The sequence below is a fragment of the Pomacea canaliculata genome, linkage group LG3 (genome assembly GCF_003073045.1).
Source record: "Pomacea canaliculata isolate SZHN2017 linkage group LG3, ASM307304v1, whole genome shotgun sequence".
In the NCBI taxonomy this organism is placed as follows: Eukaryota; Metazoa; Mollusca; class Gastropoda; order Architaenioglossa; family Ampullariidae; genus Pomacea; species Pomacea canaliculata.
Genome location: NC_037592.1, coordinates 3717796 through 3931366, shown reverse-complemented (window position 1 = coordinate 3931366; position 213571 = coordinate 3717796). Strand labels below are relative to the sequence as shown.

Below are 213571 nucleotides of genomic sequence, written 5' to 3'. Positions count from 1 at the left end.
ACTATCTAGTTGGTCCCTACCCCCAGGCCCGTTTTGCCCGAACTTCTAAGTTCATGGGACCTGCTGACAGAATTCCTTTATTTGTCTGCCCAACTTTAAATCGTCAACACAGTTACAACACATTCGTCAATCCTAAATTATTAAATAAGAATGTAAGGAAATTGCCTCTTCGTTATTTCTAAATGAAAAATACTCATACAACGCCTACACAACCTGCCCACATTGAGAATTGAGGCTTTCACAAGCCAATTATTTCCCCAAATGTCTTCAGATACCTTGGAACAGTTTCGCCCAGGAAGTCCTGTTTCGTCGCCGACTAAAAAAAAAAATAAGGAGTGCCAACACCTGGTACACGCAGTCGGGAAGGTGGCTTTGAGATACATATTATTATTGTAAGTTTTCAGATGAAATTAACATAAGTTACATTCAGAAAGTATAATATATACCCACCTACACACTAACAAATTTTAGTGTGCAAAGGTAGGAGTATTTTGGGGGAGATGAGGGGGGAGATGAGGGGGGAGAGAGGGCAATGAAGCGAGTGAACGCCGAAAGATTAAATTTTTTCCTCCCACACGCACCGCGAATTCTTTCTACAGAATATGAGTCAGAGCAGAAACTACGGCCCGACCACCGACACACGGTTAGGGCCGGTGCACACTGCACGACAATGGCTGTGTATGGCAACACAGGAATTAAACAGGAATTATGAGATGGCTCGGCGCCAGGGCTGCTCAAGCACGCGTTAATCGACCTTTGATTTGACCTCCCACGACAAGAAATACCAAAGCCCCTGTTCCTTCAAGGCACACAGGTTTATACGGGAGCAACTATAAATACATTTTTTTTCTTTTTCACACACACATTCTTTATGTCCATTCATACAGGACCTATTGTTCCACGTGTGTCCTGCTCATAAATGTCGGCTGTGTGTAATACCTGTCACCCCAGGCTTCGGATTTAGATGACAGGGATCCGCGGCCTCACCTGTGCAGTCACGTGGGAAGACGTGCACCTTGTGGAAGCGGACAAAGGCGATTGATCTTATCACAGGTAGTTACGGTTTGACAGCTGACCACACACCATTCGACAGTTAAAAAGTATGCGAACGACTGTGATGTCTTCGTCAAACTGGGTCAGTTTTTTTAAACGAATCCCTTTCTGGGAAAAGAAAGAGGCGAGGGTCGTCTGACCGAAATAGGATGGGATCCATGTTGTCTATAGTCATGCTATGATTCTTCACAGCACCGTTCATGCGACACCGGCTTTAGTCGCAGGTAACCGTCACTTTTACATACTCGTGGCAACTCGCCCCCACATCAACGTCCACGGATAGCACGTGCGTAGTTTGAATCTTTACTGCGTTGTGATGTAAGGATGATGATTTGGCAGATTCTTTGTCGGACTTAATGGCACGTGCGTAGAGATGATACATGACTGAATCTCCATCTTTTTCTGGTATTTTACTTGTTTGTCTGAATTTACTACTTTTGGCTTTTCTCCAAGAGGCACCTAAGTGGGAAACAGGTGTCCAGACAGCCCTAAAGGCCCTTTAACCAGATAACTGTGAATATTGTGACTGACAATTTTTTTAAATATACCGTTATGTAAAAATTTGTCAAGCGCAGTCACGTGTTGAACAAAAAGGCCTTGAAATAACAAGTCACGTGTCCACCGAAATTAAAGTGAGTTTTCTGGTCCAGACTCACAATATAAAATGCATGCGCGCGCAGCATCAAAAGTGGAATGAGTGCATGCGTCAGTGCATCTGTAGGCAGCGCCTCTGTTCTGTCTCCTCCTCCTTCCTTACCTGGCACCGAAGGTGAACCGGTCTTGCATCCACGAGAGAAGTTTCCCCAGTGGGACTTCTTGGAGTCGATGAAGCTATGAGATCCTTGCCATGCTGCAGGTGCTTACAACAGGGACTCGGCTCTTGATAATTAGTTCTAGGAATTCTGCCAGCCTGGAATCCAGCCTCCTCCTCAGCTAGCAGCTCCAATGTCGCAGGTGTTAGGCGGTTTTGGACCACCTTCAGCATGACCCTATCAGCCTTGCCGTTCTAAAGTTCTGGCACAGTCTCACATTTCCTTTCGTAAGGGGTGATTCCAGAAACTGCGTCCATTCTTGTGGCCAATGCTTGGTTGTCCAGATTTCCCGACATAGTGTGGTAAGAACCTTCCCTATCTCTTCCTCACCAGCTTTGGTCAACTCCGCTGGGACATCGTCCATCTTAGGGGACTTTCATCTCTTCAGGCTCCGAATAGTCCGGTCTGCTGTGTGCGCGAGTGGGAACTGGAGATGGACCGGAGGTGGCAAGCAGCAGGACAATGCGATGTGACGTGCCATTCTTATCTCTCCGCACGTCACTTATAAAACGAACGGAAGACAACTCCAAAACATTTCTTTGTGGTTACGAAGATTTCACTTTGACAGTTACTGTCACCATGGTGCCACCTTCACGATTCTGTGTCACCATGTCCCCCACCCCACTTTTTTTTTTAAATCAAACTTCGCTCACATTCTTCCATCCGACTCCTAAGCATACAGAATATGTCGGTGGTGTTGAGTCGATTAAAATCAACAAATTTCCATAAAGTTTGGTTATCAAATCCCTTCCTCATCCATATTAACACTTGGCTCAAAATGCTTTCTCTCGCTCTATCCTCTCTCTCGCACACACTGGGGAGCTCCAGAAGGGAAAAGAAGGGGAGAATACTTCAGTTCTTAACCCTCTAGGGGGGAAGTTCGACTAGAAGAAGCTTTTTACTGTCGTGTTTACTTAGCGATAAAAACCGAACAGGCTCCCGAGTACACTGCCTTTGAGAGGTCGCCGACGATAGGTAAGGGTCACGGGAATGTGAGGAGGAAGGTGGCATTGCAAGTTGAGGAGGGAGACAGCCGACACACCTACTCTCAGACCTCAAGCAACTGGACTGGAGTGGTAAACAGTATCAAGAAAGGAACTGCAGCACCGAGCAGAATGTCTGTCATGTCGATTTTACACTTTAGAGAACAGGTCGGAGTCACACGGTGCTCCCCGCTCTTACATGTTTGTGTATCGTGTAGTGAGTGGTTTGTGTGCTTGACTGTGGGTATGATCAATGGTCCAAAGCCTCCTCAGACCTATAGGAGAAAAGCTTACCCTGGCTTACATATCAGCAGCTGGGTACCTGATTTATCAGAGGAAATAAATGTGGCGGAAAGAAAAGAGTTGGATTCCGCATCCACAACAGGGTGAACAATGTTCACTGCCCTTGGGTCTCAGTGAACTCTCTACCTTGAATAAATATATCTAACCTATTCTTCGAGAAAACTTTTGAGCGAACCTGTGGGAATAGTGGGAGTGGCCTCAGTGAACCTTAGTCTATTAGTGAGAGTGGCTTCGGTGAACCGTAGTCGGGTAGAGTGGTCTCGGAGCTGAAAGGTTCTTGTTCGAGGTTCTTTTTTAAGGAAAGAAAAGAGAGGCTCTATCGCGGTGAGTCACTCACAGTTCAATGCCTCTTTGGTCCAGTAGCAATGGGTCCTCTAGTTTGTTTTTTTGTTTTTTTTTTCTTCTTCCCAGAATCTCGTCACTTTCATCTCAAATGACTATCGTCAGGAGCAAAATCTCCGAGGAAGATGTATACTGTTTAAAAACAAGCACCAAAGGTAACAACCTTCGACACACGATCAAGTCATCAACGACGACACCACAACCCAGCAACATCGTCTTTTCCTTCTTTCTTTGATCACCAAAAAACGAGATCTTAAGAAATGAAGGCCGAAACAGCTGCAGCAACAGCAGCAGCAAACACCCCTCCGACCTTACATCCCCGAGGTTAATCCAGGTTAAGAGAGTTCGTCATTCGCGAGGTACACCAAACAAACAAATTAGCCCTCGGCGCCAAGGTCGGAGACTGGCGGCCATTTGCACAGCACATTAACCACTTTACCTTTGGCGCGCGCTTTGTTGACCAGAGCGGCCTGCGGTCCCCAGCATCCGTCCACACAAGTCACTTTTCGCCGAAGGTAATACATATACCTTTATTGGCTTGGAAGCGGGGAGAGTTACCTATTTATTTATAATGAAAATAAGTCACTCGTGCGTGAGGTTCGCCTCTAAATGGTGAGAAACTGAAGTCTGAATTTTACGCTGCATCATGAAAGTCAACTGATGAGGTACAAACGAAATAAAATCCCTCGCAAAAAAAGTATAAAACTCTGATAATAATTTTGTTTTTTCGTTTAACATAGACCGTGTTCAAAACACTAACGACTCTATTCGTTAAAGACACCTACAGGGAGAAAACATTCCACACTTTGTCCTGACTTCATACAAAGGTAAATAGAACGAGACAATGAGGATCCTTATAGCTTTCACTAACCTATACAAAAAAGGGGGAGGGGAAATCTGACACTTACATCCGACAACCACAGATTTATTTTTATTTAAGCTATGAAATAGTATCTGTCAACCAGGCTTGCATGACATCCAAATGTCACTCCCAGACAATGCCCTCATCTCTTACCCTCTTACGACCGGCACCCCCATTCCTTCTTTCCACTTTGACCATGACAGCACAAAAAAGTGACTGGTGAAAAAGGACGAGAAAACAAATTGTGTTTTCCTCTCACACCATGTCACTCTTAATCGTAAAACGCTTTTGTTTCCCGGAGAAGGACTGGAGCTACTTGCCCGCCATGACATGGGGTCAGGTACACACACCGTTATATTGCCGACAGACTAACACAAAGCCCTCGGCTAAGCCGCTCGTAAAATACAAGCAGGCTAGCAGACCGCCACGAATTAGTTCTACAAATACTTGTCTAGTGGCCTGGGGCCAGTTGCATAACACATTTATAATTTTAAACACTTTAAGGCTTACTTGGATAATAAGTTTTTCAAAAAATAATGCACAAGACAATTTAATTTTTTTTAAATTAAAATTGCTTTAAATATGATAAAACTGTTTAAACTAAACTTTTGATCCCGTCAGTTTTTTTTTTCCCCTCATACGCGATTGTGCAAAGAAGTGATTCTTGAACAAATTTGCTTCTTAAAACAGTTTTAAGTTTTAGAATCAGGGCTTCTGCTTACGCAAAAAATTGCGTACAGTACGCTTTAAAAGTTCGGAGGATCCCTTAAATTTTTGTCAATGGGGTCCCCTTCAAATTTGGGCGAAGAACAGGGACCCCTTAAAAATTTGAAGAAGGGGTCCCTGGGACCCCAAAGAATTTAGCCTTAGCAGAAGCCCTGAGAATTATTTTGTGCAGCTATCTCCTGGCAGGTGAGGGGATGTGTAGCGTGCAGCTGGCAGTGAGCTCTTTCCCACAGCTTGTGCCAAGCCCGTGCCATTTGGAAAGTGACATGTCTAGGTGACGGCCTCGGATCGATACCCGGCGAAGCCAAAGTCCCTCCTCAAACACAAGCCCTCCAAAGACGAAGCGCAGCTGACAGCTATTTCCTGTCCAGATTGCATCATTATTTGGAGATGGACAAGCCGAGCACCCACCCCACGACCTTCCTACCGCAAAGACCTTCTTTAGGGACAACAGATACACAGGCAAAACAAAATAATAAATATGTATAAACTAAAAAAAAATTACTGAAGAATTTTAGCACTGTGGTTTCGTGTTAAGGTTCACCCTTTCCTTTCGTCCTGTTCTCTTTCATACGACCCTTGTCGTATATTTTATCCTCTCTCTCCTTGTGCATACTTTTCCTGTCTTAAATTTACTCTCTTTTTTTCACCCATTTTCTTTTTTTTTTTCCACCTTTTTTTAGACCAGTGCGTGCGGTTTGAATAACTCCAATAAAACAGGCCATATGTCAACTACTCTCTTGGCTGTCTGAGTTGAAACAGAAAGAATTCTCCGTAGAATATCTACTCTAGTCGTGCAGGCATGCGTGAGGGCGAGGGAAACTCTGTATCAGCGATAAATATTAACCCGATTTTTACCCCATTTAAAAATGTGGTGGATTTGTTGTTGTATAGTCATGTACAATACAGGATGATGACCGCCTGTTTCATGTAAATTTTCTGAGGTTTTTCTTCTTCACTCGGTAAATTTCGGTGGAATGGTTCACAGCATGTTCTTCACAAGAAACGACTGAAGACCTCAGGCCGCCTGTTGTCCATATTGTCAAATGTTTGACCATGTTTCCACCACCCTTAACAAAGCTGTGCCGTACATCAACAATGTGATCAAAGCCAAAGAAGGCCCAGAATAGCAGGCAAACTTCATTATCTCAATAGGATTGTTGAAAAGTATTGTGGACTCAGTCTCATGATAATACAAAATAAAAACAGAGTGAGACAGAGACTGACCTCACCTTGCACGACCATCAGAACAGCCCAGAAAACCGCTGACAACAATAATAACCCTTTATGTGCCGCACTCTAGGCAGGTATCGACTAGGACTAGTCTACCCCACTCCCCCACCCGAAAAAAAAGTCTTCATGGGCGACCGGTAAATCATCCGATGACAGGTGCCACGATGATACGGATGCACGCCGAGACACGTGCGCACGCAGCCACGCGCTGACGTACACACGTACACACGTACACACGTACACACGGTCGCTCGCGTGCCTGTCCCAGCTGAACGTGAAGTGCTCGCTCGGCTCAAGTATCACTGAAGTTGATGATAGTGCATCTAAATCACACACACAATTTAGTCACTTCCAGCGCACCCTCGCCATTCGTGCCCCTTGGGTCATTTCGACTGGGCTGGGCGTATCTAACGGCTCTTGTCGTCAAGGATGTGCAGTTGCATACGAGGGGTGAGGGGTGATGGTGGGGCGGGGTGAAGGGACTTGCAGAAGCGTGTTGATCAATGCCTATGATATGTTGACCAGGTATCGCAACCCTAGAAAAACAATGAAGGTGTGGTGTAGTGATGGAGGTGAGTTAATGATGAGACAGTAAGTACAACACATACACTGAGGATGAAATGGTACAGGACCTGGGCATGAGGCATGACTAAAAGAGTGAAATGGTACATCTACATCTTCACAGTGTTTTCACAGTCACTGTTAAATTAATTTTATTGCAAAACAATACAATGAAAAGGCAGTTCAGAAGTTGTTTCACTAAGGTAGACTGACACAAGTGAAGAACCGAAAATCCCATAAATCGCACAATCCATAGACAAAATGACTTCCTTTCCAAGGTTTTTCATCTCCAAGACACAACGCACACAACATGATCTATAGACAGTAGCAGTTCATTTGCTAGTCAGAATACAAAGATGTAACTAGAGAAAAGGAAGAAAATTTGACAAAGGTTGGGGTATGCTGCCACACATCTCAATGCATTCAAGTAAACAGTACGGAAATGTGAAGTCGACAAAGTTATTGATAGCAATGATATATATACTGCTGAATGGAGAATACTCAGAATATAATAAAAACAGAAGGTTAAAAAAATATAAATCTCTCTCTTCGCACTCACACACACGGAGAGGGAAAACAGGGAAAGGATGAAAAGGATTATGAGTTTTTTTATGACACAAGACAGCATATATTTTATCTTGTCCAGTAAGCATTATTAACCTTTTTAGTGTCTACTAGACCTACAACGATACTTTTGCAGGAAGATTTATATTGTCTTTACTTTCTGCTTTCCATCAGCTCTTAAAAATAAATCAACGAATACTTTACTTTCACATAAAATTCATGCTACATCAGCTTTCTCTTTTGATGTGCTTTTCTGCCAACTGTTATGGATGTGCAAATATAGGAGATAAATTTAAAGCTTCAGTAAACACTCTTGTTCTTTATATTTATGGTGACAGATTATGTCCATCTGGAATGTGTGCTCTGGGATTTTTGAGCTCTTTATGCAAATTTATAGGTTTTATGCATAGTAAAACCCCTGACTGAGAATGCAAATGTTTCAAGGCTTCTGTGGTTCAAACTGACTTTGACTTTATGATAAAATAATGCAATTAGGACTAAAATGAAAGTGCAAGTTATTATTTACAGTTAAGACAACTTATACTCTTAGAGGAATATAGAACATTTGAGCAGAATATTTCTTAGGATTTGTAATTGCTTACTGTTCAGGAAACTTAAACCACTATGATGAGTATAACATATGAATGTGGATGTTTGTCACATTACCTGAGCCCTTACATACCTAGCTTTTGAATTAAAACATCTTATAGCTCCTTGCTGTGAGTCATAGTCCCATCCCCACAAACCTCCCACCATGATAACATGCTCCAGGAATGCTTTCACTTTAGTATGGCTACAATGCATTGTCCTCTTTCTCTAAAAGAAGTCATTTACTTTATAAAAAAACGTGCAGAGGACATCACTGCTCTTGACAAAGGTTAACAGCAAGAATAATAACTGGTAAATGCAGCAACATAACCTTATTTAAGGAGGATCATCTTTATCTATCTCTCTCCTCCTCTCTCAATTTAGTTGGTGAATGTTTTATTTATGGTTGAACAATTTTAATAATAATTTGAAGTACAACATGGCAGAAGTAGCCACATTATAAACACCAAACAGCAGTCAGCTGTTGCAAAATACATACATTTAAACATTGATTTAATGTGATTAAAATAAAGGAAATAAACGATCGGTAGCTTATGATATATAATTTTAGTAACATATCAGCTTCATGACCAAACAAAAATACAAATTTTAAAAATCCCAAGCTGCTGCTATCCCTCTTGAGGAGAAAGCCACGCCCTTCAATAAACCTTAGAAACGGCCAAGCCATAATACAAAGAATTATTAAGTACATTTATTTCCGCCAGTCCTGTCCATAATACATTAGTACTATTTAAAGTTCTCCAGTATCGGGTGTGGGGATTTCCTACAGTTGGTGAATTACACCTGTTCGACTGGTATTTTAAATATCGTACCTAGCGAAGGGCTTAGGAGTATTGTCCCTTTGTTTTGAAAGCGGTGATTGTAAATTGTCCGTATCACAGGTGTGTTAATCACAGAAATATTTCAGAAAAAATGCGAGAAGCTACCTGTCTCAGGTAAATCGACTTGAAAGTTTTCCAAACTTACCTGGCGCCACTTGATGGCCCGTCTGTACAGGTCTGCCAGTCACTGGATGAAGCCAAGATGTCGCTCTCTGTCGCTCGCTGGGGACGACAAATATGACAGGAATGTGGGTCAGACATTGCGCACACCAAGGCTGCATACGACTACGATGGTAACTCAGCGCATTCATCAAGTCCAAAACTTCTCCTCACCTGATAAAAAACACCCTTCCATCGCTGGTGACACCATAACTCCACTCAGGTGGCAGTCTCTCGCGTATAAGGTCGATCGCCATTTTGCGGCCAGTTGACTTTTACCTGCAGCTGTTCCGGAAAACTCCCGCCGTATACAGGCGTAAGTGGTTGAGGAGCGAGGCGAGGGGCGGGGACCTTGTGTCCGGAGGATAGGTCGCCCCAGCCGTTTCGGCGTCTCACGTCTCTATCTTCCTCCCGGAAAACCGAGAGCTGCTTCCCCCTGCTGGCTGATTAAGTAGCGACTTATTCACGGGACTGGGTGGCTGAGTGGGAGACACAAGAACAATAGAGCGGAAGAGAATTTTTATCAGTGTCAGTGTCATCTTACTGGTTTGACGCCGCTGTAATAATTAACCCTTGTAGCACGATGAGCCACGATGGTGGCTTTGCCGGGGAGGCAATCTTCATTACTTTTATTGCAAAGTTCAAGCTTTCTCCTTTCCACAAATATAAAGGTTTCTTGGTCTAATGTTTACCTGAGAATAGTAATAATAATAAAAACAAATATCACCCATTGTCGTCTTCACGGTCGTCAGTTATTAGCACTTGTCTTTGTACATACTTTTATGCAGTGCTAGAAGGGTTAAAAATATCCGTTGACAAAGTATAGCAAGAACTTTATTTATTTTGATGGTTACAACCAGGGCCGTGCATCTGCCTGTTGCGCCCCGCGCTTTTCATTAAAACCGGGACCTCGAGGGCCCCGCACATCCCCTAAGCCTCGGGCCCTGCGGGCTAAGGACGGGCCTGGTTACAACATAAAAATGAAACAAACTGTTTACACAGAGAATATTGCAGGGCAGTGGGTCGTTTTTCTTAGTAAGTCTACGTTTTCTACTTTTTTCTTCTCAAGCCGTAGTCAGATTTTTCGAGTGGCACGTGCAATACAGGTCTGTTTGTGTCTGTGTGAGGAGGAAGGAGGGGATGAATGAAACTTTTAGTGCAGTTTGATTGGTTACTGAAAGGTGGTAATAATGTCATGACCTCTTGGTGTATTAAGTGCCCCATTATTCATCATAACTATGCTGATGGGTGGTTGATATAATGGGAAAGTATGTCTACCTAAAGGTGATTTCACACTATGAGGTGGGAGAAGACAACCCCCGACGGACAAACCTGCGAATAGGTGTCACATACAGAGAGTGTCCCGAGACGAGATCTGAACTCAAGACCTTTCACTGTAATGATCACAAGCGAGTATCTCAACCACTATACACCGGGCACCCCTGATATCTAATATGATTCAGGTTGTCCTTTTTATATATACACACACACCAAATCTCTGCTGTCTTAAGTTATCTAAAATCAAGGTACTGATTATCTACTACAAACTGATTATCCAATAGATATCTACTCAACGACGTCAGCAGCCAAAATGGCGCCGCATGTCTCGATGGCAGGATACTCATTAGCATTGTCAATCAAATACTACACGAACTGAAACCATCAAAAGAAGCCGCATTAGTAATGCTACATTTAATACAGGGTCGGGGTTACTGCCACGGTCAGAGACGGGCTACTTGTAAGTGCTCCCAGTATAGGTGACGTTTGAAAGACTTCACTATAACACGTAACATCCGCAACATAATACTGAATAGCAGGTGACGTTTGAAAGACACTTTAATAGAAAGTCCAGAAGCAATATTATGACATGTGAAGTTGTTTTAGCTATTATAGAAGGACACTATTAGAACAGGTTAACTTCCGTAACCTTTCAGGTGTTAGAGGGTGAGTTGGTAGTGACTTTACTTACCTGGGACCCTGCTGTCTTTTCTTAAAGACCTACCCGGTTGCTTCAAGTTATAAACAGATTCTGGTAGGAAGAGATAACGTAAATATACTCTGTACATTTTAGCATATGAAACACAACGGCTTATTTATTTATCTGATTTTAAAGTTGGCGATTTGCACCTGTAGTCAACAAGTCCTGCAAAATCTCGGTCCCGCGCGCGAACAAAGGCGTCGTCACAGCCGGTGGCGTCCAGGCTATAATTTTATATACGGGTAAGCCACAGATCTGTAGAGATACATATTTCTGGGTAAGCATATAAAGCCAGAAGGGGGAACAATACAGTTGGCTTCATCAGACGACCTTTTTTTTTTTTTTTATCGTGCTCTAGCAGTGAAGACGAGTGTGAAACTGTTCTCTTGAAGATATTAAACTTTACATGTTTGAACCTGAGGCTCGTGAAGGTTCAAACCCCAACACAATATGATGACAAAGAACCACTTCACAATACCACATGGTAAGTATCGTTGATGTTCGTCAAATTTTGCAAACCGCAAGTGGCCATTACAATTTTATTTGTCTGTTTACTGACTCACTGTCACAAAAGTCTCAAGTGTAAAATTTACCATTGGGAACAATTTCATTTAAGCATTTATATGCACACAGTTGCTCATACAGTCTTTGGTGTAAATAACACTAAGACATTTCGCCTCTACAATATATTTTTTTAAAATTGAAAAACAGACATTTTCGGAAAAGCTGTTGCAGATATTCCTCGTTATTTATTGTGTGCACGTTACTAACAACATATTGTTTTGCCGGTCAAAGCGGCTTGAAAAGTTGAATTTGAAGAAAAGTTATCATGCTGTTCATGCGGTTACTCTGTGTTGTTGGGTGAGAAAAAGTGAGTGCTTCCGATGGTAGGCACAGAACCTGGAAGAAGAGGTTTTTACCGTACTTTAAACCCTTGTCTTCAACGAATACGTCACTGAGTAACGTTCACGAGACTGGTGTTTCTCCTGGCGATTTCATGTTGGAGGCATTAATAAGTGATATGACAGGAGTCTCTCAAGCTTGATATGTACGTGTCACCAGTCGGGTAGATCTTTTAAGAGGCGACGTTAAACTACTTCAAACACATGGTATTAGAAGGACAATAGTAATATAATAACGTGATATTAATATGACAATGTAGTGGCAGAGGATGCTAAACACTATACAGACGTTAGAAACTATTGTAAGAGACATTTGAAAGTAATGAGAATTGTTATTAGGCGCTTTGACAGCAGTTCACGTTTTGAAATACACTTTGACAACGGCCCACGTTAACAAAACAATAATATTTCAACAGGTGATGTTAACAAGCCACGTTTCTCAACGTTGTCTCGCAACATCCTATGCCCTTTGCCCTCTACCATCCATCCTGGCGCAGCACCTCAATCGCCAAGGCTCCCAGCAGCTGAGGCCAGACGCGTCGTGACTGCAAAACGGAGACGCAGCATGAACGGCCAGAATGTCCACCCACCCCGCCCAGCACCCCGCCCTACCCTACCTTAATTCCGGCGTATGCTCCACATGTGGGAGACTCTTCTGGGCCTCGTCAGCCACCTCAGACCCATCACCAATTTATTTTATTTGGATTTATTTTATTTCTGAAGTCGATGAACGAACGAATTAGATACCCCGAAAAGCGAGCCTTGACTATATATAAATATGATATATCCTAATATATTTTTACAATATATCTTAGTAAAGTGAACGTTTGTTACTCTGCAATAAATAAACCACGACTCAAAAGATACCCAAATAGAACTGTATCAAAAATTTAGATTTTTATATGAAAAAACGGGGGTAGAAGCGAGAGCAAGGGAGGCAATACAAAGCTCCCCTTAAAATGTGTATTGGCAGAGTTAGAAACCTTGACCTGCAAATACTGTTAATATTCCAGAGCGTGCGGTGTCTGATGATACCCACATCCCCGGTTGAGCATATCACACTACAAGCAGATGGAAGCCATATGTAAAGGTCATCCCATGAGGTTTTTCAGGGGTTTATAGACACACGAGAAACACTAAACTTTTCTCCAAAATAGTTTGGTAAACCTGTTTTGCTTTTATATGTCGTCTTCATTAAAAACCCGTTCTAAAAATATTAATTAGCGTCGATTTTCAGTTTGGAGTCAGATGCCCAATTCCGTCAGCTGGGTCGACTAGGGGAAGTTTACTGGAGGACCACCACTTCCCCAAAAAATTGCCAACCGCCGGATATGCCGAAACCCGGGATCGAACCAGGGACCTTTAGATCTTCAGTCTAACGCTCTCCCAACTGAGCTATTTCGGCTGACAACAGACGATGGCCACAGGGTGGACCAGTACATCGCGTTCATCAGACGATTTTTATCTAATGAGCTCACGAGCTTATATGTCCGTGATGTGCTCTAGTAACAACATCTACACGCACAGAGACGATGAAAGAAAGAGCCAGATCGGTATGCTCAACCAGCGACAAGAAAAGATAAAGGAGGTATAGGATTATGTCCCATGTACGTACTGTTAAGACAATATAAATGCACTAATTCTCCTGCAGTTATATATATGTACATATATTATTTTCCTGTTTAAGAAAAGAAAAGCTAAAAAGAAACCACGAGCAAATGTGAAAAATTAAATCATCGGCAAAGACGGTGCATGTGCATTAATGGTGCCTTAGTCAACTTGAACAAGAAAGTGCATGTCACTTGTCAAAGTTTTGCAATTTGCTGTAAGTATGAATCTGAGCTAATTAATATCCTGAACTTAATTGGGAGATCTTCCAGTATTTGGTAGAACTTGGACAGTAAAGACCACATTGAAAATAATGGTGACAAAATAAAACGTGCTTGGTGGATACTAGTTTTTTTGTTCTAAATCATTGTCATAATTATTTTTATCATAATTAGTTTTGTTGTGAAAATATCTACTCATTTAGCATTCAAACAGCAAGTGCTTGTGTCCAGTTTTCAAATAAGAATTAAATGTATTAATAATAATAACTGATATAGCGCCTTTCCAAAGATTTGCTCATAGCGGTTTACATAAATCATACTTAGACTAAATCAATAAATATGTGTTTGTTATACAGTATATACGAATATGGGTGCATGCGTACTAATACACTACATATACAAAGTACAGACTCACGTCATGCTAGCTTCATGGTCAGGGCAGGGCTGCAGAAAAGATAGACATGTATACTTAAATATGGCACCACCTCAATAGACTACACCATGGTACTCCACAGTAGTGGATCAACTGAAAACTGGACTGTGTGTGTGTGTGTGTGTGTGGGGGGGAATAGTTATTGAGTAGTTTATTAAACAGAAAGAGCATGTTGTTTGTCACGTGCGCTCAGTTTGCTTTATGACATGCAGCCAAGCTTTATCCTGAACTTGGAAGAACCTGAAATGAATGAAAACCATGACTAAAGAGATGCAGTATGTTTTATGTGTTTCTAGTTTTCTGATTCATAATTGGTAAACCTGTTTTGCTTTTATTTGTCTTTTTCATTAAAACCCGTTCTAAAACATATTGGTTCGTCAGTTTTCAGTTAGGAGTCAGATGCCCCATTCCTTCAGCTGGGGGATCTTATGCTGCAGAACCACTCCCCAAAAAGATTGCCAACCGCCGGATATGCCGAAACCCGGGATCGAACCAGGGACCTTTAGATCTTCAGTCTAACGCTCTCCCAACTGAGCTATTTCGGCTGACAATAGTGGACGGTCACAAGGTGGACCAGTACAGCGCTTTCATCAGACGATTTTTATCTAATGAGCTCACGAAAGACAACTTGTCGGATATTCTTTTTTCTTAAAGTGGGACAGATAGCACTGCCTGATCAGATACGGGGGTCAGATATATTCACAGACATAGACACATTTTGTGGATTTCCTAATTATTATCGCCACAGATAGGACCCAATATAAAAAGACAATAATGCATATAAATAGAGAAACAAACAACTATATATTTCTGCTGATGTCATCCATGTAAAATAATGTATGAACATTGTAACATTCACACACAAAAACAAACGTGAGGAAATGACGTGACACATCATCAGCATTAATAAACTTATATTTTTTTGATTTAGTGATAATATATAACTGTGATGAGTGCTGCATAGATATATTTATTATGATTTTCTCGTTAGCAATTGCATAATATAATGGTTGTCAAAGCATTAAGGTACTTTACCTGCTTTAATTATTAGAATTTTTAGAAAAGCAAGGATTTTTTAATGTTTATTATCTCTTAGATACAAATTAATCTCGCCATAGTATTAGATAATTTTTACATGTGAATTAAAACTGCTAGTAGTCTAATTAATGTCCTTAATTGAATCAAACATGTTTGATACCTGAAATATTAAAAACCCAAAAGGTGATAAGAGGAAAGAATAGTTTACATTTCCATTTATTTTAGCAGGTTGACTAATTGCTACTCATTGATGGTGATGGAGCTGCATGAAAACCTAATTTGGGCAAAATGCAATTTTTTTTTTTGCAGTCTCATATCTTTGCTTTTGAAACTAACCCAAGGTCAGTGGATGAAGCAATGCTTCGACAGTAGATATACCATAAGAGAACGTCTGATGACACTCTTTTAATATCCAACCACTAGACCAGGAAGGCTGTACAAAGCAGCACACTGGAAAGAACAACTATATAGCATGTGAAATGTACAGCAAGTACAAATTAGTGTTAATAAAGAGACATAGTGACTGTATGCACTGCTTATTCGTAACTTTTAGCAACTGTGTATGTTGGTTATTGTTGCTTGAATGTTACAGGAATTGCTAAAAGAATATGGGATTGTCTTTGTGGTCTGTAGCTTGAACAAGAAAGTGCATGTCACTTTAATTGTCACTGTTTTGCAAGTTTGCTGTAAGCTATGCAGCTGAGCTAATATCCTGAACTTGGAAGATCTTCCAGTAATTTGAAGAACTTGCATGGACAGTAAAGACCACAATGAAAATAATGGTGACCACAGATAAAACAGTTTTTTTAACTCATTGGCATTCAAACAGCAAAGTTTCAAATTAGAGCTAAATGTATTAAAATATTAGTAATTGATATTGTGTCTTTCCAAAGATTTGTTCATAGCACTTTACATAAATCACATAGACTAAATCATTAACTATGTGTCTGTTATATGTGTCAGAAAAGATATATATCTTGCACCACCTCAATAGATTAAACCATGGTATTACACAGTAATGTATCAACTCTGTTTAAGTTTGAGGGGGTGGGGTGGAGGAAATAATTATTGAGTAATTTTTAAACAGAAAGAGCATGCTGTTTGTCAGGTGCTCTCATTTTGTTTTATGCCTAGCAGCCAAGCTTTATCCTGAACTTGGAAGAACCTGATAATGAATGAAAACCATGACAAAAGTGATGCAATATGTTTTATGTGTTTCTATAGTTTAAATTTCTGATTCAGAATTGTTTTCATCATAGGTCAAAATATCTTCTGCTTTAGAACACTGAGCACTTGTGTTTTTGTTTTATTCTAGTTTACAAATAAGGACAAAATCAGCAAAAGATGCAAAATGGCACATCTAAGTAGCCTAAACACAAAAGTAGTTATCCACCTAGACAGACATGATTTCTGACTGTTGACAATCATCTTGGTCTTGCTATTCAACAACTAGAGAATTAAGGGTTCTAAGCTCAGAAATGCCATAAATTCTAAACAATAAAACCAAGTATGTATTACGTAATAATGCATTATACAAAACTGAAGTTTACTTCAAAAACAGTGTGTATACCCTGGATCGAGCTACCCCAATTGAGGCCCAAGAAGCATGTTTACAAACCCATGACTTTTAATGATTTAATAAAGTCTAAGAACCAAAATAAAATGTTTGGCAAATGAGTGCGATCTCAAACCACCAAAACTGAGATAACTATACTCGGCAAAGCGGCCCTATGCTCCACTAGGGGTGATTAGGAACAAGAAGTAATCGGCAAATGTTGTGACCCTCTTCTATCAAAAAGCCTTTAGTTCTTCCTGCAATGGTCTCAGTTATTCAACAAGTCATATAAAAGGTCGTAAATTTCTTTAGGTTGTTTTCATAGTAGTTTAAAACAGTTCAAAACATGAAAATGTCAACTAATAAATGTGTACCATCTGCCGTTTGCTTCCGCGATCATTGCAAAGGGAAGCAACTTCAATTTTAAGCCAGTCAGGGACAATCGCGGTTAAAAATAAATTCGTGAAATTATTTTTCCCTATATTTACTAAATTTTAAATAATTCATCCACAAATTTTAAGCAAGATAATTTTATGTAAAACTTTCTATAAAAATACTTTAAAGTTTTGTCTTTTTCACAATGAACTTTTTAGTATTTATAGATATATTTACAGTTAACAAAAGCAGCAAGAAAAAAATCTTTTTAATTTACTTCTTATTTGAAATATTTCCCGCGATTCATCGTAAATCCACGTCGAATTGAGTAAACCGATGAAAACCAATCTTTGGTTGCCCCCAGCGGGCAAAATATTAGTCAATATGTAAATCAAAGTAGTGGGATGTTCTATTGTACACGTTACGTACGTATGCCCGCAAGTATTGTGGATACAGTCATATGCTTAGTTCAAAACACATCATTCGAGGCTGTGAAGAAGCGTGGCCGTGACCAAACAATGATACATATGAACGAAACAAAGAATCATATTTCAGTCGTTGTGAAGGGAAGTGTGAAGCGGGACCGCTTTAATTGTTTTACGCTCATTAATGAGATGGGGACTGAGTGCAACTTTTGAAAGGGTAACAGCCTTTAAGGTCTTTCACTGGCTTCAAGTTCCAGATTTAAGTTTGCTCTATTTTCTTTAAGCCTCAGGTAAGTGATGGCGGAGAGCACGTGGAGACAGTGATAAAGGGAAGCAACTACGTTTACTTTAAACTCTCTCACTATTTTTTTAAGCTAAAAATTACTTATACGCAAAAAGTAATTTTAATATAAATAAAAAATATTTACGTCACTAAATATTTTCTGTTCAAAAATATTTTTATATTTAGAGTATCTTAAATATTTAGACATTGTTTACAGACTATTTAAAACAACCTGCAAGAATACGTGTTTCCTCTTTATATTTCATCATTCATACACCATTTTCCCATTGTTAATCCAACCAAAATTAGATGCATTTTTTGATTGTCCTCGCGGGACAAGATTACAAGTGATGGAGAGAGAAGGGCATCGTTCTAAATGAACTTGTATTATGTTGTGTCAGAATTCATCACCTTTTCAACGGTATCCATAGATGCTTGGAGAAATGTGCATTCTTGTTACTTAGATCCTCCTTGCGTCTATTTGTTTTGGACTTAGTTAATTTCTATTCGTCATCAGTGCTGTTGTTTATCCTTCCGTCGTTCAAAATATTTTCTTGTTCTTCTGTCCTTTGTATGTCACCCATGTCTCGGTCTCAAGCGCTAAGAGCATGCTCCTTATTAGGAGTGTGAGTACGAGTTATAGAAATTTTGCATTTAATTATTATTATTAAGTTTTAATTAAAGTGATTAACTATAATTATTTACTTCTAATACAATAATTATAACTTGAAAAATTAGTCAGAGATAATAATCTTTGAAGTTACGATTTATTTGCACCACTTGAAGCAAAGTCATCAGGGACAATGAGTCGACCAATATAATTGCTTGGCAACGCAGTGAACGTTGATAACAATAATAACAAAAACACACATCCCTGACATGATGATAAGCTCAAATACATTTACAAAGGACGCCATGTGCTGACAGAGAATGTTGTTACAATTAAGTCCCTGTAAATACAAACATCGATCCAATTTGAAACTAAATTAATTTTATAATTTCACGTGGCATCTGCATGCACATAAACACAAATATTCAAAAATATTTTCGAAGTAATATGTATGGTGCTATCACTGTCAGTTCGTTAAGTGATGTTAATATGGAGCTGTGATGAAATGGACATATCACGATGTACGTCTTTAAGACACCAACCCTTTGAAGGTGTAACTATTTATACAAATAGGCTGACCACATAGAGGAGTGAACACGTTTAAGTTTGTTTTTGTTCGCTTGTGTGTTGGGGGTTGGGATGGGATGAGGAAGAAAAGTGTGAACGATTTTGCTCAAGGGAAAACTTAATTATATAGCGAATGTTCTTTCTTTCAAATCATTTAAATAAAACAAAATATGTAGCTTTACGTTTCCTCTGAGAATAAAAAAGATATCATTGTGGCCGTGCAAAGGAAATTTTATGCGATTTGATATATTAAAATAACAAGAGTGCTTTTTATCAACATGTGTAAATCGATCCAGCCTTTCGCTTGTCACTATATAAATACACACTACCTTGTATTAATATATCATTTCCGAACGCTCACGTCCTTTTCTCTGAAAGTTACTCCCACTCACTGGGCCTGCGTGCTCCATGGCATTTTTCATCCTCATCATCCCTTCCCAAAAGTTGTGTGAAATCACCGCGAGGGGATTTCTAAAATAAACCAACAAACAACCACAATTAAAGCTGATCCTGATTACTTCGCACGAGGGATAAGCTGTCGTTTGCTTGATGGGATGCTCGGGTGTGAAACTCCAAGCCTTTCAAATAGATTTGTAATCTTTACTAAAAGATTATTTCTACACGACACTAACATGTAGAAAATAAACACAAAGAGCAAAAGCAGCCATCAGTGGAAGAAAGAACAATAACTAATCGATGTTGACATGGCAAAGCAGAGTGGAGCAGACGGCAAGCCCCACGGACTTGGGAAGAAAGAGCAAAGGGAAACCACTCTCAGCTAATCGGCGTTCTGTGACGAGAAGTCGTCCAGTCTGCAAGCAGACGATAAGCGCTCTTCCAAATTTCCGCATATTTTCCGGATTATTCGTGCCGAATACACGCATTTGAAATATGAACGACAGTTCTTATATTGGCAGGAAAGGAGTCTGGATAGCAAGCATCAGTTTTTCACATTTTGGTTCGGGCGGAGGTAAGGCATAATTTTCTCCATTGACTAGACGGTCCCTCGTAGGCTTGACTGCCGCAGCACGCAATGTTCTGTTAGAACACAGCCCTTAGACGAGAAATTTCTTCGCGTCATGGTATCGATTGGAATGCCTATGGTCTGGAAAAAAAAAATGCGCAAGGTTTATCCTTTATTCTCGATTCTCAGGGCGAAATATGTAATATTTATTTGACATCTGTTTCGAAATAGTTGATTACATATGCATGGTTCACTTTTTAGTGTTGCGCACAGTTTTCCATCCATAATGGGATGCAGCTCAGTCTAGAATCATGGATTAGCTTATGCAGTGGAGAGACAGTGCAGCTGTTTTCGCATTAGCAGTACTGATTAAAGTACGGGCTAAAGAAGAGAATTAAAACATAAATATGCGTGTGTGCAATGACTGGCTGTTTAGCAACATTTATAATCTTCCGCCAGGATTGACATAATGCAGTATCACGTGATACACAAATAAACGTACTGAAGTATGATATACCGATCTTTACTCGTGTGGTTATTTTTGCTATATCCAATTTTCACACGTACTATTTGGCTGCTGCGGTGGTATACAATAAACCTCAGAAATTATTTTATTTAAACAGTAACTTGTTATAGAAGAAACCTCATAGTAACATACTGCTGTCGTTGTCCTAAGTGTTTCTTTTCTGATTTGGGAGTTGCATTTTGAGATTACGCGTGCTTCCTCGTAGTGTTACTTCTTATTATGTCAATATTTTCAAAATTTTATTGCGAATTTTTCGGATTTAATTGAAAGTATTCAGCATGATTAAATTTAGCATAAATGCATCAAGCACTGACACCTCATCTAGATTGCTACGAGAAGGGTGGGAATGCGAAATGCATCAGCCTTTTCTTCAAAACTGCAAAGTAAACAGCATGCACACGTTTTTATATATATATATTATAAATATAACATTCTCGCGTTAGTGTGTGTGTGAGAGAGAGAGAGATACGACTTATAGAGTAAGATGTGCCGTGAAAATCATTTGTCTACAGATTTAGAGGATGGACCGTTGATATCATGTTAACAGAGATACAATGGCTTGACTTCACTCTTACAGTGGTGCATTTTTTTGTCTCAATAACTCATTATCATCAGTTTACTGACATCAATGTTTGTGTGATTCTCTGTCGATAGTTGACCTTTGTCTGACATGTAGGTTGCAAGGCACACAAAACTTCCTTAGTTCCTTGATAATAGTTATCTACTTTGGCAGTCCTTATAATTGTATTAAATTCTGAATCTTCCCAAGGTGATTTCATTTAAATTTCATCCCTTTAATCGGTGACATTTAAAATCAGATATGTATTCCTGTCTCATCTCTTATCACTCGATCATATAACTAGTCACCTGTTCAGTGTGTAGCTTTTGCAACTAAATAAAAAAAAAAATTGCATTAAGCTCAACTTTACTGCATTGAGACAACAGAGACAGGTTAAGCAATGAACTGCAAAGAAGCATTTAGTGTAGTAACTCTTTTTTGACGACAAAAAGTGGTAAAGTCGCAAGAATCTTATCCTGCGCAGAGAAAAAGCTTCGCGACACTCAGTTTGGTATAAATTCACCTCACCGTGCGTTAACCATCGGAACGACAGTGGTCGTGACAGTGGTATGGAGGCCGGCCAGAGGTTTGATCTGTCAGAATGAATTCACCTCACTATGCACTAGTCGTCCTAACTATATTAGGAGCAATTAAGCCTTTCCTGTTTTCTTTTTCACTTCTGCTGGTTGGTGTTTTCGTCTTCTGTTCCTTCGGTCAAGTCAGCCTTATTTGGTCTGTGAATGTTCATGCTTTGTTAATTGTTATATGTTGTATGTTTTATATTTGTGTTGTATTGATCATAGTAAGTGTAAAGTATCTTCCTGTGGCAACCGCGTTCAAAAATTCTGTTCTTAATCATACCATTCACGTCACTTCAGGAATAAGGAAGATGGCTGACATTAATTTTCTTCCGGGTCAAGTACCTAGCAAAAGAGTATCATAAACTTGCTTAGTTCTTTCGAACATTTATGCTGTCCTTAATGGCAGGAAGAACAAGGGTCTTCTGTAGCCTTCTGTCAGTCTTGATGGCATAAAGCGCGCACAGGAAGGGCGTCTGCTGACAAGTCTCCATATTAACCCTCCGATTACAACGGGAGCCCCTTAGGTGGTGGGAGAAGGTCAAAGCTTTCAGCTCGGCGTCAATATGAAAATGATTGAGTCACCACCGCCTCGCTCCCAAAGGCTGGAGTCTGGCTTTTAGGTGAAATGAGGTACATTTAACATTTGCCGGTTTTAAGCGCATGAGAGAGAGAGTGAAAAGAAAGGCTGAGAGTTTTGGATCGGCTCTTGTTCATAACTGATGTAGAAGGTGAGGGAATTGAAAATAACAGAATAAGAAAAAGACAATTCTTCTTCGCTTAGATCAGAGCATAAGTTCTATACTACAAGTCTCTAATTATCTCTGTCCTTTTTAAGCCTCGTACCATGCCGAAACAATGATGTTCTTTTCCATCTGATGTGTAGGCGTCTTTTCTTTTTGGAGGAAAATAGTACTTAAAAATCCGTCGTGACAGTCATAAAATAAATTTGTTAACATTAGATGTTATTGGTAAGAAATACAGTTGGTAAGTGTACAGTATTTGTAAGAAATACAAAATCAATCTATGAGCACAGTCTTCTGTTTGACGCTAATGGTGGTGCAACGAGTGCTGAGATGGGGAGGGAAGTACGATCAGCTGCAATTTTTTAACGGTCGTAATGGCGCAGTGGTCATGCAGCAAGATGACCAAGTAGTTTTACTAGTACATTTGGAGATTGACAAAGCAGGCATCTGCTTACACGGTGTTCGAATCCTTTTTTTTTTCACCACATATAAAGGTAAGTTATACAAACTGTGTGAAAATGTATGGACACTTATCATTTGTATCGAAATCATGCACAATCATGTTATTTTGACATTAACCATCCACTGCAAAGTTGTTGTTTTTTTTCAACTCGTCATACCGTCCTTGACTTTTCTGTAAATGCAGGCTATTCGGAAGTAGACCATTTAGTTTCATTATCTGTCGACTATAGTAGTGCTGACATACAAGGCTAGTGTGGAGGAGCTGCATCGCTGCTAAAAAATCGCGCGGTAATGGTTCAAGTTTCGGCAGAAGCTAACGCTCTCAGGGTGTAAAACCTGGACGGTCACACCAAACGGCAAATTAGTCTTTAATTTCCCCTCACACTCTTGTTTTTTTTTAAATTTTGCCGAGCTGTGAGATTTATAGCAGAGATGAAGATCTCACGCCAGTCGAAGAACAATCTGAACAACCCCTGAAGACTGTAACACAAGGCTACGAAATGGCGCATTAGAGAGCGAGCGCATTTTGTGCATCTTAGTGCGGATGCGTGTGCGCGATTTCGCTGATGCTCAGGCCACTTTGTAGCGAGCTGCTCGACTGAACATGGCTGATAGCAGTATCTATTCTATGCAGCAGGAGACTAAGAAATCGTTAGCACGTATTGATAAGGAGGATGGAAGATTCTTGTTTTCGAGAACTGACTGAGAGTGGGAAAAGAGGATAGTTTGAACCACCCGTCCCCTTCGTGAAAGAAACCTCACACATTTCACCCAAAGGCACAATGTTTAGTGTAGTAACTATTATTAATTCTATCATCATCGTCATCATCGTTATCATCAGCAGCAGCTCCGTCAATCACTTCTGTAACCTTTATATGAGCCCAGCTGCCATTATAAAGAAAGCGTTTGCAGCTAGGACCAAGGCAGTAGAAATATACCTGCAAGAAGATATACATCTTCACTTACTTTTTTAAATGATAATTTTCAGCGAGCTGTTGTCTGATTTTTGAAGCATATTTTAAACTTTGTAACATTATTTGCTAATGTCAGTGTCTAAACAGTAAAGTACTGCTGAGTTCTGTCATCCAGTCTTGTAGTGCTACGGACACACTGTGCCCTGGTAACCAGAACTCAATAAAATGTTCGCCATACAGCCAACAGGATGTAGCCAATAAGTTTAAACACTGTGCATGATTATTTTGTTGCGGAAGACCCAGTGAGTTAGTATGCAATGGTTCAAAAGTCACCCTACAGATGCTAGGCTATCGGTAGGAAATATTACTGTGTTCATGTTCAAGAGTAGCATAAATCATCTTACATAGTCACTGTGCTTACACACCCGAGTGTTGTGCTCCATTGAAAGAATCAAGGGTAATGGCAAACGACGCCTTTGGGTAAAACAAAACAAAACGAAACAAACCTAAATCATTTCGTCGTTGACTACAGCAGCACACATTGCAAGCAACTTACCACAATTAAACAAAATAAAAAACACTGAGTTATTCAGACATTTCATGCAGTGGCAAAAATAAACGATATGCACGCGAATTTCACCAGCTGTGTAAATGAATTTGGTAGGTTGTTACAATCAGTTCAAAACTTAATGATAGCAACAAAAAAAAAACAACAACACAATAACGACAAAACAATTGTAAAGTTCACAAACGATTAATGCTTGTGTTCATGGTTATATTTAAAAAAAAAAAAAAAAAAAGAAAACCCTTTCGACGTGAAGCGTGAAATTCCGGTTTAACAGATCCCTGTCACCAAAGATGTGAGAGAGGCGATGGAAAAAGCTGTCAGTGCAGTGACCATCGAGAAGCTGTCGTGTATCAGCGTGTTTCTCTGATTTATCATTGGTCACTCTATTCTGGAGCTCAGCAGAATCGATCAACGGCTACCGTAAGAGGCGCCAGTGTTCTGGTGACATCCTCTTTCACAGCAGAATCACTCCGCGTAGCACGTTGGCACACAGAGACATTTCCACAGTGATATTATTCCTGCGCTCGCGCCGTCGAAAGACACGGAAACGCACCCAAGCAAAACAAAGGTTGCTGGTGCAAGTCGTGAATGATAGTATTGTTTAAACTGCCCTCGGTAATGCCTCTTACTCAGCACAACAATGACTGGTGCTGCTGAGTGATATTTTTCGGGTTTGACCAGTGATGACCTTTGCTTAATGCTAGCTGCGAATCGTGTCTGGCAGCATGGGAACAATTTGTTTAGGAATTATGTCGTCAAGCAAACTGCGTTTCTTTCCGATTTTGACTATTGAAAATGGTAAAAGGTGTTAGAGCAAATGGGAATTTCAGCTTTCAAAAAAAAAAAAAAAAACAAACAAAAAACAAACAAAAAACAAACAAAAAAAAAAAAACAAAACAAAAAAAAAACATTTTCAGAGCACAGGACAGACGTCTGAACACATGCCAGGTTTCCTTTTTGCAATTTTCGTTATTTTTGCCGCACGGGTCTGCGTGGGTGCAAAACTTGCGGTGTGTATAGGAGTAGGCCTTTCCATTTTCTGTTGGGGTGTTTGCCAACAGTGGTTCTGACATGTAGAGTTGGTACAAGTGAACATAAAATATACCCGAGTGAATAAGGAGGAAAACACTTTTTAAGAGCGTTTACTGAGAAAGGAGTTGAACTGAACACACCAGCCACAACACACAAAGTAGAAATCGTCGTTGACAGACCACAGAACTCCGCATGCTGTATCAAACCCCTAGCCACAGTAAAACAAACAAAATACAAACCAAAACAAAAAGTAAAAAACAAAGAAAGATATTTTTAAAAATACTTTCAAAAATGGTTTTTTTTATGTATTCAGCTAGAAATGTATTCAGCTAGAATGCATTGTTATTTAAGGGTATGATTCTTACCTTGGTGTAGATAACCAACAGTGACCGTGAGTGTGATCCCTATTAACACGAAAGCTGTTGGGCGCTCAAGTTTTAGCGGTGCCTCCATTAACTGGTTCGCTTTTTACTGGAAGAATATTATTTGGTCATGATATTCAAGTGTATTATATATGCATATCTGTATATTATATACGTTTTCTCAGTTGAACAGAATGAAAATGAGCACGTCTGTAGTACCTTGTAAAGCTATAAAGAGCATGATTGTGGACGTCTTTACCACCCTACACAGTCGTTGGTTTTGTGCGCCAGTTAAGAAATTCGTAGCAATTCCTTCAGGCACTTGGTCCGGAATTTCCAGATTCTTTTTTTTTTTTTCGGTGTCAGCAAGTGTAGTTTATGTCTCCCGTCAGTAAAACAGACTAGAACAATGAGAGACTTACACTGTCGGAACGTAGTAGCGCATCTGTAGCTGCCCCATTTGCGTTCATTCTATTTTTTGCTTTTGCTTCTGCAATCTCGATGCGGATTCTTATTGAATAAAATATCAAGTACTTGAAGGTGTTCACTAATAGCTCTTCCCTGCTTAAGTATATCGCAGCTTTCCTGTCGTGACTGGTGTTTACCATACCTTTGCATTTGTCAGTACTGGTCTCGATTTCAAATCCATCTGGCATGTCCGTCAGTCTGTTGATGACATTCTGAAGTTTATCGTTGTTACCTACCATAAAATTAATATCATCTGCTGGCAAGGCATTTATCTTTAAAGTATGTATAAAATTAGAGATATTAGAAGGTTGTCCCGCAAAAAAAAGGTTTTCCCACATAGTGGGTGGCCTATGAAGAAAAATAAATGACGCCAGAAAAAATGCATATTGTGGCTGATTCTATTTTCCGGATACTTCCTTGCTGTAGTCTATCGATATTTTCTTTTATTTTGCCTGGACTTGGCTGTCGATAACTAGGGCATCACAATAGGCCAATCTGTGTTAATGCGGTTGTGAGCTGTTCGGTGGCAGGAGAGAGAGAATATGCTTACCCTTGATGGAGCATTGCCATGATTACGAATGTGGCGAGGATGCGAATGACGACGCCAATTTTCCTGATAGCCATTTCTTCATGCTAGAAACAGACCTATGTAAAGGAAAGAAAGAAACAAAGTTTTTATCCCAATGATAAAATGATATACTTCAGTTCCCTTACCCCCACACTTTGCAGAAGCAGTTGTCCAACAGGCATGATACTGTAGCCATCGCGATCAGGTTTCGCCGCCTTCCAAACTACCGATCTATATGCGTGCGAATCTGCATTTGTCTGTGATCAGTTGCAGCGAAACTAATGCCTCGCCACCAAGAAAGCAATTACATACGTAAAATCCCAGCATGCAAATCGCCGAAACCCTCCATAATTGTGGCAACAGTGGCAGAGGAATCCTGGAAGCGGTTAATCACACACGAATTTCGCCATTTTTGACGCCAAAACTTGGAGAATACGGCTTCCGATGCGAAAGTGTGACATTTCCTCATCGTGGCTTTTTTTTTTTGCGGCTACAGACATGTAACGGCTTCTGTGGCTACAGGAACGAGAATGGTAACTGTCTTCACGCGAGACCCCATGCGTCTTTCTTTCCCCTTCCCTATCGGCTCTGGAGTTGTGAAGCAGAGGTAATCTTAAGCTAGAGTTAGCCAGGGACCGGAAGCACTGTGGGATCCTGTCACTGGAAGCAGGCGCAAACCAAGAAGCTCGGCTTGTAATATAGAGGATCCCGTCTTGCTTACGGTCCACAGTTATGGTCACAAAGTTCGTAGGTTCGTGGATGCAGGCGCTGTGCGGGGATTAAGCAAACCCTAGGGTATGCACATCTGGGGCGTAGTTATGAAGAGAAAGAGAGAGAGAGAGAGACTGTCTTTCCCCCTTGGTAAAATGGGGAACTAAAAAAATTATTGTTTCCGAAGTCATGAAGTGGTGCCCAGACTCCAGACACTTCATATTTTCTTTCATCAAAGTCACCTTTGCCACCACTTTAGAAGTACGGCTCCTTTGTTTAAAAAACAAACAAATGAAACATTTTCGGGTTCTGGATATTGCTTTATAACTTTGGAAACAAGACTACTGGCCCTAGCGGACTTACCATTGGTTTATAACCACCATCCCTGGTTGATAACTCGGGTCACTAGGTTCTGGGGTCTCATTTTCTCTGCTCATCGCTTGTGTGCAACATGTTACCTAGGGCTAACCAGATTTGGTCCTAAGCTGCAGTCTTGTGCAGACGTAGTAGATTCGTGTTTTTTAAAAAAATTATTTTGATTGTTTTCGCTTATTGAATGTGTTTTCAAAATAAGAATATGATTGGTTATCGATTATCGATGTAGACAATTATCCGAAGAAAATTGCAAAAACAGAATTAACGTTGCTAGTCGCTACAAACGTAGTGTTCAAACGTTGTTATGCCCCTACACAAACAAAGCTCGATTCTTCACTAGTGTTATACCCTACGTTCATACATCACGGAGCTAGTTATCACGTTGTCTCAGTCGTGCATCTTTCGTCCTCTACTGTCTTAGAAAACAAGTTTTGCTGCTCTTCGCATCCTTCTGACACGTTCCTTACAGTAGTTTGATAACAGTCAACATGTTAATAGGTGACGTACCCCGCCCTCGCCTATCTCCCCCATCCCCCCCCCCACACACACACACTCACACACTGCGGCGCTGTCATAATAGTCGGGCGAAACGGAGGTCCGAATGACAGCAGGCTGGAACGCTTGTCAAGGCCAGCTACACGCCCCTCCCCTCGCCTCCCCACTCCTCTTCCATGACAGGCGCAGATCGAAGGGCCGCCAACGCTCTGCGTCCGTACTTCTCTGGCCACCATCAGTTGCAAGATGGCTTAAGGCAGTGGTTCTCAAAGTGTGGTCCGCGGACATAAGTCATGATGCATTCCTCGCATTAACATTTTAATTACAAATAACGTCAACTTATTACTATATTACTTTTACAAAAGGACATTTAGTTTTGAATTTAATGAAACAAATGCTGCAATTTAAATTTGAAATACATAGTACAGGCCTTTGGTGGTCCGCCATAGTTTTTACTTGGTGGTCCGCCGTAGCTCTTACTTAAGTAAAGTGGTCCGCGGTCCGAAAAACTTTGAGAACCACTGGCTTAAGGTACGTTCACTTTGACTCAGAACCTCCAGACCCGTCTGTCATGTACGGGCATTTACTTGTGGGCGTTCTAAAATGCTGTCCCGGGTCATAGAACCCTGACGACCGCACTGCTTCCAGAACGGGTGTTTATTTTCTTCACACGCCTCTGTTTTCTGTTCCATCAAGCTGGCGAGTGAAAGGCAGTGGCTGGAAATTCCAGCGACTGGTTGTCGTGGACCACTGCTAGCCGCGGTGAAAGCCGAGAACGTGATCGTGTTGAGCGTCTGAGAGCGAGAGAGGGAGTGCAAAGAAGGGAAGGGGAGGTGTAGCGATGTGCTGGCCAGTGTGTTGGGGTCTTGGACTTCCAGTGCGTAGACAGCCCCAGCATTGCGCACAGCACCATCGATCGGTCCCTCCTGCACGTGTGGTCCTGCTAATGTCTTGAGAAATTTGTGACGCCAGTCTTCTGGCGCCATCTGCTGGGACAGGTAGCCCTCCACCTGCCCACGCCCCCACCGGCCTGCGCACTCCTTCAAATGCATCCTTTGGGGGGTTTTCATTGAGGTCTACACCCGGGCCCGGGCAGTATTAGTTGTAGACTTGCCTCGGATATAATCGTTGAAGAAAGAAAACATGTCCTTGCTCATTACGCGTGAAAGAGCGACAGCGACTACAACGTGTACTGGCGTCATGTTTTGACAAGCGCCTCAGCGTCGGCAGTGGTCGGTTGTAAAAAGATTCCAAAGGCGATGGTTCTGATCCTCCTGTGTATTCTTCAGATCAGAAGCTGTTTCAGTTGGACAGACCAGGCAATAGGGGATTACGAGAGCAGTTCTCACAATAGAAGCATGACTGGTTCTTTGAAGGAGCGACCTCGCGGTTGAAGGCCCCCTCGCAACTAAACACGTTTGAGTAAGGACTCACTCCTCCACCCATCCATCCAGCCATTAAACTGCAAAGATAGGTCACGCTCGCAGAAACATTTTGCTTCTTATACCGCTAGATAGGAACTCTCCCACACTCCAGCCCCCTACAATCCATACTTGTTCGTGTACGCCTTTGTCAACTTGTCAAGGTTTGTGATCGACTCACTAGTTTGCGCACACAGTCAACGCAAATCGTAGCTGACAGGTGTGTGTGTGTGTGTGATCGTCCCTGTTGCCTGAGTGTCAACATCTCTCTTTCTGCAGCTTCCAGACGACCTCACATCAACAACGACCACCAGCGCCATCTAGTGGTAGCAAAGAACTCGATCAGTGGTCTTGTGTGTGAGAGTCTGACGGTCAGAGCTGGGACAAGGACCTGAATCGAGTGCCTCTGCCACTCCAGATACCGGGCCGTGCGACTGAATAGTAATCAGCAAAATATTACAAGATATCAACTGTGTCTAAACATTGAGATGCAAAAACGAGAACGGTTCGAAGCGCAGCTGGGTTTAGTTTTTAGTTTATCTTCCGTGTAGCCAACTCCATACATACTTGCACTTATACAAAAATTAGTTCACACACAGGATGTGGTCATAATCTGAGATAGATTAATATTTAAGTAATGCGACTGCTGTTGTTTAGCCATATCTGTTCCTTCCAGTCGACGAGGGATCCGGTTGGCTAAACAAAGATACAAAGATTAGCTTATGCAAAGCTGCAATAGAGATTTCCAAGGAGACAATGTAAAGGGATGCATAAGTTATCAGACAAGACAAAAAAAATCGAAGTTGTTGATGATTTGTTACCTCCTTTCCTGCTTTAGTATATTATCTTTTTCAAGTGCAAGAGGTCATGGGTCACTTTTAGCGATTGATCCGCGTTTCAGAGGAAGCACGCTGTCCGTTTTTGTAATGTCATTTGTGCAGAGAAATATACCTTTTTCCTTTATTTATCTTTGTAGTTATCACACTTCGTTTTGTACTTTATTTCTGTTTAGTTAATCTATTTTTTGCAGTGTCCCTAAATGTGTCTATGCGTGTTTTTTGTATGGCTTTGTTGGTTCGATCTTCTTTGTTATGTTTCTAAGAGATGTTTGCTGCGCCTTAGGACCATGTTTTAAATGACCGTAAATACTGATTGGCCATAGTCAAGTAGTCGACTAAATATACGAGGAGTGTGAAAACAACCCACTACTTGATCGTATATTACATCCCTTAGTACTGCACTGTCCAGAGCAACCGTTTCATTCGTGGACGAGCTAAATGTTAATGACCAGGCTACTTTTTTTTTTACTACTATTCACTAAATGAAAGACCGTCGTCCATATCTTTAAAAAGAGCTCAAACCCGTGAGGTCACGAATGTCAACAAACAGGCCTAACAAATGTTCCAGGTCTCCCGTGGGAAAACGCACACCTGTCCAGGGCTGACGTCATTCCTGACCTTCGATTCTGTCTACCGTTACGAAGTAGCTGTAACCTTGAGAGAACGCATCCTTGTACACGATCTGTATAATGTCAGTTATGATGTACATCACGTGTCTGTCATTACAATGTAGCTGTAACCTTGAGAATTATCGTATCTTTGCACCTGATCTGTATCCAAGTCAGTCGTTTTGTACATGTTGACATTTACAGGCCTGTATTATGAAATATTTATTCCGATTTTTGAAAATATCATCTTGCAGTGATTTTATCGGGGCCCAGATACCTGAAAATAGTTTCAAATAGTTTTTTCATTTACTTGACTTTGATCTTTTTCACAGATAACAAAGAATAGCTGTTGACCAAGTTGTTCAAGCGAACGAGAGAGAATTACTGTGGGCACAAGTTGAACGGTGGGGATACGCAGCATGGTGTGTTCAGAAGGTTCAACAACCAGCCAGGAGTGCCGCTGACATAGCCTTTATTTTCTGCACTACCTTCTTGAAAGTGGTGCCAAGCTTCACTGCCGTTACACGTCACCACCTGACATAATAAAGTAAGTTTAGATTCTTCAGTCGAAGCTAGCTGAGTATCCGTTTCCGGCTGTCTTGCAGAATCGGTTAAACATCGTGAAGTAGTTTGCGTAACCATTGGTTGATGTAAACGTGAGTTCAAACACTGTGGCAAAAATTACAGTCACTCACTGACTACTGCTTGCGCTTAAAAATTGCAGAGCCATTGACTTAGTTATTGAGTTCAATCATTGTGATCCTTACAGAATCATTGACGACTAATGCGTACGTTCAAATATTGTGACTTCTTGACCGACATTATGACATTGGGACCTTCCTTGCAGAGTCTTTGAGAGACTACATGCGGGACGTGACTTTCCCTGCAAAACCGTACATTGATGTATCCATGCATTGGAGCACTTGCAGAGCCATGGCCTGACTTACTATGAGTTCAACATTGTCATCTTATGTCTGACATAGCCACGAGTTCCAACATTGTGGCTTCTCAAAGAACTCAACGGAGAGAGATGGCGTTATCGGCTGACGATTGGAGCAACTGGACTGATAGGCAAATGTACACAGAAGGCCGCCAGATCAGTGCTGTGTAATTTCCTTCGATCGATTTGTCATGGACTGGGCTGGGATGCTTGGTGGCGATGGAATAGGACAAGCAGTACGCACACCACGGGGCAACCTCCTGTGAAGGCTAGATGTACAAGAAATTGGAGGAAAGGCTGAGGGAATGGGAGGAGAGAAAAAGGGAGGGAAAGAGAGGAAAGGGAAAGGGTTGAGAAGGGACAGGAAGAGTTATCCAAGCTGTTGTCATGACGAGGATTAAAGTGTGCCGGGACCTCGCAGTGCACCGCGGCTTGTTCTATCTTGTCGTCGCTATGTCGAACAACGACACGTGATTGTACGTGGGACGAGTAGCGTGCACGCGCCAAACGCATTCAGACGGATGCATCAAGGATACCTCAAGGGCATCACTCTGGTGTTTCCTGAAACGTGCCTGGAGATTGGTTTATTTTTATTCTGCGGGAATTTTTTTTCACCTCCAAAGTATTGCGCTCCATAGAGATGCTGAATGCGACAATGAAATGAAAACATCGTGAATGCTGTATTGCAGACGACCTAGCCAAAAAATAGTTAAATGAATGAAGAGTGCCAAGAACGGCAAGGAAATGTTTCGGCTAGAATTTTAACGTATCTAATAGGTAGAAGCCTTTATTGTGCTCAATGGGTCGCCTTTAGAATGCTTATTTGAAAACCCTAAATGAGCTCACAAGCCGCCGGAAGAGAAGCAGGGCAAATCTATCAACTGTTTGTCATCCCTCATGAGTCACAAAACCAAAACGCTTTAGTTTCAACGAGAAAGATCGTCGAAACACTGCGATAATCTTCAGCAGAAAATGATATAAATCTTGGTCATAGAATATGAAACCAAAAAAATAGAACCTTTTTATTGGGAGGATTGGGGGAGGGGGTAAGAAATTGGAGAGGAAACTCACGGCCACATTTGACTTCTTTTGCTGGGATATGTTATATAATGTGCTTCATATAAAATATACTTCCACTGTTACATATTTGCATATGCTATGATTTTTAACAACATTCCAGTCTTGTTAATTCGTACAATAGAATACAGTTTTGTTATCCCTTTTAACGTTGTCCTTTTCATTCTCTTGCGGATGTCACTACATTGGACGATGTGTTCTTTTAATAACTGGAATATATCGAATGTATCCGTGACACAAATTTCAATCTTATAGTTAACTCTATTTACGTTGACTGCAGCCTAGATGTTAACAAATAAAAATGATAATTCCTCGAAAAGACCGAAAACCTTGTACAATTGTCTGAGCTGTACGGCTTCTGAATCATTTACAGTTTCCCGTTCACTTTTGCAATCCTAGCTTAAAGGATGGCAGCCGAGACGAGGCTTGACGATGAGACCCGGGAACGCACCAAATCGGCACTCAAAAGTGGCGACCTGACGACGATTCCTCGCATCGTACTCGACGACCGCGCCGACACCACCAGTAGCCGCGCCTCAGCGCCTGGTCCTGACGCCATTATCATCAACAGCAACAACAGCTCCAGACCCAGCATGGCAACCCCTCCCTCAGGCGACTCGGAGATTCCTGCACCTCCGGATTACGTCCCCCACAGATGCAACTCTGATATCGGCCTACCCACTGCCAGCATGCCCAACCTGGCTCTCGCCCTGTCTCTGGGCACTGACGCCACCAGTGGAGCGGACAAGCTGGGGGTCTACTGCTCCCCCCGCACCACGCGCCGCTCAGTGGACCTGGACGTGGGGTCGTCACGTGATCCTTGCCGCACCGACTATCCCCGCTGGCTGGAGGAGCAGACAAGCTCTCTGCGCGTGCTGACGGCCGGAAGCCGCGTAGGCAGCGCCGTTAGCCTCAACAGCGTTTGCACGGCGCACAGCGTGGGGCTGCTGTCCAACGACTCCTCCGACGAGTACGTGGACAGCAGTCTGGGGCAGGACGGCAGCGTGGCCGGCTCCTGCAGCGAGCGTTCCGTTTATCTGCGTCGCCTCATGTCGTACCCAGAGGACAAAGGTGGGCAGGAAGCGGGACCAAGCCCTCGAACCTCCCACTCCCTGTGCAACCTCAAGGCCGCGCAGTCCACGGACCGTTACGAAAAAGGGTCAGGTGATGCCCAGGGTAACCTGACTCCGGAGCAGCTGTGCCTCCTGCCCTCGGACGTGGATGAGAGTCTTGAGAGACCACGCGCTCGCGGTGGAAAAGGGGCAGGAAGGCTGGTCATCGCGACGGCTGACAGGGCGGACGAGGGCGTGGTCACTGTGGATGCTAAGAAAGGTGAGAAGAAGACCGGATCGGAGTTCGAGGTGTATGACGAGAAGACCCGCTCGTGGATCGTGTGCTATGGCAAAGGCTCAAACTCTATGCGGGAAGGTCGCATCCGGCGGTGGCTGCAAGACATGGACAAGGCATCCGATTGAACAGCTTACTTGTCCCCTCCCTCTTACGCCCCCCTTACCCTTTTGAAGCCATTCGCGAATGTCGAGAGGAGTCCGAGGGCCTCCCAAAGCTACCTGGACCCCGAAAGTTTTACAGAGAAGGCGCGAGGAATTTGGTGGGAGCCCGATTGCTGTATTTGACGAAGAGATCGATCACTGTGTTTGCACGTTGGTGCGGGCTTGTTCAGTCCCAGCTTATTTTCGGAAAATGGAGGCACAAACAGAAGATTATTTCGGGCAGCGAACCATATCGACTTTCGGTCAGCTTGACGCTGTTTGATCCCACACTGAGTGCAAAGACTGCCTGGCTATTTCAGTTCGCCAACCGTTGACCAGCGCCCTAACATTCAGTGAGTGGCTATGAGTAAACAGAAATCTGTGGGTCGTGCTGCGACGAAATCACTACATCACGTGACTAAAGTTTTGTTTCTCACAGATGTTTAGAAGCGGTATGCTAGGACAGACGTCCGGTGGCCCTTCAGGCAGGCCAGATAGTCGACGAAGGATATTGCTGTCGACCATGGTCCCCTTTTCACAAGTGTTTTGTCAGCTCAGCATGTTCTGTGAAGGGGAAAGTTCAATATCTGTCACGAGGAAGGCCAGAAGGAGAAAAAGCTTTTCTCGTACAATGACATGGAACACAACTGATGCACCGCAAGAATGTAGATTCCAAAATGAACTTGTGCACACATTTATTTTCCATGCACCTATCATAATTTACACATGTTTTGTCCGTTTTCTTTGTGAATATTTCTGCAAGAACACGTTTTTTCTGCGCCAGAATATTTTTGTTTTTCTACGTTTCCGACGAAACTGTGAAGGAAGGAAGGTTTTATTTTTCCAAAAGTGAAAGTTACAAAAATTTTACGTCTTGATGTTTTCATCGCCAAGGGTAAGGAAGCTTCAACATAGCATTGTCTGTGTGTAATTAGGAGCCTACCCAGTCGTGAGTACTCCCACATTGAGGAAGCATGCGCTATCATTTCTGCTTCTTCACAGACTTCCTTTTCAGCAATTAAACGTTTTGCATGTTGTCTTTTGAATGCCACTGTGTTTCACCTTCCCAAATTGTTAGCGTACACTAAAAAGCTAGCAAGAAGAAACGTACAGCATAATGGCGTTGTCAGTTGGCATGAAGACGTGGGCACGACAAGCACCACACTTTATTTTTACCTGTTAATGATAAGGCCTACAACCTGCTGGCACTATCAGCTGTGGCATCAACTTGCACCATCTGAATCTCTGGTAACTTGTTCCGACATCGATATCCGTGAACCATTATTACCCCAAACTGCAGTCAGCATTCTGGTTACGAAGTCAATATTGCCATCTGTCGGCATGTTTATAAAGCAGTTCCTCCTGGGTGGGCTCTGTGGCCCCAGCGGCACGCCACAAAATATTAATCAATAGCAGAAATGCATGACTTTTTACAGTATCCAGCTTTTGACAGTTTTGCTGCTTTTTGTCAGTTCCAAAAATAACTTCAAATTCAGTATCATTTTTCTGTGGCTGTGGTTAAATATAACAATATGGAAATATGTAGCCAAAACTTCAGGTTACTTTCAAATATAGGCACATTTAACAAGTGGGCGACAAATAAGCTGGGAATATATTGATGTCAGCCTTGATAACTGGTCGTGGTAGTTGTATTTGGCGGAAGAAGATGGAATTGAAGGGCTTTACTTTTTCATCTACAGCCCCATCCTGAGTGGGTATAATGGGCATGTATATTACTTTCCACAAACACCATGCAAGTCTGAACGCACCTTTTGAACATTAGGGGTACCTTTTGGTATGTAAAGTGGGAAGTTGATTCAAACTCTCACGACACCTTTAAAACACTTTAATGAAACGGTTCCAGAGCATAGTTCTTGTGTTCTTTTTTGAGCATTCTATGCGCAAACGATGATGGAACACGCGCTCGAGAGCAGTGTATACTGTTTCACTTATGAGTGTTGTATGTCTACCCTCGATAACAAGATGCTGAGTCAGCTTCTTTTTCTTTTGTCTCATCTTCAACAAAAGAAATTATGAGATGTGATATGCGATTAGAAAATTCACAATGTTGCTTGCAGGGACTGAGCATGTTTATTTGTAAATTCATTTAAATTTCGTCTGTTGGAGTTTTATACACACGTTTATTTGACAGTTTCAAGCACTTTTACTGTTTCCTAAACCGCATTGAGACAGTTATTAAATTACTCCGTTGGAATGAGTTTTTGTTGCCTATGGTGTTCTTTTTAAATCTTACATATTTTTGCAAAGACCAAACTGCCGTTTGTGAATGAAGTAAAAAATAAAAATAAAACACACTCTCACACACATGTGAAATCTACGTTATCGTACAATGTTAGGGTTAATTATGTTACTTAATATTGATGTTTAGATTAAAAAATAATGTTAAATAATTAAAAAATAATATTACAAAAAACGATTTACAAAAATAGGAAAATATCTGACTGAATTTTTTTCATGGCTGTACATGTCAGTGTTGCATCCTGGATGCAAACTTTTTTTTTTCATTCTCTCCCTCTCTCTTTGCCTCTTTGAACCATTGTATGATCTTGCGAGAAAATGCCAGAGAAGGGGCTTCCTCGCTTATTGTAATTTATAAATAGTTTGGTTCTCTAAACTCATTTTTTCTTGATATCTAATTTGCTAGATGATATACAAAAGGCCTCCAAGTGTGAGGGGCGGTGAGGGAAAACAAAAGTTACAGTCCATTAGGAAGTGACGTGGCCACAAATATAGTTCATTCCGAGGAAAGGTCGCTGTGCCCGATGATGCTCAGCAGCTGAAAATAGAATTGACTTGTCTCAACCGGAGGTGTGTGGTCCTGGATGACATGTTGCCACAGAGGGCTTGCAAGCACAGTATTTCTGACAAAGTGGGGTCAGTGTCATTTTTAAAAAAAGTTTCAAAGTACTGTTATAATAACTTTGATTTAAGGGTATTTTTTAAATGAAAATATTCCGTTTATCAGGTTCTGCAACTGGATAAATAGCGATGAAAGATTTTCTTCCATGGCTACGAGTCTACACCCTCGACTGTTTGAAGGAATTCTGCCATCTTAATTCTTTCGGCGACGAAACAAAAAATATTTACATTGGTTGAAGAGACTGAAATAAACCTCGATTGATGCTATGAGATTTTTGGGAACAGGGCAGCAGCGCTGTAGCTTTTGGGGTTAAAGGGGCTCAAGGGGCTCAAGATCATTTAGGCACGAAACAGGAGGAACAGAGGGTAGGAGAGAGTTGATTACTATCAATGTTTTTCAAGAGCTAATGAAAAAGAACGCTTCAATTTAAAATATATTTATATCTAAATTAAAAATTCTCAGCAGTTTATCCACAAGCTTTGTTGATCGAGAACGCACCGAAGTGGAGACTGTCTGTCTGAAACTCTTTATCGTCTCGCTTGCCCGCAGTGTGCTTTCAATGGACAATTGATTTGCACGTGAAAACGGCCGGTTCGATGGCACCAGGCCAACCCCATGACACGAGACTTCCACGTTAAGATCTCTTGACTATCTCTCCCTCTCTGACTATAAATCACCCATAAAATCCACAGCGTGAACGGGCCAATAAAAGCATTATGTACGGACACGAGGATAAAATAACTGGTGTCGCCCAGCATCGGAAATGTTCAAAGACAGCCTGCATCATCGTTCTAATGTGTGGCATGGTGGTTTTTATGAAAAAGTCTATAGTCTGTCCTGGCTTTGATGTCGGTTAGCCTTGTCTGTCGGGCGCCATCGTGCCATTGTGCTCTTTCTCGCATAAATATAGGAATTTGTTCCATGGTTGTATTGGGCTCAGGTCCTGTCGCGGGCACACTGTTCTTTCTCTGGCACTTGTTTACTGTAACCGACTGCTGTTCCATGATAGAGCTTTATCTGCTGGGTTGGCGTCAAGCAGCAGCTCTTACCGCTGACAAGCACCTTCTGATCTTTTCCGTCGCAAAGGAGGACAGAAGCTTATTTCATTACTTTCAGAAAGCAAGCGCTGGACCACAAATATTTTGCTTCGTTGTTTGTTAGTTGATGCCAATGGCAACATATCAACGAAAGGTTATCTTGTACAGCTCGAGTGTTTTGAGCACACACACACAGAGGGAAGGAGAGCGAGAGAGAGGGAAGGAGCGTTAAAAAGAGTATAGAAAACAAGCCAGAGATTGAGATAGAAAGGCAGAGATGAGAAGTCATGCAGCTGAATACTACCAGAACGGGAAGTACGTCACACAGTAGTCAGCAAGAGCGTGGGGATTAGACAGACCGGAAGTGGCATGTGAACTGGGGGAAAAGACTCCGCGCGTTCTCCACAAGCCGGTGTCACGCTGTGCTCGGGGACGACGTGAGCGGTACCCAGCCCCACGAAGGGGGCCATTACTTTCAGGGCAACAGGCGGTCTATAAGCCGTCTGGAGAACCGGAAATACGTCATTAGGTCTGCTGTTGTAAAACGGCTCAAAATAGAACCATGTTGGGAGTAGATAACATCTGCATGAAGGAATCAGGACATGATGAAGAAGATATCAATAATGGTGATGACGGAGGGAAAAAAAAATGATGGATAAGGGAGTGAAAGTAATATTCACGCTGTCTTTAAAACGAGAGAAAGCTGCCGTGACTGCCCACATCCTTCTCGCTCCCTCCCTCGCTGTCTTTTGGGATACTTCACTCCCCTTGTGTTTGAAAATCCAAGCTTGCTAGCAATCATTATTCAAAGACTGTCGCCGCTGATGTCTTCTGATAAAATTACTTGGACATGTCGATCCTACATGGCAGAAATCTTTGATGACATGGTGATCACCAGTTTGTTAGTTCATGCTGGACACGATTTCGACCGTGCGGTGGTTGGGGTTTGCCTATCTAGTCTGTCTTGAATTCCTCGTTAACATTGACATTCTTAAAGTCGCTAGTTCCCAAAGTAAAAGAAAAGAAAAAAAAATTATTCGAAAAGTTTCTACTTTCCTTCAGCTGCTGTAGCTGTACGAATTTACTTTTCCGTGTTCAGTAAATCTTTGTCATTGTGTGTACAAGAGGCGCAAAGTGCTGTACTCGCGTTACATGGGTAGATGCAGCGTCGTCATCATCTCCAAACTTTAGTCTCTTGCTAATACCTAGAAATATAAAAGAAGTTACGGTAGAAAATTATTGCATACAGTAAAGACCATTTTAGTCTTCCTGTTTCCTCAGGGAAAAACTTGCTGGGAAAAACTTGCTGACGTTGCATAAATGTGAATAAATGTGCTGACGCTGCTCAGAAATCTGACCTCTCTCTCAAGAGAGTTCCAAAAATAAAAATCTATGAGAGAGAGAGAGCAAGGGGGAGAAAGGGACCCTAACAGCATCAAGATCGATATTACTGATATTCTGTGACTTAGAAGGAACTTCCCTTGTCGACCGAGGGCAGAGGGGTAAAAAAAAAAAAAAAGATGGCAAAAGCTTTCGAGTCGCGTCTGAAACCCTATCATCGGCAAACAGCCTGTGACGTCAGCACAGAAAGCCTCGCTCTGAAAATCGATACGTTACTGTCCTTCTCTTAGAAAGCCATGACGTCACAGCGGGGGGAGGGGGGTGATAGCACCCGGTGAAAGAAATCATAGATGGCGCCTTTGACGTCAAACCATTTCCTGCACGATTTGAGATTTGTAAACTCGGTCTTTCTAGAACGATGGCCTTTCATTACACACTGGTACTGACTCGGTGACTCGCCTCCATGACCCACCACTCGTTCCTCAGTCACGAGCACATTCGCTTATCTGACCAGGGGTCAACAAATCTGTAACATGTCTTTATACGTCGACCTTGACCAGAGCAGCCTTCCCAGCATTCCTAGCCGCCACCAAGACGACGATGGGTGCTTGCCACTGACAGCGATCGTGGTCGTTGCGTTGCTATGCAACACCAGAACTGGTCTGCCACTTGCCGTTGCTGATGGCACGGTGGGCATTAAGTTTTTGTTAACCGTCAACGACACGTGGGACCCGAAGTAAGTCACGTGATGAAACATCGTCTAGCCATCATGTAACACACTAGCTGTAATTCAGATACATTTCTGGTACGATATCAAAGTCCTAAGTCTGTGTAACCTAATGCACCTTCTTATCATTTGGAAGATTGCTTATCGTACTGAGAGGAAAACAGAATAAAATCATATGGCTGTACAATATTTGTTTTCTTACCCTCAGTGGTTATTCTATTTTGTTTACCCTCAGTGGCTGCATTGCTACTGTGGCCACACCTGTACTGATCAGCGGCCGGAAGTACAACCAAAGCGACGCTGTGCAGGTGGGCAGCTGTGACCATGGACCACTCGAGTTTGTCGTGCTAAACGGCAGCTACGATGGCAAAAGCCAGATGGTAAAGACATTGTCTGGACACACACACACAGATACAAGTAGTCTCTTATCTCCCGTTCGTTCTTGTCCCGCTCCCTTTATTCCTTTGTTACCTTCAGTCTTTCCTTCCAACCTACACTGCCTTTCTTCCTTGTCCCTCTCGCCGAGTTGCTTTACTTGAGTCCCCAAAATAGCCACCAAATCAAGAGAACAAAAACTCAAGCAGAGAGTGTGTGTATGTGAGAGAGAGAGAGATAGGAGCGCTGATTGCTTGTTGGTGTTTAACTCCGCAGAGAGAGAGAGAAAGAGAGAGAAAGTGTGCTTACTGTGTGTGTGAGAGAGAGAGAGAGCACCTGTGTTTCACGATGATACCTGTCTCATCCAACATTATCCATACAGCATCCTTTATTTGCATAGATGGGACAAGCAGATTATCTTTACTAATGTAACCATCTACACAGTTTGCCAGTTAATGTCATGAGATCGCCTCGGTATCCAGGACTAAAACACTCATGATATTGTTTAGTTAACGCGCAGCCTTACAGGATGCCGAAAAAACAACTAATAAGAACGTTTCGCTATGTGGTGACAAGAAGCAGACGAGACTGCCCGCAGATGTTGACATTTTTTTCAGGACGTTTTCATAACATTCCACTCTTCTGTCATTGAAGACGCTTCTCCCCCTACCTGTACCATACCCTGGAACGGCTCCTACCTGAACCCGACCACCCAGGACACTCGTGAATCGCCGCTGCCGTCCTGCTGGACTGCCGATTCCAGAGAAGGTTATCACATGACCTACTACTGGTTCAGACTTCTGGAGTGGGAATTCTTTCACTGATTGTTCAGCTCTTGTTTCACCGCTGATGATGTTTTTGGTGTAAAATAAATCTTGGTTTGACGACTTGTGGATTCCGTACTTAATGGATGTCACTGTACTTCATTCCTCTCTCCACCCTGCGTTGTTCAATACACAGACTGTCATCTGAATAATATTAGTTTATATTGTTCGCGTTCTTTTTTACATCAAGATGAGGGCGTCAAAGGATGGTTGTCTTTAATTAGTGATTGCTGACAACTTTGATTAAAAATACAAGAAAAAGACCAGGAGATAATAGTCCAGAAGCGGGGTTGTAGCCTTCCTTCCTAACCACACACACATACACACATGCGCATATGTGTGTACTTGAAAAGTGAACGAATTAAGCCCATGTGTAGCTAGCAAATAGAGACTCGACATTCACTATAACAAAATATTTTAGTTTTGTTCATGGTATGAGACATTATAATAGTGATAATGGGAGAGATGATGGCAGAGGAGGAAATCCCTGATGGTCATTCCCAGTGAACAGGTGCTACTTCCTAAGAAGTTTGCGTCCTTCGATACAAGATTAAACCCATGGCCTTCCAATTCTCATTACAATAGTAGCAAGTGAGTGTTTGAACTTTTCCCCGCCGGATCTCCCCATGTTTCTGCTGGGCGCAAACACGTGTTTTCGAAGAGAGGAACGTCTCTTCGTTGTCTTGCCTGAACTTCAACGTAGGTAGGTGTATAAATAGGTAGGACGCAGGTGGGTAGGAGCGCACACTGATTGTGCTTTGCTCCAAGATAACAATGGCAGAAGCTGCCCTAGCCGCCAGCCTCGTTTTTGTATGTTTGGGTCACGCCATCTCCAGCGATTTGCTGCATCTGAGGGAAGGAGCCGTTGGCATCAAATTCCTGCTGACAGTCAACGACACCTGGGATCCAAAGTGGGTCATCAGATCATTTCCGTTGCTGTTTACATCTTAATAAGCTTACGCAGTCAACGGACAGGCACTAGACCTACATGAGACCGCTTAATTAAAAATTGGATCCATATTAAGATTGGCTCAAGATAAAATAAAGCTACAAATACGAATGACACATTTGTGCTTAGATGGTTAGGGAAGTGGGGGAGATAACAGGTTGCTGAACTGTAGGAATAATATTGCAATATTGCATGAACAGTAGTAACGATGATATAATGAGATGTGACCTAACCCAGATCACCATGTCGTTGCCTCCAACAGTGGCTGTATCGCTACCGCGGCCACACCCATGCTCATCAGCGGCCGGAAGTACAACGAAAGCGAGGCTGTGCAGGTGGGCAACTGTGACCATGGACCCCTTGAGTTCTACGTGCAGCAGAACAGCCATGATGCCCTGGGGATAATGGTTAGCAAATGCTTCTCGGATCTCGTCAGCTGCTGTTTTCTCATTTCTATCTTTCTGACCACTCCTCTAAACCAGCCTATTCTATGTAACCAAACACGCACAACAATACGACAATTCAGCATCCTCAAACAGAGATAACAGATTTTGTCTGAGAATGCCATCATGACATAAACCAACGGCGTAAAAAAAATGTTGATAAAGTGGAAATCCCAAAACAAATGGCATGGTAGTGACTATGTCGAAAGTAAACGTCTGAACTCCATTTCTAACAAGCTGAACGCAGTGACCGAACCATTAATATCTTGACTATGGAGGTTTCTTATTAATTTGTTTGCATATTAATTACTATATGTATGACTTAAGGCTTATCATCGGATCTCAAGTTGTCATAACAACACAACAATGCCCCAGTGACGGTGACGTATACTCGACCTTTACTGTGCTGCAGTATGTCAACATCACCTTTCACTCCTCCGTCATCGAGGATGCAGTGCCTCCCTCCTGCATCATCTCCTGGGACGGCTCCTACCTCGACCCCACGACCACAGACCCCAGAGAATCACCGCTACCGTCCTGCTGGACCAGAGAGTCGAGAGAGGGCTACCACATGACTTACTTTTGGTTCCGGCTGCTAGAATGGGTCTTCTTTTAGATGTGTATCGCCATTCAAAATAAACCTCAGTATATGAGCCGATTCGTCGCTCAATCTATAACCGAGGGTTGGACAGAGTTACCTTCCTTATCCCAATTACCTCCCCTACCAGGAGAGAAAGAAAATGAGGAAAAAAATGATAACTGAGATGTTAAAATGATGAGAAGGTAACGATGTAGAGCTAGAAGATATCCGGAAGTCGTACACATCTTGCAGTTCACGAGACACTGGTCTCAAGCTCAACGTGAAAGAAGAGTCCGTTTTTCTATGGTATACACGAGACCACGAGTTGTAACATGTGTGGTAGAGGTTTGTTTAGACTTTATATAAGGCCAAGTGGTTTGGCGTGCATGTTTGTCTTGGTTATAGCTTGTCGCCAGCCTGAGCTCAGCAAAAATAAACAGTATTGTCTTTTGATACCGCCGACCACCCATAGCTCAAAAGTCTCCCGATGGATATAAAAGGGGAGAGAGAAGTTCGGTGGGTGGAGGTTTGGAGTTCTAGAGAGAGAGGAGAGAGTAGTTTGGAGAGAGTTCAAGGCCATTCCGCGTGTGTCGTGTGCGAGGTTACCGGTTACAAATAACAAATACTCGTCGTAAGTGGTGGCTATCAACAGCCTAATCAGTACCACGCGGTACCCTGTTTCAACCGTTGGTCACGACATAAGCCAATTTGAAAGCGCAATAACGTGAGCGATAAGGCAATAGCGACAGTCCCCTTGACCTACTCTAGACATATTTTACAGACAAAAATACAACAGCAGATAAGATCCTGTCCAGAGCAATGAGGGAAGGTCCACTTGAAATTCTGACCCTTGCAGTTCTCGTGCTGCAAGGGGCCAAGGGAGGTAATGACAGGGAGCCCCTGCCGGCGGGTTCCGTGGGGGTAACTTTTCTCGTCTCAGTTCAACGATACCATGGAGTAAGTAATCGAATTAGCTAACATCGGCTGTTAGCGGCCTTTTTCGATTCAGGGTTAGGGTTAGAATCCATGTATTAAAATGTTCTTGCGCATCAACAACCGTATCAAACGGTCCTTGTAACTTTCAAATGGGGGTTTCTCCCCTTGTCCGCCGTCCTCTCCTCTGCAGCGATTGAGGCAAACAGTTTATAAGTTTATACAGCAGTTTGATCGGCATATGGCAGCTTTGTTATTCTTCCACTTGAATTTGGGGCATAACATCGTTAGTGAGAAAGAATGAATCCATGCGAGCATGTGTGTATGTGTGCGCGCGACAGAGAGAACGTGAATGAATGATAAATTCTAACGATCAATGTAGCATTCATTAAACATCAACACTTTGTTGCTGTGCAGCCACCCGAGATGCAAAGAAGTTTATGACCTGCTGCACTGTTTGGTTTTGTTGCTAGGTTATGCCTTGCAACAGTTGCGACCCCACAATTAGTCAACGGAAAAACGTACAATGAAACGGAGCCAATTGATGTCAAAACCTGCGACAAAGGGAAGCTTACTTTCACAGTCAACATGGGCAGCACTGACCGCGTCAGCAAGATGGTGAGGCTTTCACGGAGTCTGTAGCAACACAAGACGTACAGTGATTTTCAGTTTTATGTTCTGAACCTCTCTTTAGCTAGTTAAACGCAGCAATTGCATGTAAACCTTCAAGTAATTGTGATAACAATAAATGTAGTATCGCTTAACTTTTCCTTTGTTTGCAGAAAACGGAGAAACTGCAGCATAAAGAAAAATAATGTAGAAAATAAAGTTGAAAGAATATGCTTAAATTTACAATTATGCAGAAGGCCGACTGTCCTATATAAACTTCTTTCACGGTGTTTGGGGGCAGATAAAGGCACTTCTCGTGACAAACAATCACTAATATAGTTCTGTTAAAAGTGATAGTGTGAAAAGAGAGTTATCACTTGTAGCCGCCTGCAATTATTTTCAATTCTAAAACAGCAAATGTTCATAACAACTAAAAAATCATCATGATAATTATGAGTGCCGTTTACATTGCCACCCGGTTGTAATCTAGTATGTACAGTAAAGGGAGACAGTCCTCATTTTTAAAATCAAGGTTTGACAAATTTTGTTCTAAGACTATCATAGTATCCGTCTTTTGACCATTTTCCAGGATGTGGTGGTGACATTTTACACCAATATCATACTTGCTATGCCGCCTACCTGCAGCATTCCGTGGAATGGAACCTACCTGGAACTTTATACTTCCAACACCAGTGAATCACCTCTACCCACTTGCTTTGTCTCCAACTCGCAGGAGGGCTATCACACAATGTACTACTGGTTCAGGCTGCTTGATTGGACATTCTTCACACTTCAACAGACTGAACTATTTGTTACTCAATTACAAATATGCATACATTTTCATAACTGAACATTACCTGTCCTAATGCACAAAATACAAAATGATTGAAGGCAGCTATATTCTCATTTGCCCATTCTAACTGGAGCAATCAATTAAAAAAATACATGCCCTGCCATGGGTGTGTGTATATATATCTCATGTAACAAGCCAACCCTTCAGCTCACTCCTGAATTCTACATCTTCACTTACACTGGTTTCTGTTCATCATTGCGTACTGTGTATACCGTTAGAAAACTGCTCAATGCTATGCTTTGTAGTATGTTAAACAATATGTAGTTCTGTGAGTACTGCAAAGTTTACCTCCACACAGGTAAACATGTTTTATGTTAACATTATTTATAACACACATACCTACAAAAATGAAGTGGATACCTGCTAGGTTAGAGCACCAGTATAATTGCAGGAGTGCACATATTAACTGGTCTGATACCCCCAGGGTGTTGTGTACAGCTTTTGAATGGTACATTACTCCATAATGGAATGCCCAAGAAAAGAATGAAGAAACACTACCATCACATAACAGATGTTACCAAGAAAATTTTGGTCTTCAGCTTCTCACTCCCTGAAGAACCAAGGCTACCTTTAAACACGCGTATATTTATACACCAAAACTTGGAACTTTCTGCTATATTTTTCTACTAAGCAGTCTAACCTATTGTTTTAAAGTATTGAAATTTAGCCCAGTTGTGTAAAAAGTGAATTCCTAGAAGTTTCTGCCCCACAGCAAAATGTAAGTCACAGCTGCAAAATTCAATAAACTGGTTTGGTAGTAGGAAAGGGAGAACATTAGGTGGTGAGAACACAACTGCTGGATTGGTTCTGATACAAAGAGATTATTTTCCATGTGGTGCATACCAAAAAGGGTGTAAAAAAAAAGTCATGACCTAGGCTCCAAAGCCGTAGTTTTAATATTTGCACTACTGAATACATGCTTCTCCAGTTTGGACATCATCTTTAGATCAAGACAGATGCTTTATGTGATAATCATTCTTCACCATGGCTTGCTCAGCTGCCCTCACCTTATTTTACATCCCTCTGCCTTCATGTGAAATTTTGGCGTCGTTAAAATGCATATACAGCTAAGTATGCACTGCTAAAAATTTTTTTAAAAAGTCTAAATACTGAGACAGGAACAAAGGCTGAGTATGCAAATATTTTTACATTCAAATATTTGGGGATACTCAACTTGTACATTTGTAAAAAAAAAATTATCAGTTGTAGTTTCAACTCTGTATTTATAGTCACTGCAGCTGGTAATATACTGACTATTCTGCAAAGTGCCAAGTGTAACTAAAAGTGTCAAATTAAAATATACTGTAAATCTGTGATAAATGATTATGCATGCCTTACATTCTGTCACACTGATAACTGAATAAAGTTTCTTAAAAGACTACTGCTCACATTTGTACTTTATTGCCACTCATGAAAAACTGCTGACATATTCATAAATAAGAACAAATTTATCTTTAACTTAGATGTCTTCTAGCAGTTATATAAATTGTGACTAGCAAAACTAAACACAACAAAACAAAGGCTGACAATACCAGTCATGAAATATTCAATCAAAACTAAAAAGCTCCTTTGTGAGAACAATGGTAATTTGTAAAATATTCCAAACCCTGCATCTATTTGGATTTACACATAGAGATCCTACAAGATAGTCTTCATTTTGCACATTATAGACACACTGGCTTGTATCACAAACATGCAAGCATATTTTGCATGATCTCCTGAGTAAAAAATCAAGAAAAAAAGGAAAGGTCTTTAATCATAGCTCAAAGAAAAAGATATAGCAGTTAGGCCAAACAACATAATCACATTATGACAAACTGTAATTAAATGAAAATAACACAAAAAACATAAAATACACCACCTCATACCAATGAGTTTGTTCCTGGATTCTTCCAGATTATGGAAGTCCATCAAAAATGCTTAAAGCAATAGATAGAATGCAAAAAACTTTAAAATGAAAACAGCTAAACTGCAACTCATCTCTGTTACAAGCTCAGTGCATAAAACATGCACATATCCAATAACAAACATGCAAGTGGACAGCCTATATGTGTCGCTGCAAGCTTCTACTTTCACCTACTTAGTACGAAAAACTCGGGCATGACACCAGCTTCTGGCAAGTGGGACACTGTCTGTCTTGTGCTACCCATTTGGTGAAGCACTGGAATAGAAAGATATATACTACTTAAGCACCATTTAAAATCTTATCCAAATGTCCTGCTCCATAAGTGTGTGGAAAATAAAAAGAGAAAACTGACCAGCAACAGAAAAAATGTACTTCTTGCTACTCCATGTGTGTGTGTGTAAACTGACCAGCAACAGTCAGAGCTCTACACCATGTCAGCACCTGAGGCTATCTCATGGCGAGAATAAAGTATAGGAACATTTGAAGGTTGACATACAGACATTTGAAGAAGATATACATTATTCTTTTCTTATTCAAATACAATAAGCTTTCTAATTAACAGGGTCTTTTTCATATTAGGTGAAACATTTGGATAGACTTAAGATAAGCTATGATTGATGTGGACGAAGACTTTATAAAAAGTTAATTGAGAATCTGGGCTGTGAAATAGTTTCGCTAAACACTTGAGAGTTTGGGACAGGTAAGGAAAAATGTTAACATATCATGACACCAAGAATAGAGTGGGGAGTTTTCTCCCATGAGTAAAAAATGATGTGTGATAAATGTGTGGCCAGTTTTTAGCCTATTTAAGACCACCTCTTCCCATTGGTTCAGAGACTGCTGGGTTACGCGGACCAATCAGAGCCAAAAGTTGTTGGAACTATAAGTGGCTGTTGAAGGGCCTTTTTGGCTGGCTCATCAGCTCAAGTGTTTCCTGGAATATTTACATGGCTAGGGACCCAAATAAAAATAATGTCAATATTTTCTCTCTGTAATGAATGGAGAAGTTAAAAAAAAACTGCACTACAAGTGGGTGATCCAAATGTTGAGACTGAAGTGCAAGGAAGGATGATAAAGAGTCGGAAATGATCAAGAAGTTTTTATTTCTAGATGTGCTGATGTATTTTATGTATTTTAACTCAGCAGAGAAGTCAGAGCTATGGCCCTCCAAGAGAGTTGTCGTGGTGTGGAGGTGTTCATGGGCACAGCTGTGGCTGCCACAGTTCCTTTTTCAGGATTTTTTTGAGCCATCAGTGTATACTTGATAAAAACCTAGGTAGTCTGTGATTTCTCTAAAATGTTGTACATAGACTACATCAGAGGTTTCAGATTTCTTTAGTTTGGAAAGGTCAAAACGAATTTCTGGTACAGGAAGTAGCCATGGTGGTGTATTAATGGTCAGTGTAAATGGTACTGTTGTTTTGGGGTCCATTCCCAATTTCTGGAGATGAGGATAAACCTGTATCAGTAGAGGTTTTTGTTCATATTCATGTGGTCTATACTTATCAAGAAATTGTAAAGAGAAAACCAGGCAAAAAGCAGGGTTCTGGGGCAGAGCTCGAAGTTTCAAGACATAGGACAGAATTAATTTTAGTCGCCGTAAACCTAGTGGTGGTTCACCCGCCTCTGCATATAGACTTTGTATGGGGGTAGTCCTGAATGCTCCAAGACCAATTTTGATCCCAAGATGATGTACAGTGTGTCAGTGTCTAGCCTTCTTAGGTACGAAGTTCTGGCAGATCCATAGACTATCCATCCATAGTCTAATCTAGAACGTTCTAGACAGTGATATAGATGGAGTAAAGTAAATTGGTCTGCACCCCATTTTGTATTGCTAATCACTCACAGGATATTCAGGGCCTTCAGACAGGAAGAGTGAAGATGGTGGATGTGGCACTGAAAAGAGAGTTTGCGATCAAAAATAATACCCAAGAAACGGATCTCTTGTACTACTTTGAGTGCCACTCCATTTACCAAGATAGAGAGTTCAGGAAAAGGACATCTTGATTTTGTAAAGTGAATGCAGACAGACTTTGAAGGAGAAAATTTGAAACCATTTTCCAGTACCCATTTGGAGAAATGATTTACACATATCTGTAATTGTCTCTCCAGACAAGGTGAAAACTTTCCTTGAATACAATGAGCAAAATCGTCTACTTATAACGAAGCAGCCATATGTTTTGGAATAGACTTCAGGATACCATCTATTCTAATGCAAAATAGTATAGGTGATAGGATACTTCCTTGAGGGACTCCCACCTGCTGTTCATGGGTGTCTGTATCTGGAGTACATTTTTAATGAAAAGTGATAATAGGTCTCGGAGAAAATAGGACATACAAAATACCATGTCCCCATTTATAAACCCTTTCTAGGTCAAAGAATACTCCTATGACATGCTCTTTGTTAATAAAGGTGTCTCTTATAAATGTTTCAAATTGGACCATTTGATCTGCAGTACTACAATTTTTCTGAAAACCACACTGAATGTTGGACATGAGGTTCTGGGATTATAGCACCCAAAGCAATCGTGAGTTTACCATCCTTTCTAGAACTTTGCCGAGACAATTTGTTAAAGCAATTGGGTGATAACTATTTGGGTCTCAGGGATCTTTTCCTGGTTTTAGTATTGGGACTATTATAGCCTCATGACAAGCTTAAGAAAGTTTCCTGAGCTCCACATGAATGAAAATCACTCGTAATGTCCTGAATGCTGACTGAAGTTTAATTATGATTTGGTATGAAACACTGTCTGGTCCTGGGGTCCACTGAGAGCACTTTGAAAGTGCTTGTTTAAGTTCAGACATTGAGAAATCAGTGTTGTAGGTGTCCAAGTTATTGGATTGTAAGTTGCATTCTTTCACATGTTGAAAAGCCGCAGAATATTATGATGACGATGTAGTCATTTCAAAAGTAGAGCCTATATGATTCAAACAATTTTTTGATGATCTGTAAGTAAATTTTGCTCTACTTTCAGGTGTCCTAAGTTGATGGCATTTCGTTTCCAAACTTGTTGACACAATAGCGGCTAGTAGTTTGCAGTGAATGACCAGGGTGGAGAGTGTGAATAAACAGCAATATGTTAGTTTATTCCGACTCTGAATATATGTAGGTATATATGCAATATATGTAGCAATATATATATATATGAATATATTGCTAGAGAAATATTTAAACTGTATGTGTCAAATAATTAAGCTTTACAGCACAATAAATTTTCAAAGAGTATGCTGAATAATTAAGAGTTATCTACACCAACCTGCACATGAATAAAGTGGCCACAAGTCAGCTTTTGCAAACCCTGGGGTTTCATCTCTTCATGGCAGATTGCACAACTGGAACTTGCAAGGTTCTTCAAAACAAAGAGAAAATGAGATGGTTGCCCCATTACTGTATTTTTAACTGCAAAACACAGAAAACTCTGTACCAAACTAAATGCACACCTCCAGCCACCCACCTGCCTGCCTGCGTGCATTTGTCTAAGCATACATGGGAGTGAATCTCTTAGAATGCATTAAAAAAATCTAATACTAGCCATGGATCTGGCAACATCGGGGTATGAGTGCATCGCAATAAACTTGGCCTTCTTGGTGATGTTGCTAAACAGTTGTCCATGGAGGCAGCCACCAAACTCTTCCTTTACCTTGACTATAACGTTACTCAACTGCTCCCTGTACAACACAAGCCAATGGTTCAGAATTAAAAAAGAGATATTTAAATATTTAAACCTGTAAATGTTACTCAGCAAGTCAAGGGCAAAAGAAAAAAATGCTGGTGCTAATTTTCTTAAATCTTAAGCTACAGATAAAAAGACATTAATTCAAGTCTAAGGTAAAGATCGTTGCATGACTTGTAGCTGTTGAGGAGAAAAAGAATTACAGACTGCACTTAACCCAGGACCAGCCATGTTTACGTGCAGTGCCCTTCTGTTCTTCTTTCCTGCTTTACCCTCTAAGAAGGAAAGTAATCATTACATAGTTGTCGATGGGTAAAGTACACTGTGTTATGCCAACACTAAAGGGGCTAGCATGCATACCTCTGAGTTTGGACTTCTTGTAAGAAAAAAAGCCTGCCATATTCCCATGGTAAAGACATTAATTTTTCACCACTAAAATTTCCTCAGATTACACTACAATCAGATATACAGCTGAAAATCTTCCTCTCAAAATATATGTTGAACCTATTCCTCAAGAGAAATAAAATAAAAAATGAAATACACAGACAAGGTACACACACATTAACAAAGTTACAATGCTACCACTAAAATAAAGTATTGCTGCAAAGATACTCACGGAGTTAGGTGAGGGGATGTTTTCATGATAAATCTCACAAGCTTCTGGTGGCAAGAAGCAGACAGGTTGTTTGCATTCCCGGTTTTGGAATGTCGCTCCTCTTGCTTCACCTCATCCATCTTACAGAATTTCCCAGTCTTTACAGACACACAAGCCAGACTTGCAAATAGTCTTGCTAAAATCTTGCTGACTATGCTGAAAACATTTTTTTTCTAGTATCTCTTGGTTATACATTCCAATACAACAAATTTATGTGAAGCCATGGATAATGCTGAAAGCTAGTTATAATGTGATATTTGTGTAATATGCACAAATGACAAAGTTTAATTGACAAATGTAAGCATAATAAAACTTACATTTCGAGGTCATTATTACACTGTTACAGTAAAATAACATGTCTGAACACAAATATGCTAATAATATAACTGACATGAACAGTAAGAATACTAAAAGAGGAATGAAGGCAACTTTTTCAGGGAAGTATAGATACAACAGGGCTAAGAAAGATGCGTCAAGTGCTGAGCATTTTAATTTGGGCTGCTGAATTTCATCATGTTAGTATATAGAGGTACAAATGCATATGAGCAGATATAATGGCTTATACATGCACTAACATCCATAAAGACTCACGAGCGCATAAAGTAGGCTTCACATGCATCTTTACGATGTCGCTATCATTCATCCTCTCAATATGTCCCTCACACCTACCAAAGGATCACCCCAGACTCACCTTTTCCCATGCACCAGAATTTTCTGTCGGGCAGGCATTCTCCAAAGTATTTTCTAAAACATGATGATAAAAGCCAAAATAATAATCATGTAAATCTGTACAGATACATATCGTCTTTTATAAGCTCATAAAAATAAATCAGTTACAAAACATCACATGCAACTACTGATATTTTAAATGGAAATGATGAAAACTAAATGCTAATTCCAGCCAGAAACTTTATCCCTAAACAATAATTAGATACTCACATCAAGTTTACTTGTAAAACCACACAACTTATGTACCTCTCCCTCCCATGACTTAAAGCATGCACAACTCAAAACAGCACATGTAAACAAATGAAAAATACAACTCTCACTTTTGGTCAGAAAGGTCTGGTTCTGATCAGCAGATCCAGCAGTCTGAATTTTGCATCCCAGTTCAAACTCTAAGTCATGAGAGTTCTTGCAGAGGCTTATTGAGGAAGTAGGGCTGTTAAGCTGGGGATCTGGAGTCTCAATGAAGGACCCATGTGATATGTGGACTGTAGAAGGATGGTCACTCCCTTCCTTATGTACTCTAGCACCAGACTGACAGGCTGCTCTAGAGCTGTCATCGTCATCATCACTCTTCTTGGCAATTGCAGGACCAGGCCACGATGAGTCTTGAAGTTCTAAAGCAAAAATGCCAAACACTTCTGAAGCTACCTGATCTGTAAACTGGCTTGAAACTTAAAGCTATGAAAAAAACTAAACAGAGAAATCCCAAACCTGAAGCACTGTTCTAGGAGCATTGCAGATAAAAGATATTCATTAACATATTTTTGCAAAAAAAACCAAGCTGAAGAGCAAAATAACTGCCAACATTTTTACTGATAATCTTAACCTCTAACTTAACCTTCTCTACCCAAGTCCCTGCTGTGACTAGTGATTTTGAAAAGTTCACTGCTGCCATCTGAAATGATGTGGTTCTTGTTGGTGACAGCCTTACTGATCTTTTATATATTGAACTATATGACTCCAAGGAAAAAGATCGGCAGGATGTCTGACCTTGAAGATCCTCGACTTCCAGAATGTCATCTCTTCCCTCTTCACAAACTAAACATGAAACATTTTGAAGTTCATCTCTGTTTTGCATGCACTTCTTTGTATTGATTTCAAAACCCTCACAATCTGCAGACCTCCTTTTGCTCTTTGTACTAGACCGTTTTGAAAAGTCATCCACCAGTTTGCTATCTTCTACTAAAGACAATGCTTCTGCTGGGTTGGACATCTTCGGTGACGACACTTTTAATGACTGGCATGTCTCTGATGGGAAGACATTAACATCGACAACAGAGTCTGAAATTCTAGCAGGCAACTCCAACTTAAAGGAAGATTTCCTCATATCTGCAGAACTATGCAAACTTGGAAACCCTGAAGATGGGAACTGATCATTTTCCTGTCTTGAAGAGATTGTTTCAGTAATGTGTCCACCAGGAAGCTCTGGAATGACTGAAGACGTGGAAGTTACAGGATAAGAAAATCTCTGCTTCGAGTTCCTTGGCTTGTTGAAGCATCCCTGAAAATGTAAATGTAATCAAAACAAAATTGTAAATACCATAGCTCTTCCAAAATTTCTGCAAAGAGGAGTAGCATCATGTTGAAATCTTAAGCAATTCTCCCTCTTCCCAATGCCAATATTTGACGGTCAGCATAAATAAAAATGAACAAAAATGGTACTACCATTTTAGTATGTTACCTATTTTCTGGAAACCTGGGGGAATATCACAGGTCTTGGGTGACATCTGCAAACTTGTCTGATTAGCAAAAGGTGCATCAGGTGTTGTCTGTGGATGACATGGTGACTCTGCTGTAAAAAGAACTTTGCTAATAACAGGTATGCTAAGCAGAAGCCCATGAAAGGCAAATCTATGGGAGACCACACCATGATTTTGGTTTGACTTCACATGCTTGAACTGTGGTTGAATCATTTGAATGTGAAATAATGCATAAAAATAACTTAAGTTTTATTTGTTGTATTTCGTGGAAAAGCCTTTTATTACAGAATGAAAAACTGTGAAAAACTGAGTTACACTATTGCCACACAAAAAAGTTTCATGCTTAATATGTGCATTTTAAATGAGTCAGCAATATTGTAAGAAATATCCCTCTTTCCATTGAAGCCAAAACCATGGCTGGTAAGTCAATTTCTTTTTTTAATATTAAAAGCTAAAATAGTAATTTTTCAAAAATTCATAACTTTGCTTTCAACTGACCTAGAAACTTGCTTTTGCTATCATTGATGTCAGGAAATAAAGATCCTCAACAATAAAGTATTTAAGCAGGCAATTTTAATTGCAGTTTGGGATACCTACTAACAGATCTAGGCACTGAGGCAGGTGCTGATGATGGTCCAGGTGTCAAAGGTGGCTTCAAAACAGCTGCTTCCAAAGAAGATAAAGGTCCTTGCTGATTCTGCAGGACTGTCCATAGAAGCTGTGTTTGTTCCCGTGCAGTTTTCTGTCAGCAATATGAAAAGATGCTCAACCAACATTTCTTGCTGATAGCATCACAGGTTATAAGATTTCTATTACAAAATGTTCAGTGCTGAGTGAAATCAGAGTGGCAGAACTTAAGCTTGTTTGTATAAGATACAATTGGTCATATAAATCTTTCAGGAATCAAGAAAATAGTAATAAAAACTTTCTACATTAGGGTTATGCTCCAAGTGCTAATCTATTTATATAAACAACATAAGCAGTAGAAACTGCACAATCAATATGATGAGAGCTCTAAAGGATATAAATGAAGCAATAACTTGTGGCTTAAAACTCATAATGTGCCTCAAGCTTTGCACTTTATCACTAAATGTTCCTTATCTCTTTGGGATTAAATATCTACATATCAGAAAGCTACAAGTTATAGCTTAAAAAGTTAGATATCTAACAATGCCAGTATGATAACCGCAAAATAAAGATTCATTCTTCGCACTCACCTGTAGCCAAACCCTGTCACAAGCCTGCAAAGGATATTCCAAAGTCAGCATAGTCAACACTATTGGGTACAAATCATTGGCACATGGCGATAAACTATTGGTTCCTGACAAAATCTCTTCAAGGCCAGGAATACCTGGTCCTTGTGGAGATGAGAAAATTACACTACTAGCTGGAATGCCAGGTTGCTGCAAAGGTGAAGAAATGGTGCTGGAGGACTGAACACTTGGTTCTTGCGAGTGGGAAGAATTGCTGTCAGATGCGAAATCCAACTCTGACAAGGTGGAAGAAATTAATCTCATACTTGATGCCACAGCACAGGAAGACTGCAAATCAGTAGATGGCAGCTCAGCATGGGAAGTGGTCTGCAAGGCAGCAGGAAGGGTCAAAGGTTGGAGGTGATGCTGAAGGAATGTAGTGGGCATGGCTGAAGTACTTGTGGGGTTATATAAGTCACTGGAAATATTTGGAAAAAAGACCAATGAAAAAAAGTATTATTTATGGTTGTTGTAAAAGTCTAGGAAGAAATTTAAGACTACTCACAAACCTAGTAGAGCTGTATCCACACAACTTTGTCATTTCTCTAATTGTTACTCAGAACTTGTTAATAAGTGGGCTCATTAGCCAATTTTTAAATCTGCGCTTTTATACATGCAAAATAATTTTGAATAGTCTTAACAATTAATGCTGTAGTTGCAAATTACAGTACTCTGTGCAAAGTTGAACTGAATAAGGGGGAAAAACTCCTGGTCACTTCAGAAGTTATTGTGCAACTAAAGAACCAATTAAAAATTGGGTGTTTTACCGCATATTACAGTATTTGATGAGAGTTAGTCTAACACGATGTTGTGGACAGCTAAAGAAAATAACCTAAAGGTAATTAGCAAAAAAATACACATTCCAAACTCTGATCATTCTTATTCATTTATAGGAAAACAATCTTTTTTCATTACAGAGTAAAGTATTATACATTTTATGAAATATATTCTAAAATTATGTGAACTATGTTTTCTGTTGCAGATTTCTAGAAAATGTGTTTTAAAACAATATACTATTGTATTGCCTCTGACAGCCAAAAGTAATATGTGCAATCATCACTAAAGGATACCAATGAATACTTTCCTGGTTCTTTAAAAGCACAGGTGAGCTGAGAATTCAGCAGAAGCTCAGATTTAAGAACTAGTTTTATTTGATAATATATGAAAATGTTCACAACCTAGTGCCTCAACAAATAAAGAAAACAAGTCTCTTTAAGGAGGCATATTCAGGGAGCAAGGGTAAGTTATTATCCAGGATCAAAATGGGGAAATCAAGGAGAAACCTTTTGTCTCCATATTAGAAATGTTATATATATATTAGCTTATGTTAGTTTATCCTTTATCGGGATTTTATGATTGCAGTCCAAGGATTTAAGCAACATTTGTGGAGTCTGGATGCTGTTTTATAAGCAGAGAAATAAAATGATTGCTCTTGGTTTCCCTGGGACGACTAACTTCATGAATTTGGTGCCTGGGATGATAACAGAAAACACCAATAAACAAACACCTCCAAGGCAGACAAATCTGAATTAAAATAACCAACACAACAGAATTACCCTTCCTTGGCAACAGCATGCTGAGTATAATGCGTGGCATTAAGATGACCAACAAGATCAGAAGAAGGATGGACTTTGACAACATCATGACTCTCTACTTGTTCATCTGTCTTCTTGCCTTCTGCCACTGAAGAAACTACTGAGACTGAAGATGCAGTAATTAGTTTGGAGTCTCTTCTTCTATCAGACTGCTGCAGATCAATCAACTTTGCAGCAGCAGTAGCAGTTAACTTAATTCCGTCATCTAAAACTGTGTCTTCAGCATCCACATCAAATGTTTCATGGAGAGAATTTGAAACATGCTTGAGAAGATGGCATTCATGTTTGTCATTCATAGATGTCTTATCAGCTTCAATGCCCAGCCTAGCAACATCTAATGCCTCCTCAGAAAACTGAGCAGGACTTAATGCATCATCATCAACTAAATTCATGCCATTCATGATGGCAGGACCAGGCAGAGATGCAACTGTGCAGAAATCACTCTCAAAGCAAGGAACTACAGATTCTTTCAAATTCATCTGAAGGCACAAGTTCTCGTGTTCACAGTTAACTGACAATGCTTTACTTTTTTCTGGGATCTTATAATTTTGCTTGTTGTTTGCAGTTTGGTCTGATTGTTCGAAAAGCATTCCACTGTCCATGTCCAATGATTCCTGAAAGGTCTCATAATTTAACTGTTCTAAAGTCATCCCCATGTCTGTGCATGCTTTATGATCTAATAATTTTGAAGGCATTTTTTCTGATTGTTCTGGGAGTGTCCTGTGATCTGATGTTTTTGACCATGGATATTCTGCATAATTAGACTGAATCTGAAATCTATCATCTGTTGCTGCATTCTTATTTCTCTCTGTTTTCTGATAATCTGTGGCAAAGGTACTGATTTGCTTCAAATGGCAATCACTTTTGGCTAACCTGCTCATCCCTCTATGGTCATCTTCAGCTGAAACTGCAGCATCCGGATAAAGTGAAGGTTTTTCTATCTCTCTACTTTTCAAGGAATCACTCGGAGTTTGTTCATGTGGCAAGGTTTTTGTCAGTTTTTTGCTTGGCTGTAGGTACCCTTTCGTTGGATGCTTATCTGTGTTTTCTTCATTGCAATAACCAGGAACTGACTCTGTGGCTCCATTATAGGAGCTTTTCTCTACCAACACTTCTGACTGCATGCGTTTAGCCATACTCTCAAACTGCTGATTTTCGTTTTCTTTGTCAGAGGTTTCAGTCAACGCAGAGCAGGTAGCATACTTGGCTGAGTCATCATTAATGACCTCTGTTAAAGATGGATTCTTTGAAGTAATAATATGTAAAGAAGAGTCTAGGGTGCATATCTGTGATGTAACACTGTAATTTTGTTTTTCTGGCTTCTTGCATCCATTTTCACATACCGTTGGTGAACTCTCCAAAACTGGACAGTGCTCATGATATGACTGCTGCCTGACAGGAGATGACTGAAGGTCAAAGACTGTGAGATTTTCCTTGTCTTCAAAAGAAAAGTGACAGCTATTCTGTGATGGTTTACGCAAGGCAGACTCTGCTACAGCCAAATTCATGTACTTTTTTGAGGCATCTTGTGACTTGAACTTCTGGCTCTTCAAACTCTGGCTCCCTGCTGATGATAATGGTGATCCCAAAATGTCTGAGAATGATGGTGCAGTTTTAGCTGAGGCACTTCTAGCACTCTGTAAAATGAAAGGAATGCATCAATACATGATCCTAATGGGAATATTTTTATTTTTTTTGTTGCCAGATCAGTGGTTTTAAAATAACTGGTGAAGACAGAGCAAATGATGCAGCATTACACGTTTAAGAAGTATTTACATGGCATTAGTGACATTATAATAGGAATTTGACTTGACAATAGCCACCACTTACTTGACAAATACAATACCAATCACACTTGCAAACGCTGCTAATAATGTGTGCTCCCACGTACAGATGGAAATATACACACACACCATCTCTCTTTCTCTGTTTGCAGAACCACATACTTCTTTAAATGACAAATTTAAATATATCAAGTAAAGCAAGCAATTGTTTTAATGACTACCTCACTTGTATTTTACACATTTTTATCATCTACTTTTGTATTTTACATATTTTAACATTACTATGGAGCTTACATTCTAAATTTGTTGATATCTGATGAGGTGCAGGCTTGTTATTCTTAACTATGCTGGGTTTATAACACCCAGCAAATCAGATGTCCTCCCTGACACCAACCCACCAAAAAAAAAAAAAAAATCCTAAAATTACAACAAGGATATTTCGTCAATTATTCATCACACAGGCAGTACACACTTATCAGTGTTGAAAGCAAAAGCAGGGGTCAGACCAGCTGCCTTTACCTAAACACACCAATGCCAAGAGAAGGGCAGAAAAGATCACCATCATGTCATAAAGTGTTGCAAAAGTCAATTAATGAAAAAGGTCAGGAGAAAAGTTTGTATAATTCCTGATGGCAGATGCCTAGAAGCTTAAAAGATAAAACCTGCAGTAGCAACTGATACAAAGAGAGAACTTCATGCTGACACCAAACTTGACAGTATGCAATCAACATTATGCATAAAGGTTTCACATAGCAGCTAAATCAACAGTACACTGTGGGTATGAAAGTCTGCCATAACATACAAGTGTCACCATGACAAGCAAACTAACTGCTTACAGTGTAAGCTTGGACATCTTCGCCTGGCTTTGAAAAAAACAGCATGAAAGATGCACATTGCAGCATCAGATATTGATTCTGAAATAACAATTGGTGGAGAAAGCCCAAAGAGAGTCAAAGTAAATATGCATTGCTATTACAGGTATTTTGATGACTATCCACAAAACTGTCAAACAATAAATATTTTTATGACAGGAATAAATCCACGCAGAGACAGAGAAATGTGAGGAGTGGTCTTTTGCCTACCGCCTTTAAATTTCACTGTGATGTATTTCCGAGTCATCAATATATGTTTGTGTACATATATATTTTTGCAGACTTGAATTTTACTCTTTTCAAAAATGACTGCAAACACTAGAGAACACATCAAAATGGTTGATGATATTTTTGACCATTTAGCAGTTTTTCATCATGTTTTACAGTTATTCACTTGTACACAGTTTTTAACCACAGGATTCGCTGCTTTCACATAGTACATTCTATATACAATTTATATAACAATGTTTCCAAAAATAATTTTTGCCACTGATAACTGAATTTCCTTTGGATTTTTAAGAAAGCACTGTTTTATCATGGACTAAGGTAGGAACAGTTTATTCTTCAAATCTGTATCTGGGTATCAAGGTCAACATTTCAGTCACCTTGAACATGCATTAAATATTCTCTCTAGTATCAAAAACGGGGCCAGTCCTACGATGTGTTGTACCCTAGCTAATAGACATGCTACTTATATCCTTCTCCCTCAAACAAATCAGTGACACACATAGTAATGTTTTTCACTCAATAAAACCTAAGCTTAAAATCTGAAGATTATGTATCAAAATATCCTGATAATACAATACTTTTACAGTTAACATTATTCTTTTTGTTCAACCTCTGGCCACTCTCCACCCAAGCTTTAATGCTTGCATGCTAGGTAGCAGCTTAATTTCAAGCTGAGTATATAAAGACCGGATGAAAACACACGCACACACACACACAAAACTGCAGTCAATAAAATGTGCTGTGATACTCAGCATCAATCACAATCTCTATTTGTTAATTTGCAAAGGGTTACAGGCATACACAAAGGTGGATGATCATAGTCATTCTAAAACTTACAGCTGCAGGACGGTAGACATTATTGTCTGGAAGAATGAGGAAAAACTCAGGCAATCTGGAGAGTATCTTGCCCTTCTCAAACTTACAAAGACACTGGCTCAGTTGCTTCTGCACAGTACATACACAGACATAAGCCAAATGTATGCATGCTTGTCCATCTGCACGTTCTTTACATTTTTCAGTGACGTTAGTAAAGATGCTGCTACGGGTATGAATGTCAGAATCCAACTATTCCTCATATTATCATAGAAAAAGAAATAAAAATAACCAATTAAAATGCAAGGGAAACATATTGTTCTATCAGGCTCTTCATACTGAAATCAAACTAGTTTAAAAAGGCCACATATAGGCCCTCAAGTATTAATTATTGTCTGTAAACTAAAACGCATCTAAAACACATGAATTTGTGCATGTTATCCAAAGCATGTCAGAGAGCCATCACTACTGTTAAAAAGTATTACTACCCTGTTCAACATGAAAACTGTGATTGACGTGCAAACGCATGCATATTTTGAGAGCCCAAATACTGTATGCTTCAGGCCTGCAAAGATATAATCTCGTTGTCTCCTTCCTCCAACCCAATCAAATTATTGCCATCAAAGATATGGAAGGAAAACTTCTGAGGAAAACTGCATTATGTATTATAGAATGCCAACCAGGGGAGCATCTGAAAATCTTGTTTGTAAACTGATCTGCAATATCTGTCACTTGAAAGATAGTATTGTAACAAGTATAAATTGTCCAACTTTAGTTTTATGGCAAAGGTACAAGGTGTCAACTAGGCAAGCAAAAAGGCTACATGCTCAAGAATGGCTACACTGCAAACTTAGAAGAGTATAAAGAATTTCCAGTAAAGATCATTAGGTACGTTTAGATTTTTAAAATATCTCTTTGCAAAAATTAGCTACCAAAAAAACTGACAGTGCATAGATAGCAAAAGAAATAATTGTAAGGATTAACATCATTTCAGACCTTTCTGTAAGTGCTCTCACCTGCAGTCTTTTGATTTCGAAATGAAGCCAGGATATTCTCTCGTCAATGATACCAATAACAGTGCTCTCTGCCTCTGAGCTGCACATGATATAATGACAAGTTCAGATGTTCGGAGAATTGGCATACAAACTCAAGTCTACAATACCCTGATACACTATTGGTTGTCAGCTGACACGATCTAAGAAAATGATGCACATTTAAAAAGAGATTGTTAGGTATAAAGACTTCTGCTAAACAAAACAAAAGCTACCACCATAAAATAGTTCAGCAATTAAAAATTTTTTAAACTATTAGTCTTCTACTTTAGCAGCCCTATGCTTGACTGGGGGTAAAAAAAGGAATGAGAAAACGTCTTACCCAGTTACGAAGTAAGTTTGCCACAGCATTTTGTCCTGTGTCAGTGTAAGTATCTGTCTATGCAATTCTTTAATGCACTGTTCAGCTCGCAAATGGCACACTTCAATCTAAACATGAAACAAGCAAATGAGTTGCATGAAGCATAAAAAGAAAGAAAAATAATCAACGAAAGACCATAATTTGTATCTAATTATCTCTACAGGTTTAGTAAAATGGTTCAAAAGTAGTTGGAAAAAACAGACAGACAATACGAATTTGTAAAAAAGATGGTAGGCTTTGAAGATATTTTGAAACTTACCTGTAGCTTTTGAACTTCTTTTTTTAAATCCTCTGCAATCTTCTGCAAACTATCTGAACAATCAACACTGTGAAGTCTTTGTTTTTCAGTCACCCTAAAATCCAGAGAAACATTATCTGGTAACACCATAGTTTCTAGGTAGCTCATTTATACGTTGTTAAGATAATTAGTGTTTAATAAGAAGTATTCTAAAATGGAAAAAATACAACTTATAATTTTCAACATTTAAAATTGAAAGGCAGACAATATAGCTACTTTTTAAGTGGAAAATTTCATACTCAACTTCTACTGAACTTACCATTCTGTTTGCAATGATTTATGCTCATAATGATTATCAGTCTGTGTTTCTGCCTCTTTCCTCAAAGACAATAACATGCCATTATTTCTAGAACATGTCTGTGAACTATTATCTGTTTTATCTTTTGCACAATGCAAGGACTCTTTTGTATATATTACATGTAGTTCATCAGTTTGAACGGAAACATCATCATACTGGTTTCCAGTAATGTCTTGAAGACTCTCATTCCATTTTTCTTTTGCAACACAAATGGCACCTTCAGAAGAGGATCCTTTAGTCTCAGCATCATCTTTTCTACATAATTTGAGTTTGCAAATCTGAATAGAAGATGTTTGAGATGATTTGACAAATGTCTGTTGATTTAAGTTCTCAATGTCATTGCTATTTCCCATGCTTTGCCTCTCCTTCAGTGGCTTAAAGTCTGAGGCCCATGGATTTAGGCTTGTGGATAATTTAATCTCTTTGCCATTGGCATCTGCTTTGTGACTTTTGGGAGGTGGAAGACTGCATGAAGTTTGATCTGTGCTGAGAGACACAGGAAGGTAATTATTCAACTCAAAAACAGGAGTTTCCAACATCCTACCAGGATGTTTCATGGACCTTTCAGTGTATTGTGACACAGCCTCTACTCCATGAAATCTTTCTATTTGACATGTCCAGTCAAATGGCAAAGGCAATGGTAGTGCGCTCATGCATGGACTAGTGCCTGGCACACTTGAAGGTGTCTCAGGCAAGAACATAGGACAAAGAAACATGTCCGACTGTAACAGCAACCCCCGTGGAGAACATGTCTGAAGTGGGCTAGGGTGATGTAGATGCTGCGTCACGGGTGGGGAACAGAATCCTATGGTGAATGGGCTCTGTGAAGAAAAATGTCTCACAGATCGTTCTGCACGAAAACTTAAATCTCGTTCTGCCATTTTCTTTATTACACCCTGAAAATAAACACATTCAAATTATTAGTGCTATCATGAAAACTGCAAATATTGATTAAAATTTTCTGTGAAAACATGTTTCTCCAAAATTTCTCAAGGCTCATCTTGTTGGTCCTTCCCAATCCCAACTCCTACATGATTTTCCCAATTAAGTATAATGTTTTCTTTATTTACATGATCCATTTTTCTTGCCTACTTGATCTTCTTTAGATGTGTACTGTTACAGAAGTTTTGAGACAGATATTTTAAAATGATTACTGTTATTCCTTCAAAACTAATGATAACAAAAGCATTCATATTAACAATGCATGTCATTATATGGTCTTGTATGTTCCAAAATATCAAAATGTCACATGATTTGTAAACTTCCTTAAAAATGCTAAAAGTCACTACTTTCAATCTATAAAATGCAAGGGGTTTTCACACCGGCAGTTAAAATGTTTGGAGTTTTTTTGATTCCTAATAGGAGGGCTTTTTGGGACCAGCTACAAAGCTCATTAATGTAGGCTATTAATAGTAATGTGATATAGATCCGATGTCAAGAAAGTTTAGTTTTGAGTGTAATGTTTGCATGCAAATAAAATTGTGTGACTGACATCTGATAGCAAGTAATGACAAAATATGTACGTGCTTTCCTATGTGGTTTGTTGAACAGTACGTCGATCTCTTATAGATCTTTGACTTATAACTCTTTTCCAATTGTTAAGATTTCCTACGCCAAATCTTTTACCGTCTTCGGACCCACTTGGCAACTTGTTTTGTGAGTTACACGTATTTGTACGCGATGGAAATCTCTGTGTGATTACAGAGGAGGGAGCTGCTGTAGCTTTTTCACTGAGCGTCTCTTATCCGTGCGCACGCACTCACGACATACAACTAAGTACCTCCGTACCGTTCTAAAAACGAACTTTTGTTTTAAAAACTAAAAAAACTACGAATAACTGACATTGATTCACAGCACTTGTACCTGTACAACTATATGCTCCCCAAGTTACAAAACTGTTGATAAAAGTTCTACTGTATACAGAAACAAGTATTGAAATTACGAGCGTATTTACAAATATTCGTGCGCTCCATTAAAAGAGTTCAAGTTTTAAAATGAATTATACATGCTGCTTGAAGGCAATAATAGAAAGATAAAGGATTGGTATTTTCTACGAAACTGACACAAACTGAATATGTTCTCTTTTATGAGTGTGAGTTATAAAATGAAACAAATCTAACAAGCGAACAGACTACGCGCGAAATCCACTAAAAGCTACATTTAATTGTCACAATGTTTTTGTTAGATAGCAAATTATTGCTGCATTATTGTTGCACACACCTATGTCTCTAGTGCCTTGCTGCGAGTTACAAACTTACCCTCATATGCCGTTTCTGCTAATAATTAAAAGAGGCAACTTTAAGACTAGAAACAATTATAAGGTAACAAATAATGAGTACAAAACTTGTAGCCAGGTCCGTGACGTCACTGTCTCTCGTGAGCATCGTGATGGCTGAAACGCTTATCACATAAATAAAAATTAAATATAAAGGAGCAAAAAGTAGGCAATGTTCAACAACGGAAGAATATATACCCAACACAACGATGACCAGCAAATCCGCTATCTCTGGCGACTTCAAGGACGTCAGGTACGTGGTGGAATTTATGTTGGTCGTTTTTCATTTGACAATTTCAAATGTCTTGCGCGACATAGCTACAACTCGATGTGCGACCATTTACAAAAGATACTGCAGTAAAGGAAAGTTGAATTTTGTAAAAGTGTGACAGTGCTGTAACATGAGTTGTAAAAAAAAAAAAAGGAATATTTTGACATCTCATTTTGATTGTTGGTTGTACCACGGACGTGTAAAGGTCGTACATTTTGCTTGTTGCTGCGTGGCTGAACTGTCAGAGCCAAGGTTCCCTGGAGCCGAATGTTATAATCTCTTGGTGGACAAACTGATGGAAAGGATGATGATCATCTGTACGCCCAATGCTTTGGTGCCTCCCAAATACACTTACAGGCTTGGGTCTAGCTGTTTTGGAAGTTTCAAATTATTTTTCAGGCATCCATCTAGTTGGCACGCTCCCAGGAGCTGATACTCGATCAGGACCGTTGCGCGGGTCCTAAAATGAGGAAAATGTCCTAGACCTAGTATTGTACTAATATCTCTGCCTTATTTGTGGCCCACAAGCTATGGCTAAAGACGGTTTTTGGCGATGTAGGAACTGAGCAGGCAAACCCAGGGGTACAGATGAACATCTGAGGCCGTATTCATGAAGCAAGGGTAAATCGTTACTTCTGGACAACGTTGCGAAGGCAATGAGAAACTTTTTTGCTCAGATGTTTGTCCTGAGATATGGTGTCCCGCATGGATCTGTATGGGTCCAATACTTTTGTCTTATATAACTACCCTCTGATGTTATGTCACGCCATGCCACGTCACATGTGAGTTATGCTGATGATCCACAGCTTTATCAGTCAGCTCCATTTACAGAACTCTCTGGACTACTGCCACGGACACAGGAATGCATAGATGATATAAAGTCTTGGATGTTCCAAAACAGATTGCAACTGAGTGATGATAATACTTAACTGCGACTTACTTGTCCAAAGAAATTTATGAGTCATCCTTTCTCTCCCTCTCTCTATGAACAACTCAACTATTCCTTTCTCTACCTCTGTCCGCAGCTTGGCTGTCATCCTCGATCAGAGTTTGACTTTTCATCAGTATGTTTCTCATGTCTGCAAAAATACTTACCTTGAACATCGTAAGACAAGTACCATTCGTCATTATCTCACCACCGATGCAACTACAACTCTAATCTGTGCATTTTTGCTGTCGTGGATGGACTATTGTGATTCTCTTTTAGCTGTTATACCCAACTGTCTTCTTGACGGACTTCAAAGGATCCAGAATAACGCCTCATCTGCAAGCCATCTAGAAATGAACATCATTCGCTCTTTTCACTGGCTGCCAGTCGCGACCGTATAACCTACAAACTTTCCAGTTTAACTTACTGTGCCGTTTCTGGCACTGGTCCTCAGTACCTCACCGAACTCACTTCCAGTTATACACCACACGACCTCTTCGCTCATCTTCTGACACCAGCTGGCTTCTTCGAGTCCCACTGACTCAGACAAAGACTATGGACAGAGTTCTGTCTCCTACCAAGCCCCATCAACTTGGAAACGGATTACGCGTCAGCCTTCGTCGCTCTGATTCTCTTGCGTCTAAATTTAAGACACATTTATTTCCGATCTACGACTTCTGCGACCCTGTCCTGACCATGAGCGTGTATAAAGTGTGTCTATAATTCTGTTATATGGACTCGTGGTTATAAATGATTTAGTCTTTGTATGATTTATGTAAAGCGCTATGTGAAATCTTTGGAAAGGCGCTATATAAATCTTCATTATTATTAAACTAGACCCAGTGTCCTTGTCCTTGTGGGGTAAGCTGTTGTAGTAACAGCTGGACGAGAAGGACAGTATGCTCTCTATATGAGATTTGAAGAATTATTTATAATGCATCTGTGTATAGCTTAACGGTTATTAAAAAAGGGTAAGTAATTTAAGTGTTGCTTTTTACTTGCTATAGGTGGAGCTTCAGCTCGCAGCCATAGAGGGAAGTGAGTGATTAGAACACTGGCTTTTGAGGCTCGAAGCGCGTGTGCTGTGCGGTTCGACACCCGAGTGCCGCAGCGTACCCCTCCTTTCACCTTTTTGAGACTGAATGATCCCTTAAAGAACTGACCAACAGACATCCTTTCAGCTGGATACAGGTGTATGTAAGTTTGTATGTCACATTCGCTTTTTGCAACACAGAAGAAAAGAAACGCACGGTTTAATGTACAATTCAACCGTTTTTAATTACAACTGGAAAAACATCTACAAAGAAAGGCAAGAGATCTTGATACAGTGTTACAGTGTTACATTATAAACTGGGGCAAGTATACCAGGAGGAGTGAACAACATCTTCTGTAAACGCTACTATTTAAAGGGGTCGTATATGACGCGTGTAGTTTACAGAATATTGAGGCATGGTGTCATTTTTGCAAAATAGTACCCCACCAACGCCACAACTGTGAAGATATTTGTGAAAATTATTACATTGTACACAGTTGTCGCCTTTTTATTTGTTTTCTCTTTCCTATGAAAATACATAAAACAACCAAAATCATCGTGTTCATTGCCAAAAAAAGTTGGAAAAAAGTATATCAGTGAGAGATGAGCTACTTTTCCTCGTTTCCACACGTGTTCTTGTTGGTTTTAAATGATCAGAAAGAACAATCTGCTGCCAGGGTAACTGACCAATATAGCGCCATCCATAGAAGGTAGATTACGTAACGTACACACCTACACCCACCCATGCATAAGCACGCACACACGCGAACGAAATTAAGGCATTTGATGTCGCTCTGCTTGTTTTACATTTCAGTCCCAGTTCATCCCCTAAAATTTCACTCATTTTCTATGGTCACAGAAGACGTGACAAACGAAGCTGTCATCTACACTAATATCATGTACACATATTTGCGCACATTAATAGCCTGCAATGGTTCCCTTGCAACACAAAAGTGTCTCGATTATCGGGCTATCGCTGAGGTAGATTAAATGCTGAGCATTTGTTCACTCATCTCTAAAGAAATTCTAATGAGAAAAAATTAAAAAAGTAGTTGACACCCTCAACTCTCACAGTGTTATAGGTAGATAGATGATCGACATCAAATTATTCGTGACCTTTAACAATCAACATCCATAAACACCCACATGAATAAGCGCAAGTCTTTCAGTCATTCATATTTGTTCATAAGACTACTTATCCTGTGAAAAAAAATCACACCCACACACACACACCCCCCTCATAAAAGCATTGCTTTCAGCTTAACTTGTGTTTATCAGTTGTAAATTTTGGAATGGTCTTCAACACAAGGTGTTTGAAGGCATTCTTTCTCATTCTTTCTTTTAACCAATGAAATTTGAGATGGCGAAGAACCGCGTAAGTATTGTGATACACTGATGCACCTAAATCCATTCGATATTTCGTTAAATGAACAAGAAACAAACAAAACAAAAAGCGTCTTCAATTGTATATTACAAAGTTAAAGGACTAGTTGAACGTATTTTAGTAATGACTGGGTAAAGCTTATGTAAAAATACTATTTTCCCAGATCTGGATGAAAACACCCTGACTGACATCGAGATACACAATTACAACATCATGCGCAAGAGGAAGTCAAAATGGCGACTTGAAGTTGTAGACAGAGACTCATCATTAACATATGGTTTGAGTTCTCTCATCAGCTGAGACCTCGACAACGAAAACGTCTCCATGTACAAGCCTCACATGTGTGCTGTTGACCTCTTTCTGTGCATGATGATGTTGCTAGGTGTGCGTATCTTAAACGGAAAAGGTGTGTTCAGCCAGATTTGAGGAAATAGTATGTTGTATTGAGCTTTACCTAATCATTGATTAAACTTTGCCCTCCACTAGTCCTTTAAACGAAAAGAAATTTTCTTGGCATCTTGATCTAAAGTTTAATCTCCATGGAAATTCCAGTTTGAACCTTGCTGAAGTTGAGCACCTGGCGTTTGAAATGAATTTGAAATACAGTCGTTTTAAAAAAAAATGCACTGAGGTGAGCTTTTGTCGTAACAACTCATTCTTTAAAATGTGCCAAAAATATATGTAAAATAAAAGTAAAAATAAATACACGAACAGGAAAAATTACCGAGCACTTCATGCATAGTCTTGACTGCCACGAGGAGATCAATCTCAAAAATTGGAAACATTGTTTATGCACCCTGAACTGTTCGAATCAAGATTGTGTGATCAACAGGCCAGGTCAAAGGTTATGGTCACGGAAAGTCGTAGGAAACGCCAAGCTGCCGCTGAATCTCCTCAAGGATGTACATGATGGTCTCAGTATCTTCGTGAGGCATCACGGGACTTTCTGTGTAACCTGTGTAACCGGAAGAGGGTTAGAAAAGCACCAGTTTGACTAGTAAAGCAGTGACAAAAATGTTCTGGGAGAAAATTAGCATAAAACAGTAAGCGTGAGGTCTGGACACGACTTCGCAATTATAGTTTCTCTCTATTTCTATATTTTGCCTTGGGACAACGATTTACCCTAGCATCATGACCCTGTTAAAACAGTGTATTTTTATGAAAAATGGTTAAATATTAAAGCTGACGCTGAAAACAGTAATAACAAGCTAGTTTGGCTATAAGTAAAATGGGTAGACGATTAATTATGGGAAAAAGAGAAGGCACAGAAAGAGAGAGATCACTTTAAGGGAAATTTCCATGCAAAGATATCTAATCAGTAGCTTTCATTACGTCACGTGACCAACAGTCGTCACCTTTCGTAAGACATTCTCGCACGCAGTTAATCTCGTAGATGAAGCCGATGGAATTGTCGAAGAGGAAGTCGAAAGTAAACTCAGGGAAGGGATAAACTTGTTCTCCAGACGGTGTCAACAGTCTGTCGGGACACCAGAAGTGGCCAGGAACCTGACGATTGGAAAACAAACATAGACTTTCAAGATAATTGTGGTATTGTCATCTAGGGTATCGACGGGAAGATAGATGCAAGAGTGAATGCCCACTTGTTGTGCGTGTCTGTTCGCGCGTACGCTTGTGGGAGATTTTTTTTTTAAATTATAGAAGAATCATTATTGAATACATGAGCGCTAACGCATGCAAAGTACCAGTTGCATGTACAATCAAATGGGTACCCACACATGTTTGCGCGCGCCTACCCACCCCCTAAAAAACACACACACACGATACTGACCACAATGTTGCCCTTTGACCCCATGATTGCCAGGCGGTTACATCCATCGGCCACAGCCGTGTGGTAGCACAGGCTAGCCAGTCCTCCCCCGCTGTACCGCAGAGTGATGGACCCCCCAGCATCAACACCTGCGACACGTACACAGCATCAGTATTCTGTGATGTTTAAAGCTCACTGAGCTTGCTCATATGGTCATAAGGCTAGGATATGGCGCTTTATTATTATTATTGTTGTTGTTGTTGTTACTAGTGTTCCAGGTCATAAATGACCTAAAAGAGTGCGCTCGAATGGTATCTCAGACGACTTCTCTATCCCTTACACTTTGTCGATAGTAAAGAACAAAAAGTATAATTGATTTGTAATTTATAGACACGAGCTTACCACGCTCTTGTTTAGGAACTGACAGTACAGACAGTCGCGCAGTTTAACTTACTAATTTTTCAACTTTTTTCCTCAATGTGGTACTTCATTAATTCATTATTCGTTAACTACAAACTACTCTACATGTGTGAGATATTTAGGTTACTTTTTCCTTGAGAACTCAATCAGTTGTAAGGACACAATAGGTTCCTATCTCACGTTTTCCTATTCCATTTCCCCACCCTGCCAAGTAAAGAGCCGGTGTCACGATTCGAGTTTGTGCTCGAGATGATTGTGAAATTCTCTAGTCAGCGGGTCATGTCCACTTACTGTATTGTATGGAAATAAAAAATGAAACCCAAGTAGTCAAAACGACTAAATGACTTCACTTGATTAATCACGAACTTCTATATATGATCGATCATTCAGCATCGCTAATTGCCAACAACAGCAAAGCCTCAGTTGTCGAACGGTTATCACACTCTTGAGATGAGATTAGTACTGGCTCAATGAAGACGGGACTTTACCTTCCTCGAAGAAAGATCCCTGTACTTCTATCTTCTCTGGCTTCCCTGGGAAGACGATGTTCGCTGCCTGAACGGCGTAGCAGCCAATGTCCATTAGACCCCCGCCTCCTAGACACTTCTGTCGAATTCGGGGTACATCGTCCAAAGGGAGGCAAATATTGGCAATCACCAGGCGCACGTCTCCTAACGTTCCTTTCCTTAGCTCTTGTCGAATACGATCGTACACTGGGAAGCACCTAGACCAATATCCCTGCAAACAAATACCTCATTTATAACAAAATGTAGTACTTCAAGGATTCTGCATATTTGCTATATGTAAATCTCAAGACTTCTGCGAGCGAAAAAAAAATGTATCCTCCTTACCCATAAAATGGCGCTTTCCTGTCAATTTAACCAGTAAACCATGAAATGGTCATGGCTTACATCTGCATTTTATGTTAACACATTTATCATCACATGTACAAAAAACTTCTCACATCTCTCGACAATATTCTTTCTTTGTGAACGGTTTATTTTTCTTTGTTCATTTAAGACATGCTTAAATTTTGAAAATAAACAGCTGCAAAACATCACAATAAAACAACATATCTTATTTAACAGCCTCTTCTCGCTCACTCATCCAGATTGCTTGGTTATCAGCAGCAATGCGCCCTCCACCACGTGTACATTCATTGCTATATAAAAGGTCTAACAAACGTGCTGTTTTCCCACGCTTGTTCGAGTACGTATATATTTATAAGTAAACCATATGGTCCATTGAGTATAGTTTTTGTGAGGGCCGTGTCCATTTCCTCTCCCTCGCTGCTCTACCTCCTAAAGTCAAGGAAATATTGAACAGGGAGTCAACTGAAAAAAAGTACGCTTCATGACACGGATTCTTGACTACGTTCGCACAACGTCGATAAAAATTCCCCAATGACTATGGTTTGTACTTAACAAAATTCTGACATTTCACTATTCGTTATTCGCCCCAACAGCCAATTCCCCCCCCCCTCAAAAACAACAACAACAACAACAACAACAACAACAAAAACTTGTCTAGCCAAGTGACGTTGAGTGGTCCAGTCTTGGGGGTCAAGAGTTAGGTCAAGCTGGGACTGACCTCCATGAAGAATAGGCGCCGAGCCTGCGCCTCTGCGAGGAGCTCCTGGGTGCCTAGCAAGCTAAGGGTAAGCGGCTTTTCGCACAGAATATTGCGGTTGTTCTGCAGAAACAGGCGGCACACGGCGTGGTGGTACGGGTGGATGGTGGCCACATATATCACATCTGCAAATCAGCAACGACAGAATGAGCTGTGGCATCCTCAGCACGTGCGGCCAGCGACAAAGAAATATGCCTGTAGCCGAGACACCAGTTGGTAGCAGCTGCTGTGGTTAACAACTGATATACGATATTGAACTTGATATCTGTCCTCTAAAGACTTTACAAAATAAACTATACGGGATACTTGAAAGAACAACCGTAGACACAATCGATCCTCATGTATTTCAATTCCACTTTTGTAAGGCAAGAAACAAGTAAGTAAAGACCAGGAAACATCTGTAGATAGAAAAAATGCAATGTCCGATGTTCCTAAAATGTATACATAACATTTAGACAAAAGGAAATTATTGTTTAAATTAAATTAATGCATGTGTGATTTCATGTGATTTTCTTCTATATGGCTGACCATAAGCCATATATCGAAATAAGCTACATTCATTTTCATACAATGTGCCTACCCATGCTTCATAAATTTTAGGAAAATACAATCGATAAAATGGTATATAAACTTTACATGGTGATACACCAACTGAGATGACTAATAATTAATAAGCAATGAAGCCAAATTAATTTTATATTTCAGAAATATAAATTCAGGAATATGCCTCCAATATTACATCAACGAAAAAAGAGGCAACACAATTCTTATTATAAGACTCAGCGACTCAACAAACGTACTGCATAAGCACACATGTTAATGAGTGCCTGTCAACGTGCGCATGCGTAGTCGCACTACCGGCCGGTGGCGCTTACCCACGTCATCATCTTGCGCAAGCTCCTCGTAGGAGCCGTAGGCGCGAGGGATGCTGAAGAAGGCGGCGAAGCTTTGAGCGTCCTCCAGACATCTGGCGGCCACGGCGGTGATCTGGAGAGCACGCGAAACATACTGTTATCACCTCGACAACAGCGACACTCCTCAGACGCTGACGTCATGGACATCACGCACGTCACATGCGCACTCTCACGCCCCTCCCCTCGTTTCTCTCTCTCTCACAAACACAAACACACACGTGCATTTTCACATGCATACGCATACAAAAACACACAGACACTCACTTTTACTCATTTTTAACAACAACAACAAAAAAGACCACACACACACACACTTTCTCTCTCTGGTATATATCATAATAAAAATATTCTAATTCGTTCACATAAAAATACGCAAATGCATACGTACATACATAGACATAAAGTCTTATATACAGGCATAGACACTCTCTCTTGCACAAATGTATTCTAACAAACAAACGCGCGCGTACGAACAGAGAAAGGGTGAGGAGGTGGAGATGATAAAATGTAACAAGCTTAGGGTCAAGTAATGTAGGAACCATGGCTTTGAACCATGGCACAATTTTCACGGCTACTTGATCCAGGACACACGTGTTTTGCATGCAGGGCGCGTGTGACACACACTCTGTGCCCCACACCGCACTTGGAGACTGTAGGAAACTGAAGGCTTGCTTATAGTACAGGCGCAGATTTTGTTTTCAGCAAGTGTAAAACTAATACGTTTTCAGAATGAGCGAGTACAGACAGGCAGACAGGCAGACTTACTTGATGTTCTGCACTGGGCAAGGCTCGTATGGCGCCACAGAAATCATGTGATATTTTGCCTGCAGTGCAGATTCCCCACCTTGTCGCCCTCATCGCTGTGAGATCAGGTTCTCTGTCGCAACCTTTTTGAAATTCCTGTAAAAGAACTTTACAAAGAATTGTGCCCGAATATTTAGAAATTCGCATAGTTGCCACTCACTTGCTCTCATCATCATCTACGAAATTACGAAATGAACTTTTCTTAACTTTTCTATAATGTAAAGAAATAAGTTATGACGCGAGCGATCAAGTTTCGAGGTCTTCTTTACCTTCAGACAAGACAGCTGACAATATTTGCAAAAGCCTCGAGTGTTCATGGTCTAATCGAATATTTCTGTGTCGGCCGATCCTGTAACGCCCAAGAAGAAACAAATACCCCCGATGTCCGCACATGGGGGAGGCAACCCCATGCCTTCAGAACAGCCCTCGGTGTGGTAGAAGTCAACAGCACTTCTAGCGAGTTGTCTACCCCTTCAGCAGCTCTTATCACGAGCCATCAGAGTCTGCGTGCGACCCGCTGGATTCTGAGGGCTGCTGGTAGTACACACACACTGTCTCAAGTTCTGGCACCATGTGACAACCATATGCTTATTTAATCTACCTCCCACCCTTTGATTGTATTAAGGAGTAGATAGGGTTCGCTTACTTTTTTTTTTTTTTTTTTGTTTTTTTTTTTTTTGTATACATATTCTCAAAATCTGTTTTTGTCGCCCTTGCAGTTGTTGCGTTTCTAAAAATGGTCGAAATGTCATTCAGTTTCAGAAAACTGTTTGTACTGCGTCTCTCTCGCTCTCACTCCTCCGCCACCCCCACCCTCACCCCGAGTTTGTTTTTTTTTTTTTTTTTCTATTTTTCGTATCCCAGCGTCACAAATATATATATATGTCAACATCGAGAAAGAGAAAAAGTGAGAGAGAAACCCTTACAGCAACTCTTACAGCCAAGGCGATGTCATAGTAACTATGGTAACCTCATGTATCCCATTTTCCTCGGCATAAGGGAGGAAACGACGAGAAATTGAACCCAGGACCAGGTAACACTTTAGGGCTTTAAGGAAGAAGCTGACACTTTTAGCATTTTCTCCCACAAGCCTTTACAAGGATCCCGGGACAAATGGTTTCATATTAAATTGCGATAAAAAGTTTATTCTGGCCGACCTGTTGATGAGAACCAGAGCCCCAGTGGTGAAAGCTGTACTTTTCCTTTACATGTCTGAAGCTTTGGCTTGTGCGTTCATATAAGCAATTGTGTAGGTGTATGGGTGTGCGCGTGGGCTTGAATGTAATACGAACGTTTTCTTTTACACGAGGCCGAAGCTAGTCCTCTGCGTACCCGAATTCGCTTATACATATTAAAGAGAACAGCAGGGGCCCTGAGGGTGTTCATTATTCTTGTCTCACCCCCTTTATTTTATTTCAGGGGAGATATCAGCGTGCATTGCTAAAACGCCACAGCCTTTTGCTAAACGCCATGTCGGTGCATCTGTTGCCAGAACTACAGATAAATTTCATTTTGGGAGGAGGGTCTGATGGGGGTCGCAGTCGGTATTCCTGCATGGATGTCACAAGGGAAGGCAAAACACAAAATCTTATAGTTAGAGCGACGGCGATAAGACTGTTCAATACCCTTGTGACGTAGCTTACTACTCCCAGTCGATCCAGCTACGGCATGGTCAATGGGTACCTGCCTCCGTAAAGGGTTGGAAAAGTTAAGGTAGCAAAGGAGAGGGCACCACCATCACAAAAGCAGTTGACAATGAGAGAAGGGAGGGCTGCTACAAAGAGAGAGAGAGATGGGGAAAGAGGTAGGAGAAGGATCGAGATAGCATAATTTCAATTTCTTTTAATTGTTCCTTCGGAAGAACCTGCAGGAGAATTGATACGTATTCTGTGTTTGTTGTGGAATTGTTTGCAAGAATGTCTGCAAGTATGTGCAGAAAGCAAGACCCAAACATATCTGTCTCTGCCTCTCTCTCTCACACACATACGCGTGCGAGCAGGGTGAGGGGTATAAGGGTTAAAAAAGAGAACACGGCACTCATTAAACCCGCAGAAGTACACACCAAATTTTGCCACTCATGAGAAAGATTCTGTAGCTTACCTAGATGCCACAGGTTCCAAGTCTCCGAATCTTGCCGGAGTTTCTATCCGTCACAGTAGTAACCGAGCGGGGCATGAAAAAACAGCCATACATCAAGCAAGGCCCAGTTGGCATCCTTCCATGATGAACCTCGTTGCAGGGGAAGTTTTCCTCCAGTCTTTTCTTCCTGGTGCGCCGCTCTCTAAAACCTTGCAGCATGCAAAAGTTGAGTGTCACGCTGTCAGGTGGTCTAAGATCTTGCCTTTTCACTTTAGGAACTATTTTTATTGCTCTCGACAGGGAGTTCTTGCACAAAGCTCTGATGGTGCTGCTTTCACAGTCCTTCATGTGCCCTTCAACCCCTGTTACCTCCTTCTTTTCGCTAAGGCTTTTTTTAAAAACACCGCACGTGGCACGTTCTTGTACCAGCTGGCTTTACTTTGAAAGGCAATAGGCGAGTAATTGCAGAGCGGTCAGCCGACATTGCGCATGCGTCCGTATAAACGAATTGTTCTGCTTCCGTGTCGAGTACATAGTGTGTGAACCCTGATCGAAGTTTATGACCAGAAATCATTGTTAACACTCGAATAAACAAAATCACAAAATCTCGAAAGTCCGCCAAAACATGACAGAATACCTAACACGATATTAACTGTAACCAAGTTCACAGACTGTCATGATTATGTCAGAACTGGCTGTGTTTTAGGACCTGCATCAAGTTGTCCACCAAAATCCCTTGGTGTTCGGAAATGTTCTTCTTTCTGGTTTGATATGTCCGCCGCAAAGCATAATGAGTATCTTTAAAAAACTTAAGATCTCTGTCAGTTTTTTTCTGTCCATCAACTGCTTTCCCAATGTTAATTAAGCTTTATTTCATTTCACACGTTTCTTGTGGCATTCTGTTACTAAACAGTAGTGAAGCAACGCATATGGACGAGTAAAGCTAGTGTACCATACCTGGGTAATGAAAGTTGCGTTTACACCGCGAAAGTGCTGATTGGTCTTACGGAGGCTGTGTTGTCCATGTATTTGGGATTGATGACACACATACACACTAGCTTTCCCCCATTGATAATTTTTCTTCCAGCTGTGATATTTTATTTTTTCGAACTATCACTTCATTCTGAGTCCAACTTATTTGTGCGAAGCACTTTTGCAGCAAAATAGTGTACTTTTAAAATCCATTCGCTCGCAATTTCTTCCTTTTTTTCTCTCGTTTGAAGATACAGGCACCATTTTAGAACAGGCAAATCTGCAAACATAGCTCGTGATTAAGCCATAGTTGAGGTGAGATTGGACAAACGGAGTAGATCAGTTTTCAACTGCCGTCACACACAAATGATTAAAATGATGGAAATTGCCCATGCCCTAACCCTAACCCTGACGCTAGAACTTATTAAAAAAAAAAAAAGAAAGAAAATGTGGGAGGAACGGGGTAGTCAAAACGCTGCCATCGGATTTCTAGATCATGCCTTAATATTTCCAGCCAGAGCACAACGATGAAAAGTTGAGCGAATTCGAGAGTTCTGGTGTGACAGAGGATAAGGTTACAAACAGCAACATTGGTCAACTCTGTTGAGTGGTTGATGAACAGGAAAAAAAAACTGACACAAATCTTCAGTTTTTTTTGTTTTTTTTATATAAAGATAACCATTATGCTTTGCGGCGACAGCTACTCAATGCTTCGGCAATTCTTGTGGAAGAAGTCGGCCAACGATCTCTTAGTGAAAAATAGAAGAATGCCGTTGTGTGAACCTCCGTCACCAGGCACTTCCGTTGAGACCTGTGGTATAGGCAGTAGAATTTTTAGAGTATCGTACACAGATGAAGCCAGCACGCACCCTGGTATCTCAACAGTATGCCATGTCTGTTTCCCTTCATTTCTATCGCCTTTCAACAGACTGCACTCTTTCCGCGCTTCTCGTCGGTGGGAAGCTATGAATCGAGGTCACGCTTGTCGCAGCATAGCTTGGCACTTTTTTTGTCTAGTGGGTACGCCTACTTCACACATCAGGAGCCAGATTATTTTCTTTCGCGAAAGAGAACGCAAACATGACGGTCTTCCTGTGTCTGCCCAAAGCTATGTTTTAGACATGATTTAAAGTAAACAATATCCTTCACAACCTGAAATTTTGATAGGACTTGATTCAGAACGTCATTGTCTATCAACTTACCATTTCCCTTGCTTTCCCCTTTAAATAAGGTCCTCTAAATGAACCGTTTATTTTATTGCGAGAAAAAACAAACAGTATCACATACTTTAGGGTTACGACAATCATTTGCATGCGCTCACTCACCCCCTTTTCCGCCACGAACACGCACACACACACGAGATGGACATACGGATGCAAACACAAATACGACGCACAGAGACTCTTGGATGAAGATGAATAGCTAAAGAAACAACCAAACTTTTCTTTTTGGAGTCCACAAGATGAGTGTACATGTAACCTGTAAACTGTTATTAGTACATGCACTTTATTAAAAACAGAAGCTGCCTAAATTCTCCATGTGCCGAAAACACTCTTGTCTAAGGGAATTTCTGTTTCGTGATGACCACTCCCAACTTATTCCAGGTATCGTAACTGTAGTACTACACTCCCGGGCAGAGGCAGCTGAAACATATCTTTAAACCCGTACTTGCTGAGCCTGACGCAATGCCGAACGACGGTCAAACAAAAATGTCGCAGGGTTGGTGGCACACGGCGCTGTCCGTCGACGATTCCCTTCAGGCGCTCAAGTCTGGGGCCCTCCGCAAAAGAGTCAAGAACATCGGCGAGGTCGAAGTTCACCCGGCAGCCAACGGCCAGGAGCAGTTCCGCCAGGGTCCAGCGTCCGCGTCTCAGCGCCATCTGAGGGGAGTAAGCCCCTGCAGCTCTTTGTCAACATCAGCGCCGTGACTAAGGAACAAGCGTGTCATTTGGATGGTCACATGGTCGTTAGTCTCGAGCAGGTGGGCGACGGCATGGAGCGGGTATTCAGCCTCGTTTTCGCCAGGTAGGTCCAGCAGCAGGCGGGGGAAGTGGTCCAACAGCACCTCGGCCACGCTGACCTTACCGGCCGCCACGGCACTGTTGAGCGGTGAGTAGTTGGACTGCAGCGGGTTCTCGCCCTTTCTAACATGGTAACAATAACCCTGTTCTAGGAGCCGGCGTGTCAGGTCACCTGTGTGGACAATAATTTATGATTAGGATAGAGTGTTTAGTTCCCAGCTCCTGGTCATTCAATCAGGGCTAGGATATAGAATTTTAATCCTGACTTCTAATTATCCAAGTCGAAGGTTTAGTCCTAGCTGCTATGGCTAGGACGACAATTTTAATTAATTTTTAAAAATGTAATTTAATGATCAAGTCTGACTCGTATTTATCACATCAAGCCTAAGTAAGTTCTATTTTGTGCATATCCTGCTTTTGTCCTAGCTCTTGATCAACCTACCAAAGCGAGGTTTCATGGACCTCGTGTATATTACACATTGGGAGGAGGATGGGCGAGTGGCATCCGACAGCCGTAAATGCGCACCATCTGGCAGATGTGACAGTAGGACTGTATCTTCCTGCTTGTTTACTTTGTGGACTGGGCACTGGTTTATGCAGCATGTACACCCTACCCTTTGGTGTACAGTCTGCTACAACCTACGCCAGTTTATGGTCGTCAGCTTATTTTTGACTTCACACCACCTACTGTGAAGCGACTTGAGCTTGCCCGACAGGTAGGAATAGGGCACGATGTAAGACAACTTTTACTTTACTAGAACTGCTGTGGGGATAGAGCATCTGCATCATCACTTAGCAAGTTAGGAGCACATACGGACTACATATCTTTCATATAGTATTCTATGGACATAACGGTTGCATGTACTGTTGCGTGCGGCAATTATGTGTTATTATTATTCCGCGTTAATTTTTTCTTTTTGTCAAGCACTTTGAACTAACCTTTGATGGTGGTATAAAGCGCTCTATAATTTAACTTTGTTATTATTATTATTTACTTCGAACGCGCGCGTGCGCGCACACACACGAACACTCACAAACATGCACATGTACACAGACGCACAAAATTTTTTTTTTTTACTCAACTTGATGCTAGACTATCTTTTGTTGTTGTCTACTGTAGCCCCTGTGACTACACCACAATAATACCGTAGGGACCCTCATAATATTCCACAACTACTGCGAAACCCCTCAGCCGTGTTTTAACTACTGTAGCCCCTGCCTATCAATACTGTAACTGCTGTAACCGTTACTACTTCAACTTTCTTCTCACCCTCCTGGTGTCTGCAGCTGGAGACATAGTGCAGGCAGGAGCAGCCATGTACATCCTGAAGGCTGTGTGTTTGCTCGCCCTCAGGGTGATGTGACAAGAGATAAGCGGCACTCTGGTCGTCCCCATAGTAGAGGGACACCATCAGGGCTGTTCTTCCCTCCTCGTCTCTGGTCATGGGGTCAGCGCCTCGCTCCGCCAGCACTTCCACCAGGGCAGGGCACTGCCGGCGTGCTGCCACCATCATGGGGGTCAGAGACGGGGGACGTCGGCGTGGAGATCCAGCGGTCTCGTTGTACAGACCGGGTATCGTGTAGTCTGCTCCGGCTTCCAGTAACTTTTCTGCTGCTCTGATACACCTGACACACCACATAAGTGGGGACGGGTTTTTTAAAAATAGTTTTAACAAGCCTGCAGTCTACAGGAATTCATAATGAACTAGGAACCTCTGACACCTCTTGATGCCATGATATATATATATAGATATATTTTGGGTTGTCAGGAGGTCACAACATTTATGGGATCTCAAAATACAACAATAAGTCTACAGACAGTTGTACCTGAGATCAGAAGAAAATCATAATATATCTGGAATCTACGTAAAATCAAACTGTGCCATGGGTCTATATGAAATCACACTGTATCTGAATTAATCTAAAATCATATCCATGGGACTCTATATGAAAAAATAACCCACATTGGTTAAATAAGAGATGCCTAAAATTAAGTGATGCTTCTCTGATAATTGTTTATTAATGCTATATTTTTAATCACTTATAAACAATGAGTACTGGAACTTCAGTGATAGATGTTTTTGGGGTGACAACAATAGAAAGCCTCCAAACTGACTACACTTCTTTTATCTCTAGTAGTCTACTATGTAGTGGACATACACACACACCAGTTTTAACACCTACTGTCATCGCATGCAGAATGCATAACATTTTTGGGGAATTATATTAATGCAGTGGTTCTTAACTGGGGTTTGATCGAACCCTAGCGGTTTGGTGAGTCGGTCTCAGGGGTTCGGCAGAGCCTCCGCCACGGAGGTCAAGACACACCCGCAATTTGTGATGACACTAAAGAAGGGTTCGATGAATGTGCATATGAAACTTGTGGGTTCGGAACAACAAACAAGGTTAAGAACCACTGTATTAATGTTATTGCAAAAAGATTGCAGAACAAACTGAAAGAAAAATAAGCATTTTGCATGTAGGGAGTTGTAACCTAGGATCATACAGTGAAGAGATGGTGAAATGTCTGCATGAAATGTCTTGCAGAAATGTGCAGAATTTTTTGTTTAAAAACAAAGCTGTTTCAAAAAAATCACAAGCTGAAAATTGTTCAGGGCTCATATGCAGTGGAGAAAACTGCTTATGACTTAGTAGGCAATACGTTCATTTTTTTCCAGATTGTGATATAAGAGGATTTTTCCTCTTTATTATGCATACAAAATCTGTAAATTATACTAATAGATGATATAAAGACCATTGCTTACATTTCATACCTGCCTATTTATCTACTGCCATTTTAAGTGTAAGCACCTTAACCCTTATGCAACAGATCAACATCCACAGACCACATTCACGTGTCCCTAGGTACATGCATCTAGACTGACCACATATTTACAAAAATCAAAGCATTTCCTTTCCTCTCCTGTGAATACTCTTTTAAGACTTCAACAGTAAAAACAGTGATAACGTATAAAGGTATATGCCTGATAATTATATAGGTAACTTGCAAATAAACTTTAATGCTAAAATTTTCTTAGTAAACTTTCATTACCTTTCATGGGATGTGGATTCTCCTACTAAGCACAGACTATGTAGGGGTGTGCTATGATGAATATTAATAGCATTCACTTCTGCTCCATTCTTCAAAAGAAAGTCAATAACATCCACATGATAATTCTTTGCAGCAAAATGCAAAGGTGTGCTTTTAGTTCCCAGAGTCGGTAAGTTTATCAAAGAATACAATTCTTTGGATGTTTGGGTATAGGAAACAAATGAAATATGATCGGTCCTTGTTTTACAGTAGAAATCATTTATTGTTTTGTCCATATCCAGAAGAATTTGCAATATTGCAAGGTTTCCTACTTCTGCAGCAATGTGAATGGGAGACTGTCCATAATCATCCCTTCGTGTGACATATCTGTCCCGGGGAAGCATCTTCACAAGCTCTTCATTTTCATGTTTCACTGCTATATGCATGATTGTGTTACCCTTGGAATCTTGCAAAAGAGGATCACAGTCTGGTCGTTGCAGCAGTTCACAAACTACTTCTTTCATGTTGAACTCAGCTGCCATCAAAAGTACAGGTGCAACAGTCAACAAGGATTTTGATTTTTGTAAGGAGCAACCAGCTTTTATGAGAGCAACTGCAATGTCTTGATGCTGGAGCTGAACTGCCTGGTACAAAGGTGTCGGGCACCCAGGAAGAGTGGTGTCTGGGCTCTTACCAGATTTTAGGAGAGATTCAACCTCCGTCAAGGAACCTCGACAAACAGCATCAAAAATCGGGGCTCTTCGGAGTCGCCCCATTGTAAATCTACAGCATCACTAAAACCTTAGGGTTTTTTAATTGGGGGGAGGGTGAAAAGTGTTTTATCCCGATTTAATGAAGCTGTGAATGCAAGGAACAAATGCCAAAGTCTGGTGCGACTGCCTTATTTACTTTCGTTTTATGTAAATAAATGAAAAGAACACGGCTTGTTCAGTTCCATGGTTGCTCATTTTTTGCTTACACGAACACAACTGCATCTTTTATTTCCATTGATATGGAGACACTGTCTACTGAACAAGTTTTAGTCAATCTCAGAAATTTTAGAAAGACTTCAAAAAATGTTTATTTACGACATCCAATGAGTCCTACGACTAAACCAGGAAATAAGTCCCGATATAAAGCAGTTCCATTAATGTTATTAAATCAAATTGCTATCTCTATGTTTCCTAGTCATAAAGGAATTGGCCATTATTTCCAATTATAATGATCAAGGGATTATTCAAGACAATGCCATACCATACATTTGACGACACTACTGTTTACATCAGATCTTCTAACGGGCTAATCCTTAGATGGCTCCGTTGATCTTCTTCGACTAAATCTAGCTATCGTTTTCATTTCGATAATCATAATGATGATTGAAATTTTAATGTATTTCGAGAAATCTAAGAACTAAATATCAGTCTTTTTTTAAGTTAGCACAACACTTTTAGGGCGATTCCTTTCATCTGAATCGCTTTATTCGCAAATGGAGCCTGATGGGCTAACTTTCGTCTGCATTTCTTTGAGCTTCGAGAATGTTTTGGGGAGGGGTCAAGTGCAGTAAATATTAGTCCTTCTAGTGTGCGCATGGTATATACACTTCAATTCAAGCTTGTGTGGTTGGTAAAAAAAAATGCAATGACAAAACATGTACAAACTACGCAGGCATTTTCCACATGTGGCCCTCACGAAGACCTGTAATGGCTTACGTTTGCACTTCCATAAACGCAAGAGCTCTCGTGTCGTCTGCTCTTTCTCTGTGCATTGACAGTATGGTGTTCATCAACGTCACCCACTCCCTTCATGCGATGTAGAACTGCGGGTTCGGCGCGGATGCAAACAAAGATTCATGTACACGTTCCTTTTATCGACCAACAAAAATGTATAAGCAGCCATGGACCTAGACGTGGATCCAAATCGATCGAGTTCCTCCCCTTAGACGATGCACAAAAAGTTATTAAAATGCGTAAATAAACTAGAAAAGTGGAAATTTTGGAGCAATGAAAACCACAGAGCAATCAACTGCAGGATAATTACGTTACTTGTTAATCAACTGTCTTGTCGAACACATTAACTATAGGGAAGATCGACCGAAACAGAAAGGGCATGTGGTTTATCCACGTCTGGGGTTTGTCAGAACAATTGCGCATTTATCTAGCACCTGGTCACTGCATAATGAATATTGTTGCTTTAAATCTGGGCTGTTGCCGTCTTTGTGTTTAATTCTAGTTCGTTTGTGTTTGGATCTTTTTGTCGAGCACAGTGAACTCGCGAGGAAGTGCAGTATAAAAGTGTGCCGCCTCCTCGTAATCATCATTATCTCATGTTAATGGTGTACATGGATAAGTAAGAAGTTTTTATTAAATTAAAAGATTTGTTAAGCGGAGAATTCATACCAGAGAACTATATGAGAAAGAGGCATAAAGTGTTTATTTTTCTAATGCAGTCGTAAAATGTTTGTGTCCCCTTTGAAAAACTGTAGTCCCATTTCAGTGTGAACCAATACCAATGTCGAAGGATTAGCAGGTTTTCTCCACCTATCACATTATCACTTCTTCCCATTAGTCAGAGTTCGTTAAAAAATATTTTTCACTTTAATCAATTTTTTTTTTTTGGGGGGGGGGCGGGGTGGAGGGAGAATTCTCAGTATCCGAAGTGACTATATGATCTCATTTTTTCATCAGACAGCTGTTATCTACAGTCCGCACAGTAGATGGTGAACAAATTGTGGTCATAACAATTTTATTGTAGCAGTCACGTGTCTGTGAAGTACTTAAAGATTTAACTTAATCCCAGTCAGACAGTGAGGACACACACACACAAAGAAAAAGGCACGACGTATAAAGATCACCATCCATCCACACATACACACCCCTTCGATCAACCGCGCGATCGACCAGCTGGCTGCGCGTGAGCTCAAGAGGACGAAAACCACGATAAGAGGGTCGGGGAAGAGGTGAAGAGAAATATCTACACCTTCTCATAACAATGAGTTTGCACATGCACGGCCTTTGGTGAAGGCACTAATTGGTTCATTGGAAAGAACGAGACACTATCGCGACAATCAATAGCACAACACCTGGCGTTGGTGACGTGGTGTGTGTGGGCTGTGCGCGCTCGCCTCCCGCCACTTCGACCTCAAGTGCGTTCCCGTTCCGGTGGAAAGAAGTGCTTAAACAGCCGCAAAAAGTATGTTTTTTTATATATTTATTTCTATTTGCTACAATATTGATAAATTGTGCACAGGACCTATCATGGGCGCCATTTTAAATTTTGGACAGCATTAAACTGATCACACTCATGTCAGCGACGTAGTTACGAAACTTCACCTCACGTGTGTCGAGGGGAGAGGGAAGGTCATTTCATGCATCAGGTGTTTGAAAGCTTCATAGTGACCGCAAACCATCTGCCATAAAAACTTGCAGGAACTAGTTGGTCTTGATGATGGCTTCTCTGAGCAGACGACATCGGCTTGGCGCACACAAACGCTAAGGAGCCCGGCAGAAGATGCAAGGGCGACGGATGTACGCCAACTCAGAGTACTGATCGGGTGATTCATTCAGACATAGCAAAAAGCTGAAAAAGTGCATGGTGACAGGCACGACGAGATGCTGATGGCATGATCGAGTTTGCACACGTGCATATGTGAACGTCAGTGGAATACTTGCTTGTGGAGAACGGTACCGATGTGAGTACAAATCTTCTCTCAAGAGTTAAAAAAAAATCTGTTGTGGGCGTTGTTTAGTTAATAAATATATATGGATACGTATACGTCATTATGTAGAGAGAGCGGCAATAAATATAAAATATTCCCTCTCTCTCTCTTTCTTCACCACACTTCATGTAGCAGTTCACGCTTCCTGCACTTCAGACCATTTTCCTTGTTATATTTTCCACCCGCTTTAGATTCAAGAACTACATTTAATGATTACTGTGTCTACTACAATTGTAAGGCGCAGCTGCATACACGAGTATATTTAAATCATGTTAAATTATAATATATTTACCGTTTCGGGTGATTAGTGTACAATGTCCAAGTCTAAAAGACTTCATTCACCTTCATTAAGGTTTTAAGCTCAGCATCGTGATGAACAAAATGAATAAAGTGTGCTAAGTGCCAACTTAGGTGGAAATGACAGGACCTTACAAACAACAACAGTCGTTAATGAATTTTAACTCAGATTATCAGTATCAAAGTGTGAGGAATTTTAGTTTAAAGCACCATGCTTATTCGCAGTTCTTTGGCTAGCAAGAAAGCTTGTCATGAACCTAAATAGGTTATACGAATCATTAATACTTTTGTGGCTGTAGAGAGTTTTACAGGGAATTAGGATGATAGACGAGTGTGCGACTATGATGTAATGTTAAAGAAACAAGCTACTAACATATGAGCAAGTGTTTATCTGCGGCAAATGACTGTCTTCTTTAGATGGCCACACGCACGTCATATTCTTTGAACCTCGCAGAAGAAGTTTTGTCAACAGGTGTAGTTGTGCTGACAGGTGAGTTCTGTTGACAGGCGATACGGTTTATTAATATTGATGGCTTTCATAACAGACAGCTGTTTACCCGTCTTCTTCTCTGTAGTTGGTATCTCTTACTTGCCGCTATCTCCGCTATTGTTTGACTGTTTGCCTGCTGTGCCATCCTGACAGTTTTCTCTCACTCACTCCCTTGTCTCCCCTCCACTTCTTTTCCCTCATAACAGATGTGTGAGATGTGTGTGAGCACATGTGTTTGTGTGTATGGTCATGCGTGTACACCCATTTGTGCATATGCAAGCATTTGTGTGTGCGTGTGTGTGAGAGAGAGATGATAAGTGCCTTTTTAAACATTGTTGTGGTAGCAATGACCCTCAATGTCAACAACATATGTCTGATAAGGCTTCGTTTTCGCGTCTGTTAGTTAAGTTTCCAGCCACAAGACTGCTTACGGTTGGTTGGTTGGTTGGTTGGTTGGTTGGTTGGTTGGTTGGTCAGTAAGTACAGGTTGGTTGACCGGTTGGTTAGTCAGTTGGCTGATTGATTTGCTGGTTGTATCGATTGAGGAATCGATGACAATACAGCGATGATCATTGTTGTCTGACAACAGGAGGGGTAGACATGGCACAGACCCCGATCATAACATTCCCGGAGACCGCGCACGAGCGCCTGATCACATGGAGCGCCGAGCGACTCCTTGGTGTACTACGTCATTACCTTCAGTGGATCACGTGCATCCAGAAGGCCAGCAAGTTCTCTTTACTGGCCAACCTGCAGCAGGCGTCTAGAGCCACAATAAGTGTTATCGTAGAGGCGGCAGAAAAACTGGAGGTGGGTTCATTCTCGCACATTCATTCACCCTCCCTAACACAGCATATATAGTCAGGTCGGTCCTGTTGTAAAAGAAATGGGTCAGTCCTTGTTTTTACATCGAAAAAGCCTTCGCCCCTTTATCACCGAGAAAAGAAATGACTGTAAGTGATTCTTTCGCAACCTGAAATTTTAATAGGACTTGATTCAGAGCGTCAGTGTCTATCCTTTAAGTAAGAGCATGTGTAAGAGCATGCTTAATTCACTTGTAAGAATCGAGCATCATAATACATATATATTTATTAGCCATATATTCCATCACCATATAACGTCTGTCTCTTTGCTTGCGACCGTGTTCTCTAGCAAGCAGATGCTTTTTTCGCACGGTAGTAGCTTTGAGCAGCTTGCTCCTTACTCTGTCTTTTACTGCAGCTCCAGTCACGTGGTACAATAACCGCCTTCTACTGTATGAAGCCTTACGCCAAGTCGAGGTCGAGACAGCTTAAAAAGCTGCTGGGTTTGAAACCAAGCAAAAAACATCCCAAGATTCCTCTTTTCAAGGTTACGTAAGGTTACTAATATTTGTTTGTTTGTTTGTTTGTTTGTTTGTTTGTTTGTTTGTTTGTTTGTTTGTTTGTTTGTGTGGTAGTTTTACAGAGAGGGCGTTTTCTTTCAACGGGGTACTAAAATAGTATTTTATGCGAGCTCACTGGAAAGTTGTCAATACGAGCAAAGTTTTTTTTTTAAATCACGAAAAAACGAAATACTGAATGACTAGCATTACAAAAACAACATAAAGGAGTGATATGGATCGTGGGAAGATAAGGTTCAAAATAATATGCACAGATGTTACCTCGGTTCTTTGGGGATACAAGCTTCTTGTTGCTTGTGAGATACCATCACCCCAATCCTGCATTATTCACTCCTACTGTTATTCTGTCTTTCTTTCTCGATTAGAACAGAGCCGGCGCTGGACGGGATGGGAGGGGGAGGGGCAAGCAGGGCAACCGCCCCAGGCCCACGCCTTTAGGGGTCCCTCGAAAGGAGATTTTGTGGTACGGTATATAGCCTACACTAAAGGCCCCGCGGGGCCCCGCGTATTCCTAACGCCGGCTCTGATTAGAGGTACAGTTGGCTGTAATAGAAATGTAATCAATGCTGTAAAGAAGTGTAATCAATATAGAAGTAGTAAAATGTGTTCGACTGTCTGGACGGCCCTTTTTGTTGTGTGCGTTAAAAGAGAATGAAAATGTCCCTATTTATGTGTTTTCAGGTAGTATTATTGAAAACTCACCAGGACCTGTTTAGCCAAATCGATGTCAGCGAGCTAACGCCGGAGTTCGGAGGCACACTAATCTACGATCATGCAGCATGGGTGCGATTTCATCAGGTCCGCTTTTAATTTCCAGAATAAAAAGGTCAAACATTTATAGCAGTATACACCAACGCAAAATGTCCTTTCATTAACTTATAAGAGGGGAATCAAATTACATTATTAGTGGGATTGATATCAAGCAATCATAGCAGTTATGTCTGTCGATATTGCTTGTAATTTCATACCGAGTAAATAATTGCAGACGGTCACTCCCTGTATCCGAGAAGCAGAGAACGCGATTCGACGACTTCCTGCCATCAGAGACCGGGTGGAGCTCCTTCAAGAATATGAAGTGAGTGGGCAGAGCGCTGCCGACATCCAGACTCTGATGGGGGAACTCTCCGACAAGTATCATTTGACCGTGAGGTGAGCAGTTCTCCGGAATCACGCATGCGTCCATCACAGTACTTTCATCTCATTAGGAAATAATTTAAATCTTCGTTTGATCCTGGTATCTTAATTATATGATATTCAGCATCATCCACACTAATCCGGCCATACCTGTGTACCTACACTCGCACAGACACACCATCATTTGACTATGGCGAAGTTGGATAGTGTTGTATTTACCAATATACACTTATTGAATAACAAATTAAATAAAATAAATAAGAAGGCTGAGATACAAGGAACGAGCGATCGAGAGGCAGACCCTGTTACAGACGATGGTTTATGGTTCATTCGCCAGTCCTGTCATTGTCACTTTACAGTGAGGCCCATTTCCAAGAAACTCTGGACGGGTGCAAGCAGACTTTGCTGCTGCTGGACCACGACGCCAACACGCACGCCGATTGGCTAAGTCAGGTGCACGCAGATCACGTGACGCAGGCAACGTCCTCCGTAAGGCAGCTGTTCCAGCAACTGGACTCCCAGCGCTGGCAACTGGAGGAGACATGGCGGGGATCGAAGACAGCCTTACTGTCCTTCTCCAGATACAGAAACACAGAGAAAGATCCGTGGAGGTTAACACACGCAACAGACCTTCATTTACTATTTTCTTTTCTATAACCCACGAAATTTTTTCCTTGGTTTAAAATTTTTAATATTTCATTATTTTAATAATAATTATTTTGAAATTAATTTTTATGATATTTGTTGGTTATCCTTCTTCATTCCCATATTTCTCTGGCAAGATAATGGCAGGTAAACCTCTATAAGACATAATTGTTAGAATTGGAGTCAGATGCAAACGAGGGTTAAAGAAAATATCGCTTATCTTGCAGATTGAAAAAAAGATTAAGACGCACTTTGAACCCCTCTTGAAGGAGCATCCATGTGTGGCAAACACTTTGAGCCAGGCGGAGTTGTACCGGACACACTTCACTACCTCCTTGTATGAGCCAGCAAAGGTGAGACGTGTGTGTTTACATTACAGACATTTTTATGACAAAGGTAAGATTAGCATATACACTTAACTATTTTCTTTGAGCCTAAAGCTCTCTCTCACACACACACACTAACACCAAGAACAGTATTAATAAATTGTATAGCACTATATTACAACATTGAGGTTATACTCTGAGCGCTGACCCACTAAAACAGCTTTAAAGCTACATCTCGGTTAAAACTAAAATACGAAATTTAAAATGTTGTCCAAACAGCATCCCTAGAATAAATCTGGAGCCCAGTTCTTGTGTTTTTGAACAAGTGTGTCCGAAATCATCTACTGGTGCAAGGGAGGGAATTTCATAAATCTCCCGTTGCTTGCGAGCAAATTATTCGCGGCTTACGCACTGCATAGTAGCAATGGGCCCGTGAAAACATCTGAAGCATGGTTTCAACACACCGAGAGTTTACTGTCACCCAAGGGTAATAAATGCAGACTGTCAGAGATGTCCTCTGTATCTGTTGGCCAGTAAAGCTGAACATCGTATCCCTTTTTTATTCATTGTTCATTGACTGGTACCGGTCGTTGGGGGTGTGGGTGTCGGGTGGGAGCACATTCATAGACACGGCTGCTGACAAAGCCCATCTCAGCCCTGTCTTGAGTAGCTGCCAGTGCACTCTTTGCAATACTCGGTTGAGTATAACTGTTTTCTGTGAGAAGGCAGCCACAAATACCCAAACCTGTATCGTATGCGACCTCCTGACCTCACACGACTTTCCCCGTCTCTTTTATTGCGCATGTCTCTCTGTTCAGGAACTTCTTGGCCAGGCCACTGAGATCCTGGAGGATATGCAGAGATTGAAGGCGCGCTCCCCCGACCCGCTTGTGACGTCAGTGACATTCACTCAGCGGCTGACGGTTACTCTGCAACCTTTCACACAGCACCTGCAAGGCTTTCAGGACGTCTACGTTGCAGTTCACATCTTCCACCTTTTGCTGGAGAAGGTGAGTTCTACCTTTGTCCTCAGGCGCAACTGATAAGCGGTCGTCATAGAGACAGGATCATGTGAACTCTTGTTTTCCACAGTATGCTTTGAGGTTTTCGTTTGTTTCTATAATTCAACCAAAAAATAATTTATTTATGTGTTGAGGTCGTCTAGGGACGATACAAAGGTAGTACAACAATGAGGTATAACCACTGGTTGACCTACGAATCTTGCGTGCACGCAATCTTAGATTGTATCATTCATGCTTTTAAACGGTTGTAGATAACACGGTTCATCCAAAATATTGTATGTAATAATGTCGTCATGCTTTGTACTGTTCATGCTAAATACATACAAAGTTCCTAATCTGTTGGGTGTAGGCGCTAAAATGGTACAGGAAGGTCCTGAAGTTTCTTCCAGATGCCCTGCTGGAACGACTGAGAGAAGTGGGCGGCAACCAGATCTTGCAGATGCCGCTGGAATGGCAGGGGGCTGTCGAGAGCTTTTTACACAGACACCCTCCCCCACAGGAACAGCACATTGCTAAGCTTGACACCGAGGTCCCTCCACAGGTGGACAGGCGTCTCCGACTGCAGGCTCGCTCACTGGCACTTAGGTGTGTGACTCTCTCCTCCCCTCATCCCCAACACACACACATAAACACACACGCGCACGCACGCACCTACACACGAGGACACATGTCAGTGACATAAAGTTTAACTGAATCCGTGAATCCATCCAATATATTTATCATAGTTTGTCTTTGCCGATCTGTTTGTCTATCTGCCCACGTGTCTGTTTCTGCACGGGTCATCAGCTGACGGTGGGATTTCTTCGTAAGACTAATCTATGTTTATTCACAATGTAAACCTGTCAACAATTTTATTTTTTAGACTCCGATTGCTACAGCGGCTCTTGTTCGGTCGACGGTGGCCGATAAAACTGTTGGAAGCAGCATTTTCGTGGAAGTCAGAATTGCATGGCAATACCATGGGCAGCATCTCTTCCACAAAGGAGACAAAACCAACACGCGAACACAGGGCTCAAGAGGCTGTGACATCACAACTTGCTTCCGACCGTGGCCCTTCGATTTTCCTCCACCTGAAGAGATCTGGAAGTTTTTCCAGCACGGACACCGGAGACATGGATTTCTTTGCAGGACAAAGAAGCCCACCAGTGACTTTCCACCTGTACGGTTCCTCCGCTGATGAAGAAAAGAACGCGAAGGAGGTTAACCCTAACAAGGCGGTGAAGAAGAGTACTTGCGAGCCCTTACAACAGCCTCAAGTAAATTTGAAAACCATTCCTCCTACTTCCAGAATCAGCAACAGTAACGGAGAACATTTAGCTCGGGATGCACAAGAGCAGGTCAACAAGAAGAGGGTCAGAGGTCAAGCAAAAGTTTTGGAAGGTGTCCGAGAGCAGGAGAGGTTTGTCCGGCTCACTTTCTCACCATCGGGGACGACAGAGAAGAGAGGACGTGCACTGAACTACAAGAACAAAATTGACAGCAGCAACGAAGACTTCCTGTTGCACGACTTGGAAGGAAACCCCACGGGCTCGGAGTCCGGCATCGAGGTGCTGGATGTTGAAGACCCTTGCGACACAATCGTGGAGAAAATTAAGGCCGTGTCCAGCAGCAGTTTGCCTGGGGAGGTCAAGCTGCAGTGTGTATCCCACCTCCTGGCCACCTCCTCCTTCCGACAGCCAGAGAAGCGCGCAGTGACGCTTCGTGACTTCCGCCGAGCTCGAAACGCCGATACCAGCTTCCGGTCGCAGGTTGTGGGCCGGCCGAGACAGAAGGATGGTCGTCTTCTCAGTTACAGGGCTGGCCGAGACGACGAGCGTTCACTATGGGTGGGAAGAGGCCACGGGGACCCATCTCCTCTCAGCGATGATGCTGCAGGAGGACAGAAGTACAGGCAGAAGAGTGAAGCCACCATTAAGACTAGGAGACTGGCTGAACCAGAGAAACTCCCGCTTGGTGAGAGACCAGCCAGTGCGGTGGCCAAGCTACGCCAACGGCTGGCTCGGTCACTTATGGACTTGGACATAGCTGATGAGGACAGCATCCACACTGGCCATAACACCTCCGACGAAGGGGTTTTCATGACGTCCGGAATGAAGGCCAAAAGGTTTTCCTATGACCCTGCTCTGGCACCTAGCTACCAGTTCCGGCAGATACCTTCTCCTGAGCTTCGACGGAAATCCCAAGATGACATCTTGGATTTGGCGCGTTCAGGTCAAGGTCACAGTGCAAAAATGACTTTTCAGAGGCCTTTGGGGGATGGTTCGACATTACTTCCATGGCTAGAAGATGACATAAGGCCATCGAGAAGGAAATACTTCGGATCACACGGCGACCTTTTGGACGTTGCCAAATCGTCTCTTCCTAAGCCCTCGCCAGTGAGATTGGGAACCCAGAAGAGCCCCTCACGATGGCGTCAGAACATTGTTGTTGACGCCCCAGATCTTCCCAGCAAAGGCCACCAGCAGGCAAGGGACTTCATTGCCCCGTCCTTCTTGCAGCCAAGTACCTCGCTTACGAACATTGGGTTTAACATTGACGCTGCTGTCAGCTTTGCCCAGTCAAGCCACAGCAGCAGCGATGACATCCACCCAGCAGCCTCCAAGCTCAGAGATCAAGACCCTGAGCATGCGAAGACTCGAAGACTGGAAACTTTCAGTGAACAATCCTACAATGCCTCAGCAGATTCTCTTCTCATCAGGTTTGTTAACTCTCATCAGGGATTTTGTTTTAAAGCTCTTTCAAAAAATAACTTTTCCTCTGTGATTGGGCAAGAAAATGAGCTCTGAAGATTACGTTTTTCTAAAACTTTCTGTTCAAGGATCCTGTTATATCGGAATATACCTTGTTATCCCTGTTTTCTGTAGAATGTGATAAGAAAGGGTTACCTTCTGTGCATGACCTAAGTCCAAAACATAGCCTTTAGATGTTCACTTTAACAGCACAGTATCAGATAATATGATTCTTTTCTAATCTTTGCTCAATTTTTTAACCGAGACAATGATTTCACAGATTATCTGATGAAGCAGACATGGAATATATGAGCCAAAATGAACTCGAGTCAAGCCTGAAGAGATCTCATCAGATACTGAAGGTAATGTCAACAAACCTTTGTATGTAGCATATTATTCTAAATGATGGTGCAATTTGAATGTTTGAATTCAATGCTGCTGTACATTCAGTGTCCAAATACTCATGAGTATGCAAGTATGTAGTAAAATAGTTGCAGGCGAACAATCAGTATCAGCAGTCTGGCACATGCATTTCCCTCATTTTCACAGGCTACAGAAGAGAAACTTGTCAGAAGACAGCAAAGTTTTGACCAAGAAACTTACACCAACCAGAATCCAGAAGTACCACTTGACACTAAAGACTCAGAAAGTTCAGGGACTGAAAGCAGTGAGGACAGCAGTGTCCCTCCACAGATCCTGACATCCCAAGATTTTGATCCTGATGGTGAAGAATCTGCCAGCCAGTGGATGCATCACACCTTTGACCTCATGAGGTCAGGGGATTTGAAAGCTGAGCTGGACTGGGATGCAGATGTCAGTAATATGTCTGACCATTGGTCAGAAGGCAGGAAGAGAGGTCAGTGCTTATTTCCCTGACAAATTTACAATTGTTAAAAGATATTTAAAAAGATAATATTTATATTTTAATTTATTTATAAGTATATTTTCCCCTGAGTTTTATTTCTTCAAAGAACAAGCACTTTTTTTTATTGCTGTTAGTATTTTAACACCTACTTACATTGACTACCTGGTTTATCAAGGCATGTAAAATGGGGTGAAAGGAGAGGATTGGGCTGTGGACCACTTACACTTCACTATGGCCATTAGGCTCTTTATCTATACTGGAATAGATAGTTTCTAGCAGGTTACTGTGATTTTTTTTTTCTTTTTCAGGTCAGAGTTTTTCTGGACCAGACTTTTTCTGAAATGATGTAGGCTGAATGGTGCTCATCCACATTGACATAAAGAAGTGTTCATTTGCACTGCAGTGAATATAAGCAATTCATTTTAAAAACCCTTCATTTTTTTTAAAATGCCTTCATTTTTTAAAATGCCTCCAGACGTGCTCTTTGCATGAAGACTACTAAGTGACAGTTCTGCTGTTAACAAGAAGAATGAAAACAAATTAATGCATTGCAAATTACTATAAGAAACTTTTATTTTTATCATCACACAAGACATTTTCAATAACAGCATCTGACTCAAGGGACAAACGTTGTGCCTGCATTTATTTTGCTATTTCTCTTTGTGTATATAAATATACTGTGACACTTTAACCAACACATGAATTTTAATCAAGACATTTATGGATAATACTAATGTTCCTGCGCACCTGAGCCATTTGTACTCAGAAGATCAGAGGCTTACTTATGATGACAGAAAATGTACAAAGGAAATACAGCATTGCAGAGTTTTGTTTTACATCATAGACTTCCAAACAACAGACAAAATGTTTACATTTTACTTGATTTGATTCTGCAACAAACTGAAAACACTCTTTTTGGAGCTTTGTGTGATGGCCAGTGCAGCATTTTCTATATGACTTTATCCTCATGACTAGCCCATCATTAGCACCAAAGCAGATCTTAATTTGATTTTCAAAAAATTTGAATTGGCAAACAAGAGAGGCAGGAACTCCAAATGTCACATAAAAGGACATGCATGTTAAAACATAAACATGCACTAACGAATAGTGATAAAAGCACTATATCGTGTTTCTTTTTCATTCCACCAACACTATCTTTCTCAGGCACAGTACATGTGATTTCTGCAACACACTTTGTTTACATGCATCATGCAAAGATCTGTGAAGTAACAGATAAAATACTGTCAGTTCGCTATGGGTTACTGAGTATATTTTATTCGTTTTTAAGATGGAATGTTTCATCTATTGCTACAGTGCAGACACGATTCTAATCTGATGTATCGGTGGCAAACATTTTCTAATCTTATTTCTAGCCACGAGCACACAAAATTATGGCAAAATCAAGTTAGTTATTTGTTGTTCGCTTTTTGCCACCACCCCAACCAATGCTCTTGTTCACTGGTTCTGTGCGCCATGAGATTTTTTCTCGATTATTTTTATTGGGATCGGAGCCGACCTTGATAGGGGGCAGCACTGTCGTCTGACCTGAAATAAATAAATAGATCAATAAAGCATAAACATTTGGAGAGACTTCATGAAAAAATATTTGCATTACAAAAAATGACCTTTTATCATTCTAAAACAGTCAAATTTAAAAATAAGTATAAGCTAAAACGAAAAAAAATCCCAGAATAAGTGAATATTAAAGAATCATTTAAAAGAAATGATGATTATTATTAAAGAAATATTTTTAGAATAAAGGGAAATATTAAAAAGGTAATAAGATGGTCAGAATATTAACATATACTTTCACAGCACTTTATATAAAAAAAAAGATACAATAAGACCTCTTAACATATGCGCACACATGAACAGAGGAGAAATGTGCGACCTAATTGTTTAGATACCTGACGTCACTTGTGTCAAAGCATAACATATTTGTTCGCTAATTGACCCAGCTGTTGAATGAGTGCCTGACCCCTAAGAGGGTTAGTAAATGGAAATAATTTAGGCACTGCCCTCACAAAAATGGTGGTCCCAAGGCCCTATAAATTTCACTTCCCAACAATGGACTACCTTTACCTCATTCACACTCACACAAACAGAGAAGAAAATAAATGAAGAAAAACTAATTTAAAAACTTCACTGGTACTTGACAATGACGATGAATCTCCACTAATGCTGTGTCGATGGGCCTGCTGATACAGCTGAAATCTGCCAATGTTACTGGCCGAATCAAACTCTGTTAAATCTGGGCTTCGCTGGAAATAAGACACATGAACGAAAAGTTGCTTTAAGACACAAAATGTAAGGATATTCATGAGTATGCAATATAAGCACATGCAACCACTGTGTAACAATTTCACAATTATATCCATGAACACATTACAGTTAGCTATAAACAAGAGGCACTTAAAAAAACTAATCACACGCACCTGGTATCGAGGTTGCTGACGTGACAAATCTGAATCAGATGAGGTTAGTGTCATTACATGTTCCCCTGCATGTGATCCGGGGTTGATGCGAGAGCTGGAAACGTCAAAATCTCCCACCTGTGTATGCAGCCACTCATACGTGCGACCTTTTTTCGTCTGAACCTCTGCCTGCTTTTCCAATTCTCTCTGCTGGGCTTCTTCTTTTTGTGCTGAAAACAAAATTCATGTTCATGATTTCCTGTTCATGATTTCCAAACCATCACACCTCTTGCTAATCAAAATTCTTTCAGCTCTTGTATTGTCAGTTGTAGCTGGCCTTGTAGCGTTATTTCATGGTAGCACTCTGCCAGTTAAACCATGATATCAAAATTAGAATAAATCTCATAAAAATTGTTCAAGAAATGCCTTTGAATAAAGAAACATGGGTACCCTGAAAATATTCCTTGCGAGGTAAGACATGTGCAGGTGGAGGTCGCACAGAATGGACATTTGAAATTTCTTTTAACTTGTGGAATAATTTCAGCCTCTGATGTGGATCTGTAACATTAAATCAAACAGCACTAATAGTTAAAGAAGCACTTCAACATACTTATCCATGATAGAAACTGCCAAAGCTGTATTTTACGTAACACTCAGTTCAAAATCAACACAATTCACTACAGCATTTTGGCAATAAATCTACAATCAGTGATTGTTTAATTTCAATACTCTATTTCTGCACTAATTAATGCTTGAAACAAAAGAACAACAACAACAAAATCAACTCCACTCTATACAAGGTGAAATTTGGAACTTATAAATATTTACTCATAAGTTCTTAAAAATATTCAAAGTTCAACCGAAGTGGATAACAAGAGCCACCACTGTTACATGAGAGCTTGAAGTCAGGCGGCGGTCACGGTGCACAGGGCCACTTAGGACCACGAACATGTCCGCGTTTAGAGCAGTCAAGGTCGCTACCTGCTCGCGCCTTTGTTCTCACGATCATGTACTGGCAACACACACACAGTCAGGCGCGCACGCTTTCATAATTTTCGGAAGCTTGAAAACATATATTATTTCGAAGGGGCAACTTATATATTTTTTAGAGAAAAAAAAAACGTTTCAAGTCTACATTACATTGGTTTAGTAATTGGACAGATTTGTTTTCACACGAAGAGATTATGGTTTTAACATTTTTCTATTTTTCCTTTCGGACGCTGCAGAAAAGTGTTTACTGTTTTTTTTTTCAATGCAAACTGCAGCCGTATATTTAAAAAACAATAGAGCAAACAGGACTATCTGGCTTGTGTTTGATGGAAGGACATGCGAGTGAACTCGATTTCTGTTCAAAATAACGTTCCAGAAATCGAGCTCTCACTCGGCCCATGTGGAGGATCGTGCTGTTCAGGTTTTCTGAATATAATTTCCAGTTCCCCCACCGTTACCAGCGGAGATGTTGGGGCGGCCAACCTATCGTTTGCATGACGCATCTGACAGCAGGTTCTCTCTTACAGTTCCTTCTTGCTTTCCCGTAATAATTTCTTTACATTCTGGACACACTTTCTTTTGTATCTTTTTAGCAAGGTAACCATCAATATAAGTTAAAATTTTGTCCTCATGAATCGATAGTTTCTCGACAGAGCTATTAAAACTATATCGGGAGATTTCAAATTCGTTTAGCTCACATCATGGACGTGTATTAGGATATTAGTTTGTGCTCACATCTTGCGTCAGAAATCGCTGGAGTGCGCTGATGTTGCTCAGCGTCAAGAGAAAGTGATCTCCGCCTTCGATGCAGTTTTTTTCTTGTACTTTGCATGATGATACCATCCACCATCACCTGGTGAAAGAACTGAAATTGCCGTGGACTTGGATTATCTCCATGTCTTCCTTTTCCTGGTATTACAGAAAAGAGGTTTTCTATGCAGACTTGATTTAGTCCGCTAGTGTGGAGGAATTTAACCTCATTCATTTTGCGATCATCCCACAGTTGAAGCAGGCTTTGTACAGCAATTTTCCATCCAATAATACAGGATGAATTGCTTTTAAGTTGACAGCCATGACAAAATTTAGAGCAAGTACTCTATGTCACCCGACTTTTCCGAGATGGCATTACGCATCGTTCGGCTGCTAAACTTGCTAAGGCTGTTAAGCGCATTAAACAGTTGATTAATGCGTTCAACAAAGAAAGCAGTCTCAGAGGCCTCTTCTTATAACATCGGATACCATTGGTGATATTTCAACTTCAACACTGTGCGATAGAACCTGAAAGGCAAACTTTACCCAAAGGGCTGAACAACCTGGCAACTCTAGGTGTTTTTCTGAGAGGCGTGGAACCATTCGGATTCAGTTCTTGCTATCCATTCTGAAAAAATATTTTATGTATTTCGGTGGATTGGGTACATCAAAGATGTTTGGAACCTCGCATCAGATCAGCCGGCAGTCTTTGTTCACGATGTTCATGACATATCTTGGTTCAAAATGGTCAAAGTAGAGAGCACATTTCGCATGGAAATACGATGCCGGCAGTCCCGACAGATTGCTTCACAGGCACTTCTGCACCCACTTCTTACATCTTTAGAAATGACAACACAAGACTAGTGAAACTTCTAAGCAGAAGTATATGTGGCAAACTAAAGATAAAAGCAATTTGTTAAATCTTCTAAGGAAAGGAAATGCTGTTAATTCACCTATTTTCGTCTTTCACAAAAGAAAACAATTAAAAACCTTTAGTTTGAGAGTTGTGACAACTAGGCGCAGCACCAAGTACCAGCAAGTACCACCAGGTACGCGCAAACACTGATACTAGTAACAGGAGGGCGTGGCCGCGATCACATACAAGTCAGGGTAAGTGGTCGCTCTTATTATCCTCTTTGATGCAACAGAGTCAGTCTTTTATTTCAAAAAGTGCCAGAAAGGATATCCAAATTATTAACATCTCTTGTTTCACCATCCAGTTAGTTGATAGCACCACTAACTTCCCCTCTTCATGGGTTTCCCATTCCTTCACCCTTTATTATTGTCACTGCACTCTCTATTTCATGTTGATTGACATGAGGCATGGCTGAAGACAGACAGGCCTGTAGGGGTACACAGAAGGCAGTTGCTGGTAAAGCAAGCAAAAGAAGAACTGGCTGGTTGTCCACTAGGAGTGTTATTAATGGCAGCACAGGACTGGCCCCCATTGGCAAGCCTTCGCCACCAGTGTCTCATTGTGTCCCCGTGATGAGAGGTACTAGCAAGTTGGCCCCACAGGTGGGCCGCCTTGCTCCAGATCTGGTTAGGGGAAGGATGATCATGATGATGACTCTCTGTTTGATTCTCCTTATCCCTAAGGGTAGGTAATTCCTTAAAAAAAAGCTTCAAGCACATAAAGTGGCATAAACACTAACCCAGTTTACTGATTCTTTTTCTTCTTTCTGCATTGTATTTCATCTTCTTGGCCCTCTGCAGCATCAGTTCTGCTGTTCGGCTGTCTTTAAACCCCCTGATGTATACATGAAAAATATGACAATCAATCAATGTCTGTATATAGCACAGCCAGAATGGCGATTTGTCTTTGGTTCACACAAGAACAGTTACAAACAGCAAGTCACATAATTACACACACATACCTGCACATGTACATAAACACACACAAGAACAGTTATATAAACAGCATTTCACAAGATCACACACACACATGTACTGTGAAAGCTGAAAATGTCTGGTAAAGACACCACAAAGATAGTTAAGTGTTGAGAACATACCAAATCTGAGTGGGTCAGCAGCACATTTTACACTTTGCTTCTTCTGTCTCCTTCCCAGCCTGGTGTTCAGGCCCCTCCATATCTCCCCTGTATTACTTTCTGTAAATTGCTCTTTTGTTTTTGTTTCTCTATTCTATTCCACATGTTTTAACCTTTGCCCTGAAATCCTTCCCTTTCTTAACACGTCTCCATGCATAACGTTGAACATTTCCATGATATTTTCTATCCATCATCTTCAACGGAAATGAAGACAATATAACATTTTTTGGCGATTCCCGCTTTTGATAATCTTCAGATGACAGCTTTGTGTTTCAAGCACACAGTCAAAGCTTCTTTTCCTCATTAGCTTCAGCTTCAGCAATATATACCAAACTGTTCACTAACATTCATACTAGCATAATGACCTTGACATCAGAAATAATCTGTTGAAAATTATATTTATATTTATCATTTTTCTTAATGTTTTAGATAATCATTAAATTGTACAAATCTTATTGCATTGTGTTAGCTGACCTCGTGAAAAGGGATTTTTCAGACTCAACTGCATTCCTGTAATTCACAGGATAGGATTGTTTAATGTGTAATTCTGACTGCTATTGCTTTAATATGGAGTGACCAAATGTCCCCAAAAGACTATAGTTTCAAACTGGGCCCAATATGGTAAAGCCATGAGGCCTGTAAGCCCTGATATTAAGTGCATGCAATGCCAGCTTTGTTGACAAAGAAAAGACATGTTAAGATTCTTCAAGCTGACAGCTATAAGCAGTTACTTGGATTTTGCATCTAAAAAACCTCAGTCCTTAATGTCTTCCTGCTCACCACTCTTCAGCTAATTTCTCCTCACGACGAGATCGTCCAGTTGGGGCAGCCTGAGAATCCTCGCAGCTCATCACTGTTGATGGTGGTCGTGGTATCTGCCTGGCCTGGAGGTCACTCACAGGAGTCTCAGTGCGGTACCAGGCCTGGCTTGGTAGACCGGGAGGTTGTGCTAATGCAGTGTCAGAGCCAGGGGCCAGATGCAGGTAAGGCACTGGTGGTAAGGGCGGCTTTCCACTGGCAGACCCTGGTGGGATTTGGGCTAGGACAGGATAGCTGAAATAAAAGACATTGTGCTGCTGAGTACAAACCTGCCATGTCTGCCTATGGACTTTCTTCAAATTTCCAATAACTATGATCTCTGCAATGGCTAGAAAAAAAGACGATATCATTGTGTTCAGATAGCAGACAGTCAAGAAATATGTACATGTACTATAAAATTTATATATTTTCTGATCTGAATATTATGTAGTTGGAGAGTGTATTCTAAAACATGGACTGGTAGAAGAGATTTATGTAAGGAAGATGTGCACTATACTGATATCTATCAAACCTGGATGGAATCTGGGGACTTTCCTCTGGCCTCCATCCTTTCTCCAAAAGATCCTGTGGAAAAATATTGACCACTCATAAGCTACACTCATTGCTTACAGTTAGATTGCATTAAAAAAAATCATTTAAAAAACCCAAGGGTAAAAGATCCTAAAGGGAAAGGAATCATAATCAGATACCACTCTTTATGAAACTTAAAGAAAATTAGTAAAAAACAATTCACATAAAAAAAATTTAGTGATCACCTCTACTTGTTTTCAAACTTTTATGATGTATCTGTTGTATAGCATGTGTGCTTAAGATTTAAAAGCCTTGAACTTTCACAATAATATTATTTCCATCACAATAAATAAAGAATGTATTCAAACTGTGAAAATTGCTGCGGTGAAGTCAACAAAGTCTGTGAATTGCTTTTTTTAAGTGCTAAGGTGTTAGTTATTACTGGCCATCAGCTGTGTTTACCTTATCACATAGTATGTTTACCTTTTAGTATGTTTACCTATTCACACAGTATATTTGTCTTATCACAATTTCTTTATCTTGAAGTATTTTTATCCAGTAAAGTCTCAAAATTTATACTCCACCTACTTCATCAACAGAAAACTGTTCAAGATCAAGAAACCCATCAATATCAAACTGAAGTCCATCCATCAGATCGTCCAAATTCTCAAAGTTGTCATCACCTGAAGATTTCCTGTGCAATGAAAATAAGAAGAATGAAGCTGTCTGTTTGCAATGCTCATGGTTTCTACAAATGGATGGATGGGCAACTGGTTTGATTAATGAATAAAGAAATTCACAGGAATAGATACAAAGAAGTTGTGGAAGATGCAAAGAAGGCAGTACACACTGGTCAACATCTGGGTTTTAAGCAGTACTTCACTCCTCTGAAGTGAGAGATGAGCTAGATTCTTTCAATAGCAGGGGTTAGTTTCCTATGAGATCTGGAGAATAATTCATACGTTAACTTCACTAAATGTGGCATGAGTAGTTTATTTGCTACCGGAGTCCAGTGACTAAACTCATTTTCGAAACCTCACATGTACACATGCCAAAAAAACTGTCTGGAGGTTGAGGCAAAAAACTTGGGCTGAAGGTTAGACCCGACTTAAGAAACATAAAACCAACATTAGAACTCCAACAGTATCCGCGGTGATGTTGCTTGAGGCCAGCTTCCATTGTCTGTTGGATGTCTCATGAAGCAAAAGGTCAGATGCATCCAACTGTCCACCAACTCCTCGGATATCTTTATCATGGAGGAGTGGCTTTTGATCCAAGTCTCTGGCTTCACTTCTCGTTATGTCTGTATGGTGCATGGTGTCTGCATATTTTTCTTTCTCAATCAGGGGTGACTGCTGCATATATCAGAAAAAGTTTAATGCCAACAATTGAATAAGAAAGATATAAAGAAAACACAAATAAAAAATGTAACAGCGATTTTAATTATTGTAAATGGTTTTCTGAGAAGAATTTCAAAGAAATAAGATTATTTTTACCTTTATGCTGGACAGCTGTGAAGAATAATATCTGGTTTCAAGGGAAGTGTTTCTGGCTTCACCAGATAGGTTCAAGGCTGGAAGAGTTATCTTGGGACTAGAATTTTTATCAGATGAGAAAGTAGCATGCTCCTGGCTCCTATGGCTTACTACCAGGGGAGGTGACTGGCAATGCTGGCTGGTGTCCAAAGAACATTCAGCTGTGCTTGGACTTGAATCATTCTTCCCACGCAAGGCCATCTCAAACTTCTCTTTAGCTGTGACAGAAACTGAAGATGGTTTCCGAGGGGAAATTGCTGTGGTATTCAAACCTGTCATTTTAAGATTTCCCTGGCTTTGATGAACAGTAGCTGCCAGTTTCTCTTGAGACCTTTGCACCAGAGTTTTAGAATTTTTGTTCTCTGGAGAAGAAAGGGAGATTTCTGCAGCACCAAGATCCATATTTTCTGGCTGCTGTACCTTTGACAGCTCCATTGATGTGGAGCTGGATGACCTGGGTGTCTGTGGAGCAAAAGGAATATTGACCGACGCCAGTTCTCCATACTCATGGGTATACCGATGCTCCACAGCTATCTTAAAGGACTTATCACAGAAGTTGAAATAGGCATCACACATGTGGAAAGTTCCCTCACTCGTCCAAATTCTGAAAAACCAACAACATCAGGAGAAGAAATTGTGAACAAATATGCTCACAAATCATGTGTAATAGAAAACCTACATCATCATTATGAATATTGATACATACCAATATATTTATCACCAACTATAGTGCATACATCTCCATTCCCACTTGTGGTGACAAAGTGACTGTACCTGCTATCCCTGTCCCTAGTCTGTTTGAGATCCTTGTGGAGAAGGGTTTGCTGAAGGCATGTGATCTCAAAAGAGGTCGCTTTATGTACAAGCAGTGATACACCAGAAAGGGTCCTTACAGTTTCACTATTCAAACATCTCAGCAATGGCAACTCACTTTTTGCTTTTGTGCTGCAAAGAAAGCAAAAGTTTAAATGAATCACAGAGAGTATGAGTGATTGTTATTTCATGGTTAAAAGCTCACAAGAAATGGACTAGTTTCTTTCCCTTCTATAGTGCAAAAAATATAATAATGATAATAATAAACTTTAAAAAAAATGCAATTTATTTTTACATTTCTGCTCTAAAAAAACGGAAGCCTTAATCTGATGTTAGAAGTTTGCTTTGAAAATGGAGAAAATTAAGAAGAATATCACTTTTAAAACACTGTCTTCAGTTTAAATACAGCAAGGCAATTAACCACTACACTGGAGTAAGTACTCATACAATTATCATAAATATCTGACCACTGGTATAATAATTTGACCAAAATAAATTTTTAATCAATACAAAGTAAAGCACTATCCACTGGTACCTTATATTTTCCTCATCCATAGCAACATTTCCTTGCAAATTTAAGTCTTCCAGCTGAAAACAAGCGGAGAGAGCTGGAAGAACCTGTGATGAGTCTGAAAATCATCAGGAAAAGGAACACTAAGCAAGCACAGTTTAAGAGTACTGATTATTGTGTCAAATGTTTTTTTTTTTAAGTTGAGGGTCACTAAAAAGACCCTCTACCTTTCTTCAATAAAAAAAAGTTGACAAAACTTCAACGAAGCATGAAATGTTCAATCTTCCCTCTCACTAGATCAATAAGTTATCTCAAAAGCTTAAAAATGAGACCATAATAATTATTTTCACATGACCTCCCCATAGTGCAACAATGCCAACACATTTTAATTTCCCCCTTACACTTTTTCTTTTATTTATCTTTTAATTTTTTTTGTCCTTATATATTTTGGTGCTCTTCAAAACTGCACTGCATCTGAAGCTTCTACACAGGCATGGTTGAAATCAACATCATTATTTCTTGCTTACTGAATGTCATGGCACAGGTAAATCAGGTCCTGAAGGTGCATGATGAATTTGTTCAAGCTTACCAACAATTTGATTCACAGCAAGGTCCAAGAATTTCAGAGTGAAAAGTCCATAAGAAGGCCCCTTCAGCTCTTCAATGCTACACAAAAAGAAACATGGTATTAGCTTTTGGATCTTTCAGCATAAAGGGCACATGTTTCTGTGACTCTCTGAGATATAAGCCATGTAAATAGATCAGAAATTGTTTTATAAAGAGAGGTGGATGTAGTCGCCCCTCCCATACATCGTCATGACAACCAGGAGTAGGGAGAAGACGGAAAATAATGCATGATTCACATCAATGGGCTGAACAATAACTAATGAGATATGGGCTATTAAGTCCAATATTTACTTGATTTTATCTTTGCTGCTTAACGTGGAGAAAATGAGAATCGTTTCAATTTATAAATAGAGGCTTTATGTATTACCTAAACATAATTAAATCAAAATGACAGAAAGTTAATATAAAGCAAATTCTTTGAACAGTAACACTCTAATTTAACTTAAAACAAGTCTTCAAGCCTGCAGACTGAGGACATTTAAAAACTAAACCCACACATCTGAATGATGTAAAGAAAACTAAAGTCTGTTGACACATTATGAAGTCACGGTCGTTTGAGAAACTCACACATTCTGACTGAGGTCAAGGTGAGTTAGAAGAGGAAGCCATATGGCTGACAAGTCCACGTGAGGTCCAATGCTGTTTTCCCTCAATATCAGTCTTTGGAGGAGCACTTGATTCTGCAGATCTGGCATCTGCAACCACCATTCATTCAAACAAAATTCTCTATGGAGCCTTCTCTTGGCCAAATTAGTTGAGCCGAACACATAGTGTCACTGTGTTTCTCTTAGCGGCGGCTCACAGCAGGACACGTACGTGGGGTCAGATGCAAGGCTATTTTTATCCTGTTCGCGGGGTAAGGTCGAGGCCTTCTTTCGCTGACTTAGCAATGCTTGACGTCATGCCCGTGCTACGTCAGCTGTTTCTCATATATAACTTGCACACCAGTCTTAGTTTGCTTTGTGTGTGTCACAAAGATAAATATTTCGATTTTCAAAATAAAACACAAAGGACCAGATAAAGATATTTTTAAAAAAAATACAAATATCCAAACATTTCTATTGACTTTTCTGAGATTTCATGGTGATCAGAGCGCCTGAAAGACTCCCAGTTTTGCTGGATTAAATTTTCCTGTATGTTACAACAATTCTTCTTTAACAAATCTAGAAAAAAAAGTATCAATATGTCAATATGTGTAATCATTCTTTCTTGATGACTGCAATGTATGATGGATGCTGCTCTAATATTCTGAACCTCAATATTATAACTGCAATGATGCACTCTGTTCTAATATTCTGGACTTACCTCTGAAAGATTATTAGATGAGGCATCCAACTCCAACAGGAGTCCAAGTTTCTCTACTCCTTTGATAGCAGTGAGGTAGTTGCCTGAGAGATCTAAATGCTGTATTGTTGGGCAGAGGTCAAGTCCCTCAGTACTCACTAACTGATTGTTGGACACCAGTAGTGTATGCAGATGCCGAAGAGGAGACAGTCCATCTGCAGCCAAATATTCAAATGTTAATTCAAAATGCTCATGTTTTATGTGCTTGCTAGTTTCTTTGACTGCTTTAATCACTTCAGCTTGCCATTTACTCAGAGCATTTGCATTTTTTCTAAGAAGAATGAAGACTGCATAGTAAGTCTAAATCTTTGCAATCTCTTGAGTCTTCCTCCATTTGAGAAAAAAAGAGGGAGTGAGCAGGCACGACAAATCTTGACATAAAATAAATGACAAGGGTTGATTCTGAGATACATTTTTTTTTCAATGTGTAAACATTAAATAATCATGCAGTTAGAAGAAAAATTCTGATTCTCAGTAGAGATATAAAGGAAAAATAAAATGCCAGGACAATGTAAATGGGTCAAGGGGTGGCAGGGAGATCGTTAGTGTCCTTGACTTTCAAACCCAGACTTTGCTGATTCCAGTCTCACTTGGGCTGTGATTAGAATGTTCCCCTCCCCCTCCCCATCCAGCAAATGGATGACTGATAAAAAGTGGTAGAAGGAGAAGACTGGGCTTGTCTTCTATACGCCATGGCCTTGACACAGTGAGCCACTTACAGTTCATTTTCCCATTCATGGCTACTAGACAATGGGAACCTTTTTCATTATTGATGTGAAGCCATTAGACTAAAATCATAAAGTGTCGTTTAATCTTATTAGATCAATGTCACAAAGTCCCTCACCTAGCTGAGTCAGTTTGTTATGAGCAAGGTTCAGCCAGCAGAGTCTTGTGCAGCTGTCTAGACCATGAATGCTAGTCAGCTTGTTGTGGGAAAGGTTCAGCATGTACAGGTTGTTCAGATCCTTCAGATCCACAAATTCTATGAGGTTTTCCTGCAAGTAGAAGCCTTGACTAAAGACCACATATCAGGAGCTAGAGATTTCCACTGATCTTTCTTTCACCTCTATTGCTATGCTCCAATAGCAGCTGCTTTCAATCCAAAATATTCGCAAGCTCAGACCTACTTTCTGACTAGACAACATACATGGAATGTTGAAAGGTTTAGCACATTTCATCCAGCATTTCTCACACAATAAGGCTAAATTAACAATTACAGGTGTTGCAGTTTGCAAAGGTGTGGCTTTTGATACCTGTACATCAATGCACTGCAGCTGCTGACACTGTGACAGATGCTCTAGAGAGATAATGCCACATCTGGTTAACTTTAAGTGTTTTAAGTTTAAACATCCTTCTAGTGTGGACAAAGAATGGCCTGGAAGATCACATAATTCAAGAGCTGTCACCTGCAACATTACAACAACCATCAAAACATAAGTTACTTTTCATTGTGGAGACCTGTTTCCCCCCTCAAAAAAAAACCAAACAACAAACTAAAACATTAAGCAATCTTGAATTCTCAGATATTATCTTCTCCTCTTATGCTATGTCTGGTTTGAGAAATTGTACTTAATGATTAATCTAGAAAATCAAGATCTTGCTACTGCTGTTGCAGTTTCATACATTAACATGTAAATCCCAGTGTGTTAGATAAGAACTTCAAACCTGCCATGAACATCTGTTACCTGCTCTTCAGCATACATTTAAACAAATGTTATCTACATTTATCCAGTTACCAGTTCTTAAGAAATTCAGATTCAGTAATAACCATTCGCACATACCTGTACATCTGCAGATAGACACTGCATGTATCTGCATGTGTGTGATTTCATACATACACCATAGGTACATACACACAGGCACAGAACAATACTGTAACACTTTACCTGTCGAAGGGAGGGTACTTTCCCGGCTGCAAGAATAGTATTCTCTAGCAATGGAGGCAGTTTCTTGGAAGAAGAAGGTCTTCGAGGTACCTTTTTTCTCCTGACATTTAACTTTTGTTTCCAAGGCTCATTACTGACCTTACTTTGTGAACAAACAACAAACAAAATTTATTTGTGGTAAAAACTCTGGTGTCAGGAGAAACATTATGTGACATTAACATTATTCATGACATAAGCAGCAAAGGAGATGTGATGTTTTCATCAAAAAAAAAAAAAAAAAAAAAAAAAAAGATCTGAGTGAAAATCAACAAAGCTTGTTGAAAATAACGCTGTGCAGCAAGAAAGTCAAACCTTGTTGCTCCACCTACCTCCATGGCAAGCAGATTTTCATCCACTTAAGACGACAAGACTCAATCTGCTCAGCAAGAAGGTTGAACTTTTCAACATTTTCCTTTTCTGAAGACTCATCATTCTCCCTGCATCCCTTCTCTTTTTTCTCTTTGTCGTCCATCAGTCTTATTGCCTCTTCTTCCACTGCCTTCTTTCCTTCTTCTTTCAACTTCGCCTCTTCTTTTTTCCTCTGTTCTTCCTCTTCTCTCTGCTTGTACTCACATACTTTTTCTTTCTGTTTTTCTGCTTCTTTTTGCTTGCATTCTTCCTCTTTCTTCTTTATATTTTCTTCTTCTAGTCTTCTTTTTTCCTCCTCTCTCTGCTTTTTTTCTCTTTCTATTCTCTGTTTTTCTTCTTGTATTCTCTTTTCTTCTTCTTCTTTTTTCCTTTTCTCTTCCTCTTTCTTCCTTTTCTCCTCTTCTTTCCTTTTTTTGTCTTCCTCTATTTTTCTCTTCTTTTCTGATTCTTCCTCCTCCTTCTTTCTTTTATCTTCCTCTGCTTTCTTCTTTCTTTCTTCCTCTTCTTTATGCTGTCTCTCCTCTTCCTGTTTTCTCTCTGCCTCTCTTTGCATTTCTTCTTCTCTTCTTCTTTCTTCTTCCTCTCTCAGTTTTCTTTCTTCTTCCTCTCTCAGTTTTCTTTCTTCTTCCTCTCTCAGTTTTCTTTCTTCTTCCTCTCTCAGTTTTCTTTCTTCTTCTTCTCTCAGTTTTCTTTCTTCTTCCTCTCTCAGTTTTCTTTCTTCTTCCTCTCTCAGTTTTCTTTCTTCTTCTCTCTTCAATTTCTCTTCTTCTTCGATTCTGAAATGAAATTAAAAAGTGATCTTAATGAGATATGTACATTAATGCTGACTTCCTACTTTGAATGTCTACATTTTATGGCTATTTAGTATAGGGAATTGTCACAAAGTATGTTCAAAAAAGGTATCCATCAACAAATGCCTGTAAATTAACAATTTGAGGTAGAATTCAGTATTCAGTGCTGCTGCTTGTGGGAACAGACTTCAAAGGATTGATAGAAACATATATACATGGCACAAATCTTACATGCACTTTGCATGAACACATACACCCTAACATTCATTCACCAATTATTCTGGGGAAAAAATGCACACAGCTGAGGACAAATAAGGCAGAGATCAGCAAGATTTTTTATAATATAAAGCAAGAATACAGGTACCATTAAGTAGAGAAAGATATGAAAGAAAAGAGCAAAAGAAAGATATAACCACTGAAGAGTGATTTGTGATTTCAGAAAGCAGAATATCGTTCCTGATGCCAAGTTTATCACAATTCTACAGGTGAAAACTAACACATGGAAACCAGCACCACCGTTACATTACAAATAAGAGTCTCACCCCTCATGCTTGCTTATCACCTTTAGAAAGATGAAGTGGACCCTCAAATGTTCCTATATTTATATAACAATGGCTAGTGCTCAGTTCCTCCTTCTTGTCCCTTTGCATACCTTATCTTCTCTTGCTTCTGTTTCTGTATTTGTTTCTCAACCTCTTCTATCCGTCTTTTTTCCATCTCTGCTCTTCGTTTCTCCTTTTGTTCTGTAAGTTTCTGGCAGATTGTCTCATGTTGCTTTCTTGTTCTGAAAAAGTCAGGGTTGTCACAAGTGCAGAGACAAAAATATTTAACCAGATATTTTTCTTCTTGCTGGAAGGAAGCACACTTTTTTTTTTTTTACAGCTTGCAAAATCTACAGAGCATTTTAATCATATATTAGAAAGCAGCTGACCTGTATCCCCGGTACCAACGCTGAAGTGTAACAGCAGCCTTGGTGCTCTCCTGTTTGTATCGTTCTTCTTCTTCTTTTCTTAATATCTCCAGCTGGTGGCGTTCTGTGCTTATCTGATTAGTCAAGTGAGAAATTTCTGCCTGCACAAAGCAAATTACTTCTCTCTAAAGCAGTGATCAAAAAAGATTTTGGGGCAAGAAACCGACATACTGATCTTGACTGCCCATTAGCTGTGCATGCATGCACATGTCTGTCTGGATGAAGGTATGCAAGTAATGTGATGACAACATTTTTTTTTGTTTTTTGTTACATGCTTTTTTTTTCTATTGATTGAAATTTTTGTTTCTTTTATTTATTTGTCTCCAGCAACTTACCTGAACTTGTTTAAGATCTTGTTCCAAGATTTTTTGTCTCTGCTCTTTTTCTTTTTCAAGATTCTTCTCCATCTCCTGAAAAACAAAGCTACAAAATGTCTGAAATAACTAAATTTTAAAAAATATGTAAAATGTGCTATATATAATTAATATATAACTATAACAAGAATACATACTCTTCTTTAAACAAATAGTGCACCGAATGCATAGTACAACCCATCTTATTTCTATTCCCACCACTTTCTAAGCCATCTACTTTTCATTTTCAATTGTTTTCCATAAACAATTCTACTGTGTATTTAAGGTCAATACAATGCCTGATTTCCACAATTGTGAAAAATATATTGAGAAGCCAGGTCTGACAGCCTTGAAGTCCAGGCACAAGATTTAAAAAGAAAGCTGAAACCCAGGTAGAAGTGCAAGATCACGACAGAGCAACAGTCATGCTCTAGTACAAGTTCAGGACAGAAAGACAGTCAGCACTAGGACAAGAGAATAGAGAAACAGTCATGTTCTAGGACAAAAACAGGGCAGACAGACAGTCATGCTCTAGGAAAAGAACAACAAAATTCAACAGATGGAAATTGAGGGATCACTGTATTATTACAAAATCCCCATAACAGTGGAAATTGTGTTCATTCTTGTTTTAATTCTGTGTAGTGTGCTTAGATCTTTCTGTACCTCTTTACGAACAGCAAGGGCCTGCTTTTCCTTCTCCATTTCCTGTAGGATCTTCTCATGCTGCTCCTCTAGTACTAGCAACAGGTGTTCTTCTGCTGCTCGCTTGGTTTCTAGCTCCTAACAAGAGATTCACATTAAGCCTGCAACCTGCTGAAACTCTTAGGCTAGTGTTTCCATCTTAGCAGCATATTCCCAAACAAAGACCCTGTTCACGCCACTAAAGATCTGATCATTGCAATCAGATTGAAACTAAAGACACTTCAAATTTTAAAAATATGAGGCCTACAAAAAGTACAGGGCATTACAAATGACACCTATAATACTGCTGTAATGTAAGAGATTATAAGATATTCAGAGATTCTTGGAGGATCTGATTATGAATATAAATATGATGACGACATTAGCAACACTAGCAGAGATGAATGCCAAGCAGCACAAATAATTAAGAAAATTATATTAATTTTGTTTAAAATGTAAAGCAAAGGAGTTTGTTTCAGCTAAGCACAGTTTTAAACCATGCATCCTGAAAGCCATTTACCTAAACGACTGGTCTCACCAAAGTCTTCTCAACATCACAGGAAAATATTTCTAAAATTGCTTGACTCAAAGAAACGTCATCTCTACACAAAATATTTCTAACGGCAACATTTTCTTGCCTTCTTCAAGCGTAGTGCTCTCTCTTTGTAAGTCTCTTCAACAAGTTCCATTTGCTCCCTGAGAAAGTGACCAAACTGTAAAAGCACATTTGAGTGTGCCAAGACCACAGCTCCAGACACATCCTTCAATCCTGCAAAAGAAAATGCTGTATTTGTTGAAACTGAAGAACTTTCTAAATAACATATAAGTTAAAATGTTTTGTCTGCACAGTTTAGCTTTCGAACCTGAATTGCTTTCTTGGCAAAGCCATATGTACCTTATGTGTATTACCCTAGATCTGACAAATGAGGCTGGAAATGAAAAGAGATGAGAGTAAAAATCCAGACAGAAGGAATCCAAAAGGTGAGAGGCAAGGTGAATGCCTGTGAAGAAAAACCTAAATATGTGTGTGTGTGTTCATGTGAGAGAAAGGGGATAGGGAGAAGAGACAAAGATAATAAAGTTAAATACCAGGGTTAGTCTCAGATTCCTCAAATTCTTGATCTTCGATTCTCTCAATAATATCATTTCTCTCAGCTGCTGGTAACCCTCTTCCAAAAGACGCCTCATCCTCATGCCTGTCTTCCTGCCCTTGTTTGAAGTCTTCATCATCACTAATATCAAGCATCTCGAGTTCATACTGGTCATTCTCAATTTCCTCCAGAAGCTGAGGTGGTGAAGATGATAATGATAATAATAGACTTTGCACATCGCAGTATCATGCAACTGTGTTTGTTGTGCACTTAGTGACAGTTAAAGCAATTGTTTTATGAATATTTAACAATATTTTTAAAATAACACTGACAAATGAATGAAAACTAGGTAAATCATCCAAACAGTATGTGAAAATAAGGAAATATGGATATTAGTAAATAGGAAAGATATTTTTAAAATCTGTTAATGAAAGGTATGCATTTTAAATAAATGCTTAAATGGCCCAGCAGGCTTATGATTTATTGTCACAAATATTTTGATCACTTGAATAAAAGAACAGAAAATGAAAAAAGTGGGCAGATGGTAAGTGATTTGCGTGGAAGTGTATAGCAGGCAAACATTTTGCAAAGAAAGGATGAACTATTCAAGAGATTTATGCAACTATATGAAAACATAACTTATAGCCTCTTTCAACTGTAAAAAAACAAACACTACTGTATATATAGCTTCAGGGAGTACCTTTGATTTGAACTCATCTACACTAAGCCCCCTTTGCTTAGCTGCTTCTTCAATCTCTTTCCAGTCATCATATGGAACCAGACTACAGCATGGACCTGTGACATTGAAAAAAAACCAACAGTTATGAGTATAAATATTTGAAAAAAAAGTTGCAAAAGAAATTATCTCTCCCCCCACCACATCCCAGAAAAAAACGTTTGAAGGTAGTGTTTGAAATAACATGAAATACCCATGATTTCTTGGGTGTGAGAGTGTATATAGGCCAAGCCTGAGCATGCCTTCGTCTAGTAGTATTTTAGTGCCACAGTGAAAACAGACACATTAGCACACTATATATTGCACAATTTTCTCTTTGTTTTGAAAGAGAAATAAAAAATCATGAAACACCATGATATACAGTCAAATTTCCCTCTCTCGGTATTATGCCACATTTGCTCGGTCCCGACTATAAATTCAATTTACTATGCCACCCTCTACTCTCGTTACTATGCCACTTTTTTGTGATTGTGAAAATGCACAAGTTGTGAAATTACGCGCAGTGCTCGATTATTATACTCTATGGTAGTGTGGGACATTGCAGTTAGGTGGATGGAACATAGCACGCACACAGGGAGGGTGGAGGCTGGCGATGGGGGGAGGTCGCTGGCCGGGTGACAGTCACGTGACAGAGGGAGAGCGGGAGGGGGTCGACTAGCGACAGGATGCATGTGCGCGGATGTGGTTAGGAGGGGTGGAGGATGAAGAGGTGAGGGGGAGAATGAGAGGAGACAGCTAGTGCCAGCTGACGATTCTTGAGAGCTTTGGACTGACGGGTAACTTTAGCAAATAAAGCCTTTTTTACGAACCCTCGGTATTATGCCACTCTCGCTACTATGCCCCTGTTGCCCGGTCCCGGTAGGTGGCATAGTAGGGAGATTTGACTGTATATATATATATGTGCTATTCTAACTACATAGGTGGGCAGGAATGCATCCCCTTCATAATTGGAAGAAAAATTGCATTTAAACTGTAAAAAACTTTTGTTCTATCAAAACATTTAAATGGTGAAGTCTATTAATTAATTTATTTCTATAATTTATTTATTTCATTTAAATTCCCAATTTAATATTTAATATCATGCAAGAAACCCTGGTTTATTTCAATGACCAACAACTTAACAGCTCTTAATATATTTTAGCATTTTTATATAGCGTTATTCCCATGTAGGCTCAAAGCACTTTGCAAGAGTAATACTAAGCTAACAAGCATGCAAAAAATGCACACACATATACATTTAAATGCACATGTGCAGTCTCCCATATGCATAACTTCAAAAGCAGAAAATGTCTTAATCTTAGTAACATTTTACTGAAAAATATGTGGACTAACTCTGTAATAATTATTTTATTATGCTTTTACTTACATAAGGCAAAATCTGAGACACCATATAAAACATATGCATGTAGATGCACAATCATGCATGCATTTAAATACACACACACACACATATACAAACAAACAAAAATATAAATATAGTTTCAATACCTTGAATGCCATTCAGACTATTTGTAAGAATAGCATCACATTCCTCAAGCGTCTGCTCAAAGTTTAAGCGTTGTTTCTTTATCATTTGCAAATATTCTTCCATCTCTTTGGGAAACATCTGCTCATATAAATCCACAGAGTCATTTTATATTTAAACTGTTTTATTATATCTAAATATATCCAAACAGAAAAATGACATCAGGAGGAAAGGATATACTTTTCATAAAAGCTAAAATTTGCACACACACACACACACACACTTACAGACACACACACACACTCTCTTTCTCTTGTAATATAAGTTTGCAGTACCTCTTCATTTGTATTCACAGGTTCTTTAACAGGGCCACAAAAATCTTCATCATCATCACTGCCATAAATATGTTCATGCTCGATATTATCCAAGTCCAGTTCATCATTTTCATCCAAATTTATTCCTTCCAATTCCTGCTGAATCTCAATCTCAATGACAGCATCCTCATCCATTTCAGTTTGTAGAATTCCAGCAGGTGGCATGATCTATATGTCACCTGAAAATTACAGAATACCCCAGTTATAATAAACCAACATGCTTTTATTAGTGTGAACTATTTTTCGTCATTATTGAAAATTTGTATTTATCTTCGCCTTATTTATTTTTCACCCACGCTGTTTATCTTTACATCATATTTATATGATTTGCATCCCGTTTAAGCTTTACTCCTCTTTATATAACGAAAAGTATATAGATGCTTTTGAAGTAAATCGAATTGAGTATTTCTCGGGAATAAGATATTTTAATGCTGTACAGATTCGGTAACAAAACCATCTTTTCTCGCCTTCGAGATCTGTACCTTCGGCTTTATCGACTGATGACAGTGATAATATGAGGAAATTTAGTAACAAATGAATAAAAATCTGAGGATGTGTTTTTAACAAAGTCACCTTATGCTCGATATTCAAACACTTCAGAAACTACTTCGATATAAGTGGCTGTAGCATTCGTGTAATTGATGATAAAAAACATGGTCTGCTCATGTTTACTTCCGTTGGTATGCAAGATGATAAAAAGTATAAAACTGCTACTTGCGGAACGCAATAAAATAATTTTGGGAAATGAAAAATTAAAAGATACTTTGTATTAAAATATTAAAATATTATTCTAAGTATTTCTTTCAAATAAATTTTTCCTTGTATGCTTGATGTTGTCTTTATCAAATTTTTGTGAGTTGGCTTCCGACGGCGTTGCAATATTTTTAAATTGAGTTCTTTAGTGACTCGTGCATCATGCAGCAGAGCAATACAGAAGTAAACTACTAGCTAGCATTGCTGCTGTTTTTTTTAAAGTTTATTTTGAATATTGGTGTTCTCTATATCATATTTGTTGTTTATCGCACAACAAGTTTTCAGTTGTTAACGAGGAAATTATATATATATTACGTAATGCATAGCCGTTTATGAGCAGACGAGGTGGATTCGGTCTATATGCGGGCAATCACCCATGCAGCCAAAAAAAAAAAATATATTGTCGCTGTTATTATTGTGGTCCTCTATTTTCCAGCGACAGTGCGAGCACGAGCTTTATATTTGATCTATACGAAGATAAGAATTTGTAAGATGAAATGTATTCATTAAATGACGAAAGGTACATCACTCCTTGTGTATTCATATTTTCAGGGGACGTGATCACTTTCAAACCGCGTTTTACAGAATTATTCCATTTTTTTTATAACTGATATATGATGAGATTATATTAAAGTCAAAATTTGTTGAGTGTACTTAGTAATGTACATAATGTTTGTACATTTATGTCAACCAGATTTAGGATATCTGATTATATTTACATTTAATTAATGACAATGCGATAATTAAGTCTGCTTATAATTGGCGACAGAACCAGTGTGTAGAAACGTTGATCTACTTATCTCTTACTCTGTTTTTGACTGCCTGATGGGCAAAAAATAATGAATTATGGTTTAGCAAGTGTAAAATAAGTCATTGCACACAATACAGTCTTCTAATAATGCGTTTATAGTTATCGATACCAAATATGAATATTGCAATAAATGCTTTTTTTTTTATATCGCATACTCATGCTTGTAAGGAGCGTTCTCTTAGGGCTTGAGACAAGAACGAGATATGGATAACATACAAAGGAACAAGTACAGTACAGTACTGATGACTAATGAAAGAGAAAACGCAAAAACAAAGAGGAATCAAGTAACAATTAAGAATTGAGTATTACGATTCAGCAGAGGAAGACAAGTAGCTGGGAAGTAGCAATAAACGGAAAAGAGGGGATGGGGGTTGAAAAAGGAGTAGTATTCTGTGGACTGTTGTTAGGATTAATAACGCTCGAGGAAGAAATGTGTCTTCAGTGCACATCTAAAAAAAATCAATGGTTGATATGGATGAGAAGAGAATTCCACTATTTTGTTGCACAAACTAAATATCATGTGACAGTATGTTGCTGTTCTGGCGACAGGAATAGCGAGAAGACGGTCATGAGACGATCGATGAGCTTATATTTGGCTGAAATGTATGGGAAGAGAAATCCGAGAAATAGGGCAGGAAACTACACAGAAATTAAAACAACACGGGCAGTTTGTACTGGATCCGATAATGTAGTGCATCTCTTGACGTAAGAGAGGTCATGGTTAGGTCACTTGACACTGTGAGGACTGTCTTGGGTCGTGTGTCGAGTGACATGACCGAAGCAAACCATTTTTCGCCGGTGACGAATATGGCCCAGTTAGCGCCTGTCACCAATACGATGGAGGTTGACTGTCCTGGGTTCAGCTTTCGTCTCGGCACGCTCTTCTTTCTATGCCTGTGGCATCTGCCGTTATATAGCCTTAGTTGCTGGGAACGTAAAAGAACAAACAAAACCCAAAAAACCAATGCTCCCCCCCACCCCCTCAACACACACACACTTGATGGTGACGATCTGTCGAGCAGCTCGAGGCTTTTGGAAACCGACCAGGGTGCATAGCGACCGTTGATGTAAGCTAATCTTTCCTGCACTTCTTACAGACTGCAACTCGTTAATATACTCAAGGGGAAAAAAACGTGTACAAACGTTGTTTTCAGGAGCGACAGCTTTAGCTCATGAATTGAAGCAATTATCAAATTTTAAAAAACTGTTTTAAACGTATTTAATTAACTAAAATGATTAAGATTTCATAATAAACTGAGTTTTTGAAAAAGTCGATTTTCTTTAAAATGCAAAAGTTAAAAAAAATTGTTTATAATTGAAAGGCAACTTTAAACAGTCAACGAACACAAGTTCAAAGATATTTCTTTTAGCAGTCATCGTTCCGCATGGTCATGAATCCATTTTGAATTTACATACCTATACAACTTTTGGCTGCCCATTCGTGGGCAAAAATTAAAAGTAAAGTAACAAAAAACTAAACAAATGTCTCGAGTTAAGATAATTCATTCCTGTAGAATGTATTCACGCGTCTGTTCGCGCACCCTTCAGATCGCGCAAACCTGTCCCAAAAACAAAAGGGAGAATAGCCTTTAACTTTAGAGACATTGTAAATAGTAAGAATAATAACGAAAAAGAAGATGGAGACACGGAGTGATGAATACTTGCAGCAGTTACGTAAACCTAAATATGCATTTTAAAGGGATACTAAAGGGAAAATTAAACTGCTTAGAAACTCGTAAATAGTAGGATCAATTTGAATCTCGTCTATTTTCATGTCTGTTCATGTGAAAAAAGTTGAAGGTTTGTAGTAGAATGAAGAGAAATTACACGGACTCTTTCGTCTGCTTCGACGAACTCTCGTTCTCGGTCACGTGACCTTATGACGTTTCAGTAGGATTGTTTACATGTGAGACCGAACCATGCCTGCACCCGATTGCCACGAAAAAATGGGAAAAGATTCGACATTGTCATCATTTTCCGAAAGACAGATCGAGCCTTACAAAAAGAGTGTGTCGTACAATAACAAGGCTCGATGCCACACGTTTGGGAGCCCAGAGAGGTCGAGGTGTTGTGCAAGCATTTTGTTGACGATCAGTGCTTTACTAGCCGGACCCGAAATGTCCGAACAGTTAGATTTGGCCTTCAAGGCACAGCTTCTGCCAGATGCAATTCCGACCATTTTTCAACACAATGAAATTTCTCGAAAAAGAATGAAGGATCTATCTGACAGACGAGTTTCACTTGCCAAACGACTACAGCATAAACAGGTCAGTGTCAGTGCTATGTACTGTTACTGTGTTTACAAAATGCACTTTCATTATTGGTAGATAACATTACAATATACATATATCAAAGACTGTATATATCTATAAAACAATAAACGTGTTATGTGGTACTTATAATAAGCGTGTTTCAATAGGTAAAAATTCATAGTACATGCATAATAAATGAAAAATGTCAGCATCAAACTGAAAGTGTAAAAGAAATGATTGTTGAAATCCTGTCACTTGTTACATTATTTTTTTAAAAATCATTGTTTGCTTTTATAAAATGAAATATTTTTAAATTCATATTTTTGAAAAGGCAGCCTATTTGTTTATGAAATCTAAAAACAATGAAATTCATGTGAAAGGTATTTCCTACATAATGAGCTTATCAACAATAGTAGTGAAATCTATGTGCAGTACACTGCGGAAGTTAGAATTGATATTTCAACATTTGAAAATTAGAGTAATATTAATGATTGTGTTTTATGTTGGATACTGTAAAGAATTAAAAATAATAATAGCTTGATCACATGGTATAATCATACATGTTTTATTATTGTTTTCATGTTTTGTGGAATGATTACTTTATAAAACTTTAATGTTCAGACTATAACAAGTCAGTCACAACAAACAGTTCAACTGTGCTTAAATAAAGAGGTCCAGACCCAGATCTCAGCTCCAATCCTGAAAGGTAATGGCCACTTTTTAGTTCTTTTCTCTATTACACATCTCTTTTATCTAAAATTGGCATGAATTCCACAAACTGTGCCAGATATTTTCTTCTTATAAGGATATTCAAGGCCAAAAATATGTGCAGTTTTAAACACTTAGATAAAAAATAATTTTATATGGCTTTGTAAAATTTTTATGTGGATAAATTTTTTTCATAATGAAATGAAAAAGAAGGAAATTGTCTATAAATGTCTGCTAGGTGTGATCCTGATATTGATATGGGGAGTCAGAAAATGAAAATGACACCTCAGAGTGGAATAATTCAGCAGTCGAGGAGCACCAGTAAACAAAATTTATATTGCAGTTACTAACAAACAGTCAGTACTTGATAGTTTATATGAGAAACATGCTAGCACAAGAATTTAAGCTGATATTTAGCTATAAAAATGATTTATGGTTTTAACTATGATTTTAGTCTCGATATTTGTCTCTAGGAATTCTCAGAAAGATGAACTGGGCACAAATCCCTTCCTGGAAAGAAAATTTATCATTCACGAAAAGAAGTCGGAGAGCTGCTGAGTGTCTGCAGGCAGTGTAGCAACCCCTCTATCACAACTATAGATGAGTGTCACATAGAAGTCAAATTTATAACCATATGCCAAGACAGCTCCTGTGGCCATGATTACTCCTGGACATCACAGCCACACTCTTTTAGGCTTCCTAAATGTTCAACGTTTGACAAGTACACAAACACACATGTGTCTCAAATTGTCCACTTGGTTTATTGGAATCCATAACTGTGCAAGAATTAAGAAAATTATGACAAAATACATTGTTGAAACTTTTTAAATGCTTACAGAGCAATCAAAATGAAAAATTCACATGCAGTGGAACTTGAGGAAATAAAAAGATTAAGCCACATGTCTGTATATTATGTGAAAGAAAGAAATCAGTTCTCACACAGTTTTCCTTGCATTGTTATTAGTTTGTAAGAAAATAAAGAATGAAAGGTAAATTCAGCACCAAGTATTTCAGAAATGATGTTTGTAAAATAAAAATGCCAGATGCATGCAAGATTTTGTTTTGGACATAAAGATAAAGTGTGTCCCATACCTGAGTTTGAACAAATAAAAGAAATTAATGTTAACAAAGGGAAGATTTTATTTTACAATTCATGTCAGATACATGATGCATCTGATATGAAGTGTGTCCAATAACTGGATTTGGATAAATGTAACAATTTTCATGATGTATAGGGAACATTTTCTTGACAATTCACTTTTAAGCTTTTACTCTACATTTTTTTATGCTTCAACATTTGTTGTGGCCATTCCTCACAATGCTCACAAATGCACCAGTCTGAAACTGTGATAAATGAATCTATGTAAATACACATTTAAACAACAAACATATAAGTTAAAAGCACAGGCATAATAACATATAAAGCAAACGTCTCTGCTTGAATTCTATCCATCGTTGTTGTAAAGTAAGTCATTAGTGTAATTATTCAAACTATATCCCCCAAAAAAGGCTGCAAATAGTATTATATTAAAGTCTGTTTAAAATATTTAAATACAGATATTTCAAACTATTAATTTTTTAAACTATCCTTAGGAAAGTTCACTTAAAACCCAAATTATCATATACAATGTGAATATTCCGGTGTGTGTGAGGAAATAATTAGCATACCAAATGTAATTTTATTTTTTAAATACACTACGAAGTGAATTCGTCAACAACAATGCCCAGTGTAAAGAGTTTGAGTGCATTATGTTTATTTAAAGTGCTTGAAGGTAAAGCATGCGTTCACTTTCTGTTTCCGTGCACACAGTATGACTTACTTCTATAGTCCTACCAGAGATCTGTCCCTACAGATCTCTGGTCCTACGTACCTGCTTTGTGCTTCGACTGCTGCAACATTTTCCTCGTCCTCCGAGGATGTGCAGTCGATTGTGAGCTGATGCAAGTGGTTCAAATTGGTAAAATTGAACATTATTCATGGCCATCTCGATAGTTAATGACTTTGGAGATCACAAATCCAACTAAGAGACACCACCGATCACTATCCTGACACTATCCACAGACACTTCCTGTCGTTTGTCCCTTTAAAGGTGAGAATGATATGTGTAATAATATATATGGTTAATGGGACGTAACTCCCAAAAACTTTAGTTTCAGGGTGTGTAACTAGTTTGTAACGTAAATAATAATTATGTTTGAATTAAAATATTTAAGTGAAATATTATTTTAAATGTGCAAAGATATTTTAAACTGACTATTTAATATATTGGCCGTAAAAGATTAAGAAAATTAGATTAAGTTCATTTGTTTTTAAAATAATATAAAAGACACCTTTCAAAATTATAACTTGTTGTTTTAATATAGTGTTTTTCCCGGTAGACCAATCCAATCTATGGTCATGTCATCTGGTTCACGGAGTGACATGCACACTTGTGTGTGTCACCTCGTGACCAATTAGAGACATTTTTTGTGTTGCCTGTAGAGGCAAATAAGTAATCAACGGAAATGTGGAATTGAGCGGTAATCGCTCCACTACCTTATCAAAGCAACGGAAGACTGAATTCATAAATAAAAATTTTACTTTCACTCCATTCTCTGATGGAGTTGGTATCGTAATTATTTATTTACATTTTTAAATAAGTATGTTTGTGCACAGCAGCTCTAAGAGACATTTACGAATGAGTGGAGTCTTAATTAAGCTTTTAAATGAAGCATTCTAGATGCTGGGGCACGGAACGGTCACAAATTTGTCTCGCCTGATACCAAGTACATCAACGAGGCTCAGGGAATCCAGAAAGACTGACGGTAGAACGTATCATCTCAGATGTCTTATCTCTGATGTATCATGGGCCAAGCAGGCAGAGTAGGGTGGGGAATAAATTAATTAAATGCATTTGCCTACAGACATTTGTTTTTACCATTTCAGCTTTATTGTATGAGATGCTAGAGTGAACTAGCGGGGTGATAACATGAGAACAGTAAGACCAGTCAACTTTATCCGTGGACATCTTTAACGGCAGAAAACTAAAATGCAGGTAAAGTTTTCAATGTTTTCAAAAAAATTAAAGTGTTTTATAAATCAAAATTTTGTTACTATAATTATGATGATGAACATTTAAAATGTTTCTGTTGTAATGAACAAATTTAAATTTATTTAGAACTTCGATCAACATCCGTCCTCTTCCCTGGAACATAGAGGAATGGAGTGACTGACGCTAGGGATCAAGGAACCGCAAATCCGCACATTTACAAAACTTTATATGGGGCCATATTTTGTATGATCTCTCCACATCCCTCGAAAATGAAATATTATTTTTGCACAAATGAGATGATTAATTTGTGTATCATTTTTCAGTTGTTTCCTTTTAAGTAATAAAGGAAGTTAGCTCATGTGAGTGAACATAGAGACCGAATAGTTGAAAGATGCTTAAGTGTTAAACATTTTATTATCCAAATCAAATGCTTAGAACGTCCTGGAAATAATCTAGAAGTATCACGTAACAAGAGCAGCACGTTTCCCAAATTAATACAGTTAAATGCACAGACAAGATATGTTAATAAGAGTAGCAATAAATATTTATAATGCACCTGTTCTTGCTACAGAAATTCATGGCGTCCTTAAATGAAATCATTAACACATATGCACGCACGCACACCCCCACTCACCCCACTCATCCCCAACCCACCCACACACACATACATGGGAGGAACAAAAGCTTTACAAAAGAGAGAAGTTTTCGGCGAATATGGAGGGGAAGATTATTCCAAGGAAGAGGACCAGAGACAGAAAAAAAAAAAACAACAAACAAACCCGCAAGCCAAATGAAATCATTCTATACAAAGAAATGAGCAGCCTTGGGAGGGTGGGGGATCAGAAGGGGATCGCAGAGAACTAGGCGGCATGTAGATATAACCTGAGATAGACAGGTGAGTGGAGGCAGAGCTTATACTACCGGATGTTGCCTTCTCATTCCCATGACATCAAGATACGGGCTTTTTGCATAAATTAGAATGTTCTGGATGGTCAGTATAATTGTTTAAATTTATCCGAGACTTGTTTTTTGGAACAATTTTCTCAGCAAAAAGAAACCGTGCCCTCATTGTGTCATAGATTCATGTTCTCACATTTTCACTGCTTTGGGCAATTTGAGAAGCCATGCACTTTTACAATTTAAATTGGACCTATATATATATTGTAAAGAAAAAAGGTGAATGAAAGGTAGGCCAATGGATAATAACACGGATACTCTAGAGTTGACAGACATTAGGTACAAACAAGTACACTGTAGTAGGTAGAAACAGCACCAGTGAGAGCCCAAAAAGCACAGCCCTCGTCTCATCTCCATCCCGCAAGGGAATCTCATACATGTACACAAAAAGTCGTAATAGAGCACAAACTGTCAGACAGTTGTAACAGAGATATCTGTGTTATGTACTAAATACATGTACGTCCATGAAAAATGTTTGGGTCATGACTAAGAGGGGGTCTTAATAGGTAAACTCTCGATAAAGAGGTTTACTGCATTCTTGAGTGAAATGCAAGTAGCATGTGCAACAGCGAGTTAAGTTAATATTTCCAGGTGTATTCTTGTTAATAAAATATAAACATATTGAAATACATGTCTGCTTTTGTCTCGGATACACTCATGTATTTTGTATTTGATAGAGGGTTAACTGACAGCATTGCATTTTTAGTTATTATAGTTGCAATTGACTGCTGATGACTTTCTTAACACTTAAAAGATAATTTAATAATATATTGATGCAAAAACTTATTTCTTCCTCATTTAGCTGCGTGCAAAATTTAATACTTACTTACTGATATTCGCAGGTGCTCCCGTTCAAGCTCCTTATACGTTTGTCACCCTCAATCTTTTTTTTAAGCTGTTTCGAGCACTCACATCAATGGTGTCCTCACACTGTCAGTAGCTTTTAGCACTGAGCTGGATAAAGATATGACTGATGATGTGTGTGTGTGACTGTCACGATGCTACTTGTAGATGATGTAGAAAGTGTTGATGTTGTATGTCTGATGCTTGATGTTTGTCTAAGCTTTTTACCAGCTGTCGAAGTTGGTTTTAGCAGCTAGTACTTTGTACAGTTGGCATTGCTGTAGGAAGATCTTGTTTTACTGAGAGTTCAAGACTTGCTCGTGCCTCTTTGTCATAAAATACCACCTGAATGTGTTTTGTGATACCTTATGATCTATTTCCAGCGATTTTCACCGAGGACTTGTGTTGACCTTTAAGAATAGCGAACGGAAAAAGGTCGCCACTATAGCAGGCCATCAAGAACCTCTCCTGGCAACAGTGAAGAGGCGCAAGGTGATCTGACTTGGCCATGTCACCTGGCAGGACACTCTGTCAAAGACAGAATATTCTAGTAAAAAAAAATACAAACAAACAGACAAAAGCAGCTGACACACAAGAAAGGCTTGGCCAGACCAATCAAGACTTACTTAGAAACGGTACATGAACACATCCACTCTTGAAGGAATAAAGCACACATTTTCACAATTACTACCATGTTAAGGCTAACTTTTAATTTCTTTAACGAGAAAAAGCCGCTGCGAAGGAAGAAAGAAAACTGCCATAGACGATTTTCACTGGAGCTCGTCACATAGAAACATGGCGAGACAAGTGAACGAGTGCGATCCTTTTCTTCACCCCCTATTTCCCCCTTGCTCTATCTGTCCTGTTGTCTTTCTTGTTGCACTAGCCGGCTTTTCCTCAGATTGCTATAAAGGAAGTAAAGGGTCCATGAGGTCACAGCTGGAGGAAATGTAAGTGGTTCACTGTGACAAGAATGAGGAAGGTGTCATCTCCTTTCTCCATCTTTTATCTTAGCTGGCAAAGCTGATAATGTACAGGTTTCCTGAGTGGGCAGCAAGAGTTTCTAAATCATAGACCCAAGCGAATGATGTCTGATTCACAGCCGAGCAAAAAGTCCTCAAGTCTGTGGTGCGTTACACTACCCAGCCCTCATTTTCGATTCAGCAACAAACACCTGCTTTATTGTTTACAGCGAGATACCCGATTCTCTGTCTACACTTTCCTTTCTTTTTTTTTTTCTCCACATTTCTCTGAACCTGTCACAGTTACTCCTGACTTATCACTGCGTCATTAAGTGGCTAAAGAAGAGAAAGATTGAATTTGCAAACAATCATTTTCTTGCTGATAAATACTGGCTGCTAATCGCTTCAAAATTTACAATTTATATAGAATGAAATATTGAGAGAAAGTAACCGTGAATTAAAACTATGTACATGTCAGAATCACAGCTTTTTGCAATATTTTTCATTCAGAAACAAAAGTTTCTCGTTCGCCGGTAGTATGACTGAGGTGTCTGTCAACAGCAAGTTCCAGAGAGCTCACATGCGGTTGAACTTGCCAAGCTGCTGCTGACAGTTGGGGCACGTGTGGATTACATCCTTGCACGAGTCCACACAGAAAGGGATGAGGCAGCAACCCAGCCAGAACCTACACATCAACAAAGCATGTTACAAAGACTACATACACAACAAATCAACAGAACATCCACTCAACAAGAGCAATAACAACATATCTTTGAAAAGGAAACAACAGTCGAAGGGAAAAAAGTCAAGCTGAGGAGAATAAAACCATAAACAATACTCAGACACGATAACATCAGATGTGGTTACAGCTTGTGGAAAGGCAACGAGCACCAGATATACTAAGGGTATAGTGAATTCATTAAAGTGATAAGCAACGACAAAGTTAGAGAAAAAAGTACTCAAGCCGGCATAAAGTTAAAGAAAAGTGTCAAACAGATGAGATGGAAAGATTTTAACAAGAAGTTGAGATGGGGAAGACACTAATTCTTCTTTTAAAAAAAACTAATTAAACTAAAGAATCCATTCTATAGCTATACAAATCAGTCTATACTTAAAGAATGCATTCTATAGTTTAAAAAACCGCCAGAAATAAAAGACTACAAAATACAAGACAGAAACAGCAACAAATCAAGACAGTGACAACATCGATATCAACACAAAGACATAGATATTAGACAAAGACAGCAACAAGCAACAGCAAGAGGAGGCGGAAGTGACGCACCCGAGGAGTAAGATGATCACGCAGATGAGCCAGGCGAAGGTGCCGACGGTGTAGTGAGTGCTGGTCGTCACTGTTGCATGGCAGTGTGGACAGGTGACCATGATGGGACCTTCTCCATAACGGACGATCAAAGGTACGTAGGTGGGCTGACCGGTCACAACCACCGCTGTACAAAACACATACACCCGTCTATACACAAGACACCCGAGCAAAGCTTGCTTTTTGCATCTAATATAAATTACCCATAGTCATATTACATTCATCTGACATAATTTACAATGGACTGAAGGCCCACAATTTTCATCTGGCACAATTTACACCTTGTACAGTTCTTCTGGCTGCCTTTAATGTTAAAGGTCTAGTAGGGTGCAGAAATTTGTTTAAATAAAAAAATGAAGAGGAAATACAATGTTTAAAGGTTACTATTTTAGAAGAAAAAAGAAGTCCACAAGAGATTAAAGGGACGGGAACAACATCCTGGGGAACAGCGATGAGGGCAAGGGGTAGAGAGAGGTTTGAGCTTACTGTTGTTCATGGACTGTTGCTGTGCCCCCATGGGTACGAAAGAATGGGGTGGATAGCCCGGCTGTGCGCCGTAAGCTGGGCCTTGCCCTACTTGGGGTGGATAGGGCGTGTACTGAGGAGGAGGAGGCACTCCCGGCTCCACTTTATTATTTGCAGCCATCTTGATGCCAGACCTGAGTCATGAAAAAATGGAGAATATATGTGTATGATCATCAGTCTTCCCGAAATATTGCAATGATTTCGAGTAGGCTGATCTTCTGAGTCACTGCCAAACCCTACAATTGACCATTCTACAGGTGTATTCTCCTCCCACCTCAGTCCAAGGAAGAGAAAGTGGAGCTGTTTTATAAACAGTTGAAAAGGCTACCCGGGTGGTGCTTTAAAAAGACATTCTCGTAGTGATCAGGAATTTTAGTGCAAAGGTAAGCCTAGACGCATATTGGCAATGGACTGGAACGGTTAACTGGTCTCTTTGGGCTTGACGAGACGAAGTAGCGGGACCTCCGCTTGCTAGAGTTTACAGTTACAGACTGGTCCTTGCCAACATGTTCCATCCTCACAAAAGGACACGGCTCGTGACCTGGCACTTCCCTGATGGGTCACCCCCTCAATTAAAATGACAATTAAATGAACTACAGAACCAGGATACGATTACAGAAAGTAACACGCAAACAGGTATTGAGCAATATGTATTAGCTTGCACTTCTTTCAAAGAATCCAGTCACCAACACAGACTTCAGGAGTTTACATAGATACACACATGACTCAACCAGTGGGTGAGCTGGGACCATAAGTTAATTAATAATACCCCTGCATGATTGTAGCACTGTTGTTGATAAACACATTCCATAATTGTTTGCATCAGTGCTTTACGAAAAATCAATTACAATTTGTCAGCTCTCTAATTATCAAATTATAATTTCACAGTTTATATGATGAAATTATGATTGTTAAAGAAAGATTGAAAAAGAGTTTTGTCTTTTTGGATGGGGCGTGGATCTGGAGTGCTTCACTCGCCGGCAGCGTTCTTGAGTTTTTGCTGTTTAATATGCTGAAATTAATACTAATTGAAAATATAAAAGTGCGAGGGGCCCTGGAATGATCCAAGTTCCAAGAATGCCCCGTCACACTTTCATATTTTAAGTTATGTGTATGTAAGAAAATCCCGAGACCTAAGGAGAAAAAAAATATTTTACCCTATTTAGCACATTTCAAATAAAAGAGGTTTTTTTTTTTATTATTTCTTTTCGATCTTTATCGAGAAGTTCTTCCAATTGCAAAGTCTTCTTAGAAGCAGTCTCCGAATATAACTTCTCTTGATGTTTTTTGCCGCTTCACTTGTAGTTGCCTTTTCTTTGTATTGTGGTTCACCATCTGTGTTTTCTCTTTCTCTCTCGTCAGAGGGCCAGGTGTCGTCCCAATATCACGGTTGCTAACATCCAGCAATCTGACTGACTGACTGAAGCACAACATTCTATCTCTACATGCCAGGGCTTATCATTTGTTTGTTTGGCTTTTTGGGCTTTTTTTTTTTTTGTTTTTTTGTAGTGTAACACACCGGGAACTTTTTAAAGGTAAACATATACATACAGGGTTCTGCATGCCAAGGTTTCTCTAGTCTTTTCGTTTTGCTTTTAAACTTTATGCCCTTCTTATATAGGCCGAATTAGAGGAGATAAGCTATTGTTTACTAGTCCTAGAGCCCTAATTTGACTTACACAATTTAAAAATATATTATTTTACTATTTGTGGACTACGGTAAATAATGTCACTTCGCATTGTCACCAAAAACTAAGTAGTTGGTGAAAAAATACGGAAGTGGGTGAAAAATCAATCACAGAATTGAACAAACACATAGATACATACATAGTAAGTTAAAGGAAAGTGTCGAAACATACTTTACAGATTTTCATGACAAATAAACTTTAAGGATTTCATGAACAAAGGCGATGGCATTGACATGAAAGTGGACCTTACCAGTAGGATGAAGATCAACACCTGGGTACCACAGCTTGCTGAATGAAAGAGTGTAGAGACTGAAATAGTCTACAGTTCTTCGCCTTCATACGTAATCAATCCTCAAATTCCGGTTTGGTACACATGTTCGGCACCGGATCGATGACTTCGGCATAACTGAGGACGAACTTCAAAAGATTGCGTTTTGGTCCGTGTGTTCGTAACAAATTCTAATTTCGGGAAGAAATGATATACACCGGGAAGAAATGATATACACCGGAAAGAAATGATATACATCTTCAGTTATTTTGTTTTCCGTACCAGGGATCTTAGTAGCAGAGATTTAACTCCATGCTTTGTTTTTAGACACGATGTTGATCCTGATATGATGAAGTTTCATCATCATCATCTCATCTAACAGTTGAGGAAAACATTTGTAAGCATTTGACAGTGCCAGGCCTCTGCCTCCCTCTGTCTCTCTGTGTGTCTGTCTTTGCTCTTTGCTGCCATCATAAACATTCGACGATGATAGAGCTCATTATATTTTGCCCCTGACAAAAGATGAATGCCATTATCATGCCCCACACTGATGATGAGCGTCATACCTCTGATAACGATGAAAATCATTATCATGTCTATCGCAACAACATATGCTGATAGAACTACAAGTGGCAAGGCCAGATGTCTTCTCACCCAGGGGCGGTAGGTTAGAAGCTAGGGTAAGTCTTTGCCCTGTGGAACAGACGGAGAACTATTTCCAGTCTTCTCCACACCCCTGCTCGAGGCCTCGTCACTGTACGACACTGAGTTGGACGAACAGAAGGTGAGGACGCCGCCCGCGACTGTTGTGCTCGATCACACCTCTCGTTACCTGACAGAGCGAGCGGCGACCTCAATCGCGTTTCCACAACAGAAGTAAACAAACCGCTCGTTCCCATCTCGATACTGATCTTTAACATTGGAGTCAGCCGTTGACCGATTGTAAGACTGCTTGTGACTCTTGTTAAAGATATAGGTGTCTTGTGCATCCAGTCTAAAACACTAAAGCACTCAGTCTCTCATACACACAAGCGAACAGACTGATAAACACAGTTACGTACAAGACGCAGTCGACGCAGTCACACCGGCAAACAAAACAATGCAACTATTAATAGTAATTAGCTAAAACATTATAATCCAGATATAACATAGCTCAGTATCACAGGCAAACAGACATTATGTGGACTGTTATAATGAGACACATTAACTGGAACAAACCTGTCCTGAGTTTACTCGGACAGGTAAGTACCTACACACTAACACTAGGTATCTCCATTGCATAAAGGCGTGTGTGCGGCATATGTTAGTTTAGCAGTTTGTGAAACGGTATATTTGGGACTGAAAGGAAAGAAAAGAATAAAGACGTGTTGGCAGTTCCCCAGTTCCCACCTGTACGTGGTGTGATGTTTTGAGTGTGGTCTTGGTGTTGCGACATGCTGTGGACGGACTCCCGTTGGAATCAATAAAACAGTCCAGTGACGTCAGCGTACACAAACAAATAGCTCTGATTGACATCAGTTGGAGCAGAACAATCAAACTTTTTCCACATGGAGAGGTCTTCAATATTGGCCTGTGACACGCTCACAAAAAGTTTACTCATTTCTTTATGGCTGTGCAGTCAGCGCGCTTACATCGGATCAAAAAACCGAGGGCTAGGCTAGGCAGATGACTGAAAACTCTTGGCCTACTGACCTCTGATAGATCGGGTTTTTTAACGAGAACATAAAAGGCAGCAAGAGAAGAAGGTCGGCTCCCTGTTAGTTGTCATTACAGGTGAGGTTAGACCCTCATCTACTATATCCTTCAAACATTTTTATCACGCACGTGTTTCTAAGTCAAAACAAGCGGAATGGTTATTATTACTTAAAAAAATAAATCACTTTTTAAAAACCCACAAAATTAAACGGATCATTGATATTTATTTTCCAAACACTTTCTGGGGTAACCAGGGGTGGGCACACTGCTGTCCTAGGACGTATTTGGACCAGTCCGTCTGCCAAAAGGGGAAGAGCACTTATTTTCATTTTTTTAAATTTAGCCTAGGTTAATTTGATTCAAAGTTAATGTATCAAGTACAGCAACCTAACAAGTCGGTAGCCGTAACATTCTAACACACAGTACATGTACAAATGAAGGAAATAACATGGCTGACATGTGTGACGAATGTGTGGGGAGAAGGGAGGGTCGTATAAATAATCGAGGGGAAAGGGGACACCTGGTTCGCTTCACCCAACTTCCGCTTTCTCACACCCAATCGCCTGCTAGTTGCAGGTCCATACCCGTATGCACTGGTAACCACTTTCACCCGAGTCAGCAAACACAACCGACAGCACAGTTGTACAACATATAAAATTAATATAATTATAAAGTATTAATTATTGTATAATGTATACAGTTACTATAAAATTATTATTAAAACAAGAAAAGCAAAATTAGGTTGAACACGCTCGAATCAAATCCCATTTGCACAAGCCATGTCATGAAATGGTTCAAGACAACAAAGCCGAAGTTTGAAATAATAAAAGTTATAATGGGACAGCGGTCGTCCTTCTGTACTCCAAGCTGTCGGTTGGACAAAAGAGGTAAGAATGTTTCGACACCGTTTCTCACCTAGTCGGTGCGGTGGTGCTACTAGATAATTGTCCGTAAGAATGAATGAATGTCGTCAAGATGGAAGAAATACCTTACGGCCCACACCATAGAAATCTGACTGCTCACCTCTTCACGAGATGTAATGTCGTGATGGTGTAGAGCAGGGGTGGGCAAAGTTTTCTTTTTGCGGATCGGTCTCAAAATTCCAAGCTATGCGGCGAGCCGGTAAAATACCCGAAATCTATGTTGCCTTGAATATTACTTTCTTGATAATTAATTGCTAAACGTAAAGTTTATCATCCCCCCACTAACCACCACCACCACCACTACGCCGCTCCACGGACACTCATAGACCTTATGAAAAAAATGCGCCATAGCCTGACAGATTTTTTTTGGTCCTTTACCCACATATCTGGCTAACATATATGCATGTAAGTCGATACTTTGCCATGTGACGTGGCATGAAGAAGACTTGCTTAAAAGGTTCATCACGACGAGCAGTCACTTTGTCACTTATAGCCAAGAGTGGAGACGATGGATGCTGTACGGAACACACTGACACAGGTGTGGGCAGTGCGACAAACTGTCGTGTTTGTGGTCACACCACTGGCTTTTCTGCCGTTAATTTTTCAATATGATTCACAGGTACGCTTTTTGTCTGTGTTACGTTTTCTTTTATTCTGCAGAATCGATGTTCACACGTTCACACGATGTTCACACGTAAACGTTGGTCGAGAGAGAAAAACTGGTTAAATTTTGTTCGTTAGAATAATATTGTTTTATGTTTTGTTTTAGGTGAAGTGTGTTTGCTTTATTTGCTTTTATTTGAGTCAATATGGTAAAAAAACTTTATTCAGTTGGTTTTATCTTTTCTTCTTTTTCTCTTCATCTTCATCCTCTCGTTTTCTTTTTTTGCAGACAAAATTGTGTTGTTTTGCAATTGCTTCAGATCATTCATTCAGACCTTTTTCTTCTTCCATCCCCAAATCGCCATCATTCTGCAGTCCGTCCATCACTACTTTTATGATTTTAACTTGTCCGTTGATGAAACCAGTCAGTGATCATCACCCCTTCCTTTGTTATTGGTTCTATTCGCGCTGCATGCATTTGTGGCACCTTCAGAATGTCTCCACCCAGCTCTCAACCTATCGGTTCTGGTCTGATGGCTTGTGTGTGCGTTTGATATGCTTATGTGTAAGCTGCACGTGTTTCCAGGAAGCCAAGTGTGCGTACGCTCTGGCACTCATGGCTGTCTATTGGTTGACGGAGGCACTGCCGCTGCCTGTCACCGCACTTCTGCCGGTGGTGCTGTTCCCCCTGCTCGGGGTCATGCCCGTAGCCGCGGTGTGCAAGAACTACATCAAGGTGTGCATACTGTTTGTCCAGCACTCTGAGCATTACTCTGAACTCAGAAACGTCATGTTACCATTTCTAAATAAGCATAAAATAAAGTGTGTTTTTGTGTTTTAATGTGTTTAATTAATATATATATATGTGCGTGTATATTAGTAAGCACTAATGTTTGTGTGTGTGAGAGAGAGCGATATATATATATACATATGTGAGAAAGAGAGTCAAGGAGAGATTAGGAAAATATCTATATAATATTCACCAGGCTCACCAGTCGATTCCGCTATTTACCAATCGACTATGGGCTGGGGTCGAGTTGATTCGTGACGTGGTCGAATTGACACATGGTCGAATCGATTGGCCCAGCATGTTATGTGCAGCACAAGGAATAATCGAACAAGCTGACATATATGTATAACACCCTGTTTACAAAGGTTTGAGGATTGCAATGTCTGTAAAGTATAGAGGAAAGAAATAGCTGTTAATGCCTGCTTAATGTCTCGTCCTACCCTAAGGATGCGTCCATGTTTGGCATCGGCGGCCTGACGTTCGCCATTGCAATAGAGTCCAGTAACCTTCACAAGCGGATCGCTCTTCGGATTCTTTTGCTTATGGGTTCGGATCCCATGTGGTGAGTGAAGTCCTCAGTTAATCCGTAATTCTTTTGTTTCTGTGGTCTACACTATAGTCGTTTTATTAGGATACGGGTATAAAAGTATAGAATATTTAATATAATCATTAGTTTCATTTCACGATCATATTATTTAAATTATATAAATGTTTATGTTTATCTGAACAAATTGAGCTTTAATGGTCACCAAATCAATGAGAAAAAATGAAAATATAATGTTATGTAATATTTTAAAAAATGAAATAAGAATGAAACTTTTTAAAAAATGCAATCATGGAAATTCAGTTGTAAGTACTTATTCATGAACTAGTTGGGCGTGTTAGCCTGGACTTTCATTCTGAATAATCTTTAATTAAAATTAAATTAAGTGAATTCATCTTAAATGTATTACAAATAAGAAAGAACCAATCGCAGTTGCATGGAAGGAATCGCAAGGGACATAGCCCAGTGAGTTTATCCTTGTCAAGGGACATGATTCCTAACTCTTTATATTAAACATGTTTTGTAGAAAACGCTTTAAGACGTTCAAATCAAATATTTTTATTTAAGTAAATCTTATTCTCATTAGAAATGTTTATTTCTAAATAATAAAATCAATTATTAAATAATGCCTAAACAACAAGACATAAAATCTGAAATACCAAAGGAAACTTATTTTGATTTATTTATATAAAAATCTGTGCCGTTACGCTTCACCGAGATACGAGCCTTTAATATCGACATTTTAACTAAACCAAATTTCTGGATTGCTTCTCTTTGATGAGAGGCAAAGACAATGAAATGTCTGGTGACGGTCTCATCGATGAAACCTTTCATAACGATAACATTCAGGGTTAGTGATACCTATACAGGGGGACATAGCAGTGTATTGAATATTGTTTATGGAAGTCGTGCGACAGAACTCTGGTTGTTTTGTTGTTCTGTCAGCGACTCTGCTCCTGTTACCTCGTGGCTTTATCTTTCTTTGTTTTCCCAGAACAGCCCAACCAAGTCTCCTGATGGGATAAATAAATAAATAGTTTCTCTGTCTCTCACACATGGGACTCCATTTTATATCTGATATCTCGTATCTCCAAGCGCAGAAGTGTTTTGTCGGGGAGGGAGGATTCTTTGTCGCAGATAGTGGAACAGCAGTTTGACCTAAGGTTTCATATTCACTTTTCTTTAGTGAGATGTACATGTACTCTCCTCCTGTCTCAGGTTGATGCTGGGTTTCATGCTGCCGACATGGTTTATGTCTATGTGGGTCAGCAATACCTCCTCTACCGCTTTGATGATACCTGTCGTCACAGCTGTCCTCGACCAGCTCAAGGACACCCGGTTTCAGAGCACCCCTCCTTCAGCTGGTGTGTGAACTGTGAGAAGGATCGTGAGATTACGTAGCTACATGCCGGGACTGGACATTATGACATAAAAAAGAAAGATTCCGATGCAATGCAAACTGTTGTATTACCTGTATATAAATTATATAAATATCTTGGAGGGGAGAGGGGTTGCAAGAATTGAAGCGTAATGATGTAAAAAAAAAAAAAAAAAAACTCTATTCGATGAACTTCATACGGAAACTACACTAACTGTTCAGACATAAATAATTAAGTTTAGTTCTTTCTCCCACAATGCAACATTTTGTTCCAATGCCTAACAGTACCTGATGTCTATAACTCAGCGAAATTTACTTTCTAAATGGCTTACTAATTTTTTTTCAACAGAGATCAACGCGAATGTAATTTCTCTTTTGAAAGAAGAGGAATCAGATAAGAAAATTCAACCATTAAAAGGGTAAGAGATAAAATAGTGCTTAGCTATATATCAACGGAATAGAAAAAGCAAAGAGAGGTGTTGCATGGGCGGTACTTCTGTCATATTTTGGAAGATGAAGTGTAAGAGCTCAAGGATTTAAAGTCCATGATCTAACTTTCTCGTTGAATATTATAGTATGAAGCTGTCTAATCCCCAGACATGACGATGCAGTGCACCTGCCCAAGGATGGGACAGGTAATGCACCCACCCCGATGTCGCTTGTAGCCAGTCCTGCCCGCTATAAAAGAATTTGCAAAGGGATGTCTCTCTGCATCGCTTATGCGGCTAACATCGGGGGGACTGGTTCCCTGTCCGGCACTTCGCCCAACCTCATCATGCAAGGGCAGGCGCAAGGGTACGAACTAAGCTCTCTTTCGAGTAACCTCACTAGCACCATCAGTGTTCCCCCTTTCCCCCACAAAAGGCAAATATCGAGTTCAGAAAGGTCACTAAATCAAGCTGTAGTTACCATCAAAATACAAGTGAGAAAATTAAGACAGATTTCACACAATCGTCATATATTGAATAGTTCTGAACGCCAGAATAAGTTATTTCCACCTCATCAGTAGGATCAAATAGTTTTCCATTCCTTTCCGCCTGTAATTATAAACCGAATTATATCAAAATAAAAATATATAATCACGCAATATAAAAGAGTAAAGCGGCCACAGAAGTGGTTGTGTGATACCTGTGAGATGAGACAATGTAAGGTGCAAGTTGTGCGATTGTTGGCGATGTTACAGGCTGTTCCAAGAATATGGTTTGGACTCTGGGGTGAACTTCACTTCCTGGATCATCTTTGCTCTGCCAGGCTCCGCCATTTGCTTATTTCTGACCTGGATGGTGCTGTCGTGCATTTTCTTCGGGCCTAGGTATATGTCGAATTTGTGTGAATGTGCTTCTTGACAGCACAGGATGCATGGGTGGATGATTGAAAGTATTACAAACTTGTACTGCTGTACTACTGGCAGACGATTTTTTTCCAGATAACTACTAAAACTACTAACTACTAAAACGAGGCAGGTGTGTAAAAAGCTTCCGGTTTAGTCATATTCATTGTTAAGGCTCGCCGAGACTACCAACGGAGAACTTGAGCTAAGCGTTGGTCTCGGCAGACAGACAGCAGTCCACCTATACACGAACAGACAGCAGTCCACCTGTACACGTCCGTGAAAGTATAAATAGATGGATGACTAAGCTGGTTGTTGTTCTGTTGTGCTCTATACTTTCTGCCGGGTTCCATGCGCTACCACAGATCAGTAATCTGACCATCTCTTCTCAAATTCACTATTCCCGCTCGCATTCTACCGGTGCTTTCGTATGCCTGACCATTGGCATGCTTTATGAACAGATTTTTCTGTCTTTTATGTATGTTGATGTGTCTCTAGACGGTCGCTTGCTGATATGTTTTGGTCTGTGTCAGTATATGTGTTATTTACATTTTGCCGCTGTTTGCATGTGTGGTGTAAGTGTTTTGTATTCCGAATATATTTGTAAAGCACGCTGATTCTACTGTACTGTGTGCTTCATTGCAGAAATTGTATCAAGAGATCAAAGAGCAAAGTGGGAGAAACCCAAATAAAGAACACGATTCGCCAGCAGTATGAGAAGCTGGGACCAGTCACGTGAGTAGAAGAAATTCCTGTAAAAAAAAAAACAAAAAAAACACGGAGTCTCCAATAATACATTCCTGCTTTATTATTGTTGTTATGGTTGTTGTTATTATTATTGAGTAGATTTCATCAAGAATCCGTCTGTTTTTCATTTAGGATAGGTTTCTGTTGTCAGAAAGCTTTTGTTTGTTATTCCTTTCTATAAATAGACTACACGGTGACATAGGAAGGTCACAAAGAAAAGTGTCGAGGGACTTTGCAGACATCTGTGAGACCCTGACAGTGTTCTTACATTTGGAAACTTTTTACTTTCAATAATAATAATAATAAAATAATAATAAAAATAATAAAAATAATAATAAACATGTGATTTACCAGTGTTTGCTAGTGATTTATTATAAGTGTTAATTGATTAACGTGTGTTCACTGTACATTTTGTTGAAAACAGCTTTGCTGAGAAGGTGGTGATGGGTCATTTCCTGGTGCTCATAAGTCTCTGGGTATCCCGCAACCCACCCGAAACTCGTGGATGGGGATCTTTGTTTCCACCAGGGTAAGGAGCTAATAATATGCTCACTGAAAAGGAGGAATGAAGGAAAAGTGAGCGCTGTAGACAGGGAGGGAGGCAGTGAGGCCGGAACCACGGAGTTAGCGGCGATGAAAGGATCTGACAAGATCGGGTGGAATGAAGTGTATGCATGTGTGTGCGTTCGTGTGCGTGGCTGCACACGTGAATACGATAGAACATTGGTTCTTTTACTGTGTTCTGTGAAGGTTCGTCGGGGACTCTGCCGCAGCCATCCTCGTGGCTGTATCTCTCTTTGTTTTCCCAGCAGAGCGCCCTCAAGTCTTCTGGTGGCGCAAGGGTAAGCAATCTCCTGTGTGTTGTGCTACATTCCTCTCTCTTTCTTACTCTTAGATGTAAGAGTTGCAGTTCTTGTTCTCATTATGGTAAATCTCTCTCTCTACCTCAGATGACAGCGTCCCAAGAGCTGTGCGTTCAGTGATGACTTGGGAAACACTACAAAAGAACTACCCTTGGGGTGTTTTACTACTCCTAGGGGGTGGATATGCCTTAGCCAGCGCCTGCGAAGTACGTTAAAAGAATTCACTCAGACAACATTTATGTTGAGGCTTAGCATTTCTTTGGATTCTCGAACAGATAGAAGACGATATGTGTTGCTCTTGCGACGGCAATGTTTGATGGAAATTGTATAAACACGAAAGGCCATGTTAAAAGGACCTAAGAAGTGTTGTTCCAAACAAACGATAAGAAAAGCGATGTCAGAGGAAGTGTAGGGAGGGGGAGGGGGTTAGTGGGGAATGAGAGACAGGGGAAGATAATAACAGCCAACTGAAGTCATGTTGCGGTGTGTCTGCAGGAGTCAGGATTGTCTCGTTGGATCGGTGACCAACTCACAGTCTTCAGCAGTCTTTCTCCGTGGCAACTAGCACTTGTCCTTAGTGGCATCATTGCCATGGCAACAGAAGTCACCAGCAACACTGCAACCGCCTCTCTGCTTGTACCGATCTTAGGACAGCTGGTAAGTGCACAAGCCACAGATGTTCTCAAGTCTCAGCACATCTGCCCACTCTAGAATAGCAGGCTAGTGTGAGGGACCATACAAAAATGGTTGCTAATGATACCCTATATGATTTTCATGTTGCTAAGATCTGTAGGTGTATGAAAGCATACAAGATAACAGCTTATTAACAGTAAACGTGAAGCTAACTGCGGCTTGCTCAGCTATTGCCTGCCATGTTCTGCCTCTAATCTCAGCCTAATAAAAATGTCGGGCTAGAGGGATTGTATTATATACTCAGAAATGGAAAACAAGAAAGATAAATGTTCGTTTACCACGGACGAGTATAGGTGGACTGGTGTCTGTCTGCCGAGACCAACGTTTAGCCGTTAGTCTCGGCTAGCCTAAAGCATGAGTGTGACTAAACCGGAAGCTTTGTATAAACCAGCCTCGTTCTAGTAGTTAACTGAAAAAATCGTCTTCAAGCAGTCCATTTATACAAGTTCGTGGTTGAACTGCCATTCTTTGCACATTTTTTTCTGATAGTGGATGTTATTGATGAAAATCATGCACGTCGTCCTAGCAGCTAAACACAAAAGTTTCGATTTTGCCCATCTTCAGTGGTGCATTTGTCTTCACAAAATAACAGGCCCTGAACCTTGGACTCAACCCTTTGTACCTGTTGTTCCCCTGCACAATAGCAACGTCCTTCGCCTTCATGCTGCCCGTGGCAACGCCTCCTAACACTCTTGTCTTCAGTACCGGTCACCTTGAGGTCAAGGACATGGTGAGTTTCTGTGTTGCCTCTCTTGATGTTGCCTCTAAAGGGCTGAATCAGATGTCTGGCTAGTTGCTGATTGCAGAAAAAAGAGGGGTGGTGGTGGTAACTACTTCTGTTGTCTTTTAAACGTTTTTGGATGGCTGACCTTCACAACGGCTGCTGTTTTTCTCGATCTTGCTGTAGCTTAGAAAAACAAAACTCCAGCCCAAGCATCTTTGCGAGTCCAGAAATTTCGTCTTACCTGTCAGTCGAAATTGAAAATTTAGCGTCAAATAGAAAAAAAATCTTGTAATTCAGCAAATAAATTTGGGGACCCTTTTATTGCCAGTTGGTTGTTTGCTGTTGTTGTAAATATTTGTTTGCTTGAGCGTGTGTTTGAAAGAGATTTCAGACCACCCAGATGGGAGTACAAGTACTTTTACAATCATAATCATCAATTCATTTATAAGTTGTTTTAGGTTCAGCAGAATTAAACTTTCGAACTCCTTTGCTCTTTTCCCCTCATAAAGAGCTCGGATCGGTTCATCAGTTATCATCCCCTGCAAGTGTGCCGCAGATACATTTCACTTTTTTTTTCTTGTAGGTCGTTGCTGGTTTTTTCGTCAACATCTTGTGTGTTCTGGTGGTCAACATGGCTGCTAACACGTGGGGGATGGCATACTTCCGGTTCGACGTTCTTCCGGTGGAAATGAGGGCTGCAGTGAACAACTCGCTGAGATTCACTACAGGAACGAGCAACGAAAGTGACCTCCACAGCGTTACCAGCCGGGTACTGCAGCCTGGAATTTGAACAACTAGAAGAAACCTTCTCTTCCACAGTTACATAACAGCACATTCATTTTATCTCGTTTAACTACCCCTGTAGAGAGACCCACAATGCGGAAGTCGGTGGACAGAAGCAGGGCCGGTTCTTGGGTATGTTCCACCCTCGGGGCAAGACGAGTTCTGTACAGCCACCTCCCACTCCTTACCTCCCCAAAGAAACTCCACACCACTTATAAAACCCTCAACAATTAATTTATAGTTCTAGTCATAAAATTAAAACTTAAAATCTTACATTCCCTGCTTTTACGGGAGATAGTGGAAATAAGTTGACTCTTACGTGAAGAAGTATTCATGTCATTAATTATAAATAAAACGTCCATTAGTGAAATCTGTATAGTGAGGTGACGACTTTTTGAAATCCATTTATTCAGGATTCATCACTCGAGTTGTACCAGTTGTCTATAAGCTATAAATATAACCCTGCGTGGTTTGGCCAGTCCTTTCTTTTATGCTATTGAGCTAAGTTTTACATGTTCAAGGTACCTTGAAGGTCGGGGTTAGGGTTAGGACTGCTGGCAGACGATTTTATTTCCAGTTTACTGCTAAAACGAGGCATTTGTGTACAAAGCTTCCGGTTTATCCACATTTCAGATTAATATTTAAAATGAGGCATGTTTGTGCAAAGCTTCCGGTTTAGTCCCATTCTTTGTTAAGGCTCGCGAACTGTTGGTCTTGGCAGACAGACAGCAGTCCTTGAGAGTGTCGTGCCAGGTCACGTGACCAAGTCGCTTCATTGTTGCCAGGAGAGGGTAGCCCACCGTGGTGGTGATCGGGCTCTGTACATATTCTTATAATCTTACGTGCGGGTAACACACACAGTTACAAAAAGTATCAGCATAAAATAAAACTGCGAAGATGTATAGTTTTATTTCTTAATATAAATGAGAATAATCATGAATACTCCAGTACAAAATTTGTATATAAGAGCTTGTCATTTTTTTGGAGGTGGGAGGGGGGCGGTAAAATATGGCAAAATATAAAAAATAAATCATATTACTATTGAATTATTTCATCACTACATAACAAAATATTTTTGAAGCAGTAATAAACTGTTTTCTGCATACATGGAATCCAGCGCTTTAAATGTGAAGTTCACAACTTCGGCTTTGTCTTCTGTTTGCTTTGTCTTCTATGAGTTCAAATCCAGTAAAAAGAAAGTCGTGTGAATGCTGCGGTTTACACTGGTCATGATCTCCTTTATTTCTGCATTTCTACCTCGGTATATATTTCTGCTTTGTTTCAAGCTGCAAGAAACCATGAAGTGCAAAAAATTATACAAAATAAAAATATTTTTCTATCTGACTGTAGAAAGAATACTGTACAAAATTGATCTCACGTTAATATAATCACTCACTTTATAGCTGCGCTTTTTCTGATATTGACACAGCTTTTTTCGAGTTAATCTTCTCTATTTCTCAGGTTCATTAACTGCATTGCCTGTACGTTCTTAGCCCGATCGAGGCAAAGGAATTAATTTGGAGCCTAGTTACGATATTAATCAAAAGCGTGGAGTCCGTGACGACCATCAAACCCGAGGGGTCGTATGCAGATGCCTCGTTGCCTGCCCTTAAGCACAACCCTGCCTTTACTAAAGATGAATTGCATGTGGATATACGAATCATCCTATGATATTATAATGAAATCATATGCTCTGCTTTACATAATACAATAACTCCTAGGAGCGCAAGATCGCCTATTCAGAAAATAAGGTATGAGTTATCAGTAGCTAAGAAAATCCATGAAGCAGGAAGAAGAATAAAAACACTTCTCGTTAGTCTAGTGACGCTCATTAAATGCACAAATTCAAGATGTAAACATGAAGCAGAAAATGTAACGACAAAACACAAGGTCTGTACATTAAAAAGCTCTAAAGATTGCATGTCTGTCTAGAATTAAAAAACCAACAAATAAACAATAAAAAACAAAAGACAAATCCTACCATGCAAAAAACAGGCGGAAGACAAATGTAGTGATAGAAGTAGTTTTTAGTAGAAATGACCTGGTGCAGTTGCATACCAATCAAAAGTAGACATAAAATGTACAAAAAGGCAACAGGCAACACCAGTCAACACAGATACAGACAAAAGACAGAACAGTCCCCTCAAGCCTGTTAGCTGGAGGAACATCACTCTCACATACTCTTGAATTGTCATTCACAGCATATGGTCTTCTTTTCAGTTTTCTCGAGAAACTCCCTCATGTATTTGTTGACTTCTTCGGGTCTGTCCATCTGGGTCCAGTGGCTGCAGTCTTCGATATACTTGACAGTGACATCCCCTTCCACCGTCTCTGCAGACAGAGCAGCCAGTTCCTTGTCCAGTGCAGCATCATTGCATCCCCAGATGATGAGAGTTGGGCATGTAACTCTGAGTTGTGGTGACTGAAGGCGAATAAAAGCAAACTGAGGATAACGCAGGAGAGCCCGATAGTAGTTTAATGGTGCAGTGAAGCCATTGCCTGAAAAAACCCACATCATAAACATAAAAAAAAAATTAAATTAAAACAACTGCTTAAAGTTTTCTATCATAAAATGTTTAATATTTATGTACAAATATTTTTGACAGGTTAAAAGCTGAAAATTTTATCTCTTAAAGTTCCCCACACCAAAAAATTAAAATTAACTTTATGAAATGAACACTTGATTTCACAGAAACTGACAGCACACTTTTAAGATTTACGCCTATTTTTAACATAAAGATTGTCCTATTGCAAGTCAATGCAACACAATAATGCATAAACTGCACACTTAATGTGGTATGATATGTTGATTTCGAACATCATCTCCATGAAAAAGAAAGAAAGAAAATTCTTCTCTCCCCGAAAACAAAACTAAAGAAAACCAGGTATTGGGTGAAGACTTATCTTTTATTTTATGTCTTGTAATCTTTGCTTTCATGATCAAATTATTGGGTAAAATGTCTGAATCTTGTCATTTCTCCCATAACCTTTTAAAGTTGTGAGAAGACAATATCAATGAAAACTGTTGGCACATGAACCGTTAGTGGATGCTTACGCTGAAAAGTATATTTATAAGCCTCCACATCATTTTCAGTCATTGCTCCTGAACGAACTCCCATAGGTCTTGCTGTGAAAAAGAGTCAAAGCAGCATAGTCTTCTGTGCTCAGAAACAGTTCAGGTACACGTGGCACCTGGAATAAGGTCATGTACCTGAAATAAAAAGTCATGTGATAATCCACAAGATTTCATAGCAGCATCTGTCAACGACAACAAATTTTCAAACAAAATGTAACAGGCAAAAAAAAAATCCATTTTGAAAAAGCAAATAAGATGTGTTTATTCTACAATGCAAAAAAATAGAGACCGAAATGTGTCAATGACAGTGATATTTATCTTTTTTATACACTCCCTACACTTTCTTTTCTGCATCTGTGCTTCACACTTGAAAGCAGATTAAAAACTATTGTTTATTCCGATGGCCTTCAGTTTTAATCTCTCTGATAAACTTTTTTACTTATGAAGTGCATTTTATGCATTGAATACACAAAACTCTTGTCCTGAAAAAGCTATAACTAACTGACCTCTAAAATAAACAGGTTTCATTTATAGCAGCATGCAGCTATTACTTTTATTATGCATATGTCCTTGTAACATACCAAGACTTTTTTAGCTGACTCAAACCATTACTGCAATGCTTGACATAGGCAGCAGAGGACGGGCAGTTAAGGATAATCAGACGTTCCACCATGTCAGGAGTTGTCTGGGCAAATGCCCAGGCAATAATTCCACCCCAGTCATGGCCAACTACAGTACATTTCTTGCAGCCTATACGAAAAATAAAGAAAGATAATTATGTGCAGGTTGATGTTCAGTTCAATGCAAAAATGATCAGAGTTGGGAAGACTTATATTCACCATTTGCATTTAAGTCTAAGAATCTGTTACCGACTCATTATTAAGACTATTACTGAAGAAAGTAAAAAAAAAAAATCAATAGTTCTTAAATACACTATAAGGAAATGTTTTAGGTTCAAAAAAGGTAAGGCTCCATGAAGAGGTGCATACTTACCAAGTGTAGTAACCAATTCTCTTAGATCACTGACAAGTGTAGCCACAGTATAGTTGTGTACACCATTAGGTTTGTCAGAATCTCCATAACCCCTCTGGTCAACAGCTACCACTCTGTTGTTGGATAGAAATAACATTGAGAACATATCCTTGTATATGAATTTAGCCTTCTTTCAATAATAAAAACTTACAGAAAATTACAATATGAATTATCTTATTAAATTATTCTGCTATCATCAAAAGTTCTATGGTGCTGTTTGGGATGCTTTTTGTGAATACAAAATTGATCCACCATAGCATAAATTCTTGTGATATGCTGGTTCAGATTATCATTATATAGTTGTCATGTAATGTTTTATCACCATCTCTTAATGAAGTAGTAATTATAATTACACATTCAATATGCTAATATTATTATATTATGATATACAAGTTTTAAACATGTGCGTCTATCTTTCCTTTATTAATATTTACTCATTTAGTTATTTTGTACAATATTTATAATGACATGACATACATTGAAATTATTGCATAATTTAAAATATTGACCTGTAGTTATCATGAAACTCTTTGAGTTGGTAACGCCACGAATACCAAAACTCTGGAAATCCATGTACAAGCAGCAAAAGTGGCTTGTCCTCACTGCCATTGGTTACATAATGCAGGCGAACATCCTAGTAATAAATTTTAAAAATACTAAGAGAGATATAGAGGAACTGCAAAGATATTTTATGGTGTAAATTTTTTAGGTTTTTAATGTGGAAGCTACCAGTGTTAGATATAATCCATTGACAACAACATGTAGTCAGCTTGATATACAATGTAATCAATTTTTCTACATTTTGTCTATCGAAGTAAAAATGATGTTTTGGAATTTTTTTCTGTAAGAATTGTACTTTTTTCAATGAAATATAAAATGGATCTACAGGCGTTAAACAGAAAATATACCCAAGTACAGACTGGCGATATTTTAAAGCAGGTGAAAACTAAACCCTTAACAATAAATGTTTATAGAATTGAATACTTTGTAAATATCTGTTTAAAATTTACCTCCAGATGGGCATATCCATGGACACCCAAACTTGGGTCTTGCATACAAAAAGGTGGTCTTGGTCTTCTCTTAGGGTAAAGGACTGCACTTGGTCCTTTTTTTGCAATGTTTATCAAAATTTTGAACATTTGAAATAATTGCAAAGACTAGTCCTATCACAAAGGATCCGCATGTGATTGTGAAGCGCAATTTAAGCGAATCGTCAACCATGGCTAATGTTTGAGCGATCGCAACTGCATGAATCCGTCAAAGTAAAAAAGTCTTCGTCCTTCCTTAAGAATGCACGCTGCAGTTTTAAACCCAGCTGTGATTATTTAGTATTTTTTTAAGTTGTAATTTTGTATATTTTTTTCCCAAGTCGTTGATTTTCGTAGTATCTTTCCAACGGTAATTTTGTACGTCGTTGTTCAAAACGAAAAGTATGATCAAGGCGCTGAAGGAAAGCCACATACAATCTCTTCTATGCGGTCTCCCCTTCCCTTTCTGTCAGAGAAGTGTTGATTAAGTTTCACTGCCGATCTACAAGATTTTTTGGGAAATATATCCTTTTAGTGTTACAAAAACGTTGCTTGCCTTTTATGACTGGAACAACTTTACGACGAACTGACATAGGTTGCTATGGACGCCATGACGTGCACCGTAAAACCAGGATTAAAAAAATAATAATCTTAATCGTAGTCTAACCCTCAATTATTCCTAAACCAATCCCTAATTTTACCAACTTTCTCCGTAATGTAAAAAAATGTCATTTCGTCGTAAGCCATCCTAAAGCTGTATACCTCGTGACCTAGCAGCATCCCAGACTTCCATGTTTTGACTTCTGCTAACGTGTGGCACATACACAGAGTGTGTAGCGTGTAGTGCAGTTCTAGCGAAATTTGTACGATTTACCATGAGCTCACAATAAGGCATTTGATTTGTAGAACTATCGTGCTGTAAAAATTCCGCAATTGATGTCCATTATTTGCTGTTCCTTTCCACCAACCCATTTAAAGAAATATATATATATAGATCTATAAATATAATGTATTAACTAATAGAGGCATACAGCTGTGCAGGTCAACGTTTTTTAAATAAATTGATTTCATGTGTGTACTTAAAAGTAAGGTTTATGTTTAAAATTTATATATATAAAATGTTGCTTGTACACTTTAGAATCCAAAAAACTACTTCAACTTGGTACACTTTTTGTTAAAATTACTAGATCAACAACAATATGGGTTGTCAAAACAGCCACAAAATAAAAACAAAAGATGGCTCCCCAGAAGTAAAGTTATCAGGGGATGTGTTTTATGAAGAAAATCATGAGCATTTAACCAGGTGAATATATATATATATAAGTCAATAAATTGTATTCACTCTTATCCATGGTCACACATACAACAATCAGTCATGTACAATCATCCATGGAATTTAATCATGCTGAATCTCAACTATGGGATAGAGAGTAGAGATTTTAAAATTATAAGACTTAAAATCTTACTTTCCTTTCTTTGGTGGTTAAAAAGATTTGATTGCAGATAGAATCATACTTTCTCTTTCTCCCTCTCTCACTCACACACACACACATATATGGAGTGAGTTCTGTTCACGAACGAGGGTGTATGTCTGTGTATGTGGTGCTCTGTTGTTGGTGTGATAACTACGACAGCTACATCAACTTTTAAATCAAACGTTACGCTAGCCAATGCCCGTGAAAATGCCAGCAGAAAATCAAAGTTTTTGTGCAATTTGTGGCCGTTTTCTGTGGAGTTTTGTGCATCTTACGTGGCGTAGAGCCATGGCGGCCTTGGCCTTGCAAGGCAAAGTTGGAACTGCCAGAGCGTGAAGAAGTCTCTTGGCCAGCACCGTCCTTAGGGGCCGTCAGACGAGGCACCTGCTCCATTAAATTTGGTGTCGACTGTCGTGATAAGAGTTATGCCCTGAGGATATATCCGGGGTTTGATGTAGTTATACTCTTCTGCGTTTTGAGCTGACCGGTAGCGCCATTTTGTTCTTGTTTGATAAATACTGTTTCGCCAAACATCATCATCAGTGTCTAGTGTTGGTCGGCTGTAGGGACGCAGCACGATACATCGACCATTGACAATTGGATTTGGGATGTCGGAGAAACCATTACCCATTAGATTTCTGAGCAATTTTAGGCTGCGCAACAAGCGACTGTGCAACACATTAATAGTCTCCAAAAAAAAAAAAAAAAAATCCCTGCAACTAACGAGCGAATACAGGAGAACAAAAATCGCATCGTGGCTTTGGAAGTAGAAAATAAACAGCTACAGAAAAGACTGGAGGAAACTGAAGGTGAAATCGACATCATGGAAGCAGTACCACGAGTAAATAATGGGAAAATCTTTGAATTTTTAGAGACCAGCCAAGAAAACTTTGTTGTATGTGCCGAAAAAGGTGGTCGCAGTACTTCTGAACGAGCTGTGGGGGCTCATCAAGACACACCAGCTCGGGAGACCGGATGCTTCACGTCCTAGGCGTCTGATCGTGAGGTTTCAAAGATGATCTGACAAAAATACGCTTTATTGGAAGTAAATCCTTCCAAGGCAAACTGAGGGCTGTGGGAAATGATCTGACCAGGAGGCAGACGGAATGTATACAAAGACTCAAAGAGCCCGTGATGAGGGTAAGATCGCCTTCTATAAAAATAAAAACCTTCATGTGGAAGACAGACACTCCCTCCCCCTCCCAACAATCACGATCTGTGATATCGGCGACGCGGGAGGAAGATCTCTGAAAACATGCAGTCTCTTAGCTGCCAGCTCCCTTTCGGCCTCCACAACCCTGATGTGCCAGACAGCAAGAGGGATCGAGTCGTCGTCTGATGGCTGTCAACTATTGCAGAATGTTGCCTCTGTGGGCACAAAATCAGTTATATATATAAAAAACAACAAACCGGAAACACATCGATCTACTACAGCAGACAGTTAGTAGCGGGGCAAATAAGTGAAGAGGATTGGGTAAAGCACTTTCAAACCATACTGAATGAAGGGGTGATGGATATGGAGTCAAGAGAACCTTAATTTGTGAAAACACCTGTAATGAAATGAAACCTGATGTCCGACCCTTGGACAATCAGATCACAGAAGAAGCCGAAAGAAGCAGTTTAAAAGTGGTAAAGCAGATGGCCCTGATGGTATTGTCAATGAAATATTAAAAGCAGCATCTAATGTTATTACTTCTTTCCTTGTCAAACTGTTCAATTCTATTTATGAGCTGGGATCATGGCCCAAGGAATGGACTAAATCTATTATTATCCTACTTTACAAAAAGGGTGACCCCAATCAGCCAGGTGATCTCCCTTACTAATACATTACGTAAAGTATTTACAATATTCTAAACAAAACATTAACTCAGTGGGCAGAAAACAATCAATTAATTGATGAAACACAAGCAGGTTTTCGGAGTAACTACTCAGCAGTAGACAATATTTTTACCTGATATGCAGCAGTAGAGAATTATCCCAGAACACGAAGCTATATGTAGCATTTATACATTTCTAGAAAGCTTATGACAATGTGCAACGAGTAATATTATTTTAGGAACTAGCAAAACTGGTTATACAGTGTATGTTGTGGAGTTGTATGTGGAGATATGAATCCTGCTATGATACCACAATTCAATCTTATGCTCTGCATAAGGGAATAGAAAGTAAATTCTAACTTGTATTAAAGTTAAAATCTTTATTTAACTGAGGTCCAGGTAGTACAGTGGCAAACATGCTTGTCACCATAATGAAAATTGGGTGTTCTGGGTTCACATCTTGGCTCCAGCATACCTATATGTGACACATAACTGCATGACTAACCCGACCTTTGTTGGTTTTCGCTGGTTACTCTATTTTCCCGCATCCTCTGTGTATGTGTATATACGTGTGTGCCTGTGCATGCATGCTTATTCTAGAAAAGTATGTGTTTATGCACCTGTATGTGCGTAAAGCACTTTAAGTTTGTTACATGAAATTATAGCAGCAATAATAATCATGAGCTTTTTTATAGTTCCTTTTCCAATCAAGGTAGGTTCAAAGTGCTTCACAAAAACATTATACAATAACTGCTAGGAGCACAAAGTCACCAATTCTGTAAACAAGGTAGTATGAGTTATCAGTAGTTGACAAAATCCATGAAGCAAGAAGGAAGAATAAAAACACTTTTCATCATGAGTGCAATTGATATTTTCTGTATGTGCACAAATAAAAAATGTAAAGATGGAGCAGAAAACGTAATGAAAAAAGCACTAGGTCTGTACATGAAAAAAATTGAAAAATACATATCTGTCAATCAAAAGCAAAAACCAAAAGAGAAACGGCAACAAGGAATCCTATCAAGCAAAAAATGTTTATACAAGATGGCTCAGTTGAACAGGCTGTAAAACAACATTAATGAAAGAAGTTGTTTTCAGTAGAAAAAAAGCTGGTGCTTTCACATAACAATCAAAAGTAACATAAAATGAACAACAAAAAGAACAAGGCAACAGGCAGCACCAGAGTCAACACAGATCCAAACAAATAAAACAGAGAGAGAGAAAGAGCAGTCCCCTTAAGCTAGTAAGCTGGAATCACTCTCACATACTCCTGAATTGTCATTCACAGCATAGTCTTCTTTTCAGTTTTCTCGAGAAACTCCCTCATGTACTTGTTGACATCTTCGGGTCTGTCCATCTGGGTCCAGTGGCTGCATTCTTCGATGTACTTGACAGTGACATCCCCTTCCACCGTCTCTGCAGACAGAGCAGCCAGTTCCTTGTCCAGTGCAGCATCATTGCATCCCCAGATGATGAGAGTTGGGCATGTAACTCTGAGTTGTGGTGACTGAAGGCGAATAAAAGCAAACTGTGGATAACGTAGGAGAGCCCGATAGTAGTTTAATGGTGCAGTGAAGCCATTGCCTGAAAAAACCCACATCATAAACATAAAAAGTAATGAAAATAAAGCAAATGCTTATAGTTATATCTATCATAAAATGTTTAATGCTTATGTACATAAATGTTTGTTTAAGTCTGAAAGTTTATCTCTTAAAGTTCCCACGCCAAAAGATTAAAATTAACTTTATGAAATGCACACTTGATTTCACAGAAACTGTCGGAACACTTAAAATTTACTTAGATTTTTAACATCAAAATTTTACTCCTATTGCAAGTCAATGCAACACAATAATGCAAGAAAACATAAATTGGACACTAATGTGGTATGATATGTTGATCTGGGACATCATGAAAAATAAAGAAAAAATACTAAAGAAAATGTCAGATGTTCAGTGAAGAGTTTTATTATTTTATGTCTTGTAATCTTTGCTTTCATGATCAAATTATTGGGTAAAATTTCTGAATCTTGTCGTTTCCCCCATAACTTTCAAAGTTATGAAAAGGCAATATCAATGAAAACTGTGAGATGTGAACCATTAGTGGATGCTTACGCTGAAAAGTATATTTATAAGCCTCCACATCATTTTCAGTCATTGCTCCTGAACGAACTCCCATAGGTCTTGCTGTGAAAGAGTTAGTCAAAGCAGCATAGTCTTCTGTGCTCAGAAACAGTTCAGGTATCCATGGTACCTGGAACAAGGTTATGTACCTGAAATAAAAAGTCATGTGATAATCCACAAGATTTCATAGCATCTGTCAAGACAACAAATCTTAAGTAAAATGTAATAGGGTAAAAAAAAAAAGGAATATATTTTCAAAAAGTTACTCAGATGTGTTTTATTTTACAACAAAAAAGAAAGAGAGAGCTGAACATATCAATGATAGGGATAATTTATCTTTTTGATACACACCTTACCCTTTACCACAAAAACACTTTCTTTTCTGCATCTGTGCTTAGCCCTTGAAAGCAGATAAAAAGTATTGTTGATTTTGATGGCCTTCAGTTTTAATCTCTCTGATAAACTTATGAAGCGCATTTTATACATTGAATACACAAAGCTCTGTCCTGCAAAAGCTATAACTAACTGACCTTCTCTAAAATAAACAGGTTTCATATATTGCAGCATGCAACTATTACTTTTATTATGCATATGTCCTTGTAACATACCAAGACTTTTTTAGCTGACTCAAACCATTACTGCAATGCTTGACATAGGCAGCAGAGGACGGGCAGTTAAGGATAATCAGACGTTCCACCATGTCAGGAGTTGTCTGGGCAAATGCCCAGGCAATAATTCCACCCCAGTCATGGCCAACTACAGTACATTTCTTGCAGCCTATACGAAAGATAATTATATGCTGGCTGATGCTCAATTCAATGCAAAATGATCAGCTTTGGGCAGACTTATATTCACCATTTGCATTTAAGTTTAAGAATCTGTTACTGACTCATTATTTAGACTATTACTGAAGAAAGATAAAAAAATCTTTTAAAAAATCAATAGTTCTTAAATACATTTTTATGAAATGTTACAGGCTCAAAAAAGGTAAGGCTCCATGATGTGAAGAGATGCATACTTACCAAGTGTAGTAACCAATTCTCTTAGATCACTGACAAGTGTAGCCACAGTATAGTTGTGTACACCATTAGGTTTGTCAGAATCTCCATAACCCCTCTGGTCAACAGCTACCACTCTGTTGTCGGATAGAAATAACATTGAGAACCTATCCTTGAACATGAATTTTGCCTTTTTAACAATAAACATTTACAGAAATTTACAATATAGATTATCTTATTAAATTATGCTGCTACCATGAGAAGTTCTATCGTACTGTTTGGAATCCTTTTTGTGAATACAAAATTGATCACCATAGCATAACTTCTTGTGATATGCTGGTTCGGATTATCGTTATATAGTTGTCATGTAATGTTTTATCACCATCTCTTAATGAAGTAGTAATCATAATTACACATTCAATATGCTAATATTATTATATTATGATATACAAGTTTTAAACATGTGCGTCTATCTTTCCTTTATTACATATTATTTACTCATTATTTAGTTCTTTTGTACAATATTTATAATGCACAGCACACATGACATGACATACATTGAAAATTATTGCATAATTTAAAATATTGACCTGTAGTTATCATGAAACTCTTTGAGTTGGTAACGCCACGAATACCAAAACTCTGGAAATCCATGTACAAGCAGCAAAAGTGGCTTGTCCTCACTGCCATTGGTTACATAATGCAGGCGAACATCCTAGTAATCAATAAAAAAAAATACTTAGTGATATATATAGAGAGAGAGGAACAGCAATTAAGATATTTTATGGTGTGAATTTTTTTTTAATGTAGAAGCGAGTGTTAGATATAATCAATAGACTATGTAGTCAGCTTGATTTACACGTGCAATTTTCCTACATTTTGTTCATCGAAGTAAAAAATGTTTTGGAATTTTTTTTTTAAACAATTGCTCATGTACTTTCTTCAATGAAATATAAAATGGATCTGCATTGGTTAAACAGATAATATACCCAAGTACAGACTGACTATAGTTTAAAGCAGGTTAAAACTAAACCTCTAACAATAAATGTTTATAGAATTGAATAGTTTGTAAATATCTGTTTAAAATTTACCTCCAGATGGGCATATCCATGGACGCCCAAACTTGGGTCTTGCATACATAAAGGAGGTCTTGGTCTTCTCTTATGGTAAAAGACTGTTCCTGGCCCTTTCCTTGCAATGTTTATCAAAATTCGTAACACTGAAATGATTGCAAAGACTAGCCCTATCGTAAAAGATCCGCATGTGACTGCGAAGCGCAATAAAAGCGAATCCTCAACCATGGCTAATGTCAGAGTGATCACTACTGAATGTTGAGCGGCCCCAAACTGGTCAAAGTCCAAAGTTTTCGGCCTTAAGAATGACGCTGCAGTTTTAAACCCAGCTGTGCTTATTTAGTCTTTTTTTAAAGTTGTAATTTTGTGTATTTTTTATAAGTCGTTGATTTTCGTAGTATCTTTCCAACGGTAATTTTGTACGTCGTTCTTCGATACGAAAAGCACGAGGCGCTAAGAGAAAGCCACATATATACACAATCTCTTCTATGCGGTCTCTCCTTCCCTTGTTGTCAGAGAAGTGTTGATTGTGTTTCACTGCGGATCTACATTTTTTCTGCTGATATATTCTTCTAGTGTTACAAAAGTTTTGCTTGCCTTTTAATTTTTGTCACCAGAACAACATTACGACTCGAACCGACATACTGGCATAGTTGTTATGGACGCCATGCATGACGTACACCGTGAAACAAAGATAAAAAAAAAACCCAAACAAACCCATAATTAATCGTAGTCTAACTCCTAATTAGCCATAAACCAATCCCTAATTCTACCAACTTTTTCATTTTGTGTAAAATGTCATTGAGTCGTGAGCCATATCCATCGTGACCTAACAGTATCTCATCAAGGAATCAATATAATTAAAATTAGGTTTAAAATGTCGATCGTGACTCGATCGGCCGTTCTACTCATTTTTTAACTCTTGCATTCTATATTCCAACAGTATTTTATAAAGGAAATCTTGGTAAACTTGTATTCTATCATCGTATATTTTTCTGTTTCCTATCCATTTATAAGGAAATATAGATCTATAAATATATAATGTCTAAATTAATATAGAGGCATACACATGTGCAGGTCAACACGTACATCTACTTTAAATACTTGATTGCATTTATAATTTAAAAATACGGTTTATGATTAAAATAAGTATATATAATATACTCATATCTTGCTTGTATACACTCTTAGAATTCAGAAAACTATATTTCAACTTTGTACGCATTTTATTAAGATTTACTGATTAACAACAATATCGGCTGTCAAAACAGCCACAGAAGAAAAACAATATATGGCTCCCCAGAAGTAAAGGGAATGTCTTTTATAAAGAAAAATAATAAGAATTAAAGCAGGTGAAACTTTTATATATATAAGTAAATAAATTTTTATTCACTCTCACCCATTGTTACACATACAACAATCACTCATGTACAATCATCCATAGAACTTAATCATGCCAAATCTCAACTATGGGATAGCAATTAGAGATCTCAAAATTGAAGATCACGTATATATATTATCAGTAAAATAATTTGTTCCACTACACCGCACTTCTTCAGAATGCCAAATGACTTGTTCAGTTTGTCAGACATAATTAATATCCATAACATCCATAAAAACAAATGTTATCAATTCAATATAACATGTCTGCAGAATGTGATTAAAAAAATTCCATTCAAATTCACAAATGTGATTAAAAGTTGGCAGATCTCTCAAATGTTGATGAAATGGTTGATTTTATATATAAAAAAAATAATCTTTACAATGTCTTTAAATTCATTTCATATTTATTTAAAGAAGATAAAAATAGCATTAATGTGATTAATCTGTTGTCTCTGAGAAAAGAATTTACTGTCCAAGAGCCAAAGAAATCTGAGGCACAAGGAAAAACATCATAGCCATGCCTATATATTTCTTAGGACATTGGTCTTCTTTAGCAACAGGTATTTTTCTGCATGTCCATAGTTTCAGTTTTGCTTTAGAAACTCATGAATAAACGTGTTGACCTGTTCAGGTCTATCCATCTGGGTCCAGTGGCTGCAGTCTTCAATATATTTGACAGTTACCTCCCCTGCCACCATCTCTGTAGAAAGGGCAGCCAGTTCCTTTTCCAGTGCCCCGTCCTTGCATCCCCAGATGATGAGTGTTGGGCACATAACTTTGGATTGCAGAGATTGTAACCGGGAAAAAGCAAAATCTGGATAGCGCACAAGCCCTCGATAGAAGTTAATGGGTGCTGTCAAACCATTACCTGAGGTGGGAAAGAAAACATTCAGATACACAAATAAATCTTAAAGAACTGTTTCACGTCCACTTGAAACTCTTTGATGCAAGTGCCATTTGAAAATGTGAAATGTACATAAATCCATTGTGATATCATATAAAGAAATAAATTTTAAGATATGTAACTTTCAGAGAATTGATTCCACGTTTGAATGCAGTAGTTACTTCGCTAGAACAGATGATATTCTTCTGGGGAAAAATTGTCAAAATAACTGCAAATCTAGCTGATGGTCAGCAATAAACACTTAGGGCCTAGTAAAACTGACATTTATTTATCTCAACTGACATTTATTTATATTGGGATTGAGATAAATAAATGTGTATGATATAAGCAATACAACAAAAGTTTGTGCAACTTATGATTCTGATCATTTGATCATGGATATTATGGCAGTTCTAAACTAAAACAGCATTCAGTTCCTGAGTAAGTGCTAAAAATAATGTCTAATTGTTCCTCTCTACTTAGAAGTCTGTAACTATATAGACAAATTTTTGATTTATCAGTTGTTATAATTGTAATAATTATAATATTTGAGTAATCAAACTGATGATGCTTACGCTGGAAGGTGAATTTGTATGCCTCTACATCATCCTCTGTCACACTGCCTGATCGAACACCCATGGTTTTTCCAGTGAAGGCATTTGATAAGAAATCAAAGTCAAGCAAACTTATAATCAGCTCAGGTATGTAAGGTACTTGGAAAAAGAAAAAGTACCTGCAAAGACATAATCCAAATAAGAAACGCTCATCAGCATTTGTTTTGCAAAATCTTCACATCTACAACTAGTTAGAAATTATTGATGTGCATTAACAATTTATTCAGTTCAACTTATCCAACACATGAAAGACTATTTTTTTAAAATTCAACAAATTGTATATTTTAAGTGTTGAAATCCATTTCACTTGATATCTCAATATTTCTTAAAAAATTATTTACACACACAGCCTACAGGAAGTGATCAGAAGTGGGAATGGAAAAAAAAGAAACTGAAATAGTAAAAGAACAAATAATGTTTTAATGACATTTATAAAATTAGTTTTAAAAATTCCACATAACTACATATTTATAATCAGACATTTTTCCTATTTGGTACAATGTATGTACTTCTATATAATATCCTCATGTTGTAGGCATTTGCCTTTCCTGCCAAACTCTCTTTTTCTCAGACTTGCGCTCATATGCATGTGCATGCGTATGCACACTAAAAATGCTAAAAAACGTGTCTACATTGTTTCATATTCATTAAGACTAAAGATTGGTACCAAGACTTCTTCAGCTGGCTGAGACTGTTTGAGGCATGATTTAAAAAGGCATGGGGTGATGGTGCGTTCATGACAATCAAGTGCTCTACCATATCAGGAACAGTCTGGGCAAAAGCCCAAGCGACAATGCCACCCCAGTCATGACCAACCAACACACACTTCTTGTAGTCTGCAACACAAATCACACACAATTCAAATGCTACCTCTGATTCTGTTTAACTCCCTGGACACTGGTGACTTTGTAATTCTGACTGCTTGGGCATTCATTAGAAGAAACTACATGACAAAAATCATGCAGGTTTGGTTAATTGTTTTATGCTGTGCTAGCAACTACGGCATCTATCACAGTGACACACATGAAAAGTCCAGTGTGTGTTAAAGATGAAGACATCAAGAATCATGATTTTGAATTAGCATCCCCTCTTCCATGTCTAAAAAGCAAAACAGATACATGAAATCCTAGATACGCAAAGGTGATTTGGATTTGTATATAAAGGAAGAAAGAAAATTGTTGTGCAAATTTTCTCTCATTTGTTTACTTACAAATATGCATTTACATACATGTAATGCATAAAGATATTTACCTGACATTTTGTAAGTATGTTTCACAAAACAGTAAAAAAAAAAATAAAAAAAAACAACAAAAAAAAGACCTGTAGTGCTTAAAAATATCGCTTGTCACCACTGCAGTGAGAAGCTCTGGGTAAAGATCTCATCGTGGGACAATGTTTGTGATACCTGTTTGAAGGGCTGGCTGTTGGGGATTTTTCTCCAGGTACAATGGTTTCCATTTCCCCTTCCCTCACTCTCCCCTCAGACTGTGAAATCCCCTCTAAGTGGAAGCACTTTCTTGCCAAAGCAACCAACCAACCAAATTAGAAAAAATAAGTGGTATCATCTAACATAAGATACAGTGCAGACAATTTAAATTGCTAAAGATTCCCCTCCCCCTCCCCCTCAAAAAAATTTGAAAAGATATTGTTAGCTCACAAAAGTATTGCGCATAAATTGTTTTGATTCATCACAAATGTTACACTTATGAGCATAAAATTTGCTTTACCAAGTGCAATGATCAACTCCTTCAGATCATTGACAAGCATAGGCAGTCGATAGTCATATACACTGCTGGGCTTGTCTGAATCTCCGTAACCTCTTTGGTCTACAGCAACCACTCTTGAAGAGACAGAGAAAAAAAACAGCACATGCATAATAGTGTCACAGTTTAAAGCACTTGAATGTTTCACATCAGTGTAAAGAAATGCCCACATTAGTACTAATAGCTTCTGTCTTTTAATTAAATTTAAAACATTAATTCAAACTGATGGGTGTGATTTGCTAAGGAATAGGCTTAATATAGTTAAGTGTGAAGAGGGGAGACTACTAAATGACAACCAGAGATGTCATTTTAAAAAAAATCAAAAACAAAGAAAATCATGAAAAAAAGTACAGTAAATAAAGTTCAGAAAAACTGCAAAAGTGATGATATATAAACATAATGTAAAAGTATTGATAACATACACATTCATGAGTTTGTAAGAAAAGTAAGTAAAGTGTTAAAGTCACACAAACATACATTTTGCAGTTTAATTTCTGTTTTCTCAAGTTCAAGCAACCTTTTATATACATTATACAAGTATCTGTAAAAGAAAGTTGGGAATGACCAGAAAATACGAAACATTATAAAGCAGAGAAGAGAGATGTTAGTTTTTCTATTTCTCTCTAAGGTTTTTTCAACAGTTTTTACAGTAGGCTGAAGGGCCCAATTCTGACAGTAATCAATCAACTCTTTGAGTTTATATATTCTATACATTTTATTTATTTTACCCACTGCTAAGCAGTGACACCCAAGATGCATTTTACTTGCATGGAATCATCATCACCATCATTACCTTAACTGGTACCAGCCAGAACTTGAGTAACCTAGCACCCTTGTGGGGCCAATCCACCAATACCAGGGAAACCCAGGAAGACATATGAACACTGAAGGTGTGCCAGCAGGGATCCTAGAGGACACCCAGTCTACTCCTTCTCATTCGCAAGCCAATTCTTCTTCTGCTGGCCCCAGTGACAACTGCCTTGTAAGTACTCATACAGAATCATCTTTAATGTTGAGTCTGAACCTCCTCCAGCTGAACTCAGTTCGCATAGATTTCCACTCTGCCAGGTACCATGACTTGTCTGTGCTGATTTTCATTCCGTACGCACTTGTGCTGGCAACAAGCTTGCTGGTCAGATCTTGTAATGTACTGTTGCCACCCACCATCAGATCAATGTCATCAGCAAAGCATAGGTTACTTAATTAGCTCTCCCTTCAATGGATATGGAGGTGTGGTAGTCCTGGAGTGTATCTTGTGTGAGGAATTCCAATTAGATGTTCAACTGCATTGTGGATGGATGCAACCCTGGAAAACACCCATCATCATAAGAAAGAGCTTACCCACTTGGTTGATTAGGAGTACCATGCTCTTGGAGCTGTCATACAATGGTTTGATGGTTTGGATGAGACTTGCCTCAACATTGAATTTCTACAACACGTACCACAGCTCCTTGTGCCACACTCCATAGAAAATCTTAAGGCTGATGAAGCTATGGTAGAGATCATTACCTTGCTGGAGGTAATTATTTTTACTAAGACGTGGTTGCTGAATGTCTGTTCAAAGATGCTCCTGCCTGCTTGAAATTCAGACTGTTCTTCTGCTAATAGCTCCTCAGCCGCCAGTGCGAGACAGTTCATTTTCAACATAACCTTGCTTGGATGACTAAAAATAGGCCTAACACATATCAGCTATGGACTGGTATGGTTGGCCACTTCAGCCTTGGTGAAACTAATAAAAGGGGCCTGCTGCTTCTTAAAATTCACTCAAAGCCACAGGTTAACTTTAAACAATGCTCTTCATCTTCACAAAAGGTTGAGATGGGTGACCTGGCATTCCCAGGAAGGTCGATCCATAACCAGATTAACTTTATTTTGCCGCTGAGACACTTCAAATCAAGCATCAACAAATGAGGGCATTTCCAGGTGCGGTTATTTATAGTGACCACAGTTCCATCTTCACAAACCTAAGGTTGAACTGATGCACGCCCAACCTTCAAGTTCACTTTGATCTGGACAAGCTACAAGGCCTTAATGTAGCTGAACTGAACATGACTGACTGTGATGTGGACACCCTCTCTGGTCACATCAAAGAAGTGCTCCAGTTCAGGGCCAGGAAGGTTCTAGGGTGTCTGAAGGTGAAGAAGCAGCCCTGGGTCATAAAGGCATGGAATGAAAACAGAGTAATGGGTAGAAAGCAAACATTTTAGTCTTACCAAAGTTTTTCAGATATCCATTAGACAGACGAAGTAGTAGATTATAGCATTTAATGCTTGTAAAACAGAAATTGGTGAAGAATACGCTTTGTCTTTTGTCATATCACCCCGTTCTCATTACAGCTCATCAAGTAACTTACCTGTAATGGCTACTAAACTCCTTTAACTGATATCGCCAGGAGTACCAGAATTCAGGAAAGCCATGCACCAGCAACATTAGCGGCTTGTCCTCGCTGCCATTGCTCACATAATGCAGACGAGCATTCTGCATCATTGCCAACATTATCAGAGATAAGCACTTTACATGCATCACACATGAACTGTGTGTATTTCTATCCAGCAGGAAATATTGGCCAACACCGTTTGGATGCATTGTAAGCTGTATATAAAGACTGACAAAAAATTGACCACATTACATTACAGCAATGATTTACGTGGTCATAAACACACATAAGCTAGTCTTCACATACAACAAAGAGAGCCACATAGTGATCTCCCACATCTGTGAAAGTGAGGAAATAAATTATTCCAGTGTCAATTGTCGGTGATAAAATTATTTCCTCAAAGATCATGCAGATGTGAATGTAAGTATTACACCATGCATTAGCAAAGCGCCATATGTCGAATGTCATTGGCATTAACTGTTATCGCAAATAGCAAAATCATATGCATCCTGAAATGACTTTTGTCGCTGACTGTCATACATTTAAACAAAGAAGAAACTCTACCACTATTTAATAGCTGTGAACAAGCACGAAAATATAAGGTTAAAGAGTTAAGCCATGCAACAAACATAAAATATTATATCTGCCAATAAATACACATTTTGTTTGATACTGCTTGCAATATGTTATGATTACATCCTAATGCCACACATTCCTTAGAGAATTTGAGTCAGCAAAAAAAAGAGCAATAAGCATCCAATCATCATTTGTGCCATACCCCCAACAAATGAGAGAAAATATGGTGTAACAATTATCACAAACATTCTTGATGTTAAAGACATAAAAGAAAGCATTGGAGAAGTAACTCTAGAAAAATTTTTAATTGTGTTTCTGAAAATGTTTTTAAGATTGACAGAAATTTTTACTTTTTGCTGTCATTTACTTTACCATATTTTGGGTAAATTTAGGTTTACAGATAAAAATTAGGTTAATATTAGATAGATGTTAGATAACTATATATCAATATAAGGTCAATATAGGTTAATCTTAGTAATTGTAAAATATAGATACAAATTTGATTAGCTGTTTTCTACATATGTATATTTCACGAAATAAAATGTGCACAGACTTTGTGAATCTATGACACCTTGAGAAATTATGAATACTGTGAATGCAATGAAACATTAATTTAATTTTTATAATTTTCTTGATGACTTCTAGGTTCATTCTGAGTTCACACACACACACATACACACCAAAAAAATTTGAATTCTGAAAGACCAACCCAAAAACAAAAAAATGTGAAGGATGCAAAAAATAAAGGAGGTAAAAAGTAAATTTAAAAAACAATCCCATGGTAAACTATCCTAGGCCAAACCTTAATTCTTTACATGCCCTAATATGGTGGCTGCATTGTGCTTTGAGGATTGGCTGCTACAGTCATCAAACTGGTATAATGCTGCCTTCTAAAAATGGCTTCAATATGTTTTAATGCCTGGACTGTGTTCCTGACAATCATATTAATATTATCCACCGCACAGATCATCATGTGGACTGTTCAAATTGTTTCAACCTATATCGAACCTATAGGTACTGACAATCTTCACGATTTCCCTTCACGAGCAAATAACGTGACAGATAATTATTTGTGTATCACTTTCAAAATTTGCCTAAAGCATATCCTTAAAAAAAAAAAACCTATCTTAACTATTTTCCTGATTCATTTTTTACCATATCATGCTCAATTATCTGACATCGGTCTTTCTTTTTTCCTGTTTGTAGACTTGGCTCTATCATTAGTTTGTTATTCTTTTTTGTCTGCTGATCCTTATTATTTTACTCTTGAGTACAGCTATTTATTCAACTTCTGCCATTGTGGCTGCCAACTGTTATTGTCCTGTTTTAAGTGATCTGTGATTTTTAGGACTTAGTCCAGTCGTTCACACCCCTTCTATTTATCCCATATATGAAAACATGTATAATGAGTATCATTATCGAAGCAAATATTACTGTTTCAATTTTATTTTATGAACTATGCATTTTACCTAAAATCAAACTTTCAAACTCACAAAGTATTAGAAATAATTTTCCTTCAACTAGAAATTAATACTGTACGTTATATAGTATGCATTGCTATGTATAATCCAATCTTCTCGAAAGTTTAGAACAGATTAAATACTAGGTAAGATTAATATGGAAATGAATGAATCAAACATGGTTATACCTCCAAATAGGCATATCCATTTACACCTAGTGCTGGATCTTGCATGCACCTCGGGGGACGCGGTCGTCTCTTCGAGAAAAATATTGTCTGGGGTCCTTTCTTTACGACGCCTACAAGTACGCGGAAGACTGCCATTATTGCATATATGCACCCTATCATAAGTGATCCATAACGAAGTGCAAATCGAAGAAAAAAAGATACTTCTGCCATTGATCCCAGACACTTCGATTTCCTCGCCTTTACGAAGATGATGACACTGACAGAACAAATTATTGAATGTTTAGAGCTATCAACTTAAAGACGAATAGGAACACTATTATATTAAATGCGGCTGAGTACTTTTTCCATTCAAACTTCAAGTGCTTTTCGCAAGACTTGGCATAAATAACATCGATGTTCCGGGTTCGTCTGCTCTTAAATCTGTTCAAGGGAGCTTAGTCTCACGGTTAGTCTAGACGGGAGACAACCGCAGGCATTTTACGCCGAGGTCGATAGAATGGCAGGGATATTTATTCGTCGGATCCCACGACTCTGTAATAGTTTGGTAAGTTCCGATTGCAGCATTTACAGTTTTTATAAACTTAAAGAAATCTGTTAAAATTTTCAATTAGTCTGGAAAGGAATATTTACAGTGTCACTAAATATATTAGCAGTAGCTGCGTTAGAAGGAAATTCATGTCCTTCGCTGTTTGGCTTACTAAGGTGGTCAATATTTAAAGCATGCAGTAGAAAAAAAATACATCGGAGTTCTGTCAAATTGTTTATATTGTTTGTCTATGTTGTCGGTCAATTACAGGTATGCAGGAATCATCTAAAACAACCACCAAATCGTGTGTGCTCCTCAGAAACTCCGTTGTTTACAGACCACACTGAGCCACCTATTCCTCCATACAAAGAACGTTCAGGCGAAGATGAAGAATGCATGCGAGCAAGGCTTTTGTACCAGAGTAGAAAGCGTGGAATGCTAGAAAATGGCTTGCTGCTAAGGTAAAATAGCAAGATTAATTAAAAAATGAAAATATTAAACCTCTTAAATCACAAGTTTTTAACAGCTCGATGTCTTAATGATAGTGAGCTATAACACCACTATAGAATACTGTCAGACACAATGAAATATTTAATGGGAAAACTATTACAGTATTTATGTTAAATATTAAATATGCTAAAAACCAAATTCAAGAAGGTAGGTTAGGCTCAAGTTGGAAAGAACAACAAATCAGCAAAGAGTCTCTAGGGAGTTAAAAGGCATATGGAATGGAGACCAACACTGAGAAGAGTAAAGTTATGATCAATGGCAGCGGCAAAGCAGAAATCTATATGAACAGGGTACAACTCGAAGACATAAACAGCTTCAAATACTTGAGAGCCACTCTCTCCAAGGACGGCAACTCTATGCCAGATATCCACATCAGGATCGCGACAGCAACCGCATCAATGGCTAGGCAAAAGCCATAAGGTTCACTATCATGCACAAGCTGTAAAAATCCCTGGTAGTGCCGATCCTGCTCTGTAGATGTGACATGTGGACTCTGCTCACCAAAACAGAAAGGAGAATCCAGGCATTTGAGAACAAGTATTTGAGGAGGCTGCTCTGGATCTTATACAAAGAACATGTCCAACAACTTTGTAAGCAACAAGATTGCCACACCCGTATGTCAACAGTCAAGTGATGTAAGCTGGCCTTCTTTGGTCATGAGACATGGCATGAAATCTTGTCGAAGGCTATCATTCAAGGCACCTTGGAGGGTGGCCAGAGGAAGAACTGACTTACGAACGTCAAAGACTGGACTGTCGCCCTGCACAGGACCTGCTGACTATCGCCCAAAATAGGCAAGTGTGGCGGGCCCTGTCAGCTGCTGTATCTATCCATGTGATCCCCCCAATGACAGGTGCCGGTAAAGGGATGACTGACTGAAAAGGCTAGGAAAGTGAGACACTTACTTGAGTTGACATGATTTAATGGTTGCACACAAAAAAAAGACATCCATTTATAGGAGCAGCCATTCAAAAGATGAATACAGGCAAGCTGATAGGGAGGTGGACTCATATAAATTCAGATATATATATATGGCAGGTATATACTATACATGTAGCAGGGATGTACTATGTAAATAACAAACTGCTAAGAAGTCCTGTTCTGCCTAAATGCTCCTTTTGTTATATAATCCTACATAGAGATCACCGAGTTCCTAGTAATTTAGAACAGGGTGAATAAATAATATGCACAGACATTTTCTATTTGCCATAGTAATTTGCCGTTTATGGGCACATTCTTAATCAATGTAGACTTTTTCATGCAATCTCTTTGTCTGTCTTTGACCTTTCTGTGAAGCGGAAAATATTGTAACTGATTTTAAAGAAAATGCTTATTACCATGCAGTACTTTTGCTGGACTGCACCTCAAAGACTTCACATTACCGCAGCTGAAAATGTATGATCGTTTGATCAATCGACCAACAAATGACTGGGAAATATACTACTGGATGACAGGTACTTAAATGTACTTTGAAGATGCTATGCATATCTTTGTATGCATGATCTGTAACATTCTTACATCATATATGCAGATATACAAATGCAATTATCTTGCTAACACTCCCTTCCTCCCTTTCCTTCTCATAATATTGCTGACAGCATAAGACAGAGACCCATCAATACCCTACTTCCAGTTCTTGTTTCAGCCATTAGCACACAGTAAGATTGACCTGGGAGAGAGAGTGAGAGAAGAATATAAGTGTTTATCTATTTACTGACAGCAGATGATTTTATCATGACAAGATTCCTGTTATTTTCGATACTGGCATACTTTCATCATCAAAAGTATTATTGTCTAGTTATACTGTTGCAACTAATTTTTGTCATTAGGAGTAAAACCCACACCAGATGAATATAACAATGAAGTGATGGATATGTTAAAAAAGCATGTATGTAATGAAGATAAAGCTTCAAGGATTACCCAGCCTGACCTGTAAGTAAATTCATAAGTTCCATTTAAAGGAAGAATCAGTTTGTTGTAAAGATGCCATGGGAATATATTGTAACTCTATAATTGAGTTTCTCAATAGAAGTAGTTTTCACTGGCAGATTTATTTAAGTCCTTTGTATTTGGTTGTTTTTTTTTTTGACTTTTGGCTTTTCTAGAAGTTTTATTGTTATAAGCATGCATGAGGTAGCGGGGAATGATATGTATGCATTTAAGAAAGTGATTTTAAGTCTGTTTTTAGGATATACGTTGTTAAACTAAATGATCATCATCAGTATACTTAGAGAGTGACATATGTTTGTGTTTCAGCCATCAGATTCATGGTCTAGACTTACTTGTAACTATCTGCACTTCTCTTTCAGAAACTAAATCCCTGCCAACTTCTCTGTGGTTAATTAAGAAAGAAGTCACCGATTGGCTGCTGGTAGCTAAGTGTAGCACAATTCTGCTGCCTGTGGGATCCTTTCATGTCAGTGTTTTCTATGGAATCATCATTCACCGCCGCTGTAAAATACTGAAGTTTGTGGCTGTCTAGTACGTTAACACAAGAATAGAACACAGAAAAACTCTTTTCAGTAGCCATGCTTGTTAGAAATAACATGAATTATTTTAATTCACATATTTTAGGTGTGGATTGGCTTGTCTTCATGTATGTACATATGCACATGTGTAGCATAGTGCTTGCACAAGAGTTATAAATAAAGTATTGTTTGAAACTTCAGGAATATTGTTACTTAGGAAGTGCTTTGTAAAGGCAGATGCACCTTCATGCTCTGTGTGTGTTATTTTATACCAGTTTTTTTGTTGTTGCAATATTCCTTAGTTGCAGATACTCGTCATTCTAATGTCAGTCATACCAAGAAGGTATAGCTTGTGTTTTAGGCAATTTAATATTTCCAATACTATCAGCATTTACAATTCACCAACAGTTGCCACTGCAGCCCCATGAATCATCATACAAATCATTCTGCTAACATGCTGAGATGAATATGTTCCAAAGACATTGAAGGCGATATAGATGAGACATACTGACAACCTTGACACTCCAGCATCTACTGCAAATGTTTCATTGAGGTATACAAGTATGCTAGAGGTGAATTTCAGAACAGCATAAAACCAAACCAACCAAACAGCAGTCCAAAGCAAGAAAACAATCCTGAAAACAAATTATAATGTGGACATAAAGTTAACATAAGATATATTCCTTGAATTCATCTCTTGAAATAACCATCTGCACTAACACCTGCACCAATTTTAAAATTTGCAGAAAAACTTTAGAAGGGTTTAAACAATTTATTTGCTGGCCCACAAATCTCTCTTCTGATCTTTCAGATGTGTCAAACTGTCATTCATAAATGTCTTTTGTTTTCCATTTGATCTTTGATGAGATAGGCCCTGATTTCTATTTATTGGCTATAGTGGAGAAATTTTTTTAAGAACAAATTCTAATGTCTACTCGACTCTGTGACACACTTCATCATTGTTATTTGACTCTTGTATGGGATCAACAGGATTTTGCAGATGCGCTACCTCTACTCTTCTTTAAAAGTCTTCTGACAGTATTGGAAAAAAATATCCATGTAGGTACTTAATTCTGATTTTGAATTGGAGAATGAGATCTAGACATGCTAGTTTTGATGACTTCATCATTGTAAAATATTTTAAATTACACCACAAATCAGTCACGAATACAACAGATGCTTTAAACATACTCCAGCTGTTGACAAGAGTCATGCACCTCTAGTAAGTCTTGTTGAAGCATCTGAAGTCAGTATTACCTTCAGACACTGTGTTTATGGAGAACTCTGTATTTGAAGGTCTGTGTCATGTTATACTAGTTGTTGTTCCTAGTTTAGTTTATTTTTCAACAGTCATGTTCTCAGTGGCACTTTTAGTCTATAAATGTACAATCTTCAGCATGAGTTTATTCAAGATACTTATACATACTTGAAACATGTCACAGCAGATTATATTTATAAAGGCCATATATTTATGATTATTTATAGAGAGTAGCCTGCATATAACTGAAGGGAAAGAGTCAATAAAGCATAAAAAGTGAACCAAAGGTCTTTAGCACAGCAATCGCACTCCCAACTGTGTACCAAGCAGAATCCTGTATGGCATTACAAATAAACAGCGAACAAAACCACCTTAGAGGACTCAAAAATATAAATCAAATATACTTGATGATAAAACTCAAGTGCACACTAAAAGAAATTTGCCAGAGACATTTAAACATGGTTTTTGAAGAGGATGAAAGGTAGCTCAAATTGAAGCAAACACATTTAACATGCATGCTGGTCTGCAAAAAGGTGCGTACCAGAACTCTATTCTCAACAAATTCAGTGAAAAACAAATTTTAAATGCCCAAAATACTTTTCACCAATATTTGAATAAACAATCATAAAAACTGACTGTTTTAATTAGAATAAGGTGTAGCTATTGCATATCTTTTATGTCCATTGACATCGCACATTTGTAGACGTAACACCTCTCTCTCTGGCCTTACATCACTGTTGCACTCTGAAGATATAAATCCTTGCTTTGTTTAGGCTTTACAAACTGTGTGTTCATGAGCATGTTTGAATGTAGAGGCACTTTATTATGTATATGTTTGCAAGTGCCAGAATGCAAATAATAATAATAATAATAAAAAAAACACACACAAGAAAAGGGGAAGTCTGCCATCTCAGATTATGGAAGATATGACTAATACACATTTCACAATGTCAACAAAAATATTATTTTCCTAAAAATTTAGTAAGAGGAATGAAAATGCCTGCCAGTAAAATTTTCAGTTAAGAACGACATTCTGGAATCAGTTCTGTGAGTTGATGCAACTGAACTATGTCACCAAGCTACAGTAAAGATGAATTCAATATATTTAATTTGTCAAGGTGAGTACTGCTTACCATTGTGTCATGATGAATTAATTATGAACTGCATTGGCCAATGTCCAAATGTCTTGAACCTGATGTTCACGGAAATGCAAGTGTACTTTACCATTTAGTGATCTTGTAATATATATTTACAGCTAGAAAGAATTTAAAGGCCTTTCTATTATTATGCCTGCTAGTGATTGACCAATATTTACCATCTCTTGTTCTCAATACAAAGAAATAGATAAATGCTCACATGCATACTACATAATATATATATACACACACTCTATAGCACACCCTCACACATACACTTTCGTGAATTCTTAAACTTGCCCCACAGTATAAAAATTCCTTGTCTTTGGTTGTCCTGCTTTTCTGTAGGCGTCTGGAAGACGTCAGGAGTTGTGATGGAAACAACGAAGTCCATATTCCCAAACTTTTTGATGTCTGTTTACTACACTTTTATGTCGGTTCTTTTTTTTTTTTTTTGTTATAACATGCCGAGTTCAGACGTATATTCCGTTCGATTTGACAGAGGCACACCGCAAATATGATCCCAAAGATCTGAAAAATAAAAATACACATCATCATCTTAGGCGAAGGTTCAAAATCGAAGATGGTCTAAAAAAATTGCACAGTCAACGGCAGCATTGCATTCAACTGAATGGAAAAATTTCCATTTAATCTAAAATCTGGCTAGTGATGGCTGGTCTCCATCTTATTCGCGAATGATCTAAGAAATGTGACAGGCAGCTTGGAGGTGAAAGTATAAGCTATCAGGAGATGAGATGCAACAGAAAAGTGCAGTTCTTACAAACCATGTCACCAACGTGGATGCACTGAACAGACTTTGGTAAACAACTGGTCCACAACAAGATGTCCTGGTCACAGCTAAGTGCAGGATGAAAATGGGCTCTCTCTCTATCACACACACCCACACAGACCCATGTAAACACGTACAGACATCCATACAAACAAGTACACACAGATGTGTGAGAGAGAGAAGGTGGAAGGGTGGTTAGTGTACACACGTAGCCAATGTCTTCCTCATGTTCCACTATACTTCCAAAACTGTGACAGGCATCCAGCATCTGGGCTACAGAATTTCATCGACAACATCAACTGTGTTTTCTTCACTGGGTGGAGTTCATCACACGGGAGATTATGAGCAGTCCCGTCACCTTGTAGAGATACCTCGTGCGCACGTGCCGAGTGATACATTTTGTTGGCTCTTTGACCTTTCTCCTGGCAAATGTCGGGATACAGACTTTTCTTCCTACAACCATTTCGCTGTGGCTCCACCCAGAACTACAACTGACCCTGCCTCTGTAGCCACATTTTCGTTCCATCAGCTTCTCTCGTGGCATACTCATCATCCCCATCCTTACCGACATGTTCTCCTTATCGATCTCTGATAACTACAACAATGTCCGCACAAATTTTCGAAGGCTATTCGTTGCCTTCTTACCCGTCCTTGTTTTTTCTTCTTCTTTGCTGATCGCTGGATAATTCTATGGATAATGTCAATATTAACGATCAGATGTCTGATAGTTTGGCGATACAGTGTAGCATATGCGATATAATAATGATGCCATGTGATGACGTGTAGCATTTCGATATTATAATCACACCTTGTGAAGAAAAGTTTTCTGTTGTCGTCGTCGTCATCATCACCACGTAACTACCACCACCGTTGCATCCACCAATGACTCGGTTTTTTTCGACAGAAATGTAATTAAATGATTTGTTTAAAACCCAAATAAAATTTATTTGCAAATTCACTGGACTTTTAGAAGAGACCACTGAAGTCACATAAACCGTGCAGACCGGTACTCACCTCAATGACTCCGATTCCAACGCCTACAATTATGAAAATAAGACTTTGATCGTTCAGCCATTGTAAAAGTGACTCGTAACAGCCCTGTAACAAGTGCCAAACCTCAGTTTGAGTGCAAGACTTATGGTAAGCTGATCCAATGGTGTCAAAGAAGTAACAAATGCGCAAGAGACATATTACAGTGATGCTACAGGTGTCCAAAAAAAGTGTCAAACGTGTAAAAACAGATACTAATTTGGTCAAATAATTATATTTTAAGCATCATATTTTACCGCTAGACATCGTTTATTTATAGTTCATATTATACAGAAAGAGTCATTACATTTTATATTTTAGCAAAAGCAGAAGCAAATGTCACACGATGTTATAAAGTCTGCTTGCTGGTCACAGCAATCGTCCTATGGGGAGTACATGATTCATATTTTTCTGTTTAGAGGGTCCGATATAATAATAATAATAATAATAATAATAATAATAATAATAATAATAATAATAATAATAATAATAATAATAATAATAATAATATTATAGTCGCTGTGTAGAACGACAGAACTTGGTATGAAAGTAGTTTATAGTGTTCGGTTTTCAGAAGTGCGAAGACCCGTTTACCTTGGGGTGGAGCTCGGAGAAGGTGGACCAGGCCTGATGCAGTGCCAGAGCCTCGCTGTTACAAGTGGAGTAACTGTGAGGCTCGAAGGAGGTGGCATCCCTCCCCTTCCCTGCGCAGCAGGAGCGTGGTACGTAGTACTGTAACACAGGTAATGAGTGAGTGAGCGGATGAGTGAATGAGTGTGTATGTGTGCATGTTTGCGTGAGTGCGGGTGAGTGTGTGATAGGTAGATTACATGGGTGGACAAATAAGGAAGGACGAATAAGGGGGTGCGGGACTGGGGAGCAAGTGAATGAGGGAAGATGAATAAGTGTTAAATCGAGAAGCAAGTGAGAGGTCGGTTCGTGGATTCGTAAAGGACAGGAGAATTAGTGCGAAGTGTCAGGAGACTAAATAAAGAGTAAGTCTTGGTATCACCAGGACCAGGGACGGCAACACAGGAGAAAGACAGACCAGACTGGGGATGAAGATATCAGTAATCCGACTTCCTCTTTCTCTCACTCTCAGCTGGAGGCAGTTCTGTTTCTCTGCTAGCAAACACACTGTCCTAATGAACCACCCGTAACATTGTGGGTAGATCACTGGTACTCTAACCCTTGTGACACTTTTTATATTATAACATCAACATAACTCAACCAGTTTTTAAGTAAGGTACTGTTTAACGGTCTTTCCCAACCTTTTGTGATGTATCTAGCTGCTCCTGGAACCAGAAACTCCGTTGGTAGTCTGTGTAGTTTTCAGATCCGCAACAGTAGAACTGCATATACACCCGAAAGTACCTCATGAAGGATTGTATATACAATACACAATGTCTTAGAGAGTATTTGAGTGATTCAGAAATAAATACACACGTTTGAAAGGAAGCAATGTAATTGTTTATGCTATCACTGGGCATTGGGTTATTTCAACTTTTCATGAAAATGATACAAAGCTGAAGAGAACATCAAAGTAGTGGAAAGAACTTACCTTCACTTGCATGAAGTCTATAGTGGCATTGCCGCTGCCGGTGTAGTTGCGAACGCTCAGCCCCAAGCCGTCCCGAATAGAATTCTCAATCTGAATGCGATCATTGGACAGGAAAAAAAATGATCATAATAATAATAACAACAACAATGATAATAATATGTGTGTGATTATGATGATGATAATTTCTTTATTCAGTTTCTGGAAGGCCATGTGGCCCATATCAGCATCAAATACTTCTACTTACAATGCATATATCTATGTGTGTGTGTGCGCGCGCGTGTGCTTCATAGCTCAAACAAGAAAATGGTTTCTAATGAAGAATTTACTTACATTTCCCTTTTCAACCGCAATGTAGATCCCGGCACCAAGTTCTCCGAGCATAACCACCACCATGCAAGCTATATACTTGAAAAAAAAACCAGCAACAATGTCTTGTGTGAACTCTCTCGTCAACAACACACTGACAACCACGTGATCTCGATAGCATGTAAGCAGCGAAGACAGATCGAAGTAAGCAATGAATTAAACCCACTCATTAAAAAACATGGCGGCAGTAACCGACTTAGGTATCATCTCAAAATGTGATGAAAACTACAGCACACAGGTCCACTTTGTATCTTATTCAGGGATGTAATGAAAGGGTACAGGGTACATTCCTGCTGGAATATTAAAATCATCTCAAACGACACATGGAGGTGTATGAATGCGCGCTTTGAGAAATGTGTGAATAGGTTACAGGTGAGAGACACCAAGCTATAGTTGCTATTTCATAGAAGCACACATAAAGCTGACCCTTTTCTCTTGTTTCTAGGGGTAATTTCAATAAACACCAAATCATCAGGGGTCAGATTCTCAACAAAGTATTAGCTTAGGGCTTAAAGTAAGCTAAAATAGTCCCCTTTGAGCCTTTTTTACCTGACTGCTCACATTAACCATTTAGCTAACTTTAGCAAGGTGATGTGCGCCTCGCTCAAGAGTTGTCTGACAAAATGGACTCGCCAGACTCGACTGATGCCCTTTATTTGTTAGTCGGAGAACTTTAGCGGAGGCTTTGAATGAATGAAACGCTCTGTCGCGAGGCTTGTGATAAAGAGGGTGGGAAATGGTAAACTCATTATTGCTGGAGTAAAGGGTGGGCGTGCTACGTGCCCACGACGTAGTATCAACGTAAACTTACGATGCTCAGCATGATGGCGCTCTCGCGGATGGCGCCGCAGCAGCCGCAGAAGCCGATGACAAAGACAAAGGAGCCGACGCCGATCATGATGCTGGCGGCGGTGGAGACGAACTCGATGGGTACGCTCATGTCGATCAGTGTCGACAGCGACTTCTCCACCGTGTCAGAGGCCAGCAGGAAGATGCCGATGCCCATGATGACGCCACCGGACAGCTGCGGGTGAGACAGAGGTCAGCCACGTGATCAGGTATAGCAGCCACATTGCACGATCGTAAAACACGCAAAAAATCCCAAACAAACAACAATTAGAAAAAAATAAAATAAAAATAATAAACGACTCAATTTTAGCCACCTCCACAAAAACTTTTCAACAAGATCGCACTTGGGTGTCGTGGGGGATGGGAAACGGCTGTGGTCGTCCCTGTTGATGCCTCGAGTTCTGTTAAAGTTGCTGTTGCCTTGTCCTCACCACCAGGACTGGTCTGAACAGCTGGTGGCAGCTGTCGGGTGGCTGACTTGGTCTCCTGATGTTGTCGGTCGGTGTGTTCTCATCTCACAAGAACTGGTTTTCTGAAGGTGTATCCTGGACATTTGGTCTGCAGCGATCTCCATTTGCTCAACGTCTCGCGGCTGTTGTCATTTACTCAAGGGCCCTGATTTGTGTGAAAAATCGGGCAGTGGTATGTAAGAGTAGGCAGGATTATTGGTCATCCGAGCCTTGGTTTTCATTGGGATGAGAAGTGTCTGAGAAAAGAAGGTGCCAACGGAAGCGGAAGCAGTTTGTATTTTTGCCCCAAACAACCCTTCAAAAACATTCCCCAAATCCAAACCCAACACAACATACAAACGACATAAAACCGTAAAAGAAAGCAGCAAATAAATAAAATAGAAATAAAAAATGAAAATTGATAGTTAGAAAAACAGAGAAGAACGATTCTGGTTATGAAACGGCTTCTACCACGTGACACAACACAGGACGTGACCTGCCACATGAGCCGCAAGATGCGATGTCACACAACACACAAGACCGTGTCACACCCCTTAAAGGGCATGATGTCAAAACACACATGACATGAGGTCATACAGCACACAGGGAACGATCTGTCACAATCAAACAGGGTGTGATGTCACATTACACACACATATCGTGACCTGTCACAATCATACAGGGTGTGATGTCACACTAGACTGGACTGCACTACATGCAACACACTGGACAGGCGTGACCTGTCACACAACAACTCTTAGGACACAACATAACACGTGACCTGTCACAACCATACAGGCTGTTATGTCACACTAGACTGGACTACACTACACCCAACAGACTGGACGTAATATGTCACACAACAACTCTCGGTACACAACAACCACAACAAGTAGAAGGTGTTTACAGTCAACAATACGTGATAATTTCCCCGTGAATTACTCTAAAGCCGGTGTCACACCCCACGACAAAGCTGACTGAAACAAAAATACTCAATTACCGCAACACGTATCTTGATTTCATTTCATTTAAAAAATGTTTCTGAAGAGAGAGGACTGGCATTTACACCAGAAAGTCTCCCTACCATTGTCAGAAGATGGGGAGAAATCGCTTTGACCAAAATGAGTTATTGCCTTAGCTGCATGCAGTCAGGCTGGAGTTTGTCTGTTTCAGTCGACAAAGCCACAGAAAATAAGACAAACCGACTTTTGTCACAAGTCTACGAGCAACAAGACACACAACGGGTGACATCATGACTGAACTCTTACCCAGAAGATAAAGTTGAAGACGATGAGAAAGTAGCGAGAACACTGGGCACATCTCCCTTCCGCCATCGCTGAGGCTGCTGAATCCCTTTCGTCAAACGATGATACACAATTCTACTTCTTCCTTCACACAACACAACTGCCTTCAGCTTTGCCAACCCCGGAGGCCGGAAGATGCGATCTCCTGAAGACACCAGTGAGATAGTGGAGTGGTGGTTGTCACACCAATCACACCGACTGTGTCAACTGAGACGATATCAGCTGATAACCAGGTCTGGAATCTCGGACACAATGACGGAGTATTCCTCGCCAGAGAATCAGAGCATCCTGTCACCATGCAGGCTGCACACAACCCGACTGATGGGCGCAAGTGGCCCACTCTTGAGAAAAATCACACACCGACTCGGCCCAGGAAGTGCACTCGAGTCACTCGCCCTACTCAGCTCGGGAGTCTATTTTAATCTTGATGATGTTGGTGAATCAGCTCGACATCAGTTGCTGCAGAAAACGGAATTCTCCACACAATAAAAGTTTTTTTTTGTCAACGGATTGTTGTGGTTGCGGGAGGCTGGGAAGTAACCAACCCTTCCCTCCAAGAATATTCACCGTCAAGGGTCAATTCTACCTCCTGTCCACAGGGTGTGTTTCTAATATTTCTAATGAGTTTTAATGTGATGAGAACATGGAAAACTGTGCAAGTCGTGCACTTAAAGTAGGATTGTCACAGTTCAGACACTCCTCGCAAAAGCCTCGTCCTCTAGTCTAGTGCGCGTGCTGGGACAAGGGGGACGCCAGGGGATGGTCTTTTCCTTTCTCGATGAATTCAGAGCTAAACGTTGGCTGCTCAAAGCTGGATTTTTCAACACAGCCCAGAAGATTCTCACTAGAAAGATTTACCGGATGATATGTAATTTGATGAATGTTTCCTTGGAAATTATTAGATGATGGAAGTAGTTGTTTCCCTTGTTCTCTTGGTGCGACTAGAGTTTTAGTCCTCACAGCAATAAGAGAAGATGTATCTTTTCCGATGTGATAACTCTGTTCTTGCACTGTAACAGAGAAAAAGGAAGCAATTAATCTTGTGGTTGAGAGATATATATATAGAGAGTGTTTTTGTGTGTGAGAGAGAGGAAGAGATTATCACATACGCCAACACAAATCACGAAAAAGCCCCATAAACCACCTTGTATTCAGTTAAGCACATGCACAAATATTCACACACACACAGAGTTAGGCACATACACAAATATTCACACACACACAGTTAAGCACATCCACAAATATTCACACACACACACACAGTCCCCCTCCCCTCACACAAGATACAGACAAAAAGATGCTCATGACCAGCACACACACACCCTCACACACCAATGCACTCTTGAATCATTTCGAGATAACAACGGTCATCAGACTGAAAGAGAATTGTTGTGGACTTACTTCTGCCCTAATATGTGTTTGATATGATCTGTCAGGAAGCTGGTGCACAGGAGTCTCGAGGCTTGGCTCTCACGGCGCCCATTCAAGGGCTCGGTTATTATTAGGGCACTTGTCTGGCTGTGTGAAAGAATAATTGTTGCAAGACATTGCCTGGACCTTATTAACAGACCAGTCTGGCCATCCTGACCTCCCTGTTACCTACCACACATTATTCTACACATCAGAAATCGATTCCTTCATCAATCGATGACGATTTCAATAACTTGTAAAAGCCACCTGATGATACAATGATACCCAGTGAGAAGGTAGGAAGCATCATGTTGTTGTGAATAAAAAATCTCCACGATTCTGTCTCAGACAAGAATGTCGAGTTCACCGACTGTCTACCCCGCTTCTCTCCCCTCCTTTCTTTAAACAACTGATTGGGTGCACGTTGTTCGACTATAACAAACAGCCCAGAGCTAGTTGTTCAATAAACAAAGAGGACAGGTGGGCACCTGCACTTACACAAAGCGTCTTTGCACGTGCGTGTGCGTGAACGCATGCATGTGTTCTGTCATGGGCGTGAGCATGCTCGTGTCATGTGGTGTTATCATTTGTAGACAGCGACACTCGGCAGATTCCAGCAAACAAACAAAGGAAGGAATAAACCATGTCTACTTGTCAATTCCACTGATGAGATCCCCTCCCCCCGCTGCCCCCCACGTGACCCCAAATAGTCGAGTTGATTTTCCAGACTACACTTTTCTCTTGAACAGATGGACAGACTGGTAGAGAGACACACGTGTACACGCGCCCATGCACACACACACGCGCGCGCACAGGGAAACAGAAGTTGCAGATGATTGATTTGGACAAACATCCCCTACAGACATTGAACACCTTACATAATGTGTCAGAAGGTTTAAATTCCCTGAAACTACTCCTAGCTCAGCCATTGTCTTAGCATCAGTAAGGTGGTGTTCTCCATGCAACCCTGACTAAGACAGGTGTGCTGCGTCAGCAGATCAGCAATAATGAAAGGCCAGACGAGAGAAGAAAGCAGCCATCGACCTTTGCACAAACAGATGCAGAGACAACGAGCGATGTGTACAGAACCGTTTACAAGAGTGACACCAGACGTCTATGGTGTGATATGTCCAGATGTCATTAACATAAGAGAACAAATTAGAGCTTTTACAATAAATGTCTACATTTCACCCAACCATCCATCCGTCCAACCGAATTTAGAAACAACGAAAAACAACAAAATATAGATGAAATTAAAACATAAATTACAAACAAATTAAGCTAGACCAATATCCAGCATTGAAATGTTAGTCTAATTAAAACAAGTGTACAGTAGCACCGGGCTTAGAGTTCTTGTGTGGAAGCCAAGCAATCCTTACATTATCTGTCAGGTGTGTCTGTGCGGCACTCATAAAATGTGCTTATTCAGCAGTAACATCCAGGTAGCCTCTTATACCTTCCCTCCCCCCGACACAAGCGAGCGCACACACACACACACTCACTTTCTCACACACACCTTCTCTCAATCTCATATTCTCACACACGCACACACAAAAGGAGGATGGGAGGGAGTTACGTCCCCTAACATTCAGATTCTCTCCCTTGTCGTGCCAACAGGTAGGCGCATGCGTACCTGCCTGCATTATCTTATCAAGCCGCACCCCTACCCGTCACCTGATTCACATTGCCCGTGAACGCTTCCAGACTCAGGAAAGGTGAGATGGTTCAAAGAGCACGCCGACACAGCGGCAGCCACATCGTCAGGTGGCAGAAAAATAAAAACAAAGAAGGAGGAAAAAAAGTCCCCAACACTTGAAGGCTGGGAACGAGATTTTGTTATCCTTCCTGACGTCCATGTGAACGTTAACAAACGGAATTTTTTTTTTTTTTTTTTGGTACCAAGTGCATGGCTGGTAGTTTTAAAACAAAGTGGGCAATTATAAGGAGGATATCTCTGAGATAAGCCACAGACATCGTCAGACCACTGAGGTAACCAAAGATTTCTCCTTTTTCATCAGGGATTATAGACCTCAGTGAACTTTCGTAGCTAATTAATGCACAGGCCATGGGGCATGAAATGAACGAGAAATATGGAGCGAAGACCAAAGGTCATGAAATGTTGAAGATGATGAGAGAGTTACAAGGAATTAACAAGACCAGACTTCCGGCTTGGGAGGGAGAGAGGGAGGGATAGACCTCATTGAGTGAAGGCCTTGGATCCATGATTGTAGGGGGTTGGGGACAATGATGAATAATTCAATAGTTCAGCATATGCTGATATAATTAGTGTGTTTTTATCTTGTACTGCGAGAAAGAAAGTACGTGTATATGTGAGATGGTGCATGGGATCGGGGTAGATATTTAGCGCACACTAAGTATTGAGCACACACTAAACATCTGAACACACTAGATACCTACATCTGAACACATTAGACAGCTGAACTCTGGGACTGGTGTTCTCGAAACACCAAGAAAAGGCGGGCAGCAGCTTCCCTCCGGTACTGCAGCTGCCTCCATCACTTGTCTCGTGTACCTGGCCGTCTACCTGCACATTCCTGCCTCTTCTGGTGATGCGGAGAGACAGACAAATACCTGTTATGTCAAACGATAAGCCCCTTCCACGTAGGTAGGTGCGAGATATACTTACAGGCGCCATCTGTGTAATGTGGTGAAAACATTCACTGACATGTTCATGTTACACAAAATGGCGACTGCAGAGATGTCGCCACTGCACCTTGTGGGGCCGGCCGCATGAAGGACTGATAGTAATCAGCTCGGTGACAGCTACGAACCTCTTTTTCCCAGACACAACCCAACAGGGAGAAGTTTTAAAGGGTCTTCTTGTCTGGTGTTTTAGCTATGTTTGCGGTTACATAAGTTGTGCTTCTTAGTCTTAGTCATTTGTTTAAAATTTATGTCAGATTTATTTTCTTATTTGTGCAAATATTTTGGCGCCCATGTTTTCGAAATGAATGCAGCATTAGAGAAATAGGTGAGCTCACTGGCAGAAGATTCTGACACACAAACTATAATTCCTGTAGACAGTCTGCTTTGTAGTGTGTGGACATGCTACATGGTTGGGGAGGGAGGCTGGCGGGGAATAAAGATGAGGGGATGAGGTTGTTTCCACCTGCAAAATCAAGCCCAGGTTACTGACGTCACCGCACCGGTCTGCACGTCAGGTAGACTCGACCGCCGCAGGTGTGCAGGTGAAAAGGACGCAAATAATTACGACTGACTGAGGTTGTGTTTACTCTCTTGTACGAACCGCCACCGCACCGCCTGCCAAAACTTTGTCACAGAAGTCTGAACCTGTTCCTCCTCTACAGTCTGAACTTGAACCGCGCTTAACTCCTTACCTGGTGTATCTCTAGGTAACGGATGTTGTCAAGGCTACAAATATTCCATCAAATAATACTTGGTCAGTAGTTTCACGCCGAGTCAGTTAGGGATAATAAATATCTTGAAGGGTTGGGGGCTGACCAACTCTGTAAACAGATGTTACATTGAGTGAGGAACTATGTGTGGCCGGAGGCGAGTTCTGATCCCACAACCTAGGATTTTCAACAAATAGAAGACATACTTAGAATGTTAACACTAACCACGTATACAAGTATACATATAAACACTGCTAACATTAAAATTGTTTTTGTAAAACGCCATGAACGTGTCCATACGACCGGGATATGATGCCATACAAATTCGCTGTATTATTATTATTCCAAAAATAATTCACGAACTTTGAAAACTACCAAAACCATTATGTTGAAAATCATTATATTATCTGCCCATTTTTTAAAGACTTGCATTGAAGACGTGAACATCTTAAAACAAAGAAGAAGAACGAGCGAGAAGAAAAAAAAATGATAAAGGGGAGAGGGAGAAAAAAAAAAGGAAAGCTGGAGGAGAGGAGAGATGGTCGGGATGCAGAGAGAATTACTTAGCAGCCACAAACCTCCTACTTCCGTTCAAGTTGCTGGTTCTGTAAATAATGCATCAACTATTTTTGTTCGCAATGTACAGTCAGGAATTCAAAGTTATCGCTAAACGCGGTTTGTGCTGCCGAAGGGCAAAGGTCGCGAAACTAATACGCATTCAAACGGAATGTAAATAAATCTGTACAAGAAAGGCAGATAAGTAAATACAAGATAGTGTGAAACACTCACACACGGAGAGAGGTTTCAATGCAAAGAATTTGAAGATCTGTCAAACTAAGTAAAAAAAAAATTCTTTTCCTGAATATAAAAATATAAAGATCATATTTCAACATCGCAATTTCCCGCGTTACAATATACACACTGCGATGTACACACACACACAAAAAAGACAAATATAAACTAAAAATGAACATAGTATACAGAGTCGATGTTAACAATGATGACAACAGTTACTATGTTGAGTTTATCTTTAAACAACATTTCTGTTCATGCCATAAAACTCGTGGCTGCTGCTAGACTTTGTCTGCTTCTCTCAAAATTCTTTGCACACTGTCCATCTTTTACAAACTTTTCATCTTCAGTTTATTTAACTCAACATTCGTTCCTTTATACAGTTTATTTCATTAACTCTCAAAGTTTGTCCCTTTATGCATATCACTCGTCTTCTACTTGACATTTTGCAGGATCCTTCTCATCACCAGGTAAATATGATCCCAAAAAAGAAGAGGTTTGGACCTTTGCTCTCAAATTATTGATGCCACAGGCTCCCACAATGCAACAGACGATGCAGAACAATGTTCTTTGTATTTCGATTATGACAAGTATATCAGACGGGCTCATGGTGTTGTTATCTCGGCCGTTGTCTCAACTGGAAAATAAATGGTAAATCCTAAATGGCCTGAATCCTGAATCATGGCCACCTACAGATCGTCTTCATCTTTGATTGCCTGCCTGTCGTGTGTCCTGGAGCAACATCCAGTCCGTACGGAGCAACCTGACACTCCCTTCATACATGAAGTTTCCCTCCAAGGTGTTTAAACATTAGAAAAGTTTTTTTAAACACGTATTTGTGAAATTTTAACCAGCACGGACTTGGTTGTCTTGGCGAGGACCCAGGTTCGCTACACCCTCTTCTGTTTTTATTCACGAGAGTTTTGCGAGTTTTCCACTGGAATACACAGGATGGCCAGCAGCCAGGCGCCGAGGTGCAGGTTTTCAAATGTTGAAATAATTTAGTATTATTATCTGACGTGCCTGGCATGACTGGCACCCTGCCATAGTCATTGGGGTCAAGTAGTGTTGTGCAGTATCCCTGTTCTTTGAGAAGTTCCCTCCAGGACCTCCTAGTACACAGGCTGGCCTCCCCTAGCTTGTGTAGACTGGATGCTATTTTAGACATTGGAGGCGAGGTTCATGGGATGGGACGACCAGGTAGTTCCTTTAGGTTAAAGTCAAAAGGTCTCTGGTGTGTACATACACCTGCACGGCACTGAGAGATATGAGGTGTACAAGGTTATCTCCCTTTTGCATTTCATTTTCTAAGATTTTTTCGCCCGTGGCATTATTTTTTATTGACATTTGTAACAATTCATTAATGATTGTGATATCTGATATAAATTTAATAATATAGTTATACCATGGATGTGTATAGGTGGATTGGTGTCTGTCTGCCAAGACCAACGCTTAGCCTCTTGCGAAGTGATCCGCTGTTAGTCTCGGCGAGCCTAAACCAAACCGGAAGCTTTGTCGTCTCATGCCTCGTTTTAGTAGTTAACTGGAAAAAATATCGTCTGCCAGCAGTCCAGTAATACAAGCTGGAGGAACGATTCCCTCTGCGCATGAGCAGGTGGGCATCTTGTGCATGATGCACGTGATAATCGCTGTCACGTGGTGCGAGCTGATACCAGTGGACGTGAACCGCGAGTGCCGCACCTGAGAGGTCTACCAGTGTAAACCTTTTCTTTTTTTTTTTTTGAGGTGGCGGTGTGGTAAAAGCTGGCTTGAGCTCAGTAAAATCCTATTTCCTAAAACACGTGTTAATTATTGCCCTCCTGCTGTCTGGAGACAAAAGTCTGCGCACATCACAATAAGCACAACAAGATGTCAAAGATTACACATGTACAGGAATAGACCTCGTTATCACGTGGTCTCACCTCTCCCCATGCTTGTTGTAGTCTTGAAAACATAATGACCACGTGTATGTTTGTACCTCTGTACATGTCTGACCTCAGTGTTCTGTAACCTTTGTGCACTTTTTGTGGACCGTTATCTTACACTAAACTCACCCCAGTTATTTGACAACAAACTTTGCGTTGCTTCAGACCTTTAACACTTTTATCTCGAATTTGAGAATTATGCTTTACACTATTGACACATTTATTTATTTCCATATTTACTACAATTGCTTATCTAAGGCAAGCGAATTATTTTGAATACTTCTTTCTTTCCATGGTTAATTCGTTCGCTGGGGAAAGATGAGTCAGAACAAACAATAAAATGATATTAATAAATGGACATGACATAAAATGAAGTAATGAGAAAAAAAATGGAAATGGGAGGAGTGGAGGGTGACAGACTCGTGAGATCATCAGTTCTGATTATTCATCCACTTCCTGTTGTACGGAGCGGGTGGCACCCTGGTCGGCAAAGATAAGAAAGCTCGCACCTGAGAAAATTTGAATCACAAAGCAAAATGTCCTCCTCCACCCACCTGCTTTCATCTTGTCGGAACTGACGGCGAAAATACCCCTTTAAAAGGCCTCCCGAGTGCAAGGGAGGGAGCGGGAGTCGATGGGAGGTACCGGCGACCTGCAAGGTTAAGTGTGAGGAGAGAGTTTGAAAACTAGTGAAACAGCTGCCACCCGGTTATTTTGAGAACCGACCCTGGTGAGCTCCGTCTGCCAGTCTCCTCTCCTCCTGCCTCCGAGCATCGCCGGCTGCGTTTTCTTTGCGAGTCCGTCTCCTCATCTCAGGCTTTTTGTTTCTCCTTTTTGTCTTTTCCTTTTCCTCTGACAGTTGTGTAGACAACAGACAGCCAAACACTTGAAGGGATGACGGGAAAAATATACGATAAGACAGATTGTGAAGCAAAAGTTTGTAAGAGAACAGTTTTTATTAGAGAGGACAAGATGTCCGTGTGAATACAACTCCATAACCTCACAGCTACTCCACGTGATGTATCACGAGCTCCATTATGTTTACTAGACATGTGAGATTGCAATACTAAAAATATCAGAATCGTTCTAAAACATTTCATACTTCCTTCTCTCCGTCTTTTCTTGTTGTAGAAACGTGAAGTGTTTTATATAGCGCGTGAATGCGTAATGAAAATGCATCAGTCAGCAGTTGCGGGATGGTGGAACCTTTGGCTGCTGATGTGTCAGTACGTGGTCTGGGCGTGCTTTAGTACGTTGTGAGTACGTGTTTCACGTGGTTTTTAGTACGTGGTCGGTACGTGCTTCACGTGTTTAGTACGTTGTGGGTACGCGTTTCACGTGGTTCAGTGGGACGCTGTAATGCATTTCCCAGTACATTTCAGCACGTGGTTCGGTTCTATGTTCCAGTGTGTTTCAGTACATGATTCAGTAATCGATGACGACGACGATGATGATGATGTTGTTCTACAAGATGACTTTAAGAAGGATGAGGGACCTTATCATTTAATATCCATTCTTTTATTTTTTATTATATCTCTTTGGTCTGTTTATATCTCTTTAGTGTGACTACAAAGTCTGGATGCTCTACCTGTCGGTGTGACATTCTGAGACGCTTCACCTGTCCACGTGACTGGAATTTACTACCTGTTGGCATGACTACCGGCTGACGCTGCTGTCCCTGATTTATTCTAGGTGAGATGTACCCGAGCGGTTCTACCTGTCTGAGTGAAGTACTACAGACCACTGCTATCTCCCGCGCTGCCTCATAGCTCGGCTAAACGCACTCAAGGAATAATGTTTTTCCCCTTAAAAACGAACTGTTTGTTGTTTTGTAGCTTTCTGTCCCTCGCCACAACATCTGTCTGTATCGTCTTGCAACCTGTTAGGCTGCAGTTACATCCCGCGCATGCGCACACACATGCACACACACTTACGCACACACACGAACACACACACGCACGCACACTCACACACGCACACACACACACACAGCCAGACCACGAGAGTGTTTACAACATTAGCCGAGCTGTTACGAGGGTGCTGATTAAGGAGAGCTAAATGTTGCCAGCGCCTGTTTAAACAGACTTGCAGGTAATGGCTGCGAGAGGCCGGCCATGTGCGGCACACACACAGTTGTGGTCTTCAATTATTTTCTCGCTTTAGACAGCTTTACCAAATTATTTTTCCGGTTTTTTCTCCCCTGTGCCTTGTTCACTCTCTCTTTCCCGAGTTTACCAAGCAAATTTCGATAGTTTCGGTCTTGAATAGAATCGTGGAGGTTTTCAGAAGGAAGAAGCTGTTTACAGCGGTAGTCGGAGCATAAAAAGAAGAGGAAAAGATGAAGGTGAAAAAAAACTCATGGTCAGGTGTGAGAAAAAGGGGTAAAAACGGTTATGTATTCTATGTACGTGTCGTTGTAAAAGGTAAGGTAGTCACGTGACATAAAGGTCGTAGGTGAGTGAAGTGTTGGACACCCCAACTTGTTCAGGGCTCAGCCTTCTAAAGAGTCGGGTACCCTTGCAGCTCGGTCAAGCTCGCAGAAGTAAAACTGCGCCACACGGGTATTGAACCGCCAGGTCTGCAAGCCTACGTGTTTACATGCCACCTCGTGAGTGACTTTCCAGTTCACGTCTTCACAGGGGAACAACTGTCAGGAAAGGTTTGTGGCCACCAAGATCACCGGACTCAAATATTGCCACTTTTACTTGTGGGGCAATCTGAAGAGAAAAGTTTATATATCAAAGACATTAGAGGAAATGGGGGAGAAATTTCGGAGTGAAAATTGAAAAATTGAAGCGACTGAGCTGCGTCGTGTTTATGACAATATGGTGCCGCCAGCAAAAATGTTGTCTGACTCAGAATAATTTGCAGTCCACACACCTGCTCCACAGGATAAGCAGCCCTGTATCAGTCTCACACACACCGAGATGGAAGGAAGCATCACATCCAGACATCCAGTGGCAGGCACGACCCACAACACATCAAAAAATCTGAGTCCAGTGACAGAACAAGACATCAGGTGAGACAAAGAGACAAGAACAGTCACCTCCAGTTGTTTCTCGTCTGTTCTCAAGTCTTTTGGTCAACCTCGAATTGTAGATACACACCCCCTAGGTTCATCTTGATTGAGATCCACGAAGGTGTTGCTGGTAGAAACATTTGTACAAAGCCTCTTCTTGCAAACATTTCTCTCGTGGACTAGTCACAAGTGGCGATGACTGGTCGTGACATCTCACTAGAATGTATCTATATACAAACACTGCGACTTCCTCGCTTTAACATGAATGTAACTTTGACCTACTGACCTCCAACACGAATGTATGTACGAAACCTATCATCCCTGTGCTGTGTATATGACAGTTTGTCTGTGTGTGGGTGAGGTTTCCTATTCCTGACTTGTAGCTATAGACATCACTGATGTAGTCCTCTGTATGTTTAAACATGTTTACTACCGTTTAGAGCTCACCATGGCCAAGGTGTTGACGAATCCTTGTATGTACATTGTCTGCTCGTTGACACCCATTGAGGTCAAAACAACAAAAATAAACGGAAACCAGTTTCATTACATTTCTTCTTAGATTTCGCGGGTCAGGATCTTCTAACCTTTGTCCTGCCTCGAACCTCGTTCCTGTATTTTCAATGAGGCATGCCCCTCACTGAACTTCACAACCTTTGACCTGCTCAAAGTTGCAAGCCACTAAGATGTAGACATCAATACAACATTCTTAGTCTCTCTCTTCTACATGAATGATGGCATTCCTGCCTCCCTCCCAGTACAATCAGAACTGCCTGTCATCTCCATCAACAGATCATTTCACAGGCTGGCGGAGCGATTCCCCTCCACAGATTCTGCTTTCGCTTGTTATTCTTCGTCTTGTTTTTTTGTTTAAAGAGGAGATATTTGTGAAGTGTTCCTGTTATAGCAGCAAGATGTCAGATACTTGCACAGGCGCTCAAAAATATGAGATATAAAGATCTGGTTGTATTTGATTGCAGACCTGGGTGGCCGCCTATTATTGTAACAGATGGAGCTGGGTAGCGGTCTGTCATGTACACAGCCTAAACACTGCATACCCGCCTAGTGTTATATATAAATATAAGTAAATATATACAAACCTCTAGAACTGGATAACAGCGTAGTGTAGTGACCTTAACCTTACGAGGGTTTAATAATCTAAGCTATCTAAAGCGACCTTAATGTGCAGACACTTGTTTGACATTACCCAGTACGTTTGGCAATCCAAAAAATCATTTACAACACATTTGACAATCACCAGCTTTCCTGACAACCCACAGCACTCCTAGCAACCCATAGTACTTTAGACAGCGCTGCTGACAATCCACAACACATCAGTATTCATTAGACAATCCATAGCATGCCTGAAAATCCGCAGCATTGTGACAATTCACAGCGTGACTGACAATCCACATCATGACTGACAAAAGTAACAATCCAGAGCATCAATGACAAAAGTAACAATCCACAGCGTGACTGACAATCCACATCATGACTAACAAAAGTAACAATCCACAGCGTGACTGACAATCCACAGCGTGACTGACAAAAGTAACAATCCACAGCACTCGTGACAATCCACACCCGGCTTGCCACACGCAGTCACCAGACAGACGCCCGACACCCCAAGTCGGGTGGCGTCGCCTGCAGACGCGCGGGCGGGTACACAGTGCTATATCAAGCCGTGGGTAAATAAACATTATGGGATACACCGCTGCCGCCACTGCTCCGTATCGTCGTTTACATAACCTTCTGGCTGCAGCACTGCCGCGGAGGCTGGGCGACCTGCACGCAGCTGTCGTACGCGTGGATTCTGCGGCCGACTGCTTGCGTTAATGCGCGTGCGCGGTTTTCACCTGCATGCAGGTGCGTCTGCGGGTCTGGGCATCTGTATGTGTGCAGTTTGTGTAACGAGGTGTTCAAACTGAAACAAAGGTTCCTGATTGCGTGAAAACGTGCAAATTCTTTTCTTCCTACACTCAGCCTCTCCGTCCGGCTTTCCCGTTCTCTCCTCTTCTCTTCCATCTTTTTTACCCCCGAATTTCGAAAAGGGCTTCGATGTTATTACTAAAATATTGACCGATTTGATTTATAAATGTTATTAGCAAAGCTTGTCCGATGCATGACCAGGATGCACAAATAAGTTAAGGCCTGTGTAATCGCGGCGCTAAGTTCACAGATTATTTTGATTGTTCCACACGGTGTGAAACAGGGAAATATTGTCAGCCTGCTTCCTTATTTCACAGGCGATAGCGTGGAACAGTTCCGCATGAGACATTTAAATTCCTTTTAATTTTATTTGCTGGGGATTTGGATCTTATTTCTGAAGCTATTTTGGTCCACATTCAGTTAATCTGCAAAGTGTTGACTCTGCCGCTGTCTGAAAGTTAATATGGATAAGAAATAAAACTGTTGTTTGGAGAAATGATGAAAACTTGAGGAAAAGAAGCTTTTTGCACGCAATAACCAGCTTTATTTAGATACAGACCAGAGGGGTGCCACTAAAAGTAGGAGTTTATGGTATGTGGCCACGCCAAGAAAACAATTTTCCAGTCCTTAAATAAGGTATTGAAAGAATAGCAAATAACAGCAGCGAGAAAGAGGCATTTGATGATAAGGCTGGCAGTATGGTGCCTGTGGTTAATGTGTCAGAGCTCTTATATCTATTTGCACACTAAACTTAATGCAACATCCTAGAGATTCAGTTACAAATATCACGAGGCCACTTAAATGCTTAAAAACTCCAGTTCAGCAAATCGACGACATCGACAACAAACAAAGGGAAAAAATCCGCAGAAATGGAATCACACAAAATAAATGTTTTATAGCTCAAGGAATGTTTTTACAGATTTCTTGTGAATTATGGCTGTGCTTATTGCAGGTTTATAGGGGAATGTTTGAGCACAACGGATTTGTGTGCCAACCAAGAAATATGTGTTGCCAGCCAGAGTCACTTGTCGAATGACTGAAGTAACATTTTCTCTTTTTCTCTGTCACAACTTGGGGGACATGAGGAGGTAGCTATGGAGGTAGTATTACAGCTGGATTAAACAGTGTCTGGTTCTTTTGTCTCCAGTCTGTATAAACAACTCAATTGTCACAGACAGGTTGCATGGAATGAAAGTGGAGGAATGAGTCAGAAGGTCGAGCTGCACGTGTTAAATGAGTTTTTAATCAGCACAGAAGATTCTAGAAGTGGATAGGGAGATAATGTAATTAACCATCACCAGCCAGCTCTTCACTTCCCAGTGAGACACGGAAGGTGTGAGGGGTGTGGAGGCTGTGTCTTCAGAGCAAAGTGAAGCAACTGCATGTTTTGGTATCTGATTTATTTGTTATAAATTATTTGTATTTTGTGTTGTCGTGCACATTCCGCTTATTCAGTCAAAGGAAACCAGTGTTTAAATCGTCTGGTAGCAGGAACGATACACGAGAGACACCTGTCCAAGTCATGAGTGTTGATGACGTCAGACAAACTCAAGGTAAAGGTGTTGGGGTGGTGTTGGGGTGGTTGGTCTCACCACACCACCAGAACATCCTACAACAGGGCAAGCTGGTGATGCCGAGGGCATGCAAACAGAACCTTAGAGTTCCCTCCGCTTGGTGTCCACTGGAAGCTGCGATGATGCTGAGCGCCCGTGACTGCAGTTCCGTGTAGATGAGAACCACCGACATCGCACCTTCACCTGGCGGCTGTTCTTTGATCTGCCACAAGCAGGTGTAGGGCGCACACCTGAGGTGGTTAGTGCGGGGGCTGGCTGGTTGATGGGCGTGTTAACGAGCATGGCGATGGTGGGCCTTGGATGATGTTAGTGGTGTCTTCGCTGTTGCTGGCGGAGATTGAATAGATAGTGTGTGTATGTAGACATGTGTACGTATGTGTGTGAGTGAGTGCACGCGCATGCGTATGATGATGTTACAGGTGTTTTGTAAGCGTCGGTGCGTGAGTATCGTGTACTCTGTCGTATGTGAGTGCGTGTGTGTATCTTGGTTCTCTCTCTATTTCTTTCTCTGCACTTGCATGTTCCTTTGTGAAAGAGCGAACATCCGGGTCTCCAGCTCACGACACGCGTCACTGACATGGCCGACACACCGCCGTCAAAGGGAAACAATCCAGCACGTAATGAGTTCACGCTCTGGAGAACTCTCCGCCACAGAACGGACCGGCGCCTCCCAGAGATCCCTGCCAATTCTGTTTAGTAAAGAGGATTTGGCAACAAAGACGAAACAGGTGGAAATAATTAATAAGAAGCAGTTGAAGACTGGCTGCTGAGGGCGTTGATCGCAGAGAAGAAATGAGTGGCTGGAGAAGACAGACAAGTGGGAGATATGAAGGGAGAGTGGAGAGAAGAGGAGGAGAAAGAGGGGCTAAGATAGGGTGAAAGAGAGATGAAGAGAGAAAGAAAACTGATATAAAAGGTGTTGGCTTCTGACATCAAGGCGCACAGGTACAGTAGTGAGAAAAGTTCACAGCGTGTTGTAAGAAAAAAAAATTAACCGCCCTTCACCCCTCACACACACGAACACACTTTTTTCACCTTCCGCCCTTCACCTGCTTGGTTAGACTCCAGACACTTGTCCTGATTCACATTCGCTGTACCTGTCTTCCCTTGACTAACTTTAGGGCAAAGACTTCCGACACAATTGGAATACCTGATTCTCCATCTTTCTCTCTGTCTGCTTCTTGTTGTTTTTGTTTTGTTTTTATTTTCGACTCTCAAGAATCTCTTTTAGCGACGAAGCAATAAAGTGATTAATTTTCTTGCGTGAAAATAATAAAAGTCGGCGGACATGTTTTACTCCAGGCAGCGAGGTTTGTCTACAGTCTTACCCCAGCTCTTACCCCAGCGACATGCACCCTGTGGGTTCGGATCCTTCATCTGCGCCTCCCAATCAGCAGGGGAGAGCATTCCTATCGCAATCTTCCGGTGAACCACGACAGGTGTGCAAATGCATGTCCGCGCATGCGCGGGTGAACGAATGAGGGGCAGATCTGCCTGGTGAGGTTACCTGTCGCTGATGTAGACCTCAACCACACCGTGAACCCGCACAACGTTGTGGAGATGTTCTCACAACACACTTCGAACTTCAAACTTTTTTTTTAAGGCTTTAAATATATTTAGTTAATTACGGCGCACGACCGAATTTGAGACGAAAATCGTTTAAACACAAATTATTTGAAATTAGATAAAGCTGTTAAGCTTTAAACTATAAACTGTCAATAAAACTTCCGCTCCACAGGATGATGTCAAAATGACGGCCATCGTCTAAACTCAGAGAAAAGATAACTTTGCATACAGAACTTCTGAATGGATTGTTTACTCGTCAAGTTCAAGACTAACATAACAAATAAAGCTTCATGCATGGCCGTTCTTGTGAACACAGTGACTACAGTGGGATATGAACACCGTAGAGTGTGAACAGGTCACGTGACGACAGGCCAACTCGCTACAAATAAACGACCACAACGATGAGACGACTCGACCACTCTCTACACAGCGGAAATTCGTTTTCAAAAATACCCTGATAATATACCCGAGTACATTATGTGTTAAATCCGTTTGTAAATGAAAGTTTTAATACATTAAACTGTGAACATTCACAGAGTCTACAACTAATTTTTTTAATCGTGACACCTCGACAAGTGATTTGCACACCCCCGGGTATCGCTGTTAAAACTGTTTGAGCGAGTTTACAACGGCTCTCAATTGTTTTAAATTTAAAAAGAAAACGAAATTTTAATTTGAAGCATTTCCTAATTACTTATAATCGATTGGCGGCTGATTCGTTGGGGTAGGTCAAGCTCTTCTCCTACCCCTCTCCCTCCTCGTGAGGACTGTTTCATGGTGTGTGCAACGCAGTTACGGGTGGAGTCTGCTCTTGGGAATATGGCGTATGGGGTATGTCTGCTGTAGTAGGTACTTAAGTAAGTTAATCTCTCCTTAGAGACTACAAGCGGAACCAAGGTGGGGGAAGGGGTGGGGGTGAAGAAAGGAAGAAAAAGCCAGCATTTGTGGTGAGGAATTCAGCACACCAAGCAGCGTGCCAAGATTCCAGCCCAGAGTGTCTTTTTATCACTCTTCATTTACCCTGCCTGCCATGTCACCGTTGAGCGGGGTGGAGTGGGGGAGGGCAGAATGGGGAACGAATAGTCAGAAATAGAGATAGAGATAGAGAGAGGGACAGACAACCAGACTGATGAACCAACGCACAGGCTAAAAAAAAAAAAAAGAGACCCATCCGAGATGTCACACTGTAAATGTAGCTATACTTAATCAGTAATGTCACTCACTGTAAATGTTTGATGAAGATGCTGTATTTACCACATAAATATACCCATACACACACATTTCGATGTATACACATACATAATTATACACACATTCACAAACATATAAATACATACACATACACATGTACACAAGCATACCTATAGAGATATGCAGGCGCGTGTATGTGAAGATTTCTATAAACAGAAGTCGAATTTCATCCTCAATAAAAGGTATCGGGATTAATTACTGTGACACATCGACCTTTAGTCATTTTTTTTTTCAAGTGTGACCCGAGAAACCTGACATCGCTGGTATCGTCTTTGTCATTTGTGACCGAGATACAACTCACACCATGAGTCCTGTGATATCAAACTTTTTTCTGACCACTACAAGATATACATCGTGGGGTCTGTCACATCGAGATTTTTTTTTTTACCTTGGTGCTTGAGTATCTTCCATTTTACTCAATTTCACTTTTTTATTTCTTCATTTTGTTTTGTTTTCTTAGAAGAAAAAACACATTTTTCAATCGTCAGATGGATGTCAAGGATGACTTTCCTCCAGTCCCCAGCGCATACATCAGTGCATCTCACAAAAAGCTCCTGACATATTCGAAAACAAGTTGCAAGATGTGGAAATTGTGCAAACGAGCGAAAATGTGCCGCCGGAACGTGTGCAGGTAGCACTTGCACTTAAAATACATTCAACTGGCACCGAGACTGCGGCACTCACTCACTCCACCTCTACCCTCCGCGTGCGTTTCGTTCTCCTCCCGCCTCAAGAGAAGTGAGTTTTTTGTCTTCTCCTCCCAGCCGTACTTTCACTTAAACCGATTCGAGCAGTCAGGAGGCTGGGTTTTATTTTGATGTGTTCGTTTTTACTTTCAGGAACATTTATTTTCCTTGCGACCGAATCCTCTTGTGTCTGCGTGATGTTGCGAAAGTCTACTACGAAATGCAAAATGACTTTTTTATCTTTTTTTGAGATTACAGGGAGGGTAGTGTGTTGTTTTTTTTTTAGGCAGATGGATGCGTTTAGTTCTTTCCTTCAGATTATACTCTTGCAGTGCACACTTTCTGAAGCGAAAAAACAGAGAGATGAAAAAAGAATTGAGTGAATGACTAAAGACATCAAGTCGCTCAATGAGGATTGAAAAGTACTGAAGCGGAGTTAAGAAAATACTTTCTAGAATTTAACTTATGATCAATGAGGGTACGGTGAGAGGTGTGTGTGTGTGTGAGAGTGTGTGTGTGTACGCATGCGTACGTTCGTGTGTGTGTGTGTGTGTGAGAGAGAGAGACAATGTGTGTGCGCGCGTGGACGCTCTCGTGCGTGTCAGAAAGAGAAAAGGACGGAGAGAAATGTGAGACACCTGATTACCCGAGGTGAAAGGAAAAGAAAAGTCGTCCCCGGTTTTTATTTCACGCTCATCGCTTCTCTCGTCAAGATGCGGACCGGGGCGCTCTGACGTCACCGCTGACGTCACGGCTCTACCTCGCACTGCAGGCTGGGATCGCGCTGCCATCCACCCGGTGCCTCACCCCTTCTTGTCAGAACGCACCTGTTGCAGACTCGCGGCGTGTTTTACTTGCCAGGACATAAAATTGTTCTCATGGAGAGAGAGAAGGGCTTCATCGCCACCATCGTCTACAACCTTCTCCACACTTTTGTTTGTTTGTCAATAAACTGTAACTGAAGGAAATGAAGATGAGGGATTAAAGAGCAGAGGTCAGCGGCGATGACCACCCTCATGTGTAATATTATATACTTTTAGTATATATTGATATATACGTTCCTCACTATTGTTTTACTTTGTGTATTTTCTTTATTCTCTGGCTCCATGTGCATCATCATCATCATCATCATCAGAAGCACAACGTGACCCGCTCTATTTTGTAACAGCGAGGTGCTAACAGTGTTGTCACATGCAAACACGTGCGCTCGCGCGTCTATGTCATGTCATGACACTGGCAGTAATAAGAGCACTATAACAAAAATCACGCAAACAGAAAGGAGGCACGCACGTGCTGACCTGCGCAAAATGCCGCACGTGCTGGAGACTGTTTACCGCCTCGCACGGCGCGCTAGACACTAGTGCACAAACATGCACGTGTGGTGTGCACTGGTCTGTGTGTGTGTGGTTTTTTTTTGGGAGGGTGGTAGGGTGTGAGTAGGGGTGTGAGTAGGGGTGTGACTGACTATTTGTCTTTGTATCCGTTTGTCTTCGTTAGCCTGCGAGTAGAGTCCCTTGACTTCCTAAACCGCTCACGTGCTCTCATATCGTGAAAGCCCCTTCGGAAAGCCTTGCGCAACGCTAGCAAACCCAACGTATTGCTACCCGGGGTAGCAAACGATGCCGCGAGAATCCCCGAGCTTTTGCGAGATCGCTGCTACCAGACACTGGACATGTAGGGACCACGTCATCGGGTTCGATTCCCCGACTGTCAAGGTGAAGTGAAGATGAGAGGTCGGGTACTTGGCTAATGTCAAAACGGGGGAAGGGGGAATTGGGGGAGTGGAAGTTGGGGGAGGGGAAGTTGGGGATGGGGTAGTTGGGGTAGGGGATCGCCAAAAGAACAGCCAGAGAAGCAAAGAAGTTCGAAAGGCGGAGCGATACGGGGATTCACAGACAAAAGTGCGGGGCTTTCAAGCGATCACAGGCGACACCTGTTGGCGTCTGTTACTTTACTCTCACCTGTTCCTCCAGGTAATCGCTGAGCGGTCACGTGGTAGTGACAGAAGTACCTCCTTGCAGTGGCATGCAGTTGGTGGAGGTGTTGAGGGGAGGGGGACTGTTGGAGGCACTTCCCTGGGCCCACAAGGGAGGACAGACATAAACCGACATTGGTTTTTTGCTGTTGTTGTTGTTGTTTTTACTGTTTGTGTGTAAATTCTCATTAAAACAATAATTGGTCATCATCACGTTTCGTTTAGACATCAACGATTGCTTTGCTCCTTTAAAGTCCTTTTTGCTTTATCTTGTACAGAATGAAGACTAGTACCTGACGATGATGAAGGTTGTAGTTCTACCCCCGGGCACCAGTAGCCCTGGGTACGCTCCTGCCTCCAGGGTAAGAAGAACGTGGACTGAGGGGCAAATGTGAGAGTTCACTTCAGCAATACGAGAAGTACCGTGTGGTCTGCTGCATCCTGCAGTGCTGGCGGTGCTGACTGTCTGGTAGTGCCAGCAGTACAACAGTAGTTCAGGAGTGTTCCTCCTTACAAGTGCCTCTAGCTATGATGCAACAGTCCAAGAGTGCACCCTTACCTCCATCGACTTTACCTGGAGAAAGGTCACGCCGAAGTGGGGTTTTCTTTTTTTTTTCTTTTTTTTCTTTTTCTTTTTTTTTTTTTGCTCAGACGGGGTATGATCTAATTTTTTGTACAATTTTTTGTTATTACAAGAGTAAAGATTTTATCTAAACTACAGGGAAGTCAGATAACCCATTGGTTAGAAAACACCGAGCTCGACACTCGTATACAGTGTACTCTCCTCCCGCCACCAATTCACCCAGGTGTGGACTGAGTACCTGGCTCTGTAGAAGGTTGGGAAAGGTAAGACAATGACGGAGCGAAGACGGACACCGACCTTAATTTAGAAAAAACACAACCTGACCACGAGGTAAGTAACACCTCTAACATCTCCCTTCCTAACGATGGGCTACATTTAATTTACCTATCTACGAAACACACCTACGAGCGTACACACACACACACACACACACGTATATATTTCACGCACGTGTGTCTATTTGTAGACACCTGTACTGTCTGTACTTCATACCGTTCTGTCTTTACCATCTCCAACATCTCGGCATCTTCTTCCCTGCCAATGGTAGGAAAAAACAAAAAGAAAAAAAGAAGCGTAGACCGCCTCATCCTCCGATGGTCTGTGAGTACGATGCTTTCGCCGAGTCAGGGTCTCCCAGGACCTGCCACCTTTTCGCAGGGAGGCAGCAGGAGGCGGGAGGCGTCAGACAGCGGAGGGCGTCAGTGGACGTCAGGCAGCGTCAAGGGTTTGCGGCTCGGCTTCCTAAAGCGGCTCGCGAGGTGCGCTGCGGAAATTCCGGCATTGACGTGAAATAAACGTGCAATTTCCCAAGATAAACTCGTGTTTATACAAGATAAATGCGGTGTTTACTCGGTGTGTAAACACGACTACACTCGCTGTACCTCTGCGCGCGACCACGTTCTGTCTGACGGCGGATAACGGCACCAGGAGAACACAATTATTTCTTTCTTATTTCATTTTTTTCTTTATATTGTTCATTTTGTTTTCTTTCCCCGTTTCATGGATGCACTAATCTGTTATATTAATTTTTTTAGAGTAAAGGGGATTAGATGTTGGACAACATCAGACCTGAAAGATGGATGTGAATGATGTAGGTGAGGTTGTTAAGCACTCGGCGTGGTCTGTCAGTAAAAAGATTTAAAGATTTTGAGATAGAAGACAGAAAAATAAAGAAACAAGAATTCAATGAGGAATGAAGAAATAGTTATTTTCTAAATTGCTACAAGAGACAGAAAAATAAAGAAACAAAAATTCAATGAAGAAATAATAATTTCCAAATTTCTACAATGAAAGAAAAGAAAAATAGACAGGTCCTCGAATAGACAGACATCGGGGATTATAGAGATAAACCAAACCGTTGTCTTTTATCTTCCCTGTTAAATCGGGTAGCCAAAGGTTGGGTGATCAGGAGGAAAGAGATTTCCAGTTACAGGCTGCGGGAGGAAGACTTCGAACCGACAGCCTTCTGTTCCGCACGAACCACTGCATCCATATCACCTGACTACATCTTCGCCGGCAAAAGACGAAAAACACTTGGTCTGATCTGGTTGCACCTTAAATCAGCAGCTAACTACTACACCACCACCCAGCCCATCTCCCCACCCCACCGTCGTCTCACGCCCAATTACATCGCCCCTACCTTTCCCCACCCCACCTCTCCCCACCTCCCCACCCGGCTACCCATTTCCCTCCGACCGATTTTTTTCCCTCCCTCCTGCTAAATGCTTTTGCCGCATGGTGAATGGGACATTCCATCTGACAATGGTGTTTGTTTTTCTACACCTCAAACAGACGAGCTGTGCTTCGCAACGGCTGTCTGGCGGTGACGAGGCGTCAGGTGTTGATGTGTTGAATTTTTACTGTGAAGTTATTGGCGTCCATTTATCACAGCCCTCGCGCTTTTTACACAATTTTTACTTTCCATTTTACTCCTGTTGGCCGGATGAAGATGTAGGCGCTTGTTGAAGTATCTTTACGAGCCAAAGGTCACTGACAGGGTGGATGGGTTTCAGTCAAACCGACCTGCATGTGTATTAAGATAAATATAGCATGGTGGGGAACGTCAGATCCGTCAGTTCGGAGGATGTGTTTATGGGGGAAAACATTATTGTTGGCTCCGTCTGGTTAGATGAATATAGTTGTGCATAAATCATTGTCGAATCAGTCTACGTTACTGTACGTCACTGGCTGCAGAGGACACCAGTTTGTCTACGTCACTTCCGCAGAGGTCAACTGTGAGGTCAATCAGTTGCTTTGTAGGATGTTCGTCAGGTCGAATCTCTGTCTCTTTGACGTTTGACCTCTTGTGCAGGTCAAATCGATCAGCAGACGACTAGTTAACGACAAAGATTGATAAGACCTGTATCCTTTCCTCCCTCCGTCCATCCTCCGAGACTGCAGTCCCAGACAACTCTCGGCATGAAAGACGTTATCTCCCTTTGCCGTCAACACATCACAGGAGCCGACACTTTTGAAGTTATCTCAAGTAATTTTATACATGATCACCATCAAGAAACACGACAACTACAGTCGCCCACTTTGCGTTTCGGGGGAGGTGTGCAAGAGGTTAAAGATGGGTAGACGGGAACAGAAAAATATTTTAAAAGGTACAAAACTAATTTTGTGAATAAGACAGTTTTCGAACATTTAAGTTCCAATATATTCAGTACATTGTAAGGATTATATCATGTAGGTGTGTCACGAATATCATTCCCATTGTATCCTGTATCCCGCATCCTAAAGTGACATCCGGCTAGCAGTCTATGACAGAGCAACAAATATGAACAGACTGAAGTCGTCTAGTGAAGACAGACAGGAGTAGTTAAAGCAACACAGGGATGTCATTAGATAAACTAATCTACAGAGGCATGTAGACACAGTGAAACACACACAAACACGGAGGGAGCAGGTGAGTAGGTACACTAGCATTATGGGGAATGATTTCAGTATTGCTAATAAAACAAATGTTTTTAATGCATGTTTAAAAAGTTCAATGGTGGGAAAACCAACAATCTGTTACCAACAAAAGCTAAAGATAACATGTTTTTCCACTTACTTTATGTACATATAGGTACAGTTAGTATAGTGTGAAATAATGTTATTTTTGTTGTATGCTATTATAATTATTATACAGTTATTCACAGAATACGGCGAGGTGTGCAACAGGTCAACGATGACTACTGTTGTGGCTTTTCTGTGATCATTAAAATTAATAAAATTACTTCAGAGAACTTCAAACTATAATATATTTTTTTCTGTCGATTCTGCAGTAGTGGAGTAACATAACACAAAGAACAATCGTAGACAATTTTTTTTTCTCTCACATCTAGATGACATTCACTGTGATGACTATTTCAAGCAGGATGTGAACAATTCTATTTTCAATGGGTTTGTGTCCGCATTCTTCATTGTACTTCACAAAGATTCTCGACTCTCCTCTTCAAATCAACCAGCATTTGAGGAAGCTGCGAAACTGATGGAAATTCGGCAAAGAGGTTGAGGAGGAAGTGAATGATGTAGAGGGTTTATTTGTCAGTTCGTACATGGGCAAAGTGTCTTTCTCTCCAGAGTCTGAAATGTTTAAATGACATGGGAAACCCTCGTCTGTCTAGAGGACCCTTCATTTCAATGCAGAATCTGGGGTGGATTTAATGAAATGAGCGGACTTTGAACATGTGTAGCCCCTTTCGGCAAGCATAGATTATGAAAATGTTTAAAATGTTTGAAATCCCTGAAACTGGAGGAAGTGTGTGTGATGGGTGGAGGGGTTGAAAGTTGAAACTAAAGTTTCTTGTCCACAGTGTTAAACCTTTAGATGAAAACACTTTCCAAACCATTAATCTACGATTATTCCCGTGCCTCGATGCATTTCATTTTCTAATCCCAAGTTCATTTCACACAATGCTGAGACCTTTGCCCACCACGTGACCTGACTTCCGTCCTCCAATGTGACCTTGGCGCGCGGCGAACCTCGACCTTCTTGACCTCTTAGGAGCGAGACATAAGTGTGTCGATGGAACAATAGAACATAACTTCAGCATTCTTTTTCCAAGTCACATCCGCAGACAGACCTGACGTAGCCTTATAACCTGTTTTGATAGTTCTGTCACTGCATCCGCAAACATCCTCATGGACCTCGTGCTGGGCAGAAACTGGTGGCAAGAACCTGGTCGCCAGTCAGGCGGCGCAAGTTGTAACTCAGAGAAACAGGGTGGACCAGTAGAGTCGACCACGAAGCAATCCTAATTTTAGACTTCCATAAATGAAAGAGAAAATGGGATCAGACTAGACAACCTCACTAACATCTACAACAACATGCAACAACAATATGTCTTGAGGTCATGAAATAAACCTGCCACAATATTAAACTTTGTCGAAACACTAATTTCAAAAAGATAAATTAATAATAATACATGTTTCTCGTTTCATTTATGTAAAGAAAAATAGAAACAAACATAAATTAAGTTTACAGTTAGTGTTAATAAATAAACAATTAATAATGAAAAGTAATCCAGTGTTGATAACTTTGTACAGGTCTTTCTCAGGAACCGGACATTGAACGTCACCTGTCAACCTCGCTCGACGCATGCGCTGTCACTAGAAAGCCTCTGTGGGCTCGAAGTACCACCCCTACACCTGAAGCTGTGAAGTATGCTGAATTCTGAATACTATTTATTTATAAAACTCCTTTCCCACCACCACAGGCGGACTCAAAACTCTTTACATTTCACACAAACACACAGAAGTACAAGCATTAAATAAACCTTGATAAATGCGCGCGCACATACACCAACAGACTTAAAAATGTAATCAAAGTTTTTAAATCTTAATTTTGTTCATCTCAAGACATCCTCGTCCTTTTTTTTTAACTATGAAATCTCTCGTAGAAAGAAAGCTTAGTGTTATGATGACAAAGACAAATGCAGGAGAAAGGCAATGATAAGACTGCTGTCTTTCTCTCCTTTGTGTTTCTGTACACAGAGCAGCAGAAGGTGTACAAGGAGGCTGACAGGCTCCGCACTGTAGAGGCGGGCACAATGCGAGTCTTGATGACAGATAGACGCGGCTTAGTCCCCGATTATAGGGCTGCTGATCAGACAGGCGATAGACCTTCCGGTATGCAGGGCTCCAGCGGAAGTCCTCTGAGTGTGCTGGGGATGCTTTCTTCCCAGAAAAGCTTCGAGAGAGCGAGAAATGCGCTGTTTGGTGGAAACCGGCGTTGGACACGTCACGTGACGGCTAGTGGGCTGTTGGACACGTCACGTGACGGCTAGTGGGCTGTTGGACACGTCACGTGACGGCTAGTAGGCTGTTGGACACGTCACGTGACGGCTAGTGGGCTGTTGCAAGTTGCAACCGGGGTGTCCAGAACGAGGCACTGTAAAGGTAGTGTGGACTGTGGACTGTGGACGGTACACAATGGAGGTGGAGAAGTGTCGGCTCAAAACACAGACATTGTTGACCTTAGAGTTCTATTGTCGAGCCAAACGCTCGGCACCAACCCCAATTAGTGCTACACACAGTCTACACTTAATTACCTCGTACATTGGCAGCAACTCCTCTCCAAAACACATTCTGAAATGTTTAAACTACACGGGAAACCTCTCATCTCTGTGGAGTGGCCCTTCCTTCCAAAACACAATCTGGGGTTGATATCACGAAAAGAGCAGACCTCGAACATTTTCAGCAGTCTTTCCTCTAAAATACTTTCCGAGACTTTTTAAAATACCTGAAGATGGTGGAAGTGTGTGTATGTGTGGTGGTGGTGGTTATGGTGGAGGGGACCGGTGGGATGTTGAAACACTTGCAATGAGAAAGCCCGAATTTTGTCGATTGACTGTAAGTTGAGTAAGTTGAGGTCAGTAACCCTGAGTGTTAGGTAACTAACTCCAGGGTTCCATACCCAGACTATGAAAGCAGCAGCTAGTGTGTGTAAAGGTTTTGCCTCGTTTCCCCCTGTATTCCACCCCTTGTACACCTGGATTATCGTCAGGCAGTTGTGAATACTTCACAGGCAAGTTGCACAACACTGACGCAAGGGCTTCCTGTGTGTGTGTGTGAATGTGTGTGTGCGTGTGTGTAAAAACTGTAGTTGGCTTTGAGTGCAAACAGGTGGTAATGATCATCAAATCCCTTGCAGGTAGTATTTTCAGCCGCAGCTCCAAACCATAAACATTCGCGCAAAATTAAAAAAAAAAAAAAAATCGGCCAGAGCGCTCAGCATCCGAGGCTGCTTGTGGAACGAACGAAGTTTAACAAGAAAATATAAAAAAAAAAAAAAACTTGCAGGTGAACTGAATCTGTCCTGCACCAAACGCAATGCCACCATGTGGCAGCGCAAGGTGTGATGGTATGAAATGTCAAGTAATTAGTTAATTAATCTGTTTATTTAACAATTCATTGGTGGCAAGCGCAGGTCTTGTTACAAGGCGAATGAATACTGACGAACACTCCGCTCCGCGCACACACACATACACTCACAATAAAAAGAGTTTAAAAATGATAAAGGTAAATAACGCCTAAAGAAAAAGGCTTTTTTGATAAAAAAAAAATCATCTGAAATTAACTGTAACAAACTATTACATTGTTATTGTTTTTGGCTGTTCTAGCAGTAGCTGTAGCGACAAACCGATTTTCCAAATTTCGTTTGTTTTTAATGGGTTTAAAAAAATCAGAAGAAATATGCTTTCCGCTTCTGATGTCAAGGTGTGCACATGAAGCCCCCGTGTGCACGAGTGAGTGGAAGCTGAACATAAAACTGAGCATTTCCACAAAAACCACGGTTTACAAGGCAGAAACACGTGTTTCTCATGAGCACGCGCTCTTATCACGGATGGTTGCCAGACAGTCAACACTGGCAGCCTAATCAACTGTGACAGCAGCCTCAAAAACAGGTAAAAATAAAATAAAAATAACCAGTATCAAATTGACAATATTGGCAATAGTGTTAGCTCTCTGTGGGGCCGACCTGTCAACTCAGTGTGTGATCGACTAGTTAGTGTTTTGTGTGATCGACTAATTAATTAGTGGTTTGTGTAATCGACTTCATTTACAGTGACCATAGGGACAATAAAAAAGCTTACTCGGTGGTGTGTTTGTTATTGCTGACAATACAATAGAAGAAGGAAACTTTTTTTCACCAGAAGACATTTTGCTACATAACAATTATTAAAAATAAATAATTCAACGACAGTGACTTTGTAAACACATATACAAGAAGACAAACGAACAAACAGGTATATTGTCGGGTAGGAACATAGAGGTAGGAAGTCAGGTTAGATAGATAATGATGATAGATGATGACGATGACACGCACCCCCCCCCCCAACACACACACACTCAGATGAATACATAATTAACACACAAATAAATCAGTATATCCAAAATGGACATCGAAATGTCAAGCACATCTGTCCAAAACCACCCAAAAACCTACATTCGAAGAGCAAGTGGGGTGGGGAAGATAGATAACGATGCTTAGTAGGATGGAAGGTGGGTGCTTGAGGGGGGACCGAGGGAGGCTGAGGCGGAAGTGGAAAGGGAGGGGGTGGAGAAAAGACACAGGTGCGCAGCGAGACAAAATTTGAAGCCTACCTGACTGGCTGGTCAAGTGGTCCGCAGGCACAGCAGCCACCGCAGACCGTGCGATCCGGCGCCGAGCCGCCCACAGACAGCTGCTGCTGCTGCTGATGGTGGTGGTGGTGGCGCTGCAGTCAGCGAACACCTCTCCTTCCAAGCGCCCCGTCGCCTCCTCTCACCCACTGCTGCATCGCAGTTGTTGCTGCTGCTGCTGCTGTTTGCTGCTGTCAGGAGTCCCACACCATCAAAAGTTCCAGCCCCTGTCGGCTCTCCGATTTCCCTGCTCTTCTCCCTTCAACCTTTCCGCAAGGTTGGGGAAAGAGGGCGGCGAGAGCGCAGCGCCAGCTGGTGGCGGCGGTGGGGAACACGGCACACGCACCTGTTCTCTCTTTGTTGGTGGCGCGCGCGAGTTGTCCTCCCCATCCTTCTTGGCTTCCATTGCACGTCACTGGCGCACGCACACACACACGCGCGCACTGCAGGAATGGGAGTGGTCTCCCCCTGATGGCGTCACAACAGTGCGTGCGGAACGGCGAGTAGTTACACGAGACTACAAACATCTCCACTGCACGTGTGTCAGTCATCTGACTCCCAGCAGAACACACGCACAACTACAACTACAACATTTTAACTTCAGGTCTCCCACCTTCACACGTGGAGGTCAAGTACAACTCACGCACATCAATAAACAAAAAGAAACATCAACTGTACACAGCGATCAAAATCTTGTGACAGTGTCGACTGTTGACATATTTGTTTACATTTCTCCATCTGCCCTGTCAGTGCTTAGTAAATGTGCAATGACACAGGATGAGTGATCTGGAAGTTTTCTTTCTGAAGAAGAATAACAAGACAGACAATTGTAAGTTGGGGTTGTTGGGGTTTTTTTAATTTTTTTTTTTTTCAATACTTACTGCGATACTTCTTTCGTAAGTAATTTAGAACAAGCCACCAAAAAGTGCTCCTCGTCTTCAATGTTTTCACTGAGTGGACATACATTTGTGTGATTATATTTGTGTAAGTGCTGTTGCCCGGCCGACAATTTAACAAGACAAGCTGTGGGCTGGAACCCACAGGGGAGGCGCAGGGCTGGGAGACCCAGACAGACATGGAGGAGATCAGTCCACAGAGAGGCGGAGGCAGCTGGCATGACATGGTCCCAACTGGAGAGGGTCCCCCAGCACCGGGTCCGCTGGAGGCCCTATACTCCACAGGGTGCGATTAGGAACAAGAAGAATTCCTGTAAAACTTTTTTGCATTGATATCTTTTAGGCCTAACCGAAACATTATGTATAACTTATGTATAATAACATCTGACAAGTATTTTTGTGGCTGCAACAGGCACCTAAACAAACGATATTTAGAGAAGCGATCCTGCCATTGAGCTTGCTGTACCTGTCTTGCTTGTAACAATCTACCACTCTTGTCTGAAGATTTTTTTTTTAAAAAAGGTGGTGGTGGTGGTGGTGGTGGTGGTGGTGGTGGTGTGGTGGTGGTGGTGGTGGTGGTATTGGTGGTGGTGGTGGTGGGTTAGATGATTCAAAATCCAAAATGTTTATAAACATTAGAGAAAGAATTCTTCGGGTTGCAAGAATCCATGACCAGGAATTTCGATGCCGGCTGCGACTTGATGTAAAATTTCTCTTCTTTCTCTTCTTGTTCTTTGCGAGTGTTTGCTGGGAAATGCTTGTGCCTGTGTGCGTGTGTTCCTGCGTAAAGGACTACGCGACTGCAATTTGTAAAACAAATGTTTTCGCTGGCATTTGTCTAGACAGTAAACAGTTGCCTGAAACACATTTGCACTCGGTTGGCCTCGTGACACGTTCCATAAACAACAACCTGTGGCAAAGAAGCAATTCTGACCACAGCAGGAGAAGTGCCATCATGTAGGTCTGGCTAATTGTTCGGGCGAGAGTTTCCTGTGCAAGACACGTGTCGCATTTAAGACGATGTCCAGAACACAACAAAATTAAAGACAAAAGGAAAGACAACTCGAACCCTTTCACACCACGCAGGCAAGGGCAATAATCGGACTAGACAGCTGGTAAAAGAGAAAAGAGGAGCCGAATTCTTCAAAAAATAAAAAAATTAAGTGTGTTTTTTTAAAGTAACTTTTAAGAAACTGTTGTTGTTATGCAAATTTTCATCAAAACGGTCAGCAAACATAAACACGCATGTCGTAATAACTGTACCTTTCTTTAACAATCTTCAACAGTCGTTAATTCAAAAATTGCCTTTAATAACTTTACTGTTTAGAGGTATTTTCTTTTGCCGTTTAGCCTGTTCCAGAATATTGGGGTCGTCGACAGTAAACCTGCCTTGAATTAAATTTCATTATTTTTAAGTATGTAAATATACGTATTATATGTTTGTATAGAGGCTAGGCTTGTGTGTATGCATGTGTGTGTGTAGTTGTAGTGGTGGGGGTTTGAAGAAAGACTAAGGGGAAGGGTGAGAGATGTGTTGGTGGGTGCGAGTTTGAATAGGCGATGAAATCTAAGGGCGATAATAAGGCGTCGCAACCCGTCGCAGATGTTACCAGAGTTACATCCCTTGTCATTTCCCCTTCCTCGGCTGCTAAGAGCACTGTTGCTGCCATCATCGGGCGAGGTGATGATAAGGCTATTTTTAACTATGGCGGGGATCAATCTCAGTTTATTCCACTGATGGCACAATGGTGGGAAGATTTCTCTTGAGATGAAAACATAGATACCAGAGTTGGTAAATGTGTCAGGAGTTCCTTGACTGAGTGGTTAAACAATCCCAGTCACCGCTGATCTCGTCTCGGAGCTCGTATTACTTTCTTTAGATGTAACATCAGGTCACTGAGCTTGTCGTTGTCTACGGGCTCTCTGGTTTCCATCGCCTCCCACTGAATCCCCCTACATCACCACTTGTCTGTCAAACTCCCCGATCAACCACTCACCTCTTGAGACGAAACCGCTGCACCCTCACCCCACCCAATGATTGTACCTCGCAGTTTTTGACAATGTTTGAAGTGTCTCCATTGCTGTCTGGTTTGACAATGCTGCACAAGAGGTCAAACATAAATTAGAGGAATTGAGAGGAATTAAAGTTTTTCTCCCAGGCTGTTTGTGGTTTTTATTTTTACCTGCATGTCTCTCATTTTTAATACACTATATCCTAATCGGATGTCATGCATTTGGAATAAAGATTGATTGATGGAGTGTCTGACTGACAAGGAGTTTTATTTCTTTCTTGTCATGATAATGTTGCTCCGACGATTTTCCTGAATATTGACAAACTTGACCTTTTCCTGTGAAATCGGTGCAAGATGCTCATCTTCCTTCTGTCTTACCGCCCCTCTCTCTACCTGTCTTCAAATGTTTCTATTTCTGGATCCGAGAAAAGCACAAAACGAGCGCCTAATAATTAGTTTTCGTAGAAAACAAAATTTTAAAAATAACAAAGAAAGAAAACAAGTGTCGAGACGGGAAAGATTGCGGGTGAAGACTAGTTCCCACAGGGCAAGGACACTCCAGACATATTAACTCGTGTCTATGCTCGGGGTAACAATTACACCCCGGGGTCCGTGCTGGCGAGCGCTCCAAGGGAGATTAGTGATCGCCACCTGCGAGTAGTTTTCAGCAGCGGAAGAGAAGATTAGAGGGCGCTGCTCGCGGCGACCATGGCTGCCGTGTGTGATGGAGCAGCTTGTGGATGCTGGATGTTGATGCGCTTCACCCTATGCATTTAAACTGCCACAGATTAAAATGCCAGACGGCTGGGTTTGGAGGTGAAATTGCCTCGTTTTAAACTTCATCAGTTTCAGACTTACTTTCTCCTTGTTGTTCTTAGTTTTCTTAGCATTCGTCTCTCTTTCATTTCTTTTTCTTCCTTCGTATCCTTCTCTTCCGTCTTTCCCTCTTACGACCTTTGACCTTCCTGCTCCTGTCTGGACTGTCGCTTGTCCTTCTGGGGTCGGACGTATGGCATGTCCCTAGGTTCTAGCTGGAAAACTAACTCCTTACTTTCTTATTTCAGAGTGTACAGAAAATGTTATGGGATGCTTGTTTCGCCCAACACCACCGCATTGGGAAGCACAATTATCTTTTTTAATTAAAAGGGCAATATTAACTTGGGTTAATTATAGCACAACCATGCATGTCGTAGGCAACAAGAAATTAAATGAAAATAAGTGTTCTTCTGTGTTTTGCATATCTATAAAGACTTTTATATGCATTCTTTTGTCTGTAAACACAAACTCTAAGCACAGAACAAAGACACAAACTTTAACCCTAACCGTAATCCAAACCTATCCATAACCCTGACCCAAAACTATCCTTACCCCTAACTCAAGCCTGACCTAGACACTGACCCAAACCCCAATCGAACTATCCAAATCTCAAGAACAAAACAAATAAAAAAAAAACTAGTGTGTGTGTGTGTGAAAGGGGGAGGGGGAAACAAAGCGAAAAAGAAAAACAAAACAGCACAAAAAATGTATAAAAAATGGCAAATAACCAGCTCACACGAATAGAGCCAACAACGTTCCTACACGATAGTCACCCTCCCCTACTACTGCACTACAGCAACTACACCAAGAGCGAGACAACGCGAGACTATTTCGTTCTGTCTATTCCACCCCCACCCCAACATCTACCAACGTTTTTTGATTGGCTAAAACTGTCCTGCCTTATTCGTTATTGGGAAAACAATTTCGCCACCCGGCCACTGTTTTCTGTCGAGCAGTATTTCATTCTCATCTTCCCCTCTTAATTATTTCCAATTATTCGAAAGACACACACATACACAAGGCGAGAGACAGAAAAACACACAGAGAGAGAAAAAGGATAAATTATGAAAGAAAACCAGTCTCACACACGAAAACAGTTTTCCTCGGTCCCTGACGATAGTTCGGTCCCCGGTGTCGATGCAGGCCCCAATCAGCATGAATTGGAGGCGAGGGGGAGCTGAGGGAGGCAGGGACGGGGGGTTCATATTTGCGTAGGGTCGTGTGTCGGTGACGCCTAAAGTCTTTGATGTTACCTGTCTAAACTATGGTGGAGGGGAAGATGAAAGAGAGCGCTGAGCTGCCATGTCAAAGCTAATCAGACTCCACCTGATAAAGAGGCAGCGAGTTGAAGCTGTTCCCTCGCCCTCCACCCCCTCTGACGAGAGAGAGCGAGTCTCGGCTTTTCTCGCCGCCTGGTGGAAATCTCGCGTGGGGCTGGCTGTTGTCATGTGACTATCATAGCATGTGTGTGTGAATGTGCATGTTTATGTCCATATGTGTGTGAGTGTGCACATATATACATATTGCATGTGTTTTTGTAGGCGTGAGTGTGCTTGGCGTCATTCTGTCTCGTTCTCGTCAATTTTTTCCTTTCTTCCTCTACTTTTTCAAACTTTTCTTCTCTTTCTGCTGGTCCTCTCTCAATCTCTCTATTCCCCACTGCGTGATCTTCTCACTCTTTTCCACTCTACATCACACTGGTTGCTCTTCTCATCTATTTTATTTCCTTCTATTTCATGCTGTTTACTCCTCTCACTCTATTCCACACTGTTTGGTTTTCTCAACTACTCTATTCCACCTTTATTTTCTCACCTATTCTATTTCGCTCTATTTGATACATTTTTACTCCTCTCACTTATTTTATTCCTCTCTATTTCTCCATTCTTGTTCTTCTCATCTACCCTTTTCCACTGCGTGGTTTTCTCATTCTTGTACTTACCTTCACAACTTATCTTTTTTGTCTTTTTGTTGTTATTTACTGAAACAGAAATACAGAGACATTTACAGGGGATAAAAAGAAATAAATCAGCTGTAAAGTGTACTGAACGTACGATTAATCTTAAAGAAACAATAATCAAACCGATAAAGAAGAAAAGATTGAATTATGACAACATTAAAGGCCTACTAAAGTGTGAATGTTTTCAATATCATAAATATCTGCAGTCCTCATAATTACATGTGACTGCAGCTCTTTCGTTAGCTGTATACTTGAGGATATCAATGTATATATACCTATAATTATAAATATCACTCCTGATGTCAGGAAGTTTGTTCTCTACCCAAGCAAGTTCTCTTTAAAGGCTTGTCTTTCGAGACCGGAAATGGCTCGACCCTTAGACCCTTAGACTTCAGGAAAATTGTGTTTTATTCAACTCAGGCCACTCACCCTGATGGATCTTTCATTGGGCCAAAGTCAGTAGCAGTAAACAAAAGGCTAAAAGCCAAAGGTTTTATTAACAAAAGAAAAAGAAATAGCTTCAAAGGTGAGCAAAATAAGGTTGAAAAACATTCTAGGGGTATCTAGAAACTTCAAAGACAGTTTGGAGCTGAGGCTGAGGACTTGACTGGCGGAGATGGAGGAGATACCCGTGCAGGAGGCAGGCAGATCCCCCAGCCACCAACACCAACAACAAATTCATGATGGGAGGTCGATGCTTGCATTTCACAGGAAAATACACTTGATGAACACTAATATTCGGTGATTCCGTCTGAGCACCGAGAAGGTCCGATGGTAATGAATGTGTCGCTGTTTGAAGAATATGTCAAACCAGAACTACAAGTTAGCAAAAACATAAAAGCATTTGTTTAAATGTACCTCCATGTGCAGGTTTGCATTCGTATTCAGTTTCTCTCTCAAATTCCTAACTGGAATGGAATGGTGATCGACAGTCATGTAAAACCATCTTAGTTTTAGTTTATTCCTTGTTACTCCTCCAGGAGCATAGGGCCGCAATCAACCATCTTAGATGTTTTGTATTAAATTTTAAAATTTTAAAAACGCACGCACACACTCACACACCACACACGAACCCATACACACAAGCCAGCACACTCAGCAAATGTTTGTGGGAATTTTTTTGTATAGACTTGCATGAGGCGTGGGTGTCGAGGTTGCTGTACTTGTACCTACTGTCGAAGCAGACGACAGTCGAGAGCAGGGTAACGACCACCCATACGCTACTCTTACGGTTACCCCTAGGGTTACGCATACGGGTGTAATCTCTCTTCTATCTGAAGGTTCGTGGCGGTGAGGCTGATCTCCGCTCACCCAAGATACGAATATAATCAACTCAAGCTTCGTACCCCGATGAGATAGGTCAGCAAGTGCAAAATGAAACAGCGGAGCTGTGGATACGTCATACCCCGGATGAAGGATGGCAGGGGCGCGGGGTGGATGCTAGTGGTTTCAAGGGGGGGATGAATCAGGTGAGTGGGAGAGGGGGTGGGACGACAGGCCAGCATACAAATCCGTTGACAGGTCGGCGACTGGACCACCTGAGTGAATCTCACCCCCAACCCTTCCCCCCGCTGTCTTCCTTGTGTACCTGTTTCCTTTCATCTCCGCTGGTAGTCTCTGGGAATTCTCATCATGACCTAAGCCCGGGTGTGTAAGTATGCAGGGCGCTGGGTCCCGCGCCAGACCAGCTTTTCTAGTCGGCAGATGGCGTTTCGACAGGTAAGAACAAGGTGGAAAAAAAATAGCCTTTCGACTCTGGCACCGCCCACCCGGTCTGCCTCCCGTGAACTAGAGTTGCCCACCCCATCGCCCCCCGTGTCGTGAACATACGGTCTTCGGATCCCTACCACTCCTATAGTCAAAAATTAATCATTTTTCGGTATATTGTATTTTTCTTTTATCACGGTATGAAACTGGGGTTGCTGATATGACGAATGGTCGACATTCACGATGTATCTGTGAAGGATGGCAACGAAGGCGAAGAGGACAAGACGGTTGAGGACAAGGAGAGAAATGAGGGAAAACAAATTCACTCGGACGTATGTCACACATTATTACATGATCATATATTCCAATTCCATCATACAATTATTGCAATATCAGTCACCTGAGAAATACCATTTGTTGTCCAAATTTCCTACTGAAGACCTCAAATAAACGACAGACTAACCAGACCTCTCTGTTTCTCTCTCTCCTATTTTTTCCTTCTTCAATGTTTTGTTGTCTTACATGTAAATATACGATGAAGAGATTTGTGAATGTCACTGAGACTTCTGAATGTTATTGTGTGAGAATGATTGCTTCTGTCTGAACCATGATTGTATGAGTCTAGCGGATATGGATGTATTATTTTGTGCTTTCATCTGGAGCAAATTGTCCTTCAGGATAAATGAAGTGTTATCTATACGACTTCATATTGATGACAGGACATTTTACAGCGAGACACATGCACGCGAGTCGCCAAGTGCTTCATCTTACCAGCGAACTCATGAAGAAAGGACACGGGTGACCTCTCAACTTTGATTTCCGGTTAATCTCACAACAGCTTTGATCAAGTCCCGCTCGACCCTTCGACTGGCTTTGCCCTCGACCACACAGCCATTGTGCGCACAGGTCGTCGCTGTAGCAAATTGCTGATTGTTAGAACCCACAGCTCCCACCCCGGGTGTCCGTCTTCGCCAAATCTTTCGCTTGGAGTAAGAAACCTGTCGGCGAGCTTAAGTTGCCACTAGCTGCGCTGAAGTGAAGACCCTCAGGTATTTCATTGACTAGCACTTGAGAAGACCTACCCGGCACGACAGGAGAAGGCAGTCTTCTTGTATAGAACGATTATCTTTCTCGCTTACAAGGAGAAAATGAACCGAGCGCGCCGCCGCCATTGTGTCGGGCTCCGGCCCATCCTTGCCGCCCGCAGTCGCCGCCTGCCGTAACCGGCGGGGTTAAAGGGCAACACCAGTCCTCAGCCAAAATCGCATGAAATTGAGCATAAAGTATCTCAAAAACATACTCCGTGGTATTTCATGTAAATTTTGCTATTGTCGAGAGAATCGGAAGTGACGAAGGGGACGTACTTCTGAAAATAGCGTGGTCTGCATGAGCTGAAGTCGAAGAGAAAAGATGCAACCCTCGATAAAAGAAAAGAGACTAGGACACAATGTGTTGTTGCTGGATGTTCTCGACAGTCAGATAGAGGTAGTTCTTAAAAATAATGGCTACAAGCGCCAGTGGATTAATTAATTTTGTCCAGAAATCTTAATTATAGAGATGTCTGCTTTGTTGAAACGTGTAGGGTTAGGGTTAGCATGCTTATTTTCTTTCTATTAAGACTTTCCAAGATAGAAGATTGCACTCGTGTTGCCCTTTAAGTTGGTTTGTGTCTGTTACTCAAGTGTGGACAGACCAGAGAGACGGGTGGAAATACCTGACTACTGACAACACGGAACAGAAGAGGTAATTAAGCGACATAGAAACTACATCGTTTGATGGCGCGGTGCTCCTGGGAAAGAAGCAAAGAAGATCCAACAAAACCAGAATAAAAGTAACAGAAAATGAATATAGAATACTCCAAGGGGGGTAAGTCATAATAAAGATGGAGTTCTCCTCGCGAAACATTACCCAGCAGACAAAATTTCTGCACCTTATGTGAGATCGCTGCAGTTTCTTTGCAGGGGACCACTATTTATCTTATTTGGATAAATTATTTGATGTTTTTACATTAACTATGGCAACTTCTTCTGGACCATCAGAAGACAAAATATCAGAAACAAATTCCTCTTAGACTGTAGTCAGTATTGGAAGTAACTGTACCAACTAGTCTGAAATTGCTTCCTCATCAAAGACCAAACCAGAAACTGATTTTGAGGTAATCAGGCAGCAGATCTTTCCAGAAGCCAATGATATAGATATTATCTTCTTTGTACGAAATATGTCGCCCTCTCTTCTTGATTATAGTTTAAGAGAAGATGCCACAAGGCAATTTGCAGCAGATGTATCAGGAAGCAAGGGTTAGAACCACACAGCACAACAAGAGCAATCAACAATACTGTAACAACAAATAACAATGGCCAGTTGACTGATAACCATGGTGTGTGTGTGGGCTTGTGTATGAGTCCGAGTAAATATTTTTATTCTCGCTTCTCTTTATC

The 213571-nt window shown here is 40.4% G+C and overlaps 15 protein-coding genes and 2 non-coding genes across 33 annotated transcripts; 6 read left to right on the top strand and 11 right to left on the bottom strand.

The window, feature by feature from the left end:
- Positions 1–13240: 13240 nt before the first annotated feature.
- Trnaf-gaa lies at positions 13241–13313 on the bottom strand. The gene has a single exon. It is a non-coding gene; the product is annotated as a tRNA-Phe (tRNA).
- A 1329-nt stretch (positions 13314–14642) lies between these two features.
- Positions 14643–14715, bottom strand: Trnaf-gaa. Its single transcript has one exon. It is a non-coding gene; the product is annotated as a tRNA-Phe (tRNA).
- Positions 14716–19531: 4816 nt separating this feature from the next.
- LOC112559215 lies at positions 19532–37051 on the top strand. Its single transcript, XM_025230271.1, has 3 exons — positions 19532–19993; positions 31552–31766; positions 33636–37051. Exon 3 carries the CDS (start codon positions 33644–33646, stop codon positions 34709–34711), a length of 1068 nt encoding a protein of 355 aa, XP_025086056.1. The 5' UTR covers positions 19532–19993; positions 31552–31766; positions 33636–33643; the 3' UTR covers positions 34712–37051.
- A 2902-nt stretch (positions 37052–39953) lies between these two features.
- Positions 39954–42077, top strand: LOC112559223. Of its 2 annotated transcripts, none has more exons than XM_025230283.1 (3): positions 39954–40721; positions 40948–41092; positions 41742–41878. In XM_025230283.1, the coding sequence occupies exons 1-3, from the start codon at positions 40519–40521 to the stop codon at positions 41787–41789; spliced, it is 396 nt and encodes a 131-aa protein (XP_025086068.1). In that variant the 5' UTR covers positions 39954–40518; the 3' UTR covers positions 41790–41878. The 2 variants fall into 2 exon arrangements, with proteins under 2 accessions (XP_025086068.1, XP_025086067.1); XM_025230282.1 differs by having other exon boundaries at positions 40305–40721; positions 41705–42077.
- A 1881-nt stretch (positions 42078–43958) lies between these two features.
- LOC112559227 lies at positions 43959–47653 on the top strand. The gene is made up of 3 exons (XM_025230288.1): positions 43959–44840; positions 45290–45434; positions 46015–47653. Exons 1-3 carry the CDS (start codon positions 44836–44838, stop codon positions 46273–46275), a joined length of 411 nt encoding a protein of 136 aa, XP_025086073.1. The 5' UTR covers positions 43959–44835; the 3' UTR covers positions 46276–47653.
- A 14-nt stretch (positions 47654–47667) lies between these two features.
- On the bottom strand, positions 47668–67964 carry LOC112559205. Of its 10 annotated transcripts, none has more exons than XM_025230238.1 (16): positions 65970–67964; positions 63458–64392; positions 63160–63253; positions 62862–62968; positions 62504–62582; positions 61512–61619; positions 57752–59427; positions 56160–56613; positions 55540–55684; positions 54924–55034; positions 53563–53856; positions 53205–53257; positions 52475–52611; positions 51718–51853; positions 51442–51534; positions 47668–48439 (listed from the first exon to the last, which is right to left on the bottom strand). In XM_025230238.1, the coding sequence occupies exons 2-16, from the start codon at positions 64375–64377 to the stop codon at positions 48359–48361; spliced, it is 4488 nt and encodes a 1495-aa protein (XP_025086023.1). In that variant the 5' UTR covers positions 64378–64392; positions 65970–67964; the 3' UTR covers positions 47668–48358. The 10 variants fall into 10 exon arrangements, with proteins under 10 accessions (XP_025086023.1, XP_025086021.1, XP_025086022.1 ...); XM_025230236.1 differs by lacking the exon at positions 65970–67964 and adding an exon at positions 65755–65864; XM_025230237.1 differs by lacking the exon at positions 65970–67964 and adding an exon at positions 65755–65864 and having other exon boundaries at positions 54924–55031.
- A 559-nt stretch (positions 67965–68523) lies between these two features.
- LOC112559213 (trans-1,2-dihydrobenzene-1,2-diol dehydrogenase-like) lies at positions 68524–77444 on the bottom strand. Of its 5 annotated transcripts, none has more exons than XM_025230268.1 (8): positions 77023–77444; positions 74884–75029; positions 74080–74191; positions 73166–73329; positions 72064–72313; positions 71177–71304; positions 70743–70893; positions 68524–70342 (listed from the first exon to the last, which is right to left on the bottom strand). In XM_025230268.1, exons 2-8 carry the CDS (start codon positions 74974–74976, stop codon positions 70239–70241), a joined length of 1002 nt encoding a protein of 333 aa, XP_025086053.1. In that variant the 5' UTR covers positions 74977–75029; positions 77023–77444; the 3' UTR covers positions 68524–70238. The 5 variants fall into 5 exon arrangements, with proteins under 5 accessions (XP_025086053.1, XP_025086052.1, XP_025086054.1 ...); XM_025230267.1 differs by having other exon boundaries at positions 74884–75018; XM_025230269.1 differs by having other exon boundaries at positions 74884–75005.
- Positions 77445–79460: 2016 nt separating this feature from the next.
- Positions 79461–84940, bottom strand: LOC112559212 (tankyrase-1-like). Its single transcript, XM_025230262.1, has 3 exons — positions 83047–84940; positions 81265–81620; positions 79461–80166 (listed from the first exon to the last, which is right to left on the bottom strand). Exons 1-3 carry the CDS (start codon positions 83799–83801, stop codon positions 79844–79846), a joined length of 1434 nt encoding a protein of 477 aa, XP_025086047.1. The 5' UTR covers positions 83802–84940; the 3' UTR covers positions 79461–79843.
- Positions 84941–85931: 991 nt separating this feature from the next.
- Positions 85932–96656, top strand: LOC112558691. Its single transcript, XM_025229278.1, has 15 exons — positions 85932–86214; positions 86451–86713; positions 87455–87527; positions 88117–88337; positions 88749–88877; positions 89590–89706; positions 89894–90057; positions 90402–90663; positions 90915–91040; positions 91832–92023; positions 92385–92620; positions 92898–94733; positions 95045–95126; positions 95314–95620; positions 95938–96656. The coding sequence occupies exons 3-15, from the start codon at positions 87455–87457 to the stop codon at positions 95967–95969; spliced, it is 3777 nt and encodes a 1258-aa protein (XP_025085063.1). The 5' UTR covers positions 85932–86214; positions 86451–86713; the 3' UTR covers positions 95970–96656.
- On the bottom strand, positions 96185–117825 carry LOC112558690 (leucine-rich repeat and IQ domain-containing protein 1-like). Its single transcript, XM_025229277.1, has 30 exons — positions 117817–117825; positions 116710–116916; positions 116398–116515; positions 114874–114968; positions 114172–114367; positions 113721–113851; positions 113065–113181; positions 112384–112458; positions 112010–112149; positions 111731–111862; positions 111012–111063; positions 110248–110504; positions 109880–110021; positions 109247–109399; positions 108838–108988; positions 107955–108148; positions 107217–107344; positions 106612–106688; positions 106047–106140; positions 105473–105643; positions 104660–105302; positions 104292–104518; positions 103752–103857; positions 103165–103217; positions 102615–102887; positions 101439–101533; positions 98494–98601; positions 98065–98273; positions 97776–97890; positions 96185–97174 (listed from the first exon to the last, which is right to left on the bottom strand). Exons 1-30 carry the CDS (start codon positions 117823–117825, stop codon positions 97035–97037), a joined length of 4608 nt encoding a protein of 1535 aa, XP_025085062.1. The 3' UTR covers positions 96185–97034.
- An 8954-nt stretch (positions 117826–126779) lies between these two features.
- On the bottom strand, positions 126780–130999 carry LOC112559226 (cell death-inducing p53-target protein 1 homolog). Its single transcript, XM_025230287.1, has 4 exons — positions 130851–130999; positions 128874–129046; positions 128349–128514; positions 126780–127751 (listed from the first exon to the last, which is right to left on the bottom strand). The coding sequence occupies exons 2-4, from the start codon at positions 129031–129033 to the stop codon at positions 127643–127645; spliced, it is 435 nt and encodes a 144-aa protein (XP_025086072.1). The 5' UTR covers positions 129034–129046; positions 130851–130999; the 3' UTR covers positions 126780–127642.
- A 2927-nt stretch (positions 131000–133926) lies between these two features.
- Positions 133927–142583, top strand: LOC112559209 (solute carrier family 13 member 3-like). 2 transcript variants are annotated; one of them, XM_025230253.1, is made up of 14 exons: positions 133927–134105; positions 134676–134825; positions 135326–135441; positions 136642–136787; positions 137151–137220; positions 137399–137596; positions 137985–138113; positions 138777–138866; positions 139303–139407; positions 139629–139720; positions 139829–139947; positions 140237–140398; positions 141027–141164; positions 141742–142583. In XM_025230253.1, exons 1-14 carry the CDS (start codon positions 133995–133997, stop codon positions 141946–141948), a joined length of 1833 nt encoding a protein of 610 aa, XP_025086038.1. In that variant the 5' UTR covers positions 133927–133994; the 3' UTR covers positions 141949–142583. The 2 variants fall into 2 exon arrangements, with proteins under 2 accessions (XP_025086038.1, XP_025086040.1); XM_025230255.1 differs by lacking the exon at positions 137399–137596.
- A 1725-nt stretch (positions 142584–144308) lies between these two features.
- Positions 144309–147721, bottom strand: LOC112559221 (epoxide hydrolase 4-like). The gene is made up of 6 exons (XM_025230281.1): positions 147060–147721; positions 146559–146683; positions 146011–146123; positions 145599–145767; positions 144997–145152; positions 144309–144440 (listed from the first exon to the last, which is right to left on the bottom strand). The coding sequence occupies exons 1-5, from the start codon at positions 147186–147188 to the stop codon at positions 145032–145034; spliced, it is 657 nt and encodes a 218-aa protein (XP_025086066.1). The 5' UTR covers positions 147189–147721; the 3' UTR covers positions 144309–144440; positions 144997–145031.
- A 3013-nt stretch (positions 147722–150734) lies between these two features.
- LOC112559214 (epoxide hydrolase 4-like) lies at positions 150735–155213 on the bottom strand. The gene is made up of 6 exons (XM_025230270.1): positions 154579–155213; positions 154078–154202; positions 153512–153624; positions 153098–153266; positions 152481–152638; positions 150735–151953 (listed from the first exon to the last, which is right to left on the bottom strand). Exons 1-6 carry the CDS (start codon positions 154786–154788, stop codon positions 151652–151654), a joined length of 1077 nt encoding a protein of 358 aa, XP_025086055.1. The 5' UTR covers positions 154789–155213; the 3' UTR covers positions 150735–151651.
- Positions 155214–155766: 553 nt separating this feature from the next.
- Positions 155767–164209, bottom strand: LOC112559218 (epoxide hydrolase 4-like). 2 transcript variants are annotated; one of them, XM_025230276.1, is made up of 6 exons: positions 163805–164209; positions 161557–161681; positions 159168–159280; positions 158108–158276; positions 157402–157559; positions 155767–156811 (listed from the first exon to the last, which is right to left on the bottom strand). In XM_025230276.1, exons 1-6 carry the CDS (start codon positions 164012–164014, stop codon positions 156528–156530), a joined length of 1059 nt encoding a protein of 352 aa, XP_025086061.1. In that variant the 5' UTR covers positions 164015–164209; the 3' UTR covers positions 155767–156527. The 2 variants fall into 2 exon arrangements, with proteins under 2 accessions (XP_025086061.1, XP_025086062.1); XM_025230277.1 differs by lacking the exon at positions 161557–161681 and having other exon boundaries at positions 163805–164207.
- A 27-nt stretch (positions 164210–164236) lies between these two features.
- LOC112559224 (succinate dehydrogenase assembly factor 2, mitochondrial-like) lies at positions 164237–167508 on the top strand. The gene is made up of 5 exons (XM_025230284.1): positions 164237–164348; positions 164601–164791; positions 166185–166294; positions 166670–166772; positions 167150–167508. The coding sequence occupies exons 1-5, from the start codon at positions 164301–164303 to the stop codon at positions 167154–167156; spliced, it is 459 nt and encodes a 152-aa protein (XP_025086069.1). The 5' UTR covers positions 164237–164300; the 3' UTR covers positions 167157–167508.
- Positions 167509–167998: 490 nt separating this feature from the next.
- On the bottom strand, positions 167999–204164 carry LOC112558689 (tetraspanin-9-like). The gene is made up of 10 exons (XM_025229276.1): positions 203728–204164; positions 176015–177060; positions 174260–174472; positions 173413–173487; positions 173083–173172; positions 172793–172873; positions 172116–172253; positions 171507–171590; positions 170167–170233; positions 167999–168030 (listed from the first exon to the last, which is right to left on the bottom strand). The coding sequence occupies exons 2-10, from the start codon at positions 176078–176080 to the stop codon at positions 167999–168001; spliced, it is 846 nt and encodes a 281-aa protein (XP_025085061.1). The 5' UTR covers positions 176081–177060; positions 203728–204164.
- Between the last annotated feature and the right edge of the window lie 9407 nt (positions 204165–213571).

Excerpts from the sequence above, each read along its gene's own strand:
- LOC112559226 (XM_025230287.1), bottom strand. The coding sequence starts at position 129,033 with ATGGCTGCAAATAATAAAGTGGAGCCGGGAGTGCCTCCTCCTCCTCAG. Across the intron at positions 128,515-128,873 it reads GCAACAGTCCATGAACAACA|CGGTGGTTGTGACCGGTCAG; the intron begins GTAAGCTCAAAC and ends TGTTTTGTACAG. Across the intron at positions 127,752-128,348 it reads GTGATCATCTTACTCCTCGG|GTTCTGGCTGGGTTGCTGCC; the intron begins GTGCGTCACTTC and ends GTTGATGTGTAG.
- LOC112559221 (XM_025230281.1), bottom strand. The coding sequence starts at position 147,188 with ATGTTCAAAATTTTGATAAACATTGCAAAAAAAGGACCAAGTGCAGTC. Across the intron at positions 146,684-147,059 it reads ATGGATATGCCCATCTGGAG|GATGTTCGCCTGCATTATGT; the intron begins GTAAATTTTAAA and ends ATTTATTACTAG. Across the intron at positions 146,124-146,558 it reads GAGTTTCATGATAACTACAG|AGTGGTAGCTGTTGACCAGA; the intron begins GTCAATATTTTA and ends ATCCAACAACAG.
- LOC112559224 (XM_025230284.1), top strand. The coding sequence starts at position 164,301 with ATGGCAGGGATATTTATTCGTCGGATCCCACGACTCTGTAATAGTTTG. Across the intron at positions 164,792-166,184 it reads GAAAATGGCTTGCTGCTAAG|TACTTTTGCTGGACTGCACC; the intron begins GTAAAATAGCAA and ends ATTACCATGCAG. Across the intron at positions 166,295-166,669 it reads AATATACTACTGGATGACAG|GAGTAAAACCCACACCAGAT; the intron begins GTACTTAAATGT and ends TTTTGTCATTAG.
- LOC112559214 (XM_025230270.1), bottom strand. The coding sequence starts at position 154,788 with ATGGTTGAGGATTCGCTTTTATTGCGCTTCGCAGTCACATGCGGATCT. Across the intron at positions 152,639-153,097 it reads AGTCAGCTAAAAAAGTCTTG|GTACATAACCTTGTTCCAGG; the intron begins GTATGTTACAAG and ends TTTTTATTTCAG. Across the intron at positions 151,954-152,480 it reads TTATAAATATACTTTTCAGC|GCAATGGCTTCACTGCACCA; the intron begins GTAAGCATCCAC and ends GGGTTTTTTCAG.
- LOC112559213 (XM_025230265.1), bottom strand. The coding sequence starts at position 75,315 with ATGTGCGGACATCGGGGGTATTTGTTTCTTCTTGGGCGTTACAGGATC. Across the intron at positions 74,192-74,883 it reads TGCCCAGTGCAGAACATCAA|ATCACCGCCGTGGCCGCCAG; the intron begins GTAAGTCTGCCT and ends CGTGCTCTCCAG. Across the intron at positions 72,314-73,165 it reads GGCGCCTATTCTTCATGGAG|GGATATTGGTCTAGGTGCTT; the intron begins GTCAGTCCCAGC and ends ATTTGTTTGCAG.
- LOC112559209 (XM_025230253.1), top strand. The coding sequence starts at position 133,995 with ATGGATGCTGTACGGAACACACTGACACAGGTGTGGGCAGTGCGACAA. Across the intron at positions 137,597-137,984 it reads ATGCAAGGGCAGGCGCAAGG|GCTGTTCCAAGAATATGGTT; the intron begins GTACGAACTAAG and ends GCGATGTTACAG. Across the intron at positions 139,408-139,628 it reads GGATCTTTGTTTCCACCAGG|GTTCGTCGGGGACTCTGCCG; the intron begins GTAAGGAGCTAA and ends TGTTCTGTGAAG.
- LOC112559227 (XM_025230288.1), top strand. Across the intron at positions 45,435-46,014 it reads CTGACCGCGTCAGCAAGATG|GATGTGGTGGTGACATTTTA; the intron begins GTGAGGCTTTCA and ends ACCATTTTCCAG.
- LOC112558689 (XM_025229276.1), bottom strand. The coding sequence starts at position 176,080 with ATGGCGGAAGGGAGATGTGCCCAGTGTTCTCGCTACTTTCTCATCGTC. Across the intron at positions 170,234-171,506 it reads TTGGAATCGGAGTCATTGAG|ATCTTTGGGATCATATTTGC; the intron begins GTGAGTACCGGT and ends TTTATTTTTCAG. Across the intron at positions 168,031-170,166 it reads TATACGTCTGAACTCGGCAT|GTGTTAGTGCAGATGGTTAT; the intron begins GTTATAACAAAA and ends AAATTGGTGCAG.
- LOC112559223 (XM_025230282.1), top strand. The coding sequence starts at position 40,519 with ATGTCTTTATACGTCGACCTTGACCAGAGCAGCCTTCCCAGCATTCCT. Across the intron at positions 40,722-40,947 it reads AACGACACGTGGGACCCGAA|TGGCTGCATTGCTACTGTGG; the intron begins GTAAGTCACGTG and ends GTTTACCCTCAG. Across the intron at positions 41,093-41,704 it reads ACGATGGCAAAAGCCAGATG|GACGTTTTCATAACATTCCA; the intron begins GTAAAGACATTG and ends CATTTTTTTCAG.
- LOC112559205 (XM_025230236.1), bottom strand. Across the intron at positions 63,254-63,457 it reads AAATCATTGCAAACAGAATG|GGTGACTGAAAAACAAAGAC; the intron begins GTAAGTTCAGTA and ends TCTGGATTTTAG. Across the intron at positions 53,857-54,923 it reads CCCAGGTTTCCAGAAAATAG|AACTTCAAGACTCATCGTGG; the intron begins GTAACATACTAA and ends TTTTTGCTTTAG.
- LOC112559218 (XM_025230276.1), bottom strand. The coding sequence starts at position 164,014 with ATGGCAGAAGTATCTTTTTTTCTTCGATTTGCACTTCGTTATGGATCA. Across the intron at positions 161,682-163,804 it reads ATGGATATGCCTATTTGGAG|AATGCTCGTCTGCATTATGT; the intron begins GTATAACCATGT and ends GCAATGATGCAG. Across the intron at positions 158,277-159,167 it reads GGAGTTGATCATTGCACTTG|ACTACAAGAAGTGTGTGTTG; the intron begins GTAAAGCAAATT and ends TTTGTGTTGCAG.
- LOC112559215 (XM_025230271.1), top strand. The coding sequence starts at position 33,644 with ATGGCAGCCGAGACGAGGCTTGACGATGAGACCCGGGAACGCACCAAA.
- LOC112559212 (XM_025230262.1), bottom strand. The coding sequence starts at position 83,801 with ATGGGGCGACTCCGAAGAGCCCCGATTTTTGATGCTGTTTGTCGAGGT. Across the intron at positions 81,621-83,046 it reads GAATCCACATCCCATGAAAG|GTGTATCAGAGCAGCAGAAA; the intron begins GTAATGAAAGTT and ends GTGGTGTGTCAG. Across the intron at positions 80,167-81,264 it reads CAGCTGCAGACACCAGGAGG|GTGACCTGACACGCCGGCTC; the intron begins GTGAGAAGAAAG and ends TTGTCCACACAG.
- LOC112558691 (XM_025229278.1), top strand. The coding sequence starts at position 87,455 with ATGGCCACACGCACGTCATATTCTTTGAACCTCGCAGAAGAAGTTTTG. Across the intron at positions 88,878-89,589 it reads CCAAGATTCCTCTTTTCAAG|GTAGTATTATTGAAAACTCA; the intron begins GTTACGTAAGGT and ends ATGTGTTTTCAG. Across the intron at positions 95,621-95,937 it reads GTCAGAAGGCAGGAAGAGAG|GTCAGAGTTTTTCTGGACCA; the intron begins GTCAGTGCTTAT and ends TTTCTTTTTCAG.
- LOC112558690 (XM_025229277.1), bottom strand. Across the intron at positions 112,150-112,383 it reads AAGATCTTAAACAAGTTCAG|GCAGAAATTTCTCACTTGAC; the intron begins GTAAGTTGCTGG and ends TGCTTTGTGCAG. Across the intron at positions 109,400-109,879 it reads AAGTACCCTCCCTTCGACAG|GTGACAGCTCTTGAATTATG; the intron begins GTAAAGTGTTAC and ends GTAATGTTGCAG.